This window comes from Vigna umbellata, chromosome 4 (assembly GCF_029865625.1).
Source record: "Vigna umbellata cultivar VRB3 chromosome 4, Vumbellata_1.0, whole genome shotgun sequence".
Classification (NCBI taxonomy): domain Eukaryota; kingdom Viridiplantae; phylum Streptophyta; class Magnoliopsida; order Fabales; family Fabaceae; genus Vigna; species Vigna umbellata.
The window spans coordinates 13,644,794-13,933,151 of record NC_142168.1 but is presented as its reverse complement, the minus strand read 5'-3'; the positions used below and the strand labels follow the sequence as shown (position 1 = coordinate 13,933,151).

Sequence of the window (288,358 nt, the reverse complement as noted above, 5' to 3'; positions counted from 1 at the left end):
TGGTAAAAGGTTATTGCAATTATGAACACTGAATAATCCATTAATTTTAAGTCAGTATAGCTACACTTAATTTAGTGATATATATATATATATATATATATATACGACTAATATTTCTTAAACACTCCCAAGTCACTAACTAGGAAAATAGTGCAATAACTTCGTTAGGCAAACTTTATAATAGTATATCTAAATTTATCATAATTATCGCAAAGTCAATCATTGTGTTACGATATATATTTATGATATTTTCTGTTCGTCATGATATCCTGAAGTAAAGTGAGAAATTAATGTGAAATTGTATGATATTATGAGAATTACGTTTTCAGAGAAAAAGGATGTACGGGTTTTGAAAATGTCTCTTATATAATGATTTTCTGGTCTTTGTAGACTGCAATAGGAAGAACTAATTTGATATTTAAAAAGGTAAAATACCAAGAAAAAAGAAGCTAAAAGTTGGACATGAATAAAGACAATTATTGTATTTGGCTAGAATATTTTGTAGAGTGAAAAATAATATAAAAATTTCATCAAAATTCAACAATTTAAAATTTTGTGATGACAGTTTCGTTTCATCGTCTACATAAGCGTTGAATTTCTTTACTCATTTCAGATTTAATTTAGCATTACAATATCAAGAGCTATGCATATATTACCTCATGCCAGACTGGTTGATATATAAGTCACCACCAAAGAGTTTGAATTTTTTTTCTAATTTGGTCTGATTAGAATATAGAAAATGGTAAAAATTGAAGAATTATATATATATATATATATATATATATATATATATATATATATTTCTTGAGCAAAATTAGAAAATATATTTTAAATTTAAAGTGATACAATGGTAAAGTTAAATATTAAAATGCACTGCAAAAAAAAATAGAAAAAAAATTGTGATCATGATCTAATCGTGTGGGAAAAAAGTAATAAATCATCAATTAGATTAATAATTGAGTATAGTTTGGCTGCCTATGTTGAATTCTCACGTAGAGATGTTCATATTTCAACACCACCAATTATGCTAAACTCCATGTGCATCTTTTCATTAATCAAACATAATTGAGGATACTCTTCATTATAAACTACACTCTACACCTCCATCTCGTTTTCACGTTCTCATTTTGAAGTACATACTTAATAATTTATCACTTGCTTCAAGTTTCCGTGCACCAAAAGATTTAACCATTTGCTTCATTACAATAAACTTAATTATATTATCAAGCAAATTAAACTCTCAATAACTTATTAGAGTTAATTAACACGTAAAATCCAAAGTGGGTGCTTCAAAATTCAAGCTGGCTTCACTTATTTGCGTTTTGAAGCAATGTTTTACATAACTTTTTTGGAGATTGCTTAGCATTAGACGTTCTATAATTAATTAACCAGCGAAAAAAATCACGGAAATCACGTTAATTATATTGTTTAGGTCTTAAGCTTATCCATACCATGCAGCTGAAAATCAAAGTCTAATCTCGTGCCAATTCAAATCTTATATACCATATTTTCATCGTCAATCTCTTCGAAAGGAAGCATGGCGATTTTTCGTTTTTGATCACTTACTAATTCCTACACTCTTTGAGCCACATGATAGCTCGTTCCAATCACCAATCTTTTGACCTAAGTAAATTACTCAAAACATCTATTTTTGGATTCTGTAAAAATGGATTTTTGAGGTTTGATAATTTAATGAAAATCTTCATTTGGGTCATAAAGTTTTTCTTTAAATATGGTGGAGATCACGAGTTATTACCAAATTTTAATCCGTTGTGTTTCTTACAAATGAAGAAAAATTAATCAAATAATCATCCGAAAAAGCATGTAATTAAAAGGACAAATATCCACTTAGTATTAGGATATGCTTTTTGTTTTGTGTAGTAAACATATGCGTGCTCCATGCATGCATCTTGTGCTTATTATTTTCTTGCTTGGATAACAAATATTCCATGCATACTTCCAAGAAAAAACTTAAGTAGTACTCTAGGGTTCTCTTTGTTTTTTTGTTACGTTATTCCTCGTGTTAGAATGAATGTAGCAGTAAATTATCAGAAATAATTTTTTTAAGAGTTGTAATTTTTCTGCCGATTAAAACACGCAAGTATATTTCCAGTTATATTAATTTATTACGATTAAGGTAATTTTTATTCATGTGCACAGTAGCTGTGATGATCACAGTCATTGTATATTTTAGTGTATAATCAATGAGTTGATCTGTTCGAAAAATTCCAATAAAACGACAAACACTTTATATAGCACGTGATTAGCGATGAACGGGGAGGAATGGTAGGGATGAACAGGGAAATCATAGAAAAAATTGGACAAGTTTTAGTATTTTAAGGGTTTGATACAAGTTTTAAAATGTGTGATCGGATGTATTACTACTGATTGGAGACTTGACTGGAAAAATATTCATTGCACTAACGAGAGGAGAATCACACAACGGCTAGTTGGAGAATGAGCACTCATGTGGTGTTTAATTCATTTTTGTTTTTCTTGAAATGAGCATGGTATCGTACTTGTAGGATGATTACGAATTAGATTTTTCAAAATTAAGATTTAATATTAATTTAATGAAATAAATCGAATTTAAAATTTTACATTTGTAGTTTTTTATATGATGAAATTTGAATAGTCTTAATTTGGCTAGTTAAAGTTAATTTGATAGTCGGATGTGATTTAATAAAATTTGATGTAAAATCAATTTAATTTTAAATAATTTCAATTGTTGATTCAACTTAGTTTGATATGATTTCATTTAATGTGAGATCAACAGTCTTATAATAAGTTTGATTTAAAATGTTGGTATGTTTGATATAAAAGTATAAATTGAATCCAATTTGATCTAATATGATCTAATTCAACTTGGCTCAACCTAATCAAACTTATTTGATTCCATCTGGATACAATTGAATTGGATTTTATTGGATAAGCCTAACCTAGAACATGATAACAATTGCTTTTACATGTCTTTTATGTGTGCATTTTCATAAATAAATAAACTATTTCATAATTTTGACTTGTTTTTTCCTAAAGTTTAGTTTGCTTTTATGTTTTTTTTTTGTGTTTTAGTTTATATGTTTGTTTTACCTCTAATTTTTCTTTGAGCGTATGAGATAAGGAAATAGGTAGCAATTCTGGTGGACAAAAACAAGTTCGAACTCAATGAAGCATGATTGGATAAGAAATAATGATTTTTAGACAAATACTCACTTCAAGGACTCTATAATCACACCCAATGCTGCAAACATGAAGAAAAGACTCACCTATGGGGTTATGTTGCCATGGACCACCCTTGGACGACCAAAAAATCACCATTGGGTATTAGGCTGACTCACTAGGTGAGTTGGCTACTCATTGGATGACTTTGACCGCCTAAACTTGCAGTATTCGAGTTGTTGGGACTCATTGTGTAAGAATGAAGTCGTTAACCAAGTTTGTCCGTCATGATACACGAAAGTGAATATTTAGTTATGTTTTTGTGACAATTTTGGATATTCCTCATTCTTACACAAATATAATCATTTAGGATGCTTGGTAAAGGCTCTTGGAGGCTGTTTAAAGTGTTGAGAACCTTTCCCTGTCCTCCTTGGGTTTCTTTCTTCATCCATGGTGGTTTCCCCCTTTGGGATTAAAGAGGAAGATGTGTTGCATATTGGAGGTGTTGAGGCGAAAGGGAGACGCAATTGGAGCATGAAGCAACTGCCAAGAACCTTAGGAGAAGGCTTGCATCTTCTTTGATTTTCATTTCTTCCCTATCTCTTCAATTTGTAGAATCCTAAGTTCTCCACCATGGAGTGTTATTCTTATTTGTTGAGATTAGTAGTAAAACATAGACCTCTTATGTAATTTTGTGCTATTAATGATATATGTTTTTTCAATTCATGTTAGTATTCAATTTTCATGCTTAATGCTTAATGTAAATTGCTCTCATGCTTGATTTGTAATTCTTGAGGTGTTGAGAAATATATTTAGAATCTAGAATTGAAATTGAATGCCTAATGGATGCTTGTATCTATGAATAGAACTTGATTAATTGGTAATCTTGGACTTTTGAACTTATTGCATGGTTATTTGTTGATGATTCAAAGAATTGAAACTTGATGAGTTATCATAGGCTCAAAGGCTTTGGGGATAAGATTTGAGTGTGTTTATGAGTTGATTTTGGCATAAATATGGAATTGAGATGCTTGTCAAGGTATGAGAGTGAAGTGGATGAACTATAGTCTTAACAAATTATAAATAACCTATGTTACATTTCCTTGCACATCAATTGTTTAATAAAAATATAAAAAAAGAGTTGATTGTGGATTGTGAACTTTGTGATCTAATTGAGTTAGAGTGCAAGAGATTTTAAGTGTTGGACAAGTCCCTTAAAAATAATGATATTTATCACCTGCTACACTATGACCAGTGCACTTGACGTTAGTTTGGCAGCCAACAGGACACTTCTTATTCAACCCAACTTGACACTTTCTGACTTGACATAACTTAAAACCCACCCAACGTTGCTGAATTTGGATCCCACCAAACTCGTCCAAACACAAATTTGTCTCAACACGGTTTAACATGGACAAGATCAACATGAACTCTAATTGACTCAGCTCGACTTGGAATTATATCCACTTATCTCAATGCAGACTTAATGTCATTTATGTTAACAAGGATCGAAATTAAATCAAATCAATTTAAGCATGGTTAAACTCATTCCATTTGGACTCAACCTATTTTGTGTCCTATAATAAGAAACATGGGAGATAAAATTGATATAAAATTTTTTGGCGTGCATAAAATCATAAATTACAAATTATTTAGATATATTTATCAAAAGTGATAATGTACTTAAAAAAAATGATATTTTGCAAGTGACTGTAGTTCATATTTTTCCTATGTTTGTTCCATTAAAAAATTCAGTCAGAAAAACTACTTAACTGATATTAGAATATATTGTTATTCAATTGTTTTGTTGGACTCCTGCAAGTTTAATGATGGCTATGTTAACATGTGTTGTGCAAGATTAGTTGTCACTTGTTGAATTTTATTTAAATAGAGCAAACATCAAACTAACTATAGTAGCAACTTATTGTAAAGATGCAATTGAAACAATAATAAAAAGTAAGATGATCAAGTTATGGACTGAAACATGTATATAATGACAATTTTTGTGTGAAGTTAGAGTAACAATCTTTGGATATTTTTTATTTCAAGTTTAATATGCCAAAAATTCAAAAGTTTTATATTCCAGAGTTTATTTCAACCAGTTTCAATTTACAGAAGGCAAATCAATGTCGATAATTATTTTCTTTAAACAATATATATCAACTTTTCACAATTGATAATTCTTTCCAGCAACTTTAAATTATATATGAATTTCATTTATATTTAAAACCATATTCTGAAATGACACCAATTTCTTTTAATCAGTGTTATTGTTTTCTTAAGACTGCTGGGCTTAGTAGAGATTCTTTGGGCTTGAACACACAGCCCAAAACTTTGAAGCCCATGTATTGCCTCTCTCTCTCTCAATCTCGATTCTCATAAGGCAGCAGCGAGGAGTTTCGTTCGTTTTCTGCGTCAACTCGTATATTGTTAGAGGTGAATTTAGTGTTTTTTTTTTCTCTCTCTCTAAAAAATGTGCTAGAGTGTAATAGATAATCTTTGAAGTTATTTCTTGCATTTCTGGTCTTAAAAGATCTCGCTAGAAATCAGGGTTAGGGTGAGTGTATCTTAATTCATGATCTGATTACTTTCCATTTTTTCTATGAAGGTTTGTTCATCTGGTGTTGCTTTTTCTAATCAATTATGGCTTACGAGTTAACTGAGATGAAGAGTAAGAAGCATTGCAATGCACGTTGTGTGTGTAATTTATTGTAATTCAAGTGTCTGAACATACTGCGTGTGTTTTGACATTGGAATTTTTCATGATATCGCAGAGGCTGGTATAGGCCTAATTGGTTTCGGCATTTTCTTCACATTTCTTGGCATAGTTCTCTTCTTTGATCGTGGTTTGCTTGCTCTGGGAAATGTGAGGCTTACTTTTAGAATCTAAATTTCCGTAATCTTTTCCTTTCGAATAGAGGTTGGTATTTCCCTAATTTTTGTTTTGGCATCTATTTTGTGGAATCAGATTTTTTCCTTGGCAGGGGTGGCCATTTTGCTTGGTTGGCGTTCTACGTGGGCCCTTTTCACTAATAGAGCGAACTATAAGGCACTCTTCTCTCCTTTTCTCGTCATAATCATCAGTGGACATTTGTACAGTACTAGAATGCCACTCACATGTTACACAGTTGTTTTTAGTGTTATGCGCCAGGGACATAGCTGCTTCTTGGCTTTTGAGCTGTTTCTTTAGATCAAAGGACATATTTATTTATCATTCCTAAACTTGAAATTTAATATAATTGTGAAATTTAGCAGTGATAGTCTGGTATTTAGTAGTAACAAATAGTTGCATATATTCATAGGACAAGAAGCGTCTTCAGGTTGTCTTCTCTGATTTGTCTTTCACAAATACATTTATCTGTTTGATAGTTGATACCGTAGTAAAATTTCTGTACAAAGTCTGCATAAATTTCTCGCCCAACCACTCTTATTTCCAAACAATATTTGTATACTGTACAATGGAAAATACGGTTGTCGAATTCAAAATCATGTTCAGAACTTCTTTTACTGCACTGTAAAGTGTGCTGGTTGTGATCTATGAAATAACTCATTTATTTCAGGGACAATGAATCCTTAAAATTTCCACTTTTTCTGATGCCTTAATGATTGAGAGCCTGTTCATTGTTGATTTGCACATATTGTTTTGCCTTCTGTTTGTGGACAAGGATAGTTTGGAACAAAGAAATGGATTTTTTCCGCAGTTAGTTCCTGCTTGTCCACTTGCCTGTCAGAGATTGTTTCCCAGTTCCAGTTGTCTTTAGAAACCAATATAATTCTTACTAAAATCGCGATTCTGTTAGGTTTGGGTCAGAATCTGTTTTAATTGAAGTACTAACACCGATGAATTAAAGAACTATTTGCTTTGGACTTCCCGCATGTCTTTCTGTGATGAAACATTAAGCCCAACATATGCTTTTGAATTGATGCTTGTCTGATGTATTTGTCATCCTTTGTTCTTGCACTACTGCATCATATATTAACCTTAGTTCTGTAGTGTTTTTCTCCACCTTGATGTGAAATTTCCAAATTCTCTATAAATGAATTAGGAAACACTATAAATAGTAATAACTATTTTTCTTTGCCTTTTGTTTTTCAGGGCACTGCATCATTTCTTTTGGGTCTCTTTTTCATTTTCGTGAGGTGGCCAATAGTTGGTATAATACTTCAAATATACGGTTGTTTTTTTCTCTTCAGGTTAGTTCATGACATTGACATCCTTCTTGAACTTTACATGATTACAAAACTTATTCTACACTTAATATTGATGCTTTTGGTTGCAGTGGTTTTTGGTCTTCTATCAAATTGTTCCTCTATCATATTCCTGTTGTTGGATGGATTATACAGTTTATATCTCGTAAGTTTCCCTATTAAAATTCATTATCAAGATTCCATGGCAGTATTAATATATTTGTCTGAAAAATATGTTAATTTGATTGAGTACATATATTATAATTTTATGGGGGCTTCTAACTACTAATTCAAATGAAGATAGGATGGTATTAGTCCTCTAAGCGTGCCTATCAGTTCACAATCTTTTTAATTTGATTTAATTCAATGCAGAGAGAAACTTAGTGATATATATAGCTGATTGTAAGAATAAGGTTTGTAACCTGCTCACATGGCATGTGGAATGTGAAGTAGAGTTCATTTGACTAACATGGTAAAGGAAATGAGGGAGTGGTGAGGACGATATGAAACATGAATTTCGGACCTATGGGCAGCAAGGAAGTGGAACCCTTGTATATTTTTTTGCTATCAACACCAATACATCTCATCAACAATATTTCCCTACACACCCAACATATTGTTTTCTCTACTTCGCACTTTGAATCGCTCCTTTGATTGAACCCTCGACCTCCTCTAGTCTTTTCTGAGTAACATCCACCCTCACTTTTTGTTGAATGTTTAAGATATCTTTTATTTGGAATATCAATGTCTCTTTTTAGTTTTGTTTGTTTCCGTGACTTCTATCAGTTTTTCTCGGGATTAAACATCTTTGTAGTCTCTAAGCATGAATGGGTACATTCTTAATCCTGCATTTTAAAAGACCTCTGTTTCTGAAAATGTATCACATTAAACCCCATTAACGGTGATGCCAACAGTGTGGTCAGGGAGAAACGGAGTTCAAAAGTCAACGTTTACAAATTATTGAACTATGTATTAAAATTTGGAATAGTGGACATCCCACTTTGTTAAAGGGCCGTAGCATTTTTGGTATGGCCACTATGTACTGCGAACCTAGGTTGATAACTATTCAATTGCAGTGAATGATTCTGGTGTTAATAATTTTTCGGCCCCGATTGCCAGTCTCGTATTGGATACCCACAAGGGTTGACACGTGATAAGCAAGACTGTAACGAGGGGAGCCATGGCAAGTCCCACATCCTGAAGATGGGAAACCCCCGTAAAAACAAATATCAATAATCTTAGTAGTACTAAAATTAAAATGCATATTGACATTCTTGCTCTGGGACATTCTAAATACTTATTTTACCTCGTATCTATATGGCATGAATAACTTTGCTACAAATATATATGGTGATATGGATAATGCTTAATATCTGTTTCTACTGTGTTGCAGCACCTTGATTGTCACATATGGCAATATGATTGATTAGCTTACTGAGATGTATGCGGCATGTAATTATGTAAAAAAGTTGTACTTGGTAGCCATATTTTGTTGCTTCTAGGCCCATGATGGCCTTAGATTTTGTTTTAACTTTGAATGTAAACAAGAATACAAGCTAGTTATCCTGTAAGTTCTACTACTATGAAGGCTTCTTACTGATGTTGGACCGAACATATGAAGGTGGTTCATGTTAGGCCGAAGTGCAGGATTAGCCATTGTTGGCTAGCTAAAGGATGTTACAATTCGTTTTGTATATTTACTGTGGTTTATGATGGGTTACTTGTGTTGGTTGAGTAGAATTAAACTTCACCCAGTAAAAATAATGAAAATATAGGGAAATGAATTGGATATTGATATCTTCAGCTTTCAAGAATGTAGCCTTTCTATTTAGACTATCCATCTATAAAAAGATTTTAAAATGTGAATAACCATTTTTTTTACCGAGATAAACACCGTAGAGTAAAAAATCCCAGTAAAGGATGACGCTAACATGGTAATTCTGAAATGAAATTAACTTTTAACATGACGAGAAATCATGTTTGTGCTTCTAAATTTTAGCAAAATGTGATATTGTCTTTTGACCTGTTAACTGTTGATGTTACCGGGGAAATATATGGATTAGCATTACAAAATATTATAATTTATTAGAAGATACGAAGGATTGTATTTTTGTCGAATGAAATAGGCGGCGTATGTTTTGAAAATTTTCTTTTTCTTAGTAATTTAAATGCAAATATTGTGTTTAAAAACTTCTGGTAACAACTTTTTAATTTATATAAATACATTCAAAGTAAAAAACGAGATAAAAAGCTTTTAGTTTGAAAATTTTCGAAGTTAATTTGTCTACCGGTATTTAGGGTCTAGGTTAAGAACGAAGCAGAGACCCACAGATGATTGTGGTTAATATTTATTAAAGGGGAAGAAAAAATAATTGCATAATTATTTTGAAATGGTAAGTATAGAATTTGAGCCAATTAGAAAAGTGAGATGAAGATATTAATAATTAACCTGCACCAGAAGCATCTCGACATTCGGAATTGTATATTCTGGTCCGCGAAGGAAGGAAGATTTGGGCTTTCTAAGATGAGGCTTTCTTGCAAGAGGTGAGATAGAGGCTTTGAACCCAAGAGAAAGATGTATGGGCCTTGTATGGAATAGAAAGGGGCTTCTTCCTGCACCCCATAATTTTCTTCCTGCACCTCCAAAATTTCCTAAATCCCAAAACTGACCTTAGACTTTGACTAGGATAAAAATCCGTGTTTACTCTCTGCTTATTTACTTTCGCTTTAGCGCCGCAATCATTCTCTCCCACCTTTATTTGTTTTTTGTCTCTATGAACACGTGGCACCTCCCATTCACTATTCTGTCCAATTTTTTTGTCCATCTTTTCTATTAAGGTGAGTTTATTTATTTATTTATTCTAAGAATGATAATTTAGGATGATCTATTGTGACGGGTAATCGTGGGGAGGTGATAATGTTAGGTAGGTGAAACGAATTTCGAAATCTGTTATTCTATGTAAGTAACCAATTTATGAAATTCGGTTAGTTTGGTTTGATAGAGAAATCATATTTAGAAATCAGGTGGAAGTTTCGGAGAGGTGATACCAATCAGATTTTGAAAGTCGGTTCTATGTAGTGTATACCAAATTTCTAAAGTTGATGAAGAGTTTGAGATTCGATGAGATGCTACTAGAATTTTGAAATCTGGTGTTGTTTTGAATTTTGGGTTTCAATCGATTATGAAATCCAGTTAAGACATTTTGTTTTATTTTAATGGTCATCAGATTTCAAATCCATGACCGAATTTAGAAATTTGATTTTGTTAATTTCTTTTAAGTTGATTTAATGTAGATTGGAAATGGTTTCTTGCATAAATGGCAAGAACACGGATGGATGATATTATTATATGTTCGATCCAAAGGAATTGAAAATGCGACATAAAAGGTAAATGAAATAATTAAATAATTGAAGGATTGTAATTTTAAAGTTCAATATTGTAGCAGATGCGACTACCTATTTATTTCATAATCGTGGCTCGGTGTTTTATTTTTTCTGTTTTAAATATATCCAATCAAATCGTTTTAAACAGGTTGGTAAATCAAACCATTATTTTATAAATTTATTAATTTTTTTCTTTTGAAAACATTTTGTTTTAAAACTATTTTGAAGCTCTTTTGTCTGAATTTGTTGTAAGCTATGTACAAGGAATCTCTTTTAGCATATATTTTAACATGTAAACACATCATTTTAAGAAATATTAAAAAATAATATATATATATATATATATATATATATATATATATATTTAATTTTTTAAGATAATAGATACAAATTTTAGATGTACAAAATTTAATTTTAATATAATAAAAGTAAATTAAAAAAATATAAAAATATTAAAGTTAACCTTTTTGTTTGTGTCACTTCCATTGATGAGTTTGGTGTAAAAGCACCTATAGACTAACTTCAGGACCGACATTGTGCGTATTAACATAATCTAAAAATAGATTTCTTAACGCACGAACTAATTATTATATATTTTCCTTATTTTCACTTTATTTCTTATATTTATTAAATATATAAGTTAATAGCTGCAGTAACTAAATGTTTAAAATAATAAATAAGAAATAGAATAAAATATGCCTTTTTATCGTAAAAGATTTAGTATAAAATAATTTTAGTGTCACGTGTCACGTGACATCCTCATTATAAAAATTGCATTTATTAACATTATATAAATTTCATGATAGTTACTATAAAATTCACAAACTTATCATCTATTACTATCACTGATGATTATAAAGTTAATTTATATTTATAAGGAAGACATTAGGTACATAATACTTTTTTAAACCCAAGAATCATTATTTTTTGGAAACTATAAATCCTAAAATTGGTAATCTACTACGGCTAAAATGGTTTTAGCTGCTCATAAATATTTTTAAAAATGTTTATACGTTTTATGAGAAAAAAACAACATTCTTATCAAAATTTTAATCATTTGCGACATTAAATGATTTGATAAGAATAACATGATTTTTCTTAACAATAAATTATTCAACTTGAAAAAAGATTAATTTCTACATTTTTCATGAATTATGCTTTTTCGGAAAAACAAATAATATTTAAAAAAAACGTTATTCTTTGAAAATATTAAATTTTAATCATAAACCAAATAAATATTCACATTTTTAATTTTTTAGAGGACCAATTTTTTTTAATGAAATAACATTAAATTACTTTCATTAGCATTCTGAATTACGTGTTGTTCAAAATCAGATATCATTGTGTAACACTTTCTTAGGAAAATAACATACAGATCAATCAATCACTTGAATTACAAGATACCACTCCAACATTCATTGTGTCTCATCCCTCATTACAATTTTATTATCGTCATAATTTTTTTTCACCATTTATAACTAACCGATGGAAATTGAGATACTTACCATTATTTCTAACATAAAATAACATTATTTAATATAAGTTAATTTTACTTTTTTATATACTAATTCAATTTTTCCTTTTTTATTGATATGAATTGAGTTTTATCATAAATTTCTATTTTAATAAGATTATCTCATCTATTTATCGCAACTCACTCTCATTCATCTCAATTACAATTGGATTTACAGTAAGACTGTTAAGTAAACAAAGTCTCACATCAAATAAAATAAGAGATGAACATAAGTTTATATATACATAAGATACCTTAATTCGTAAGAGGCCTTTTAGAGTGGTACCAAAAACAAATGCGCGAGGACTTGACCCAGAGCAGACAATATCTTACCACAATATGAAGATCTATGTGTGTGTGTTGAACCTTCCTACAAATACACACGTTAAGCTCTAATACTATTATTAGATTTTTTTTATACCAAAAAAATAAAAATAAAGATATAACATGAAAATGTTTAATGTTTGTGATCTTATTTTTTTTATATACTACTCACTTTATTTATTTACATATATATTTTTTTCTAGATTTTCAACTTATCATTTATGATTTTTTCTCCATGTATATCCAACTTTGTGATTCACACTTGAACTGACTACACTACGTTGTTGGCGAAAGATTTGTTGTGATTATGATGAAACATCCTTGTTTTTAATATCCGACACACTTGAAGTTAATTGCAGAAAACAGTTATATTTTGAATAACCTCCACTAATGTTTTAAACATATCAGGACCCTCATTTCATTTGTCTCACATTCCCATCATGTACCTGTTTTAGGAGACACAACATAATTAATTTCCTTCTCAGTCAACATTGGCATTTCCTGTTTCACATGCATTTATAGTTTTTACTTAAACAACTGGAAAAAGAAGAACAAAAAGACAGAAATTCGTAAGCTTGCACTTCCAACTCCACCACCTTCTTATATCACTACATTTTCAATAATATTTTTCTTATTTTTTTTTTTTTTATGGAGAGTCCACTTTTCTGAGTAATGCTTTGCTGCCTTACAAGAGAAAGCTAGAGTGCACCCAAATAATTACATAAAAAGTTATGTACTGGTTCAGCCTTTTTAATTTCATATTACAGAATATAAATATAAATATAAATATTATATATAAATATATTAATTTTTGTTGATGAGAATGGTGGTGGGCACGCACCCATGTGTGTATTTAAAGTTTTATGTCCTTTTTTGTGAGATTGAGAGGATTTTGGAAGTGTTGTGAATGAGAACAAAATTAGTATAGAATTGACAATGAGATAATTTGTGATTTGAAAAGTACTTAAACTGTGCCTTGTCGCGAAAATTAGTGTCAAGTGGGCCAATTGAATAGAATGTCTTCGTCTTCTTCTTGCGACCAAGGAAACCAGAAAAAGCTAAATAAAGCAAATTAATGGCAAACGTGGAAGCTCTCTCTCTTCTCTTTTGTCAAATAAATGCTTTAAATCGGTTTCAAATATACTCTTTTCATTTCATCGTAAAACTTTCATTAATTTCGGTCCACATTACGTTAAAACCTTCAACATTAATCATATTCACATGGCATCTACCGTATGCTATGATGAGTTAATTATCATTTTAGAAGAATTATCTGTTTTAAAATATGAACTTTATTACAGTTTTATCTTTAAAAAATGTCTCAGAAATTTTTTTAAAAAATATTTAAATTATTATTGTTCTGAAAAAATATTTAATTAAATTATATTACTTTATATATGGAATGTATTAATAAAAATCTTAATAAACTTATAATATATATTATTATGTGACTATATGATGATAATATTAATTTTCTCTTTGTCATTGCCTTTAAGTTCATTTCCTAATAAATTTATAAACTTATATTTGTGATAATAATTTCAGTATTATTCAAACTACTATTCGTCGAGTTTATACTGATTATCATTCCTAAAAACTGGGATGATCTGCCCCTAAGAACTTTCTTTAAGATGTCATAATGTAGAGTTTATACTTATTATCACTCTTAAAGATTGATACTTAAGAACTTTCTTTAAGATATCATAATATAAATATATGAATAAATATGTACACAACTATCCTTAAAAACATTAGTTACAATAATAATGATAAGTCTCCATGAATATAAACCTATTTTCTTGGTGGGTTTCATTTGTAAGATGATAGCCAAAATCCTATCCAATAGACTTAAGCTAGTTTTACTTTATATAATTGATATATAATAATCAATCAACTTTATTGCATAGTGTTGTGCTAGCTGATGAAGTTATTGAAGAAGTTCAAAATTATAGAAAGCAATGCTTGATAGTAAAGTTGGATTTCAAATAGACATATTGGGATTTGGAACTAAATGATTAAGCTGGATAAAGGCATGCCTTGAGTCATCTATAATTTTCGTCCTTGTATATATATATATATATATATATATATATATATATATATATATATATATATATATATATATATATATATATATATATATATATATATATATATATATATATATATATATATATATATATATATATATATATATATATATATATATATATATTTAAAAGGATTGAAGTACCCCAACTGCTCTATAATCAATATATTTTTACTTGTTGATAATTTTTTTTATAATGATAGTTTCATTGATTTTTTTATATAAAATCATACTATTTAAGTTTTTAATATTTCTCTTCAAGTTATGGTGTTCATATTAAAAGGAATGTTGACCATATAATAATAATAATAATTAGATATCGAAGGTTTTAATTATTGGCGTCAAAATACTCTTGCTCTCTTTCACACATAAGTTAGTGTGTATATTGCACATTGGTACATTATTACATGTGTACATTAATTACTACAAAAAGACATTTAAAATCTTAAATATTGTAAAGTGATGATAAAAAAAATGATATAAAGTGTTGAAAACCTATTTCACGCTTTAGCCTTTAAAAGAATAGCCTAAGCAGTTGGGCGAGGCTAAGAAGGTCCTACCTATGGAAGCATGCCCTTATAGAATAAGCATAAAGTGTGAATAATTAATATAGCATAAGTATGCTCTTAATAGGTTAAATATATTTAAGAGTAGTATTAGAAAAATGTAGATGGAGTGCTACATAATAAAGTTTGAAGAAAGACAGATCTTATTTAATAGAAAAGATACATACGACAAGTGTGAAAAACTGTTCTGGTTTTTTGTGCTATTACGCCCACCAGATGACGCAGATCATTCTCTCCAATAATTTTATGTTTACGTATATAACCGAACAATTAAGGATCAATTAGACATAACAAAAATGTTTATGTTTGTAGATATTGATAGATCAAATGTACGGTGAAAATTTTGATACTTACATATGTTTATTAACTGTAAATATTTTATTATCTGTTTATAAACAAGTTGAATATTTATCAAACTACTTATAGGTGTGACACCCAGGCACTGACGAGAGCGAGAAGTGATCGTCGGTGCAAGAGACATGAAGTGCAAGGGCACTGACAAGGAACGGCTCCTGGCAGCTTCCAGTGAAAGGGACACATGAATTAATCGAACATACACCGGAATGAGAGAGATGTGAAGACTGTATAGGTATGAGACTATACAGTTGAAGGGTAGCTTAAAGGGATTGATTTAACTACTCGTATTATCAAATGCATTTGCCCGTCAATATTCCTGTAAGTTGCCAGGACGTTACAATAGGTATTTATTATCTATAAAAAATTAAAATTTAATTTATATTTTATTAAATTAAATTTAATTAAAATTAATTTATATTTTATATATTTTTTGTAATTTTATTTATATTTTATTTTAAAAATTTATAAAATAATTTTTTTTAAATATTTACGATATTTACTTATATCTTTAAACGACTATGTGAAATTTAACGAAACAAATATCGAATGAATTTCTTAAAAAATGTGGGTTGAAGATTTTACATTCTCTTTATAATATTCCAATGCTCACATCTTAAATGAACTCTTTTTAATTATATATTCAATACTTATCTTAAGTGACTCTTTCCTTCTTACCTTCAAGTCTTTGATGGGTTTATTCCAGGAATGTGTCAAAAAATTATGTAAGCAATAGGGAATATGTATGGTACTCAGTGTTTTCATATATTAGAATTTAGAGATTCTACAAGAAAACCAAAAATTAACTCAAAATATTAGTATAGACTAAATTGTAATTATATTAGAGTTGGCTAAAAAAATTAAATAGTTAATTTTTATTAAGAAAATTAAAAACTGAAAAATTATTTTTAATGTATTTCTAGTAAATAAATAATTGTGTTATTGTTGAATTAACATCATTTTAACCTATATTAATAAAGTTTGGTTAATGTTAGACGCTAGTCATTTGAACTTAGTTGACTGTAACGTAACACAAAATATTAATTTTTTAATATTTTTATTTATTTAAGTTATTTTAACTAATACTAATTTATATGTTATGTGAATCTATATGTATTAATTAGAACAAATAAAAATCATAAATTATTTTTAACATAAAGACTTAAATTTAAAAATGACAAATTTCTCTATTTTAACTATTTTTCCTTTTCACTTTTATATAAATGTTATTTCCTTCATCTACATTTATTTCTATTTCTATAGAGATTCATCTCCTCTTCCATTCACATTCTTAATTCATACTAATTTTTTTCATTCACACTTATCTTCATTTATTACAATTTCTTTTTTCATTTTTTATTTAAGTTTTATTTTTTTAACATGGAAGCGTGGACATTTTTTTAATGACCATCATTAGTGTCAACAAGACTAACGCAAATTAAATAAAAATTGCAAACCAATTTTATTTAGTATCAACCAAATCAATATATATTAGATTAAATAACTTTCAAAATAAAAATACTAACATTAAATTACGTTAATTAAAAAGTTAACTTAAAAGTTAGTGATGAAATTGACATCAGCTTAGCTAATGCTACGTATATTAAAATTCGGTACGACATTTAGTTGTTAATTAGCGTGAACTAATGATTGACATTAAATGTCTATTTTTCTGTAGTGAGAACAGTTTCCTGATAATTATCTTCTGCTTTGAAAATCATTTGATAATTGTTGGATAAGATAGTGATATGTTATCAATAAACAAATTCAAAGGAAAATTGGTGACATCTTCATATTACCTTTATTTTATTAGCTAGCTTATGAAAAGAGTATATTATACAACGCCTATGTCTAACAACTAATTCTTATTAAGAAAAAACTTTGTATTTATTGTGTTATCTCTTAAATCTAAATAATGGGTTGAAGGTTTCTAATTACCAAATTTTTAGGCTAAAATAAACAATTAATAATTGATTACACTTTATCTTCTATATTTATTTAGGTATTTTGTTTGTTACAATTTGTCAATGTTGATATTTTGAAATAATGATAATTTTTTACTCTAGACAATAATTTTAAACCTTTTTTTATAGGTTTATAATTTAAAATTTATCTTATCAGATTTAGATTTACCTACATGGAAATTATAGAACCCGACTAATATTCGAAAAAAAAAGAGTCTTAACAAAGTTAAAGTAGTGACAACTAGAAAACTGAAAAACCTAACATTTCATTATTTTGCAGTGATTTTTTTTTTTCATTTTCGCGATTGATTTTCATTTAACAAAGTTGGGTTTATAATTTTCGTGTAGAAAGATTTAATGGAGTAGATTTCAAGCTTTGAATCAATCAACAATAGAATATTCTAATTATTTTCTAAGATCGAAAACTATTGATTTGAAAATAGTAAAATTATAATATATACATGTAATTTGTATTTATTATGATACCAAATAGTGGATATACCTTTAGAATTGTTTGTTATATTTAATTGTTTTACTTTTATTTTTAACATTGTGTTTAATATTCTCTTTTCTTATTTTTAAGATTCTCTTATTTAAGTTTCACACACACACACACACACTAAATATTGAATCAAATTTGATAAAAATAAATCTTTTAAAATGTACAAATTTAAATAATTTTAATAGAAAAGGATAAAAATATGTTATGGTTTTTTAATGATATCGTCTGAGGTGTTGTTACAAACTTGACGTAGGATTGATCTAATCAGAATTTTTAATATTACGCAATCAAGCGTAGTGGATGTGTACATGTAAAAGTTGACACCTAATAACTTAATAATAAAGATTACTGATGTGGGAAAGAAAGATTATCTATAATTATGCTTCATAAGCTTCCCCACTTATATAACATGAAATATTGCAATTTGAAGATACTTAATTAATATCTTTATATAAGTGGAAAAGTAGCTAATTATATGGATAATAGGATTTTTCCATCTTTATTTTATGAGGTCCTCAGGAAGAAAATCTACTTAAAAATATTTTTGTTATATATACTAGCGTAAACACCTACGTGAAACATATTTTTAAATATCCTATTAATGTAATTTTTTAAATTCAGTTAATTTGATTTATAAACAATAAAATAAGATGTTAAAAATATTTTAAAATAATAAATAATTAATGAAATTATGGAAAAAATAGAAATTTTTGGAATTATAAAAATATAACACGTAAAATAGAGAATGTAGATTAAAAATTAAATTTTTTTAAAAGTAACTAAATTATAATGGTGACAAAAATATAAAATACGGAAGTATTATCAAATGAAATATAAATAATTTTTAATAAAAAATTTAATCTAAATTTGAAAATATAACAAACTACAATAACTTTTAACCTATTATTCGTGTTCTCGTATTTATATTTTATGTATTTAGACATTACCTGACATGCATTTTATTGTCACTTGATGATGTATGATTTCTAAATTTCTCCTAGATTACATTAAAGTTCACTTTCATTCTCACTTTCATTTTTAGTTTTTTGTCACTCTTTATCTATAAATATTATTTCCATATTTTCAACTTAAGTGAATAATAATGAAGAACGAAATTTAAAAAAAAAAACAGAATAAACGAAAGATAAATAAAAAAGAACAAATATAATGGGACTAGTAAGAAATAATCGGTGAGTATTGGAACCAGAAAATAAAAATTAATTGAATAAATAAAGAAATAAAAGTGTCCTTTGACAAATAAGTTAAAATATATATATATATATATATATATATATATATATATATATATATATATATATATATATATGAAAAATTGTTAAGTATATATCTAGAAATAATTAATTTTAAAAATAAAAAAGTTAGAAAAAATAATCATTGTTCCTCTTAAAAAACAACCTAAAAGGCATTTTCTTAGTAAAAATATTGTGAAACTCTTATATTGAATCGCATAAACCAAATTTAATATGATGAGTATAGAAGTTCATGTCATTTTATATTTACTTTTATAATGTTACTACTTATTTGTGTCACAAAAATGTCATATTTCAATTTATTTATTATTGTTATTGAAACATATATCTGGAACACATGTATCTTCTATCAGTCAAACTAATTTTAGAAGTAGTTGTTAACTAATATCATGAAATGAATAAAGAAGGTGGTGAAAGGCTATTTGCATGCATCACCCTCTTCATTATAAATTGTTGTGTTGAAGAACTAAACAATAACATCATTAAATAAGAACAACACATGCGAATTGTTTATTAAAAAACAAAGTTAAGAATCAGGAAATGTTTGCATGCTCAGAACGAACCACATTCACACGAGAAATTTTGTTTATACTTTTACTAGCAAAAAGTGAGATATAAAAGGAATAATATGTGATAGAGAGAAAGAAGTGAGTTGTAAAAATGTACGTGATGAATATAATATAATATAATATAACTCTATATATACATAAAGGAAAAAGCACTACACTGTTATCGTGGTTAGAAATAAATTAGATACCTAACCTTTTGTTACTAAAGTTATCAGCAACAACCTAGCACATGTGCACATCAAACTAATTTAAACTTAAACTTGCCTAACCCACACTCAGACAAAAACTAATAATAAATTAACCTATAATCTTTTATATTTTGTGATGTTGCTTTCAATAATTCAAAATTAATTAATATATATTTAAATTTTGTTATTGATGCATTCATTTCTTGCAGTGATAAGCTGCATCTATTTATAAATATCCAGATTTATAACAGATAATCCAAATTCTCATAAATCCATGGCAAACCGGTCATTTGATCATCTTATGAATTTATCCTAACCCTCGACAACATTTCTAACCAGCCTTTGAATAAGACGACGAGTTTATATATTCATGATGGTTGTTCTTACTGGAATTTGAAACATGATCTTTAGATAGGTGGTAAAAGGTGATTGGATTAGGAAATTTTGATGTATGTTCTGAATGTTGAAGAGTGAAGAAAAATTTACCTACAAATTTAAATTTTTATGTGTTTCAGTATGTCTTTCCTAAATAAATATAAATGTATTAATAAGATTTCGGTCCTATATTATTTATATGATTTAAATAAGGAATATTTGGGTTAAAAACATGATATTAAAAGACATTTAATCACTAATAAAATGTATGACACAAAATTATCGATATTTAGTAATGAACTTTTGTTTAGTCGCATCACTTAATATATTTTGAATCGAGTATGTACAATAATTTTTATTAAAAAGTATACTTTAAATTTAATTTAATCTTAAAAAATTAATTTATAAATTATAAATGATCTTATCTTTATGAATACAAAATTTTCCATCGTCGTCTTGGACCACTAAACATAGATCAAATGCGTGAAACATATCTAAAAGTGTAATATAAACTATATTGAAACAATAAATGTTTGAATTTTATACGATCGAAACTATAAATAAAAAGTTGTGCCTCTGGAAAAGCTTGAAAACTTGAAACCTCTCCCATTACGGTCATGTATAGAGATACTGATTTATGTAATAGGCATGCTATATATACTTCCACATGCACTCTATACAACTAAGAAATACTTCCACATGAATGAAAACTCAATATTAATTCATACAAGATGGACATTAACGATTGACCACGTTACCATTTAGAATAAAAGTTGCATTGTATATGCATCATTTCTAGATGTTTTTGTTGGAAGTCCCACATCAACTAGAGATAAGGTCATTTCATAGTTTATAAATGGGTGCAAACCTCACCCTACAAGCTGATTTTGTGAAGTTGAGTTAGACTTGATGTAAGGGGTGTTGGAAGTCCCACATCGATTAGAGATAAAGTCATCGTATTACTCTAAAATTGTTCTCATTTGAATTTGGTTTTATAAACCATTAGACGGTATTTTATAAGGTAATAACATGTATGTATACTTTTATAACTTTTCATGATATGTAATAGTTTTTGTTTCGTTATTAATGTATTGATCCATGTTGATAAACTAGATTACTAGTAAGTTAGAACTTTTAAAATGATACGAAACAATAAATGTTAAATATACATATAGTAGGCATTTCGTATATCGAAAAAGCTCCGATGAATGTTATTATTTAAACTTCAGAGACAATATATAGTGTTCGTAAATACATTTTGACGTGATAAATATGAATTTTTTGACTCTTATTTAACATTGATTAGTATCATTAATTGTGAATATGATATTTACCATATTCTGTTGGCTGCTTTGGATAGTCGTATACTAGTTATTCATATTTAAAGAGTAATTTATTATTGAATAAAGTTATAAAGAGGATGAATGTAGTTGAGATGTAAAGTAAGAAAGTGGATGATATGCATGCAATCGTGGGCGGCATACTAAAAAGTTAGTTATTGAATTCAATCTCATCATTGCTAATACAGACATCAAAAACACTGATTATTCCGTTATTGGCAATTCGACATGGACCAAACAATCAATGCATCACTTTCAATTCAAAATGTTGAATTTCTTCGTTTTGCCATGAATTTATAAATATTAACTAATGGCTTGTTTCACTATCGGAGGAATTGAATAACTGTTTGTTCTTTTACTTGGAAAATTTTAGTAGTCAATACAAAGTTCAATGAATGATATGAGTTAGTCGTTTTAGTATCATTGTGGAAGTTTCTATTATTTGCTTGCTTTAGTAAGCACATCTTGAAAAAGGTGGAATTGAACGTTCTTAAAGCATTCAGTAGTTTATATTCCAATATTGAATATCTCAGAAATGGAAGAACATATACTAATTGCATACCAATTGTAATAAAGATATATATAAAACTTTTTTACCAATATCTAGAACGTAGATTCGTGCTGATCTTTTAACTTTCAGACTTGACACTTTAGATATTCCTTTTGTTTTACACTACCATATATCAATCTAGAAGGCTACCATATATCTAGAATGTTGATACATTTACAGTAAATTTAAAATATAAATGTAATTAATCTTTATTCTCGTATGACACATTTTAGATCTATTATTATATTGTATGGTTGTCCAATCATTCTAGATCTATACAATTACAAAACATTTATTAAATAATTTGAAGACTGGTCGGTTGAATATGTAAATCGAATGTTCATTATTAAACAAAAATTAAAATTGATGATGATTAAAATTTAAGTTAAAAGACGATAATTATTTGTTGGGTTGTAATTAGATCGATACTGATCGAAAATTTTATTTCGAAATTTATAATTCTGAAATTTCTTGTGGTATTTTACATTGAGTGTAATTATAATTGTTGAAAGTCTCACATTGACTAGAAATAAGGTCAAATTATAATATATAAATGAAGTACAAACCTCATCATACAAGTCGATTTTGTGAGATTGAATTAGGCTTAAAGTCACTTTCTAATAATAATTATCATAAGATGAGGACAAGAAACTTGCACTAGCTTGTCAAAAGAAAAGAAAAAGAAGAGAACTTGCACTTGTTGAGGGACCTATATATGGTAGTTTATCATCACAAAGGACAAAAGTTAAAGAAATTCAACGAAATACTTATTAATGTTGTTGTTATTTTGGAATGTATATATTTGACTATATATAAAAAAAAAATGTACATTATAATTTTTTTTTATCAAGAAACAAAATATATCGATAATTTCATAAATAAAATAAATTTTTTGATAAAAAAAATGATGACAAAAAAATTGTTTATAAATGGTTCGTTGATAAATTCTATCAATAATTTTTTTAATCCATCGAATTATTATTAACAGTGAAATTTTATCTATAATTATTTATTAGTAATAAATATTTTAAAATTTATTGATAAATTGTTTTTGTTAGTAAAATCTGGTGACAATTACGAATTTTTTGCAGTGGTAAGTTGAGAGTAAGGAGAATCTTATCTTGATGTATATAAAAAAATGTAGGGTTGATGAATATAAACTTTTGATTGTACGTAAATTGAAGCACTCCAAATATTTATAATTTTTTTTTTGTTACAAAAAAGGAAGGCTAATTAGAGAATTGATAACCTAAAAATTGATTTATTACATTGATTTGGATGTTCTTCCAGTAATATATAATGCAAATTTAACTTATAACTATTACCATCAACTTTCTTACATCATCGTAGACTTTTTGTTAATGCAGATTTCACATATAGCGGAGTTATATAAAATTGTGTTACGCAAAACATGTCAATAAAGAAATAGACTAAAACGTATGAGAAGAAACAATAAATATTATAAATTATTCCTAAAAGAATGGAGAAAATCTATGAGTGAGTTTTGTGCATGTATTTTTTTAGTGAATATTCCATGGCTGCGCTGAATCAAATGTTATAAGGCAAATTTTTATTCGTGCCCATTAACTTCAAACACATTAAAAATTGAAAAATTTTGCAGCCTGTTCGACAGTTTAACAAATCATTATTTAACATCAATGCTTTATATTATATGACGTCTTAATTTTAATTTGCATTGTCGCAAATCTAAAATATTAGAAAAATGGTGAATGATAGGATTCACATGGATTCAGCAAGTTTATTTTTTAAAATAATTTGTATATTATTATATTTCAAACAGATATTAAAAAATATATATATAAAAGAGATGATAAAATAGAATAATACCATGTTTTGGAAAGAGTACATTGTTAATAACTTTATAAACAACATCGTATAAGGAAAGTCTACCAGTTGACTTTTTAAAAAAAACGAAAAACTCTTACCAGAAAAAGTAACCTTTAAATATAAGTTAAGTAAAACACAGAATTTGGATAACATCGGTTACAGAACATTACAAGGAATTCGAATGTGTACCTGTAACGGTTTTTGGTGAGATTTATAATACTTGAACATAGAACTTCTTCGAGGCTAATCTCTTGCTTATAATTACAATTATAATGTCCTTAATTTTTCAAAAAAACAATGTGTTACTACCCTGAATTAAATTTGAATCTAATTAAAATATTAACTCTAGTGTCAAACTAAACATAACTTGCAAGCAATTTAATTAAACATCTGTCTTCATTACGTGTTATTATAAACTATAAGAGCTATGTTTTTCTTAAATTATCATACCATGCGTTCTTATTATGTTTACGTGTGGAAGTGTTTATTATGAGCATATATATATATATATATATATATAAGTAAAGTATAACTCATATCTTATATTTCTTCTATCAACCATCTATATTATAATTTCCCCACGCTAGTCTTTATCTATCCACAGTTTAAGGACTGGCTGCTCAATTAATGCGTAATTATCTCCACTTTTGCATATTTATTTTTGAACAGTTTCACGTAATTCATTAATTAGTAACGGATAAAAAGTTCACATTAATTAAAAATAATGACAATTTATAACATATAATTTGGTATAAAATAAGTTAATTTTGTAAGTTTGAATATAAATTGTTCCTATTATACTAAATAGTCTTACGTTGCGTAAAAGACCAATAAAACAGTGACACATAGTTTATTGCCAAAATATTGTTAACATATCATAGTTCAACATTTCTCTTTTCAACATCCAAAACATGTTTTAAGACAAAATCTTAGTAGACAAGACTTTAAAACAGATAATATTTTAGATGTATAGTAATTGACTTAATTATATCACTTTACCGACAAAATCCTTGTAAATGATCAATCATTCTTTTTACACCGTTATAATTGGATCATAAATGAATATTCATGATAATGTGATGATACTAAATAAAGAAACATGTGTGAGCACATTTAAATTTAAATTTTACTTTATCATATAATATCTAAATGATGTGTTAGAATTTATTGTAGTAAAATTTGGTGTTTATTAAATATATTGTTTAACAAGTTATCATATTATTATTCATTATTATATATATATAACTTTTGGTTATGATGCAATCATTCTATCATTATATTGAAAGATAAACGAATATTCATAATAATATGATGGCACTAAAGGAATAAACACGAAGAAGTGTGTGAGAGCATTTAAATGTTGGATAATGATACTTTCGTAACATTTTTTTGATAACATTTTAACATTATTTATGTGTCATTCTGTGATTGGTCCATGTTAGTATTTATGATTATTATTATTGATTCTGGAATAATTTTGGACCAATCACAAAATGACACGTAAATAATATTAAAATATTATAAAAAAATGTTGTAAAAGTATCATTATCCTTAAATGTTAGTGATAAATAGCATAGTGGACAGAGAGAGGCACGTAAGTGACTGAAGAAAGTCGTAAGTGTGCGTGTGCGTAGAGTGTGAGATTGTACGTGTTGAAAGACCATTCATTCAATTGTACGTGTGTGCTTCAATCAACTCTGCGTCAAACAACAACTGCCACTCCGCACAATGTAATTACCCAATTCTTCAGCCCCACATAAATAAATTGTCGGCGCTTCATTATTCATCTCCTACACCCTCTTCTTTTTACAAATTGCAATTCCACCCCGCTACCATCAACTTTTCTAATTATAATACAGGCCAAGACAGTTCAAAAGATGTAATCGATAAATTATTGAATTTGTTGTTAGCTGAACAAAATTTGACTCTTGTCGTGTGAATTGCACTCTTCAAAGATATTAATTTTCAACCGTGTCAAAGGAATGCATTTTTGAAAATTTAATTATTATTGTAAGTGAAGTTGCTCCATGTCAAAATACTGTACTCAATATTACAAACAATTTGACTTATTTACCTTATATATGCATGTCTCTCTTTTTCTTTAATTGTGTTTAGATTTAAAGAAATGAATTCGAATAGATTTAAGATAAAATAAAGTGGAGATTCTAGATTAATTAGATTAATGAAGAGATAATGTGATTTGATTAAATTTGAAATAAAATGTTTTCTTGATAAAATTTGATTCATATTATTTATATTATTATTATTATAATTATTGTTTATTATTTTTATTATGTTATATTATTTTATTATAAAAATATAATGTATATATTTCATTAATTTTAACTTTCTCCCCAAATCTTCGTTCATATGCGAAGACAGTTTTTGAACCAAATTGTCTCCTTTTACGTGTTTTTTAACATTGAAAATCTAACTTTCATTGCAAAGAAGAGTATGCTGTGTTCTGTCGTCGGAAACAAACAAAACATAAGTCTTTTTAGTTTTGTTTTTTAGATGATTGACACAACTTTAAAGTTTTTTAAAGGCTTTATTATGTAGACCACTTATTTTAATTAACTAAAACATTATTTATTAATTAAATAAGTTTAAACATTATGTAAATTAACAAGAAGAAATTTTAAATCTCTTTAAGTGAGTAATATGAACAAATATTGTAGAAATTCATTTGTACTTATTTAAATAAATCATTCTATTAAATTATATATATTTTATTTATAATATAAATGAATGTAAATTCAAGCCATTATAAAATTGAGTTATATTGAAAGTTTATTTATTAATATAAAATCATGGAATATAATTCGTTTTAGGTTATTGTTTATAGAATTTATTATTTTACTCGTCATTAAATTACTTATTAATTTATAAAAAACATAATACAAATTAATTTTATAAGGTCGTTTTAGATTAAAAATTAATAACTCAAAATTCAGTTGTCCAATTACATATAGATATAGAAAAACTGATACAACATATATCACTAACAATCATATTTAGGATCTTCAAATCTCATTATAATTGTGCTAGTGGCAAGCTTTCTCCTTAAAAAAATATTATTAAAATTTCTTTTGTATCTTTAAGCTATTGTGTAAAGTCTCTCGTATCGATAGGGATGTAATTCAAAATACCGATGTTTGAATATTAGCTCTTAATACATTAGTATATATATTATATATGGGTTGGAGATTCTCAAATATTTTATTTAATTAAAAATTGTTGTCAATAAAAAAAACAGTTCTAAAATAACATCTGAGCAAACATATTTGATGAAAATAAGTTCAATCTAACATTGACTTTATGCAATTTTATTCCCAAACAGACTGCAATAGAATTGATTAAAAAAAGACTATTGTAAGCAAGAAACAAAAATTCCTAACCCTGCTCCCATTAAATTTAACCTAAACTTCCCACTGAAAATTTATTTTTTAATCACTCTTTGGTAGTAGAAAATTAATGTATACTATAACCTTTTGCCACCGGAAAATAAATAACACTTTTCTTATTAAGAAAGACATAAATTTATAATGATTAAACACAACTAACAATATTTATTTCTTTCCTTATAATAAATAAAGTATCGTATTTCGTACAGAGAATGGGCGTACGACCATCAAATACAATGAACATTATTTGAGATAACAAGAGTGCCACGCATCCTAAAACTAAATATAGGTATACGTGATATGTCGTGCTACTTCTCTCTGCATGTTTTCCTTATTTTCCAAACGGCTGAAACTATTTTAAATTTTACAAAAAGGAAAAATCAGAGAAAATACGAAAAATAAAGAGTAAGTATATATTAGTAAAATACGAGAGAATAGATAGATAGAAGAAAATAATAAATATGTAGAAGAAAGTCAAGGGTCTATACATGAAATATGAATATGGTTACAGCTGCAATGTACATCGGTTTCATTGAATTACTACAGAAATAATTTTCTATATTTTTGTTCACTCGTGGCAGAGGAATGAAAACTGTTTCTTTGGCATGTAGAGTTGAAGTCAACCTCAATCAAGGAAAAAAAAAATATAGGGTCCACTTGATCATGTTCATCATTATTTAAAGCATTCTCTTGTTTTTCACTCCACTCACCCAGCCGCAACACAGACAAAAAAAAAAAAAAAAAAAACCCGACCCAACTCGTGGCATAATTTCCAACCGACCACATTAACAAAGCAAACTATTCGAAAAATAGGATTTTGAAGTTCTCGGTCAAATCCTCGCCTAACATGCTTTTCTGGTCTCCTTTCACGCACAATTTCCCTTCTCCACTTCATATAAAACTACACTGTATGTCTCTTCTTTCATCCACGAACAACCCTCTTACCCTCTCTCTTCAAATTCTTCATCTTCTTTGCTTCTATGGCTTCTGTCACTCACCCACCAACCACCACACTCAACACCGACCACATCACATTCTCCGAAACCTTTCGCCCCACAAAGTCTCATCCTTTCGGCCAGGTTTCACTTCCCACCAGAAAAAACCACTTGTCTCCTCTCAACCACTCCATCGTTATTTCGGGTTCCGCCCTAGGAATCACCGCCACTAACAACGTTAATAATGTTTCAAACAACACTGCAAGACCCACTCACACTACCTCGCTTGCCGATTTCTGGAGAGAGGTTCAAGGGTGCAACAACTGGGAAAACCTTTTGGACCCCTTGCACCCTCTTCTCCGCCAAGAGATCATTCGCTATGGCGAGTTTGTAACCGCCTCTTACAAAGCCTTTGACCTCGACCCAACTTCCAAACGCTACTTGAACTGCAAGTACGGCAAGAAGAGAATGTTGAGTGAGGTGGGAATGTCCAACTCCGGCTATGAAATCACCAAGTACATCTATGCCACACCCGACATAAACCTTCCCAACATGTCGAACTCTTCTTCTTTTTCCTCGTCCTCTGGTCGGTGGATTGGTTACGTGGCCGTGTCGTCAGACGAAGCAGTGAAGAGACTTGGACGGAGAGACATACTGATAACTTTTCGAGGAACTGTTACAAATCAAGAATGGATTTCAAACCTGATGAGTTCCTTGAGTCCCGCCATGCTTGATCCTTACAATCCTCAACCTGAAGTGAAGGTGGAGTCGGGGTTTCTCTCTCTTTACACCTCCGATGAAAGCTCTTCCAAGTTTGGACTCGAGAGTTGCAGGGAACAGCTTCTCTCGGAGGTGTCAAGGTTGATGAACAAGTACAGAGGGGAGAACGAGAGCCTCAGCATATCCTTGGCCGGTCACAGCATGGGGAGTGCCTTGGCCATATTGCTCGCCTATGACATAGCCGAGCTTGGATTGAACAAAAAAAAAGGTAAGAAAAGAAGCACCACGGAGGTGCCGGTGACTGTGTTCTCCTTTGGGGGACCGAGAGTCGGTAACTCCGAATTCAAAACCCGATGCGAGGAGTTGGGTGTGAAGGTGCTAAGAATAGCGAACGTGAACGACCCCATCACGAAACTACCGGGTGTGGTGTTCAACGAGAATTTTAGGGTTTTGTTGGGAGGGAGGTACGAGTTCCCTCGGAGTTGCTCGTGTTATGCCCATGTGGGGGTTGAACTAATGCTTGACTTCTTCAACGTGCAAAACCCTTCTTGCGTTCATGATTTGGACACTTATATCGGCCTTCTTAGGCGTCCTAAGAACGATGAAGTGCTAAATCACCAATGGGATGGAGTGAACTCGTTCTTGGAGAAGGCAAGAGAGTTAATCTCTAGCTCGCAAACCATGAAAATTTTACCCGATGTGGTAACTGCATGTAACTATCATGATCTTCTGAATTCATTCTCAAGGGATATAGTGTGTTCTTGGAGCGATGAATTGCTTTTTGGCCTGGTTCTTTTGTTGTTGTAAGTAGCATATATAGCTGGTAATGAAACTAGGTAATTAGTTAACATGTTGTTCTAGCTAGCTAGAAATTGAAACATGAAGAGTGAAGACGGCTAGGTATCTCTCTCTGAAAATATATGTATGTAAATCCTTGTAAATTGATGGAGCTTTCAAATCCTTGTTCCTAACTTGCACGTATAGTTTATAACATTATGCAACTTCTACACTGAGTTTTCAGCCACTGAACTCTGTGTAGTTCACTCGATTTTTCTCTTCACAGAGAGCGATGAGAAGAAAATGACGCGTGAACTGAAAATCTTTCGTACGTTGTTCATTAATCGGCCATGTGAAGATAACAAGTAGGGCATCGTATAATAATGGATGAAGTTTTCTGAAACAAGGAAATAAAAGAGAGAAGGTAATAATCATGATCCCTTTCCCCAATCAGTCTCTTTCGTTCTTTGTAAGAACACCTAATAATTTCAAACACCACAACATAAGATCGTCATTTTACAACTGTAATTGATGTTATGTGATGTAAAGTTACCTGTCTTTCCATTGTTGTATGATTTTTTGTTTTGTTTCATGCACTTTTTCTTAATTACTTCCAGTAATTTTAACTTTTCAGTTTTGCAACATTTAAGTTGCTTTCTTGCATGTTTTGACCCAGAAGTTATTCGTCTAAATGGTCTCAATCTGAACTTCTTACTTACTCGCATCACATGTTTCATGTCAAATGACTTTCATGCGAACATGTTTTCGAGATGGAAAAAATTATCCTTCGATCTGTACCCTAAAGGCTTAAGCTTTTAACACATTTCGTAATCAACTATGATATTTTCATACTCTTTTATTTGATTTGCACCCTCATTTAATTACTCTTTCCGTCATTCTTTCCTTTTCAATTTTATCACTCCTCACATCTATGCTTGTCTCCTTTTCATTTCTATCTCATGTGTATACACTAATAAGAGTAAAAATAAATAACACTATTCTAATGTAGATCCTACAAGCTTGTTTTTATTTTATTTTAAAGAGTTTCTTAAATAAGTAACCTTTTTCAATTTTAAGTAATTTATATTTGTGAAATATTCATTAAAATATTGTTTTTTACTTATAAGAAACTCAACTAGAAATGATTAGGAAATAAGCAATTAGAATATGGTAAAGTAAAATATTTAAAAGAACATGAACTAATGAGTGGGTATGCACCTTGCCTGTAGAGAAAGAAAAACTAGGAAAGGAAAAGAGAATATGAACATTGATTTAACAAGAAATAGAGAAATTAATAGAATGATGTTGAAAAGGTAGATAAACAAAAAGGAGTGTGGGAACATCAAAATTATCTTGTAAAATGTGAAAATACATGAGAAATGAAAAGCAAAAAAGTAAAAGAGACTCCTTTCCAATGAACATGCAGCAAAGAAAAACGGCGAGGTGAAATAACACACAAAGCTTTTATTTTTTTTCCTTTATCCTTTTAATAATATCAAATCACCAAGCAAATTAAGAGGGACAAATAAAAGGGAAAAAAAGTCATATAAAATAAATGATGTTATAAAAAAATTAGAAAGAAAAAGATAAAGGGGTAGGGTTTTATAAGAAAAAAAATGCAAGTAAACATAAAAAAAAAAGAGGCATTTAAGGTAGATTTCATGAGGAATGTAAAAGATACTGAAATGAAATAAACCAAAACCAAATTCTGAACAGAAGGTGTTTTTGAATTCTTTTTCAAATCATTGCAGTCATAAACGTCAAATGGTTATGACTTAAAATGTTTAGTAATATTTCTTTTATATATAAACTGTATTTTAAAACATATCCTGGAGTGCATATATAAAAAAAATGATAAAATTGAAATTAACATTTCTTCTAGACGTTGACATTAATGAGGGCGGATAATCCATAGTTTTTACATTTCCTGCCCTAAAACATACTAGTATATATGAAAACCTCTTTGTCTTGACACTTAACTACATATTAATAAATAGAGATTTTATTAAATCTAAGAGATCCAAACATTTCTTTTTTACAGACCGATGTAAACCACACAATTAAGACTTTAATAATACTTTGGTAAGTGTTAAAAACAATTCTAATTAATGACAGAAAACTGAATTATCTTAGAAATTCCAAATCCACTAAAGTGTATTTAACTTATTCCAAGAAAAACATTTTTCTATAGACATGATTGTATTAAGATATAATCAATAAACATATTACATTAATTGTATTATACACAAATGATGATGCGGAACGACTCACTAGTTTGTAAGAAAAAGTATGAAGTGAACTGAGTAGTAAAATCTGTTGATGTGTTTAAGTTAATTTTACACATATAAACCAATGGTTATGTGGTGTATAACTCGAAAATTTTCTTTTATCATATTTTAATTTGTATGTCAAAACTGATTATTTTATTGTATTTTATTTTTGTTATTTCTTTCCTTTATGTTTGAATACTTGAACTAATTTTCTTACCTATATTGAATATATATTAATTATTATAGTTTTTGAGTAATTTAAATAATCATTTATTTTAAGTTTAACTTTGAAATATTTATTTAATGTGGATTTTAATTTTATATATATTAAGGTTATTTCATTTTTTTATTAATGGTAAGTTCATCCAACAAATTTTTAAAATTGTAAAATATTGAAATAAGGTTATTGTTACTTTGTATATATATTATTTTTAATTTTACGTATGCGGATAAATCATATACGGGACAGGAACTAGAAAACTAAGTCGCAATTCTTGTGAGGGGACAATCGTTGGACCTATTATTTTCATACCAAGTAGCTTATCTATATAAGTCCAATTATTTAATATTAATTTATTGATGATATTCGGTACAAAAAAAAGGATTTATTAAAAAAAATTCTTATAAGCAAGGAATTCATCAATAAAAATTACAATTTAATTAATTTTATTTTTATAAAATTATGACTTAGATTTTTTGTGAATTTTAGAGAAGCATAGGGAACCTGTTACTTTAAATATTGTATGTTTCGTTACATGTGGCAGCAGAAATAGCACAGTCCAGCTGTGGACGGTTACACGACCACCGTTTATTGTTTGACAAACTATTTCCAACATTCGTTTTTAAGGTGTTGAAAAAAACATGTTTGTTCGCATTATGGGAAGAGCCGTTTCTAACACAATTTTCTTAGAAAATGGGATAAAAGCCACTAAATTTGAAAATTGGATATTGCTCAATATTTCAGGGCAAAGTTGGTCGGAAAATAGATAAGCATTTTCCATGCAGGGTATTGCACCAACATGCGTAGATTATGTACTTGAGAAAAAAAAATTAGTAGGGTAAAACTGAGTTATCAGAGAATGTCTATGATACACAGAATTTGGACATCCTTTTGGAAATAATTCGGATGGATCCTCTACAATACAACAGCAGAGAATTTTAGCTTTTCATTAAAATTATAATTTAAATATCAAATTAACAATTGGATCAAAAAATTTCACCCTCTCATCTTATTTATTCAGCGTAGGAAATTCAATCTGGGAATTGGATTCCTTTATACTTTTTATTATATAATTCTTTTTTTTTTCAAAATAACAATTCAATAATTCTTTTTTTTTTCTAAAAAAAACAATAAAGTCCATCAAATATTTTCTACAATAATATGTTAAAATTGTTACAGCTAATACCTTTCTACCCCTATTGGTTGTATTAAAAAAATTCTTTTTCCTTTTGAATTAGTTTTCAAAATTTTAATCAATTAATAAAATTAGTATGACATACATAATTAAAGTTCAAATTAATTAAAAAAAATAGATTATAATAAAACACAATATTTTTATATTGATTCGATCTAATAAACCTATATCTAGTTTTTCTAATGATTTGAACTAAAACTTTCACGGAAAATCAAAAGTCTCATATTACAAGTTTCCTACATAATTCTAAAACCAAGATATAAACAAAACCTTAAGAAACAATCCATGAAACACAAGATGGGGTGATGTTTCACACAATTAACATAATCTTCTATATAAAAGTGAATCATAACACAAAAAAGAAATTACAAAATACAAGAAATTTTGTTCTTAACTCTTTTTGGACTGATATATTCATGGATTCTGTTTTGGGTTTTCCAAGGTCCAAAGGAGACAAAAATTTCGTTTTTATTGTGGTTAATAGGTTCTCCAAGATGATCTACTTCATTCTGTGTCACGAGAGTGATGATGTCAATCATGTGGAATACCAATTTTTCAAATAAGTGGTGAGACTATATGGCAATTCAAGGAGAATTGTGTCGGACAAAGACGTGAAATCATTATCCATTTTTGGAAAGTGGTGTGGGGTAAGTTAAGTATAAAACTTTTATCTCTATAACTTGTCTTCCTCAAACGGATGAACAAATCAAAGTGGTAAAGAGAACTTTATCTCAACTCTTTAGATATTTTGCAAATAAAAATTTGAAAACTTGGGAGGAGTTGATGCCTCATGTTAAATTTGCTCATGATAAAGTAGTTCATTTTACTACTCAAATGTCTCCTTTTTAGTATATGACTTTAATCCTCTAACTTCTTTAGATTTGTTTACCTAATATTGACTCTATGACTAATAAAGTTGTTCTTACCAAAGCTATTTTTGTTAGAAAATTGCATAAGGACACAAAGGTCCAAATAGAAAAGAAGACGGAGAGGTTGGCTTTTAAGGGGTGGCCAAGGGAGAAAGAAGATAAAATTTGAACTCGAAGATTTGGTATGAGCTCACTTTATGAATGAAAGGTTTCCTTCCAAGAAGAAATCTAAACTACCTATAGGAGATGATCCATTTCAAGTTCTTAAGAAAATTAATAATAAAGCCTACATTATTGATTTACCTGAAGATTATGACATGAGTACTAGTTTCAATATTAGTGATTTGCCTCCATTTGATGTAGGTAGAAAGTTGAGAATAACTTCGCTTCAATAATGAGAGTATTATAGATGATTATCCCTTGATTCACTACAATAATAACTTGAGGATAACTAATGTACGTGACGATGTAAGTGTCACTTATCAATGTCATGTGTCAGTATCAATACCATATTCAATGTCAATGTCAAATATTCATTGAAATTTTGACTCAATTGAATCCATTTTTATTTGAATGGAGCAATGTTGTTCTTCTAAAATGAACCAAAATAAAAATCAAGCCTAATTGAAACTTACATATATTTGTTAAAATAATTTCTTAAAATTTATTAATCCAATCACTCCACCTAAATATTGAAATTAAATTTATTTTTTAATTTAAATTTTAAAAAATATCTATTTTAAACTTATAATTTTTTTTAAAATATTAAAAGTTTAAATGTAACGCAACACTTGTAATTTTTAAATTTTAATATTTGAAAAAAAATTAAAAAAAATGTATTTTCCTTTGTTAATAAATTTTTTTAAACAACTCACATTTAATTACAATATTGACCTCATTCTTTTGTTCCAAAGATGCCTGTTTACATTTCACAATTTAAATGTTTTCATATATCCATTCAAGAAATGAGTGTAATAATAATTTATATATCAAATGCATATGAAAAATACCAAGTCAATGGTATTAAATTGTACATGAGATAGTAAGCATGCATGAAGAAATTAATGGGTTGGTGAGAAACCTACCAATGTACTTTTTATGAGAACGATGCGCACAAACGTGTTAGAGATGTGGTACAGATATATAATACCTCTTCATAGGTCTACTTCTTTTGTTATCATACTTTTATATTGAGTTGTATTTTTGGATTCTTTTAAATAATTAAACAATAAAATACATTTATAACAATTGAAAACAGTAAAAAACCAAAATGTTTAAGAGGGAAACTGTCATAAAAGTTAATAATACAATCCTAGTGTTAAAATTTGTAACAATGATTTATATTTGACCATTGATAGGACTACTATTTAGGCATTTCCACAATGCATTATAAAAATTTATCATAATATTGATGTAATTATAATAATGCCATTAAGGTTGTTGTTCTGCCAAAAGTGGATAATGGGATTATTTCAAATTAATTAATCATGTTAACGTCACCGTGTATCATTCTTTCTATCTTTTCTAGTTCATTCAATTCAGCATATCAGATCAAGTTTTTATTTAACACTATAACATTGAAAAGTTTTCCTTTTTAAAATAATAATGATAATAATAAATTAGACTAAAATCCTCATTTGTAGTGAACCACCTGTCACCATCGCACAACAAGTCATAAAAAATAAGAAAATTTAACTATGTTTAAATAATGTGTTCAATGTTTCAAATTTCAATTTTATACATGAAGAAAGAAAGAGGTTTATTTGTTAAAAAAATTTAATTAGAATGTACTGAAATTTTATATACCATGTAGATGTTGATCTTACAGATATTTTGAGCGTTTCCATACAAGTAATAAGATTTTAGAGATAATTTTAAGAGTTCGTATTAGTTGAAATGGAGTTCTTTATTATTAAAAAGTAAAAGATTATCCAACGTTCAAGTTAGCAAGAAAGTTTATTATCTTTTTGAATATGGTGAGTATAAATGATTATTTTTTGGAAAATAATTATATTTATATTATCAACATAGATCGTGGGTCTATATTTTCATTGAAATAACATTTACCTCTAAAACATATAATAATAGTCTAATTAATAATAACAAAATATAAATAATGACTATAATACCAAATTGTCGAAATTAGCTATGTTATGTAAATAGGACCAAAATAAATGTCAGTTTGAACTATACACAGATATTTAATAAACCTTATTGAATCATGTTCTTTAATATATCTATTACACTGGTATTTGATATCATTCGCTTAAAAAATGCCACCTTTAGTGTTTTCCAAATTTTACGCTAATGAAAAAAATAAATAAACATATTATCAACCTCTAATTAGAATGATTAATGAGTTTTGTGAAGATATGAAAAATCAACTTGAATAACATTTGTCTAACCATCAATAGAATAATATATATAAAAAAAGTTAATATGATACAGCAAGTGGTTATAATATATTTATACATAAAAAGATAATAAATACAAAACAACCATAAAATAAACTCGGAAACATATTAGAGAAACACTTGTAGCATGTTGTACCTTTGAGTTTAATTTTGTTTCTATTAAACATGATTATCAATTAAACATATGTTTTTTTTGTAAGATTTTATATTTCTCTTTAATATAAGTTTATTGAAATCTCAATGCAAACTTATATCTTTATATAATTATATATTTAAAACAATAGATGAGACATATTTTGGGGAAAATAAGGTAGAAGATGACAGTATGTTGAGTGCTAAATTTATTTATTTGGAAGTATGAGAATGCAGATAAAATGGATACAACCTAGTTTAGCAACAATTCTATCATTAGTAATAACTAATGTATAAATAAAATATGAAAAGAATGAGATAGAAAGGATCTCCCAATCCATAAAAATAATTAATATTAAATATGAAATCTTTAATACTAACTCCCTTTAAACAAAACAAAATTTAACATATAATTGAAAGAAATTTTGAGGTTTATTGGAAGTGATTTCACATATAAAACTTAACAACAAAAAAGAAATATTGGCTAAGAGACTAAAAAAAGTCTTATTGGAAGTGATTAAACTAATCACAAAGTACATTCTTGGGCAGGGGAGAAACATCTTACACAGTACTTATTGGGCAATATAAGGTTGCAAATGAGGTTACAAGAAAAAGAATAAAACTTTTATTATTCAATAATTTTTTGTTAGGAATGAAGTGCCATACCTATTATAATATGTAGTAGTGGAATAAAAAAAATCTAATATCACTTTTATAATAAAATATTATAAAAGTTAAGAAAATAGGTCTACATCAAATGCTTTTTTTATACAGTGGAACACTTTAGAGTTCACTAAATATATCTATCCATAGAAAAACACAACATATAATAATTTGATATTACTTTCGATAAAAAGTAGATAATTTAGTGATTAACTTTTTTCTTTTTAAATCACTCATAAATTTTGTCTGAATAATTTTAGTAACGTATTGCTTTAAGGATGCCTATGTATATAAATTAGCAACATATTAATTTATTGACCATTTGGGTATAGACTTCATTACACAAAATAATTTAGTTATAAAATCACGTATAGATAAAATTATATTATTAACGAATATTACAACTAACATTTTAATACACTGTATAAGGAATTAAAAGGGACATTGAGATAAATAAACAGAAAATAATAAAGGAATTGAAGAAAAGATTAAAAAATGAATGTTATATAGGAAATTGAAATAAAGAACTCAAAAACATATTGAAACAAAATCAAAAAATAGATTACAAGAGTCGCAAGCCTGCTATAAATAGACTTAAGAGACATACCTGATATAACATGGACTATTTGTAGAATGTTAATGTAATTATTATGTAATGTTCTTTTATTTTATTTTAACTTAACTATTAGAAAATGGTGTGAAAATATAAATAGATTATTTATGTTGAGAAAAGATGATAAATTATATTTACAACACAAACACTCCAAGAACACTACAACAGGATAATGACAAATCCAGTTTCATAATTATAGCAATTTGGGTTTTCGTAAATTTCTTTTACTATTTCTATTGTATCTAAAATAAAAATTCAATTTTATGAAACATATTTGTAAAACCGATCACAATATAAACGGTTTACACATCAGTTTTATGTCAATTGTGAAATACGAATTAAAGCATTCAAATTTAAATAAAAAAAACAGTTATTTATTAATCTTGTTTACAAAGAATTATCAAGTTCATTTGATTTGCTAAACACGCATTAAGTCAAAATCCTAAAGAAGCAATACCATAAACTGAAATAAATTTATAGTATTATCAAAAGTGAAACGATTTAAATTAATACATCTTATTATAAATTTTTAATAGGTTGAAATCGGTAAATTAGATCATAAATATTATTATTTTCAAGTCCTTAACAATTATAAACACACTCGTCTTAATTATAACACGTCTGCTACTAATTAAATTAAAATTACGATTCTTAATTTTTTTCGGTAGACTTTTCAGAATACTTTGAAAAAGGACATTATCGATGTAATATTAGGTGAAATTGTAAGACTTTAAAAGAATAATGTATATATTAAATGCAATTATTGATATAATATATGATGGCGAGCCTAGCAAGCCATATGAGATTTTGGTGTAATTGAAAAAAAAAACATTTATTAAATTCAAAATCTCAATTATGACTTTATTAGAGATACTAAGGCCCTGTTTGGATCACAATCAAAGATTTTGATTTGGGAATTATTATAATTGAATAAAAGAGAAATGAGTTTTGGAAGGATATTTTATGGTGTAAACACAGCATTCAATTATTAGATTCCATTAAAACGGAACTCTAGGTTGATTACGATGTCTACTACCATTTATTATTAGGTTTATTTTGTGTAATATATCATTGTCAAATTGAAACTTTATGATTTAAAAAATAATAATAATTTGAGTATTTATTGAAAACTGTCTGTATACGTAATACATGCCTCCATTGCACAGATCTTTTGCTTGACTTGACTTCCACAAACCTTAAAGAGACCCAAAAACAATCAAAATATTTTTTAATTCTTTAACGTTAGCACTGTTCAACTGGTGGCTGCGTGTGGCCCATGCCCAATAATTAACTAACACAATTACATTAAAATACACTTTAGTTTCTGTAACCTTTTTTTAACAGACAAGCCATTTTTCTACAAACAATCATATCACTATGCTTTTGTTTCTCTAAATTATTATTATAAAATATTTTATACTATTTGTATTATATAATTTGGACGACCAATCACCTCATTACTCCATCAATTATTATTTCAATAGATAATCATTGACTCATTTGATCATTTATAATTTCAAATTATTAATCAATTATAGTTCCAATAATCAATACATAAGTCATTAAACTTTGGATGACTGTACAAAATCAAAGTACATTAATTTTAAAAATAAACTATCTCAATATTAAAGATAATTATTCACAAAAGGATAATTATTCACATTTAAACCGTAATTAAATCGATTTTAATCAAAAATCCATTATAAAATTTATGAATAAAAATTTGATATAATGATATAAGTTACGTAATAATTACAACATTTATTGTTATATATTTAAACTGATGTTATTTTAATATCGAATTACCTTTTATCATATAAACGATTTAAACTTAGAGAAAAGTTATCACCATTACACATCGAAGTTTACCTTGATGCACACAAATGATTATTGAAATTTTGTGAAATTATAGAAGATTCTCCTAATTATTTATTCTTAGAGTAACCTTTTTAATTTATCTGAAAAACATTTCTGATATTTTGTATATACTACACTGTACTAACTCTCTCAATGGTTTATATTCTTCTATTGGAAAGATGATTGTAAATGTAAAACAAGAAGAAAAAAATGGTGTAATTTTACAAAACTGTAGGAGAGGTTAATGTAATTTAGTATAAATAAAAAGAAAATAATGGGTGAATTAATTCAATAATGAGTGTAATTTAGTATAAATTAGACATTTTCTTGTGTTGCTACCGTATCAAGACTTAAAAGAACATATCATTGTGATGTGATGTTAGTGATTTAGTAACAGATATGTCTAAATCGTGCAATATTTGCTTTTTTTTCATAACCGGAATCTTTGACATTTAAAATAAGTAATGTAGTGTGAGATAAAAAATTGGTTCATATTTTATTCAAATATTGTTTTACTTATACTAATTTGACTACTAATTTAATAATTGAAGCTTTGTTCAAGATGTTAATGAATGATTAGTTTAGGTTTAAAACTTTGAGGGTAAAAGAAAAACTGAAGGCACATGAATGATTGGAAGAAAAAATGAGTGTGACAGAGAAGTTAAATTATTAGGCATAATAGAGATACAGTAATAATATAATATATCAATTTTGTCACATCATTGCTTTATATTGGGAGACGTCATGATTTATAAGAATGAGCTTGTGCATAAAATCTACTGATAAAATCTGAGATGTCAAAATTAGTTAATATCTCTAAGTTAATTTGGTTCTGCACCAATTCCAATTTGGATAAATTAAAAAAATTTACAAATTTTAGTGTGGATAAAAATGGGTGTAAATTTTTTATTTAAAGTTATAATTTACTTTAGGATGAATGATTTATTTCCTATTTAAAATAAAAAAATGAATAAACTTTTAAAATAAGTTTGAATATTTTAGATTTTAATTACGTATTAAAAAACATATAAATATTAGATTGAAAAAATAAGTTGTAATTTTTTAATTAAGAAAATTCGTTTAATCTATTAATTTGTGATAGGTTAGATTGGACTCAAATTTTTTGAGTTTATTAATAAGTAAATTAAATTAAATTAATTCATTAACTCCTCGTCATACTAACTTACTCATTTTAAGAGTTCTAATAAAATTCAATCATTATCTATTTCGTTCTATATATATATAACTAAAAAACTACTCAATAATTCAAATATTTAATCTAAAACGTCTTTTTTTATTTATTTATTGTATAATTTCAATACATAATACTGTTTAGGAATTAAGATACAGTTTAAATATATTTTTTAAAGATAAAATCATTATAGAATTTTAGCATAGAGTTTTGATAATATTTTAAATATAATGACTGGTATTATTTTAATAGATTTTAGATTGAAAAATTAATATAATACATAAGAATGATTTTTTTGTAAAACTTTACATTGAAGCTAATTCCAATATACATAATCGTCTTGATTTGCTTAAAAGTCTATATCAATTTAAATATATACATTATGTCTTTTAATAACAAAAATAATAATACAATTTTAGCCTGAACAATATCTCAAATAGAGATATTAAAACATACAATGTTATCCAATAAATTTGAGAACGAAACAATAAATTATATTTCATATTTTATTAATATTATGTTTCCTTAATCAATCATCTTGAAAAATCATTTCTTTAATTACATGTTTTAAACAAATCCAAATATCGTCTAAATCTAGTTTGCTATGTCCTTTTTCATTACTAACAACTGTATTTATGCACGAAGAATTAGAAAAATTATATGAGAATTGAGAAAAAATATTAAATTTAAAATGCGTCGAAAATTAGGGTAGGAATATCAAGCACATGTTTTTCCTTTCAATCTTATTTCACTAAACCTTAACTTTTTAAGAAATTAGCTGTAATCAATATTTCATCGCAGCAAACGATGACTAATACGTCAAATCGGTGACATGACATTTTGCTGCATTCCGCTACAGTTAAAGTAAAACAGTAAAAACTTTAATATAATACAAAACATATTTTCTTTTTAATTATTCATCTTATAATACCCTCTCGCTTTATTTTTTTTTTCAAGTAAAAACAATTATTTAAACAAAGTTTAATATTTCTTCATAAATTTTTAAGAAATTTACACTAAGTTTAAATTCAACTCTCTTGTTTGCTTCTTTATATTACGAATTTTTTAAAATTTTCAAAAGATTGGTTGACAAATCATTCAAATATTTAAATATCTCTAATAATTAAATTTACATGTAAAATATGCTTACTAATTATTAGATCATAATTAAACTTATATGAATTATAAGTAAATTTTAAAATCTGTAAATACAAGTCTTAAATAAGAAATAAGAAACTAATTACAATTTATTACAAATTTAAAATTTTATTGTATAAAGAAATGTTCATATTATTAACTTATTTTTTATAATTACTCGTAGTTCCATGTCTCTTTTTGTTGAAATTAAAATGCGATATATTATTAAACTGTATTAATATATTGGTAGTTAGCTTCATTTACGTGGTATATTTATAAGTTCATCAGCAATGGATTTTCATTTCATTTTAAAATATTAATAGTGTAAACTGTCTGTAATAATGAATTTAAAACGCCTATTTTTAAAAACAATATAAAAATTACAATTATAAAGGAAATAAAACTAAATTTAGTATATTAGTAAATAAATAAATAAAAATACGTAAGATTTAAGATGAAATTATGATTTGTTCATGATTCCATGACAGATTACAATTAATTTAAAAGGGACTCCTCAGTTATCACTAGAATCCGAAAAGGATGAATATAAAAATAATAAACTTGACACTTTTTAATTCGAGTTTTTTTCATTCTTCATGGATGGAGACAAAGAGAATCTAATCCCTCATGTTTACTTTACATATAGATGTTCATGTATGTATTTTCCTTTTAAGATTGAAGCTTGCTTGAAACAAATGGTACAGCAAGATTGATCTTTTTTAGGAAAATATATTCTTATATTTTGATTGATACAATTAGAAATTTCAAAGGTATTTATTTTAGAAAACATGTCAAATGAAATTAAGAGAATAAAAAGAATATTTTATTTATAATTAATATAAACTATATAATAAATTTGTTGGAGGGTAATTGTGCTAGGATGTATGTGATGAGGCCTAAGTTGTTGAGAAAATTAGTGTTTGATAAGGACAAATTTTGCAGGATATAGTATGAGATATTTTTGTCTGGACCAATTAAAGAAAAAAAAAACATTTAATGAAAGATCACATCCATTGAAATAAAAGTTTATTTTATGTCTAACATTTGTAGGAGTGTTTATATATATAGTATGGAATAAAACAATATGAGTTTAGGGTTCTATAATATTTTTAAAAAAATAGAGTTCATAAAACTAATTGTAGTAAAATTTTAAGAATTCTAATAAACTTAGGAAAAAAAAATGTAAGATATGATAAGTTACAATTTAATATATCAAATTCAATAATAATTATTGGTTTAATTTTAAATATTCAAATTTATTTATTCAAAATACTTTTTAAGTTAAATTTGTAAATAATAATAATACATATTTGAATTTAAATTAATTTTTAAGTATTAAATTAAAAATAAAAATAAGTGAAGAATGTACTATAACAAACTTGGATAATTATTCATCATCTATACATCATCTCTTCCTCACTCAAATTGGATATTTTTTTTTTTAAAATAAAAATAACTAACCCTGATACATTATGTTTTATAAAAATAGTATTCATAATTAAATTTGTTAATAAATTTATTAATTACATTTTATAGTACGATGTAATTAATTAAACTTTATTTTTTTAATTTTTATTGAAATTGTTTTTTATACTATTTATATCAGCAATTAAAATATAATATTAATAAGATCAAGACAACATTAATAGTAATATATAAAATAAATTATGAAAAAAAATTATTAATAGTGTAATAAATATAATTCATTTTTTTTAAACATTGATATCACATGAGTTAGATTTTCTAATATGAGTAATATATGCAAATTGTAACATCCCAATAAATAGTAATTACCATTAATTAGAACTAATCACATTTACAGAATTAACAATGCAGTCTTAACTACAACAGCTGCTTAAAAGCCGAACGTACAAGATATACAGAGTTCGGAATCTAACTATAAAATATCAAGTTCTGGTCGAACGGTTTCACAAAAGAAAACTAAACAACCGAACGACCAAAAAATACATCCAAAACCACTAACTAATACTAATAAACGAGCGCTCTACTGCTCGGCTTTAACCTCTACTTCAACAAGGTTGGCGTCTACCAAAATTTCTTCTTCCAACAATTCTTCAAGTGGCGCCTCTCCATCTGCTCACATCCACACGGATGATCATTGCATTGACAAGACGGACGTACAAAGACAATCGACAACACAAAGAAGAGAACACAGGGTAAGCTTAGGTAATTTAATTCATATAACCAACATACTTTAACATATGTAATCAATCATACAATTCATACAGCAATATATATATAATTGTCCAAGCATATAATAACTCATCCAAACTCTCACAATTAACGACTGTCCGGACTGTATGAATCCATGTAACCGCAGGCGTTCGTGCACCCGGGTGATGTAGTAACTGGAACCATCCATCAGCTGCCACCCGAGGTTAACCCTATCAGTCCAAAGTACTCAATAGGACTAGAGTCTCCTGCCATTCCCACGCATGACCTACTCCCCTCTACATGAGGACGAGCACTCATGGAATATCAGGATGAACAGCCATCAGCGATTTTACCATGGTCATACTATACAACTTATCACATTTAGGTCATAGAGACGTTCCTCCTTGGAACACTCGTTCGAATTTCACCAACATTTATTCATCTCATATAATGTTCATCATTCCAAAATAAAGTAATACCGACTACCAGATAGATAAACAACCTGTATTAACACGGTACTCGACACTGTCGGTCGACACAGATGAATGGTCTGCATTACAAGGATGCTCGACACTGTCGGTCGACACAGATGAATGATCTGTATTACCAAGGGTGCTCGACACTGTTGGTCGACACAAATGAAGGATATGTATTACAAGGATGCTCGACGCTATTGATCGACACAGATGGATGATCCATATTACAAGGATGCTCGACACTGTCGGTCGACACAGATGGACGATCTGTATTACCAAGGGTTTTCAAGAAAAGAGTAAGAGCGCTTGGTGTAAGACCGAGCACTACCCAATACGATTACTACGTGTAAGATCGACACTGCTCATTATGAGCTCTAAGTAAAAGACCTACATAGCTCATGCTCGACCAGAACCCTTCCCAAATGAAAGTATTCCAATTCAAAGAAGTTTACTAGAACACCAAACGGTCGAGAACCGTTTAATGTCGGACATACGTTATCATAGGGAAGTTGATATTCAAGTTTCACTTACATTCTCTCGTTCCTAAGCATGTATATTTCGTATTCATACGTATCACTCATATCATACATTTCAACCAACATATATCATATTCATTCAGTACAGCAACGTTCGACCATGCATACTCAACCGACATATATCTCATACATTCAGTTCATATCATGTTTACATACAACATACAAGTATAAATTAAATTACTAAGCTTCCCTTACCAGGATAGCAGTGTACTCCCGAAAGCAAGGTTTTGTTCGACCTCTAACAGCGTTCTACCCTCAGGTTTCGCTCAACAACTTTCACTTAATCTAATACACCAAAATCATAAACAGTTTCAGACCTCTAACCCATGCATGCAACCATAATTTTGGTTCGCATGAACTAAATGGACGAATGATCAGAGATGAGAACTTACCAGCTCAAATCTCAGTTCTGTTCGGTCCAGAACGAAGCTCACGTCTCAGGGAACGTTTCCACGGTCTCTGAAAGTTGATCGGAGGAGAAGAAAGTGAGTTACGGTAGAGAGAAGATGAAGGTTCTAGAGAGAAGGTAGAGAGTTTGGAAATCAGAAGCTTGGGGAAGAAGACGAAGCATGCAGAAGAGTGGGAAGAGTTTTTCAGAAAATCTTTTTCCCCTTCCCATGCAGGACGAACGTCCATTCTCCTGCTGCCACTTGGATTCCACTACCGATTTCGAATGTTCCAAAGTGACACTTGGCAGTTGCATGCAGAGTGGGTGTAAGTGCGTTTTAAATGTCAGTGCACGTGTGGCGCGGTGCATTTAATGATGGTCAGAGTGTGGGGTTGGGTGCGTTTCTTGACACAAATTCTGAACAGAGTTTTTGGGTAATTAAAAATGGGATTTGACAGATGGAGGCAGGTTGAATTTTCGGGATCTTACACAAACATAAACTATTCAAGAAAACTTAGAATTTGACAAAGATATCAAACTTCACATTCCCAACAAAACCATATTATTATAATTTTTTTATGAATTTTCTAAATTTCACCAAGTCAGAACATTAAAACCAAACTAATCTCAAAGTACAATTCTAATATGGTATATCCTTGGGTGTAAATATATGGACACATGACAAAAATTTAACATTTACTTATATTCGTAAATTCATTTAAATTTAAATGATAGTATAGAAAATTTTCAAATTATCAATCACTAAACTTGGTTAAGGCCAAGACTCAATTAAAAACTAAAATTGAGTCCTTTCTCATCAAATTAAAACATGAAATAATTTAACAAAATATCAAAATGATCCTAAATCTTTACATTCAAGGATATCAAATCAACACAAAATGAAACTATTACTTATAACCTAAATTTTATTTTAGATAAAATAATTTCTCTTACTTTTTAAGTTTTTATTGTATCATAACAACATGAAAGTTGAAGAAAAGGACAAAACCAGAATACCAAGAAACTCCTTGATCACTTCTCAAAAGCTCCAATCCAAGCCATCAATTATCAAAGATTAAATTAAAAAATAAAAAAACTTCTTACAACAAATAAATCTTAAATCAAACATGAGTTCTGTTGAGAAAGAAGTTGAAATTGAAGAGATAAGAAAGAAAGATGAACATGCCAAAAATCAATTTCTCTATATAGTGTCTCTTAGTTAAAGAATTAAAGGAGAATGAATTTGATTTCTTTTTGTGAAAGTAAGAAAATAAATGTTTAGATTACTATGGGCATCCAACACACCTACTAAGCTCACTCCTAGTTTGTGTTTATATTTGTTTCGGTCGAAAACACAAAAAGCTCCACAATGTTTACTATAATCCATCCTGAAATTGATGTTCTCACCCCCTCAACTTAAATATAAATGTCAAAACAAATTAGATATGAAATTAATTCATATATATCATCAACTCTATCTTCGTAATTAAATATACATAGATTGTACTGTATTTTTATAATTTTAAATTATATTTAGACTTTAACATTATTTTGGATTATATTTGAATTGAATTTTATTTAGATTTTAATTAGAAAAAAAATTATAATTTTTGTTGAAATTAAAGAAAAAAAATTATAATTAAGTGAGTTAATCCGTTTAATCCACTAACGTGAGGGTCAAACTAAATTCAAATTAATTTTAGACTCATTAATTAATAAATCAAGTTGAATTCACCTATTTAAATTGGATGAAATGATCAATTTTAACACTTCTATTATAAAATAGATCATTAAACATGATAAATATAATAAATATATAAGATGAATTTGTATAATTGTTGATGAAGAGAATGTTTATAATAAATCATTACGATGGTTGAACAGTTTTTCATTTACGAACTCTTAACCCAAAAATCTCTAATCTAATAAAACTACTATAAATTATACTTTATATTTTAATATATAGTTAGGTCAAATTGTAAGCAATTAGTACAAAATCTAATGAAATCTATTAAGCAAATCTAATCTAACTTGATTTGTAAGTGTGGTTGAATTGGATTAGTGAGGTCAGCCTAATATATGAATACAACCAAAACATAATAATTCTTCTTTGTAAGAAATTATTGCCTCTTTGAAATGTTATGGTCCAATAATTTTTTAACATTATTTATTAACATTTTTTACAAATTAAAAAAAAAACTTAATTCTATAAAAGAAATATAATAAATAGTGATCTAGATGATGTAATAATTTCCTATTCCACAGATAACTCCTTACAGTAAAGTAGTGGATTGACAGCAGAGATACCATCCTGACCCTTCAATTGATCCTTTGATTCTTATTGACCTTTTCTTCAAAATTGTAACACAAAATCTATTTTTTTTTTCTAAGTATCAGAATCAGTTTCTCTTATCCGAAATAGGTTGTCTTTGATTCACAATTTCTGTAACATGAATCTCTGTAACATAACAGTATAACGTTCAATGTTATAGTGTTTGGTATTTTCACTTATACATTCAATTTTACTTTTATGATTGTTTTGGAACATTATGTTTTTTTCATTGTTTGAATTTTATAATTACTTCAATAAAGCAATCATTACTATTTAACTTTTGCTTTTTTTTAATATATAGAAACACAAAATGATTCTTTACTTTTTGTGATGACAATGACAAAGTGAAGCAACGGTTATAATTTTTGTTATAGTGATGAAAATAATGCATTTGCACTAAAAGTTGTCTATCATATTCTATATGGTAGTGTCTAATTTGGTCAAACAATATTTTAAGAAAATAAAAAGTTGTAAACAAATAATCATTTCAATGAAAAGTTTGAAAGAACGAAAAACTTTTAAATAATTTTCAATATCTTTTATTTTAAAAAAATTACTTTCTTTATGTTTTAATAAATATTTTTTCGTATTTTATTTATATAAAACATACGCTTATATTTTTAAAACTTTATTTTTACCTTTTTATATTTTTATTCAATATTATATTTTTAAATAAAATAAGAGAAATGTGTTGTTTATTAAATATATCAGGTAGATTAATTTTATTTTTATTAAAATTATAGTTGAGACGAATGTCAATTCTAAATCTAGAGGACATATAAATGTCACACATAATATTAAAACCTTCTTTAACATCATTTTAAAGAAGGTAAATGATATTTCTGCAATTATAGTTTTTAATTTAATTGGTCTATACATAACTCTCAAAACTATTTAAAACATGTTTCTATTATAATTTATAAATACAGTTTAGCTAAAAAATTATTGTATTATATAATAATCAAGTTCAGTTTAACTCTAGTAATTAAATAGTTTGTTAATAAAACTTTTCTTTTATGGGGTGGATCCTCCCCTTTTGACAGTAAATGGAGACTCTTCCATTAGAGAAATGTGAACCATTTGATTATCTTCCTATTTTAATTAACCTCCTTATATATAACAATTACATTATATGTATCTCTTAATCTAAACTATTCATTTAAATTCAAATATTAAAATAAATTTTAGTGTATGCAAATATTTCTTTTTATATTAAATAAAACAAAGTATTATTAAGTTTTTTTTTATTTACCGCCTCCTAATATGCCCACTTTTCATTTTTTTTTCTATTTAAACGTATAAGAAGCAAAAGAAAATATTAATTCGATGAGTGAAAAAAATTATTTGATTTTTATAGTAAAAAATAAAGTTGAAGTTACAATTTCTATCTTTTTTTTTTAATTTCTAATCAATAATTTAGTTTTACTATTTATTTTAATTCCTAAATTTTAACATTGTGGACGACCTATTTCTTTTCGTGATTTTAAATACGAAATTTCAAAAAAGCTACATTTTCTTATCCATTTTTTTTATCTAAATTGTTAACTAAACTAATTTAGTTAAAAATTTACGATACTGTTAATTAGATGGGCCATGAACTGCACTAACCCACCAAAAACTTCCGAGGAGATGTTCGACTTCCGTAAAAAAATTATGGAATTGTTTATTGTGTTCCGGAGAGTAAATTCCGGAAATGATAGAGTACAGAAAGAAAATGATCGGTGCACGAAGTAACTGCCCCTAGTTTTTTTATATAAAGTTCCTTGATATTATATTCTCAAGAAACTGCTTTGAACTACTCTAAAAGATTAAGCAGAATTCGTATACTACTCAATATCTATGCAATTCTCTCTTTTTCTTATCATCTTTGCTAGCATGAAAGTGTTTAATTTAACTAAGTTTACCTGAGGGAGTAACTATCCTTCAGAAGGAAATCATTATCTCATGCAGAATACTCCTAACTAGTGTGCGTTATCACACAAGGAGAACACCATTACAAGTTATTGAATGGATCAAAGACAGCATTTTACTGTGTTGAAAACTAGGATGTTCCAACGTATGACATTTCATGTTTCTCCATCTCACGATCTTCCTGTGCCCTGTACTTATATCTACGAGCCGAATATACGAAGATGAAAAAATTGAGCGTGCTCAAAGCCGTGAGAAGCCAGTAGAAGTAATCAAACCTGCCAGTGTTGATGTTCTGAGACAACCAAGAAGGTTGTCCTTTATCGATGTTCCCAGTGGCAGATTTAATGATGTTGTTTATAATAGTTGCCACAAAACAACCCAAGCCACCGGCGAGTGCAGCATAAGCAGAGCCTATGCTCTTCATGGCATCGGGAGCTTCCTCGTAAAGGAACTCCAAGAGGCCGACAATGCAGAACACTTCGGCCACACCAATGAGACAGTATTGAATCAACAGCCAATAAGCACTGAGGTTAGGCATGGGCGTGAGGAAAGTAGCCTCGTATTCATGTCTTATTGCGTAGTTTCTTCTGTATCGTTCAAATATGGCAGCCCATGCAACTGAGAGAATGGAGACAGCCAAGCCGATTCCTACCCTCTGAAGTTGAGAGGCACCGTGTGGGTGGCCGGTGATGCGTCGGAAAATGGGGACGAAAAGGGAGTAGTAGAGAGATAGAATGAGGAAAATGCTTAGGCCTGGGAAGACGGGCATGCATGTGACTGGGAGTTTCAGACGACCCAAATGGGTGTTAAGAGTGTATGCCTGCTGAACTGAGAGAGTCAGAAACTCTGTGAGAACGACGTTGAGCATGATTGTGCAGGCTGGTATGGGAATCAGTTTCAGAAGGATCTTCACTTCCTCAACCTGAGTCACGGTGCAGAGCCTCCATGGACTCGGATTTCCACCGTCTTCTTTCAGTTCCAGAGCTGCCTTGTCAAGAAACCTTAAATGAAGAGAACGAACAGAAAGCACCACTTATCTAATCTTGCACCCTTTATCATAAATTGTAAAAAGTTAAAAGCTTTAGGGTGAAAAAATGACCTGAAATGAGGAGTGTGAGGAATTTTTCCACTTCCCTTGATAGCAGAGTGTCTACCAGGAACCTCGTACAAGCCTATGAAGTCACTGCTTGAAAAAGGGGCATTTCTCTTTCGAAATGCAGCCACCAGAACTTGAGCAACCCTAGTTAGAGGACTCCCTCCTGGTAATCTGTGTCTGTACAAAGGGGTGCCTATGAAGAAGACCATGTTTGATATTCCCATGGCTATTGCGAGTGACCCAAATGCAGATCCCCACCCATATTGCATCTGCACGTACACCACTCCTGTGAAGGCCACAATTGCTCCAATGGTCACTGACAGATAGAAGAAGTTGAAGAATCTGTCAAGGTGTTCTTTGTAGTTTTTGCTTCTCTCATCAAACTGGTCTGCTCCAAAAGATGACACGCATGGCCTTATCCCTGCTGCTCCAAACGCTGTTATGTATAGAAACGTGTAAAGGTATGTCATTTGCCATGCTTTTGCTGGCTCGCACTTTCCCAGTAGCAGAGAAAGTTGGTCACACTCTGCTTGGTTCGGCACAAACTTCCCTATTGTTGCACACAGTGTTATTCCTGTCAAACCCTGTTTCGAAAAATCCAACCTTGAAATCAAATGTTTTATATAAACACATGTAAATTAAGATATGTGTGCTTATTACTCTTAAAAAAGTGTCTTGAAAGTATAACAGTAAAATAAATAATAGGGAATTTTTCATGAATCAGAAATTTTACAATTTACTTTGACCCATTACAGAAGATGGATGAACTTAGCAGAAGCATTAAACTTTGGAAAGTAGAATAGAATTTGATATAAGATATATTATTGATGTGAAAGAGGAATAGTGTTGTTACTGCAAGATAGATTGTGGTGAAGATAGCTATTGTCCAGTAGCGTCCAAGATATGCATCTGCTAGAAATCCACCCAACACAGAGGAAGCTTGTGATATCCCTAAGAAATTGTTCACTGCGTTGGATGAACTCGTGAATGGTCTGTGCATCACATAGAACATGAAGGCAACCATGTTCACTGAAAGCCCAAAATAAGCCATTCTTTCTGCCATTTCATTTCCTACAACAACACAAAAACACAGAATCTCTTTCTTAAATCACATGTTCATAATAACATAACCACTGGTTGTTCTGTTCCAGCATTGTCCACTACACAAGCACACACATAAAGAAAGAATGAATATGTACCAAATATGAAGAAGGCTGCAATCCATCCACCAGTTTTTGAAAGATCAACAATGGATTTGCCATGGATATCAACTGGTGTAGATCCTGCTGTGTATCCACGACCAAAGGCCATTCTTCTATCCTCAGATTCGATGAAGTATATGGCTAGCTTCTTTCTGTTCATTGAAGTGCCTGGTGTCCCTTCAAAGGAGCTTTCTGCTGGTGACTTGATTTCTGTGCTATCCATCACTCTTAACACACAACACTACCTACTACTACTTTTCCTCAATCTTCAGATCAAAACCTCACAACACATGAAAAGGGTCATGGATCTACCTCTTCAGCTTTCACTAATCAGCAATGAAAAAAAGCAAAGAGTGGGAGAAAATCATTCTGAAATATGGATACACTAAAGCCACCAACTTTTCCTACTTCTTTGGTTGGCCTTGCTCTTCTACTTATGGATGTGCTCAGACCTTGATTAATTCTTCAAGACAGGAAAATAAAAGGAAAAGAAATCAGTTGTGGTGTAGGTTTGGACCCTACATTTCCTTGACTAGAGTTAATTCTAAGAGTTTGACAGATAAATGTCACTTTTTTTTTTACTTATGTATGAATCTAAGGTTAAGAGTGAAGGAATTCTAAACAGTTGATTTTTTTTGTCACAGTTAGGGAAAGGGCCCATCATTAAAGGAAGATTCAACCAACACCTTGAAACCAACCATGCACAATAAATGGCAGTACAACAACACTATACATCAATATGAGGAAGAGATTTAATGAGTTTTTCTCAGAAAAAATAATGTAATTTTGTTCAAAATTGTTCATTGAACACATTAAAATTAAGAAAAGTAAGTTATTTTTTTCTCAAAAAAAATAAAATCATTGAATCCGTCCAATTGAACACAGCATTTATGGTCATCTGCTACGGAGGCTGGCACCATTGCTGTCATTGATTGGTGTTTGCATGTTAGTGGTAGTAGTTTATTTCAAATCATGTTCCCACTGTCGCTTTGCTTAAGAATTTTTGGGTTTGTTCAGCATGAAAATATGGATGCACATAAATTTCCACATGAATGGGGGAGGTTGGGGATTTGTCAGCTGCTTGAAATTTTGTGCTTGCTTTTAAATTCTTCTACTTCAATGTTGTGGTCCAATTTCTCCACACAACTCCATCAAGATTTAATCCTTCTACTTATCTTAAACGAATCCTCTTGTACACATTGCTTATTTTGATAGCTCTAGTACTGATATAAACTCAAAATTTCAACATCACCTTATTGTGTTTGAATAATGCAATGTATCTTGTGAAGAACACGTGCATTTGTACTTGTAGTTGCGTCTAAGTTCAAAAGTAAAGGCTTTACAAGGTAAACGTGAAAAATTGGGTGGGTTCTTGATAACTTTTCTAGTCATGGTCAAGCATACTTAAAAAAGAGTTTGAGTCATTTGTAGAGAGTGAGTCCAAACTCTTATTATCATGGACCATTAATGAGTTTTTAGTAAACTAAGTTTATTTTAGGTCTTTATAATGAACCAAGGAAAATAAAGTTTTTTTTGGGTCTTGTATTTGGACCTTGGGTTGTAGTGTAGTGTTTTAGGTTTAAAGGATATGGACCCTAAAGAGACGATCTACGATAAAAACCTAGTTTGGAGAACAAACATTTTAGAAACATACGAGTCTTTGGTTAGAGTAGTCTCCAAATTGTCCTATTTTGTGAGCATATGCTCTTACCATGTCTCATGCTCCTAATGGAAGGATTTCTATAGGTAGTGATTATGTGTCATTCTAGGAATAGAAATGATTTTTCTATATTAGTGGTCATATGTCTTCCTCCTAATGGAGTAAACTTTTACCTTGGTGTCCAAGCTAGTCAAGTTGAGGTTTTTAGGGTTTAGCTTATATAATTTGAAAACACCTTAAGCCTATAAATAAATGTGTCTCTCCCAGGTAAATTCACCTTTGAATTGAGTATTGTTATACTATCAAATTTGTGTCATACTACTCAATTTAGACCACCAAGGCTAGAACACCTTTTCTAATTTTCCTCTAGCCACCTTTCTTTTTGAGTTGGTCCAACCTCTCTTAAAAGTACATTAAACACCAACATATTCTCTTCCCTTTCTTGAGTCATATAGCTTGAGGAGAAGCCACCATCTTTCCACATCGAACCCACCACCATATTTCCACTATCATCAAGCTTCCGTAACCACCAACCCATTTGGAAGTCTCCACCTTGCTTGAGTTATATAGCTTGGAGGAGCTTATTCCATCATTTGGTAATCAGAGCTTAGGTTATTTTCGTTTGTTCTTGTGTCTTCCTAGCCTTGTCTTGTTGTAGGTATCTTGGAATGGTCAAAAGCAACCTCCTTTACACAAAATAGTTCTCGTAGTAAAGTTGATGATTTTCAAAGTGAAATTTCATCTAGCTCAGAGGTCCAAAAAAATGTGTCTATAGTCAAATTAAAGCCTTTTGAGTATAGTTTCTGATGGCTTGATCTAGCACATTGGAAGCCATGAAACAATGAGAAATGAAGGTAATATCAGAGTAGCAAAACTGGCAGTAGTTTTAGTGAAGGTTAATAAGGTTTATGGTGAGTGAGGTGCTTCGGTGGAGGTGACACTAGCTCAGACAACCTACCATCTATGGAAGGAAGCTAGAGGGGTGAGGGAAGAAGCAAGGAGAATGACTTTCGATGAAAAGAAGAGCTCGCTAGATTGCAACAACATAACTCTATGTGAATTCCAAAAGTAAATTTTACAAAAGGGAGGGTGAATTTATAGGAAATTCCCCTTCCATGCTCGAGCTAGCTACTGGGTTGATCATCAGTCGAAAAGAGTGGATCATCTACCACGTGGAAAAGTGTGAAAAACATGCTAAAAATCATAAAGCACAAGATACATGTGCAATTTAAAGAAGAAGCAAAACTCGTGCATGCCTAGTGCCCTAGGTTGTTCGTTTAACGCCTTCCAAATTGGGCTTCTTGGCCCTTGATCTCTGTAGCCTTCTCCATGGGCTGAAATGGGCTTTGATGGGCCTTCTTGTGGATCTTCTAGTTGTCATTGAACGTGGGCAAATAATGCTTGGGCTTCTTTGGAGGTGTCTTCAAGGTCTTGTTGCATCTTTCTAGCCATTTAACGGATAATGAGCCCTTGACTTGTTATTGGGCTTGGGCCCAAGTCATCAGTTTCCAACAAAGGTCAAAGTTGCCATAATATTATCATTAACCTTTGAACTGAATATTGTTATGCTTCTAATTTTGTGTCATACTACTAAACTTAGGTCACTAAGGCTAGAACACTCATTTTAGGTTTTCTTTGACCATATTTTCTTAAGAGTTTATTCAACCTCTTTTGAGAACACCCAAACACCACCATAACCTTTATCCCTTGCTTGAGTTATATAATTTGGAGGATGAATCATCGTATCGACAACTAATCAAATTAAAATCATCATATGTACACCATATTTCTACCAACATCAAGCTTTCATAACCATTAACCCTTTTGAAAATCTTCACCTTACTTGAGTCATATAAATTGGAGGAACAAATCTCATTAGTTCATAAATGTAGTTATAATATTACTCAAAAAAGATTTCTTTTAACAGCATTAAGAAGCCAACAGTTGTTGAAATATTTTTCAATCCTCTAAATTTAGATAACTTTGTTTTTTATTCTTAAATTTAAAACTAAGGTTTTAGCTTTGTAATGTGTATAATTTAAAAATAAAAATTTATAAAATTGTATAAGAAATTTTCTGCAATATTTCTTTAACCATGAGCTAATTTTAATTTATAAAGAATCAAATTTCAATTTTTTTAAGTGTTATAGAAAAATTGTCAAACAAATCTAGTGTAAACTTAAGCTTCTAAAAATATGCACTATTTGTTATTCTCAGCCGTGATCTATCTCTTTCTCATTGCTTTAAATTGAATAACTTTTATGATTGCCTCGTTTATTGAGTTTCTAAAATGATAATTTTTACTAGGTTTTATAGCATTAAGTGTTAGTTGGAGACATAATTCGTCAAATCGTTTGAGTATAATTTTAGAAGAAGAAAAAAGCATAGGTATAACTAGGTTTAAGAATTTTTTTATCACATAAATTTAAAATAGAATTGATTTCAGGTGAAATAACATTACCATTTACTCTTTTTTGCCATGTTTGTATGCCAGGAACACCTAAAAATCACTTCATGCATCCCTTTGGGACTGACTAAACTGGAATACAAAATTGGATCCACGAGTGATGATTTTTATATTCACATAATACTTTAAAAGGTAAATAAAACTTCGAATTTTGAGGAGCATGTGGCAACTACCCTTGCTGAGGCAGTTTAACAGATTCCAATTTCCCTTATACGTCGTTTTCACAATCTTTCAGGCCTACTAAGCCTTCATATTAGAAATGGCTTGATAGGGTTAAGGGAAGGGAGCTTTTAGAATAAATATTCGAACTAAAATGTAAGAGTTGACACATCAGTGACATCACAAGCACAAAGGAATAAAATCGCACACATAATGCATAATGGGAAAGAAACAAAAACGCTCGACTCAAAGTGGACAATTTCCCATTCCCATCGTATCACTATCCGTCTAAATGACTCCATGAAGCACATTTACAGCAGCACAGAGTGCACAGCTACTGCCTTTTATTAATCCATAAATGGCATCATACACAGCATTGCTAACCATGACGATCACACTTCAGTGACTGACCAACTTAAGAGAGTTTGCCTTCTCTTGCAGCGAATCCAGGAGGCTGTCAAAGCTCTTCTTAAACGAATCCACTCCTTCAAGTTCAAGCTGGTTACCAACATGGCCCCAGTCAATACCCAATTTCTGGAGAGCATTGTATATTCCCTCAGCTTCAGATGCATTTGAGTCTATTGTCCTGGAAACAGTACCATGATCGATAAATGCTTCAAGGGCTTGGTCTGGCATGGTTGATACCTGCCAAGTAAGAAGATGTTGCTATGAGAAACAACAAAAAATATTGGTAAACCCTTTGACTTTTAAGTTTGTTAACACAATCAAGGAAAAACGAGGAGTCCATTATTTGCCTCAGATCAAGTATCCTAATTATAAACTGACAAAATGAAAAATAAGATAGCTTACAGTGTCAGGTCCAATAAGAGGTGCAACATATAAGGTGTCAGGATAGGCGGGATTCTTGACACTAGTTGAGGCCCAGAGGAGCCTTTGCTTCTTGGCTCCCTTCTTAACTAGAGCTTCCCACCTAGGACCAGAAAATTTCCTTTGGTAGAGCTGGTAAGCCAATGCTGCTTGGGCAACTGCTGCCTGTAAAATTCAATGAGCCGTTATGAGAATAAATTTACAGGAGTAATAAATCCAAAGGCAAGAATAGACATTTCGTAAACCATAAACAGTTACCTTGCCGCGTAGATTAAGGGCTTCTGGGGTGCCAATTTTCTCAAGGGACTTGTCAATGAGAGTGTCAACTCGACTGACAAAGAAAGAGGCAACACTCGTAACTCTAGAGAGGTCATTTAACCCTGATGCCTCAAGACCATCCAAGTAAGCATCAATAACAGCTTCGTATCTTGCGAGAGAGAATATCAGCTGTACACACAAGTACCAGAAACATAATTATACTTTAACCATGCAAGTAAAAGAGATCAAGACAAATGTCACTGGTCAGGACTATTGACTTTTCAAATTCCTATTAGACACGAGCTTGAGCTTTTAAAATAACAGTACAATTCGTCATGGTAGCAATGACAAAATCTAAAGGATCGCTTATCAGGAGTACCAATAAGCCAATCTAGAATTGCAAATCATACCATAGAAAACTAATTTATTTAATTTATATTATATGAAAGGATGTAGCACAAACTCACCGTCACATTCACACTTATCCCATTAGCAATAACTTCCTTAATTGAAGGGACACATGCCTCTGTAGCTGGAATCTTTATATACACATTAGGGCGGTCAACCACTTTATGAAGCCATTTTGCAGCTTCTATGGTTCCCTCAGTATCATCTGCGAGCCTGGGAGATACTTCAACAGAAACATAGCCATCACCACCATCTGTTTGATCATAGATTGGTTCAAATAGTTTGCAGGCATCTTGGATATCCTTTACTACAAGTTCCCAATATGCACTTTCAATGTCTTTCCCAGCTTGCACAAGTTCCCTGCATGATTGAGTAATTTATTTTTAGATATAACAGTAAAAAGGATATTGCTACAGTACAGTGCAACGTACACCAATAAGACCGTTACTAACATGTCCATAAGACCGAAAACCATTATTTTCTCTCTTTTTTAATATTTTTCTTCTTTTGATAACAGTATACAATAATAAACTTGCACGAATATAAAACCAAAATCAGACTCAGCAGTATACTTAATGCAGTGATGAGCTACCCATCACATGAATAATTGGAGCTAAGGAGTGTCACATCGGTGTAGTTTACTTTTACTACACTAAACTATATTGTGAGTAGACTGACAAAACTACAATTAAGTGTTGTTTCAATTAAATTTGGAGAAACAGTCACTTAACAATCACTTTCTTTTTGCAGCTCCAAGAGAGAGCGTTTGATAAAAAAAAAAAAACAGATGCTTCCCATGAGAAAAGATATGCTAAACATGGGCTCATACACTGAAAAGACACACTATACACAGACAAGTATGATATGTGTCCATGCCTCACAGTTTGTAGTACCTTGTCCACCACATTGCCTGTTGAGATATAAAAGGTAATGCCAGAATTTATATAAGATATTCATGGTACCTGAACTGATCATTGTAAGCATCAGAGGATGAGATAGCTTTCTGAAAGATCTGCAATCACATGGACAGACAGCAGATTAGAATAGCAACATGCAAAGAATGCATCTTACAACTCGCAAGAAATGTTTGGAACATTAATCAGTTTCAATTTCTGTATTATTATCAATATCAGGATAAGGAAAACATTTCAGAAATAAAAAACATTACCGCAGGGTTGCTGGTGACACCTCTGACACCACTGGCTATTAGAGGAAGCAGATCTGTAACAGGTCTGCAGAGATTATCATACCATGGACTCTGCCCTTCTTTCTCATAGAGATCATGAAGCACAGTCCTCTTTGCAGGACTTCCATTCCCATCAGTTTGAGAGCATTTAATCCTGAATGAAAACAAGCGTCAACTATTCGCCTCCCATATAAACTGTTTAAGAAAAAACAAAGCCTCCTTGAAAATATTCGTCACTTAAGGAGGCATTTGGAAGTGTCTATATAGGCAAATGACCCCACCAACCTATCTATAACTTATAAGAAACACAGCAGCATTGTCCCTGATGAACCAAAAAATGAAATTTGTCCTCTTTATGGATAATTTCAAGAAAAAACGAAATTTGTCTTCTTTATGGATAATTTCAAGAACGGAACGAGATTGATAATAATCATATAAGTAGACAACAGAGAAAGTGATTGGTTACTCATAATTTTTATTAGTTCCAGTAATAAAAAAAATATGTTCTCAACTTAGATTTACAAAATTGTATATATTTCTCTATGTCGTATGATTTCTAATAAATATCTAGATATGCATCCTATATGCATCCTATGATCGTATCCAACATATTTTTCTAAAAATCTATTATTTTTTAGAATAATCATACTATCCGCATGTGCATCATACTTAGCACGCAATTCCCAGTTCACAGCAACACAATTGACAGCTCGCACGAAAATTGCAAAGACAGAGTCTGATGCGAGCATTCTTGTAAAAAACTTGTACCAGCTAAAAGCTTTTGAAACGAAAATCTCAGCTAAAAACAAAATAAGAAATAAAAAACAAAACGCGTTCCTCTTTCCCCCTTCCATAAAAATGAAGTTGTACCAGCTATCAAAACTTGTATCTATTTTCAGCTTCCATCTTTCCACCACTTTCTACCACTCAGGTCACATCCAATCAGACACGACCTAACGACGATTACGATGGCGATCGCTTGCTGTTTCTTTCAACTTCAGCGATTCAAGTCACGAAAACGGGAAAAACAAAAAAAAAATAATAATAAAAAAGAGGTGCATGTGGATGCGGTGTGAGAGATCGAGCGAAGTGGAGAGAGAGGAGAAAGAAAAGGTGGAGGAATGGCGATCCGATAAAAGCGCGAGAGGGATCGGAGAAAACCTACCGGAGAGAGGTTTTAAGAGGGAGGGAGTGACGAGATCGGAGCGAAGCGGAGAGGTTAATTTTGTAATTTGCGGCGGAAGAAGAAGGTCTGAAGGAGAGGAAGCCGTTGCGAGAAGAATCGCGTCCGGGTCGAAGCGCTTCTGATAAGGAAGCAGCTGGGTTTGGCGTTGAGAGCTTGGAAACGAAAGCCATTGGGAATTGCAACACACCAAACGCAGCAGTCAGTGCAGTAGGAGCAATCGCTTCAGTTTTTATATATATATATATATATATATATATATATATATTACACAATAGTTATGCATTTTAGACTTAGTTTTATTTTTATTATTATTACATGAGGAAGTTGGTAGGGAGAAAGTTGGTGCAGCTTTTGGGTTGACCGAAAAGCCAGAGGCAGAGCAACCGAATAAGAGGCATCGAGAGGGGTAATATGGGAATTTGACACATTGGTTTCGTCTCCTAGCCGCCATCCACTGTGCTACTGGTATACGCTATCATTTTATCTTATTATTATTTAAATATTTTTATATTTTGGTCACTATTTTCAATTAGTTAAAATTTAAATATTATTTTCAGATATTTTTATGTTGAATGATTTGGAAAAAAAAAAAAATAAGGAGTTGTTGGAAAGCATCTATCTCCTTCAGACTGATGGTGTTAGGATTTGGGTTATATTGGTGAAATCCATATGGTGCTTTTGTACGTTTTTTTTTCTTGCACCCACTTTTTTTCTTTCTGCATCCCAAGTTTATTATAATCCTATCAATTATAATTAGGTATGCAGTAATTAGTGTTTACCGATCCGTGTATTATGCTATATTTACTTAACATCCTCAAGTCATTCTCACTAACTTCATTTCTTCTTCGTGAATTTCTTCTTTTTCTTCAACAATATTTTTCTTTTTCAACTACATTCTTCTTATTCATTAGAGTTCATTTATAAAATGAAATTTCATCTTCATTCGTTTAGGCTATGATACCATATTAGAAAGTGGATTTAAGTCTAACTCAGCCCCACAAAATCGGTTTGTAAGGTGAGATTTGCACCTCACTTATATATTATATTTTTGTCTTATCTCTAGTCGATGTGTGACTTCCAACAACTTGATTTAAGAAAGTATGAGATTTTAAAATCTAATTTAGAAGTGTTTTGGATGTTGAAATTCAATTTTGGATTGTCTCGAATTTTGAAATCTAGTTGAGGAGTGTTCGAATTTTGAAATTTTATTTAGTAGTTTGTCGAATTTCAAAATTTGATATTATTTATTTTTTATTATTATTTGATGTGTTTTGATTTTGTCATTTTTCAAACTTTATTTATTTGGTGTGTTCTTGTGAATTTGTTGTTGATCTCTATTTTAGTTATTATTATTCAACAAGTGAGGTATGCCTAAGTTCAAATGTAGCTCTCATGCGGTGCAAGCCCAAAAAGGTACGAGGGTATCCATAACAACATCCATTATTAGCATAATCATAAAAAATATCAGAGAGAGACATTTAACCAAAGTTCATCATAAAATTCTAAATAATCACATGACATGCTCTAAATTTGTTTAACTTTTTTCCATGGGAGACCAACTTTATCTCCCCTCATCCTAAATAAAACAATTGCATATAAAATTTAAAAACAACATCAATCAGCAAAAAAAATCACATACTTTACTAACACAACCTTTGTACAGCGCAAATATTACATGATCAAACATAGTTGGTCAAGAAAGAAATGTCATGTAGACCTCTAGAATATCCACTTAATGCATCTTCTCATTGACCAACTTTATCTAACCTAGTCCTAAACAAAATAGTTGCATATAAAACTTAAAAACATCATCAATAAGCAAAAGCAACAAAAAAAAAATCATATACTTTACTAACATGACCTTCCTACAACGCAAATGTTACATGATCGACATAGTTGGTCAAGATAGAATGTCATGTAGACTTTCAGGATATCTACTTAATGAATCTTTTTGGTGACCAACATTCTTGTTCTGCTCAATATCATTCTCGTGTTGCTCATGAACGTTTAAATGAGCTAACGGTGTCGTTTCTTTAGCTTCAGTATGATGACCTTTTCTACAAGTATATGTTGTGGGTTTCCTTCTAGCTTCACCATGTCTAAAGGTCTTAACCTGATTTTTATAGATACCCTGCGTTCTTTCCATTTTTGTAACAAACAAATTCCAACAAACATTAAAAACAACACATCAAATAACTAAACATAGAAAAAAAAAAACAAAATCATAACACACCAAATAACTAAACTTAAAAAGAAAAAGAAAAACAAAACCAAAACACAACAAATAACTAATATTTTTTTAAAAATAACAAAAACAAAACATATCAAATTAAAAAAAACAATAATAGAACCAGATTTTGAAATCTTGGAAACTCCTAAACTAAACTTCAAAATTTATAAACTCCTAAACTGGATTTCAAAATTAAGAAGACTCCTTTACTGTTTCAAAATCTAATACTTTCTTAAATTATGTTTCTAAATTTCTTAACTCAGATTTTGAAAACCAATACTTTCATAAAACGAATTTTGAAATATGATACCTTTCTAAATGGAATTTTACTTTTCTAAATCAGATTTACAAATATGGTCTTTTTTAAACTTATTTCAAAATATGATATTTACCCTAATACAAATTTTGAAATAGGGTATCTTCCCTCAATAGATCTCACTGTACTATAGATTTTTAAATCTGCTACACCTATCCACCAAAGTTAATTATCTAAATGTCGGATTTCAAATTCCATTCACCCTGATTATTCCCAATAATAAAAATGTAAAACAAAAAAGAAAGAATGAAACTTACTTGAGAAGAGTGTTGTGGAAAGAAAAAATTGCATTAACGATTTGCGAAAAAAAATCATTGTGCTTGTAGAGGTAGGGGAAGGTGAGTGTAGGATGCCACGGTAAACGTGAGGGATGAGGATTGCTGAGTAAATAAATAAAGAAAAAAAAGGATAATTATGTTTTGACCAAGTCAAAGTCAAAGTCAAAAAAAGTTATTTACCGTATTTAAATTTTTTTTGAGAGGTAGAAAGAAAAATACGATATGCAAGAATAAACTCCCACTTCTGTATCAAAGGCAAATTAGGTTGTTGCTTCCTACATTCCATCAATTTCTCCCTCCATCCATAAAAAAGTTTCTAGAATTTTTTTCTGTATAATAGAAGAAGGTGATTTTTTTCAAAAGAAAATTCCAAAATTAGTTATAGCATTCCTAAAAATAAATTCTGAAAATTATAGGGTGCTAGAAGAAATATGAAGGGGTGCCAGAAGAAATATATAAGGGTGCAGGAGAAATAACCGGCATGTTACTATGCTAGATGATGTGAATGGGCTCTAGGTAATAAAATTCAGGAAATTGCTTCCTGTACCCAATCGTTTTTCTTTCAGCATCTTAACACTTCCGGAATTTATTTTTCGAAATCCAAAAATAGTTCCAGAATTTTTTTTTTTCGAAAAATATCATGTACATAAGTTTATATATTGCTCGTTTACTTTTTGTAGTCCTTTACCTTTTCAATAAATTTGTTAGACAGAGTTAAAATATTAAAGTAAACATTATTAGTTTAAGTTAATGGACTCAATATGTAATGTATTATTAAACTACTAATATAATATATATTTTCTCAATCGATTATTTAAAGTTAGTATAATATATCATATTAATGATAAACTTTTATTAAACCCTAGAGGACAAACTCAAGCAACAAAGAGACCCTAGAGGACAAACTCAAGCAACAAAGAGATATACGAATAACGAATGCACTACAAAATAAAGGAAAGGGAATGTAGTCTTGGGCTAACGTGGAACTTCAAAAGTATACGACAGAGATTAAACAAAAAAATTATGCAATGCATAGGAGAGTGGAATGGTTTTTAAGACCGAAACCTAGGTAAAATGTTCTTGTTTTGCAAAAATCATGACTCTGATACCATTTATAGGGAGCTTTTGGTACCATTTCAAAAGATCTCTTACTAATAGAGGTATCTTATGTGTATATAAATTTATGTCCATCTCTTGTTTGATCTGATGTGAGACTTTATTTATATTCAAGAAAAGACAGATCTGAATTAAAACTCAAATTATGAAACATCAAAAATGAAAAGTTTAAACTTAAGATTATTACATACTTTTTGAAATGAATTGTTTTAAAAGTATCTTGAGAGAAACATAACTTGTAAACTCAAAAACATCACCTATTACACCTTCGATAACAAGAGGATCCATTGATATAGGCATAGTTAATGTTTATGTATAATATAAGCTCTTAAGCTATATAACTTGGTTTCTTCTTTGAGCTATAATGAATGAGGGAAATGCTTATTTATGCATGCAATTGCGTAATATTCATTATCTCTAGATTCTTCTCCTCCATGTATACTTATTTCCGTATCATTTAAAGTGAAAGTTCCTTCAAGTTTATGTGAGGGAAAAAAAACTTAAGAAAGATGCATAGATGTTATCTGAAACTTCTTTATTTTTTGGTGTCAGGTACTTTAGTTGTGGTTGTAATTTGAGCGCTTGATATTCCATCCATTTATCACGTTAAATTATTATATTCTATTATATTGCATAACACCTTCGTATTCGGCAATCTATTTAAAGTAGATTTTTACGATTTGGTAAAATAAGAGAATAAAAGTATAACTTTTTAAAGTGATGTAAAAAAAGTGAAGAAAATTTTTGTTGACTCTACTAAAGAATAGTGGTGTTCTCCCAAAGGATCACACCCCTTCACATCATTAGATAGATACAAAAAATTCAGCAATCGGCACAGGTGTGGCTTTTCGTTGGTGTGTGGGAAAATTTTTATTCTTTACTTTTCCATATTGTGAGTGCCTCAAGCAACAGGACGAAATGAGCATTCAGTGGATTTTGTGCAAATCTGTGTATGGAAGTTAGCTTAGAAAAAAGAGTTCTATTTCATGTCTTATACATTGAGTTCTCTCTATTGTTTAGTTAAGTATTCAATATATTTTCTTGTGTTGTTATCTATATTATTGGTGATCAAAATATTTTCTCTGTTGATCCTTATAAACTCTAAAAAAACTTGTGTTGTATTCATTAATTATTATTTGTGAAAGATTTTATTAAACTAAACTTTGTAGATTTTTTTTATATTGAAGTTTTTCTGCAAACATTTCGATGTTTATTTATTTGTCCGTTTTTTATTAGGAGCATCTTATTGTTACATATATTATTTATTTGAGTGAACATTTCATTCAGGCTTTTATTTCTTTTTGTTATTTGTTTTTTTTGTTATCTTTTCAACAACTGTTATCTCAATCAAGAGCTTTGGTTTGTGCTCTAAGATGTGAAATGTGATAGTCCTAGAACCATTATTCAATTGAATTGTACAAATTATTCAATATAGAAATCTTGCATGGGAGATTTTTTATTTTATAAAGACCTATATGATCCCACTGAAACATGATGTTAAATTAGTAGATAAATAGGAAGACTATTGGTATGATTAGACAATTGATACATAAATATATTTATCATCATGTGTTAAGTGAGACACTTGCTTACAATTTATGGACGAGATTAATTGAGTTTTATGAATATAAAATTTCTTTAAATAAAGCATTCGCTGTTATAAGGATGATTGCTTAATGGGTGGACACTTGAGTAATTTTCATAATATGGTGAATGAGCTTATCACCATGGATATTGTATTATATGATTGGTTTCTAGAATTGTTGTTGCTTACTAAGCAACTGAGAGACATTGATGGTATCTCTTGGTAACTTGCTTCTAGTGGAAAATTGACGTTTACATAGTCATGGATAACCTCTTAACTAAAGAAACTAAGAGAAAGGTAGCAACAAAGTTATCTTCTATACTCAAAATGAAACTTTTATTATGAAGTCAACATGAATAAATATATATAGAAATTCTATGAAATGTAATGATTGCTCTCAACAATTTAATGATTGTAGCAAGTCAAAGAGAGAAGTTAAAATCAAAGAAAGACATCATATGTTTTCATCGTAATAAACTCGAACATGTGATTAAAAAATGTAGGATCCTTAAGCGATAAAGATCAAGGGATAAAGGAAACAATAAAAATAAAGATAAAGATAAAACCACCACCAGTTGTCATTATTTATGTAAATGACTCTATTAATCTAACTAACCAAGAGTATGAATGAGTTATATTAACTTTGTTGCCTTATTACCACACCGTGATTATTTCACATCCTATACTATCGAAGATTTTGGATATGTTAAGATTGGAAACCAAGGTAAACAAGATTGTTGACATTGGTAAAATCTAGTTGGAGACAACATTACTTGAGTTAACCGAAACCTATATTCAAATAGTAAGAGAATAAACTTTGGTTATTTTACAACTACTATTTATATAGTTGGTTAATAATTTCATAAACTCCACCACATTTTTAAATACTTTCATTTATATTATCTTATTACTTTTTATTTACTAAAATTTTTATAACATTTCTAAAGTTATTCTTAATGTATTTATTGTATGAAATAAAAGAATGTCGTTTAAATAAGTGATAATATAGTTAAATATAATTTAGGTATTTTAAAATATTCACAATTTTTCCTCTTTCATTTTGATTCAGACTATGCCTGTCAAAAAAATTTCTATAGTTTTAATTTAAAGTAGCATTTAAAGTAAATATAGACTAGGATAAACATAGCATTAACTATACATTCTTAAATCATTTTCTCTCCTATTTATATGTTTATTCACATACTTTATTAACAAATACTAAACAATCTCTCAATTGTCTTATAAAGTATTCTTTCTTTTATATTTTTTTTTATTGAACCTTTAAGAGCTTTTTTTTCAATCGACCTTTTTTTTTCTTTTATATAAAAATTAGAAACTTAATACTCTTTTTCTAGAGAAACCAATATTTAAAAGTCTTCCTCAACGTTCTACAACCTCACGAGGTCTAAAAAATTTAGAAATTAAACCGTCTTATTATAGCATCCAAAAATATAAATATTACATAATTATATATATATATATATATATATATATATGTATATATATATATAATTTTAATTTATCATCTCATATTTGAAGTCTTACGATTGCATCTTACTATAATTTATACATAATTGTGTTTAGATTTAGTTTAAAATTAGAAGAAAATTTCTTCATTATTTTTAACTTTAAACTTATTTTTTTACATATAGAAAAAAGTCAAATATAAATATAATAAATATATTCTAATAATATAGTTAAAATTATTTTAAAAATAATGAAAAAGATATTTAATAAACATGTGCATTTTAAATTTAAACATAACATTTATATAAAAAAATTAAATTTGGTCTCAATTTGAAAAGAGACTAAACTAAATTAAATTAAAAGAAATTATGATTAAATTGAATATAAGATATTGACACTGATGTTATCATGTGACATAATAACTTGATATGTAACATTGTTTCTAGATATTGATTTGACATGTAAACAATTGTTTTAAAATTAAGAAAAACTAAAAAAACTATAAAAAGTTAAAAGGATCTGGAACACGTGTTATACATAATTCAGTTTCGTTATTTACTTAAACACATTTACTAAAAAATCAAATTAACCAAAATTAATAAAAATGTGGAGAACATGAAAAAGAAAAACCACATTAAACTCGATAAAAATAGAAATTAAAGTTTAACTTAAGCCTATTATTATTTTCATATTTTAATATTTGGACCAGTGGTTGGATTTGGGGCAGTTGATGAAATCCAATTTCTTATATTACGATGTTTTTGTTTGTGGACAAAGGTTACATTAATCCAAGCCCACACAACACAGGGCATATTTATTATGCCAGACTAGTGAATGGGCTTTAAAGAGGATTACACACCATAAAATAAAATTCATGTAAATGTCAGTTTACTTTTAGTCATTTATCTTTTCAATAAATTCGTTTGACAGAGTTAAAACATTAAAATAAACATTACTAGCTTATTAAGTTAATGGACTCAATATGTAACGTACTAATATTGTATATATTTTCTAAATCAGTTAGTATAATAAACGAAATTATACATGTTATAATAATATCTGATATTGAGAGTTTGCAGGATATATATAAAGTAATTGAAAATGAATAGATATGCATCCATACATAGTACGTTTTATTGCTCATATATGCAGGAAATAGATAAAGCCAAAAGTAATCTGTGTACTTTTGGATCACTGGTTTCGAAAAAGGACAGGGTGATACTTCTGATTTGGAGTCTTCAACTATATGTTGTCGAAACCTAAGATGATATGATAATTATTAAGAGAGTAGATTAATAACATTATTTCGAAATTTAGGGTTTAGGATATTGGTGTCGTATTATCTATCTCCTTCGAGTAGAATCAAGTTGTCGTTTGCAGTTGAAGTAGGCTGCTGCAACTGGTGATCCAAGATTATAAAGCTCACTAAAATCTCTGGTGTTGAAATTTTGGCGCCATCCCGGAGCATACACAGTTTGTCTGCTAGGTTGACGAAACAGTATGAAAATAATACGATGAATCCCCATCATAGGTCGTGGAGCTTCATATCCCACAACCTCTTCACCTGTTAAACATATTCCACCATAATTAACTATTATTAAAATGTTTAAATTAATGATTATTATGTCTAATTATTAGTAGGATTAGCAATGCGAGCCGAGTTAACCCGTTTTAAGCTAATTCTGACTCGTAAAATGTCAACTGCACTGATCAGTCCCACTTTAAAAATGGAGACTCAATCTTAGTATGCTAAGAGAGTATGTATGGATAAACCAAATATTAAAAGATGTTTATAGAATATATTACTTACTATACGTAGATATAATTTGTAGTATGTTAGCATATAATTAAAAAAAAATTAGAAAAAAAAAACATAAAATAAAAGCTAAGAACGTACCGAAGTTTGTTCCTGTAGTTCCTGGAATGTTGGCTACTAACCTGGACATCCATCGAAGACAAAAAAAAAGACATCTTAGATAACGATTCCCAGGAAGACAATACTCGAAAGATAGAATAGCATATAAGAGCTCAATTTGTTAAACATCAAAATTAAGAACTTAAATTTAAAAATCATTTCATATATATATATATATATATATATATATATATATATATATTTATAATTTTACAATTACAATCTTGACAAGAAAACAAAAAGATATAAATACATGTCATAAATTAAGTGTTAAGATTAAAAAAATAATTAAAATTTTCTTTTTTTACTTAATCCATATATAAATGAGATTATGTTAATAATAAAACATGTCATAAATATAGTAGGAAAAAGAGAGATAAAATTTGTAAGTAGTGATAAAATGTTGTTTAAATAAAGGTGTAGATGTGAAAGAATAATATTGGTGCAACTTTTGCCATGTTTTTGTAAGGGAGGAGCACTTACCAGTGCAGATATTCCCTGTGATTTGGATTTCCTGGACTAGGTGCATCAGGATCCACCATCACCTACAATATGTATGCAATAAAATTAACTATCAATGGATTAATTAAAACCCTAAAACGTGCTATTAATTCCAGAAAAATTGAGAAAGTAGATAATATAAATGAGAAAGTTATATATAGAGATACCAGAGTGTAAAGGGTTCTGAAATCATCTCCACCAATTTCAACTCTTGGTTGGTTCAGGATTTGTGAGGGTTTCAGCTCACAACAGTTCATAACTTGAAATGAATTGCTGTAAAGTATCCTGAGAAAAACAGAACTTGTAAATGGCTCCAAAACATCACCTATTACACCTCCGATAACAAGAGGATCTGTTGATCCAGGCATGCTTAATGTTTATATATAATATAAGCTCTTCACCTATATAACTTGGTTTCTTCTTTCAGCTACAATGAATGAGCGAAATGCCTATTTATGCATGCAATTGCGTACTTTTACTGATATTCATCATCTCTAGATTCTTCTCCTCCGTTTATAGTTATTTCCGTATCATTTAAAGTGAAAATTCCTTCAAGTTTATGCGAGGGAAAAAAGAAAAACTTTAGAAAGATGCATTCTGGTGCCACATACTTTAAGCTGTGGTCGTAAGCACTTCACACTTAAGTGTTATTCCACTCATTTACAACGTTAAACTTGTCTTCTTATATTACAGAACATGTTATTTAGGTTTGACAATCTGTTTAAAGTTGATGTTTATGATTTGGTAATACTAGAGAATAAAAGTGTCACTTTTTAAAGTGCGTATTTTTGTGACTCTACTAAGAACAATGGTGTTGTTGTTCCTCCAAAGGGCCACACGGCATGCAACCCCTTGATCTGATTAGATAGATAACTTTCTGTGCCAACTGTAAGGTCATTGATCCATATTCTCTTATTCCTTTCTCTTGTCTGCATGCTCCTCTCGCTTTCTTTTGTCCATACTTTTCTATTTTCAAAGGATCTCTGCCTTAAAATTTGAACTCAACTGCCATAATTTATAGTAAATTACTTGGATCAGAGATCGGTATCGTTAAGTTTCTATTGAGTTTACCTTAAATTATGTTTTAAAATCGTTATTATCAAATTCAGATTTCAGTTTTATAAATGGCCAAGTCAAAATTTTACAAAGTCACTTGCCTTTTGTTGTATAAAGCTTTTGAGATAAACCTTCTGGTTTGGGATAGGTGCATGGATAAAAGTTATCTGCAATATAGATGAGGATTTTCATGAAAATTTTTCAGATTGAAAGAACCACAGCTTACTAAATTAATGAGGATTTTCCCTTTTTATAGAAGGATGATGCCATATAAGTATAAGTATGTTATGTTGCATTTTGAAGGGATATCACATGTTGGTCTTTAGTATATGCAAATGAGGGTTACTTCAAAAGGTGGTGATACACTACACTAAATTTGGTTATTATTTAGAGAATTCAGAAGTAATGAGAAATTTTCATAAATAAGTTGATATTATTTACGAATTATTCATAAAACATATACTGTAGGTAATTTTATTTATGAAAATGTACATTCATAGATAATTTACTTATGAATTATTTACGAAAATATTCCTAATAATTACCTAAAAAATTAAAAAATACTTGTGAGAAAAGCACATTTTCAAGTACTTAAATTATTTACGAAATATTTTGTAAGTAATTAACTTACCTATAAAAACCACCTTCGTAGTTAACTTACAGACGAAAGTTTTAATAAGTAAGTTACATAAAAACTTTTTCATAAATAATTTAAATATTAAAAAAATTAAAACAGAGTTTTATAACAAACATGCAACTTAGCTAGAATCTCTCTATAACCATATATATATATATATATATATATATATATATATATATATATATTATAAATACAATATAGAATCATATAAAATTTAAAGACTTGTTAACTATATTATATAAAATTGAAAGACTTGTTAACTATATTATTGCTCCCACATAAAATGCAAATTTTGCAAAGGTTATATCTTATTTCCTTGTCCACCCAATACGCATCATTTATCATGAAATAAAGACTTGAAGAAAGTGACAAGTATTTATTCTTAATTGAAGAAAGACTAGAAGAGCAAAAGACATAAAAGTAATGCATAATATTTGGTTCCACAATACAGAAAGCATGGTTTTAATATGTTATTATTATTCATAATGAAATTGACAAAAGTTTATCCTCTTACAAGCATTTATTTCCTTCAAAACTTGAATTATTAATTGTACAAGCTCTTCCAAAAAATAAGCCATAAATTAATATTACTTTATTTACTTTTTATTCTCACACAGTATGAAATGTGTCGTGATATCATTGCTGTTCCATAATTATTTATTAACAGTTTTGTTCTCACATTTTTTCAATGAACCACTTCCCTTTCAGGCATTCTATCGAACAGTTTACTGCATTCCTGATTTGGTTAAGTTTAAGGTACAGGTACACCCCGGAGGTTGCACAGTTTGTCTACGTTCTTGTCGAAATAACGAAAAAACAATTCGATGAATCCCTGCTCTTGGTCGTGGACTTTCGTACGACACTATCTCTTCCCGAATCCATGCATGCACGCAAAAAAGTCTCATTATAGCTGCTCCTAGTATTAATAATCAAACAACATTTTCACCGATCTTGTTTACGTTATTTATATTTCATATAAATATATATTCTTTTTACCACAGTCAATAGTCCCACTTTCTTAAGAGTATAAAAACAAAATTTTAACATAACTCCACGTTTTAATACGTACCATTATGGACAATAAAAGCACTATCATCAGCCCAAATACTTTTCATGGAGGATCATGCTAAAATAGCTACTGGGACCAACTAAAGGGAAGAGATTGTAGGCTAGAGAATTTTGTGTTATGTCTGGGAGAGACAATCAATCATCTATTTTTTAGGTGTAACATAACAATCATAACATGACATGTTTGGTTATGGGTCGAAATTATTTGTTTACTAAGTTCTTATTTTTTAATATTCCTTTTTGTTATTGTTTGGTTAAATTAAGAATTACCTCCAAAAGGTATTTTGATGTCAAAATCAGTAAATGTATAATAAGTTCACTATAATCACTAACCTCTTTATCTCAAACCTGTATTTATATATTTAGGAATAAACTTCAAATTACTGACAACCTAATTGTGCTCTAATTGATGCTAATCATATTTTGTTATAAGTTAATATCCATTATATTTAATCATTGTTTAACTGTGACTGTGTTGTCTGTATGATACAATCGTTCGGTCTCTCGAGTAGTCATCGTGGTATTCCTATATGATTCGTCCAGTCCAAAATTAATTAGACAGTCATACTATACATAGCATATGTGTGATACTTGGTAGGTGCAAACAATGCAAAACATACTTTAAACACTTTTACCAAGTAGAATTGAACAAAAAGGGAAATACCATTTGGAGGGGGGGTGTGGATAGCTATTACGTGGAGTATATAATATTGAAGAAATAGCATTTTGTTTACAAAAGCAAGGGAGATGGAGAAGAAATTCTATGTATGGCTCAAATAAGATTATAGGCATGGATAAAGAGCAAAAACAAGACAGCAGCAACCTTCACATATTCCAATTGGGTTTTATGTCCTGTGCATTGCATTAAAACACTGTCGTAAGAAGCTTATACATATTTATGTGAGAAGGATATTTGTCAATATGGACTACCTATAGGGCAATATTAACCAGGTCAAAAGATATATCATATACCTTGGGAAAGATATGACTAAAAGTAATGGACTTATGCACAACATCATGAACAAAGGTGGAAGGCAATCCCACAAGAAAATATGTCCAATATAACGTTGTTGGAAAGATGGATGATATTTGCATAGCATGTTTTTCTTCACATTTAAACCCATATGTATAAGATGCCAACAATACCAGGTCCAAAAGAGTAAATAAAATAAAAGTATAAAAAAAGTTGCAGATTTTTTTTATAAAGGTGAAGAATCAATAAAAACCACTAAATTTGGTTATTATTTAGAGAATTCAGAAGTAATGAGAAATTTTCATAAATAAGTTGATATTATTTACGAATTATTCATAAAACATATACTGTAGGTAATTTTATTTATGAAAATGTACATTCATAGATAATTTACTTATGAATTATTTGCGAAAATATTCCTCAATAATTACCTAAAAAATTAAAAAATACTTGTGAGAAAAGTACATTTTCGAGTACTTAAATTATTTACGAAATATTTCGCAAGTAATTAACTTAACTATAAAAACCCAGTACATTTGCAAAGGTTATATCTTATTTCCTTGTCCACCCAGTAGGCATAATTTATCATGAAATAAAGACTTGAAGAAAGTGAGAAGTATTTATTCTTAACTGAAGAAAGACTAGAAGAGCAAAAGACATAAAAGTAATGCATAATATTTGGTTCCACAATACAGAAAGCATGCTTTTAATATGTTATTATTATTCATAATAAAATTTGTTAAGATATGCCAAATATTCTATTAAAGGATATTAGGAAATCAAATATTGTGTTAGTTATAATTTAGATATTATTATAATTTGTGCAGATTTATGCACCTGTCATTCTTTTAATAGATGAAGGATTATAGGATATATATGATACTCTACTTTTTCAAATAATATATCTGAATTATTCTTTAAAACTTTTATTAAAATTGACAAAAGTTTATTCTCTTACAAGCATCTGTTTCCTTCAAAACTTGAATTATTAATTGTACAAAATAAGCTCTTCCAAAAAATAAGCTATAAATTAATATTACTTTATTTACTTTTTATTCTCGTACAAAAATTTACACCTTTTTTCATCATTTTATTCTTCTAACCTACGAAGTATGTCGTAATATCGTTACTTTTTAGAAACACCGTATTGCAAAATTATTTATTAACAGTTTTGTTCTCACATTTTTTCAATGAACCACTTCCCTTTCAGGCATTCTATCGAACAGTTTACTGACATTCCTGATTTGGTTAAGTTTAAGGTACAGTTACACCCTGGAGGTTGCACAGTTTGTCTACGTTCTTGTCGAAATGACGAAAAAACAATTCGGTGAATCCCTACTCTTGGTAGTGGACTTTAGTAGGACACTATCTCTTCCCCAATTCATGTATGCATGCAAAAAGTCTCATTATAGCTGCTCCTAGTATTAATAATCAAACAACATTTTCACCGATCTTGTTTACGTTATTTATATTTCATATAAATATATATAAAAGCACTATCATCAGCCCAAATACTTTTCATGGAGGATCATGCTAAAATAGCTACTGGGACCAACTAAAGGGAAGAGATTGTAGGCTAGAGAATTTTGTGTTATGTCTGGGAGAGACAATCAATCATCTATTTTTTTAGGTGTAAAATAACAATCATAACATGACATGTTTGGTTATGGGTGGAAATTATTTGTTTACTAAGTTCTCTATGTTCTAATATTCGTTTTTGTTATTGTTTAGTTAAATTAAGAAGTTACCTCCAAAAGGTACTTTGATGTCAAAATCAGTAAATGTATAACAAGTTCACCAGTTAACGTGTAATAAATATAATCACTAACCTCTTTATCTCAAACTTGTATTTATATATTTAGGAATAAACTTCAAATTACTGACAACCTAATTGTGCTCTAATTTATGCTAATGATATTTTGTTATAAGTTAATATCCATTATATTTAATCATTGTTTAACTGTGACCATGTTGTCTGTATGATACAATCGCTCAGTCTCTCGAGTAGTCATCGTAGTATTCCTGACTATATGATTCGTCCGATCTAAAATTAATTAGACGGTTATACGATACATAGCATATGCGTGATACTTGGTAGGTGCAAACAATACAAAACATACTTTAAACACTTTTATCAAGTAGAATTGAACAAAAAGGGAAATACCATTTGGAGGGGCGGTGTGGATAGCTATTACGTGGAGTATATAATATTGAAGAAATAGCATTTTGTTTACAAAAGCAAGGGAGATGGAGAAGAAATTCTATGTGTGGCTCAAATAAGATTATAGGCATGGATAAAGAGCAAAAACAAGACAGCAGTAACCTTCACATATTCCAATTGGGTTTTATGTCCTGTGCATTGCATTAAAACACTGTCGTAAGAAGCTTATACATATTTATGTGAGAAGGATATTTGTCAATATGGACTACCTACAGGGCAATATTAACCAGGTCAAAAGATATATCATATACCTTGGGAAAGATATGACTACATCATGAACAAAGGTGGAAGGAAATCCCACAAGAAAATATGTCCAATATAACGTTGTTGGAAAGATGATGGATGATATTTGCATAGCATGTTTTTCTTCACATTTAAACCCATATGTATAAGATGCCAACAATACCAGGTCCAAAAGAGTAAATAAAATAAAAGTATAAAAAAAGTTGCAGATTTTTTTTATAAAGGTGAAGAATCAATAAAAAAAAGAAAAGAAAAACAGATGAATCTTTCTGTTTTCCATATCAACTCATGATTGGGTTTATTACAAAAAAAAGTGAAAACATATGGATACAAATTTAGAAAGCATATATCATGTGATATTGAAAACATATGGATACAAATTTAGAAAGCATATTTTTGCCTGAAGAGTAAAGAAAACAAAAGGTATAAAAAAGTTCAGAATTTTCTGAATCAAAAGAATATTGAAAAGTAGATATTAGAAACATAGAATATCATCTTGATGCAATATCACGTGAACATTACGACCACAGTGAAATTAAATATTTGAGTCTTATAAACACTTTTATTAGATTATATTAATATGACATTAATTTAAGACATAAACATATTTGAAAGCATCACCAATTAAGTAACAGTGTCACTTAATTAAGGTACAAAAAGTTAATAAATTACATAATAGAAGGGACACTTACCAGTGCAGATAATAAAATTACTATTAGTTTGATTAATTAAAACCTTAAAACGTGCTATTCCAGAAAATTTTAGAGTTAATTGTTCCTTCTATTTATGAGTTTACCGGGAAATACTATATATATATATATTTTGTGTTTACTCATTGCATCCTAGTTAGATTCCGATCTTCTTTTTTAATAACAATTCAAGAGAAAAATACATAAAAAATAATTCTTAAAGAAAGTTTTTGCAACTTGCAAGATGCATATATGCTATCCCGAACATTATATGTGGTCGTGAGAGATACCTTACACTTGTTGGGACGAAGGTATATATTTTTATTTATTCCAAAATATTTATAAAATTTATTTATTTTTTCCTTAGAGAATGTTAAATGTAAAATTTTAGTTATTTTTTAAGTAAAGTTTTGACTTTATTTTATATATATACTGATTATATTATATATTTTTGTTCACATATATTGATTGCAGGGATGGACTTCCCATCTTCTGCTCACTTTATTAGATTAAACATTGTATTTTATTATAACAAACTATCAACAAAAAATGAAAATTATGAATATATCATGAGTTTAGTTGTATTTTCACTACAAGGAAGAAAATATTACAGAATCATATAGCTTTATTAGAAATATATTGTGCTGAGAATTGCAAATAGAAAATTTCGGGAAAATAAAAACCTAATAGTAATATTTTATTTTTTATTTAACCTAATATATAGACACAATTCTTATAAAAATAATTTTGATTAGATGAGTATGATGGCCGTACAGTTTATTTGTAGCAACTTCGATCAAAGATTAAGATTGTGATCATACAATTATGATTGTCCCTTTTTGTAGATTCCAGATATTTCAAACACATCCATTTATTGTGATCATAATTTTTTTAATATTTTAATTATCGCAGTGTGTTGTGATGGAAGGATTAATGTTACTTATTCTTGCAATCTTCTTTATGCCTCACCAAAAATCCTACAACGAAAAACACTTCCTTCTAAAACTTTACGTACTCAATAAGAAGGAGAAGAAACATAGCAGTAAGAGAAAAGACAAACAAAAATTAGTGTCTCGCGGAGAAGAAGAAAGTGGGGGGTGGAGTAATAAAACATCAGGAATCAAATAGAAAAAAAGAAATGGAAAACAAGTCGTGTAGGCCCAACTAAATTATATTGGGAGGGTTAATCCCTATACCACCCAGATTATTTCTTGTACCACTACATTTTTAAAACAATTCAAAACTACCCTTTACATTTTAAAAAATCATACACTCTCACATTTTTTTCTTCAACAGACGTGGACTTCCACTGAAGAAAAAATTCTTCATACCACATCCGTTTAAGCTTTATGTTTTTTCTTTTTTAGTTTTTAGTTTATTAAAATATTATATTTTAAATTAATTTATAGAATATTTTTTTTTGCTTTTTTATAATATTACTTAAATTAATTTTATTTTATTTAATTAAATAATAATTATTAATTTAATTTAATTATATTATTTTTTTAATTAATTTTAAGAAACGGATATGTCACAGTGGCGATATCGGTTCAAATTTTTCTTTTTTTTTAATTTTTAATTTTATTAAAATATTATATTTTAAATTAATTTATGGATTATTTAATTTTTTTTGTTTTTTTATAATATTTTTATTTAATTAAATAATTATTATTAATTTAATTAATTTAAAGTAAAACAAAAATCAAATTAATTAAACTAATGATATTAATTTAATTAAATAAAATGAAATTAATTTACGTAATATATTATAAAAACAAAAAGAATTAAATAATTTATAAATTAATTTAAAATATAATATTTTAATAAACTAAAAATTAAAAAAAAATTAAACGGATGTGACATATCCATTGTTTATAACTAATTAAAAAATAATATAATTAAATTAATATTAATAATAATTAATTCATTAATTAAAATAAAATTAATTTATATATAATTACGTAACAAATTTAAAAAAAAATAAATAATATTTATATATTAATTAAATATACAAGAAATTAATAAATTAAAAACTAAAGAAAAAACATAAAGCTTGAACGGATGTGGTCACATCCATTAACGGATGTGACATAAAAAAAATTTTCAATGAATGTGACGTATCCGTTGAAGAATTTTTCTTCAACGGATGTTGACATCCGTTAAAAAAAAAGTGGAAGTGTAGGATTTTTTAAAATATAAAGGATAATTTTGAAATTTTTTAAAAATGTGGTGGTGCAAAGATAAATCTGAGATGGTGTAGAGAATAACCCTCTTATATTGATGTATCCGAGAACTTTGGGCTTCTATCATGGGCTTTAACCTATCAGAGTTTCTATACATTTTATAATTTTTTTAATTAATTCCGTGGAATTTACTTGCCACTGGAAATCATTTTTTTCTCGGTTTAAATTTTATTTTTTTTATCTACAATATAGCCTCTCTATTTTATTTCCTCTGGTTTTAGTCTATAAATTTGAAAAAAAAAATTAATGATTTTTTTATTTTAACCAAATAAAGTATTTTTATGATATTTTAAACGAATGTGTTAGGTTTAAAATTCAACCCGAACAAAATAAAAGAAATAAAATGCATACAGACTGAAATGTTGAATTAAAAATGTAGATTTTCTTAAACCCAGAAACTAAAATCATACAAAAGACAAAATTTAGATATGAAAATTAAAAGAAACAAATTCCAATTCATTAGCGAAATTTTGGTGACTAATTAACGGGCTTGAACTAAATAAGGTGGAATCGTTTATTGCTAAATATTTGGAAAATATATATAAAGAGAAAAGTATTATAACCGAATAATAGAAAGTCTAATTTCAGAATAGAGGTTAAAACGAAGGAGAATTTTTCACACAAATAGTAATTTTTTTTATCATAATAACACACTGTAAGTTTTATTTACTCACATAATACATTTTTATCGTGCTAGTTCAGAATTTAATTTTTTTTAAAATCGAATTCTAAACTAAGTATATGAATAGATAAAAGTTACAGTATCTGAATAGATAAAAATTATAGTATACTATTTTAGAGAAGGTATGGTATCTGTATAAAAAGTTCTATGCCCTTCTTCCACCCCAACCATTTTCACGTTGACAGTTGAAATAGACAGCGGCAACCGGTAATCCAAGGTTGTAAACTTCAGCAAAATCTCTGGTGTTGAAATTGTGACGCCATCTTGGAGCATGCACTATTTGTCTACCCAATTGTCGAAACAACACCAAAACAATACGATGAATCCCCGACGTTGGTCGTGGACTTTCATATTCCAGGATTTCATGTCCTGTAACATACATCACACACTAATCATAAACAAAAGAAATTATTATTTGACGCAAGCTACTTTTTATTTCAAATCAAGCTTTATTTCAAATTCGTCAAATGATAGTTTTAGACTCGATCACTTTTATTTTGAGATATTATTCGTTTTAAATTTTGCATTTTGTTATAGTTTGCTTTTAAAAACGTTTTGAAATTGAAAGAATATTTAAATTTTCTTAAACCTAAACTCTTAAAGAATTTAAACTATTGGATGCGATATAAACATAAATTTTCGAGTTAGAGTCTTAATTAAACAAAATTCAACTATTCAAATATATTCCGACAAAAACATTACAAAATAAATGTTGTGGGCGTACCAAAGTTTGCCGCAGTAGTAGCTGGAATATTGGTCACCAACCTACGCATTCGGTGAACAACGAAAGTTATCAACACACAAAATTATCAAACACTTTTCATTAAAAGATCGATTTATTGTACGGAATTGAAATTCAAATCAAATAGATCTTAATTAAGAGCAAAGGGGTTTCTTTACCTTTCGTGGAGGAGAACTTGTTCACTCTATCACTCCTTCAAATCATAACTTGACCTAAAATACCACTTTTAAATTTATTTATTTATTTATTTTCAATTTTTTGTGGGTACTCTATTCTCAATTTGATACTACTACCTTTTCTATTAAATAATTCTCACGTTTTTTACTTTATTTTAAATTATATTTATTTAATGTAAAGTTTTGTTGTTCTAAAAAAATATATAAATGCATTGATTACGTTGAAATCTACTTTTTTTTTATATTTTAAAATGTTTATGACTACCGTTTGTTCATTTCAATTTCAGTTCAGATTTTATATTTTAAATATGTATTTAACTTTTTATTCTTAATTATTTTCGTATATTTGTTGAATAAATTGTAAATATATTAATTTTATTCTTAAGATATTTACGTTATTGAAATTGACCAATATTTTCAACTTTTAACTATTAATTACAGTATACTAAAAACCAGTGTAAAGAAAACCTTAAATTACAATATATTTTTTAGCCTCCCTGTGAAAAGAAAAATGATCTATACACTAATTCTGATAAGGGCTAAGTTTAGTTTATCCTTGTAAACATAAAAAAAATTGATGGTTAATATGTTAAAATAAGGAAAGAAGTGTTTTATGTAGAAGTTTGAGATTATGATAGAAAACGAAGAAAGTGAAGAAAGAGAAGGAACTGACCAATGCAAATATTCCTTGAAAGAAGGTTGACTTGGGCTAGGAGCATCAGGATTCACCATTATCTGTTTATGGAAAAAATGCATGGAAAAACAGAGTGTTGAAAGAAGAAGAAAATGGAAAGAGAGAAAAAGGAGCATACCAGAGTGTAAAAGACTCTTAGGTCATCTCCACCAATATGAACTCTTGGTTTGTTCACTATTTGGGAAGGTTTCAACTCACAACTATTGATAACTTCTGTCTGATTCTTATAAACTACTCTCAGACTCACAGAACTCGTAAATGGATCCAAAACTTCTCCTATTATACGTCCAATTACAAGGGGACCCTCCATTCTTTATCTTTTCTTCCCTTTAATTCACCTCATAATTTAATCTGCTTCTGCCTATTTATACACCTTCTTGCAATGTCTGATGTGACTTCCATATATTCTTTCCTTTCTTTTTTTCTTATACATATTAGGACTGTTTAAGGGAGTTAGATTCCATTTCATTTATTCATATATATATATATATATATATAGGTTTGTTAAAGCGTACGTCTGCTTTTTAGTTGGTACATTTTAGTAATGTATACCGGATTTTAGTAGACAAAAATATTCTTATATATCATGGATTTTAAGTTTTAAGGTTAAGGGTATTTTAATAATTTTCATTCTCAAAACTAAAAAAAAGAAACCCCCACACCCTTACTCACCTCTATCATTTCTCTCAACCATTTTTCTTTCATCTCTCTTACTCCAACCTTTTATCTATCTCTCTTACACGCGTTAGCAAACCCCATATATATATATATATATATATATATATGTATGTATGTATGTATGTATGTATTTGAAGGAGACCAACTTATTATTTAACCTTAACTCAATCCCACAAAATCGGCTTGTAAGGTGAGGTTTGCACCTTACTTATATATTATATTTTGGCCTTATCTGTAGTCGATGTGAAACTTCCAACACACCTCCTTCACGTCGAGGTATAGACATCTCGTGCGTGATAGTAGAAATTGGGACTTCCAACACTTATATTTATCACTTTTAAAATATATTCTGTTTATTTATAAATGTATTTATAATTGTTCTGACCTTAAGTTTGTCCAACGATATAGTTAGAGTTTATCAAGGTACATCCAACATATTGTTTGTTGAGTTTTGTCTCATGTCTCGAATGGTGAAAAAAAAAATGAGTATTGGAATCATCCCTAAGAAAGGATTAAGGGATTGAATGTTCGGTTATCAGTGAACACCAATATTTTGATTTCAAATCTGTTAAGAAATTTCGTTAAAATCATCATACATTCAAGATACGATCCATTTTAGAACGTAAAACTTCATAAATATATAAATCATCTTTAATCTTACTCTTAGGCCATGTGAGATTATTGATCATGATATAGAGAATAATAAACACTCGAATACATGTATATGTTATTTGTATTTTCACTAAATAGTATATTTAAATAAATCAAACCAAAAATTAAAGTTAATAAAATATGGTATAAATATTTGAAAAAAGGAAATTGAGACAAAAAAAATATGTGAATTTTTTCTTTCTTTTTTTCTGAAATAAACTTATATATAATAAAAATATTAAAAATATATTATAGTAATAGGAAAGTTTAAAGCATGGGTTTAACATAGAAATTTATTGAATCTAATAAATAATGAATTTGAGTAGATTGAATTGAGATTTACTCAAGTATTAAAAGCACCCAATTCAATATTTAGATTGAATTGGAGTGATCTATATTTTTTTGATAATGTAATCATGAACATTTTTCTTTAATATAAGATTGTATTTATAAAAGAGCATTATTGAAAAGAGAAAATGAGGGAGTGCTTCACGTGTTAAAAAAAAAATTAAAAGAAGCATCTTTACTTTATGTTTCGATTTTTAGCTATTGATGGAATAAAATAGAAAGAGACAAGACTAAAAATAAAATAAATGAGATGGAACAACTCATGACATGAAATATTTTATATGAAAGAATTAAAGCATTTGTTCTTCCAGATTTTAAAACCCAATAATGATCAAAGAAATTAGCATGCAATAAATGAGTTTAATTTTCGTATTGATATAATCTAAAATATTTTATTCTTCAAGGAAACTTATTATCAAATATAAACATGCAGTGATACTCTAAACTTTATATAAAATAAAAAGGTTTACAAAACTGGTAATTCTTAGATCAAATATATTTATTTAAAGTATAGAATTCTCTAAATCGGCTTAGAATTTTCATCCAAACATGCTTCATCCTTTATTGATGTATATGACACAATTATAACAAGAAACAAATATAAATACACAAAAAAACGAGTTAATTATAATAAACTAAATATATGAGCAAATGATAATTATATTTCGTTTATATCGAACTACTTACAATTAATATATACACAAAGAACAATAAAATATTCAAACAAATGGTAGATTTCTTTCAAAAAATTTGTATTTAGTACATCTTATAAAAATACTAATATATGATTCGATTTAAAATTTAAATATCATTATATCATAATAAGTATGGATGATAAATGAATATGTTTTTGTAAGTATTATATAAACTCATCATGATTTGGACGGAGAATCTCACGTTAGTTAAGTAGCAATATGAATATAAATAATATTTTTTTAAAATTATTAGGGATGAAAATTATTTCATTTGAATTTTGTCTTCAATGAAATATCCTTACTTAATAAAAAATTTAGGAAACTTTAACGTTTTCTCAGGTCATAATGAAGCCAACCAATTACTATACTTAAACTACTATGTAATCAATACAATTATATGCCAATTTAACATTCTAATCACCCTTAATTTATCTTCTATTTTTAGTTTATTCTAACATTCTAAAATCCACGTTAAATTAGTAAAGTATATTTTTTTACCTCGAAATGACTTCGAATCTAGAAAAAAATACCAAGAACTGCATCTCTATAAGTATAAATACTTATAATTTTTAATTCTAAATCATAAGGGTAGTTAAGAAGAATTAAAACTGTCAACATCATAAATTACGAAAGATTTTAAAAATTAAAGGACTTAGAGGAAAAAACAAACAAACATATTTTACTTAAAATTCTAATTGAATAAATGTGCTTTTTAATTTTATCGCGCCTAATATGATTATAAAAAGATGAGAAATAAAATGAAAACCAATGGAAAAAAAAAACTTAAAAAGAAAATAAAGGATTTCATGGATGTCGGCTAGCATTGTATTTTTAGAAACCTAAAATGGCTACACTTTGATTTAAACAAAAGAAATTTATTTCAACCCATTTTATTCTGCTTCCACCAAATTAATTAGGAGGAAAAACAGTAGACGAAATCAAATACGGAACGATAACCTTCATATTTTCATTCTTTGAGTTATATCATCTTCCACTTATCTTGATATACACTCCCCATCTAGTTGCACCACTGCTTTATATATATATATATATATATATATATATATATATATATATATATATATATATATATATATATATATATAAATTTAAAAACAATCATTTTCAAATATTAAACCCTAATTTTAGAATAAGAGAAAATGATTCAACATTGTCAAAAAAAAAATTAATAGACATTATAAAAAAGTAATACCTTTTATTTATTGGACTGGATAATTATTGAGTTAATCAAAATAATATCTCTTATAAAGTTTCACATCACATCACCTAAGATAAGAAATGAGATTATATAATGAACTATAAATTTATGTTTTTATATGTGCCAAAATAAAAATATTTAAGTTTATATTTGCCTTTTCTTATTTTCTTGTAGAACTTTGTAAGGTTAGATTAAATTATTGTTTTGGAGCATGCGAGTATACTTAAAATTATATGGATGATTCTTGAGGGTAAAGATGATAACATTATTTATGATTATACATATTTTTTTATGAGAGTAGTATCAATACTTGTGGTTCCGTAAGATATTTTTAGTATGTTATAACTTAACCTGATTTTTCACACCTAAAAATATAAATTTTTTGTTGTTAGATAATCATTCTTTATTATTGAAGTTGTAATGACATTTGATAGCACGGTTAAATGTCACATTTGATAGCACTATCAAATGAAAATAATATATTTTAAAAAGTTTGAAATCCCTTTCCATAAACAATGACATGTGTGATAATGACTATATAATGAATTATAAGTTTATAATTTTAGATGTCTAAAGTGAAATGTTTTTTACTCTCTTTTTTATTCTTTTGTAATAAACAATTATAAGATTTAAACTAAATTTTTGTTTTGAAAAGTGTAAGTGTATCTTGAGTCAAAGAACATAAAAAAGTTATTTATTTATTGTACAAATTTTCATGTAATATTATTATCTAATTGTCATTAGATAATAATTATGATTTTTTTTAGATTTTGAAATTTCTATATGTTATATTATTGTGTTAATCTTATTTTTCTATCTATTAGTAGAATAATTTATTTTCATCGAGGGGACATATCATGATTTATTGTGAGTGTATTATGTTCATAACCTTTAACATAACATAATAAAGTAATTTGGCTATGTCATTTATTTAATTTAATTTTTTATTAATAATTTAAACCTGTTTTAGTAGTTTATGATCTTCAATTAAAATGTCTTCAGATAGCTTTTTTCCAATTTTTTAGTATTTGTTATAGCTTTCTTTAAATATAAATATGTTCGTCTAATTACTAAAAGAATTTTGACGAAGTTTTTTATATGACACTTTTTAGGAAATATCTTGATTTAAAACTGAAAAAAAAATATTAAATGAGTAATTTTTTATATTGTTTTTTTAACACTTTTTCAACTTAGATCCAATCGTTTAATAAATTTTGTTGGCTTAATCTTTATTGTTAGCAGACAGATCGATCCTTTAGTTTTAACTATTAAGATAATTTAACGAATAAAATTGTACTATTAAAACAAAGGATTTATTAAGTATATATTTTCTTGATTTTTATTATTTTTTATACAATAAATATAAAGATACACTTGAATATTTTAATATATACATACATATATATATATATATCGTAAATAGAGGAACGAAAACATAAATTTTTAGAAATTAATAATTAAGTATTTAATTTATTTATTTTCTTATTTTATTTTGCTTAAATACTTACCTTTTCTTTTTATCTACTAGAGCTCATAGGATAGGAGGGTGGATTCCACTTTGTCTCTCTTTGTATATGTTTTCTTTTCTTCTGGAGGCGACGTGAGAGATTCATCTTTTAGTGATTAGTTTAACTTAATTAATTTTTTCTTTCAGGATAAAAAGTATCAAAAGATAAAATAAATATTATCATTTTTATACAAAAAAAAACTACAAATAGACAAGGATAATAATTAGTTTTAATGTTTTTTGTTTTTTAAAGGATTACGTGAAAAATAAATAATTATGTATTTTTTAAAATAAGAGTAGGTGAAAACTAAACTAAAAAAATAATAATAAAATTGATAACTTTTAATATATAACTTCAAAAATTATAAATATAAATAAGAAGACACCAACGACTACAAAATAAAATAGACCAAGGCGCATATACTTGTTTAAAACAAATTACATAAAGTTTAAAATTCTTCATGATACTAAGAAACACGGGAGAACGAGTTATTTATTTTAAATATTCGATATCTGTGTTTTTTTATTATTCAAGTTAAGTTCTCCTCTTTAATTCATTATTAGTCACTACAATTTAAGATTTTACGACTTTAGTCCCTCGAATTATTATTTGAGCAAATTATACTCATCATTCTTGAAAATTGTCAAATTGCCGAAGCTTTTTTTTTTATTGTACATTTATCCTCCTTAATTGTTTAAAAAATATTAAACCAACACTTTTTAAAATCCATACTAACTCTATTATTTGTTCGATAAATATCATGACATATATCCCTTGTAAATGTTAAAAAAAATGTTTAAACAAAATTACACAATTATGATACTTTAGAGATAAAAATTGTACACTTAATTTATCTCAACTTTTATTCATCATTTATCTGCTTTTACTTTTTTCATTTTTCAACTTCTAAAAATTTTAAATTTAAAAAACAAAATCATGACACTAGTGCAAAAAGGACTTTAGACGTCTGTTATTTTGGACTTTTAACGTCTGATCTCTGTCTGACGTCTATATGAGTGACGTTAATGAGACGTCGGACCCTTTAGGTCAAACGTCTCTATAGACGTCCGACCTATATAGGTCCCATGTCTCTATAGACGTCGGACCTATATAGGTCCAACGTTTATATAGACGTCCGATCCATACAGGTTAGACGTCTCTGAGGTTGCTCCTGACTCATGGTGATTCGAGTTTACAACTTTATATTTTAGTTGAAGAGAATTGATTGTACATTTTTTTTATTGGATGGTTTTAAAAACATAGTGGAGGGAATTGGAGGAGTACAAAACGCAAGAAATCGCCGCCATAGAACACCGCCTAAAGACACGAGAATAACTGCACCAAAACCCAACGAAAACGCATTTTAATCGGTTCAAATGAAAGATAATGCATCAAAGAGTGATGTAATCGGAGTAAAATTAATTTAAAACGGTGCAAAAGTGAGAAAACGAACCTGAAAAGCGTAATCCGTAGAGAGAAAACGCGACGAAGATGATGAACAATGAGTGCGTGTAACGGCTGTCTTGCGTTCACGGTGTTTTAATGCCAAAATTTAGACGTCGGTTCCCCCAATTAACAGACGTCTAAAGTGCTTTAGAAGTCGGAGTGGCGAGATCACACGTCTAAATGGAGTCAAAAAGTGACATTTAAAATTTCTGGATTTAGGGTTTAGACGCCGGTTCCCCAATTAACAGACGTGTTTCAGAAGTCGGAGTGGCGGGATCAGACGTCTAAATGGAGTCAAAAAGTGACTTTTTAAATTTATGGGTTTAGGGTTTAGACGTCGGTTCCCCAATTAACAGACGTCTAAAGTGCTTCAGAAGTCGGAGTGACGGGATCAAACGTCTAAATGGAGTCAAAAGGTGACTTTTTAAATTTCTGGGTTGAGGGTTTAGATGTCGGTTTCCTCAATTAACAGACGTCTAAAGTGCTTCAGAAGTCGGTTCCCTCCATAACAGACGTCTAAATAGAATAAAAAATTATTTTTTTTAACTTTTTCGTTTAGTTTTGGCGTCTATTCGGGGAGCCGACATATATGAGTATTTAGACGTCGGGCCCTTCCATAACCGACGTCTAAATAGTTGTTTTATTTACGAAAAATGCGGTCATTTTTTACGTTGGATATTCGAGGGTCAAACGTCTAATGGGTGACGTGAAAGGTTTTTTTGCACTAGTGTGATAATATAAATAATAGTAATAATAAAAATATTAATAACAATAATAATAATAAATAAAATTGTAAAAATTGTAAAAAAAACAGAACAGAAAGTAAGAAAAACAAGAAAAGAATTAGAATGAGAAAAAAAGAGAGACACACAATATATTCTCTGTTTTATGTATGGAGAAATAAAAATAATGAAAGTGCTCCATTAAAGAATGAGCGATTTGTAAATGAAAAGAAAATAACACATGCACACAAGTTATTAATAAAAGAATATGTAGAGTTTCTTTGAAGTAGTTTAATATGAGAAGAAGTACTCGTAAAAACAAAATGAGATGAGTACGGAGTCGATTATTTGAAATAAAAGTTTATTTTTATCTTTAATATGATATAATTTTTTTATCCTGTATTCGCTCTTAAAAAACATAATAAATAAAATATAATATTATTGAGTATATAAACCCTAAAAATATATATAGCAGTTGTTATCTTTCCATTGACATAACTAATACCCTTTTTTTCTAATTAAACATGGTTTTTTAATGATTAAGAAAATATTCTACTAACTTTGACGGTGAGTTTTCTAACCAATTCTTTAAGAGATATTCTTAATCAATATAATTTAGAAGGTCAACAAACAAATAATAATAATTTTGAAAAAACAACTTTAACTTTATCAATTGAAATAATTGTTAGAATACAGTCAGTAGATGTCATTTGATAAAAGCCTCGTGCTAAAAAGATTTTTGTAGACTTGAGTTGAAAAATAGTCTTGAAAAATGTATCACGAGTATAAAACATCATCGTTTCATATTTTTTAATAATTGAATATTATTTAATATTACTTTTTATTTATTTATTCTATTGATAATAAAATATTTTATTTAAACAAAAAATAAAATTCAATAAATTTAAATTATATTAGTTTAAATTAAACATCTTAACAACATCAACTTAAAAAAATAAGAAAAGTCCTTACAGACGTAGCAAAAAAGCCTCAAATTATATTAATTAAAAATAAATTCAAATGATCAATCTAAAATAAACATGCTTGACACCAACCAAAAAATATTGATAAAAAACATAACCTATGAAAAATTAACTCAATGATATCATTAAAAATAATCATAATCAACTTTAGTTTGAAAAAAAAAATGACTAACTTTAATCGTGAAAATTATGTCAATTGACCACATCTTAATCTCAAATAATGTTTAAATAACATCATCCTAATTATATTGAAGTCAAGTTGATAATGTTATCATTAAGTCATCTAACAACATTCTCGTGAACATGAAATCTAAAAGGGAATAAAATAAAATTACATTTAACATTTCAATTTATTTTAAATATTTATCTAAATAATAGATTTTATCACAATTTTTTTTCAAAAATAATTGAGCTTTTAAATATTCCTTGTAGTTGTCCATACTATAGAATTTATTGAAATTGATTGCCCACTTGCGGATGACTCTTTAGATTTTTTACTTTTATTTTTAAATTGCTTAATTAATCAAATCTGAAAGCAACTTAAATTGTTGTTTCTTTTGGTAAACAAGTCTAAATTTGGGTGGAATCCAAATAGTAAAAGTTTAAAGTTTGACACAAAATTAAAAAGAAAAAAATTGAGTTAATATTTTAAAAGTGATAAATTTGTCTCATTTATGTTTCTAAATTTCCGATTACATTAGTAACGTCCAAATGATTTCCTATTAAAATTAGGGTTAAATATGTTTTTAGTCCCTAAACTATTGGTCATTTTTGTTTTTCATCCCTCTTTCAAAGTTAGTAAGATACAATTTGGTCCTTATTCTTTTCGAAACGTTCGTTTTAGTCCTCGGAATTTTGGTTTTAGTCCTCATTTGTTGCTAGAGGACCAAATTTTTAAACAGTATTTAGTTTTCGAGGACTAAAACGAACGTTTCGAAAAGAATGAGGACCAAATTGTATCTTACTTTGAAAGAGGGACGAAAACCAGAAACGGCCAATAATTTAGGGACTAAAAATATATTTAACCCTTAAAATTATAATTAAATTAAAATAATTCTATTTGTTTATTTATAAGTTTGAGAATTATAATTTAGGATAAAAATAATTAACAAGGTTTACATAAAGTTTTTATCTACTTATAAACTAAACTTATCTGTAGCTTAATTGATGTGAAACTTTCAAACAAACATGTAATTTTGTAGAAAATTTGTTGTGACGATAAGAATTGAAGTATATCGCAGGTGTTATAACGATGTTCGTGGTTGGGAAAGGGAGAGAATTGTGAATTGAAAGCACAGGAAGAAAACAAAGGTTCCTTGAGAGCAGAGATCTTCCCACGACACGACACCCATGATATCTGAAATGCTTGTTCGTATGGGTCCATTGCCAACTTTATTAAAGCTCTCAAAAACATTCTCAGTGGTTCACCTCCCTTCACCTATGTTATCTCAAAGAATATAACTAAATATCTCACTGCCATCAGATTCTCCAGAAAGTTCACGATTGTGAATGTTTCTTCCCTTATGCGTTTTCACCATTCACGTGTACACCTTCCTTTTCTGTTTCCACACACCACCAATTTTTCTTACGAATAATCATCCACCAATGATGATATAATAATACACTTTTATATCCATTTAATACGGATAAAATAATTATAAAAAATATTTTTTTTATATTTTAAAAAGATTTATGTGTATTAAAATATATTTTTTTATTTTTTTTTTATATCTTCTATTCAGTCAACCTAAGATAAGAATATTAGTGTGATTAATTATCATCACTAATTAAAAATCCGTTTAAGAAGTCTAACATCTAGTTTGCACTTTGCACATTCATATTCGCAACTTTTCTGTGTTGACTTAACCATCAGGCATCTTTGCGTGCGCGACCACATACATAGTAATGTGTGGATCAAACACCATATTCCCATTCCTCGCTTTCTCTACACACAGGACCAAACATCCACGTACTAAAGTGATACTATTATCTAATATACTTCATTTTTTTTTAATTTCTCAATTCTTCACGTTCTTTTAGTCTTTTCAACTAAGATTTGTTTTTCAGCGTCTTAAATATAAAGTTAAAACGATGATCTCTTAAATTCAGAAAAAACAACGTCTAAATCAAAACTGAATATGAATTGTTTGTTAAAGTTAAGTAAAAATAATAAATAAATATCCGTAAAATCTATAACAACCATCTTTTTTTATTATATAGAGGATCGTGGTCTACATATATAAACACACATATCATTCCAATTTCTTTCTCTTTGTCTTCATCAAAGAGAAAATTTATAAAATATTAAAAGTATTCTAAAAAAAGAAATATCAGAAATCAACATTATTCATTTATTATTCTTAAGTACACTTCCATTTTTATTCAAAAGGAATTTTATTCAAAAGGAAATTGAGAACTGCTTAAAAAAAAGGGATTTATGGCCTATTATAGATACTTATGAAATTATAAATATCATATACATATATTTTCTAACATTGATAATATTTTAAGACAAATTTGTCTGTTATTTTAAATTTTAAAAATTTAGTAAAAGTAAAAGGAACTTGTATTACAGTCTGGTATGTAAACTTTGATCTGTTCAAAATTTTATTTTTAAAAATGTGAAACCAATAAGTATAAGAAAAAGCTACATTTATGGTCAAGGATAACAATTTTTCAAACCACTATTATTGATAGATAAGAAGATTGAGGGAAATAAACAATATTTAAAATGGTGTTAAACTCCTCTTTTTTAAAATGAAACATGTGTTAGCTATGTCAATCAATTTTCAACAATTTCTACTTTAAAAAAATGTTTCGAGATTAAACTGCTACAAAAACAAATTTTAAATTTGGATGACAAATTTAAAATAAAAAAGAATAAAAATTTATTTTTAAAATTGAAGAATTTAAAGTGTGAATTTTTCATTTAAGGACTAAAAATTTACTTCTGAATTGGGTGCTACAATAAATTTTGGACTACAAAGATTTAAGTAAAAAAAAAAAGTAAAAAAGTTACTATATTTAGTAATGTCTAACCATTCAAGTCAGTAAGTGTAATATGATAGTAGTTAGAACTAAAATAAATTGCTAAAATTTGTGAAAACAAATTTAATTTTAAAGACTAAAAAAGTATTCAAATTTAAATATATATATATATATATATATATATATATATATATATATATATTTAAACCTTATTTTCTTTTGATTTGAAAAACTTTGCAACAAACATCTTTCTTCAAAATTAACTTTCAGATTCCTTTCTTTATAAAGTAGGTTTTCTTAGAGAAGTTGACTAAAGTAGCTTTTGAAAGTAAGTGACATTCGTTGATATCTCAGCCAGCCCAATTCTATCAATATTAATATCACATTTACATATCAAATTAGTAAATAATATTAGTAAACAATTTTCCCATCTGTTTCGTAAAAAAGACAAATAATTTTGCTAAAATAATCTACGGGAAAGATGTAGTAATTAACATATTTCACATAATTTTTTATATAATATCACTTAGATACAATACAAATCAGAGAGAGATCTAAAAATTCAAGAGAAAAGATCGAAAGAAAATAAAATTTAATATAAAATATATAATTTATATATAAATTTAAATACTTTTGTTTTAATATATATATTGTATTTTTTTTTTAAAGAGGAAGGGCTTGGGTTCATGTCTGTCTTTCTCTGAATCCGTCCCTATACAAATAATATCATAGAGTATTTCCTTTTTCTTCAACACCAATCCAAATTCTATATACTAATAAGAATATATGAGCTAGGTACATATTCACCTTTTACAATGATAATAAAATGATATTATTATTGTTATTATTATTATATTTATAAAATTAAATATAATTAATTTTTATCGTTTAATTATATATAATTTTTATTTATTTTGTAGGCACTTTTATAATTGAAAAAAAAAATTTAAAATGACCAAATAAAAAAATGATTAAATTCAAAGAAACTTTACTCAAATGATAAAACTAGTAAACTAATTATTTAATTAAAACGCTTTTATTTAAAATAAAATTAAAAAAAAACGTAGATACTAAAAAGAAAACTCTCTTTGTATATATATATATATATATATATATATATATATATATATGTATGTATGTATATAAATATATATTAAAACAAAATCTTCAAAGCTTAAGAGGACTACATTTGCATCATGTTGGGTTGTAAAATACTTTATCCCAATGTTGGGCCTACATATATCTACATTTGGGCTTAGTACTACTAGTCCATTAGGGCAGTTGCTCCCTCCACCATCACGTAATACTCCATGCACCTCCCCGCTTTTCATATATTCCAAAAATACCCCACAGTTACTATTTAACTTGATTAAATTTTTTTAAAACCCTAAATTTGTCCTACACCCCACCTTTCACTTTCACTTTTTTGCGGCGGTGCGACGGTTCGAGTAAGCGAGGCGAGAGGTTAGTACTTTTTACATGTTTGCATCCACCGTCCGCCTAACAATGGAGTCCCAAAGTTGCATCCACCGTCCATTCTCATTACCCCTTGACAGTAAGTATTCTCGTGATTATTCTTTTGTACGTTTATGTTCATAACTACCACTGCAGTGCCCTTTTTTCTTCTTCACAACTTTCATCATATCATACCAAATTTCACACATCAAAATATAAATATAATTGTAAGCAAATTTAATTTAACTTGTTTTTATCTGTTTTATCTTCACTATTTTCACACGATAACTTTTTGTTGCGTTCCACATCACACGTGTTAACGAAACGTGTGAGGGCAATGATAGAAGAAACTTTTCTCGGGACTTTGGACAGAGGTCATCTCTTATTTTTCTTTGTTTAAGAAGTGTTGGAGCAAAGGAAAAATTATTCTATTTGGATTATTTCATTTTGTATCGATAATGCGTTTTTCAAAATTTTATTTTGAGATATGTGATCCATTTATTGTTTTCTTATTAAGAATTTAGTACTGAGTTAAATTATGTTTAATAGTTTTCATGAATGTGGATGTGTAGAAGAAGAAGAAAGTGAAAAATGGGAGATAGACAGTGAATCTGAAATGAAATGGACTGGATATGTATATTACTGGTGAGAAGGAACATTCCCTTTAACCTCTCAAGCAATAAGAACAAAGTGAAGCCAAAAAGTGGAGTTTTCGTTTTCCATTTTTCACAGAAAGACACCATTGCTATGCCACGTGCAGAAAGACACCATTTCATTAATGATGTCAACATCCATCAGGTTTCCCACATTCTTTCTCTTACCAAACGCATGCTGACATCCGTTGCACAATATTAAAAATATAAACCAATAAAAATAACTAAAAAAATATAAATACAAAAATATAAAAACAACTAATAATTAAAACACTGAAACACATCGTCAATCCACTCTTCAACGAATCCTCATATTCATTCAAGCATCTTGATATCCGTTGCACACAATTACAGATATTGACATCCGTTTCATTTATCCACGCCTGTTTTTGTCGCTCTACTTAATTAACCCGCTGCACGACCTTCAACCACCTTCAACAACCAATGCACTACCACCTTCAACAACTACCACTGCACCACACCTGAAGCTTTCCATCTCCAACAAAACACACCAAGGAGAAGAGAAACACACAGGGAGGAGAGGAGAAGCAGAGAATTTGAGCTCAAACATCAAATACGTGGGGGTACAGAGTCTATATACCGGTGGGGACGGATGTAAATATTAGTGAAAAATAATTGAAAGTTAAAAAATGTTTACTGAAAAAATGAGGGATAAAATTGGAATAGGATGGTGCAAGCAGAGTTCTGTGGTGGTGGAGGGAGCAACCTCCCTCCATTAGACATTTCTATTGAATCGTGCAACTTCGCCAATGAAACATGAAAAAAATATATAAAGTGCTTCTCCCAGTACTCCTACATTTTCTTAAAATGTCAAAAAAATTTCTTACATTTCAAAAAAGTTCTACAATTCACTTTTTTTCTTTCAGTGAATTTCATATCTGTTAAAATAATTTTCAAGTCTTTAATAAATTTTAAAATTTATTAAAGTTTTCGGAAAATCTTTCAATAAATTTTGAAATTCATTAAAAGAAAATGTTACTTTTGAAATGTGAAAGTAGATGGAAAAATGTGGAGAGGTACAGGAAATAAATACTCAAAATATATTAGGTGAGGGTGATAGGTATTTTTTTTATTTTCTATTTTAATCAATGACTTACACTTAATATTGAATTTTGGGTTATTCTGAGTTGGATGTGTCAGAAAGAAGTGAAATACTAATAAATGTGCATTGTTTAACACATAAAATACATAATCAACTTTATTTATGAAAATCTCATTCTTTTTTATAACCTAAGTTCTAAGCACTTAAAAATCACCATCAAACATGTTATTTAAGACGAAACATAGACTCGTAATAGTACATAAATATTCCCCTTTGATTATATATATATATATATAATATATTTATAAGATGAGCCTCCTTCCGCCAGAACCAGATTGACGCTGGCAATTGAAATAGACAGCAGCAACTGGTGATCCAAGATTGTAATATTCGGCGAAATCTCTGGTGATGAAATTTTGACGCCACCCAGGAGCATGTATGGATTGTCTACCAGGTTGTTTAAACAACACGAACACTAAACGATGAATCCCTGATGTCGGCCTTGGACTTTCATAGCTCACAATCTCTTCTCCTGTCAATTTAATATATATCATGCTTACTAAAACATTATTACCACCTTTTCTCTCTTACTACAAACAAAAACTGGAAAAAAAAGCTAACGTACCAAAGTTTGACCCTGTTGTCGCTGGAATGTTGATTACCAACCTAAAAATCCATCCAAGAAAAACAAACGGCGTTTTATATTAATTCTAAGATAATCGTAATTATAACTTACTAATTATTTTAAAAAAATTCATGTACCCTAACAAACACAAAGATTTGATAGCATACATCCATTTTTTTTTAACTTTAGCAAGTTATAGCTTACGTATTTTAGAAGTATGCTAGCAATTTAAATTATGTATTTAATGGTAATTTTTTAACATAATGTAAAATATTGTAATAAATAGAATAGTTTTTATTTTATTTTTTAAGGATTAAAAGGTTTGTTTTCTGGCCTAATCTAGTCACTCTTAAGATACCAGGATTCTATACAATCTACTCTTTGTAGTTCAATTGGTTCTATATTCTGTGTATTTTCACCCGATCTTAAGTATGTCTTTGAGATTTACATTTTCTAAGAAAATATTGAAATCCTTCATCTCCCTTTTATTACAACCTGGAATAATTCTCTTTTTTTTAAAAAAAAAATTTGATAGCATTAAAATCTTCTACCATACACCGTACTCTATATATTATGGTCATTGTTCCTACTCGTAATTTTTTTTTTCATGTAGTCTTCTTTTCATTATAGTCACAAGAGGAATATACATTTACCACTGTTATTAATTGCTTTTTATCCCCCCATTTTCCTTCTAAGACAACAAAACTTTTTCTTTTCTAATTTTGATTTTAAAAGTGTGAACTTGCTTTTTACTCCATATGCCATATGTTAAGAAAGTATTATATTTCTTATTACAATAGTCATCCTTCCTTAAAGGAAACTTTCAATCACTCCTCTTTTAGAAAAATAACTTTCCTACAAAAGTATTTTACAGTGTAAAATAAATAAAACGTGTGTTGAAATCAAATAAAATAAAAATTATAACTTGTTAACAAAATGCTGAGTGTGTTTTTAATTGATTGATAGTATTTCAAATTATCAAAATTAAACTAAGAAGGTATATAAAGTGGCAAGTTATTTTAGTAACATAATTAGTGGAGTAAAATATATTACTTGAATTATAAAATTAAAAAAAAAAAAACTTATGGCGAGAGAGACGAATACCCAACCATGACCCATTGGGTCATGACATGACGGACCCCTTTCTTTATCCATTGTATTTTTTTTTTCATTCTCCACCCTATGATCCATGTTGAAAAAAATCAAAATTATAATTTCAAATATCAAATATATTCCAAAAATTTAGAAATTTTTTATTTTCAAATTAAATAATTGGAATTATGCTTTTCAATTATGAAATATATTTTTAAATTGTATAATAAAAAAAAGTTGAAACCTCGTAGATAATTTGATATTTTTTCAGCTTTATATATATATATATATATATATATATATATATATATATATATATATATATATATATATATATATATAGAGGTTTAAGAAGAAAGTTTGAGGTGCTTAAAAGGAAGCTCCTCAGAATATAAGAACCCTAAAAGCCCACTCCCCTAAGCACGTGCACATGCTGCTGTGAACAAGGTTCTGGTGTTCCATGGATTCAGCTACCAACAGATAAAAAACGAAGACAGACGATACAATTATGCAGAAAATTGAATATCTCATTACATTTGAACACTATCTATCTATGAAATATAGTGATTCAGATAACAATTGCATTGAGAAGTTAATTACCAGTGAAGATATTCCCTCATAGTTGGGTTACTTGGGCTGGGTGCATCAGGGTCCACCATGACCTACAACATGAGTATACGCATGATTTACCATAATCCACAAACATCATAATCAAGAACATGACATGTTTGGTTTTTTGTTTGGTAAGTAAGAGGTCGTACCAAAGTGTAAAGGGTCCTGAGATCATCTCCACCAACCTCAACTCTCGGATGGGAGATTATTTGGGAGGGTTTGAGCTCACCACTGTTGATGACTTCTTTGTTATGGTTGTAGACAACTCTCATAGGGATGGAACATGCAAATGGTTCCACAACATCTCCTATTATACGTCCAACAACAAGAGGGTTCGTTGTTCCACGCATGATTTCAATGTTATATGCTTTTCTTTTCTCACTTTCCTAATTCAAACCATGGACATGGCTTCCCTTTATATATGCTTTTGCGTCAGCTTTTCCAACTGCTGTAACATCATCAGATTCTGAATTTGTTCTTTTCATTTTATTCAGTCAGGACAAACAAACTAGGAACCACAGAGAAATCAGTGTGAATCAAAAACTACACTTGATTGGTTGTTATGTGTTCCTGCAATACCTGTCAGTAGTTGTTATAAAATTTTGATCAAGTTTAAGAATAAATTCCTCAGATATATCAGTTCTATTCAAATTCAAATTTTTATTGTTTACCTGTAGAAACATTCTTACAGTGTTTAAAGCGTTTAAAGAGTCACTTTTCTAGCTAGTGTATATGTTTGAGAAAAAAAAAAAGACTTAAATTTTTCTGCTAAAATAATAATTTATTTAATACAATAAATTGGTCGAGTTATGAATCATTAGAAGATTATTATACTGCATAATAATGTTTCTGTAATGCAGTACAATGTGTGTATTTAAGAAGGTATATTATTCTGAATGAGATATAAAAGAACAGAATAATTTTCTATCAATAAATAAAGATAAATGCGATGGACACTAACTACATTAACATACATTTGCATTGAACTGCCAAAAAAATTAAAACATTAGTTGAAACTGTGAGTAAAGCTTTTATTAGTACATCTAACAGGATTAATGGAATCATAATCAACATATAAATAAGAGCAGTATTTGAGGAAAAATAAAACCAATTTAAAATATATGTGTGAGTCTAAATTTCATTTTATAAATTAATTTTGTAAAATTGAATTAAATTTAAAATTAAATATTTAATACTAAAATTTAGAAATTTTGACTTAAATAGATTAAAGTGATGTATTGGATATAAATTTTGCTATATATTTGAAAAAAAAATGCTTTTATAAAAAGATCATGATACTCAATATGATTTATCTGATTTTGTAATTTTGAGAAAAATAGTCAATATTTAGTATAAGATATTCTGTAATTATTTATTATGTTATTTTATAATTATAATATAATTAATGTTTAAGACTATGTATAATTTTTTTTCAAACAAATAAAAATAGGTGATTTTTTTTATTTGGAATAATTCTTATTTTTTAGATAAATTACCCCATAATTATTATTTTTATAAAAGCATAAGAGATCAATGTCATATTTAGTAAATATTTTTTTATAACTTGTAGGCATTCTGCAGGTATTTAAAACTACAAATTTCGATTAATCCTTTTTAAGAAAAATTTCAAAGAATTTTACTTGACTGTTTTCGTAGAGCATATAAATAGCACGCCCATAATTATCTTATTCAGAGTTTTGTAGACTTACTGACTATTTCCTTTTGTATCACTTAAGATACTTTTATTTTCTGTCATATACATTATATATTTTTTCTTAGTTAAAAATTCTTATAGTTATTCATGTGCACAACTTGATAAATTAACAATAAATTTTCAATTAAATCAATAAATGAGTCTCTATTCAGTTATTTTGATAACGGGTTTTAATTTATATTATAAAATTACCATATAATTATAATTAATCAGCCTAAGAGCGTGAGTGAAAATAAGTGGATTTACGGAAATAGTAAGAAGAACATGAAGTTAAAAAGATTTGGAAAGTATTTTAAACACAGTACTATATATAACTCTATATTATTTTACATATTTTATATATTATTCTTATAATTGGTACTGAAAAAAATAATTTACATTTTCAAAGAATATAACACTGAAAATCCTTTTATATACTTTACATATTTTTCTCATTATTATAAATATTGAGATATCATAAATCATATATTCTCCACTGAGTTTGTTCTCACTCGATCATTTTCTCTCAATATAGTGTATATGCAATGAAATAAGTTATTGTCGATATATAAAGAGAGAATATAGAACAAAAAATTGTTCACAATAAAGTATTGGATTCTTTCACCTTTTGAATCTTCCTATCAAATTTAGCAATTGAGTTTCATGACCTCAGAATATTGCCATAATCGAAATTATCCCATTGTCTGAGTTTTGAGATCATTTTCAAAATAACTAATGCATTATTTGACATTCTTTCTTCAATGCTGCCTATTTTTGTTTCATAAGTGACTTTGATTTTTCTAATCCATCTTTATCTCTACCACTATCTTAGAATGTTATAACTGAGATTCGTTCATTGTTGAATTCAACTATATATTATCCATTTCATTATTCAAGTTTGTTGGTTTCAAAAGCACAAGTCAAAAATTGAATCAATTATTTAATTTTAGCTAAAATAATATTTTAATGTTGTTAGAGTTTGTAAAATATATTTTTCTTATTAATAGAGCTTTTTCTCTTCCTTCTTTTTTATATACAAGTAATGTTTTTTTTCAACGAAGGATTTACGTGAGAAAAATACAAAAAGTGAATAGGTTAGAAATTCAATTCACATAAAAAAAATTAACACTATATTCACTCTTAAAATTTGAAATATATATATATATATATATATATATATATATATTATTTATTTCTTGATACAAATGTTCACTTCAAGTAATCTTTTTCATTATTGTTTGGATACTCCAATCGATCATGTGTATTTGCTAAAGATACTTCGATCGAGTGTATGAGACTCTTTGAGATTATGGACCAATTCTTGGTCGTAGTGCCATTAAGAAGTGGTTCATGGCCATTCAGACTGAGATTTTGGTTGTGCAAGGACATCTCTCTAACCTCTCAATGAAGGACCGAAGAGACTCATCATTTTCTTAACGAGAGAGATTAACGTTAGTTCATGTGGTTTTCACGTTGCAAATTAAGCTCTGAATTTTGCTTGGATGGTTGCAAAGCAGTTTATGGAGTTGGCCGACAACGTAGAAAACCAAGCTAGAGCTTCGCCCTTCAGCGAGGTGGAAAAAACCTGACACCATATGGCACCACTCATGATGTATAACACATCTGGTTCGTGAAACATTAGTGAAAAAGTGGAATCTATGACAACTTATTATGATAGGTGTAGTCCACCTGTCATATTTATTGATGACATTTCCGTAATAAAAGTAATAGTTATTATGTCTAGTAAGAGGAGACTTGTAATAATAAGTTAACCAATGATATTTTCATAATAAAAGTAACACTTATTATGACTGGTGAAAGGAGGCTTGTCATAATAAGTGAAAAGGGAAAACTTATTATGATAGGTGTAGTGGACCAGTCATAGTAAGTGAGACGCGGTGGTAAAATTGAAATTATGTTCAAAATTTATTATGACATGTTTAGCAAGACTTTATCATGAATATTAGTTCAACACTTGTCATAGTATGTCTAAATCCATAATTTTTATATTGTTTGAGTACCATTCCAATACCCTCAAATCTCATCTTTTTGATGGCCCATCTCTCAAAAGCCCCCACAAGCTCCCTTGCATCAACTATTGTGGCCTCATTGTCAACGAACATCATTCCTCTCCTTATGGCGTCGTCATCACATTCCATCATCAAAGGCTTGAAGGAACCCACCAAATCCAAATGATGAACCTCTCACCCTTCACAATGGCTTTCTCGGAATTCATGGCATAACTCAGAATGTCCCTCAATCCGAAAACCTCGTCCAAACACCCATAACCCTCAAAACTCACCCAACAAACTCCTCATTTTTCTTAAGTTTGTTAAAGTGGTTGCATTTTCCATAGTTATGTTCCAGATGGCGACTTTTCTCAAACTGAGTATAGCGAAAAGATAGGCTTTAATCAAGTGCGGTACTAGGGCACCTGAACCAACCATCATCAGAACCTGACTCTCTTGTTTGGCTAAGTATTTGGAAAGATATGCATGAGGTTCAGTAAAATATGAGTTCGGTTGAATCCATCGTATTTAGGGTTTGGCCGATGGTGGAAATAAAAAGGACATAACTTCCCTGTCGGGTAAGTTTAGTGGAACCCATGGAAGCCAGGGTTTGACGCCAACATAAGGGAGAGACGGGGAAGAGGACCAACAAGGCATGTGGAGAAGGGAGGAAGAATAAGAGAAAGGGTAATGTTGGTGAATTGTGGTTTGGAGAATGGTTGAGGCTTGAGGGAATGCAGATCAAAAGAGGTTTATCAGAGTAAGTTGGGTGACGATACTGCATAAGCTATTTACAGATATGAATATCGGAGAAGAAGATGCATGGGGATGGCAAACCAAACTTACTATGATAAGTTTTCAATAATGTGTCATAGTAAGTTGAACTTATTATGACTATTACTTGTAATATTTATCATAGTAAGCTTGTTTTTTCTATCATAAAAAGTTATGTGTATAGTAATAAGATTCAAATATGCTCGTTCGGGGTCTGTAGATCCATCGAATTTATCTAAAGTCGGCATTGTCCAATTATTGGGCAGATGTGCTTCTATGATCCCACAACAAACTGCAATAGATTGACAATGTTGATAGTTGCGACAAAATGACGATGGTCCTTGCTCGTGGCAAAGCTATTGGCTTGGACCGTTCGATTTGGTTCCTCTCGGAGTTGCTTGCCTGACCTTCAATGATTCGGGGTGGACATGACATTTTCCCTCCTTCTCTTGTCGAATGATTTCATTCTTGATGCTTAACATTCGTATCTCCTCCTCATACTTCCTTAGCATCTCATCTCTCATCACTTCCATCGGGTCCATCTGGTTGTTTACATATTCCTCTTGTTCGGATGTACGAAGTCGAGTGTTCATTTCAAGCAATCTTTCTCTCTAGCTTCCTTTTTTGTTATTCGAATACTCCAACCGATTAGGTGTACCTACTAAAAATACTCGAATGCTTAAGTCAGTTCGGTATTCAATTAGTTTAGCAATTAATTTTGTAATAAATGTGTCATAAAAGTCTCAACAATCATAACTTTTACCTAAATTTGTAGGTTTTTTATGGTCTTTTGATTAGAGTCAACCTAATCATGTCTCAATTCTATTAAACTTGATTATTGATATGTTTAACTTAACTGGATTGTTAACTGAATCTAATCGACATAAATCAATTTTATCTCAACTTGAGCAATTGGTTTGATGTAATTTAGTCAAATGTAAAATACTAACGATTTTTTTTTCATCTATAAAATTGTGCTTATAATATGATATATATATATTTTAGTCAATGCTTTCAATTTTGATAGAACTAATACATCTTTTAATGAAGGATTTACGTAAAAACACAATAAAAAAAACAAATAAAACATAAATTCAATCCAGAAAAAAAAATTAATATCTAACTTAATATTAAAGTAACAAGTTTATGAGTTTCTTTTATATTTTGCTTAATTTTTTTATTCAATATAAAATTTATATTCACTTTTAAATTTTTAATTATATATATATATATATATATATATATATATATATATATATATATATATATATATATATATATATAGACACATGTATGTATATATATAAACCTTCAAAGAACTTATGTTTGTATTAGCTAGTCAATATCTATATGTACAACATTTTTTATTCTTATTTTACAAGTGTGTGGGTAAAATGCTTATTATATTGTTTGTATGGTGCTGTAGGAGCCCAAGCCCTCGTAGAAAAAGGAATTTTGTTGAATAGAAGTTATTGTTTTATTTATGAATATCCGAAGCATAGTATGATGGCCCACTTAAAGAGAGAATTTCCTTATTCTAGATGTGTGGAGTTGAGCAGATATGAAAGTAGATGATAAAATTCTTCAATGATTCGATTATTCAAAATGTGCAATTGTCAGAATATGTCCACTCATAACAACGAACAAAAATCAGGAATCATAATTTTTATTAAATATTATATTGTGCATAATTGTAACATCCCAAAAATACAATAATAACCATATAATAGAAATAATTACATTTAATAATATCTCAGTTCAGTCTTACACTAATCAACGAACGGTTCCAGCCGAACGGCCTTTCATAAGCTACAAACTTAACCTGTACCTGATAAGAGGAAACATGACCGAACGGTTTACAAAGGCCAAATATCGAACGGTCACATAAAACAAAAGAGAGGAGGTAACCGAACGATCACCTCACAAAAAGACTACTATCTACAAGCCGAACGTTCCTATTGTCCGGTCTTTACCTCCACTTCTATTAAATTTTCTTCTTCCAGCGCGTCTCCTTCTGCTCACATCCACACGGATGATCATTGCAACGACAAGACAGACGTACAAGGACGAGACAACACAATAAAAACACAGGGTAAGCTTATGTAATTTAATTCATGCATCAACATATATTTTAAACAATCCAACACACAAGAGAATTTCAACATACGTATCATACCAAGCCTAACACTAGACTGACTGTCCGGACTATATGAATTCTGTGTAGCTACGACGTTCGTGCACCCGGGTGATGTAGTAACTGGAATACTCTCATCAGCTGCCACCCGAGGTTAGTCCTATCTGTCCAAAGTACCCCTAAGGACTAGGACCTCCTGCCGTTCCCACACATGACCTACCCTCCTCTACGTGAGGACGAGTACTCACGGAACATCAGGATGAATCGACAGCTTAGCATTACCACAATCATACTTTACCAATTCCAAATCTTCACTCATGAGTCGTTCCTCCCCAGAACGCTCGTTCATATTTCACATCATTTCATCAGTCTCATATACTCTTCATCATTTATTACCCATCATTTTAATTTCATCTTTATTACAATTTCTGATAACTTCAAATACCGAACGTTCAGTCCTCACTCAGAACGAGGATTGAACACTAAGAACGAGACCAAGAAGTCGCCCGTTCCAGACTTGAATAAGACTAAAAGGGTTATTAATAGATTTAGGAATAAACCAAGTACAATCATATACCATATGACGAACGTTATTTACAACGTGAATCAGTTGAATGAACTGACTCTCGTGAGTTCAAACCCATACTCAAACTATAAATCAAGTACAGGACTCTAGGCCGGATCCCATGAAAGTAGACACGTCAAAACGTTAAATAACCATATTTAGAATCATTCATATACAGAAACCGAATGCTAGTCAATGATCGAACACGGTAAAGAAAATTATACTGAAATTGGACGAACGCTATTTCATCAAGATTGATTATACAAGAAATGAGTACGAGCGCTTGGTATAAGACCGAGCACTACTCAGTACGAGCACTAGGTGTAAGACCGAGCACTAATAAACTTCTAATAAAAGGTTTGATAAATATATTAAGTTACTATTGAAGTGGTGTTTACGAACGACAATTATATACAATTACATATATATATATATATATATATATATATATATATATATATATATATATATATATATATATATATATATATTGGGTTTATCACAGACTTAGGCACAACTATGTTTGGTCGGACGCTCAAGCATAGTATTACCACACGAGGGCGCTCGTCCTACACTAGGATTCTCTCCAAATGAAAGAACCCCTTTTTAACTATGTTCACCAGGAAAACCGAACGGGCAATGACCGTTCAGTAACGAACGTACTTTATCATAGTGAAAATTTCATATCCATAATCCATTTACATGCAAACTCATTTCTTAACTTATAACTTCATAACTTCATAACTTTATAAAATTCATATCATACTAATAAATCATATTCCACATAAACAATCATATCAGCATTCATAATTCATATACATTTAATCACACAGCAACATGCATTCATTTTCAACGAACTTGCAAACGAACATACAATTAAATTAGATAAGCTTCCCTTACCTCTGAAAGTGAACGAACGTTCTACAGACCGCAACTCGGTTTGCCAAACTAAGATTCCTTCTACCTTCAACGCTCAACTACTCTTCGAACCAAAATCAAACAACATACCAAAAGGGTTCAGAATTAAACTAAGGACCCATGCAACCAGAACTTGGTTTGCATGTTCACAAGAACGAACGGCTAAGGGAAAGGAAACTTACCAGTTTCAAAACTCGAAACTGTTCGGTTCAAATTGAAGCTCGGGACGCCGGGAGTGCTCCTACGGTGCCTGAACGGTGATCGGAGAGGAGAAAAAGTGAGTTTTGGTAGAGAGAAGGGAGAGTTTCTAGAGAGAAGGAGGAGAAATGGAAGAGTTTGGGAAGAAGGGTGCATGCAGAGGAGAGTGGGACGGAAGTTTCAGAAACAATCATTTTCTTCCCACGTCCAAACGAGCGTCCGCTCTCCTGCCGACACCTGTCTTCCACTATCTGATTTTTGGATTCTCGTTTCTTGACACTTGGCGTCCGTTCAGAGGGATTTTGGGTACGTTTTAAATGAGGTCTGACAATAATTTATACGAAAAAGATATCATTAAATTGTAATTTATATCAATTTTTCTTAAAATTTAACCATAATAATAAGATGATTAATGATCTATAAACATCAGTTTTTTTTTTTGTATAATATTAGGTAAATATTACTACGGCTTAATTTGATCTCTTTGCAAAATTTTAAATCAAACTAAGTCAGCTATTCAGAAAATGAATATTATTGATTACTTTATAATTACATTAATTTCACATGTTATACTTTATATTTATGAATACTATGAGATTACTAGGAATGAAAATCTTTTTCTTTTTCTTTTATGAAAATGTAAAAGTTACGTAGTTGTAGTGGCGACTGTGACTATGATATTTATTTATGTGGAAGTAAGAAATAAAAGATAGAATTTTTATTATTCTAAATGCGTGGAGGCAAATGATAAATTTGTGAGTGATTCAAACATATTCTAAAATGTGCAAAGTATTTATTTTCAGAATATCTTCTTTTGGTTGTGCACTCCAAGAGCTAAAAGGTGGCAGAAAGTAAGAATCAGAATTTAATGTAATATTTTGCTTTTCTAAATCTGTATCTCTCAAACATATTCTTTTATTTTCCTATACATATTTTCTTTTTCTTTTTCACCACATCCCTCTCAAATATTCTCTTTATTAATATATGAGACAAATAACTTCATATAAAAAAATTCCAGCCTTGTAATTATATAAAAAATTTCCAACCCTGTAACATAACTGATCAAATAATTCATTTAAGTATAAGATATTTACATTAATATACATTAATAAACTTATTAAAAGAATTAGAGTTTAATTAGTTTAAACTCTATCAGTAGCATCATTTAGCAAATCGGTTAGCAAGTAACATGAATTAAACGATTAACTTTAAACAAGAATTAAGATTCATATGATTAATTTAAGTTAAAACATGATGTTGAATCGTAATAAGACTGACATTAATTCGAAAACTATCCAAAAATATATAAATATAAATTTGAAGTATGACAGTAAGTTTGTTAAAAGAACGGTTAGTCAATTTAAACTCTATTAGTTAGGATTATTTAGCAAATCGGTTAGTAAGTAACATGAATTAAACGATTAACTTTAAACAAGAATTAAGATTGATGATGATTAATTTAAGTTAAAAAATGATGTTGAATCGTAATTAGATTAATATTAATTCAAAAACTATCTAAAAATATATAAATACAAATTTGAAATATTACAGTAAGTTTGTTACCTTTAATACACTGAATAAATACATATTTTAAATTGATACAGATTAGTTACTTTAATAAAAAAACAAATAATTACCTGCAAGTAACTAAACGAACATAGTTTGAAAAATTGTTGAGCTTAACTCATAAATCGAAACAAATTGTATTAATATACAAATATTATGTTTAACAGGACATTATCTTTTTAATGTTTTTTAATTCTTATGATTAACTTGGATTAGTTTGGGATGAAATCCCTAACGAAATAATAAAATCAATTAATATGATTGATTGGGTAGTGATATATTTATTTACATATTATAAATAAAGTCAACGGAATCATTTAGGTTACCAAAACCTGGAAAGCACAGAGAGAGAAGGAAACAGCTATGTCAGTATCTTCCATAGAAGAATCTTTTAAAGTTTGGAGAAGACAATGCATCTTTCAAATTTTGAAATATTCGTTGCCCTTTTTCTTCCTAGGTTCCTTTTCAATCATCTTTCTTTCCTGCAAAATATTTTCTTTGGTTTTCCATGCTGATTAATCACCAGTTCAGAAAAAATATGAACGTGTCAAAATGCAGAAGAAGAATAATTATTGTACAGACAGCCCTTAAAATTTTTAATCTTTCCACCTTTGTCCTTCCCTCAATCTCATATCACCTCTCTTAAAAAAATTTTAAAACAAAACTCAATTTTAATGCCACATGTCATTACTCATTCAACTGAACATGCCACGTCACCAAATATTAAACGGTCGTTTGGTGAATTTGACGGTAGGCCTATAATTGAATCAAATTTACAATAATAGGGACCCAATTGATACGTTAAAAAAAAGTGACCTATTTAAGATTTCGGACAAAAATAGGAACTTCTGGTGAGATTAACCCTAAAAATATTGTACTTTTGAATGAGAAACATGTTTGGAAAAAACAAGTTTCGAAACTGAGATAAGATTATACTTAAAGTATGGCATAAAAGGAACATCATGTAAAATTATAGCAGTACAGCTTGATAACTCCTTTATATGTGGCTTTATTTTTAATACCATTTGGTAGATTCACGATTATGCTAGTAACATATTCATAAGAAATTTTTTTCCAAACTTATGCTAACATGATCAGTTGCCTAGAGTTAAGAATCCAAAGATACTACTTTGAATTTTGATGAGCAGTATATTAAGAAACTAATTACCTTGATCTGTGAAGCTTGAAGAGATGGTGCTAATCTGACTTACTTGAAGATTTGCATCAGTTTCATTTGATTGTTTTATCAAAGTCATCAAATCACCTCTAGTCTTTTCCTCACAAGGTCCACCTTCAAACACCTACATGTTTCAAACAACCGTTTTCCAAAAACATGTCCAATCCAAACCATATTTAACAAAGTAATTAACTAAACCTAATATGAATGCACTAACCTTGGTAACCCTCGTAGGAGGTGAGAAGAGGCAATGGTGGTTATGGAACGATAGCTCGGTCATGTAGCGACAACGATTTGAGATTTCACGAGTCCAACATCCTAAACATAGCTTCTTTAAGAGCTCGTGAATCTCCTCACCTCATCACTCTCACAAAGCCTTCATCGTCGTGATTCACATCACTGAATCGCATTTTGCGACTTTATTCGTCCTTGCTACAACCTTCTCCACTGAATTCACCAATTACATCCTCATTTTGGCACCAATCCAGCTGTTGAATCTTCCTTTTCCATCGAACACGCGACCTAAATCGCATTTCTCACTGAACAATCTTCCTATTTTTCACTCCTTTTCTAATCCTTTTCACTCCTGGAGTATTATCACGAACCGAGGGTTTTACAAGCGCGTTCCTCCTCTTTCGAGTTCTCTTGCTATGGTCCTTCATTGAATTCGATTGTCGTCTCATTGTTCACCACTTTTCTTACATTCCACTGCGTTTACTCATGGAGGAAGCTTCAAGGAGTCCAAACTACATTCGATTTGATCCACTCGGTCTTCTCCTTAGAGCATCTTCCATGAAGAAGGTTCTTCGTTGAGAGAGTAGAGGAAACGAAGTCAATAAAGTGAGGGAAGAGGGTTTCGTAAGACAAATACCTCATTATTTTTTTTAAATAATTCTTTTTCCAGATCCGTATGTAATTTCGGTAGGAAAGATTTACTTTCAATTACATACGAATTGGAGTCCATTACATATAGATTTAGTCTTTATGAGACTTTTCCACCACAATGTTCCTTACTTACATACAAATATTACATACAGATTATCGGTAAGTAAAAATTCGTATGTAATACCTACATTACATACGGATTAGAATCCGTATGTAAATATCGGTATGTAATTTCAGTTTTTCTTGTAGTGAATAAATCTGGGAGGTTGTTTCATGTAAATCTCTTCTTTCTCAGTGTAAATCTCTTCTTGTAAATCATTGTTGAGGAAGTATTGTTGACATCTAGTGGAAAAAGAGGTCATTGTTGGATAGTCACCACGGCTATAAATAAACTAACAAAAGTCATCTTTTTCATGAGAAAAAGCATATACATGTATATATATATATATATATATATATATATATATATATGGAAGGGTCAAACGCAATGGTAATAAAAAAGAGGTCAAAAGAGACGACATTGGAAGAATCCATAGATGAACAGGAGAGAAAAACCATAAAAATCCAAGATTCTCCAATCAAGGCACCTGAAAAAGGAAAAAGAGCAACCTCAATGCTATGAATAGCTGCCTGAGAGGAGATAGGACATGCGACAACGCATGATGAACCTGAAAAAGGAAAATGAGCAAATTCACAACGTATGAATTGCTACTAGACATGCCACCATGCACAACGAAAAAGGGAGCAAATTCACAACTTCAATAGATGCTTAGAGTGCATAGGAGATCTGATGAAGGTGTCGTTGATGGCATGGTCGTCGCATGGCCGAGAGAATAAAACCTATGTGATCATCGGTCGAAACTAGAAGTCTGGTACTGACTGTAGTAGACGATGGCGCTGCCAACAACGATGGGTGTAATGATAGAGAAAAGAGAAATTGTTTTCCCAAAGAACCTTAAACTCTAGATATCATGTTGAGGATAGTGAAAACTATGTATGTAATTAATCTCCTTTATGTTGAGTATAAGTCCTCTATTTATAATAGAAGAAATATAAGTTAAGCCCAAAATACAAATAAAAAATAATAACAAACTAACTAAAAATAAAAAACTAATACTTTGTATTACATTATTATATTAGAAAGACGTAAATATATATTAATATTATAATTTAAATAATTTATATTTAAAATTTAACTTAAAATTATTAATTATAAAATTAATATAAAAAGTAATAATTTTTTTAATTAATTTATTTAAATATATCAATTGATCAATTAAATACTTAAAGAATATTTACACCATTAGATATATTTTTAACATATATATAATAATAATTAAAATATTAAAGAATTAACGGAATCTAGACTTTTAGCCCTTTGTGGCTCAATGGATCAGAAGAGGGGATTTCTTTCTGAATCCATGTTTTCTTCCTGCACACTATAATCTTGTAGTCTTAGTAAAATGACTTCGTAATCCTTTATTAAAAAATTATTTAAAATTTTAATTTTATTTCAGGTTTTCCATTGGGTAAGAAACCCACCCCTTGACTTGCATTAACTAAATTTTATTTTAGATTATATAATTTATAATGTAAAATTATATTATAAACTTTAAAAATATATTATTCTAAATATAAATTTTTATTACGAATTCTAAAATATAATTTATATTTTTAAATTGTTTTTTAAATTTACATTACAAATTGTATATCAAGAATGTAAATATAATCCAAAATATAATTTACATTTTGAATTATTTTTCAAGTTCAAATTTATATTATAAATTATATAATTTATAATGTAAATTTGTTTATTAATTGTATAATCTAAAATTTAAATTTATACTACAAATATAAATATAAATTTCAAATTGTACAATCTAAAATATATAAAATTAATAATTTTTATTTTTAAATTATGTAATCCAAAATATCTACAAAAACTATCCGAAACTATAATTAAAACACACAAAAAATAATCTTATATTATGTCTTTCTATTAATTTCAGAAGGGGTATAATTGAAGATTTAGAAAATATAAAGTGTTAAAAGAAAACATGGGATGCAGGAAGACATTCCCCCAGATACCACGTTGATCTTTTCTATACAAAATTGTATTTGTCTTATTTAAATTGAGTTTATATTAAACCTCATTTGTAATTTTTTGTTTTAGAATAAACAATTATTCCTTTTATGCTTTCAGTAAAATGATATACAAACTTATTCTTATTTTCTGAATAAGCATTCATTCCTCATGTTTTTAGTAACTCCACTCATTTAACTTGTATTTAAAAAAAATGTCACTCAACTTTCTTACTTGTTTTAAAATACTACATTAACTAAAAAATTATAAAATGAAAATTTAAAAATTAAATAGTTTTTGTAAACAAACAAATTGAATGGTTTCAATATAATAAGGTGTGCGTCATCTTTATTAAAATATTAAAATATTAGGGAGATGAAGGTCATTTATCCAAAAACATAATATGAATTTAAAAAGTAGAGAAAGTTTGAAGGTTCATCAAAAAGATCTTATGAATAAGCTCAAGCCGTCACAAGCTCATAACAATGTTACTTCATACATTCTGCTATGACCATCGCTAACAGACGAATTTCCACCTTAATAAAATCAAATACAAGTTCTCTATTGTATACATCGTTCTGACGAACCCAAAATGTTAACTACGCCCACTCATCAGATCAAGCTAACAAACAGAAACCATTCCTTAATTACTAATAATGATTTGGTATTCGTGAGCACATCCAATACGATAGTAAGAACAAAAGGGTAAATCATAATTTTCATATCAATTCGATTGATTTCCACAGAAGCATCAGACACGTCAAACCACACTACGACATAAGTAGCCAAACTATAACTCATCAAGGTAAAGAGATTTGAAATTTTCAGGATGGGTTAAAAGTAATAACAAAAATGCATTTCACCATATTCCTCATACAAATTTAGGCAAGACAAGCATGTGCATCAATACCTAAATTGACAAACATATCGTACAGAATATATGACGGTTGTTTAGATGTATTTTAGACCAGAGATATACTGTTGCCTAGTAATTAGATACTGAGCCAAGGAATATATAACTCCTAATATACCCAAGATCTTAATCTTGAGTACATCTGTACATGCAATGGGAAGCAAATTAAGAGGCAAAGTTATCCACGGGGGTGAGTCACTTTGCTTCGTATGGCTCCACACGTACCTGTTGAAAAGTATATGACTGGGAAATGTAAGAATGAGAAGGGCCAAATTCTTCACCACGAAAATCCAGTCTGGCCCACCAATTTGAAGACCCCATCCACTATTTCCTTGCCAAACGTCTTCCCATATGCTGTAGAGGCTAGTTAAAACAAAGTAGGCTGATATGACTACAGACACAGGAAAGTATCTATGTTTGTCCCCAAAACCAGCAACAAAATCAGAGTCCTGATTAAGTAGCAGAAGGATAGGGGCCAGGAAAAATATGGCACGGTTTGAGCCACCGGTAAGATTAACATTCAGGACAAGACATATAGCAAAGCACAACACTGTGGCAACATTGCCAACGGCAGGCATCCAGGCCCCATCTGCAGCCATCCTCTTTATTGTAAAGGATGGTGCTGTAGTAGCCCGACGATGCTGCATAAACCTCATTCTTGGCAGGAAACTTGAAGATGCACTTTGACTAGCATGATTTTGTCTGACTCCACCTGAATCAACAGCCTTCTCCCGCAAAATGGAAGCAAGTTTATACTTTATCTCCAAAGCTATAAGCATGAAGATTGCTGCATACAAACCTAGAAGAGATATCCGGGCACCCTCAATTGCTAGCAATGTTGTAAGCTTCTTCTCCTCCTCACCCAGAGTTCCCAGCTCACTTTCTTCTAGAATATTTCTAATTCTCAGTTGGCCCTCCAAAAGATAAGTAACAGGAAAGAGAGCCACAAGTAGAGCAAACACCCAGGGTAAAACTTTTGTGCTTGTAGCAGAGGGCAGATGAGTGAACACAACAAAAACAGAGGCACAAACCATAGTGACAACAATGAGAACATGCAGAACACCAGCCCAGAGAAAGTATTCAGCAGCAATGTAAATACCAAGGGCAATCCCCATAGCAATGGAGTAAAATGTCCGTAATTCAACAATGTACTTGATGGGTATAATGGATGTAACTGATGCCAGAGTCAGCAAAATTGCAATAATAAGAAGCCAAGAAGGCCAGGTAGGCTTGCCAGCTGTATATCCATAAATTGAGATATCATCGGCAGAGTGCCGGGCAGTCTTGATCAGGTCTGACTGGTAAGTCAATGACACAGGAAGAGGGGGCTGCATCAGAATAAAAAGTAGACCAGTTGCGACTACCAGCACTAGACATCTTTTGGCAGACTGCAAAGAAAACAACAGCTTATGATCAATCTTTAGAAGCAGCTTAAAAATAAAGACATGACTATTTACTTTGTCAACACAGATAATGTTTACTTGGTGGTGAATGAATTTACTAGTAAAAGTTAGTAAATTGTAATGGATATCATAAAATCCCACTTCCCAAAATCAACAATGAAAATCACAGGATCAGATAGATACACATACCAAAACATGTGAGAAATGAATAGCAACAATTGGAACACAAGCCAATCCAGTCAACAGTATACTGAATCCCAAAATTAAACCATCAGAAGGAGACCTTCCATTCCACCACTGGAGAGCTTCAAAAATTGTTTCACGGCAGAACCATACAGACAAGGCAACTACAGAGGCATGTGCATAACCTTGCCATGGTTTCATCCTAGAAGTTGTTTTTGATCTCTCCCTACAAAATCCAACAACAGTGAATTACCACAAGTTTGAAAATAAAGTCAGAGGTCAAAAATATGAAGGTTACTTAAGGTAGGATCCCCCACAACTGACAAATTCCAGAGACTGTCAAAGTTACCTGTAAAGAAGCAATGGAGGGGAAACAGCCAACAAGAGAACTGCTGAAACCCATACAACAGACTTTGATGAAATAAACAACATGGCTATCTTTGAAAAATAGAGGCAAGTCAAAATCCAAACTGCTTTTCCTCCAATTCGATTATCCACGGATAACCTTCTCACCAAAGCCAAACCCAATAAAGTTGTCATCACAACCATATAGCTGGGATACATAACCTCATCCTCAAATCCATAATAGTAGATGCTAGAATAATTGAAAAACCGGTTCTCAATGTAGCATAAGAGCAGCGCATGACTTATCAGACCAGCCTCAGATAAAAAAGTCAACTTTGAAGGTAGTAGAGCTAAACCAGGAATAGCCATAGCCAAGACAGAATTTGCTATTATGAGTTTGCAAAAAGATTTAAGGGACATCCCTGCCATCCAAATATTTAAATCCCAGAAGTTGTGCAGAACAAACCATGTCACCATCAAGCTTCCAAGAATAACAAAAGCAAAGTATGACACTAGGCTCTTCTTTTCAAAAAATCGAGCCAAATAAAAGCCCGCAACTGCCGGCAGAGGGAGGAACTGCAAATCAAAGGGTGAAATATGTCAGAAAAAGAAAGAGAAAATGTAAAAGTGCTAATCAAAAAACAATATACATATCAACCCATACAAAGCAATATTATCATCATCCACCAACGAAGTCAGCACTCAAAAAGTTGAATTCTTAAGAAAAATGCAGGCAGTTAACCAAGTTGCTTCGTGAAGCAATATGAATAATAGAATATTAAGCAGTGTTTTCGGCTTTCCACATCTTAGACAGGTGGCTTAGTTAATGAGCAGCTGTGAGAAAGAACACTAGCAAATATAATTAAAATGTTACAAGGATTAATTATTTAATACAAATAAAACTGAATTTTGCATTAAAATTAAGCATACTAGTTTTAATTGTTATCCCAAACTGTATCAATATTATCATTGTTCAGACCTCATATGAACTAGAAATATAGTCAATGTATTCTAAGCTTGGAAAGTCCATTTTTCTCACTTATATTTAAAAGACTAAACTAAGGAGCTTAAACCCAGGTAACTTAGATGTCAAAACAGCTCTTTGCTTAAAGGTTTACATAACCTGATATCCACCATATCTCTGTATGCCAGCACACCCAGAGATCAAAAGATTGACCTTGAATATGTATTGGCATAAATCTGCGTTTCCCATACTAAAACAAAATAATTGCACGACGTAAGCGTACTTACATCAAAAAAATTTACATTGCACTACCATGAAATAGTAATGTCAAATAATACACTGAAATTACTAATAAAACCAATACAACCAACCAAGGCTTGCCTATCATAAATATGTGTGTGTGCAGACTGAATCTCAACTTATGAACAGATTAGGGACAAAATCAACAGTATCAACTTGATCGAACTAGTTGATAAGTAGAAAAGGAGTTTGGATCAGCTCTTTCTGAGGCAACACTGATTGATTTGGTTCTTGATTTATAGAAGTATCTGACCAATCAAGATAGTACCAACCAAAAAAGTAACACAAAAGAGCAGCCAAACCACCACAAATCTTACCATTTTGCCCAAGCTCACCCTCTAACCAAACATGTCACACAGTATATATATATGTATATATATATAACATAAATGATATATCATTAGATGGATTCTACTGTACATCTAATGTTTTCTTCGAAACATTGCAAGAAGCTTAACATTTTGTAACTGTATTTTTAAACCTCTAACCTTGAGTACTACGCAGATATTTTATTCAGCTCGGAATAGATTAAAAAAATGGATCAAATGGAAATATACAGAAGTAATCTAGTTCGCCGTGCAAGAATGCCTTTAAAGGGGAGATGTTGACGAAAACATTTGAAGGTTTAGAATTTAATAGGTCGGAATAATGATTTTTGGTGAAAGGTGACAGTATAGCATATAGACAGATGCGAGTAAGAAATTCACAAGCCATGTGGGGGATCATGGGGTTAGAATTGGGTCTGTTTGGGTGCTTTCTCAGTTTTGTATAATGATGTCTAAAACGTAACTTTATTCAAAGCCATTCTAATTTACTATATATGTTAAACTAGAATAATATACACAGAACGGCCTCATTTACTTATCCTAATTGCCACCAATTATTGTATACGCCAGCAGCACTTTCAGTGGTCAATAGTGAAATAAAAGAAAAAATATAAAAAAATTACTATAGTTTACACAGATTTCTACTCTAAATTTATAATGAAGCTAAAAAACTTTTACAAAAAAGAAAACATGCTGACTTCTGAGACTAACTTGAATCTAATGATCTGTAACTCTTCCCATTCTCGCGTATACATATTAGATCCACGTTTCCACCCAAGTGTGCCAAAAAGCACATGTTAAGGAAAAATTGTTTCAGCACAATACACAATGAATTTGTTACAATGGCAGGCAGGCACCAAAGGGATTTGACCAACAATTTAATCAAACTTGTCATTGTAACACTAGCTCACTCCTACTCCAAGTAGCTTCACAACAATGCAAAAATCTAAAGGCTAAACGATGAATAAAATTAACAATTCTAAATCTGCTTACCAGCAAGGGAAACCCCACAACAACTGCTCCAGCAGCACTGACCACAATAGCAGAAGTAGTGAAGGCAACAGAGCTGAGGGCATCGGAAACCAAACCCATGGCATAAGAACCGGCAGCAGCAGACCCTCCAAGCATGGTAATAGTCACAAGAACATAGTTCAGCGGCGGAGGCACCTGAATGTACCTCCCAAAGGCATGGAAAACCACCCTGACCTCCAATGCAACGACGACAAAAACCAAAGCAACAGCGCCATTGACTATACGAATGCTATGGAGCTGGTTGGGGTTGCTGGTGACCCACCACAGCGCCCCTCTGGTGGAAGCATAGAGCTGAAAGAGAAAGGGAAGAAAGAAGAGAAGGATGAGGTCGCAGAAGGAAGCAGCGGAAGAAAGAAGGATATTGTAATGGGAGGCAATGTGAAACAGGAGAGGAATGAAGAGAAGGTTCAGAGTGTGGATGCAACTCTCCAGGGGTCCGAGGATGAAGCTGTCACGGGGAGCCTCACCGCCGTGATACCTGGCCTCGTGTTTGGTCTTGAAGGAGGAGACGCGAGGGACGGAGAAGAGCCAGTAGAAGCAGCAGTTGAAGGCGGCGAGGTAGTAGGCGGCGTTGTTGATTCCGACGGCAGCGATGGCGGCCCAGGCGAAGAGGGAGGAGGCGGAGACGGGGAGGCAAGCGAAGAGCAGGCGCTCGAGGGCAACGGCGATGGAAGGGTTTTCGAGGAGGAGCCACTTGAACTGGAGAGAGGACCAGACGCCGAGGAGAAAGGTGGTGTGGGCGCAGAGGAAGGAGGCGATGGCAGCAACGGCGACGGAGGAGTTGAAGGCGGCAAGGAGGGAGGAGGAGGCCGAGAGGAAGAAGGCGAGTTGGGCGAAGATAAGGGAGAACCACACGGCAAAGAAGGCGGCGGGCTTGAGGCTGAGGGCGTCGAGGATGTAGGAGATCATTAAGCCAACGACGAGGGTGGCGACGACGGGGGTGCCACCGAGGTCGAGAAGGAATAAGGCGGATGGGATTAGGGCGATGGCGATCCGGTAGTTGTGGGCGAATGATGAGGGGGTTTTGAGGGATCTGGAGGAGGCGGAGGAGGCGGAGGAAGCGGAGGTGGAGGAGACGCCATTGCCATGGAGGTGACGCGACGGCGAAGGGTGGGAGTCGTTAGGGTTTGGGGAGGAGGAGAAGGAGGGGGCGCTGTTGGATGAGGTCAAGGTTATGTGTGGGCGAAATGCGCGAGGTTGCAGCATTTTACTATTTCTTCTTCACTTTGCTCCTCTCACCAAAACTCGATCGGTGAAGAAGCTAATTGCTCACTTCATTCATTCATTCATACATTCATCTGCACCAGAACTAGCTACAGTATACTCCTTCTCAACTCTATTTTTTCTTTGGTCAAACTAGTTGCTTCTCTTCTCTTCTCTGTCTCTGCATTTCGTGGGCCTTCCTTTTCTCAAACAATTCGTCCTTTAGTGGGCTCACACTGGACTATTTCTTTTTCGCACTTTCCCATCTTATTCTCACTCACCCTTTATTTCATCAAAATATTCTCACAATTTCTTTTCACACCCCCATCTTTTCTTCCTTTCGTCTCCTCGGTATAATGCAATTACCAAATCATATACTTTTGGTAAATTTATTACACTCTGAAAAAAAATGTATTATGAAACGATAATTCCAAAATACGGTTTGGAGTGCATAATTCAAAGTTAATTTTTAAGTACATTTGCCTAACCCAATAATAAGATTTATTATCATGAAATAAATGTTTCAAAATAGTTTGCAATTTATTCTAAAATTTTATTTTCTGAAAATATAAGAGTTATAACTTCTCAAAATACTTTTTTTTCTAGAAGGTCTCCGCAATATTTAATTGGAAAACTTTTTAATACGTTCTGGATAACATTTTTCAGAATATAAAAATTTTAAAAGTTCATTATTATCATTCACCTTTAATGGGAAGGTGTAGGAAACAATTGTGGAGGTGCCAAAAGAACGGGCTGAGTATTCTCCAAATATCAGTTCATTTTTTTAGATCAGTCCTAAAGTAGAGGCTATTACTTCCTGCACCATATCCTTACACCCTACATTCCGGAATTCATTTTCCGGAACACATTAAAACAAACCCGAAACTTTTTCTGTTAGACAATCACCCCACTTCTATTACGGAAATAGTTTTTATGAGACTTTTGATGGGGTGCACAAAAAAATTTGATAGGGTGCAGGAAGTCCTTTCCTAAAGTAGAAACCTATGGTGTGGCTTGTATGAATTTGGGCTCAAAGAAACAGCGTCTGGCCTTCCTTGGAAGACTTGTGTTTTGTGTGTCATTTCCCAGCTGCTTCTTTTTTCTTGCATTCTACAATAATTGAGAGTTTTAGTTACAACCTTAATTTTCCCAATAATGAGTAATTTAGCTTCTATTAAATGAAATAGGGAAGCTACAATATGGCTTCAATAGTTAAAAAAAAAATTGATTGGCACGGTAGATGTGCATAAATATCCTCATTATTTTTGTGTGAAATCCAAAAGTTACAGAGAAGTAACTTGTAGAGATGAGTTCAATTTGTGTCAGACAGTGGAACCAGACACGAAACAAGTTGTGAAAGAAAGCGCGATGTGTCTTTCGTCCGAAGAGGTCTGTTTTGTGCGTGGGTACACTTGCTTGTCTCTTCGATCTTGCATCTGTAATTCACAGACAGAGAGAGTGACTTACGTTAGGAACAACTTGAGTAGGTATTTTGTTTTGTTTGTGCGAACGTAAAACCTAATTACATTACAGCTTCAAGAGGAGTTTTCCTAGGAGGATGAGATCCGGTCCTTTTCTGTTGTCGGCATCGTATAATTTTGAAAATTTGATGCCTGCACTTTCACATATGAAGCTTGATTAAGTCCCATGATAATGACCGATGGGACGGGTGGTTCCCCTTAAATGCCAGTGCAGCCACCTGTTACGCGCATTTACGCTGTGCAACAGCACCTTTGCAGGAATCATTATCGCCCTCATTAATATCTAAGATTATTTTCTTGCCTCCTGCTGCTGCCGCTGCTGGCGTACAATTCACTCCATCTCTTATTATTTTAAATACTGCTGTTCAGTGTTTATACCATTTCAAATGAATAAATACCATTCGGTCCATTGTATCCTTGATAACTTCTTAACAACTCAATACCTCTTAATAATTGCAGACAGATGCATCAGTCTTTTTTTTGTAGTAATTCTCTAGGCTGGCCTCAAATGAAGCTACCCGTGTTTGTGACACTTTTTGATAGAATTCAAACATTTTATAATGCTCAACGCGTACAGATAACATCATATCATAACATATTCTTCCCATTCATTCACTCACAAAGGTACGTAATTGTACCACTGGATCGTTACTCTGAGTTTTTAGTACGGAAAAAGTTCACATAGGACCACCAATCACCCACACTTACTACCTAATACCCCAGCTCACTTCGTGAACGATTCTGCTAAGAATTATTGTATCTAGAGAAAGGATTTAAATAAAATTAAACAAAATCTCTCCAACCAAAGTCTGCATAACTGAACTGTGAAATGCAACTACCACAACATACTAAACGATGATCAAGTCACAACAAATACATTTATAGGGTGTGTGTATAATGTTAATAATACTAAATAAATGATGATCCTTGACCTTTTCTAAGGCACTCCGACTCTTATTAATCAGATAAGGTAGGTCACTAATCATCGGTGTTTTTTTTGCTGGGCGGGTTTTCAGCTACTGAAACTTGGGATGAATACTTTTTAATTCTCAGAGAAATAAGTACACTAGACAAAATACCAACTGCAGGAAAAAAGTAGGACCAAATTTGAGATTTCTTTGAGCCAGAGGCCGTAGCAACAGCAGCACCGGCAAGGCTTCCTATAGATGTATTCTGCAAGATCATGGGAAGACATCCAATTGAGGTAGGAAGAAGAAAATCCAAAAGAAACCGAACTTCAGTAGCCGCTAAGGTATAGTTAATAACGTAAGAGGGCACGGGTGAGAAGCGAGCAAGAAGAACAAATTTCCAACCATCTCGCTCAACTCCTCTAGAGATCATGTGAAAATATCTGTTTCTTTTGGCCCAGTCCATTGCTGAGCTTGAACTCCTGAATACCAACCTGAAAGAACCCAAATTTCAGCACAGCAAACAGAGAGAAACACCCTAGAAATTACATGCATGCTTAAGTTAGCATATGCAATTAAATCGACAATACGTCATTAGCACGTGTATATCTTTGTTACTAACTAGACTAGTTAAACTATAATAGTATTCAAGTAAAAGCCTAGCCCAATAAACCTATGAATAAGCGTTTAGTGCTGACTTGTATATACACTTGCAGCTCTTCTTGGCAGTCGGTGGTAAAGTCAAATGTGAAAAAACTAAAATGGAAATGATTTTCTTGAATTTCTATTCTGATAAAGCAATAAAGAAAATCTCAACACGTTTTGTGCCCAGCTTGAATTAGAAGTCTATTATTCTTCCCAGTCCCAAGGACGTAAATTAGGTCCACCTACTTGAGCCTGAGGCGAAGATACAAGTTACGTAAACATAGACTCACGGTTTCAACAAAATTCACAAATGTTTTGGTACAATGCCAGCACCGCGTTTGAACATAAAACCTCTACAAACCAACCAAGGACACCGACCCAATCCAAATTCTGTCTTCTAAAACCTGGTTACCACATACTAGTTACTACTTGCTTAACATGAGTTAACAAGTTAGCAAATGTTTATAATTACGAAAGCCATCGACATAGTACCCTAATATTTCCACAGATTAAAATTGGTTAAAAACTACAAAATAATCAGTGATGTTCATTAAATATGAAGGGCGACCCATACAATTTTATTATTTTGGATAGATTTCAGATTATAGTAGCATGAAGTGTATTAAAAGGGTTGTGTTCCAAAGTGTGTCATTGCTTTTCTTATTATTTTTGACTCATCTATAGAAGGGTAAAAGTTTATTAAAATGCAAAGCGAAAAATAATCAGAAAAGACTAAAGAGGAGAATATAACCTCTTCAAAGAAAACAAAAAGATAAAACAAACACAAGTCAGCACAAAAGGAGTTCCAATTTGCTTACAATATTTGCCCAAAAGATTCCCACAATAAAAGGCATAAAGCTTAACATAAACAGAAAAACACCAAATAGACAACGATACTAAAGTTCGTGGCACTCCTTTTCCATAGACAAAAGGAAATCCAAATTCCAATTAAGTTCATTAGAGCCATCTAATGAACAAGATTGAAGAGGACCGAGGTGTTAAAAAACAGTCCACAACCACGGTTTCAACTACAATATCTAGATCTTTTTATGTCTGAAACCACAATTATGGCCACGTTTATCCTTAGTTTCCCACAAAACCCAACAAACTCGCAGTCACACTTTAAAATCATAATGAGGACTACCAGCAGAGGATAATTCATTGTTCCCTCTGCTCACTGGACTAATCAAGTAAGACGTGATGTCCAAATTGTTCGGATCAATAAGATTGTTCCATAAATTGAAAATTGCGGTAACTGACTAAAAACCTAAAGATGAGCTACTCAGTCTTAAATGCAGCCAGAAAATAACAGAAATTCGGAGAATTGCTTTGATCAGCAACAGCTAGTGATCCTACGCCAAAATCAACTATCCATTAATCGTTCCTTTATAACGAATTGACAATTATCAAGCTAAAACCCCATTGAAAGCAAAGTCAACGACTACAGTAGTCCTAATTGCACGTCCCAAATAATTATCCTAAAAAATGAGCAGGGAGATGAGAAAAGAGGTATAAACCTGCCGATGGAGAAGGAGAGTGAGGCGGCGAGGATTTTGGCGGAGAAGACGCATAAGACGGAAGGGAAAAAGCCGAAGAGAAGAGGAGCGGCGGTTTCGAAGAAGATTGCAGAGGGCAAACAGAGGGCGATGGAGATCGTGTGGACCGACACGTAAAGAGGGATTGCCCAAATCCCTAATTTCTCCGACCATTCTCTCACCAACCTGAAAGACTCCTCCCTGTCCCATCCACCGCCTTGCCAACCTCTCCACACCGCCACTGCCACCGCCAACAACGCCACTTTCCACCACCACCCCCGCCCCATCGTTGCCGCGATTTGGATTCTGAATCAACCGACCCACACGCCGCCACTAGAGTTAAACTATTAGATGGTTACTATTATTTAATACTGTTAAATATAATAGATACGAAGATGTCAGATTTGTCTATTCTTTTTTTAAAATGCTTGTGTTTTCTCCACTGTAATTTTCAAAACCTATCGCTATAATATTATTATAATATTTTGTATTAATTTAATTCCTTTAAATTATATGAAAAAACATAATATATAGTAATATAGTAAGAAAACTATAATGTACTACAAGTATAAGTTTAGTGTAAATTCAAAACGTAATATAATAATGAATAACATATCACACTCATTCAAAGTTACAATTTTATTTTGTAATCATGTCATAATAATATATTGAGACATGCATCATGTAGATATTTGCATTAATAAGAGAAAAAATAAATAAGTATAAGAATAGAGTAATTTACAACAACTTCATCGTACACATACAAGGTTGTAGTATATTTGATGCTAGGTTATGTTTTTGCAACTTTTGGATTACGTTGTTGGAATGTAGACATACAAATAGTACCATTTAAACAAGAAACGTGACTTAGAATTAATATTGTGTTTGTAATGACGATTAGATACTGGTACCATATAAAAGGTTAGTTTTTTCTCCAAAAACATAATATATATAATATCTTCTACAGCTCAAATCCTAGCAATTTTCGGATTTTCTTATATCATGTTAACCTTTATTTGGTGTTGTACCTACTGCAAAAACTTCACACTTGTTATTTTCTTCATCGTCTTTACTAATCACCTACCAAAAAAACCACACCTTTAATATATATATATATATATATATATATATATATATATATATATATATATATATATATATATATATATATATATATATATACCTACACCCAAGATTTATCAAACACTCAAAGTAAAAAATAACTATATATGATTTAGATGTATTTTAAAAAATATACATAATAAAGACAATACATATCAAACTATTAAAAAAATGATGGGGTTTTTCTTTTGAAAAAATGTTCAAAAATAAGGAAAAAATTGTATTTATTTTATCGATAGTTGTATTTTTTATGTCTTTATTTTTAGTATAAAAACGTATTTATTCTACCAATAGTTGTATTTTTTATGTCTTTACATTTAGTATGTGTAATATACGGTGTGTCGGTCGGTACACGATAAAATGAACTGTCAACTGATGGGATATGACCGATAGGGACAGACAATCGTTAAAGGTAGTTAAGAGATAATTAATTGTGTAACGGTCATTAATAGATGATCAATGGATACATTCACGGTTATTAGTGGTTAAATAATATATTTGATTATTATAAACTCTATAAATGTAAGTTTGATGTCAAGATAAAAACGATTTTTGACATAGTTCAATTCATAAGACCTTCTTGAAAAACATATTTCACTTGAGCGTTGGAGTGTCTTACAGATCAAACACCGATGTTACCCGCGAAGAAGCGTGCGCAATCCTAATAAGAAGTAAGTTAGATAGGACGACTGTCCCTCAATCCCACATCACCGAAAAAGTATTATATATATATATATATATATATATATATATATATATATGTGTGTGTGAGAGAGAGAGAGAGAAAAAAAAGTGTGAACAACATGATAAGTAACAAGTTAGGATTAAACGACCGTCTCTAAAATAAATATATATATATTAATTAATGTGTACATGCATATAAATATTGATTTAATACAACTGATGAAAAATAAATAATGATATTTTAAAAGTTTAAAAATAATTCATAAATAATAAGTGTTTTAGAAACTTATGAACTAAAAAAAAGTAAGTAAAAAATATTAAAAACTTAAATTTATTGTTTGAATAATTAACTATCTCAGTTTAAACCTAAAAACTCATTAAACAAATTCTCAAATTCAAAAACGTAGAATCTTGTAATCACTCATTTATTTCACCAAATATTTGTATGAGTCAGTTTGGGTGACCAATGATTTTAATCGCTGAATAAAAAAACTTGTAATATTTATGTTAGATAATTTTAATCACTGAATAAAATTCTTCTCCATGATTTTAATCTAAACAACTTCAATAATGGTCAAAATTTTAAATCACAAATATATATTTTCCATAATTTGACTAATTAAACTAATTCTTAAAGTTACCTTAAACATATGATAGATTTAAGATTCAATCACCATAATGAAAATAAATAAAATAAAAACAAATAATTAAGAAGTGAACTATAAAATTGGGAATTTTCTAAAATATAAAGACAACTTTTGAAAACACACAAAAGAAACAAACTCCATATAAACAGTCTTAAATAGGATTAGATTAAGTCAACCATTTTTTCTTGAACACCAAATTAGGTATTTACTTTAAAATTAATAAAGTACATTCATTAAATGTTTTAATGTACTTTGGTTGGAAGGGAGTTTATCATGACTTTTCCGTCCATTAAATAATTCATAGACTAATTGGTTTTGAAACCTTTTAAGTATATATATATATATATATATATAGTAATTATCAAATATAGGTTTCATGATGAATGTACAAAGACGAAGAAAACTCTTTTTATATGCATAAAATTCCTATTGGTAAAAACATATAAATAACCATTTGTTATCAAAATATAAAGTAACATGACAGTGTGAGCACAACAGGAAGAGAAGATATTGTAATTTAAATTATATTGGTTAACTTTTTTACCTACTCTTTTCAGGAAAGTGCAATAAATCATGCACTTAGTGTTATTGCTTATGATAGTGTGCATATTTTTGGAATTTGGTTAATACCATTTGATGCAAAGCAAGAGAATCTAGGATTAATTCAATTATGGATGCTTAAAAGGTGATTAAAATAAATACATGAATACAAAGTACATGTATGTGACGAATGAGTGGAGGAGTTACAGGTTAATACTGGTTTAAGTCACAAACTAATGCACATGCTAATGTTGGAGATGTGCTTTTCTGATGAAACTACTATTTTAATTATGCTTTAGGGTTTAAAAAACGAAGTTGAAGCAGTTTAAAAATAAAGAACAGCAGCTGTAACAACTACCTTAAGGATCATTGGTTTAGGTTAATTTGTCTGGTTTGATGCATAGTGCACTAACCACACGATGAGAAAAAATTAATGGTTATAATTGTATAATTAATTAATTGAAAATTTGGATTTGCATGTATGATGGTTATGTTGCATTGTTCATGCCATTTCGACCAAGTTACGTATACAAAATGGACGGTGCAGTGTCGTGATCATACATTATCTGAAACATACGAAATCATCTTATCTTGTGCACTGTGGTTGTGGTTTGGCCCTTCATTTTCCACCCTTTATGTCAGTCCAATGGCCAATGAATACCCCCTTATGAGTTAGCTCTTTACAACTTATCATTTGTGGAAAATTATTGCTGTTATGTTTTATTAAATTGTAAGGTCTAATTAATTAAACTAATTTACATGATTATTTGTCTTCACATATTAAAAATATAATATTTTATGATTAATGTAAAATATTATTATGAGTTATATGAATGTCTTTTAGTATTTTAATTAAAAATATGTTTGTAGCACTTATGCACGAAAGAGTTTTAGTTCTGATTATTTTGAATATCTTGTTTCGATTATAAAATCAAAATATATCTAAATGAGATAAAAAAGAATGATATTTTAGCTTTGGTCATAAATCGAGATATAAAAATCTTTATTATACTTAAGTTATTTTCTTAATTATGATACCCTTAAAATTAAATAATATTTTAAAATATACTAAACTTCGGTTATTATCATAAATAAAACTTAATATTATTAAAATTAAATAATATTTTTAATCATAATGGGTATTATGCTTCAATTACTACAACAATTGAAACTTAATACCTTTTTATGCTTCAGTTTTGAATATAATTGAAGCATGATGTAGACATCCTTTTTAAATAATTTCTTACTTTTATTTCTTCCTTCATATTAAAGAGAAGTTCAAAAATTAACCCAAGGTTTTAAACTTTAGTTATTAATAAAACTAAAGCATAACATTTATAGGATTTAGTTTTATTAAAATTCAAAGCCTAAACATCACTTTAGCAACAATCTTATAAATTTTCTTCAACATTTAAGCTTTGATTCTATAACAATTGAAGCATATAGGCTTTATAGCCTAAAAAACTAAATCCTTTGTCTATTCATTAAGTTAAAATAATTTAAAAAGTAATAATATTTTTAAAAAATTTTCGCAAACTTGTGAATCTCATGTTGTTAATCGATCAAAGCATAACATTTAATAAATTTCGATTAAGTTGACAACCAAAACTTATAAAACGTCTTTATAACTTTCATTTGTTGAAAAAGTAAATATATAACAGAGATTTAAAACTCAAAATTGCTCTAGTGTAACGAGATGGTCTTGTCCAAAGTATGAAAATATTCAAAACTTTAGATATTAATTTAGGAAAAAACTCAATTAAATTATCTTTCTATATTTCCAAATATAATATAATATAATATAGTCTAAATTTAAAAAAATATTTTTTAAGATTATGAAACGAAACCATAGTTCACATGTTATTAGAGAACAACCGTTTTTCAATACCGCGTGGAGATCTATCATTGGAACTAGTGGTACAGCTTGATGAAAACAATTTGTTAATAGGAATTTTATGTCAAATTTTTTCTTTCTTAATATTTAACTAAAATAAAATAAATATGTTTCGAATATTGCAATTGTACTAATTTTAATTTTTATTTACAATTTTCAAATGTTTTGCTTGTAGTTTTTCTAATTACTCTTTTGTTAAAAAAAAAAAACTATTTTCTAATTGTACTTTTCAAATGTTGTAAGTTAGATTAATATTTGACCCAAATGAAGAGAAATATTTGTCTTAAAAGCAAAACAAACCGTTTAGATTTTTTATAAGATATAAATTATTGTTTTTGCAATATAATCTTAAATGGATAAGAAATGAAAACCTTATAGATGTTATAATGGTTTATTTTTTTATTTCATTAAAAATAATATAAGTTATTTTTTATTTTATTATAAAATATTTATTTAATGCCTAATTTAATCTAAATTATTTCTAAATTTATGATATGAAAAGTCATTTTTCCCGTAATAGACTATATTGATGATAATTTATTTATTGTATATGTTAAACATAATGTTCTGTATATGTTATTGTATACTATTGTATATGATAAACATAATGTTGTGCATTATATATAAATATATAAATACCTATCTGTGGTCTAATGCAATTATGTATATTAATGTCTAATGCAATTGTGCATGTTGGTATTTACTGTGTGATTGTGTGTGTTGATATCTATTGTGATTCTCATACACATATGTGGTAAGAGATACCTAAGTTTAATATAATGTGTACATTAAATACTCATACAAAAAATATATAAGGAATTTCGTTGTTAAAGATAATAATATAATTATAAATAATCTTTTAATATGTTTATGATGGATCAAATGCTAGTTTATGGTTATATATATTTACAAATTTAAGTAATATTGGATAAGTCAACCAGCCTATTATTGTATAAGATATTTATAAAAGTAAGAATATAGTGTATGGCTAATAAAATTCTTTATGTTCTCTTATTATTTTTATAAATAAATATATTATTTTATATAGTTTGTTTTTGTTACATAAAAATAGGATAATTAAATATTATATATATATATATATATATATATATATATATATATATTCTGTAATCCTCAAGTTGTCCTGTACTGAGAAGTTTAATTATATAAAATAAAACATTTAAAATATAAATAGTTACGGTTTTTAACTACATTAATTTCTCTTCATACTATTTTATTAGTTTACTTTATGTTTTTCTTTTTCTCCTCACTGTGTTTTTATCTATCTATTTATTTTAAGTTGATATAAATTTATATTATGATTTAAGAATATTATAAGCAATGAAATAGATCATTTATATATAAATATTTTTCATATTTTCATAAATTATTTTTTATTTTTTTATTTTTAAAATATACTTAAGGGTCAAATAGTATTTCATTAATATATATATATACATACATGCGTGTGTGTATATGTATGTACGCGATAGATAATTTGTGTAAAATAATAAATGGATTCACTATTATGGAAAGCCGTTTTTTAAGGATATAAGAATATAAAACATGTGGTAGAAAAAATAGTTTATTAAAAAAATATGTTACGGGATTAATTTTAACATGTATCACAATGTTTAATGTAAATAAAATATAATTTATACATGATATTATCTTAAACTATATTAAAAAAAAGTAAGCATAAAATTCATGTATTATGATTGCAAAACAAATAAACACAAATAATGTTTATTTTTTAATCTGAGAAGAATGGTGATTAAATCCTTCAGTATTACGACAAAAATGTTAGAATTTTGAAAAAATTATGATAAATTACACTAATCTGTCTCTATAGGGACGTGTATTATACGAGAATATGCTTAGTTTGTCTCCATATCAATTTAATTTATTTAAAAATGAGAAAATATACAATTTTATAACAAGTAATTTCTCTACCACAAAATACTAAGTTCAGTTGTTTTAATTTGTGTTAATGGACTATGTTTCGACTGGATCGGTGGGGACCCTGTAAAAACACACAAACTTACTGTCGAAGACGAACGGGCGCGCGGCGAAGATACATGGACCGGGCGGACACTGCTGAATCCTACGAACCGGAGCTAGCTGCACTGACGGGCGGCACCAAGATGGACGATCGCTGTTCCACGCTCCAAACCGGGCGGACGTCCTCCAATCCAGACGCTCTCTCTTTGCTCCGAGCCGGGCGGACGTCCTCCAATCCGGACGCTCGCTCTCTACTCCAAGCCGGGCGGACGTCCTCCAATCCGGACGCTCGCTCCACGCTACAAACCGGGCGGACGTCCTCCTCTCCTGGCGGCTGTTCTTTCGTTCTCTGCTCCAAGCTGGACGGGCATCCTTCCGTACCTAGCGCTGCTCCACACTCCCAGTTGGGGAGGGGCCGGCTACCTGCTAAAGGCACTCCGACGCTCAAGTCAGTAATATGACAGAGTGATTATGATGCATGTATGCATCGTTATTCAAGTTGGTCAGAGTTCATACCTGAGACCTTTATTTATAGTGAGTTGTAATGGGCTTTTACCTTTTGGGGGCCTGGGGACGGCCCAATAATACCTTAATCTTCGTTAAGGACTTTAATGTGTCATTAGCATTTAACCGTGTAATCAGCAACGTGCGTCGGTTGGGAATGATGGTCGGTCAGGGATGTTACCCTAGGTGGGCGTCCAGCTCTCGGGCGAACGTCCAATCCTTGGGCGGATGTCCAGCTCTTGGGCGGTCGTCCACTCCTTGGGCGGTCGTCCACTCCTTGGGCGGACGTCCAGCTCTTGGGCGGTCGTCCACTCTTTGGGCGGACGTCCAGCTCTTGGGCGGTCGTCCACTCCTTGGGCGGACGTCCAGCTCTTGGGCGGACGTACAATCCTTGGGCGGGCGTCCGGCTCGTGAATACGTCCGGATTATTGGGCGGACACGCCAACTTAGGCGGACGTCCACTTCTCGGGCGGACGTCCAGCTCTTGGGCGGACGTACAATCCTTGGGCGGACGTTCTACTTTGGGTAGACGTCCTCTATCGGAACATATGGCGCCGTCTATGTGGGCGTCCTTCCGTACGGCATCCGGCACCTCTGGTACATAAGCCCCCCAAGTCCTAGTGCACGTAGTGTGCGTAGGATTATGAATAATCATCTAAAACAAGAGAAGATTTGACGCCATGGTCATACATATTTCCCAGACGTTTCGTCCCTCGGCATTTTCCTGAAGAACACTTTTTGTGAGTGTAGAGAGTGCGGTGCTATCTTGTGGTGATAAAATTCCCTGTGAGTTCTTCAAATTTTCTCTTACAAACAGGGGTTCTACCCGGTTGGCGGATGGGCATTTGGCCATTTAGGTGACGCTCTGCACTCCCTGGTACATACGTTCTGCCTTGGTTGGCTGGACGCTCGCCACATTGGACGGGCGTTCCATCTTGGGCGGACGTCTAAATGGCTGGACGCTCGCCCTGAATTCCATCTTTGGGCGGACGGCCCCTCTTTGGGATGACGTTCTGTCTTGGTTGGCTAGACGCTCGCCATCTTGGGCGGACGCTCGTCATTTTGGACGGGCATGCCATCTTGGGCGGACGTCGTTGGACGCTCGCCACATTGGACGGGCGTTCCATCTTGGGCGGTCGTCCACATGGCTGGATGCTCGTCCTATGCCGGGAGGTCCTGTTATTACATAAGCCCCCAAGCCCGAGCATAATTTTATTGTGCGAAGGGATTTTCTAGATGGCCTCCGAATTGCGGGGTCCTCGTGAAGGTCGACTTGGCGTACCCTGGAGGACAAATGGCCGGACGGTTGACTGCTGAATGCTAGTTTTGGCTAAGTTATGGACGGCCAGCTCTTGTTGAATGCCAAATTTGGCTAAGTTACGGACGGCCGGTCATCGCTGAATGCCAGATTCGGCTAAGTTATGGGCGGCCGGTCAATGATGATAAATGCCAGATTCGGCTAAGTTATGGGCGGCCGGTCAATGATGATAAATGCCAGATTCGGCTAAGTTATGGGCGGCCGGTCAATGATGATAAATGCCAGATTTGGCTAAGTTATGGACGGCCGGTCAATTTTGAATGCCAGATTTGGCTAAGTTATGGACGGCCGGCTCTTGTTGAATGCCAGATTTGGCTAAGTTATGGACGGCCGGTCATCGCTGAATGCCAGATTTGGCTAAGTTATGGACGGCCGGTCAATGATGATAACCAGATTTGGCTAAGTTATGGGCGGCCGGCTCTTCGGTCCTTCGCTTCGTTGCCCAACCAAGCTGAGAGTCGTTCTCTTTGGAACGCTCTTTTTCACCAGCTTGGGTTTGGTAGGGCGGACGTCCCTTCGCTTCGTCGCCCAACCAAGCTGAGAGTCGTTCTCTTTGGAACGCTCTTTTTCACCAGCTTGGGTTTGGTAGGGCGGACGGTCCTTCGCTTCGTCGCCCAACCAAGCTGAGAGTCGTTCTCTTTTGAACGCTCTTTTTCACCAGCTTGGGTTTGGTAGGGCGGACGTCCCTTCGCTTCGTCGCCCAACCAAGCTGAGAGTCGTTCTCTTTGGAATGCTCTTTTTCACCAGCTTGGGTTTGGTAGGGCGGACGGTCCTTCGCTTCGTCGCCCAACCAAGCTGAGAGTCGTTCTCTTTGGAACGCTCTTTTTCACCAGCTTGGGTTTGGTAGGGCGGACGGTCCTTCGCTTCGTTGCCCAACCAAGCTGAGAGTCGTTCTCTTTGGAACGCTCTTTATCACCAGCTTGGGTTTGGTAGGGCGGACGTCCCTTCGCTTTGTTGCCCAACCAAGCTGAGAGTCGTTCTCTTTGGAACGCTCTTTTTCACCAGCTTGGAGTTTGGTAGGGCGGACGGTCTTTCCCTTCGTCGCCATTGTTGCCGGTTACCTGCACCATGAAGGGAACATAGCGAATTTCAAGTTTAAAGAAAGATGTGTCCGTACCTTGTAAGGCCGAAAATATGCTATGACCAAATGGCCGAGACTAGGTTGAGGCCGAACGGCCGAGACTATGCTGAGGCCGTACGGTCTTAAATGTTGAGGACGAACGGCCGAGACTATGCTGAGACCGAACGTTCTTAAATGTTGAGGCCGAACGGCCAAGGATAGGTTGAGGCCGAACGGTCAATAATACGCTGGGGCCGAGCGGGCCGATAATATGTTGAGGCCGAGCGGCCAATTGATATTGAGGCCGAGCGGCCAAATAGATGTTGAGGCCGAGCGGCCAATAATATGTTGAGGCCGAGCGGCCAATAATATGTTGAGGCCGAGCGGGTCTGAAAGGCCAATTGGTACAATTTAGAGTACGTACCTTGGCGGCCAAAGGGCCGGACTGCGGATGTCAACTTTAGCTAAGGTTGAGGCCGAACGGCTAAAACTTGAGGTCGGACGGCCGAGAATGGGGGCCGATTGCTCATATCTCGTGGTCACCACTGGGTAACTGAAGTCACACGGCCCCACGGTGGGCGCCAAATGTTTCGACTGGATCGGTGGGGACCCTGTAAAAACACACAAACTTACTATCGAAGACGAACGGGCGGGCGGCGAAGATACATGGACCGGGCGGACACTGCTGAATCCTACGAACCGGAGCTAGCTGCACTGACGGGCGGCACCAAGATGGACGATCGCTGTTCCACGCTCCAAACCGGGCGGACGTCCTCCAATCCAGACGCTCTCTCTTTGCTCCGAGCCGGGCGGACGTCCTCCAATCCGGACGCTCGCTCTCTACTCCAAGCCGGGCGGACGTCCTCCAATCCGGACGCTCGCTCCACGCTACAAACCGGGCGGACGTCCTCCTCTCCTGGCGGCTGTTCTTTCGTTCTCTGCTCCAAGCTGGACGGGCATCCTTCCGTACCTAGCGCTGCTCCACACTCCCAGTTGGGGAGGGGCCGGGTACCTGCTAAAGGCACTCCGACGCTCAAGTCAGTAATATGACAGAGTGATTATGATGCATGTATGCATCGTTATTCAAGTTGGTCAGAGTTCATACCTGAGACCTTTATTTATAGTGAGTTGTAATGGGCTTTTACCTTTTGGGGGCCTGGGGACGGCCCAATAATACCTTAATCTTCGTTAAGGACTTTAATGTGTCATTAGCATTTAACCGTGTAATCAGCAACGTGCGTCGGTTGGGAATGATGGTCGGTCAGGGATGTTACCCTAGGTGGGCGTCCAGCTCTCGGGCGGACGTCCAATCCTTGGGCGGATGTCCAGCTCTTGGGCGGTCGTCCACTCCTTGGGCGGACGTCCAGCTCTTGGGCGGTCGTCCACTCTTTGGGCGGACGTCCAGCTCTTGGGCGGTCGTCCACTCCTTGGGCGGACGTCCAGCTCTTGGGCGGACGTACAATCCTTGGGCGGGCGTCCGGCTCGTGAATACGTCCGGATTATTGGGCGGACACGCCAACTTAGGCGGACGTCCACTTCTCGGACGGACGTCCAGCTCTTGGGCGGACGTACAATCCTTGGGCGGACGTACAATCCTCGGGCGGACGTTCTACTTTGGGTAGACGTCCTCTATCGGAACATATGGCGCCGTCTATGTGGGCGTCCTTCCGTACGGCATCCGACACCTCTGGTACAGACTATTTAATTTATTCAGTATTTTTAAGAAGACGCGAATATACTCTTTTATTCGAATAATGCTTTGTTTTGTTTTTTTCTTCTTCAAATAAGTACAATAATATCCTCTAAGTTTTCGCTAAATTACACTTATACTCCCTCTATTTAAAATAATTATGTTAGTACCTTTTATTCTAACAATTATTCTACTAATTGTTTAAAGATGATTTATTATCATTATTATTATTTTGGTAATATTTTAATATTTTAAAAAGAAGTAAAAAAAAACTCTAATCCCATCATTTGTTAAATTTGTTTATTGGGCAAGGGTTAAAATGCATTCTTCCATTTTCTTTTTGTTAATTAATGATTGAAAAATTCACTTTTGTCTTTTTATATAAAATAACTCAATTTTCATTATTTACAAATTTTTCATTTAAAATCCATTAAGTAATTCTTACATCGCTAAGATTTATAAATTGTTATGGGTAAATATTAAGGAGTTGTTGTGTGAGTATTGATAGAGTTTGTAACAATTTTGGATTGTAATTTGTTGATGCGTGCATTTTCGAGAGTATGCTTTTTAAGATTTATGTGAGATTATATTGTTCGTATGATTTTATTTCTTAGAATTCATTCAGCATTATGAAAAGTAATTATTGTTTTGACAAGTAATGAGATATCATCAATTTATGGAAATAATTTTTTAAATAAAATCATAATAAAAATATTTAGTTTCATGACTAAATAATATATTATAAGACTTTCGTGTTAAAACAATCATTATGAAAATAAAAGCCAGAGTGTCAAAATGTATTATGGTTGTCTGGAATTTAAAGGGTCGTTGCATAAATATCTATATATCTGCCAACCAATATCAGAAAAAATAAAATAAAAAGGCTTTAAAGCCACTTGCATAACAATGACATTCATTGAAATTTCTCAATCACATCACAAATGTGCATAATGTAGTTTACAAAACACTTTCTATTTTATTTTCCCTTCTTATCAATAAAAAGATTAAACAAAATTAATATAGAATAAGAAGCATGAGGAAGTTTGCTATATTTTAAATTTTATTTAAAGGCTAATAAAACAATAAATATAAATACTTCTATAGATCCAAATTTTATTTTAATGAATTTTGTTTAATTGATTTTGTCGTATTACTTATTATTAGATTATTATCGCATCATTAATGAATATCTAATTACACCATTAAAATGTGTATGTCTGTGAAAAAAATTTTTTTAGTAATCTTATAACAATAAATATTTATTATTTATCAGAAGTATTTTATTATTTTCTATTTAACTATCCACAAATATTTAATTTGATGATTAAAATACATATATTTTATCATGAAAAAAATTATTAAAAATACTACATTGAATATAAATTTTACTCTACAAACTAATTTTATAAAAATTAAATTAGATTTAAAATATATATTTTTATTAGACTCACAATAAACTTATCATTTGTTTTATCAGAATATGTTGTTCTGTGTGATCAAAACTCAACTCATTATTCATCGTATTATCATTCTGCATTCAAACACTTATCTAATTTACTGGCCATATTATGAGTGTTTGATTGAAAAATTTAATTAGATAAAAATTATAAAACAAATATTATGTAAGATCTCATTTTCATCGAACAACTCATAATAAATGATTAATAGATTTTAGAGTCAAAATTTATAATAATATTTAACAGGTTATTTGAAAACAAATCAATATTATGAAATCTCAGTGTTATTCCACATCAAGCATTAAAACAAAAAAGAAAAAAGTGTTAAAAATTCTTTCACCTTTGAAGATCGAAAAGAAAGTAGAAAAGTTAAAGGGTGTTACTCCCTCCACCCCCACACGTCTCTTCCTTCACCTCCCCAATTTTCTAAAATGCCAATTATATCCTTCTAAAATGACAATTATATCCTCAAAAGTTAAAATTTTTTATTTTTATTATTTTAATATTTTAATTTATTTAAAACTTCTGATTTACTTCCCTCTGCACCTCTTTCTCTCTTCCATTTTCGTTTACCTTTCTCTCTTCCGTTAAGCTTCTTCTCCACCTATAACAAATTCATATTTTAACAAATTCATATTTTAACAAAATTATTACGTTTAAAAACTAACCATATATAACATTTAAAATTATAAATTTAAATATAAATTACTGTAAATAAAATAAACAAATAAAATAAAAACGAAACGTAAAAGGAACACTGCCTCTGTACGGATGACATCCTTCAACGGATGTCAACATCCGTTGAAGGCAAAACGGATGTCGACATCGTTTTGTCTTAAACGGATGTCGACATCCGTTTTGCCTTAAACGGATGTTGACATCCGTTGAAGGATGTCACCCGTCCATAGGCAGTGTTCCTTTTACGTTTCGTTTTTATTTTACTACGTTTTGCGGCTCATGCAAGGATTATAGGCTTGGATATTAAGAGGATTATTGGAAGTATGGGAAGGATTTAGGGTTTAGGATTATTGGAAGGATTATGACTACGTACCTGGAGAGGAACCACGACAAGGACACCACCATAAACGCACTGCATCACGTACTGCACCGAGAACAAGAAGAAGATTGTTTGATAATTCTTTTCACGATCACCAAGCTTTGTAGAAAAATATTTTACTCATACAAGGAACTACGTAGGTTATCAGTGAAATATGTTATAAATGAATAAAATTAAAAAACAACAATTTTAAAAATAAAATTTTACTGAGGAGCAAAATAGTAAAGGAAAGGTAGAGGAAGGGGCAAAATAGTAAAGGGAAGGTGGAGGAAGAGATGTGTGGGGGTGAGGGAGCAACAGCCAAAGTTAAAAGAATTCGGACATTATGAGAAATTGAATTTTGCCACGACAACATACTGTATAGCAAAACGACAAAACGCAACATATTATCGCCTTGTCAAATTGTCACATCCAAACGTTTATTAGCAAATTTTTGAGCGGATATCGTGGAAAAATATTGTGGTACATGAGTTACGGAATCTCATGGCTAATTCATAACGTTCTCACACTCATTAAATCATCCATTTCTCATACCTATCAAATAATTTATTTCTCTATTTTTTATCCAAATTTACTTATTGTATAATTTCTGTAAACTTCCAAATAACGAATAAAATCAAATAATCAACCGAAATTAAACTTTCTGCATTATTTACTGTTTCTGATGTTCCAAACGTGCATATACTGTTTTTCTCTCCAACAAAAAAACGTGTTCGGAATCTCTTATTCCTTTTGCTGCGTGGTGGCTGTTTCTCTCTTCTATCATCCTTTCTTTCTATTTCCATTTTTTATTTACATTTGTAAAAAATTCAACCCATAAATTTCCACTTTTGATAAGATATTCTCTGCATCTTAATAATTATTTTCTAAAATAAAAAAATTATAACTTTTCACTTCCTTTACAGGAAACTAAATATCTATGTTCATCAGATCTAAATCTTGAATTTTGATATCAATAATAAAAAACACAGATTCTCAATGATAAAACGTGAAGTTTTTACGTATTTACTTCGTGTTTGAATTAGCCTGAACAGAAAAAGGAAACGTGGGCTGAAATTTTCAACAGGGGCTCGGTTCAGATATTTGGAAAGTTTCAGTTGAGGAGTATTGACTTCGTACAAGTTTTTGTAACATCACTCTTCTTCAAAAAGTGGTTCATCTGTCTTTTCTATTACACTTTTGGGGAATTCGTCTTCTCACTCTTTCAATGCCTTCGTAAATCACCCATTTCAAACGAACTACGAACGCATCAGTGTCGCGTAATGTGCCCAACATTTTAATATCAATTAAAACAAACAAACAATTATTTTTAGTTAACACTTCATGACATTAGTTATACTTTTAAGTAACATAATTAATACTAATTAGATCTTAATTAGATTTATTAATAAAAAATTATTTTGAAATCTATAAATATAAATAGAAAAAACAAACAAACTAACAATAACCTAAAAATTTAGAATTGGACAATGCAGTTCGACCTTTTACCACAATTCCCTAAACAGGATACGGACAAATATTAACCATTAATAGGTTATGTTAAATATAATATAAAAAAAAACTCCGTAACTAACATTTTGACGATATTTTTTACCAGCTTCATTATCTCCTTGTTTCTGATTTTGCACGCTAACCAGCTCAAAATTCAAGCGCCTCCCTCACTGGCCCAAAACAACACCCAAGAGATTTGCTAGATTTCCCTCGCATAATTTTTATTACTCTTTCTATGTAAAATAAAAATATTAATTATAATTAATACTGTTTTCTGAATATAAAATACATTAAATCTTACCTTCTTCTGAATTATTTAAATCTCGTTTTATTGGTAAAATACTAAAACGCGAATCGAGAAAAATAAATGCCCAGATAATTACTACCAGTGCTGCTACATATATTACGCAATAAAAATAAACATATTCAATGTTCTGTGAGAAAAAAAAAACCTTCGATATTTTGTACCAAATAAAATAGTTAACATTAATATATACTATATAATATTCAAAGTTGAATTTTTGTAATGATATTTAAATATTGTATCACCAGAACAATAACATAGAAAATAATCAAGATATTTAAAGAGGAGAAATTAAAGCGACTAATTAGTAAATTATTAGTAGAATATATTTTATATATATATATATATATATATATATATATATATATATATATATATATATATATATTATAGTCGGGGATAACGAGTGGCCTTGGTGTGGATGAGGGGGTAACAAGAGCGTGGTAATGTGGTTAATGGTCAGTGGCACGCACCTCAACTAGTAATAAATTTATATACTATTTATCATACTGTAAATAAATATATAAGCAAATTAAGTGCAATATTTATTAAATAATTACCAGTGCGTTATTTTATTATTAAACTTTGGAAAGAACTGAAGCAGATTCAGTGCAGCAGTGGTCTTTTTTATTTTTTTCATTTTTTTTAATTTTAAAAAGGAGTTACACAATCTTATCCGAGGATGCTTTTTAAAGGGCGTATATGATTTGTATTATGTTATAATTTATAGAATTAAAAATAAATAATAAATAGAGAAATAAGAGACGGAAAATATCAAAATATTGTGTGTTGTTGAAATTGGCTATAAAAACGGGGAAAAAACGAAGGCAACGAAGAAAGAAGTTGAGGGAAGAGTAGAAGGAACGGAGGAAGAAGGAGGAAAAAACAGAGAAGAGGAAGAAGAAGAAGAAGAAGACGACTCCTTCAAGAAGTGCGTGCATTGTTTCTTCAAGTAAGAGGACCTTTTCTTTCTTTCTTCACTCACTCAGAAAGAGGGATTCTTTTAATCAATTATTTATTATTATTATTATTATTATTATTAATATTATTCATTGATTTGAATATACTTGTAGATGTGTGTATAAATAGATGGTAGCGAGAGAGAAGAGGAAGAACAGGAAGAAGAAGCATTGCTAATCAGGGAGATGGCGAGTTACGAGGCTATCAAGAACTTTGAGGATGATGAAGATGACGTGGAGATGGCACTACCCCATAGCCAGATCTCTGAATCAAGATCTCAGACATTTTCTTCCACCATTGCTCAAACCACTCCGCTTAACATTCACAACGTTCAGGAACAACCTTCTACCTCCTCCAGGAATCAACCGCAGACTGTGGCAAAACCTCCGCGTCTGGTTTCCCTCGACGTTTTTCGCGGTCTCACCGTCGCGGTAATCGCTCTCATCCTCTGTTTTTTTTTTTTTAATTTTTTTTATTTTTACTGTTGAGAAAATAAGCGTTTGTTTTTTGTTGGTAGATTTGTTTTAGCTGTTATGTTAATCACTTCATCTGTCATGTTTAGGGTGATTTTTTTTTTAAGTTAGCCCCTGGATTTCGCGGTGGGTGTGGGACCCAACTTATCTCCGTTTCTTTTTGAGTTTGATACGTGATTAATTCTTAATTAGGAATTTAGTTACGCTTTTCAAAATGTGTTACGAGAAACATAACAGTCAAGGAATACCCTGGGAGGCTTCCTTCCTCGCAATTTTGGGAAGGGACAAACGACGTCGTTTTAGTCCTTTATTTTTTCTTTCTTTCCTTTCTTGTTCGATTTTTAAAGAGAGGAGGCTAGGGATTGTAGTTGCGCAATGCGAACCAGTAATCACTGATTTTTTAATGGTTGTTATGATTGAAGGGGAGGAAAGGATGATTGATTGAAAGGAGAGATTCTTGATGATATTTTCTTTTTTTCTGTGATGACTTTAATTTGTTATCGCAGAGAATCGAAAGAAATTGCAGTGCAAAGGTTGTGCACGTGTTAAAGCAACGTTGCTTTACTTTGAAGAAACGAATAGCGTTTGTTTGTTTGTTTGGTGTTATTTGGAGAGATGGTCTGTTACTCATCTCTTGTCATTTGGAAAGCCGTCCATATAAATAGCACTACGGCTACTTTGCCTCCTTTTTATCAAATTCCTTAATATTCTCCCATTTTACTTTTAACCCAAACCAACATTTGGCACTTTTTGTTCTTATTTTATACATTTTATTTATTCTCTTATCTCAAATTGCATTCCTAATTATAAACTATTTGTTTTGGCCCCCACCGTTTTTGGAGACTTTGGGTTATTTCTCTTTACTTTTTCTTCTGGGAGCAATTTACTTAAACAGCTTTACGGCTGCTTGTCATTCGAATAATTTCCACAATATTCTCTGATTATAATTATAATACACTCAATTTTTTTAATACCATTTTTATTCCTGTATATATTATGGCGTATTAAATGAATTTTTATTTGTGTTTCAAATTCTTTATACGTTTTTATTTTCATCCTTCTTTTCCCCGAGAAGTTTTTAGGGCAAAAAATAGTTTTTCCAATTGTTGATTATTGATTTAAGAAATAATTTGTATGTCCCAATCCCCCTAATGTCGTGAACGGCCTCTTATTACTAGTTTTCTTTCCTGATTTTTATTTTTGCTTTTATGTCATTGAACATACATGTTTAATCGTAGAAGAAAAGATTCTAAGTACTTAATTGATTCCTAAATGAGAATACGAGTGCTTGTTTTGGTTCTCAACCTCCTTTACACTTCAATCATAATTAACTAAAAAATTCATATGATATTCTTAACGAAGTTAATGATATATTATTAGTCAAAGTGATTTTTGGCCCCTCCAAAAACCGTTTGACAGTGAACGTCAGTTTTCTCGTGTAGTTCTGATTCGACCTAAGTTTCACCTCTTTTCACGCATGACTTGATACGGTAGCTCTAACCAAGACCACAAAAATAAACTATTGTAAATGGATTAGGATAATCAGAAATTTCCTATTGGTTATCTTGATTAATTTTAATTCACTGATGCATCATGCAAAGAGTGGTGGAGGCAGCATAACGTGCAATCGGTTAGATGTAATACCGACTGGTCACCACTATGACCTACTTTTGTATTACTTTTTTGAATTGGTGATGACGAAGAAACGCAATGTTTGCCATTCGCTTTGGAAAACAGCATGATACACTGCATCATTGTACGTGTTACAAGTTACATGCATATCCAATGTTGTTGGCAAATATGCGTCACTGACTAAGATGTCTAAGATGATAATTTCTTACATGAATTTTGTTTCAATAAACTCTATTAGACATTTGTATAAGTAATTATTTTTCATACGATATTTTCTTAGACTTTAAACATTGTTTGGTGCGCCTGATGAAATTAGTACGGATAAGATAAGCTGTCCTATTTAGTCATACGGTGTTTGGTGCGATAATGTAAGTTATGCTGTTTTCTGGTGAACATGACCAAACTATTGGATCTTTGATGAAAGATGAAGGTGTAATGACCTAAAATCTTAGAATTGATTAATCTATGAATATCAAGCGGATGGGAATCCCACGGACCATTGGTATTTCATTTTTATGCGAAATGGAGTATATGTTTTAGGAACACACGATATGTCTTAATATCTCAGACAGAAAATTTGTTTTTTTTTTCATGTTTGACAATTGTTTACTGACATCATCATATTTTGATGCACAGCTGATGATACTGGTTGATGATGCCGGTGGACTCATTCCAGCGCTTAATCATTCCCCATGGAATGGTTTAACACTAGCTGATTATGTCATGCCGTTTTTCCTATTTATTGTTGGTGTTTCCCTCGCTCTCACATACAAGGTATGCAATTGGAACTGTTATATAACTCAAATATGAATTTTAAAAAGAAGCGAGCGTTGCCAAATTTCTTGCAGTTCTACGATCTAGATTGTTTTATGAAATTTAAAATAGAACTAGAATTTGTGGTGAAAATTTAATTATAAGTATTTATATTAATTATTCCATTTTTTTTCTTCAACAGAAACTGTCCTGCAGAGTCGATGCATCAAGAAAAGCAGGTTTACGGGCTCTAAAACTTCTTGTGTTAGGCCTTTTTCTTCAAGGTATTATTGACTAAATTTTAAGCTTTTTTAGAATGTTGTTTTTAATGGATGTCAGGCTAAAAAGATTGAATGTTGAAACAGGATAGTGTTTTTGTTCATAACCTCGTTTATGTAATATGTATGTTACATATCTCTTTCAAATGTCTAATATTGTTGACCTTCTGCAGGAGGTTATTTCCATCGTGTGAACGATCTGACATATGGAGTGGATATTAAACAGATAAGATGGATGGGAATACTGCAGGTATGCTCTCTCTGCCAGGGTTCTCTTTGCTTCTCTTTGTGACTGGTTGTTGAGGAGAAAACTTCAGGTCTAAGTGTCAGCTGTAACTTTTGTGTGCTCTCAAGAAATTTGAACACAAATTAAAATCAACTAACTGTTAACGATCTAATTATTTTCCCTTTTAAGTTTTGGTTTTTGGTCTATGGTAATTTTTATAGTCGTCCAACTGACCAGAAAGTTGAAGATTGTCATCATAATTTCTGTTTTTCTATATATTTGCCATATTGATTATCATTCGCTATTTTCTTCATTTGATATCAGAGAATTGCGTTAGCCTATTTGGTCGCCGCTCTGTGTGAAATTTGGCTCAAGAGTGATGATACTGTTAATTCTGGACCATCCCTCTTAAGGAAGTATCGATACCAGTGGTAAACTTCTGAACTGTTACTTTTTTACTTCACATTTGATAAATGCACAACAATACAACTCTTTAAACTTTGTGGAACACACTAGAATGTATTTCATTTTTCTTAATTATTTATTAGTTTGGTGCATGGCATGGCATTTTATTTGCAACATGTCCATATCTGTTTTTACTCAACCATATTTTGTTGAGAAGGAATTCTTGTGTTCATTCTTAATGTTAATGCTTCTCCACTGAACCTGTTTCTCAATTTTATTTAGTGAAACTTCTCGTGTTTTTTTTTCCCATTCATGCCCGTGCTTTTACTTTTCCATTTACTCTGTTTCCCAAATCTGTTTGACTGTAACAGGGTTGTGGCTCTTATAATTTCTTTCGTATATCTTTGCTTGCTATATGGATTGTACGTTCCTGATTGGGAGTATCAAATTCAAACTGAACCTTCTTCAGAGCCGAAGACATTTTCTGTGAGTATTGATGGCTCGTGTTGCTTTAAGTTTACTCGAAAGAATTTAACTTCTGTATTGGTTTAAAACGAAATAAATGTGATTTGTTAGGTTAAATGTGGAGTAAGGGGTGACACTGGACCAGCCTGCAACGCAGTTGGGATGATTGATAGAACGTTATTTGGTATCCAACATCTGTACAGGAGACCAATATATGCACGGACGCCTGTATGATCCTCTCTATTCTTATTTTTTCTGATTCATTATGCTAGTTATTTTGGCTTCTAATTTTTACATATTTTACCTTTTATCATTATCCATAGGAATGCAGCATTAATTCTCCCAACTATGGACCATTGCCTCCCGGTGCTCCTGCTTGGTGTCAGGCCCCTTTTGATCCCGAAGGACTCCTAAGGTGAACAACTCATTATGTCAGTCTCAGCGAGGAGAGAGAGAGAGAAAAAGTGACCAATATTTGAATGTGAAATTTAGTTAATAAAAATGGTTGCTACAAATTTAGTTAATAAGAATGTTTGCTATTCTTTATTGTCCCTGATTTTGTATCCATTTTGTGGCATTATAGTTCAGTGATGGCTATTGTTACTTGCTTGGTTGGGTTGCACTACGGACATATTATTGTCCATTTTAAGGTAATACTTACTCTTGTATTATCTCTTTGCTGTTTTTGCTTGTAACATGTAAGTTACTCAGTTGTTTCTTTGTTGCTGCATGCAGGACCACAGAGTTAGAACCATATACTGGACGATCCCAACCTCTTGTCTTGTAGTTATTGGCCTTGCGTTGGATTTATTTGGTAACTATTTCTTGCACAAGACCATTTTTCCGCTGCCATTTACGTCGTGTATAGATATTGACGTGGCTGTTCTTGTAGGAATGCATATAAATAAGGTTCTGTATTCCTTCAGTTACACGTGCGTCACTGCTGGTACTGCAGGCATCCTCTTTGTCGGAATATACTTAATGGTTAGATTTTATACAGAGATTTGTAACTTTTAAAAATTTGCCTTAGATAGCATCGTACATTAATATTTTATGGAGGAATTCTTAGTTTTGGTTCCCACTCCTTGCAGGTTGACGTGTGTGGGTATAGACGATTGACTATTTTTTTGGAATGGATGGGCATGCATGCGTTGATGATTTATATCCTAGCAGCTTGCAACGTTTTTCCAATTTTCCTCCAAGGGTTTTACTGGGGGAGTCCTCGCAATAACATTGTAAATTCCTTGTCCTATGCCTGTTTGGTTATCATAAGTTTAGATTGTTGACATGCTCTGATATGGTAATCTGATTGACCATTTGCCATGACAGTTGAAGCTAGTTGGAGTTGGTACATGAAGAGAGATACATACAAAAGCTATTGGTAAAGTTTATATACGGTGGTGGACTGCGTCTTAAAGGAACAACTAACGTGAGGTGTTCATTATGATAATGAAAGTTTTGTTGGGGATTCATGTTCCTCTCATCTCTTGCAGGCGTCACTTGCATGCACCATGAAAATATATTTTAGTGTTAGCTAAATTTCTTGATGGGGAAACCATTCTATGATTATATAGAGCAGCTTTTTGTTTATAGTACGACTGCCATATAATGTCTACTTTTATTACTCTATATCTTTGAAATCATAGAGTAAGCATTGGACCACGATATCCATGTATAATTTAGTTTATATATTTTTTTATTGTTACTATTATTAGCCTAGAAATGCCATTTTTTCCATACACAGCTTCTCTTCATTTGTGTTATCCAAATAGCTTAATTCTTAATGCGCAAGGTAACTAATCTCAAGATTAAAAATATTGTCTGCATGTCTTTCTTTATTTGATAATTTAACTATTGAGTTAACAGAATTAAAGGATGTAAATCATTTTCCATCAATAATCAATCACATGCGACCGGAAGCATTAGTTGATTCTAGTTCATTCATGCAAATCTCTTTCTTTCTATGATTATTTACACTTTATTTCGTGTGGCACATTCCACTCCAAAGGAAGAAAACGAATATGGAAAATGCGAAGGATGTAGACCAAAAAAAATGATAAAGATAAAAAGTGTCTGAAAAGCAAAACCTTATTGGGTCTTATCTTTTTGCCACCAATCACTCTGGGCTATCTAACAATCACTTTTAAGAGATAATATATATCTTGGGCTTTCTTGTGGTCGAAAAGTGTGGTTCAAGTGGGTGACCAACGATTCCTATCCCAACGAAAGGATAGAAGGTTGCACAGCCTTTCAGTTTTTCTAAAACTGGGTCGGTTAACTAGATAGAAATTTATAATTTTTTATTGATTAATAATAAGTTTTCATTATCCAAACACATGTTTCCTTTTTTATAAAAAAATTATTAACATTAAAATTATGAAAGTAAATATAAATATTTTTTATAAAAATATATTTTTTATGTATTTGTTTGAAAATGGTCAAATTAAAAAACAATATTTAAAAAATAAAGCTGATAAAATAATTATTTGTTAAAAAAAAACCACTAATTAAAAAATAAAATAAAAATATATACTCTAAAAAGATAATATTATTTATTTATAACAACCTGAAAAAGTACTCCAAATATACACATTACTAAGGTGGCAATTGCTTCCTAAGACTACGCATGCGTTTGCTCCTAAACCGCATCTAATATTGTTCTTGATATAATTTCAATTCATTTGCATTCTAAATTAGATGTTTATACAGCTGATATAATTTTTCCACACGTTATATGCAAAAATTCTTTTTCTTTCTTAAAAAACATTAAAAATTAACAAAATTGACTTTAAATTAAAGAGATAAATAGTAAATTTCTTTAATATAAAATGCTATGAAAAAAAAAAAGAATAAGGACGCAGCTACCTTACGAAATTTATGACAATGCCTGCTTCCGATAAAACCTGAACAAATAACGAAGTGGGAAGAACAATATCAGATAAAACCAAATGAAAAATATATCATTTCTAGGTGAAGGCATGTAGCATAACGGTATGAAGTACTCTTCAGATCCACCGCCCTGATTGCAGTTAGAAAAGATAATAGCTTCTATCTCCAATGAGAAAAGGTGGAGACGCAATTAGAAAATCAGAATTTTGTCAAAATAAAATTTATCTATTGACTACAAACAATTGCAAATGTTCAAGAAACAATTAACAAAAGAAAGGGGTATCTACTAGTTGACAATCAGTAATATCCCTGTGGTTTGATTCACAGCTCAAAAACAACACAAAATTTGGTAACAGAAAACTATAATATCTCAACCTAGATGGCGACTATTAAAATTCAATCATCTGCAGATGTAGAAGAATGATGAGGTAAAGTTGACCACACATCTTCCCAAGTCCTATGGCCTTCAGTTACCTCCTTAACAACAATGGCAGCTTTTTCCACATCAACACGTACTTGATCCTTGCTGTCCCTCTCTCGAATAGTCACTGATGATGTTGAATCTACAGTGATAGCAAATGGCACGCCAAGTTCATCTGTTCTTGCATATCGTTTTCCAATTGATGTACCTACAAAACATTTTTAGAAGATATTAACGAGTTCATAAACAAAAAGATAAATCAGTTTTGGGTTTTATAACAAAATTGGGATACATTATGAATGCAAGACACATTAATTTAAGAAAAAAACTCTTGAACAGAGTAGCGAAAGACCAAACTTTCACCCAGCCTAAAGCAAAGCCTTGCACAAAAAGGAAAAAAAGAAACAACACAGGTGAGTATGGAAAACCAAATCTGCCTCTCACCCATACCCAATGTGATTTAGAAAAAATATTGTTCTCGCAAGGCAGTTTCAAAGATATTTTGGAATGGCTAGTATCCCACAGATCGTGATCAATGTTATATTAATAACTGTGGCATTATCCCCTGAATGAGGACATTCCTTCAGCTTTCAAATTATTCATTTTTGAGAAGCATAATTATAATAGTTTAAAAAACAAAAAATATTGACCTTTAAGAACAGATCCTCGGTCTCTCACCCAAAATGTTGCATTTCTAATTTTGAAAAAGAAATTTGAGTAAAACATAGTTTTACAGCTTATTCAGGAAAACAGGGTGTGCCCTTGATCAATTTAGCTGAGTAGCTTTAGTGTTGTCGTGGTACATAATTCTAAGGTTTATTCGGCTCAAGAACAGATTTGTGAAGCTTCGGAGATTGCTTCTATTTAGTGAGTATGTTGTCCCTTAAAGTGGGGATTACCTTAGAAGCCATAAATTGAAACTGAGAAGCTTTAGTTGAATAACTATGCTCTCTCTCTGATTCATTTTACATTTGTCAGAATGAAGGATCTCTAATCTTCCAAGGCCCAAATTCTAAAATCCTATCTACATCAATATTATCAATATTGTCAAACTCGAGAGTTTGTGCATACTTGTGGGAGCTTTATGAACTCGTAAGAGTTTATTTCATATAAATATAAATAACATTATAATTTAATATTGATAATGTTATAAATAATTTTTTATTTTTTACAGGATTATAATTATTAGTTTATCATTATATATTTTTAAATATTTTTCTATTATAATTTTAATTGATTATATTTTATACTTCACATAAAAAAATTTGTTGAACTTAAATGTTAGCCCAAAAGTGCAGCATAATAAAAGGGAGGCCCAATAGTCCAGAATAATAAGAGGTGATTAAAACAGAAAAAGTTAAAACCCTAACATGTGCAGCGGGCCCTAAAAGTGAGGCTGAGAGAAAAAATGAAAGTACTGAGATATGGCAAAGCATGGAGGAAAATCATAAACAAAAACACAAAGATGGAGCAAAGCGTAGAAGATATCAGGAGAAATTTTTGGTGCAATAGGTGAATCAACATCAGCACCCAAAGCAGCCAGGTTCTTGCAAGAGAGAGCCAATGAACCATGAAAGCATTCCCTAGATGCGTTTTGCATATATATTGACCTAGAAAAAAAGTCAGTAAAATTTCTAGCTAATTTCTAATGTCCAACTGAGCTTGCTGAATCTCATCTAAACTAGTGATTTCACTCGAGTTTAACCAAGTTTGCTCGAGTTTAGACAGCCTACCAAAAAACAACTCTACCGGGTGTCAGAATGTAAACTCGAGTTTGCGAGTTGACTCGCAATTCCACATTGTATCCTAATTAACTTCTTCATTTTATATTTATTTATGCAATCATTCAGTGTAAACTGTAAACCTACAATATTTTTACATTATCAACTGGCAGTATATTTTACATATGAAAGAGAACGTCACCCACATACCTGTAGTGTCAATCTTATGTGAAATTCCAGCAGCAGTTAAGGACTTGGAAATGAGTTTAGCAACCTCCTCATACTTCTGATTCTGAACCAGTGGGAAAACTGTACACTTAATTGGAGCTACGAGTGGAGGGAAGCGAAATACATTTAACTGCTCATCACCCGCTTTGCTTGGCCTTGTGTAGAACGTGTGCTCAAAGAGGCAATAAATTATCCGTCCAATCCCAAATGATGGTTCAATCACAGAGGGTGTAAAAACTCGCTGGTGTTCTTTCTTTATTTCCTTTTGAATGGTCACCATAGTCTTCTTAATAGTCACATTTTTCCCAAGTGTACACACTTCAAACTCCACCTCCCCTTTTGATTCCAGAGCAGCCTTCATATCCAAAGCTTCTTTCTCAGGCATTGCCTGCAGAGAAGATTTGGAGAATCAAGTAATGAAAACAGCTCTTGTAAAAGACTCATGGTTCTATTAAAGACGCATAAAAGACAACAGCATCAATTACCTCAAGTGCTTCAACCACCATCCTCTGGTTTCCCTTGAATGCCAGACCCAACTCTTTTTTCACAGGAGTTATAACCAATTTCTGAAACAGTGAAAATCAACTTGATCAATGATGGCCAAAATACTTTTTTAGGGTTGTGCATGAAGTTGAAGGGACAAGTCGTGCATATCAAACTAAGAAGCTCAGACACGTCTTCTCAATGGTGTCCCTGCCTCTGACACATATCGCATATTGGTGAAGTATGCAAGTTGAAAAACATTTCCAACATAGCATGAATAAGATTAGACATAACGAGTTAAAAACTCAAACTTATTGTGTAAGTTTGTATTATAATTATAAAAATAAGTACCATATCTTATATAATCAGGAAAATTTAGATTATATATGTATTATTAGGAACGTTTTCATTTATTCTTGTATCATATCTTTATATAATGTGATCCTTTTATAAGTATATATATGTATTATAAGTGGTTAATTTGTCTTTAGAAGAATCTCAGTCAGCGTCCTTTTCTTTTAATGATGATCAAGAAGGGGATAAAATCTCTTAAACGAATTACAACTCTCTTTTCATTTTTTGAACATTAGATGGGTAGATTATATTACTTTGTATTGGGTAACAATAAGTTCATATTGTTATATTTAACTAACTTCTATTATAGATGATTTTGTACCTATAAATCTCGATTGTCAATTTAAATAATTCATGATATATATATATATATATATATATATATATATATATATATATATATATATATATATATATATATGCATGGTGCTCCGTGGTTGTGCTACATAGATATGCATAAGAGAAACAACAACTTCAGCATTAAATAGTACCTCCACTTCCTTAGGTTCTGAAAATTTTTCTTGAGCCACTAGTGGAACACCACTTTTATCCTGCGATATCAAAATCGAGCATTTTGAAAATGAATAAATTCACACATCATAAGACTACAATTATTTTTGCTTCAATATTAAATACATTTTACCCCATCAATATATAGCCATTCCTCAATGTCAATGTAATTTAATTTTAAGCGAAAGTATTCATTTTTAGCCAAATTAAATACTAGCTAGAGTCCAAATACCTAAAACTAAACTTATAGATGGTCAAGTGATGAAGAAACAAGAACCGGGAGAGTTCAATAAAAGGACGACTTGTTTTTTGTATAACATAAAACCTAAATGTGAACATTTTGTTAAATATGATATATAAACACCATCAACCCTTAATTATAGCAACAGATAGTATTTAAAGTCAACAAAGAAAACACTGTGAACTACAATAACATTGCATAGAGTTAGACAAAGTGGTTACCGTGTGAGCACGCAAATCATAAGCAGATCTATCAGCAATTCCAACACACTCAATCCATCCATAGGAGCATTCAATCTCCGCATCCCAACAGTCAGCAGCATAGTGGGCCATCTCATTTGCAAGATGTTGCCTAAACCTCAATCGGTCCTTGTCTATACCAAGACGAGTCAAGAAAAGATACACTCTCCCAATGAAATAACCGAGAGTCTCGTTATTGACAATTCCCTGATGAGAACAAGCCATAAAAAAGCGGAACAAGAACAGAAGCTCAAAAACCACCATGATAACTTCAAACATGAAACCAAACCAACCTTGGAAACAGCATCACGAAGAGGAATCTTCTTGGCAGACTCTCCAGACATTTGCTGCTCCCTTGGGAACATCAAGAACTCCAAGTCCGCAACCTCATCGTACTTAGGATGAGACTTGTCTTGAGGGTCAACAAAGTGCTCAATCTCAGCCAATGTAAATTCGCGAACTCTGAGAAGCCCTTGCCGTGGAGATATCTACACACACAAAACCATATAAACCCTAATTCATTCCAAATCCCATAAGAGTAAAGAATTTCACATTGCCACCTGTCGTGCAATTACAAGCATTCTTATTATTAAAAATCACGGCTTTCAACGGTTAGCAGCTTATGTTATGCTGAGATAAAATTTTCCATCAGCAGTTACAAAAAAATAAAGAGTGAGATCAATTTCCCATACACTAGAACTAGTTTCTTGAAAAACCTTATTTATCTTAACTTTCACATTTTCTCCTCTTGTGGAGTAGGGTGGAAAACCTTATCCAAAAGTGCCTTAATGTTTAATTTAGAAAGTATCAAAATTAAACTCTTAAATCAACACAAACCAAGTTCGACAAAGCAACAGCAACTTCAAAACACCCTCACCTCATTCCTAAACGCCTGACCAATCTGTGCCGCGGCAAAAGGCAGTTTGTTCCCATTGTAATAATACAAATCCTTGAAGTTCACGAAGATTCCCTGCGCAGTCTCAGGTCTCATGAACCCAGGGCTCAACCCAGAGGGGCCAATGGAAGTCTGAAACATCAAATTGAAAGGGTAAGGGGCAGAGAGCGCGTTCTTAGTCTCAGGAGCAACAATCTCATATTCCTTAATCTTAGCGCCAAGCTCCTCTGCAGAGAGATCATCCAACGTGGCAAGCACATGCTTCAGCTCCGAAACCTTGTCAGAGGACAAGGCGAGATCACGCTGAAGCTTCTCGTTGCAGAAATCTTTGAGCAAGTGATCGGCGCGGTAGCACGTGCCGGTCTTCTCGTCCTTTACCATAAGATCGGTGAACTTGTCCACGTGTCCCGAGGCTTTGAGAACGACTTCGGGAGTGACGCATGGGCAATCCACCTCGAGCATGTTCTCTTCCAGAACGAAGTGCTGCCGCCAGAATGAGAGGACGTTGGATTTCACGGCGCAGCCGGGAGGACCATAGTCGAAGAGGCCGGCAACACCGCGGTAGATCTTGAACGACGGGATGTAGAACAAACGCCGCTCCAGGGTGTTCACCACAGCCTGCCTGAACGCCTCGCGGGTGTCGGAACCGCCGATGAGGGAGCGTTCGATGGACGTTTTCTCCAGCTTGAGCGCATTTAGGGCTTCGATGGCAGCGTCAATTTCCGTCTTGGGGGCGCCCGCGGCCTTGAGAGCGCGGACGGTGTTGCCCTGAGCCTCGACGGCGGCGTGCTTGTCGGCAAGGGATTTGCGGAGGGAGTCATCGGTGGCGGCCATGGTAGAAGATGACAGAGAGAAGGCGAATGTGAAAGTGGATGGAATTGGAAGTTGAGAAGATATTTTAGGTGAAGAAGATATTGCTATTGCTATCGCTCTCACTCTAACTCTCACTAAATGCTTAAGCATACCATTTCGCAGGGACCAAAGAGAGTGTTCACTGGGGTGGGGGAATACCACTGAACACAATAGGGTAACAATGGCTAAGTCTTTTTTGGTGTCTAATCAGACTGGGCCGGTTGGACTTCTTGTTTCAATAATGTATTTGGGGATTTTGCTTTCTGCACCTCCATATTAAATCATTAACTTATTCTGAAAAAAATTGATTTGGAAGGTATATAATCTACATTCTGAAAATTTTGATCTAGAATTTTAGTTATGTTAAAAATATTTCAAAGTGAATTTTTTATTTTTTGAAAATTTCATTCTAGAATTTCGAGATCATGTTCGAGACTATATTCTGAATTAATGTATTTTGAATTACATAGTTTAATTTATACAACCTAATATATGTTTTCAGATTTCATAATTTAAATTTCAAGTTATACGTTTCCAAATTATGTGATTTAAATTTATAATATATTTTTAGATTACGTAATTTAAAAGCATATTCAGGATTAATTATTTAATTCAGAAATTTATAAATAGATATAAAATTCATAATATAGTTTTGAATTAAAAAAATTATTGTAGATTTTAGAGAACAGTATATATTTTAAGGTTTTATGATCTAAAAATCTAAATTATAATAATTTAGACTTTTTTTAATATCTGGAAAAAATATAGACGAAGAAAGCATGGAAATGGAAGAAGAAATGACTATAGTTTGTGACAGCATCATAAGATTCAGCCTTGTGATGCTTTATGGATCAAATAATGTTAGTCAATTGTGAAATAAGCAAATTCTGAACATTCTACTATAGAAATGTATGTTCCTTTTTCTTCATCCTCTCAGTCAAATTCTTTAATAGAAATTGATAAATTCAGTTGATATTTGATATCGAGAATTCGGTGATATAAAAATTTATTACAACAGGTAGCATGTTATTTGTATAAACATTAGTACAGATTTATTTGTTGTTAAAGTACATTATATATCCTAGTTTTTACTCGTGAGCAAGCTAGGTTATTGGTGGAGCATAGATCTTTTATTTTATTATTGTAACATGGAGCATAGCAATGATGCAATTTATTGAAAGTTATAGCACCAGCTATCTTATTTATTATTTCAAATTAATAAAGATAAATCGCTCACGAGACAAAGACGTTCATTAAAAATAGAGACAAAAATATATTAAGCAATTTAAATTAATAATATTAATAATAAATGTATTTTTATTTTTTCACAACAGGTACGTGTTTCATTCTCTTTTTATTTTGTATCCTATCCAAAAAAAATGCACAAGGAATATTTTGAAAATAAAACAAAAATATCTTTTTGTCGAATTAGTCTAATTTTACAAAAACTCGGCAGAATTTAAAGACATGTCATAAAATAAAATATTAGCCTGGAACATATATAAAGTTTCAAGATAATTGAATTTGTTTGCTATAAAAGAAAGTTTGGTTAGTTAGCTCGATTGGGCCCTGCAAGAGATTCCGGAGCATAAAGAAAGAGGCATTAAATGCAAAAATGAATCTTAAAATTCATATACCCGCAACAATAAAAAATTTATAAATGACTAAACCACCAAGCCACATTCATCTCATCAATAAAACACATATAGAACCACTGAAACATTGTAAATCCCAAGCGCAACTCGCACTTGAAATTATGAAATTCATTAATACAATCCTACTATGGCACGCCACATTGGATCTATATTAATTTAGGGTAATACATATCCCATCAACTACACATCACTACTGTCATGGCCTATTCACCTGGTTGCTTGGTTGTCTCCTTGATCTCATCCCCAGCATCGTCCTGAATATTAAATTAAAGGCAATTCAAGTGAAAAACTCGAAACATATACAATCTCAAACGGATGAGAAAAGAGGCAACTTAAAACTACTCCCTATATATCTAAACAAGCTATCAACAGCAACAGAAAGATAGTCAGCGCAATATATTTTAACTGTTAGTCATTATTTGAGTTGAGGATAACATTTAACTAGTCCATTGAGAAAAGCTTAAAGACTATCAAACTACGACATGACATCAACTGTATCAGAGAGGGTACTTCGTATTTCGATTTCCACAACTAGAATAATGTAAAACCCAACAAGTTTAGATTAGTTTTCAACTTTCCTATGCTGGAATCTTACAAATGAAAGGTTTATGTTGGTGTTCAGCTCATTAAAGAACCATATACCATGGCTTGTTCCTTTCCAATTTAACTTTCTCCAACAACCGAGAGGAGATAACAAAATTAAAGGTTTACACAACGTGCCCAGAAAAAATTCTACTCTGAAGTCTACAGTTAAATGCAAAACAAAAAATATTTAGTACCATACAGTACAAGAGAGAAAGAGATACCGTGATGTCTGATGTCCACAAAGTCAGGTTGTCACGGAGAAGTTGCATGATCAACGTACTATCTTTGTACGACTCTTCACCCAATGTGTCAAGCTCGGAAATTGCCTCATCAAATGCCTGCCATAGTTAAGCATTTTTCCAAGATCACCAAAGGGAAAGCAGAATAGAGGAATGCAATGCATGAAGGAAAAAAATACATCAGAGTATCCATACACGTCATAACATGAAATAGGGCATAGTACATTAACATTGTAAAACAAGGAAAAAGTAAATTTTAAGGGGTGAACAGTATTGAAAGCAGTATCACAATGGTAAGTTCAGATGATCTTCGAAGAAAAAACACATGAGCGCATTTGATATTATTATATATTTTATGAATTGCATATGCTGTGACTTGTGATATGCATTTTTTAACTTCTCTGCTCAAAAACTGACTTTTCAAAGCAACACAGAATGAGTGGACACAACAGATTCCAGTGAATCAAGACACCGAGGAACTTGAGCACCAGCTGATTAGAAAATCAGACCAATCAACAAAGACTGAAGTCCACACAAGACAACTCAAACAATTTTTAATCCATGAACAATTGAGACATACCAACAACAGCAAGGAATTGAAAAAGACTTTAAAAGGCTTTAGATATACCTGCTTGGCAAGATTACAAGCACGATCTGGTGAGTTAAGGATTTCATAATAGAACACAGAAAAGTTGAGAGCAAGTCCAAGCCTAATAGGGTGGGTGGGGGCCAGGTCAGCAAGAGCAATATCCTGCATCAGATGAACACAAATTTTCAGTTCAGCTACGAAGTAGTAACAAGTACCATTCCATAAGATAAACAACAGTATACATACCTGAGCGGATTTGTAAGCAAGCAAAGTACTCTCTGCAGCATCTTTCCTCTCTGCCCCAGTCTTAAACTCGGCAAGGTACCTGTGGTAATCACCCTTCATTTTAAGGTAAAAGACTTTACTTTCGGGAGATTGAGCAGAAGGGATGAGGTTGGACTCGAGGAGGTTCAAAATCCCATCACAGATCTTGCTGAGTTCGGTCTCAATCTTTCCCCTGTATTCCTTTATAATAGCCACGTGGTCCTCATTGCCTCTGCTCTCCTCCTTCTGCTCAATGGAGGATATAATCCTCCACGAAGCCCTCCTCGCCCCAATCACATTCTTGTACGCCACAGAGAGAAGATTCCTCTCCTCCACAGTCAACTCCTCAACCTCCACAGTCTTCGCTACCTTCTCCATGAACTCAACCATCTCCTCATACCGCTCGGCCTGCTCGGCCAATTTCGCCATGTAAACGTTGTCTTCCCTGGAAGAATCTGCCATTTCTCAGATATGCGAACCTCACCACGTAATCCTGCAATGCAAAATTTCACTACCTAGAATCACATCTTAGTTAATCAGAATTTATTCTAGATCTAAAACTAATTTAAATTTTAACAATTTTGAGTATAGGTTTCCCACTGAATAAACAAAAATACTCCCAATTTTATAATTACTAATTTATTGTACAATAAAGATCAGTTTCGCTATAACTCGATACACAGAAAAATCCGTTTATCGAATTAAACTTTTTTTCCCGTACGAAGAGGAAATTGGACTACATTCAAATAAACGAAATGATATGAAAAAATAAATCTAGGAAACATGAATATAAACAAAATTAGGAGTGAGTGGTGAGACTGAAAACCTAGAAATAGAAGATGCAGATCTGGATGAATGAAACCTAGGATAAACAAAATACAGAAAAAATATAGGCGGAATGGAAACCCTAAAAAGAGATGAAAGTGCGGTGATGAGGTAAGAGAGAGGGGAGAGAACGAACCTGTGAGAGAGAGGATGAAAATGAATAAAGGGGGAAAAGTTGCAAAGATGAAGGCGTTGATATAGGAGAGTAGAGGTCCAATGATAATCTGACACGTGGTGGTTGGCGGAGATTCCGTGGGAAGTGGGACGCGTTGACCGGTGTTGCCGAATGTGAATTAGTAGAGTTGCAGTGGATGAGTAGGGTTGTCTTTGTGGTTTTCTGTACAATAACTTTATAATTATTTTTTTTAAACAAAATTAAAATTTTTAATAGTAAATAAGTGAATAATGGTATATTTTGAATTTTTGTAATTTAATCATATAGTTTTTACTGATATTTTAATACCAAATTATTAGGTTTAATTAAAATTCCTGAACATATATATTCTTAGTTGGATTGAAGTGGGCCCATTCCGCCTCGCAATTCACGGTAACATACATGGTGCTTTTGTTTTTTTTGTTTTTTATGCCAACTTTTCTTCTGTCTTGCGTGAGTTTTCACTGGACCCAACAAACCACGAGTTACCAGTCATAAAACCGATGCATGTTTCCACAATGTTGCCAGATCTTGTTATTATTAGACTTAATAATAATAATTAATTGAATATTTCTAGTTTGGATTTTCATTCAATTAGGTGATAATGGTTTCTCATTTTATCTCACCATCTTGATCATTTTATTTTCAGGTATTTTTTTCCACACTCACTCTGTATTTCTATAAAAAAAAGAAAGTGGTCGGGTTAGGAGAAATGGACACCTTTAATTAAAGAAAAGTAAAAAAGGTATAATAATGTGATGATGTGACCATACATCCTAAAAAAGTTGTCTAAGAAGTTGTAAAGGAGCGTAGAATTGCGGGTGGTCAAAGAAGAGGTAGAACTTTATTAAAATATCGTCAATTTGTTCTAAGATTATTTATGGCTTTTCATAAATACAGGGAAATGCTTTCCGGTTATTTTAGTTTCTACTATCTTAAATGTCGAATTGTCATGCTATTAACGGAGTGGTCGAGCCTAAGGCTCCATAGATTTACTTTTGATAGGAGATATAGATGAAGCTGACTGGTGAAGAGATGGAAGTAAAAGTACTTTAAAAACACTACTTTAAAATACGTGTGCATAGTATATTTATACTTGTAGGACTTAGGTGCGGTGGGGGTTAGTTAAAGTGAAGTCATTTGTATATTTGTCAACGGTAAATCCTCTCTACAACTTAAATTCGCTTCATTGCTAAATATTTTAAAGCCTCTAGCATAACTAGACGTAAATTCTTGGGCTTTAGGCATAAAGAAATAGCGTTTCACCTCAGAAGTTCATTCGGCCTTAATCACACTTACGTATTAAGAGATGATAAACGGATACCAGTAATTTTATATCTTTTATATTCATAACTATACAATTTTTTATAACTTTTATATTTTAATATAATTTCTTCTATACATTTTTATGATTAAAATATTTTTAGAATATTTGTTATAAATATTTATAGATATCCACGTATATCCGTGTATATTAAAAAAATGAGTACTCGAATAACGAATATTTACACGAATATAGAAATGGTTACAGAGTAAATATTCATCGAGCGGAAAGAGTACTGATTTATCTTTCCCTTTGACATTTTCTTATTGCTTTAGGACTACTGTTCCACATGAAAGGGGAGACACAACTACAAAAATATCACATGTAATTAGAATACGTTGAATGGGTTTATCAGAAAGCCCTCGGCATTTGGTTATGTTCACTGCTAAGTCCTATGCTATCCCCTTCACAGTTATGCTGAAGTTTTCTAATTTCAACTGATCATGAAACTCGGATAGAGAACATGATTTGAGTTTCGTAGCTCTATACCTCTCATGTTCTAATTATCTTTGTCGTTCTAATTTAACCAAACCAGATGCAATTTCAACTGTCTCTTAAGGGAGGAGAAAAAGTGAGATCATGGATATATCTACTCTTGATTCCCTTATTTTACACGTATTTTCATTTTGGAAGAGCCAAATACCCAATGAAGCTACTTTATCTTCTAGATAATTTAGGCATATTACAAAGTTTACATTTTCTCCAAAAGGTAGAAGGTGATAGAGTAAGGCCAAGCCGCAGTTCAAGTAAATCCAAAAAACTCAACAAAATATGCTTAAAACATATCAGTCTTCAGCTAGCAGTGCCTAGTACGATACTCTAAAAATCATTCATGGGCAACACGAATGACTTGCTTACCCACATTCTTGCCATGAAAAAGTCCAACGAAAGCAGATGGAGCACTTTCCAAGCCTTCATTCATGTCTTCAATGTACACAATCTTTCCCTGCTTGTAATAATTTGAGACGTCTTCCAAAAAGCGCGGGTATAGATGCAAGTAATCACTTTGCAAAAAACCCTGCATTCTGATGCGCCTTGAGATGAGGTTGAATAAATTGTATATTCCTTTGGGCTTGGAAAGGCTTTGCTGAGATACCATCCCACAAACTGCAATTCTACCATGAATCCTCATGTTAAGGAGAGCAGCATCAAGCATGTCCCCACCCACATTGTCAAAGTAGATGTCAATGCCTTGTGGAAAATACCTGTCATGTAAGCCAGGATAAATGATGTCTGGAATTTTGAATGTCAGTGTCATGAAGGATAACTAACCAGTGAGAAGTAGAAATAATTGGAATCTTATCTCTCAAGAAAATTTCTAAAAAACCATTTTTGTTTCCGTAGACAATAGCCATTCAATTTTATGTTCCCGAGACTGTTACCAACCTCTGTAGAGCCGCATTCAGGTCTAACTCTTCTTTGTAGTTAAAAGCTTCATCGAATCCAAGCTTATTCTTTAGAAGGTCAACCTAATACGACAAATTCAATAAGAAAATGAACAAAATACTAGGTTCAAATACTGTCTGCGTGCATCGATGTGTCTAAAAGTCAATACTTCATCTATTGTGTTCATGAAGGAACGACTAATTCAAGCATTCAGTTTTACTTTTGGCAATCATTAGTGAAACTGACCTTTTCCTTTGATCCAGCACTTCCAACGACATAGCAACCGTGCAACTTTGCAAGTTGGCCTACAAGCTGACCTACCGCACCAGATGCTGCAGATACAAAAACATATTCTCCTTTGGTTGGGCTGCAAACCTCAAAAAATCCTGCATATGCAGTAAAACCTGGCATTCCTATAAAGTTAAAAGAAAAAATGAATGGTTAATTATTTATCAAACCAGAGCACCAGTAGAGGAATGGAAAGTGATTTCATCTCCATACGTAAGTCAAAGAAAGACAAACACCGAGCCTGAATGTTTAAAGGATTTACATGTTCATAACAACTGTGCCAAAAAAAGGCATAATTGGATAAAAATACGGAACTCTCTAAAATTAGAGGATTCCTTCCAACCGCAGTATCTGAAAATAATGACTAAACTTAAAATGAAGGAATCCTACTTTATCAATTAGTGACTATAATGTTCAACAACAGAGTGAATCTATAGGTACAAAGGAACTATCAACACTTTCAGTAACCTAAAAACCAAATCTAGTGGCACTTGGTTATGAATGAGGGCGATGTTAGGCCTAAAATCCGGAAAAAAAAGGAAGTTACACACAGCAGCGTATTCTATTCTGTTATAATACATAGAGGAGCCACACACAGACAATGGATGAAGCTAGTTATGATCTAGTCAAAGTGGAGTGAGGAGAGGGGGAGATCAATCTGGTTAATTTTTGGTTGTAGGTTGGGAAAAGAGGATTTTCCAAGTTCGTGGGTAGAGAGGGTTACCTGTTTCTCAGTCTAATTCTTCCACTGTTTCTGCACTTTTTCTCATCAGTAATACTAACATTTTTGTTTGGTCTATCATCCTTAAAACTATTGAACACAACACAACTAAATATTTTAAACAATAACAAAATAAATTTGAAGACAAACAAAACTAGCATCGGTTCAGTTTATTAAAAGAATCCCATAACAGTGGTGGATTTTTCTCTCAGTATAGCTGTGAAACAGGTTTCAGAACATTGTTCATAAACAAATAGATAAAGAAAACAATAGAAAGAGTAAAATTATAAAGAAGGAATTGAATAAAGAGCTTGTGGGAATTAAAACTCACACGTCAATGTGGAACTCAAATTAACCGTTAGATTCTTGACAATCTAACTCTGAAATATGAGTTCCTTCCAATTAGTATATTACTCTTTGAGCATAAACATTTTTAACCACGAGTACCAAATTTTCGATACAAGATCCAATCTATATTGTACTCATCCAAACAAGCCACCAAGACAAACAAATCATCAGCATACAAAGGAGATTTGATACCAACTAATAACGAGACAACTCATATAAGAGATTACGACGCCGTCTCTAAATAAAAAATCTAAACATAATGAGTTTGTGGGTTTTATTTCCTTGTATATTGTTTATTTTTCTCATTCTTACTCAAAGTGAAATTCAAACTCACGCTTGAAATCCTAACAATCTTCCCTTCAAGTGTGCATTTCTTCGAAATTGGTACCCTTACCCTCAAACAACAATGGTGACCTACATTTAACACCGTTTAACTACAGCGGGACACAAGAATCCTCAAATCTAGGATTTTTCATGACATTGTTAAAGGGGAAATAATTGCAGATAGCATCAATTATTCCTAAGATTGCCCAAGTCAGAATTGAAAACTCAAATTCCTAGTAGGAAAATTGTTGAGAAGGAAAATCTTGCAAATTGCATCAATTGTCCTACTAGGATAGGTGAGCCAAATAACAATCGAGAAATTTGAATCCTAGTGAGACAATTATCGAAGGAAAAATTGTTTTATAGTGCATCAATTGTCTCACACTTAGCTTAAGATGGGCCAAGTCACAATCAATATAGTGAAGTTTGCACTATTATGCTCTTATACTAATAACTAACAATGAACTCATAAATCATATCCAGAAGCACAAGCACATATTATAAGATATAAATCCAAATAGCAAACAAAATAACGAAAGAAGCATGTGCCGGTAAGTCGATAGTAAAGATTGAGGGGAGCCACATACCAAGAAGACCAACATGGAAGGAGAGAGGAATGCGATCATCAGGCTGAATTTTTCTGAGCTGCTGTGTTCTCTGGATGAGGCTATACTCTTCCCAGCCAGTGAACCCGGTAATCAAATCACCAGGCTTGTAATCTAGATGATCAGAGTGTATAACTTTAGACACACCAAATCCTTCAAGTGCCTTCGTCAAAACACACAGGAATCAGCTATTCACTGTATCACATGGCATCACAGTATAACAGAATTAAAGCAGCTAGTAGTTTGTAACCTGGCCAGGGACAAAAGGAGGGATATAAGATCCGTGGAAATCACGCATGCGACCTCGCATGTATGGATCGCAAGAGAGATAAAGGTTCTTCACGAGAATTGCTGCCGAGCCTTGCGGCGGAGGGTTGAGCTCAATGTTTGAAAGCTTGAGTTCCATATCGGTTTCTTTGGGAACATCATCTATGTAGCCTTTGAACGTAACCTTCTTGTTTTGCACTACTTCTTCTGACATGATGGGATTAGATCTAATCCAACTGAAATGCGCTTTTCAAGAGGAGAAGAGACTACTAGAACTGAAAGTTCTGTCAAAGTTCAACAATGGAAAATGTTCGTTTGAATCATGACACGTGCACCTAATTAACTCATCCTCCGAGTAGCTAGATTTGCGACGCGTGTTCCGATGCCGCTGTCTTCTTCATTCTACCTACCACCCTTCACGCCTGTCACTTGTTGACCTTTCTAATCGCCATTCTAATGGAATCGTGTAAGACCAGCAAAACTATAGTGTTTGTTTGGTTTGGAACATCAGTACAATGTAAATATATGTTTTTTCTATTACATTTTTATTGATTATTAAAAATTAGAATTGCGTAGTTTTTTAATTTTCAGTAATTTTGGTTAATGATATATATTTTTGTTATAAATATGTATTTCCACTATTTTTTTTATTTAACAAGATTGATATTTTTTTTACAAATAGTAATAAAGTATGTTGTCGATAAACATTTTTCATTTGTACTTAAAATTCATTTTATAATCCTAATTCAGATTATTCATCTCCTATTATTTATTTACAAATTGATGGGATTCTCATTTTTGGCAAAATCTTATTTTATACATAAAACTTGAAAACAAATCTTTACTTAAAGAAAAAAGGACATACTTGGAGAATAGGCAAGGTGAATGATGCGTCCCCATCTATAGTTTGCGATCAAGTTCATATAGTTGTAAAAAGAATACATTGGTATTTAATTAAAAATTATTTCAAATCTAGTTTAAACGTGACCATTAAAATTCAATAATTATAGACAACAATTTTAATTACATAATAGTGTAAAATAAATTACAGTGTCAGTGGATTTTACTTAAATTATATATATATATATATATATATATATATATATATATATATATATATATATATATTCAAAAAAAGTTGTAAACATAAACTTGAGGTATCTCTTAATTCTATAATTAGTAATATAAAAATATAAAAATAACTCACATTATCAATATATTTTAATTAAATTATATGCGTGCTAAAAAAGCTAGTAAACATAAATTTGAGGTATCTATTAATAAGAAGTCAATGAATAATTATTTTCTCAACCAATTATAAATTAATTTGAATAAATTGTTATAAAAGTCAACAAAACTTATTAAATATATTAATCCATCGTTAAATAACATAAAATCAATTCTATCCTGTGAATATAAATTATAAAGTGAAAAGGAATACATACTAAACAACAGTATTCAGATTTTTCAGATAATAGGTAGACACAATACATAAGTTTGTTGGGAGCACTTTAAAATCGTAATATATTATAAAGTTGCATGATAGTAAAATTGCTATACGGTTCATGTCAGAAGTCGATGCGAAATATGCCATTTATTCCTACTAATTGCTATTATGCTAAGGATTTACTTTATAGCCAATATTACATGTAGGAATAGTTTTTTTTTTTACATTATGCTAATGCGCATCTCAGGCAGCTGAGTACGTCCAACTTCAAAAATGAAAATATTGCTTCAACTATTTGAATTCAATGCCATTCACGTTTCATACAAAATTATAAAGGAGACGTCCTGAGACTTAGGTTGCTGGTTAAAACAAGCAACTTTCTGAGGTAAAAGCATTCTCTCAACTAATTTTCTACAAAATAGATTTTGCTTACAAATTTCAAAAGGATCCCAAAATTCTTTTTCCACAATACACTTACATGATTAAATCATTGCAATAAACAATAAACTAGGAAAAAACAAAACCAAGAAACTTTTTCTTTATAACAGATTAAAACAAGTGAGTCATAACAATCCCAATCAATACTGCTGGCACCTCCAAATATAGAAAATATTCATCAGTTTGCGGCACACCATATCCAAAAGAGAAGGCTTCTAGAACATCTAAGTTGGCTTCCTCATATTACGCCCAGCACGAATCACTTCATCCACCACCAGTAACTGAGATACTATAACTGGCCTGTATAGCATCAAGAGACGAAGACATAACTACGTAATAGTAATCATGCTTACTTAAATTAAACTTATTGTTTTTGGCGTAATGGAAGTTTTCAAATAGCTATACATCCTGATTGTGTTTAACTTAGTGTAACAGTTCTACCAACTAAAATTGACAACAAAACTAGATCTAAGAAAACATGATTTATATCGTTAAACGTCCGTTCTAATAGAGCTGGAGACCTTCAGACCCAGACAAACCTGACCTATACTCCACATCCACAACCCTCATCCATGGAGTTCTTCCTGTTTCTAAATATTCATCTGCATCAGCATTCACTACTGAAGATCACATGCTCTTATCATAGCTCATGACAAGCCATCACCAGAGGGCATCGAGTTGTACGCAGAACTGGTTGAGGAGTCAACACTTAAATTCTCTCTTTTCATTTTCCCTTCAAATAAAATTTGTTTCCTCCCTCACTCTCCACCATACCATTAGTAATGACATTTTCTAGTATTTAAGTGTTCCTAATTTAAAAGAAAAAACAAATTAATGATGTCAACAGATCCAGATTCAACCATACCCTGAGTTTATGATTTGGCGTTTCACAGAGTAGTTGTCGAAAATACCCTCCATTGCAGGGTCTATAGGTTCACCTGTATTCAGGCTCAACCCCACAATATTTCCTTTGTCATGCTCTCCCTGAAACACCATTCAGCAAGTACATTAATAATAATAATAATAAAAATAATAATGCTTTCCATTTTGTATGAGAATATCCATACAATCACAATAGAGGAAAGAAGATAAGTGGAATAAGTTTAAGGAAAGTATACCGTAAGGGCAATAATCACATCTTGAGTGTCAAGCCCAGAGTTTTCAGCAAGTGTCTTAGGCACCACAAGAAGCGCATCAGCAAAAGCCTCAACACCAAGTTGTGCACGCTGTTTCAAGCTTATCAACATCAGCGATGAAAATTGAAATATATAACTACAGTTAAACAACAAGAAAAACATGGGAGACAAGAGACACTCGCAATTACCCCTTCAACTGTTTTCTTAACTTCGTTCAACAGATATTGTCTAGCAGCAACTTCAAATGCACCAGCACCCTAATCATGGGAAAGAAAATTCTCCTCAAGTCAATTACAATAACAATACCAACCTTCGCTGAAATCAGAAGTGTTTTTGTACAAAAAGCTTTAAACGATGTGTGCATTCTAGGGAACAACTGAAAATTCATTTGACTAAGAAAATTATCACAGGAAAATGGAGTTAATCTATATGAATATCATGAACATGCACATTACAAAAAAAAAATGTACAATTCAAGTATCAAAATAATTGATTCACATAAAAATGTCTTACCAAGACAACAGATTCATCTCCAAGGGTATTCTTAACGGCCCTCAAACCATCACGTACAGCATCTTTAATCTGAGCTATTGTATGGTCATTTGGACCTGTTTTATCATGACAGAATTGCAAATCTTAAATCAACTACTGGCAATAAAATGACAGTTTGTTCAGATGTCAGAGAAAAAGTAATAAATAGTACAGAAGGATATGTTCAAGAAACCCAGAATACGTGCAAGGGAAATTTACCTTTAATCAAGATTGTGCAGGAAAAAGGATTCTTAACATTTTCAATGAATGTATATTTCTCTTCCCCAAGGACATGTTCATATACCAAACCTGCCCAACCCAGACATTCAGGAGTCAAATCATCTACCGAGTTTACTGCCTCTCCTCCACAGGCCAAAACCAGTCTTTCCATGTTTCTTCTCTTTGCTCTCCGTAGGGCAATTATCTAAACACAAGGTCAAAAAACAAGCAGATATAAAACAGGATAGGGATTATGTAACTGATGACAGCTCATGAGACGAGTTCACCTCATACTACATTAGCAACATGCAATTAGTGTCATGGGATATTTAACATCACAAACATTATATAATCAAAACATACAAACGTCTTCTATGATCCCTCAATGGCTTTCGCTCATAAAAAAATTAGCCTCTGATATCTTTTAGATTCTTCACTTAATCAGTTCATATTCCTAGTATAAAATATTTCTTGCAAAACCAACAGGCAGTATTTCAATACAAAATATCTTCAAACTTCATGGATAAACAATCTAACATATTAGACCACACTATAGCATGGTCATTATTTATTGGAATGTTTCAGACATTTCAAACTGGCTTTTTCTTCCTTCAACCAATAAAAGAAAAATGATGCGAATGCAGCTCATATATTACAGACACTCAGTACTGGTCATTTTCAGCATATTTCTGCATCATCACCTAAATAATTGGAGTGAAATAAAATTTCCAGGAGTATTTATCATCATGTGGCCATCTTCCCAATATTTAAGTTTTAAAAAACCAGAATACAATGGTATGTTACTTACTCCTTCCCTTGCAAGGAGGTCCAGTGATGGAGGATCAATTCCCTTTTGGTTGATGACAACAAAATTGCTATCACTATCAGAACAAACCTGTATACACACATATGAAGTTATTCAGTCAAGAGCAGTCAAATAAAATTGAGCTATTACTGAGAGATAATCCAGACAAAGGGCGGTTCCAGCTGTAATCCAGAAACGATTATTATCTCTATCTAACAGAAACGTGAAATGGCATTATTATCTTATTAGCAATATAACAGACCAGATTAACATGTAAAAATCAATAAATACAAGGAATAAAACTTCATTACCTTATTCTTCAGTTCAATGATTTTCTTAACTCTCTCATCAACCTGCCTTCTTTCAGCAGAAACCATAGCCTCTCTCTGTTCCGCACTTGAGTAGAAAAAACCTGCATTTACCTCACTGGGAGGAGAAAACATTGGCTTCATTACTATAGCAGACATCAAAGATAGTTCATATAGGCCAGGCATCTGATAATGAAAAACCACACAATGTGTATACATTATTGGCTTAAGTGATATAACAGTTGACAAATAGTGCTTAGATGGTTGAAACTATTAAGTTTATCATTACATTAAAAAACAGATTTCCCTAGTAGTAATAAATGTGAGCTTGGTTTGTTTTAAGGTTAAAACCAGTCTTTTTAGAAAAACAAAACAGGTAATTCAGATCAAAAGACAATTGAAGTGACAGTACCTAATTTTATTGTAGCAAATGAAAACTTTACTTCCTTCATGCTAACTAAGCCATCCTAATAAAACAGATTAAAAACCAACACCGATGGTAACATTTCATGCAATGTGAACTTACTCATTTTACTATACAACATAACCAATATTGTGTCTGAAGTAAAAGACACACTCAATCTCCAAAATAGAGACTGATAACATATGCTACTGGTAAAAATTAAAAACAATACATCTAAAATTCATAATTTTCCGATACCTGTATTTAAATGATTGAGGGTAATTAAACAATTCATACACTGATTTCAACAATATTTCTACCCTTCATATTGTATGACACTTAAAAGGGATAATAAGTAAGATAGTGTGGTAAATAATGAATAGCAGTAGTAGCAGGTTTGGATAACAGGTAAAAGTAATCAAATGACAGCCACTTAAAACACACACAAAACACAAATTGGAAGATATTGACAAGTATCAGGGTGATTACCTCTTCTCGTATTCCAAAGATACATTACACGTCAAGATATAGCAATTTTCTGCCCGTCGTTTCATGTCAGGGTGCCTGGAACCATGATCAAGGACAAGACCCTCAACCTAAAAAATACAGAGGGATGAAATTGAGTGCATGCAAGAACCGCATAACTAAAAACAGAAAGTGTAATACAATAATATAATTATAAGTGAAGTTAGACAATGTGGGTAACTTATATTTAAATATGGGTTGTGATTTGCTATATTGCTAGTACAGAGCTTAGGTATTATAGCTTTCTTTATTCGTGATTTATTTAAGTGAAAAAAAATTATAAATAACAAAAACTCTCTGTGTTTTTCATGATTTATTTGAGTTCAAAATTTTATGAGTTCAGAAGCTCTCTAATCAGAAGATAGTCCAGTACAATTATGTTTTAGCTCTACAAAAGCTCTCTTCGTAATTGCTATTTCTCTCAAGAGCTATATATTAGACAACTAAATGCAATTGTTATCAGTTATGACTTACAGTAGCACATGGACCATGAATTATTTGGCTTATCTTAGTTAGCCAAGGAGATAAGCAAGATGTGAAGAATGTCAGCACAACTTGTGCAATAAGAGGATAGCCTGCCTAGAGGTTAAATTTAATCTCGTATCAAGATTCATATCCTGGCTTAATATACACCCAATGGTAGTGAAAAAAGATATGCTTGGTAGGATACAGTAGAAATGGATATTCAGATTTTAATTTATCAACTATTGATTTCTGGATATGATTGAAAATTATTTTTAATAGCTTCTTGCTAAAAAGTTCTTTTAGAAGTACAGATTTTTTTAACTAAGCCAGGATATGAATCTCTATCCATAAAATGAGCTGAGCAGTTTTCACTCAATTTGGCGAGCAACAAAGCTTAAAGATTGCAAACATTGCTACCAAATCCATAACTATAGACTAAATGGTAAGACTTTTTTCATATACGGTAATGACTGGGCTCAGACATCAAAACTGTAATAATTAAAACTATAATAACAAAACCAGTTACTAAGCGTTTTCAGCACAAGATGAATTTTTTTTTATCATCATAACAAGCAAACAGTCCCTCTCAACATTAAACTATTATGACTAACTAAATCTCAATCCTGCATTTAGAGAAAATCAAACCTGACTGGATTTCAACAAAGGTAGATAAGGATAATGATTTCAATTAAAACAAAGTATAAGTCCTTGGCATCATCACATCAGAACTTTTACTGGACTAATGTTAAGTTGAGAATTTTAGAAGGCAGTCAAAATCATGATGGAAAGGCAATAAAAGGAACATCCAGGTTGTATACAATATAGGTAACATGAAATTTAATAAATTATAAAAATAATATACAACAAAGTACTGGAAAGGAATGGCTACAAACAGTCATTCAGAAAACATACCAGGCGTGTGTCAACATCAAACTTGTGTCGCATATGCATAATCTCCACCATAAAAAGATCAATTTCTTCCTCAGGCTTCCGGATGCATAAAACCTATCGTAGGAAAAACCACAAGTCACTGAACACACAGCTGTAAAAGGTTCCGGTCCAATAAATAGCAAAATATACCGCAAATAAGCAAACAAAATGCAAATAAAAGTTTGTTATTTACAAGGACTCAGTATAAATGTCTAAAATTCAATGTGAACTTACCGCATTAACAATTATATCAGTCAATTGATCTGCAAGTGATTCATACAACTGCAAATGATGAAGAAATATATGGTGAGAATATCATGCGTGTAAAAAATTTATGCTGACGAGTTAATTTTCATTTTGTCCGCAGTACCAATGTATGATCAGATTTGAGCTACAAAAGATATTAAATGAAACAAGTTTTACCTTTGTCCTCACGGTTGTTCTAGCTACCATCTTGAGAATCTCTTTATCAGGTTCATCACCCATCACAACAGGTGTCTTAAACTTTTCAAGGAATTGCAGAGTTGCTCTCTTTGCAATATCAAAACCATCAACCAACACACGTGGATGCATACCTATAACATCCATATATCATCTTGGCATTAGCAAAGGATGAAATGACAGATAAGGCATCAAAACGAGAAAGCTTCATCCCTCCACATTTTAAGGATATCTATATGCCCCTAGTCCTACAATAGACTAAAATAGGATAGCATTCGATGCCTTTGTTTTGCATACATTTCATGGATGTTTCAAGCGTCCAGGGGATCACCCTGAATCGCAAAGAAACTGCACATCCTAGTTATACTCATGTTCTCAGATCTTTTGCGCATGCAGCCTTGTTTCTTCTAAAGAATACCATATCATCACCCTACTTGCATTTTTCTCCTCGTTCTGAGGAAAAATAGGCGTCTTCTCTAAACTTCTCTCTTGCTAACCATAAGAAATCATCACCAGTAACAAAACAGTAGAAAATTAACGCCAGTTAACAAACTACCAGGAAAACTGAATATATAGATAAATAGTCACTTTTTTTAATTCTACTTTAAAGGATGTCATATCGTCATCCTAGTTGCGGTTTTCAAGTTCTCTCAATAGCAAAAAAAATTCGCCATCTCTAAAATTCACCTTAACTAACTAGAGGAAATCATGACTTAATCACAAAAAGCAGTAAGGAACTTCATACTAATAAAACTATCAAGAAAGCTGGATAAAGATAAATAAACAAATGCTGAACTGTACGCCAACGAGCGAACAACGAGGACAAGCAATGCGAAGAATAACTTAGAAACAAACAGAAACTCGAACGCAGAGACAAAACTCACTAACCTTCATCAATGTAACGTTCCGATTGCTTCATAAGTTCGCCAATGAAGATAACAGTGGAAGTGGTGCCATCTCCACTAGCGTCATCCTGCGCCACAGCGGTCCTCGCAATCATAATCGCCGTCGGGTTCTGGATTTGCTGAGATCACAACAGAGAACACGTTCCGCAATAATGGTTTTCAAGCGCACGTAGTAATAGATCTCAATTAAAAATGAAAAAAAAAGTAAGAAAAAAAAAACTAACCATCTCTTTCAATAGAGTGTTGCCATCTTTGGTAAGCTTAATATCACCAGCGCCACCAACAAGCCTGAATCAAAGAGTGTATTAGAAGAAACAAAACATAAATGGAAATGACAACAAGAAGAAAAAGAAATGGAAAAAAATAGAAGAGAGAGAGAGAGAGAGAGAGAGAGAGAGAGAGACATTTTGATAGTTCCTTTGGGACCGAGGTTGGTTTTAAGGACATCTTGCAAACCCTTGGCGGCATTGATGGTCATGTGAAGTGCCGCCGATTTGTTCAGCACTTCGGCGTTAGGGTTCAGCACTCGCAGAGACATTTTCGAGAGAAGAAAAAGCAGCAGGAAATGAAACGAGTGCTTTCAACTTGAACGGAAGTAGTGAAGAGTGGGGTTTTCTAGGGGTTTCAGTCTTTGCAACTCGCAATGAAACGGCAGCTGAATCCTCGATTTAAGTTTTTAAGCAACGCAAAAATACGCCTTGTCGTTCCTGTGTTCTTTTTTTTTTACCCATTTATGGGCCTTAAACGGGAACCCAAGTATACATAATTTCTTCTTGCACTCCCCTATTTTCATCACTCAACTTCTCTTCATCAGACATAATTTAGAGTAAAATTTTGAATTATACATTCTAAAATAATTTCAACTCATAAATAATTTATACTTTTTTTCCACACTTATCGAGGTTCAAGAATAAGAAATGAAAATGCTAAAAGAAATGTTGTATAATAATGACCATGATTTAACACGAAATCACACTTCATAATAAGTAAACCGTTTTTAGATAAATAAAATAAAATGAAATTTAACTTAACCTAAAAAATTCTATATTTGTCCTAAGATATTGATTCCAAGTTTTTTTTATATCTTTTCTATCACATATTTAAAAGTAATATGCTATTATATTTTTAGGCGGGATGTTTTGACAAATATTTTTTGTGAATAGCTTGAAAATACTACTTTTTCACTACAAAACAATTTTTTTATTCTTGTTATAAAATGATGTATATATACATCATTTATGAAATAAATAAATTACATTAGTGTAACTTTTAATAATAGTCGTCCTGAGATATTAGAGATTGAATAATACTTTTAAATCACAGTGTTGGATGCTATTCATGCTAACTTTTTCATAGACTTTATGAGTTAAAAAAATGTAATATTTAATTGAGATTTAAGTTCAAATGAGAAAAAAAAATGCACTAATGAATTGTCTTATTAAGGCTGGATGTGTACTTTAAAATGAGCCAATAAAAAATATGGAATCACTATTCTTTAATTGATTGAAACCTCTTAATAAACATTCCTTTGAAAAATTAATTTAAGAAAGTACAGAATAAAGCATTCTCTCAAATGAAAATCCATTTGTGAGTGTAAAAGTCAACTATGTAGGTGATGGATTTGTCTCATTCAAACCTTTAAGAAAAAGTTTGTTTTATCAAATATCAAGATACAATACTTGAGTCAACTGATAACAACAAATAAGTGATGAATGAATATTTCATTGTAACAGGATCAATAATAAGAATTACTCACTCTTTTACTAGTACTAAATTTTTCAATTAATTTTAGTTTCCATCATATGGCATAGGAAGATGTTAGATATTATCTAATAGTGAGGTTAAACTTATGAAAATACCTAACAAAGCATAAATTTTGCAAAGAAATTCATAGCTTTTATAAGTTGTGTATGATCTGTAACATAAATTTGATAAACACTAGTTAATATATAAGTTTGAGTGCATCTATCAATAAATAATGACATTTGTAGGAATATACATTTAATTGTTATAAAATACTCTTATAATTTGTGTTAAGAATTAAATATGAATTGAAGTTTTACATTTAAAAAATTAAAGAAAATATTATATAAAAATGAATATTTATAAATTCATTGTGTTAAAGTTTTAAGATAAAAATGAGGTTAATCTCCTATGTAGTTAGACTTAGGTTTTATTGATATTATGACTTTTCAAGTAAGTATATTAGACAAAAGAATGATTTTTTAAATTAAACATTATCTCATATTATTCTAAAGTTATTAACACCAATAATTAACTTTATATTATTTTTCTTTTAAACTACAAATATTTTGATCAATATGACATACGAAGGATTTTTGTATTTAAATATTATAAAAATCAAACACATACATATATATAAATCACATTATTATTTATTGTTTTCTTTTTCGTAAATGTTTACTTTATCTATTTTTCCTAGTGAAAATATATATGTTAATTTTTTATGATAATAAAAACAATAAAAATACTATTATTTTTTTTATTATAATTATAAAATAAAAAAGGTTTTTTAAATTTTATTGTAAATACAAAATTTTCAAATTCAAAGAAATAATAATATAAAAAGTAAAATTAATAAAATAATAATTTAAATTTTTAAAAAATTATTCAAAAAGTAAAATTGTAAAGCAAATTAATGTAAATATCTTACATTTTTCTTTTTTCCTATTTATACATGGTGTTTTAGAAAACTTTGTATATTTTACTTCCCGTATTCTTTTTATTACTTCTATATTTCTTTCTCCTCTCTTTAATTTTTTTCTTCTTTAGCAACTTTCATAATTATATTATTAGTGTTTCCAATATAGAATTGGGATCCCTTACTCAAAGCACTTTAAGTTGTCTTAAAAATTGGATGAATTTCCTAATGGTCCTCTATCGTCTAAATTCTCTCTCTTTTTTGTTAAAGTCATGTATGTAGGTATCTATCAAAGACAATTGAACGCTCAAGTTAATAATATAACCTATCAGTTAGTACAAGAAGAGTGATGCATAATATGCATGATCCCTCAAATCATACTTGGATCTTTATTTATAATAGTTGTGATGGATATAACTTTTGTTGACTTAATGATAGTTAATCTCCATTAGAGACTTAATAAGTCACATTATCACTAATAATTTGATCATACTCTTAAGTCATACTAAGTATTGGTAATCGACTTGGGTGGTGCTTGGTTCCAAGAGAAACTGTACCAGGTTACTACATATCCATGCTTTTTTGGCTATTACACTTTGTTCACGTTAATGGAAGGATTTGGAGGAGAGTGATTGAATGAATTCGAAGGTAAATTTTTTATTGTTTATTTGAGTGGATTTGAAAGTAAATATTTTTAATTTGTCACATCAATAAAATCCTATACTAGTTCTCACAAATTTTACTTCCAAATTTACTATCACTTACTTCTAAATCTACAACAAAAAATTTACTTTCAAATTTTTTCAAACTCATTCAATCACTCTCCCTCAATTTCATTCAAGTGAACAAAGTTTTAATACGAGTAATGATCGTGTTTCGTTTTTAGTTCTTTTAAGAATTTTAGCAGTTTTCACACCATCTTATAAATTTAACTTTTTCGTAACACTTACACGACTTAGAATTTCAACATAAAATAATATTTGGTCATTTGCACCATTTCCTGCATAAATCTTGAAATCTATCCGTAGCTAAAATTAATAGTTTTTGTAAGGTAGAACACTTTGCTAATGACACTATCTTTTCACTTACTCATTGATTTATCTCTGAGGATGGAGAAAAAGGGAGAAAGAATAAAGATGAAAAACCTTTGGCATGTCGATGGGTTTTGAAATTTGGCAGACCCGTGTGGATACGTATAGATGAGAAGAATATCGACTGTTGCCCCCATGAAATTCATGTAAGGTTAACATGACCCATGTTTTTGTACCTGGGTCCACCGCAGAATCTAGTATAAAGTAAATATTGTAATCGTTCATGGCAATTTCTCAGTTCAGTGGATTATGAACTTCCACGACGTTATAAATTGCATGAGATTGTGATTCTTGGAACAAAATCTTCCAAAGGGACCAACTGCATATTTAAAACCTTTATTGACCGACTTCAAAAGTTGTTAGAATACTTTTTATCACAATTTCTCTTTAAAAACGTTTTAAAATGAAAAAAAAGTATTTATACTACATTTAACTTCGACTTCTACATTATATATGAGATTATTGAGTATAACAGGAATAATTACGACACAAATCTCTTTCTTATTTTGGTAAAAAAAATCTCGTTACACAATTTTCTAATTTCTTAATATCGCATCTCACGTTGTATTTTGTGCAGAGAATGTGCTCACTCCAAAACTAATGTTTACTACAACATTAAAGAGGAACAGTAGTTACTTGTAGTTAATTAGTTACTTTCGGTTACAGTTAAAGAGGTGGTAGAATCCGACCACTTAATTTGATTTGGGATAAAATAATTTGATAAATACCATATTTATCTTCGATGCCAGAAAATTTTATTCGAATTAAGAGGAGTCAAAGTGATAAAGTTTTACTTTATGGTATTTAGCAAAATTATATAGATAGGATTCAAATTGATTAAGTCAATCTGCGGGTAGGTGCATGCATAAATGAATGGTCGACATTGAAAGATATGCATCACATCGTGAAATATATACAAAAGTAAAAGGAAAGTACACGTGCATCATCCTGAATAGTAGTTATCAGCACTATTATATGAAGTTTGTAACAAAGGTCAACTTAAATGGAATCAAGGGTGATTGTGAAGGGATATATATATACACACACCTTAACATGGTTGACTTTGGTAAAGTTAGAAAAAATATTATAAAAGTTATAAAGTTTGGTAAATAAGTTTAGAAGAGTAAGAAGTTGTGATTAGTTTAAATTCCAGATTAATAACTATATATTGTTAAAAGAAAATATATGAAGACAAATATGAACAATATGTCATACCATACTGTTTCGGTTATTTGGGAGTGAGTTACCAAATTATTCTACAATTTTTCTTTTAGTCGTCCGGTCTTGCTCCAAGCTTCGTTATCTACTCTTCCGTTCGGGAGAATTGTCAAAAGATTCTCCGATGCCAAAGTCAGTATGAAACTGTTTGGCAATTTAATGAAATAGTAATGAATGTGCAGTAAATGCAACCTATCTACCACTCACCTCTGTCCTGTATTTATAGTTCTCGCCATGGGTTTGGGATTAGTAAAAAGTTAATCACGGCCCAAGTTCAGCCCAATGACTCTAATCACCATTTACCTTAATCCTAGTCTTAATGACTCAGGTTATCGACCGACCGGCCTTACACTGTCGCTCGTACGATATACCGTCATTACTCATTCGGAGGATGAACGGTGGGGTTGCGCAATGCATGGTGAGTGTTGATGCCAGCCGTCCGACGATGCTATTAGAGGGGTAAAAAGATTGAAGAAACACCGATCGTTATAGTGCTCTCAGACCGTCCGATGCATATGGTACACATACATTAATAACTACGATTATAGATCAATTAAGAGTAAAAATCATACAAAATAAAAATAAAGCAAAAAACTGATTAAGTTTAGTGTTCTTCTTCCTTTGTTACTTTTGACTGATGTGAGAGTTGTACATATCTCTCCTATTGCTTAATAAATTAATTATAGAATTTAGAAAAGGACTAGCTGAAATGAAAAGCATAATAGAATGTGTTTGAATGGACAAATGAAGGGTAAAAAACACAATGACAGCATGAAATTTGGAAGCATAAAGAGAGTCTAAGACTAAGATTAGGTTGACTTCTATAATCTAGAAATGGTGTATAATTAACATTTTTGTATAAAAATAACTTTTTCTTATATGAATTTCTCCATGAATATCCTTAAGAAAAAAATGATATAAATTTTTAGTAAATTAAAAATTAACTTAAGTTTTAAGTTAACAATTCAAATGAATGCATTTTTTTCGGCTGCCTTTTCTTATGGTTAAATCTCTCTAAAATATATAAACGATGAGAAAAACAAGGCAGTTAGATAATTTTTTTTTATGTTGGGCCATAAATCAAGATAATTAATTATTATATATAAAAGAAAATTGCATATACACACACGCATATATATATATATATATATATATATATATATATATATATATATATCCCAAACTCCGTGTGCGTGTGTATAATATTGGAAGGAGACGTACGTATCTGTCGAGAGAGATGCGAAGGAAATAAAGTTGTTGCGTTTTCTTTCAATATTGAAGAAAAAGAATAGGAAAAGAAATTAGTATAATAAGATCAATAAGAATAGAAGAAGGCATATCTGTTGAGAGATATGGGATATTTAAAGAATAAAGTTAACTTTCCATTTGCTTGTACTTGGAATTAGAAGAATATTCTTTATTTATTTATTTATTTATTTATTTATGATAGTCTTTCTGTCCGAGTCTATTCCGTTTAGTAACTTCTCAAACAAAATAATAATATTACTTTAAGACACTTTTATATTTATTAGGATAAAATGGTCATGATAATAATAGGATAAGATAATTTTATATTTATTTAACACACATGATAAAAGTAAAGTATTATAAAAGAGTGATTTGTTTTTAAAATAAAAAATAAAATAATAATAATAATAATAAAATAAATGTAAAAAATTTATGGGTATTAAAATATTATTTTTTAACCCAAAATCATGGATATATAAAGAAAAATGATCTTAAAATCATAATACATTAATAAACAAAAATAAGAAAGTTGTCCTAGTTCACTTCACTTTATGATTGGGTATTCAGAAGTGTAGAAAAAAGAGTTACAGAATTGAAGTATCATAAATAGCTATGCAAGTTGCAACATGCTTATTACAGAAGTATCGCATGAAGTGCTGCATTTTACCTCCATCATCAGATATCATCAGATAAGAATAATGTTTATCCCAAACACCCCCTCCTTCAATCAGATTCTCCCTGTTCATTTTCACACTGCATGAAAGTAAATCTTATAAGATACAATCCAAAGAGACACAGACAAAAAACAAAAAATATTAAAACTTCACGCGGGAATCTTCATAACAGCACATGGCTATCAGAATGAAGCTTCTTTCCAACTTCAACCCTTCCAATTGCTCAGCTTCCCTTCTCTTCTTATTCTCTAATCCTCTATAAAAGGACCAAACCACATAGCATCGATCAAAATTAAGGAGAGTTTAGATTTTCACTCTTCAACAATATCATGGCTACCATTTCACTCAGGCATAACCCTCAAGTGAACAACACCAACCAGCAACGTGAAATCATCACCGAAGAGATCCAAGGACTCATTAGAGTCCACAGAGATGGACGTGTAGAGAGACCACCGATTGTGCCTACTGTCTCCTGCACAGTATCATCATCATCATCGTCTTCAAGTGCCAAAGATGTTACCATCAACAAAGAGACCAACTTATGGGCACGTGTTTACGTGCCTTCAATGAGTTATCACACAAAGGCTCTTCCTTTGCTTGTGTACTTCCACGGTGGTGGATTCTGTGTTGGTTCCGCTGCTTGGAGCTGTTACCACGAGTTCTTGACCAACCTTGCTTTCAAATCAAACTGTGTCATTCTCTCTGTGGATTATCACTTAGCCCCAGAGAATCGTCTTCCCGTGGCATACGATGACGGTTTCAACGCTCTCGCGTGGGTCAAAAGAGAAGCACAGAACATCTCCGGTGCGCAAAAGTGGTGGCTGACTCACTGCGACATGTCTTCCGTTTTCCTCGCTGGTGATAGTGCAGGCGCCAACATAGCTTATAATGTGGCCACCCGCATGGGATCATCATCATCATCAAACACGACGACACCATTATCCCTCAAGGGTGTCATACTGATCCAACCTTTCTTCGGAGGAGAAGAAAGAACTAGCTCTGAGAAGCATTTCCTTCAGCCACCCAATTCGGCGCTCACTTTATCCGTTTCCGACACTTACTGGCGCTTGGCGCTTCCTCTCGGAGCCACCCGTGACCACCCATATTGCAACCCTCTTGCACATGGCACGGTCAAGTTGAGAGATTTGAGGGTTTCTTCCATTATGGTGTGCGTTTCAGAAATGGATATACTGAAAGATAGGAACTTGGAGTTCTCAAAAGCTTTGGCTAAAGCAGGAAAAAGGGTTGAAACAGTTATTTTCAAAGGCGTAGGCCATGCCTTCCAAGTGCTGCATAATTACCAGCTTTCACATTCCCGAACCCAAGAAATGATAACCCATATCAGAAACTTCGTTAACCAGTAACTCCTGTGTTTGATTCGTGTCGTTTCCTGTTAATGTTCATGAGTTATTACAGTTTGATAGAGTTATATATAGTATAGCACAGATAGAACGGTAGTTTGAGTATCCATAGTTTCAAATTTCAAATTATGTACAGTAGATTTACTATTGTGACACTCGAAGATGAGATTGATTGGTATGCTGCAGTCTGGTTTTTGTAACTGAAAATTATCTTTTATATATGTTAAGAACTTTAAACTTAACTCCATGATTCAAGAAGTATTAGAAAATCAGTTTTAAGGTTAATTCAAAGATTGAGATTTACATCTCACTTATATATTATAATGTTGTCTTATTTTTATGGATCATCACACTTTTTTACGTCGAGGTATATCTCGTGCTTGATAATAAAAATTAGATAGTCCGATAACGAATGGAATAGAAATGTCAAAAAAACAAAAAATATCACTAGAAAAGACAATCTAATCTGATTATGATATTACGATTAATGAATTAACCTTAAACCTAAACAATCTCAGATGAAATTTACGACTCACTTATATATATTAAATTGAAAATTAATTTATAAGACTTCCATCGATATATAAGTAAACATTAAAGAAAAAAGTTAAGAAAATTGAAATAGTTTAGATAGATATGTGGTGGTGTTATTCCTTTTTGTACCATATTCTGTTACTATTGTACCTAGAGTTAAGTTGTGAGAGGTACAGGCATGAGTGAAAGAGGTGGTCCTTGTTGTGGGTTATCTTTATTCTATCTTTAGACATGGTCTTTGACCAACCATATTCTAGTGTCAATGGAGACTCTTCAGAAAGGAACAAGGGTCAGAGAACATCTTCAAATGGAATGATATATACTTTACAAGGAAGACGTAATTGTTCCACAAGGACCACTATGCAAGCAGTATGGGCATCGAGTTAAAAAAAAAAAAACTCATCTTCCAAAATTTGAAGTAATTGTACTTGTTAATGATTCCATCACAAACAATATGCTGTGATACTGTTGAAAAATTGTTCACTTTTTAAGCATGTGAATATGGTTTGATCTAGCTTTAAGTATCCCTCTATTGGAATAATAACGGTTGGGTGTAACCCTTTTATATTTATTAAATATATAATATAATATAAGATAAAATAGTTATAAAAATAAAATTTTATATTTAAAAAAAAGTAAAAAAAAAATCAAATAAATGTAAAAAATTTATTGCCAAAATATCATTTATCAAATTGGAGAGGATTGTTAGTTTTGCCTTTCAACTATAATATATAATGATGAATTTTAAGAATGTTTCCAGTTATAGAAAATACCATTATGTTTGCTATTTTTTTTTTTTGTTATTTTAAGTTGTATATATTGAACCGTGATTATTTTATAAATTCAGGATATTTTATGTTTTTTTTACTCGGTTATAAACGTAACTTTTTTATCTTTTTTCACAACACTCTCCAGAATCATTTTTCTTTCATCATTGTATTGTCACCGTGTAACAATTTGTTATTGATTCTAGTGATATTTATATTTATTTTTCATTATCATTGTTACTTTGAGAACAATGCCATTCTATTATTCTTATTGTTTTTATTGTTATTTTTTTCCTCACTTTTTCCAATCACATATGTTATTGTCACCACGATGGAATAATGAGTATAAAATGATAAATTACGACTGAGCTTAAATTTTTAAATTTGCTTTTGTAGCTGCCATTTGTGTTGTTATTAGCACAATTAAGGTGAATTTGATAAATGTGAAATGACGAATTATTTATCAAAACATCCCAAGAAAATAGAGAAAAATATTAAAGTGAAGTATTAATTCTTTTAATATACCATTTAACTAACTATATATATTATTTCTATTGTATATTAGAAGTCTCACAAGAGATAAAGCTAAATTACGTGGATTGAGTTACGCTTAAAATATTCTAATATTGTATTAAATTATTTATGCATTTTAATCTTGTGTTTGCATAATTCTTAAAAAAAAATAAAGAAACATTATATTTCAATTATTTGTAATTTTTTAAATATATTTTCTTGGATAAAGTAACTAAAATATCTTACATTTCAGTTTTCTTATTTAATAAAGTAATTAAATTGTTTTAGATAAAAAGAATTACTTTAAAACTATGTATTCTAAAATTAATTTTTTTAAAAAGATTATTTAAATTCAAATATTAAAATAACATTTAACAATTTAATATTTTTCAATATGTATATGTATATAATTAAGGTGTGTAGAGAATATAGTTATCAACTTAATACATACACAGTTTGGTTTTGATATGTGTGGGTCGAACTCAAAAGAAAACTTAGAGATCCTAAAACTCCACATAAAAAGAATTTCACGTAGTAAAAATAATAACAAAAGCCTCATGAGTCAAAACTAACTCATGTGTGGTTTATGCAAGTTGATTTTAGATCAAGATAGAAAATGTTGGGTTAGACTAGGTTAAATAGGTTGTCCAAGTTAAATTTATGTTAGGTTGTGTTTAGATCAAGTTAAGTTTCATATAGTTTAAGTCGAGTTAAATACATCTCATACTAAATTGAGTTATCCCAAATCAAAGATCGAGATAAATCAATATAAATCGAAGGTCAAAATAAGTTAGTTTAGACTAAAGGTCGGGCCGAGTTAGCCCAAGATTGAAGGGTGATCCAAGTTAGTCGAGTTGAAGAATTAAGTCGGATCCGATCGAAGGTAAAGTGGAGTCGACACAGGTAGAAAGTTAAATCGAGCTAAAGATTAAGCCAAACTACCTAGGGCCAAAAGGGTTGAAGGTTGAATTGAGTAAACTCAATTTAAAAGTTAAGTTGAGTTCAGCTGATTGAAAGTCAAGTTAAGTCGCTCCACCCAAAAATAAAGTTGAGTCAACTTAGGCTAAATGTTGACTTGAGTCGGCATAAGTGAAGATTGACTAAACTTGACCTAGTAAAATGTCAACTCGACTAAGTTAGGTTGAAAAATCAACTTGATTCAATACAAGTCAAATGTTGAGTTAAGTGAATGCAAATTATTGATTTGAGTTATCTAAATATTAAGTTGAGTTAGTTTAAAACGAAGTCTGAACCAAATCAATTAAGGTCAAAGCGAGTCTGCCCTCAAAGGTTCGACTTGAATCATTATGGATCAATGAGTAAAGTCAAGTTATCTCAAGATAAAATGCTTTATCTTTGTTTGATCTACAATGTTTGAACCTTCAACTAATAAAATAAGAACTTACTTAAAAATGAGTTGGGACTAACTCATAACACGAGGTAAATTGACATCTAATAAAGAAAAACTCATTAATTAAAACAATTCAATTTTTTATTTAATTTAAAATTTTATTATTTTAAACCTCTTTTTAGGTTCCTCGTTCAAACTAATAATTTTTACTTCAAAAATTTTAAAATTTCAAATTCACTAAGTAAACGAATTACTCTCCCTTATTCAAACATTTTATTATTATGTAAAAAAAATCATTCTTAAGTTTCTTTTAGGTTTCTCAAACATTTAAACCACCTCGTAATACACTTACCCGTTCCATATTTTTTTGTTGTCATCAAATTCTCATATTTGTTGCAATATTTACCAGCATTATTATAGTTAATGTCACTGTTTCATCTTTATCATTATCATATTAATAAAATAACAATGATCATTATTATTGTCATCACTATTATTTATTTATTACTATTATTATTATTATTATTTTATTATTAGTGTCATTACTATATTATTATTATCATTATTCATTTTAATTATCTTTTGTATTATTGTATATTTTTATTACCATTAGTATTATTATCATCATAAAATGAAAAATGTTCATTTTTGTATTATATGTTGAACTCAAATAAAAGTCATGTGAATTAGAAATAATGAGACAAAACTTTTAATAATTACAAGAATTATGTTAATGTTAAACTCCTTATAGCAAGTCCATGGTGGTGAAATTTATTAGTGACTTGGTCGTATGTGTGACAATATATCTTAATATACTCTGAGATTCTTAGGATGCGGTCTTTGAGAAAATAAAATTAAAAAAGATATATAAATACATGAATGCAAGGAAAACGTGAATGACATATGATATATTTAAAACTTTAGGCATACAATTTCAATTGTCTTAAATTGAGTGGTATAAAGAGACCAATACTCTCCTACTATAATTTTTGAATATAGGATTATCAAAGCACTTTTAAAGTTAAATAATTCTAAATTTTTTTAATAAAAAACTTATAATCTTTTACAAGGATTAAGATTAACAAATAGATTTAAATTTAACTTAACTCACAAAATCCGATTTATGAGATATATATATATATATATATATTATAAATTAATTTTATTTTTGGTCGTGAAAATTCTAACAAAAATATAAATGAAATAAAATAACTAATGAAATTGGTTCGTGTTTAGTTTAGGTAAGTAAATATGTAATTAAACAATTTTTACAACATTTAAAAAAAAGAAAAGACTTTTAATTTTGAGTGAAAAGAACCGGCTCTTAAATTTGTAATTTAAGTTAGGGTGATGTTAGATATTTGATAAAACGCAAATTTTACTAAACAAATACAGAAAAGGTTAATAAAAAAAATTTCAATTAAACTATTTTATTTTCAACTTTTGTATAGAGAAATTCTCTCAAATGTGATGACTTGTAATTTATTTGACATTTACACTCCCAGACCATCTTGCCGGATCCAGGCAAAAGTCCCCGAACGATCTTCTAATCAAAACATTCTCGTTATACACTCTGCATTGCAGCAAAGCAGAAAAGCTCGATTTACATGGCGAAGCAATACACGGCGGCGGCGCCAGCAGCGCCGCTGTCACGATTCGGGGTGCTGGTTGCGCAACTCGAATCTATAGTGGCATCTGCCGTTCACAAATCACCGCAGCCACTTCTTTGCTTCGATCTCCTCTCCGATCTCATCAACGCCATCGACGAGGACACTAAGGTCTCTCTCTCTCTCTCTCTCTCTCTTTAAACTTTCCATTGCATTGCTGTGGATTTGTTTTTTCTTCTTCTTCGCTCGTTCGTTTTTCTGCATTATTTCACTAGTTCGATATTTGTTGATTTAAAACTCCGCTGATTCACTGTTTTTTCCTTACGTAATTTCGATTCATTCACAGTTTTTCCTCTCGAATCTATATCTCCAGTAGATTAAGTTGAGATTTAGAATTCTGAGGGATATGCATTTGCACGTGTCAGTTCGGATAAGCCGTTCCTGCTTTTTTCTTTCGCGCTATCATGGTGTGATGAGCTGACTTAGCTATAGTTTAAAATTCAATGCATGCTGCATAGAACGCTGAGAGCAAGCTAAGAATAAGATCATGGTTAAGATACGACTCTTGTTGCCTTTTCAGAACGAACTCTTGTTTATATACTGGAGCTCTGTAATTATTACGAGGTTTAATGTTATTCTTTTGGTTTTTGGCGCTTTTTTTTAGCCTGAATTCCCGAAACTAGATCAGCGGTGATTGTCAAATTCTAATGTTTTAGAATATGGTTTCCAGGAGAATATTTTGTTGTGGCAAAGAAGATGTGAGGATGCTTTGTATTCCCTGCTTGTTTTTGGTGCACGACGGCCGGTGCGTCACTTGGCATCGGTAGCGATGGCAAAGGTCATATCTAAGGGAGATTCAATATCAATTTACTCCAGAGCAAGCAGCCTTCAGGGCTTCCTTTCAGATGGGAAGAGGAATGAACCTCAGAAAATTGCTGGTTTGTCTAGATTTAAGATTTCTGGAAGTTTTAGATAGATCTTGGATTCCCAAATATTTTTATAATCATCATACTGCAAAACTTGTGTAGTTAAATTGTTGTGTCTTTCCTTTGAAGTAGTCACGAGCACAAACATAAAAAAGAAGCAATGAGCGCATTTCTATTCCATAACAATTTTAGGGGAAAGACACACCCTTAAGGATTCTATCGTGGCACTTCAATTACAAACTAAAGGGCTATATAACTTATACATTGCCTCAAAATTTGTTGTGCCATTTTTTATTACAACCTTTAGGACAAAGCAAGTAACTATACATCTAAAACCTGATCTAAAGTACAAGGATACACACAATGTTTCCTATGAACTCCAAAAGGTTGTTCCAAATTAAATTACCCTCCTTACATTGCAAAGGTAATTAGCCTTATCCTGGAGAAGCTATGAGAATAGCATTAGGGAGAAGCCATGAATACAATGATATTTGTGAGAAAATGTTCGAGCAAGGAGACACTCAACCAGTCACATCACCATAATGTTTTGGCCTATTTTTTATTTTTGTTAAAATAAGAAATTCATTAAGATGAAAAAAATAGGCCGCTTCCTTGTTGTTAGAAGCTTTAAAATAAGTCACCATAAACTGTTGGAAATTAAAGAGAAATAATAAAGTTATGGGGAAGATGTGACACTTCCATAAATCAAGGAAAATAAGGAGCAAGAAGAAGAACATTGCTCCCATGTATTCATCTTCTTCCATACTCCTGACTAATCTTAGGACATTTAAAAGAAAGAAAGAAAATGAAATGTAGCAGTCCTTGCCAAATATAATAAGGAAACTCCCTGTTTTTATTCTGGATTTATGTTGGATCTTGTCAATTTGGATTTTAACCTGGGAGAGATACTCTAAATATATGTTCCTTTTAGCCAAAAAGACATTATTGAGAGATAGGGAGAAGTACAAGTATGAAAGGTGATAATTGTCTTCCCTAGATAAAACAATATTTAACTTTTTGCCACTAAGTCGCAAGGCCAGAACATTACAGTTTCCGCAAGTAAAAAGGGGAGCTTTTTGTATCTCAAATTCTATGAATAAACCAAGCAGAGTGCCTCAAAACAGGGCATTAAAGCAAGCTTATCACAAAGCAAGCCAGTAAGGAATTTATGGACTGAACGAACAATCTTAGCATAAGTGGCTATCAATTTTATTTGTAGGTGTCCTTTTGATTGTTTTTGGCATCAAATCAGTTGACTCTCACGCTTCATAGTTGTGTTAATTTTTGTGTTGCATGTTTTTTCTGGAGTGTTATGGTCTTGTTCTTGTTTCTTGCATTTAACTATTCAGATCTTGTCACTTTTCTTTTGTTTTTACTTCTCATATTTTTTCTGAACATAATTTTATAGGTGCTTCACAATGCTTGGGAGAATTGTATAAGTACTTTGGCAGAAGAATCACTTCAGGTTTACTCGAAACAACTATCATAGCAACTAAACTTATGAAGTTCAACGAGGTATTTCCTTACGAAGTTTATGTTCATATGTTTAAATTTCTAATAACTGAATGATATGCAAAGCATAGATAAAAAATTGTCTTGGTTTATGCATGCCTGTTTTTTTATGCCTAAGAAAAAAGTATAAATTTGTGATCCTTGCAGTACCTTTAATACTATTTTCTTTTTGATTCTTTTTCTTATTTACATTGAAAGTTTGTTACTTGATTTACTTTTAACATGTTTTGAAATACCGGTAAAGAAACTGTTGAGTGAAAAGATACAATTTTATTGGGCAGTAACCATTAGAAGTTTTGACCTGAGGTTGCAGGAAATGTGTTTAACATCACCAGAAGACTTTATCAAACTAATGAAATTTACTTGATCACACCTGTATATGATATTGTACTAAAATTGCTGAATAAGAATAAGAAAATGAAAAGAGGGGAACAAATAAACGATGTGTCTGTAGTTACATCTTGTTTAGATGTGGGCATATGGCACAGAAGTGTGGAGCAAAAAGGTTGATCACATATTAGAAAGTGAATAAGAGAGTGATTATAGTTGTTAAGTTCTTTAGGAAAGAATAAGGGAATCTTAAAGCTTGTAAATACTTTCAATAAACTACTATTTAAGAATGTCAACTTTTAGTCTGATAGATAAAATCAATTTCATTAATGATTAAACAAAAACACTGAAATTCCTTCTAAGTAGAACTTGAGCTTTTCTTAGTTGTATCATCACTCTCTTTCTCTCAATTTGACGAAGTGCCTTTATTTGTCTCACTTTTCTTCATCTATTGCATTTGTCATTTCTGCATCATTTCTCAATCGTCACTTGAGAAAGGTATTTGTTCTATTACAATTGACTGTGCTCTCTTTAATGAATTTGCTATGTATCAAAGGAGTTTGTTAGACAAGAAGCATTATATATGCTTCGGAATGCCTTAGAAGGCTCTGGTGGTAGTGCTGCTTCAACAGCATATTCAGAGGCATTTCGTCTCATAATGAGATCTGCCACTGGGGATAAGTCATTTGCTGTGAGAATAGCTGCGGCAAGATGTTTGAAGGCATTTGCTAGCATTGGAGGTCCAGGCTTAGGTGTAACAGAACTCGACAATTCAGCCTCTTACTGTGTCAAGGCAGGTATTTTTGTCTCAATTTTGTCTCTTTCACCTGTAAATGTGCCAATTGCTTGGTGCAAAATTATAGTATTCTATACATTTCTTTGTTACTTCTACTTTTGATAGGCACTTGAAGATCCTATATCATCTGTCCGGGATGCCTTTGCTGAAACTTTGGGTTCCTTGCTTGCTCTTGGAATGAATCCTGAAGCACAGGTCTCTATTATTGTATTTCTCTGGTTTTTCCTTGGTTTTGCATTATTCATACTTTCCCTTCAAAATTTTCTAGGTTCAACCAAAGGGAAAGGGTCCTTTACATCAAGCAAAAAAACTAGAAGGTGGATTGCAGAAGCATTTGATTTTGGTCTTTACAAAAGGTTTGATGCTCTGTTAAATGACTGTATTTTTTTTTATCAAGATGGTGCAAAAATACCATGATTTTAGGCGGTTTGCCTCTAATCTTTTTCAGATGTGCTTGAACCTGAGCAAAAAACTCAGAAAATCTTTATAAAAAAAGAGAATTGTAGCTTTTGAAAGAAAAAGTAATTTAACTAGTTTTTAAAAGTATGCTGCATGGGTTAAGAGGCTGTAGCTCAATTTGTTAAGCGTCGGTTGTTGTCAACTCCATACACATGTTCAATTCCTTCAAATAAAATAGTTGCATATGTTATCTTTTTCTATCTCATCCTGAACTAATTCGCGAGACATTGAAACAAATTGTTTCGTTTAAATGTAATTTTAAGCTAAAACATCCAAACAACTTTTACTTTATTTAAAATTCTCATTTTTTTACTTTAACTTTAAAGTAACTTTTAGGCCGTAAAATTCTGGGCCAAATCTACATCTCTGTACTCTGTTCTCTCTCTGCCTCACTTTCTCTTATTTTCCCACACTTCTATGATTTTCTTCCATTTTGGCCGATTTCTAACAGTATTTGATGAAATGCATTGAATGCTGGTATTTCTTTTTGATCATTGGAGGTAAAATAAATGATTGCAAGTGAGTTCTAGGATGACAGGAAGCAATACTCAGAACTTCCGTTATGGAATTGCAAAAAAGGGATTTTGCCCATTACCCAGCTAATTGGGCCTTGCTCTTTCTGGTCATTGCTAGTCTGAAAGGAGAGGGTGAATGGATATTGCTTTTAATGTTAGTTGAATATGAACACAGATTCGTTTCAAAAGGGCTGCAGATTGTTTTATTTTTATTTTCCCACATCTTCTGTATTTCAACTGAGTATTATTTTTCTTTGTATGTGCTGGTTAAATTTATACCCTGCAGATTGCTGCCTTTTGATTGAAATATATTAATAGAAGTTATAAACCCAAAGTAAAGAATGGAGTTCATGCCTTGTTTATAAATTCTGAATTCATGTAAAAGTTACAAATTTACAACTGTCTTATTTTTATATTTTCAGCTTTCATTTTTACTTCACATTGTTTGTGAGCATGTGATGACTTTTTTACTTCCATTGCAGTTAGTGGAGTGAAGTCTAGGAATGTTCGGGTTGGGTTAACATTAGCATGGGTATACTTCTTACAGGTAAATCACATTTCTTTGATAGATGTTCAGCTTGCAGTTTATTTAAAGGCATTCTTGTGGATATTGGCAGATTGGTTATTTTCTCAGAACATTGAACCCTGTATTGTTTTCTGTTTTAGTAATAGGGACACTTATTTTATTCTGCTGTTTTTAAGGTTTAGCTAGTACTGAGTTTGTTTACTTAGTGAAACCTTTTCTTTTTACTGTCTTTATTTCTTAGTTTTGGTTTGCTACTTTGTTTTTCTTTTATGGAACACTTACTGTTTTTCATCCTTTTCTATAATATAAGTTTTCTTTTTCCTCTGATAAACAGTGCTTTTATCCAGACACTTTAATTCAAGTCACCTTAACACATCAAGGTTGGGAAGCAAATTGGAAATGAATTGAAAAATTCACTTTGTACTCACTTTTCTGTTGTGTGGTTGATATGACTGAAAAACTTTTGATTTTCTGTATTGATCTTTTATTTATATTCTTTTTACATACGCGTAGATTGTCCCCTTTAGTAGTTTGGCAGCAGCTACACGAGAATATTAAAGTGCATTTTTACTTGTTCTGATTGTGAACACTACTCTGGTAATTTTACTTTGCAGGTCATTCGCATAAAGTATCTGCTTCCTGACAGTGAGCTCCAAAATTTTGCACTGCAAGTTATGGAAATGCTCCGTGCTGAAACTTCTGTTGATGCCCATGCCTTGGTATTTTTTTTTTTTTTAATTTCCTTTTGCTTTTAGTTAATTTTGTTTGTGTATTCATTAAGATAGACAAATGGAAATAGGAGGAGAAAGAAAATAATGCCACTAATTTTTTTTTTTTCAATTTTACTGTTTATTTAGGCCCTGTTTGGATTTTAGAAGAATTATTTAGACAAGGAGAAACTATAAGAGAAATACAAAGGTGACAAATGATGATAACTTAAAAAATTATAAAAAGGAGAAGGCAAAGAGGAAGAAGGATCCATGGAATGGGAATTTGGCAGTGGAGGATTTGAGTCACTAGGATCTGTAGGCAAGGATGGAGTTATTTGTGCTCCATTCTGGTATGTTAGAAGAGGTGGTGGAACAATATTGTCTCCATTTTGAGTTGGAGTATGAGAGGAAGTAGAAATAATCAATGGATCACAAGATGATACACGAAGAACTTAATGAACAGATGAATAATGTTTCATAGAGGACATGAAGAAAGATGTGTCCTCAAAGAAAGTAACATCAACAAACATATAATACCTATAGTTGAGAGAGAATAGCATTTATACCCTTTCTAAATGCGAGAGTAGCTAAAAAAGATACACTTTATAGCCTTTGCAAAAAGCTTGTCAAGACCTTGATGGGTTGCATCTGATGCTACTGGTTTGCGAACTAGCCTTTTGCTTCTTTCTTCTAAACTAGGTTTAGGGTTTGTAATATTTTCAACATTTTAAACTGTTGAGAAGAATTTCTAATTCTTGTCTCAGGCATGTGTTCTTTATGTGCTTCGTGTTGCTGTAACTGATCAAATGACTGAACCTACTCAAAGGAGCTTTTTGGTTTTTTTGGGAAAGCAGGTACAATTTGTTTAAAGTAAATTAGTATTTGCCATATGTTTTTCAAGTTAAGTATTCAGCTACGATATCTTCTTAATGATGTGGAATCTAATGCCTTTTTCCCACCTTTTGGCAAAATTATAGCTCCAGTCACCCGAGGCAGGTCCTTCCATGAAAGTGGCAGCCTTGCGTACACTGTCTTATACTCTAAAGACAGTGGGAGAGGTAAGAAGTGCCAGCTTATGTTTCAATTTGCTAATGAAATCTACATTTTTTTAACCAGGAACTACGATGGACTGGGATGTCTCAAGGTGTGCTTATTTTAGTTATTCCCTGTGCAGGTTCCATTTGAATTTAAGGAAATTCTTGACAACACTGTAGTTGCAGCTGTGTCACATTCTTCAAAACTAGTGAGCTCATGAAAGCATATTTTATATAGATACAATTTATTATTCTCATACATTAATATCCTTGCTCATGTTGGATTCAAGACTAATTTTAAGTTTAACACATGATATTGTTCTTTGGGGTGAAATGAAATAATTGAAAATATAAATGATTTGGCCTTGTAAATAGTTTCTTCTGGGAAAATGTGAAAGGAAGCAATATGGTTAACATTCAGTTAGGATGGCTGTTTGTGGAGAAGAAAATGATTCCTTTTGGAGTTTTTAACATTATTATTTGAAGGTTTTCAGTGTTTGGTTACTGAGATAGGACGGTATAGGATCCTGTCATGTCATAAGTTCTTTCGTGTGCCAATAGGATATGGTTAACCTTGTATCATGTCGTCCCAATGTAATTTGTTTTGGTGGGTAGAAGGGGGTTGCTGGGGTATGGTACAACAAGATTAGATAATGTCTCTCACTAAAATATGAAAAAATATATAAATATATGAATTGTGTGTTTAATATAATAATATATGTTCAACATCTTACATAATATTTATGTACAACACGTGCTCACGCACACACACCATATATATATATATATATATATATATATATATATATTTCATTATATTAAATAGAGATAATATATGATTTGATGTGGAATATTTTATCAAGTATCTCTAATTATTAGATATTGATTTTGTTCTTTACTATTGTATTTCTTCTTCATTATAGATAAGAATTTTCATGTGGGTACTCAAGACATGAAAGTTATTATGTTCTTTCTTGGTTTTTGGTTCTCAGCATGGTACCAGAGTGGTAACATCCTACGTAGAACTATCCAAATGGGCCTGCCCCGATTGGCTTGTCCAAAAAGACAAGCTAGATTATGTCAAAAATAGTGGATTTCTTTTTGCACCTCCAAAAAATACAGCATGGTTATGTTGTTTTGGCATTTATTTCTTGTCTTTCATATCAGTTCTAAATTTGCAAATTCTCAGGTTCGAATTGAGGCTGCTTTGGCTTTACGTACATTGGCTGAAGTCGATCCCACTTGTGTTGGTGGTTTAACTTCATATGGGGTGACCAATCTTACTGCTTTAAGAGAGAGCGTTTCTTTTGAAAAGGTAAAGTTTGTCAAATTTTACATAATCTATATTTTATTGCATGTTTTGTAGTTGTTAATTTTTTTTATTAAAGGTATGTGAAGATAGTACAACACTAAAGGATGAGAAATCTCCATAGCTTATTCACAAATGTGATAGATAGTGTTGAATATAGTGAAAATTATATATGGGATTAATCTCCCTTGTGTTAAATACACACATAGGGTTCTCTATTTATAATAGAAGAAATATGGGCTAAGCCCAAAATACAAATAAGAAATAATAACAAACTAACTAAAAGATAAAAGATAAAGATAAAAGATATAATATATCTAACACTCCCCTTCAAGCTGTGCATACAAATCGTATGTATAAAAGCTTGTTACTAATATAATCCATAAAGACTTAGTGAAAATATCTACTTCTACACTCGAGAGACACCAAATTGCTAATGATTTGCAAGACGACATAGAAGACGAAATACCAACCCAAAGATTCCCCTGAGCAACAAATCTGGGAGGTTGCTCCATGTAAATCTCTTCTTGCAAATCACCGTTGAAGAATGTCACCAGTGGATAAAGATGTAATTGTTGAAGAGCCACCATGACTATAAATAAACTAACAAGAACCATCTTTTCCATGGGAAAAAAGCATATATAGACGGGTCAAACACAATGGTGACAAAAAAATGAGGTCAGAAGAGACACCAGCGGAAGAAGCCATGGATGAATAAGAGAGAGAAACCATAAAAAATCCAAAATTCTCCAATCAAGACACCTAAAAAAGGAAAAAGAGCAACCTCGATGTTCTAAACAACTACCAAACATGCCACAATGCACGACGAAAAAGGGAGCAAATCCATAACTTTAAAAGGAACTCCGATGAAGGTGTCGTTAAAGGCATGGTAGTCGCCTGGTCGAGACGATGAAAATAATGTGATCATCAGTCGAAACTAGAACTCCGGTAGTGATAGTGGTAGAAGATGGCACCGCCGGCGGCAGTAGATGGCGCCGCCGCCGGCAGCGACGGATGTAGTGGCAGAGGCACCAGAAACTTTTTTCTCAAAAAAGAACCTTAAGCTCTGATACCATGTTGAATATAGTGAAAATTATATATGGGATTAATCTCCCTTGTGTTAAATACACACATAGGGTTCTCTATTTATAATAGAAGAAATATGGGTTAAGCCCAAAATACAAATAAGAAATAATAACAAACTAACTAAAAGATAAAAGATAAAGATAAAAGATATAATATATCTAACAGATAGAAAAGACAGGTGAAGATTGATAAGTAATTTAGTCAGGCAGCTTACTGGAGTCTGTTTTTTATTAATAAAGATTCTGTTTGGATAAACTTTTTCACAAACACTCATAGGGGAAGATAATAAGAAAAATGAACTAAAATTTTCCATAAGCTAAAATTAGCTAAGGTATAAGGTTATTTTTTATTTTTTTATTTTTACCTAAAAGCAAGTATGTAGTAGCATCACTATGCTATATGCAATCCCAACTAGGTTGGCATCACTGACAACATCAATCGCCTGCCCTCCAATTGTCAATCTGACAGCTATGTAATAGTTAGTTTGGAGAGGTATGTCTTTTCAACAGATGTGTTCCAGAGCTAATACAGCTTTATTTTGGCCTGTTATGCACATGTCTAGTACGAAGTTCTTGTAAAATTTTTGTTTGCCTGTTCATTTTAAAGGTTCTGATAAAAGTAAAGTGGCAATGTGCACTTTACGTTAAGTGGAATGGCCACTTCTCCAAGGGCGTCTGGGTGCATGTGCATGGGTTAGAGAATTAGATGGTGTTGTGGAAACATGAATAACATTCTATGCAAATGGTTTATATGTATTAAGGTATAATAATAATAATAATTTAATCATATTATTAAGGTATAATAATAATAATAATTTAATCATATTTCTAGTTGACGTGGGATCTCTAATGATAGGGATTATACATAAAATACTTTTGTTGATTTATTTGCAGAGAGTTATAAAAAATCTATCTTCAACTAGTGACTGTCATAAAATTTAATTTTATGAATTGACGAAGTGCCTTATTTTCAGGGAAGCAATTTGCAGTTTGAGCTCGATTCTTTCCATGGGCAGGCTGCTGTCTTGGCAGCTTTAGTCTCTATTTCACCAAAATTACCTCTTGGTTATCCAGCCAGGTAAGTTTCTTCCCTCCCTCATTAATTAATTTTATATTTTTATTTATTTATTATTTTTTACCTGGATAAGTTACATTTATTTCTACACCAAATGTATGAATTGCTTTCCGGTATGCAAATTTTTGTGCCTAAGCTTTGAATTTGGAGGTGCTCAGTTTTTGCTTTGGTTGTAATTTATATAAAGGTCTTATGAAATAGAAGTTGATTAACACTTACTTTATTTGGATGAAGTGTGAAATGATTTGAAGATTAGAAAGAAATCAAATTTGTATCATAAAAGAATCAGAAATGATTCATGGACTTGTACTTTATATAATGGCTATATGGTACATTATATAAATGTCAGTTCTTTTGTTTAGTTGTCTTCCATGAAAGGGCATCAAGGGTTGCCAATTCTTTTTTACTGAGTAACTCTTCTGGCTTTATTCTTTGACACATATTAAAGCTTCTCACTTTGTAAGCGCGTAATTTAATTTTTATTCTTAGTTTCATTGTGGAGCTAGATAATACCCGTTTGTGTAGTATGCCATAGGTGCATTTTGGCATTTCATTAGACTGTAACCGGTCCCTTAATGAAAACTGTTAGCCAGTATGTTAGTGCTAGATTAGTTATCTTTTAGGAAGTATAGCAACTATAGATATCAATACATAGAAGATGTATTGAGTGAGAGGGATAGATATTGACCATTAGACCAGAACGTTCAAGATCAAAATATAATATTGTTGAGTATAGTTCCACATTAGTTCTCAAGATTGAATGGTTGGGAATTTTAGTTCCCAAGAATTTAAAAATACTCGGATAAACCCATACTTTCTTTACAAGTAGAAATTAATTTTTTGATTATTTTCCACAGTAGTTTTGCACAGAAAAGGACTAAAGTGAATTGTGTTTTTAAATCAGGGATTAACGATTTTTTTTTTGAAATCTCGTGGACTAATGGAAGGATTTTAAACTCTCAAAGGACTAAATTGTTTGACACATTACAATCGGGATGATTAAGTTGGGGTTGATCGTAAAATTTTCCTAGTGTTTTTTAAAAACTCACTTAACATCTTGTAAGTTATGTGATTTTAAATATTTTTTAATCTCAATTAATTATGTAATACCAACATTTACCCCCTCATACTCATTGTCATAAAACAATTTTCTTATTTTATATATATATATATATATATATCACTTCATATATATAATTAAATTTGATATAAGCTGGTTGCTATAAACATTTCTAACTAACTAACTCTAATGGATTGCCAAACACAAAAGGACATGTTTCATACAAAACACTAATATTTAATGACCAAGGATCATCATTTAATAAATTTAATGCTTTCTTGATTTGCTGCTCTAATTAATAATATTGTGCAATGACCAGGCTTCCTGGATTAGTGTTTGGGGTTTCAAAGAAAATGCTTACAGAACAAAGTCGCAACTCGGTGGCAGCCACAGTTGAAAAAGAAGCTGGATGGTTGCTTTTATCTTCATTATTGGCTTCTATACCAAAGGAGGTTTGGAGTTATTGATAGTTTGGTTTTTTCTAAAGCTATGTCTTTTGTGTAAAATAAAGGAAAACATGTGTAAATGTTTGTTATCATCATTATAGAAAATAAACCATAGTATTTTATAAGAACATTAAGGAGAATAATCAGGACTTCAAGGTAGCACGTCTAAGTGACTTCCTTCAGAATAATTAATATTATGAAGCCCATATCCATTTTCAGATTTTCTTTAGCTTTCTAACCTTTTGAAAATTTATAACACGAAACTCTACATGTTTTCATAAGACTTTTTTTAAGATGATTTAAACTAAATTCTGATGCCATGGAGTTTTTGGTTGCTTGCAGGAGCTTGAAGAGGATGTTTTTGATATTCTTGCCTTATGGGCTACTCTGTTTTCCGAGAGTCCAGAAAATGAAATTAAGAAAACTGTTGATTTATTGTCAAGGATTTAGTAAGTACATCTTAACATTATCCCGTATCTTTACCTTTTCTTATTAATTGAATTTTTCATCCCTCTTGTTTGTTATTTGATTCTCTAAAACACAGAGATCAGTATTTATAGTGTACAGAAGTGTTATACAGTTACCAAATACTTGCAATAGATGGCACATCTAGAAGTAACGAACACTACTAAGATGGAAAATATCTAAAAAAGTTTTACAATTTCAATGCATACAACTATAGCATGCATCTAATCAATGAAAATTGTGTGAAGAGCTGTCAGACTTGTAATTCTCTACGGGAATGAATGCTTGATAGGCCAGCTCCAACAAGGACAAAATATTATGTGTAGGGAGGATATGATTAAACAGGTTTAGGAGTAGACAAGAGTATAGGACACAAAAGGAAAACAAAGGAGGAATGTACCCGATGAAAAATATGAGATTGAGAACAGATGTATTTGCTAGAAAGTTAAAAAGGAAAGTATTGTGGAGGGTGGAGAATCTCTCCTATGGAGTTTTATTCTTGTGACATGAGATCAATGGAGGTTCTGAATGTCTGATCATGGTTGGTAGAGAAGAATTTAACTAATAGTATAACTGAAATCACTTGGTGGAGTGTAATGCTGTTGATCTTTTGTTCTTTTGACCCATACAGTGGGATGAAACTTTATTAGTCTTATTGATGTCATATTGTTTTAAAACTTTCTATGGAGCATGTGGCCTGACTTCCTCCTTGAATGCTCCATCGCTTTCCAAATCACTGCCCTTGAAAATCTTTGTAGTCAATACCATTAACAGCAATGATAAAATTTGGTGTAGTTTCAAAAATCTTATAGTTAAAACAATTTATGCAACTTTTGACATTTTATTTATTTTCTGTGTTGATATTGTAAGCTGTGTTTGGCAGTGCATTTGTCATTCATTATTTTCTCTTGTATCTTGTAGCGTATGGTCTGCAGCTATTCATGCACTCACTGCATTCATTAAATGCTTCATATCTCCTAATTCTGTAAACGGTGGCGTTCTACTTCAACCGGTTCTTGTATACCTTAGTAGGTATAACTTTCTTTCTTATATACTGCTCCTTTTCATGTGTGGCTGAGTCTTCGATTTCATTTTACATTTTGTATCAAATCCTAATCTATGTTGAAAGCAGTGCATTGTCGATGATATCAGCATTAAGAGCCAAGGAAGTGTCATATGCAAAACCTGCAGTGGACGTATTTGTTATCAGAACTTTAATAGCATACCAATCTCTTCCTGATCCTGTCTCATTTAAAAATGACCATCCTCAGATAATCCAACTATGTACATATCCGTTCAGGTAGTGTTTGCTCTCTTTATTTTATGTATACTTTAATTTGGCCTTATTAGTAATCCATGTTAAGGTGCTTTGTGTTTTGTGCTAGACCTAGTTCTTACATGTATCGTTTTGAATTCTCTTCTTTTCCCTCTCATACATTGTAACTGATGTATCCCATGCTATTATAAATATGAAAAGCTAAGAGAGGGCAATGCATTCTTAAATTCATTCTAGTATTCTTGTGTATCTTTCTCAAGTTGGTATTAGGGTTGATCCCGCTTTGTTGGTCTCTATCTTGTCTTTGTTTGGGAAAAAAATTGTCTATCAGTCATTGTCCGTGTTGTTTGTTGTTATTTGTAGCCGTCCGTTGTCATCCATTGTCGATTTTTTGTTCTTTGACACTTTGGTCCAATGTGCCTTGAGGAGTGTGACCCAACTCAAGTAAGTTCACATCCAAACTCTAATTGACCGGCCATCAAGTATGGTCCAAACGCCACACTGCACTAGGCATGTGTGTCTCATGTCATCTTCTAGTGGTCGAAATCTTCCTGGACCACCATGGTCTGACTTTGTTTGAGCCTGGTTCCACCCTTTGTACTTTGTTTCAAGAGCATTTGGTGTGTCTTCTAGTGTTGATCACAATTTCTCTCACTTGAAACCCTAGGTTTCCCTGTTTCATTTTTGGATTGTCTCCCTATCTTTACTCAGCATGCCTACTTGCGAAAAAAGGAGGTCATGGCACTAGAGGTTGGTATCCTAACAGCAGAGGGCATCCCCAATGCCCATATTGTAAAAGAGTGGATCACGCCTAAGAAAGTTGTTACTCTTTACATGCCTTTCCTAACAAGGCTGCCAACATTTCCAAGTTTGAAGTTTTGGAGCCAAAGTTCTCTAATGAAGAATATCATGAATATCTCAAGTTAAAATCTGAGAGCCAAGCACAATCTTTCATCCATTCCATTTTATCAAAAGCTTGCATTTCTCCAAGCCTTGGAGTGTCAAAGTTCATGGATAATTGATTCTGGTGCTTCTGATCACATATTTCTGGTAATGCTTCATTATTCTCTTTTATTTCTTATCCTAAAATTCCTTATGTTATTACTTTAGCCAACGGATCCAAAGTTAGTTCTCAAGAAGTTGGTCAAATCTCCCTCCTTAAACCTAAATCATGTACTTCTTGTTCCTAATTGTCCTTTCAATAGAATTTCCCCAAGTCAATTAATCAAATCCTTGAATTGTTCCATTACCTTTGATGCCATTTCTTTTTGTCACACAAGAGCGTGGTACTAGTCGATTGATTGGTGAAGGGCACAAATCTAGAGGACTCCATTATCTTGGTTCTATACCATCGATGTCTTGTTTAGCATCCCTATCTCTCAGTTTCTTTCTTAAGTGATAAAAAGTTATTTCTTGCGCAATTGAAGACATTACAATAAATTTAAAGTAGTGTTCCTTAACAATGATAAAAATGTCAAGCAACAAAGGAATTATTTTTGAAAACCTACTGTATGCTTACACCAATTAAAAGCCAATGACTATTATTACCAGATCGATTATTGTGCTATAAAAAGCATTATTAAAAATGATGCAAGAGTTATTGCTAGTAATATTGTGGTGCTTTTACATACCTTCTTTGCTTTCAAGAAAAACTGCTAGAGTTATGCTTTGAGCATATTTACCGAATTAGGCATAGTTGCATGACCAAAACCTTTAAACCTAACCACTAATTCTAAAACTGTTTAATGATTTTTACTTTTTTGGCATTTACTTCATGTTTGTAACAATTAACTGTTAGCTATTGATTGCCTGTTCTGAGTTTTGTTGTTTCTTGTTTGAATAAGACATGCTTCAGAATATGAAGAAAGTTCGTGCTTGAGGTTGCTCTTAGACAAGAGAGATGCATGGTTGGGTCCATGGATTCCTGGAAGGTTAATATCTGACTGTAATGCAATTAAGCTTCTTTATTTCCGTTTACTCAATAGAATAAATTGCAATGAACCATTCTTGTCAAATGAAATTATACAATTATACAAATGTCTCTTATGTTGTTGCAAAGTTCAAAAGTCCCCCTTTTAATTGCAAGAAGCGTATACTATGTTGTGTTAGGTTCCACCAAGATACTCTTGGAGTATTTGGAGCTGTTCAGGCTAAACTAAATCATGTCAAGTTCTTTTGCTGCATCCTGTATACATTTTTATATTCTTCATCCAATCACTGTTAGTGGCATTTTAAGGTGTTTGGCTTGATTTTCTGCATTAGGATCTTTTCCACTGATTTGTGCAAATTGCAAATTTAGACTTGATAAATTTTGATTGCAGTTGCCCAGTACCATACATTTGATATAGAAAGGAAAGAAAGTCAGTAGTGTCCACCTAATGTAGTTGTGATTTGTTAAGCTATTGGCTTCCACCTAATGTAGTCAGAAAGCCAGTACCATACATTTTGCACAACTGCCAATCTCTACTCGAGATAGTTTGTTGAGGAAATTATTCACATAACTTTTTTGTTTTTTTCATCTCTAGTTTTCAGAGCCCTTTCTACATTGAAATGGTAAAGCATGTTTCATTTACCGTGATAGTTTCTTGAAAAATTGTTTATACTTCTTTTGAACTTATACTTTTATCATTAGACCAACTTGTAATATTTTCTATGGTTCAAGAAAACCTGCAAATAAAATGTCATCTCACACACTTTTAACACATTTTTTTGTGCCCCACTTTTGTTTTTCTTTTCATTTAAATATATGCTATTAGGAAAAGAACATAAATAATATTTTAATTTAAATAAATCCACACATTTATATAATTTTAAATAAATAAAATCATAAAAATATTGTTCATATAAATATTATAAAACATAAATTAAAATGTAAAAATGTAATCCTCTAATAATGAATTTGATGGGTTTCAAAGCATAATAAAATAAGTTTTTTCACTACAAAACATAAAAACCAAGCAGCAAAGGACTTTCTTTAGAACTTAAACACTGCAACATTGTACTACTCATGGTCAACACAAGATTGATGGAGTCAAGAGTGAAGGATTTGGAGAACACCGTAGCAAACGGAATTCAATTACTAGAGGGTTTTGAAGCAATATTAGATGCAAGACTAACCCAAATTGATCCAAGTTGGGAATCATGTCTTGTGCAACAGGATTCACGCATGGCATGGTTGGAAAATATTGTTGAAAGATTCATGAAAGAGGACAGCGGAAAAAGTGAGTGCAATATGAACCATAAGTCTTCAACTGAGTTTGTGCAAGAGGAGTCAGTAGGTGAAGTGTATGGGGATATTAAGAGTGTGGTAAGTGGAGAAAACTGGATATTCTAGTTCTTGAGGGAGAAGATGCTATGGGGTGGATAGGTAATGTCGATAGATATTTCCCATTAAGAGGAGTGCAAGAAGAGCAGAAGATGAAAACAGTTCTGTGGCAATTGAAGGAATTGCCTTATCTAGGTCTCAATGGTGGAAAATATGCAATCCAAACCAATCTTGGTCTGGTTGTAAGAATGCACTCATAAAGATGTTTCAACCAGCATTGACAGAAGATCCTTTTGAATCGGTGTCGGCTCTTAAGCAAGAGAAACAATGAGTGAATTCATCACTCAATTTGAAAGATTTGCAGGAGTTACTAAGGGATTAGATGAACAGCACTTGGTGAGAATTTTTTCCATTGGGTTAATGGAGGAGATGAGAGTAGAATTGAAATAGTATAAAACAGAAACTCTTTCGGAAATGATGAATAAATGGAAGGAAAAAGATATAGCAGATGCTATGGCAGCAAGGGACTCTAGTGTCCATGGCATACGAGGAAACAAGAGTTATCTTACTCAACAAGGAACAAAAGAGTGGATATCAACACCTTCAAGAACAACTACAATAACAACTTTTTATAGTTTTCATTCCATTCTCAGCAATGGTAGTAATGAAATAAATGCTATAAATGAAGCGTGCAACAGAGAAGATTTTATGAGGTTCGAACATTTGGAACTTCAAGAGAAAATTAAGAAAGGAGTGTTTTTTGTTTAAATTGTGTTTCTAAGAAAAGCAATTCTATGTCATGATATTATTGGAAGAGCAAGAAGTGGAAGGGCTAGATACATAGGCTGGAATTACAGAAGAGGAGCAACATGATATACAAATATACCTGTACAGTATAGTGGGGTTCACAACTAGAAGATCTTTCAAGGTGTGGGGTCATAAAGTGGTGTTATTAATGATTGTGGAGCAACTCAAGTTTATTTCTGCAGAACTACTGACCAAACTCTAGTTACCAGTAATGGGCACAAATCCATATTCGGTTGAGGTTGGTGATAGCCACAAAGTTATGTGTAGAGGTATTTCTAGAGGATTGCTATTAGAGTTAAAGAAGTAGACATGTCATTTTTTTTTCTTGTTTGGTTTAGGTGGATCTGATACTGGTTGTGATTGTAATGACTAGCAAGCTTGGGATAGATCAAGGCAAATTTTGATATTTTAGTCTTTCAATTAAGAATTAATGTGGAGAAGAAATTCTTGAAAGCGAAACCTGAATTGATCAAATCTGCAGTTGCTGTAAAAACTATTAGAGGGTTTGCAAGATGCTGGGGAAAGGTACATTCTGGATTCGAAGCCGATATTAGATACAACAATTGAGAGTACTGAGGTTATAGAGTGGCTACACAGGATCATTGATGAATATTCAAATGCATTTGAAGCTCTGAGTACTCTACATCCTTATAGGAGGCAAGGTCATGCTAGTGTTGTATTGAAACCAAACTCTCAAATACCAAATATCAGGCCATACAGATATCCGCATCACCAGAAGATAGAAATTGAAAAATTGGTGACAGGGATTTTGGGAGTAGGCATCATTAGTGCAAGAAGAAAGACAACGGATGACACTTTTGTTTTGATTATAGAGTCCAGAATGAAAATACAATACCAAATAAGTTTCCTATTCCAGTTATAGAAAACTTATTAGATGAGATTGGGGGAGCCCCATTTTTTCTAAGTCGGATCTCGAATTGGGTTATCATCAAATAAGGATGGGGAGGATGATTTTAGAAAACCACTTTTCGAACTCATGAAGGACATTATGAATTCTTGGATACGCCATTTGGGTGGATGAATCCTTATCGAAGAGATGTTTAGCTGGAGGTGGGAGATTGGGTGTATCTCAAACTACTACCATATAGGAAAGGATGTTTGACTAAAAAGTTGCACGAGAAGTTTAATCCACGTTGTTATGGTCCTTACCAAATTATAGTCTATGTAAGGGAGTAACTTACTGGCTGGAGCTTTCACCTCATTCTAAAGTTTATCCAGTATTCCATGTTGCTCTCCTGAAAAAGTCATACATCCTACACAAAAGTCTGAACCACTGCCTGAAGTACTAACAAAAGGTGAGGAGTTGAATTTTGTTTTTGGAAGCTGTGCTGCATTGTAGAATAAATTATGTGGGTCGACAAGAGATTTTGGTTAAATGGCAGCAATTACCAGAATTTTAAAGCTGCTGGGAGGAAGTTTCTGTTAGAACATTTTCCACAATTCCATCATTAGGACAAGGTGCATCTTGATGGGGCGCATATTGATGGGATACAATCCTCTATTACAAAAGGTTTATGCAAGAAGAAATAAGGGAAAAAGGAGTCGAGCTACTTGATGTTGTTGCAAGTAGTTAGGATTTAGTTACCATGTCACTAGAGTTCGGTAAAGAATAAGAGAGGTTTGTATAAATACAATTTGGGGGTCCAGAGAAAGGGAGGTTATTCATGTTGGGAGAATACTAGTCCCTCAAATAACCAGAGTAATTGTTTCTGTAACAGCATGCACTGAAGGAAATATACTTTGTCTGTCTCTCTTTGTAAACTTCATCTTCTTTAACTTTTCTGATCTAGTTTCTATAACCCCTTTCAACATTTTTTACTTGGCGACTATCTGCATCCCAAAGCATCAGCTGCCTCTATGAAATGACATAAATAACTGACTTATATTCCTCTCTTTCCCTCTTTGTTAACCACATCTGATTATTCTGCGCCAAAAAACTGTTTTTTTCATTCCTTTGAAGAAACTGAAATTCTGGAAAACTTATTGGCAAACCATTGTATAATTTAGTGACATAATCAATTATGCTACTATTTATGATGTTTAACATAGGTGAGGGTGATATTGTATAGAATGTTAGATCGGGTAGCATTAATTTGAAACAAGTGGAGAAATCCTTTTATGTGTGTCTCTTTTCTTTCTAAGTTTCTAACTCGTTTTTCTGTGAATAAAGGGATTGGTTTGAAGATGAGCTTCGAGCTTTCCAAGGAGGGAAAGATGGCCTTATGCCCTGTGTATGGGAGGATGAAATTTCTAGCTTTCCTCAGGTATTAAATTTTTATAGAATACAATTAGCAATCAGCTGCTTATTTAATTAGTAATATACCATTAAGAATAAATTAACTGATTGTTTGTCTCTAACTTTTTTAAGATTAGAAATATTTTTCCTTGGACTCCTAAAATTTAATTCTCTAGTGTTTTTTTGTCATGTATTTTCTTTTTGGTTTTATAAAGCTATATTTCGATTTTAATGTTCCAATTAAATTTGTGATTGTTACATGTGGCCTTTTCACCATAATATGTGGTCAAGTAATTATTTGAACTTAATTTCTTTTTGTGACATGCTCATGGAAGGTTCTGAATTAGCAGAAACGTTATTAAGTAAGAGCTGAAAATTTGGAAATTATTTTTTGCATATGTTTGTTGTAAAGATCTAGTTTTACTAAAGTTTTTGCACAAATATTGATATAAGCCAAAATACTGATTTTTATTAATTTAATGAAATTGAACAGGGTCTTAAAACTAAGAGAGTAATATAATTTTATTTCTTAGTGATCTAGGGTTACACTGAAATATTTATAGAATCAGTACAGTTGTCAGTGACTAGTCAAAATAGTTGAGTGGATTGGGAATAGCCTAATAAATAGAGGTGGAGAAATGGTGGAATCCCTTGGAAGAAAACATTTTAGGAAGTCTTGATCAAAATGCCTTTGATGGAATCTTTTAGCATTTGATATATCATAACAGTCTCATTTGATCCTTGTGGCTGACACCTGACTCCGCCTAGAGTGGGAAAGGATTTGTTGGTTATTATACTATTTCTGTGTTAGAATTTCTCTTTCTTTTTAAATAAATTTTTATTTGTTCATCCAACTCATTGATACGTTCTTTCCATGCTGTCCTATTATTATTGGATGCATTTCTACTTCAGTAACACCTTACCTTAATTTTAACTTGAAGCCGGAGACCATAAGCAAGACTTTGGTGAACCAGATGCTTCTGTTTTTTGGGACCATATTTGCGTCTCAGGTAGTCCATCAACAGCCTTGGCATATTTCAGAGTTCAGAGAGTGGTTGTTATTATTGTGGACTTCAGTTTGTGTTGTATATCTCAGGATAGTGCTGGCATGCTCTCTCTTCTGGGCATTATTGAGCAGTGTTTGAAAACTGGGAAAAAGCAACATTGGCGCAAAGCTAGTCTTACCAATATTTGTGTGGGCTTACTTGCCGGCTTTAAGGTTCTCTACATCCTTCTATTGGTATTATCAAAGTATTTTTTGCGCTCTCACCTGGTATACTTTTTTTCTCTTTTCCAGGCTTTGCTCTTGTTTCGACAGCAAACATTAGGACAAGATATTTTGGGTTTGGCACAATCTATTTTTCTGGTAGGAAATCTATTAATCCACTTACTAAAAGTAGATACATTTAGTATCTTGAAAAATAAAGAGCATTCATCACGTTTTTACTTTAATAAGTTAGAAACTGAATGGGAAGATGTTGTGATGATTTATGATTACTCGTCAGTTATTTGTTTACACCATTGTTGTCATTTTGTTATTACCCTCTTTCTTTTCTTTTGTTAAATATTATGGATAGTGTTTGTTGAATTTGAATGAAAGGGTATTTTGGCGGAGGGAGACATTTGTGCATCACAACGCCGAGCATCATCTGAAAGTCTTGGATATTTAGCTCGATTTGGAAATGATATCTTCACTGCGAGAATGGCAAGTTCCTCTCTGCTTTTGAATCTACAAGTTATTGTTCGCTGTTCTGTTGTGACTGATTTTATTGAAACATCTTCCTTATTAGCTTCAAAATTTTGTCTGCACTAATTAATGTTTTCTTCTCTGATTGTTCTGTTCATCAATGATGTTGGCAAGCAGACCAGATCACTACTAGGTGAGCTAAATGGAGCAACTGATCCCAACTATGCCGGATCAATTGCTTTGGCACTTGGCTGCATCCATCGCAGGTCATTTATTACAATACCAATGAATGCTTAATAGTTTTGATGATTATTTTATCACTTTTTTCAATTTTCTCAAGATACCATTCTTTTTGTAGACAGGGTGTCAAAAGAGGGATAAATCTGTATTTGATCCTCTTAAATATTTCTGTGAATAAGTTTGATTGTGTAGTTAATTTGTTTCCTTACATCGCTAGTAATTATACTATTTTTCTGTATGATTAATCTGTTACCCCCTTTTTTTTTGTTTAGGTTAAATTTTAGGTAATTCATCATTGTAATATTTTCTTTCCTCTTTAGGATTTAGTTTCCTACTTTTACGTGATGTAATTCTCCTCTGTAAGAAAGAGGAAACCCTACACAGATCAATCATCACTAATGTTTTCATATTATCAACTGTTTTTATTTGTTTTGAGCTGTGTTTATCTATACTTTAGCACAAACCCTTCTTTGTGATTAGTTTGGTTTCAAAAAGAAAGTGAAAGGAAAATGAGTAGAAAATGGGATGATAGTAGGTTGTTTGGTAGGAATGAAAATGAAAGGAAAGGTAATGATTTTCTTTTCTCTTGTTTGATATACTATAGACAATAGAAGTAAGAAAAAGCATGTATACAAAAAGGATATAAATATCCCTTACAAAAGAAATTGAAGTGTGAAAAATAATGTTAATTTGGTATTTTTTTTAATACACAAGAACAAGCTTTCACCCTGTTTCTACCCAAATTGAGTGGATAAAAAGTAATTGGTTTTACATGCTTTTTAAAATTCTCCTCCTTCCTGATACCATGTTAGAATTGGAAGAAAGAATGAATCTGAAATACACAAATGTTTAGGCTTTTGACAGTTGTAATGTATTGAAAAATAAGTCCTGTATATTGGCACTTGAAAAATTACACTCTTATGTTCTTTCCACACTAGAACAAATAGGTAGAAAAGGAAGACAGTGAAAAACAATTACTGACAGTTACAAAACAGTTACTGACAGTTACAAAACAGTTACTGATCGTTACAAAACAGCAAAATGAAATAACTGAAAATAAAAGGGGGTACAGAACAGTAATAGAGTGGCACTACCAGTACAAAGTTTAATAAAAATAAAATATGACTAATATATAAGACTAATACACGTTAACAAATCAAAGAAGGTCTAGTTTTAAATTTATTTATGTCCATTGCTTTCCAATCTTATTCTTTTAATTGTTCCATAAGTTTTGAAAGTATAGAGAATCAATATTTGACTATATTAGTTTTGAGAGCATAAAACTATTGTGCTGGGCCTTTTAAAGTGTGGTGGCTAAAATAAAGGGTGATTAATAGGTTTTTATGATGAAAGATTGGTAAGAAATGAAAGTTGGGTATTAAGAGAGGAGGATAATAAGTCTTCCACTAGAACAAAAATGAAAGAAAATTACAATAAAACTTTTATAGAAAGAGAGTACAAGAGACATGAGATGCGTTCTATATGTTTGACTTGCTATGTTGTGCACACATTAGAAGTCTCAAACACTAGGGTAATTTTACAGTTACAAGAATATAAAGCTATTGTATTGTCCATAATTACAGTGGTTACAAGAATATAAAGCTATTGTATAGTCCATAATTACATTGTTTCTAACATTTTCCCTCACGCTAGAGGATGTAAACTATATGTTCTATGCTTGTTGTGTATGTAACAAACTCAAGAACCTCTCAATGACTTGGTGAGAACATTTGCCAATTGATTATTTAAGTGGATAGTGGTGATGTGTTTGGATAAAATCTTTGATGAGGCAGTAGAGTGAAGATCATAACAAAATCGTGATAGATGAAAGTGGAGGAGAGGAGGAAGAGACTTTAGAATCTAAAGAATTTTGGAGGCAAGAAAAGCATGGGTTAATGATAGATAGTCAACTTGACTTATGAATGACAATCTCAATTTTGTTTTTATCCTTTTTGCAAATATTTCTACCATCACCTTTCCCTAGTTGTATGGGACTTGTTCCCTTATCTCTATTAAATATATTATTCATTATGGAAATCTCATATCAACTAAAGATATGATCAATTTATAGTATATAGGTGGGTACAAACTTCACATGGCAACCCAATTTTGTGAGTTTGAAGAAAGTATAAATCCACTTTTTAAGATGAAATTAGAGTGTGTCCCAACAAGGTTTGTTAGGCCTATCATACCTCTCCACCATCAAATCATCCACAAATATCTAGTTTTATGCTCAAAGTGTCCAATCTTTGGAGTGAGAGGTTGTGTTGAAGATCCCACATTGACCAGAGATATGGTCAAAATTTACTATATAAATGGGTGAAAACCTTTCTTTACTAGCCAGTTTTGTAAAGATTGAGTTAGAGTTGAAGTTCATTTCTTAAGCTGGTGCCAAAGTTTGTCCTTGCAAAGTTTGTTGCTATCAACCATCCACAAATATCTAGTCTCATGCTCAAAATGTCCAATCTTTGATGTGAGGGGTTGTGTTGAGGATCCCACATTGGCTAGATATATGGTCAAATTATACTATATAAGTGGGTGGAAATATTTCTTTACTAGGTTTTGTAAGATTAAGTTAGACTACAAGTTCCTTTTTTAGGATGATATTAAAGGCTATCCAAGTGAGATTTGATATGCTTATTGCTGGACTTACAAGCCTAATGTTAGTTGTATTATTTTATTAAGCACCTTCTGAAGAAATGACCTTTGAAGGAGCTTTGGATTTCCAAAGATTCTATCAAGAGAAAAGGTAGCCTTATTTGAAGCATGAGTGTGGAATTGAAAAATGATTTTGCAAGAAGGCCTTGAATTAAGGGACCAAAACATTTTGTCCTGGTTAGAGGAGAATGGAGTAGAGTTCACGATACCCAAGTAGGATTCAAATTCAGAAATTTACTTATCATTTAGGTTACGAAAAAGTAAAATCTTGAACACAAACAAAATTGTGGATAAAAGAATTAAGTAATAACACAGTGTAAGTTGATTTGCAATTGAGATGTAATAAAAGGAAAAAGGTGGTTAATATTGACAGAAATAGCAGAAACGAGAAAGTTTACACTTTTACAGTAGTTTCTTTCTAAAAAATTCTTTCCACTTTGTGAATTATTTTATGCAAAACCACATTGGTTCTGGTAGAAGGTTTCATGATGTTTCTGTTGCTTTTTTCTTGTGCGTTTAAGATCTCAGCTTAGATATTTAGCTGAGCAGATCTATTAACTATTTTAAACTTATGTGAGCAATTAAAGGTTTACTTCCTTTCCCCTATTGCTATAGGGTCCACTTTTTTTTTTTTTTTTTTTTTTTTTTTTTTTAAATTCTGTCACTCTTTACCAAGTGTGCAAAATTATCTTCTCTCTATATTAGTTTTGACAGTTCTTTTCTTACACACCTTGACTGCAGTGCAGGAGGGATTGCTTTGTCAACTCTAGTGCCTGCAACAGTGAGCTCTATATCCTCACTGGCTAAAAGTTCGGTAGCTAATCTGCAGATTTGGTCTATGCATGGTCTTCTTTTAACTATTGAAGCTGCTGGCTTGTCCTTTGTCTCTCATGTCCAGGTATTCATAGTTTGAATGTAAGCATCTTCAGGTTGGTAATTTATTAATATAGTTTGATATTTTGTCTCAAATAGAATTAATGATCTGACAGTAATTGCAGCACGAACAGCTTTGCTCTTGTTTTAATGTGATGATATATTTGTTAAGGACCAAATTGAAGGAGTTCTATGAAATGTAACTGATTGATTCATCTGAGCCATCCAGTGTTTTAATACTTTGAATTTATTATCCATGCTCCAGAGAAAGCTGTTTCAACAAATGAACATTTACATTGTTGAGAAAACGTTGCTTATTCCTCTCTCAGTTGTCATCTGCCTAGGCTATTTGTCATAGAAGTTCATTTCTGTTTCCACATCGTTCTTGTATCTACTTTGATCCATCTTTTTGCATAAAAAAGATGAAGAGAAAAATGAATTTGAATATGGTGAAGGTGAAGGAATAGAGCATGATGGAATGGAGATTGGATATGTTCCATCGTTTGAATTTTTTGAACTAGAATTGGATGGACTGTACCCCATTACATCCAAAACCCTAACATTATATTCCCCAGGGGAGAGGTGTGATTGAACCAATATAAATTTCCATTCCATCATAAATTCATGATGTATCCAGCCAATGGAGCAATAATTATTTTCCATTTTGCTTGCTGTTCGACATCCAAACATTGAGAAAACTATTAGCCACTTTTGTTGGTTAATCAGATAGATTCACCTTATTTTATTGTGTAAATAATCTTTCTTATTAGACATCATGTTGTTCTTCTATGATTATTCACAGGCGACACTTTCTCTTGCTATGGACATTCTTTTATCTGACGATAATGGGTTAGTAGACATTCAGCAGGGAGTTGGCCGTCTTATAAATGCTATAGTTACTGTTCTTGGCCCCGAGCTTGTCCCAGGAAGCATTTTTTTCTCCCGCTCCAAGGTGAGTTTTTCTAGTATTTTTTAATTATCAATAAAAACATAAACTTATCAAGAGGAAAGAGAAAATAATTATAATTCAAAAAGTAGGATAAACGATCCTCTTTAATAAATAAGGAAACACCAATGGACATGATAAATATTGAAAAACAAAATTCAATGAAGTAGCTACAAATTCCTCGGCTAGTGTATTTGGAAAGCTTCCTTAAAGCCATCAGCTACTGTGTTCAGGAAGCCTGCTAAAGATACCAAAGCTGCAGTCTTACCCTACAACCTTATGCACTTGTTGAAAGAAAATAAATTGATACTGAAAATGAGTATTTACGTACAGAAAAGTTCATAATTCTTTGTTACCCAAGACCTATATATAGATCATAGAATTACTCACAGTTAATTTTAACTGAGAATAGAAAAAACAGTTACTTGTGGCAGCAAACAGAAAGGAGAAATATCTTTAACAGCATTGAAGTGGGACTTAGATTGTTAAAATAATCTAGAGTTTTCTGCATTTTTTTATACTTCATTGAGTATTTTTTTCCCTTTCAGTCTGCCATTGCCGAGATTAGCAGCTGGCAAGAAACTTCAACTATGCTTGAGTATGTTTCTTCATTCCACCTTTTAAATATAATTAATATTTTCTTGTTGTCATCTTGTTTCTGGCTTTGGGGAAAGTATTTTTCAAAGCATTGTTTTATTGATAGTTATAAAAAGTTTTCTTGTTTTGTTGCAGGAGTGCTCGCTTCACACAACAGCTTGTTCTTTTTGCACCTCAAGCTGTTTCTGTACACTCCCATGTGCAGACTCTTCTGTCTACTTTGTCATCAAGACAGGTTTAACTCTGATGTATTTTTCATTATAGGAAATAATGTGTTATTAGCTCTTCTTTTCTGCTTAGACTTTTTTTTTTCCTTTTCTAAATGCAGCCAACTTTGCGGCATCTTGCTGTGTCTACTCTAAGGCATCTAATTGAGAAAGATCCGGTTGGTTTCCCATCTTTATTTGTTTTTAATATAGAAAAGCTAGCATGTCAGATTGTTGTGCTAAGACCTGATTTTACTCTTTACAGGCTTCCATTATTGTTGAGCAGATTGAAGATAACCTGTTCTTTATGCTTGATGAGGAAACTGATTCGGAGTACGAACATAGATAAACAAAATTTCTTCGCCTCTCCTGTTGATTAGTTCTTTGGTTATGATCAAAATCAAACTCCTTTTTTATTATTAGTTTCTTGGAATATTTTAGGTGATTGCCTATGCATTTCTGTTGTAACGATTATAAGGATCAAAATGTCGGTCATTCTGTCCATTGTATTTAGAATCTTCCTATTTATTTTAGCATATTTTTATTTCCTCATTTTTTAGTGTTTGGTTGTTACAAGTAGAGATGATGAGAATGTAATTGTTTATCTCTTTTAAATAAGGTTGATTAGAGTGTGGTATGGTAGGTGGCCCACTTGTATCACTCACGACTTCTTTATGAACTAATACAAGCTACCGGAATATAGGTTTTCCTATTTGCTACATGGGTTTGATGTTGCCCCCCATGGTTGGTTGTATCTTTTCATTTTCTTTTAATACATGTTCCTCTAGAGGCACATGATTGTTGAAGCTTTGGGGAGCCAATCTAGTTGGGTTTCAAAGCTTTATAATGATGCCTTTTAGAGTGAAACTTGTTAAAGATCCCAAATCAATTCGGAATAAAGCCGAATTATAATATTTAAGTGGGATGTAATACTAACCTTACAAGTTGGTTTTTAGGGTCATTCAAGGCTTTTCCTAGTCAAGGTTTTTAGGACCATTATGTCATCATTATCGGGCAACTATTAGATTACTCACAAATATCTAATTCCATGCTCAAGATTTTAATTTCTGGGTCTGAGAGAGTGTGTTAGAGATTCAACATTGACTAGGACTAAGGTTGAGTTATAATATGGAAGTAGGATGCAATTTGTATCTTACAAGCTGGTAGAGTTAGACGTAAACCCACTTAGAATTTTTTTATAGGAAAAGTAAGAATTTATATTCAAGCAGCAAAGCGATGTCATAAGGAGTACAAAAGATAGTATTTGGTTTCTTTGTTTGTTTTAAATGTTTCAATCTTCAAAGGATATTTATGTATTGAACATCATTTTCTCATAAGATCATTCGTTGGCTCTTCCTCTGGTTTTAGAATTTTGTTGTTTTATTTTCTTGAGGGAGAAGGGTGGGAAGAAGGGGTGGTTTAAGGAATTCCTTTTAAGAGGGAAAAAGGGGGATGATGACATTTTACATGGTCAACCACAGTTCATTTATCTGTTAGTAACAAATTGGCAATGGTGATTTATAGCTATTGGTATTTGGCTGAGACTGCTTTCATTTGTGCAGAATTGGAAACTTGGTGCGGACAACAATTATGCGATTACTCTGTGCAGCTTGTCCTTCATGTCCTTCACATTGGATATCAGTATGTCGCAAAGTGGTAAGCTTATGTCTCACCAATTGCAGTGTCCAGACACTGTACTGCAAATAGACATGAAAACTGATGCCTTCGAAGGAAATTAAAAATTAATGCACATGGGATATGTTAATTTTTGTTTTCGACTGAGCCCTCTAAGGATTTTTTTCCTGTGTGGGACGGGGGGCGGAGGATATCTAAGTAATTGTTTAACACAGATATAACAAGTGCAGGGATTTGTCTTGTAAAACAAGGATTGAAAAGGATGAAGGGTTAAGGGAGATCCTTATTGTGAGAAAAATGCTTGTGACCTCAAGTGATTCAGCCGCTTACAGTTATCTTATCTATAATGATAGAGTGGTATATGTGTAACTTGAAACATAGTGACACATGGTTGAATTGTAGATGTTGTTTGTCGGATATTAAATGCAATACTAAAAGTTGTTGGTAAGATATTAAATGTATTACTAGAAGTTGTTAGAGGTTGTTCGAAGATTCTAGAGATCTCTTGTAATTATTACTTTGGGGTTTGAGTTCTCTATATATAGGAGTTGATGTACGGTTTCAAATCAATTAACAAAAATAAGAATCTTCTTTCTTTCAAATTAATCCTTTCAAGTGTAGATATTACTACCAAATTGCAAGGCAAGCTCAAATGACAGTAAACTACTTTTTCTACCTAAACTCTTAAGTGAGCAGAATAGACAGAAAACAAGATCATTGGTTCAGGTTTCGATGGATCATGCTGCTTTGACCACTTTTTGAAAAGTTAGATGTTATTAAATTGCCTCCGGTCTACCCCCAATTTATAGTAGATGTGCTAGAGGAATATTCAAAGTAAATGCTGTCAATAGTCAAAGTCCAATCAATAACCTTGGTTTTTGGGTCAAAAGATATTTTCTGACACTTCTCAATACTCTTCACTATGGTATGATGGGATTATTACAGGTCCTTGCAACATCAATGAGGAACACAGAAAATAACAATGTTGGGGCAAGTGATAACCTAGACGGTGATTCGGGTTTGAACCTTGGAGATGATGAAAATATGGTTGCTGGATCCAACAACACACAGAGTGACAAGTTTCAAGCATCCATTGGTGCTACTAATAGGGAGAAGTACCTCAGATATAAGACCAGACTTTTTGCTGCAGAGTATGTACTTCACAACTTCTAATTTAAATTTTTAGAACTTTCATATATCTGTCAATGATAAATTTACCCAATTTTATAGTATAATCACCCTCTTTGTTTACCACTAGAGATAATTAAGGAAAGGATTCTCTCATTTGATGTTAATGTGTCTAATGCTAAAAATATCCTCATCCTTTTATGGAAAGTTAACTTTGAAATTATGTATCGTCTTTCGTTAATATTGTTTGTTGTTTGAATACTTAATGTTGTTTCAGATGCTTAAGCCATCTACCAGATGCTGTTGGAAGATATCCTGCACATTTTGATCTAACCATGGCAAGGAAAGAACATGCAAGTGGGAAACCTACTAGTGATTGGTTGGTTCTCCACTTGCAAGAGTTAATATCACTTGCTTATCAGGTACAGCTTAGCCATGCATGATCTACCTTTTGCACTTATTGGATATTCAAGAAATATTCAAAATTAATCATACCCTCCTGTCTCATTTCCCTCCATAACAGATTAGCACAATTCAATTTGAGAACATGCAGCCCGTAGGCGTCAGTCTTCTTGGCACTATTGTGGACAAGGTAATATGTTCCCTGTGAAATATCATGGCTTTGCAACTTGAAGGCCTTTTCTCTCTCAGTATCCTTTTTCGATAACAATGGAAAAAGGAATTATGGTGTAAAAAGTTTTTCTTTGACCTGATTAACATTTTTTTTTTCTTCTATCTTTTATTTTCTGTGAGAGGCTCTTTTTATTAGTTACATGTTTGTGATAGAACTAAGGGAGAGGCTTTAGGGTGGCGTGGCAACTTTGATACTCTGTTATATTTGACTTTTTGGTTTGAGTGAAATGCCTGCATCTTCATAATTTCTTTCCGCTTTCTATATCTGTTTTGAGCACATCTTTGGTGTTCAGCTCATGATATATTTAAACGGGCCTATGTAACGAATGTGCAAAGTCGTTTAAGAGCCTTATGATATTGAATATTTATTCTATCCTTTCTATGTATCTTATTTGCCTCTGATCATGGTTAGAGTCGATATTCAAATTGTGAGAACCTTTGTTGATATCTTCAATTTTGTTTGGAATTTTTGTTTCTCCTGTCTAAAAGTATTTCATCTTTTATCAACACTTACAAGTTTTCAGTATAGGCAAGAAAAAGTGAAAGGAAGAGATGAAAAATATTAGAAAGTGGATTTTTAACCTAACTTGGCTTCATAAAACTGGTTTACACCCACTTGTATATATCCTTAGTGTATGAGATATCTCTAATTGTTGGAAATCCCGCATCGACTAGAGATAAGGCCAATTAAGAGTATATAAGTGGATGCAAACCTCACCTTACAAGCCGATTTTGTGGGGTTGAGTTAGGCTTAAAGTCCACTTCTTAACATGGTATCAGAGCTATGGTTAGAGCCTATCTTAGCGATATTTGTTATTTGTTGAGCATATTGTTCCACTCCCTATTGGACCATCCATTATTGTCTAGTATCACGCTCGAGATGTATATACCTCAGCGTGAAGGGGATGTGTTGAAAGTCCCACATTGACTAGAGATAAGGCCAATTAAGAATATATAAGTGGGTGCAAACCTCACCTTACAAGCCGGTTTTGTGAGGTTGAGTTAGGCTTAAAATCCATTTCTTAACACTAATGCACTCTGATAGATTTGGTATTGTATATAAAAGGAGAGAAAGACAATTAAAATAGTTATATGTTATAACTGTAACAGACATATATAAGTTTGTTGGGGCTTGGTAGGAAGGTAGGTTTTTGGTTGGTTGGGTTTGGTTTGTTGGAAAGGGTTGAGAGAGAAGTCTCTCAGAATTCCATCTTGGTGATTGCTGTAAATCTATAATTGTATTTTGGACTTATTTCCCTATTACATTGGCATGGAAACCGTCTTTGTTCAATAAAGAAGTATATTAAGTGTAAGTCTTGGATACCAGTAGTTAAAAAATAAGACTAATTTATTATTCTCAAATCATTCAAAAATACATTATGATACTCTCTATTTGTAATAATCTAATTCTCCTAAAAAGGGAAATAGGTAAACTAGGAAAGTAAAATAAAATAAAAGATTATATATCTATTTCCTCTAATTAGGAAGATTATAAAGATATTATCTCAAATTACAACACTCCCCTCAAGCTGGATCATACAAGATTGTATGAACCAAGCTTGGAATAAACAAACCCAATCAGAGATAATGTCAATAAACCAAATTGCACACACAAACAAATGTAGCCCAAGAGACTCCTCAACATCATATGGAGAATAATGGACAACCGTGAACTTGCACCATGAAACTTCAACTTGGACAACAATGGACAAGAGAGATTTCCATTAACAATGGATGATGACTTGTAGCAGCAAACTGCAAGAATGGATGAAGGCTTGTAGTGGTGAATCGCAACAAACTGCAGGGACTAGATTGCCATCAATAGTGGCGAACAACAACAAAGCTTCAAGAACTTGATTTCCATGAGTACCATATGGGAGGCCTTCAAAGGCTAACAGTAATGAACCTTTCGGGACTTAATTGCCCTAATAACGACGAACCTTTAGGGACTTAACTGCCCTAACAACGACGAACCTTTAGGGACTTAACTGCCCTAACAACAACGAACCTTCAAGGACTTAACTGTCCTGAACAGAAACAAACCTTCAGGGACTTAACTGCCCTGAACAACAACAAACCTTCAAGGACTTTAACTGCTCTGAACAACAACAATCCTGCAGGAACTGAATTTCCCTGCAACGGCTAACAACAACAATCCTGTAGGGACTTAACCACCCTACAGCGCTGAAACAATAACAAACCTGCAGGGTCTAGACTACCCTACAGCGGCTGAAACTTTTCTTCCCCTCACGATTGAACACACGTCAATGACATGAAGGCTAAAGAACAGGTGAGAACCGATCTGTACTTGGGGACAAATCTGAAACCCCTAACATCGAACGAGTCAAATCAGCGGGTGGTCTCATAGAACAACTCTCAGTGAGCTGTTTCAACAAGGCATTGGCGGTGCAAGGATCCTTTCACATGGCAGAAAGAACTGACGCAATGGTGTCATGAGTGGACGTTTGTGGTCCTCAAGATTCTGAACAGAATGATGGTGGAGACAGGCTTGGCCACAGGTGTCGATGCATTTGGTGGCACAAGCGGCGGAGATGACAGTAAGAAGGACCGTCATTGTATATCAGTGAAACAAAGGGAAGAAGAAACCCATTGGGTGTGGTAGAGAACCCTTCACATTGTTGAAGGCATAGAGCCCTTCTCAATGGAGAAGAAGATGATGGAAGCGGAAGAAGTAGTACTAGGAGCCGGCGCATCAGCGACATCAGCAGCGGAGACGAAGCACTGTTGCTCGAGAAACAAAAACAAATTGAGTGAGAAAGGGAGAAACCAGTGGTGGAGCAGGAAAGGTCCTGGTCATAACACATGAGGCAAAACCCCCTACGACAGAGCTGGAGGATGACGGAAGTGGAAGAGGATGGTGTGAACTTGAGAAGAAGTCAAAGGGTCAAAAGAAGCTCAGGAGAGTGAGGCGAACAAAAAGCCAGTGGCGCAGTGATCTTCCGACCAGGGAAGGGCAGCGCGTGAACAGTACGCGCCCGAGATCAACCGGAGAGAGGAGGCGCGTGACGACGCGTTCAGACGAGATAGAGATGGCGACCACCAGGGTTAGGTCGCGCTTGAAGAGACGATCCATATTTGCTGGTCAACGATTGGAACTGCGACGGTGACCGATGGCGGATGGTAGCCAACGACGTACGAAGGCCAGCGGCGGAGAGCGGCGGTGCACAGCGGAGTAGCAGCGAAGGTAGTGGCCTTTCTTGGGTTCATCGAAGAAGAGACTTTCGGTCTCTTTGATTCAACTGGCAGTCAATAAGAATGCCAAAAGGAGCCAAAATTGATTGGACATTGTTGAATATAGTGAAAAACTATATTTAGATTAATCTCCCTTGTGTTAAATACACACATAGGGTTCTCTATTTATAATAGAAGAAATATGGGCTAAGCCCAAAATACAAATGAGAAATAATAACAAACTAACTAAAAGATAAAAGATATAATATATCTAACACTCCCCCTCAAGCTGGAGCATACAACTTATATGAACTAAGCTTGGAATAGATGAACTCAATGTTGAACTAGATGATTTGTCTTCAAGAGTGTGAGGCAAACATAGATGGACTAACAGCAGCTTGTGAAACTTCAACTTCAAAAGTGGATGAAGAAGAGCAGTGTGGACAATGATAAATTGCAAGGACTGATTCCCAATCAATGATGGAAGAGTGACGGGATCAATAGTGGTAGCTGAAAGCTAAGAGCTACAAAACTGCAGGGACTACACTAAATCCTCATCAATGATGGATGGGTGATGGGATCAACAGTAGTAGCTGAAATCTACAAAACTGCAGGGACTACACCCATATATATGTGACTTGTAGTGTTGTCTTGGAACCATACTCCCCCTCACTGTAGGGACTAAATTGCCATTACTGACTGATGGGGCCTGCAGGGACTAAATTGCCATCACTGACTGATGGGGCCTGCAGGGACTAAATTGCCTTCACTGATTGATGGGGCCTGTAGTGGCTGGAAGCGACAAAACTACAGGGACTGCCATCACTAACTGACGAGGTGATGGGGGCCTACAGTGGTTGGAAGCATACGGCGCCTGGACAGCGGCAAACGGCGCGGACAGCGGCAAACGGCGCGGACAGCGGCAAACGGCGCGGACAGCGGCAAACGGCCGGACAGCGGCAAACGGCCGGAGTTAGCAGTGACGGCAGCGGAAAGTGGCGGCGACAGCAGTGGCACACTGGGTCTGGACTGGTGCTGACTGTGGCAGAGATTTAAGAAGAAAAATGGACTGCCCAATGAGATTTTAGGGGCTGCCGGCGGCCATGGCGGCCGGCCGCCGGCAGACAGCAGAGACCCTGGAAGAAGATCAGAGAACCTGCTCTGATACCATGTTGAATATAGTGAAAAACTATATTTAGATTAATCTCCCTTGTGTTAAATACACACATAGGGTTCTCTATTTATAATAGAAGAAATATGGGCTAAGCCCAAAATACAAATGAGAAATAATAACAAACTAACTAAAAGATAAAAGATATAATATATCTAACAGACATCAACATATCTAAAGCACCAGTTTCAGCTACTGGTCCGAAAGGGAATGGGTTCGAATCTCATTATGATCATACTCAAACAAACTATGTATATGGTAATACTGGAAAAAAAAGGCCATAATTCTAAGCCAGAACTTGACTAGGACAATTGAAGCGCATTAAAAACACATGTTAGAGAAGAGACTTTAAGGGGGCCGCCGGCAAACAGCGGAATCGGATCAGACAAGCTCTGATACCAAGTTGAAAAATAAGACTAATTTATTATTCTCAAATCATTCAAAAATACATTATGATACTTTCTATCTGTAATAGTCTAATTCTCCTAAAAAGGGAAATAGGAAAACTAGGAAAACTAGGAAAGTAAAATAAAATAAAAGATTATATATCTATTTCCTCTAATTAGGAAGATTCTAAAGATATCATCTCAAAAATTACAACACCAGTTCTATCACACCCCCTCACATCGGGACTGAACATATCGAGCTTGTGAGTAATTATTTATGTGTGGTTTGGTAACAACTCGATAGTGGATGACACAATACATTCACAATTTAAGACTAACTCAACACAATAGACTTTGCAAGGTGAAGTTTTCCTCCACTTATTTACTATAATTTGATCATATCTCTAAATGATGTAGGATCACTACCAAAAAGTAAGAAAAACTTCAGAATTACATTTTTTTGTTCACAGGACAATCTGATTACAGACTAGTAGAATGTAAAAAGTAGTTCACGGTTATGAGAAATTAACTATAAGACAAATACACCAGTTTATAACTAACTTGCATAGCTGGAGCACTAACAGCTGAGATATACTGCAAAAAGAGCTAATAAAAAGCTGAGATACACTCTAATACTTAAAGACATTTGAGTATTGTATTACTCGATTGTTAATGTGTTTCTTTGCTTTTTGTTAGTTTGTGAGTAGTAAGCCTTTGGCTGTTTAGTTAGTTAAGCTTGCCAGCTGTTACCATGACAACTAAAACTTGCTCTGTTCTATATAAAGAGACTATGCTTAATTTTAATTGTTGAAGAACTTGATCACTTTTACTAATTATATATCCATATCTGGAGTTCATGTTGGAAGATACTAATTCATGTTTATTTTCTGCTTAATTTAATGTTGTGTATGTACTGCATGGTGTATCCTAATCTTGTTATTTCTGTACTAGTCAAGTTTTATTAATTTGTTCTTGTATGTGAATTTGGATTAACAGTTTGAAAAATCAGCTGACCCGGAGCTTCCTGGGCATCTTCTACTGGAACAGTATCAGGTATTTAACAAGATGTGCCAAATTTGTTTTCCCTGGCAAGATTTCCATTCTTTAGTCAACTAAGGATACAGTTTTTTTGTTTCTTTAAGGATCATTTAATTAATTCACGTACTGCTTTTGTTACATAGTCCCATGTAATGTCTTGTTTTTATGGTTTTAGTAGATTATGACTTCTGTGATTTATTTGGAATAACTTAAACTGTACTAAATATAGGCCCAGCTAGTATCTGCAGTTCGTACTACCTTGGACACATCTTCTAGTCCTAGCTTATTGGAGGCAGGCTTGCACTTGGCTACTAAGGTAGCAGATCTAATCCTTCTCCTCATTTCCTTTCCTATCTTTGAAATTGATTTATTTACTTTTTTAGAAATCCCCCAAAATCGCTTCTGTAAAGCCAATTGTGGGCTTCCCTTGAACATTTCATAAATTATTATTTGGAAGTTGCAAATATATTTGCGAAGTTCCTCAAGTTTGCAATTAAATATAGCTCAGTAGTATCTGAAAATTTCAGATACTAACAAGTGGAATCATCAGTGGAGATCAAGTGGTGGTCAAGCGCATATTCTCGTTAATTTCTCGACCATTGAATGACTTTGAGGACATTTACTATCCTTCATTTGCAGAATGGGTCACAAGCAAGGCATGTAACTATATTGTTATTATGTATTTGATCATTTTTGAGATATTTATTGTCTAGACCTTTTGTCTTACTTGTTCTCTATGTTTTAGATCAAAATAAGACTTCTGGCGGCTCATGCTTCTCTTAAGTGTTATATATATGCATCCATGAGGAAGGAGCAGGATGGAGTTCCGGACAAGTACCTGGCACTATTACCATTGTTCCAAAAAAGCTCAAGTATTCTGGGAAAGTACTGGATCCATACATTGAAAGATTATAGTTATATATGCTTATGCCTAAGCCCAAAGAGGAAGGTGTGCCAGAATTTGAACTTATTAAAAATATTAATGAGTGCATAATTTTATTGGGAGATGAAACCTGGATCAACATGAAACTGTGATTATCTTTACGGTTTGCCTTCTCATTCTAGTTGCTCCTTTTTTGCAGTGGAATCTGTTCCTTGATGGACTGCAATCACCTATTGTATCTTCAAAGTTGCGTCCATGCTTAGATGAATCTTGGCCTGTAATTTTGCAAGCACTTGCACTTGATGCAGTACCTGTGGATTCTGAAGGAAACGAAGCCTCAGTTGAAAGCACCATAAAACATAGTGCCACTGCACATCCATATAGCATGGTTCAATTGAAGTGTGAAGATTTTAAGTTCATGTGGGGCTTTTCTCTTCTTGGCCTGTTTCAGTCACAACACCCCATCCTTTGCCAACCAATTTTACAGCACACTTTTCTCAGTGCTAAGCACAGTGGTAACTTGTCAAGTAATGATGTGAAATCCTCAGGCTTGAAATTATATGAAATTGTACTTCCTATGTTTCAATTTCTTCTGACTGAAAGATTTTTCGGAGCTGGGTTACTTACAGTGGATATTTGCAAAGAACTGTTGCAGGTGGGTGTTTTATCTTGTTTGTAAAATCGTTCTGGTTCCTACACCTAAGTTTTAGGAGAGCTGGTTCTTGACACAGAATTTCCAAATATAATTGACATGGATATTCATAATAAATTAGTCCTTGTGAAATATTAGTGTCGTCTACTTTACGGGTTCAGAGTAGAATGTTTGGAAAATTAATGAAAGAAAAAATCGATGACTAATATGGACTGTTCAATATATGTATATCTCTTAATAAGTGGGTTTATGTATAACCTAACCTTACAAAACCAACTTATAAGATGAGAATTGCACTCTACTTACATATTATAATCTAAACATATTCCTAACCAATGTGGGATCTCTATGGCAGTCCACTACCGAAGATTCTTGCTTATTTGCAGTCATAATAATTCATGTGCCTATAGGGTTGAGTTTATATCATATGGAATGGGCATGAATAATACTATTCTTACATATCTTATTCTGTTTAATGTATGCAGATTCTTCAATATTCCACTTACATGGATAATTCTTGGCACAGTCTTGCGATATCCATTTTATCACAGGTAGACATTTGATAAACTGATATAAGGATGGTGAACCCACATTCTATTTTCTCTCAACACTTCATACACTCTATTCCTACGCAGAATAGGTTCCCATTGTAGTCTAGCAAGCTTTTGCTGCTTCGTTCAATGTTTGAGACGTATAAAGTTCAAGTTTCAATTCTTCTCTACAGGTTGCACAGAATTGTCCACAAGAAATTTTCAATAGTGAAAATTTGGCCTTGATAACTGTGGAACTTTGTTTAGACTACCTTTTTAAAGTGTTTCGGAGGTATTTAATTTCCTATGACTGACTATTAAGGCTGTTTCCATTATTTGATGGAAGTTTTGCATTGGATATACATATTGTGCTAAAGATTTCATATTCTTCTGTTGTCTAGTGCTGACACAACTTCAGCAACTCATCCAAATTCTGAAGTAAATGTGATACAAACTCTATGTAGCACAACAAAGGCAGTCATCAACCGTATGGAGACCAAGGTGTGTTGTTTATGATACTGGATGATTGATCTCTGTTTGAGCCATTATCTTTTTTGTCAAATATCTACAATTATGTATGCATTGAAGTTGTGCAATAAGTTATCCTAATTTTTTCTTTAATTATATTTCTTCTCTAAAATTGTGTTCGTTGATGATTTCTTCTGTTGATGATTTCTTCTAATAATGATTACTTAAGATGCATAAGAATCCCAAATCAGTGGTTTTGGCGTTAGTTTTAATTGGCTACAAGTGCGTAAGGGAGGCTTCAACTGAGGTGTGCTTATCGGAAGCCATTGACATGGTCAACTGTACAATTCCTTTATTAAAGAGAATCATTGATGGTAAGCCATTTTAGTTGGAAGCGGTGTGATCCAGTTCATTCATGCCTCCATATGCATTCCTATTTTGACTGTTAATATTTTACATATATTTCCTTAATGTTTGCTCATGTGCATTTTTACTATTCTTAATTTAATTTAATGGTACCATCTTTATGTGGAAGAAATTACTTGAGTTCCTCAAGTTTCAAGATATTTGAGCTGGATCTTGGCTTCAAGCTAGCCGATATAGGAGAGAAGAATAAACTTTGATTCATTCAACTTACCAGCTGATGGATCTTTTACCCAATTTTTTTCTTTTTTTTTTGTAGATGAGGCTGACCCTCATGATAGCTTTATCCCTCTAAGAGATATGTATGGAACTTGTCTGAGCGTCGTCGCTGCTCTGACTAAGGATTGCATTGAGGAATGCCATTTGCTGGTTAAAAGTTTCAACCAACGCAAGCTAATACATACAAAACTTTCATTTTCTTTAGACCAAATTATATCCATTTCAAAACTAGCTCTTGAAAGTAAATATGCCGAAGATTGTGAAGCAAGGAACTCCATCTGTGTTGGTGCACTGCAATATTGTATTAGATGTATCCAAACTTTACTTAGTGATTCAAATATGCAGGTAAATTAATATGTAAGAAATATCACACCTTATGACTATGGCTCTTACCTAGAAATAAATTCTAATGACAGAACTTTCTTCTTAATAGGTTCAAGCAATAGGATTGCAATTTCTGAAATCCAGGATTCAAAGAGTTAATACAGAAGATAACTCTTTTATGATGTTTATTGTTGGGGAGCTAATTACTGATATTTTCACTTTAATCCACAAACTGTTTAAGGTATAGCCAATATTTCATATGTTTTTCCATTAATGCATCTAATATTGTCATCAGTTCAGATTGATATTCAACTTTGCAATTACAGAATACTATAACAAGAGAATCAGTATCCATTGCTAGTGAATGCCTGAGTCTCCTGGTACTATTACAAACCCTGTCAAAAGGTAATGACTGTCAGAGAAGTTTTATGAACCTACTTCTGGAGGCAATTGTCACGATTTTCTTGTCAACCGAAGCTGGGTTCTCTCAGGTAATATGAACTGGGAGTTTCTATTGGTGAGGTTAGCTTCTTGATTTTGTTATACATTCTTTTGATCATGCAAATAAATGACAGGAAGTCAGAGATTTAAGAAGCACAGCTGTTAAGCTTGTTTCTCGCCTTGCTCAAATTCCTTCATCAGCCGTCCATTTCAAGGATGTTTTACTATCAATGCCTCCTCTTCACCGCCAGCAACTTCAGGTACTTCTTTGTTACAGATGGACGTTTATGTGAACTGATTATAGACATTTATTTTGCTGAATTAGCACATCCTTTTTTTATACTAATACTAATTGACTACCTGAAAGATGTTGATGGAGATTATATTCTTAGAAATGGAAACTTTGTTTCTGTGCATAAAAATGATGAGGTCCCACTATAATTTATAATTCGCAGGGTGTAATCCGAGCTTCTGTAGCGCATGATAAAAATCCAATAGAAGCAAAAGTACCAGTTTTGGACATAAAAGCGCCGAAGCCATCAGAAGAAAGTAAAGTGAAACATTATGTACCATCTCCACCAGCTGTTGTGATGCAGACTGATGAAAATGACGAGGAAGAAGATGAAGTCAGTGAAGATGATTGGGATGCATTTCAGTCGTTTCCTGTCTCTAATAGTAAGGATGAAGAAGATGATTCAGAAACAGAGGAATCCGCGGAAGGCAAAGGCCCGGTTAAAATATCATCTGAAAGTTCTATTGGAGGTGATAAGTTTCAAGAATGTTCTATTTCGAAATCCATCAGTAGTGAAAAGGAGCTGAAAGGCGATGAATGTGTGGCGGTTGACGAAGAGGAATATCATGGAACGTGTCCCGGTACTAACAAGCCTCCTGATAATAAGAATCAGGAGATGGAGAGCAAATTAGAAAAATCGGTGCTTCAAGAAGAGCGAACATCATTACCAGGAAATGAACTGGTTTCTTCTGATCAAAAGCTTGAGGTAGGAGTAGAGATGGAGGAAAAATTGCAAGACTCGAGGCTTCAGCACGAGGGAACATCAATCACAGAAAATGGACTAGTTTCTGGTGATCACAAGTCTGAGGTAGAAGCTGAGATGGAGAAAAAATTGCAGAACTCAGGGATTCAAGAAGAGTCGACATCAATCCCAGGTAATCAACTAGGTTCTGGTGATCACGAGCTTGAGGTAGATGCTGGGAAGGAGGAAACTTTTCAAAACTCGAGGCTCCAGGAAGAGGGGACATCAATCCCAGGAAATGAACTAGTTTTTTCTGATCAGAACCCTGAGGTAGAAGTAGAAGCTGAGGAGGAAAAACTGCAAAATTCAGGGGTTGAAGAAGAGGGGCCTGCAATCCCCGAAAATGAACTAAATTCTTGTGATCAGAAGCCTGAGGTAGAAGTCGAAGGATCAGTGGAAGACGAAGTAACCTCAGATTCTCTAACACGTCAACAGGAAGTTCTTGAACCAGGTCACGGTGATGATGCTGAGAAAAACAGTGATGATGAGAACCAGAGTAGTCAACCACAGACAGAGATGTCTGAAAGTCCAGTAGATAGTGTACATAATAGTAATACAAAATTAGAACCATTTGCTGAAGTCCATAAAGAGTGATTAAATTAGAGCGAGCATAACATTCATCGATTCTTACTCCCTGGCATGACACTGCGGCAAAATATCTAAATTTGAAGCATTGTAAGAATGTATGGTCCAGTAAAGCTATATTTTTATTTTTTTATTTTTGCATTTTCAATCTATATTGCTAATTATATGTGGCATATATGTTTTTTTATCATTATTATTATTATTTGGAATCGTCTGTTTAAAATATTAAAAAATAAAATATCTATCGTTTATAACTATCTCTAATGTGATCTTTTATGTAGGGTATACAATTTACTTTTCTATTTTTCTATTATAATAATTTAAAGTAATCATATAATACTTATAATAAATTATACCAGGATAAAAAAAAGTTAGAACATTGTGAAGTAAAAAGAAAAGGAAAAAAAATAATCTAACACGTGACCCTAGTCTTAGATTAAAAATATAATTATCTATAATTTATATGTAAAATTAAGATGTGAATGTTTAAAATGTAATTTTATATAATAACTTCAATATAATTTATAATTAATTATCTTTTTATTATAACAAATAAGATTATACATATATTATTTATAAGAAAAATATAAGACAGGCATAATAAAAGATAAGGATACATGCCACAAAATTTATTTCCGGAGTTAGTAATAAGATTATTAATGTTGATATGTTTAACCTTTTTACATCATTCTGGTCATGGATTAGTTATAAAAAATATACTAAGTGTCATACAAAGTTACTTTTGTTAATGCAAATAATTTTTAATGTAAATAGTTTAAAGGAGTTCATAACTAAAGTTCTCATTGGAATCTTTCAAGCAGTTTATTACATCGATTCTTAGTTTATGTTTAAAGATGTAGCTAGGAACTAATTATATTTAGTCTCTTGCTTTAAAATGTTATTAATATCATATAATTAGTGTATATTTTTATTTATGGCTTCTTAATTTTTTATTTCCCCTCTGTTTTCGTTATTTTAAAAAATAATAATTCGATTTTGGTCTCTTAGAAAAAAAAAATATTTTTTATTGAGATTATAAAGATTACTTAATTTTTCTAATTGAAACTGTGTTTCCAAATAATTTAAGAGACAAATCATCACCTTTCTTCCTTTTCTCTATTCGTCTTGCTTCCTCTTTCTCCCATTGCTCGGCTACCTGCTCCGGGAGCTAGTAGCCGGGACGCAGCAATACCCTACCAAAACCCCTTTTTCCGATTCACTGAAAAGCTCTTAGCTTTGAATTTATTGAAGGTGAAAGTGATGCATAAACTCCTCATATTGTATGCCACTCAGACCGGCAATGCATTGGACGTAGCCGAACGTCTTTCTCGCGAAGCTGAACGCAGAGCTTGTCCCGTCGGCCTTCTCTCCCTTGATCAATATGACCCTGTATGTGTTGAAATTAAATGAAGCATCTTCTGTTGGGTGTGCCAAAAATGTTAGTTTGAAATCAAAGTTTAAGTTTTTTGTTCAATGTTGTTGGGTTTGTACAGAGTTTGTTACCGCAGGAGCAGGCCGTCATTTTTGTTGTTTCCACTACAGGCCAGGGGGATACACCTGATTCTATGAAGGTGACTAACTTAAAAGGGTCTTGATTTACTGTTTTCTTTCTGTTTTTTCAAAACTTTTCGTGATGTGATTTGAAATTGTTTCCATAATTCAATTTAAATGTGCCGAGGTTTTTTAAATAATCATTCAATCAGAGTGTTGTGTACGTTAGATATATTGTTGACATTTTATCTAAGTTGGCTTCCTATTAGTTGACTGTGAAAATCAATACACTTCAGTGCATGGAAATTAAACTCTTATTTTAGCTTGTTTTATTTTATTATTCTTTTTCCTTTGCAGGTGTTTTGGAGATATCTTCTTCAGAGAAACCTAGGCCGGCATTGGCTTAAAGGGGTTTCTTATGCGGTTTTCGGCTTGGGAGATTCTGGTTATCAGAAGTACAATGTAAAGTATTAATTCTTGCACATTGGTGGTGTTTTATTTGTTGAATGAAGTGTAACACTCAAAAGTGCTGCATTGATTATTGACTATTTACCTCTTGATGCTGAAACATTGTGAGAATGTGGGCATAGTAGGCACTGGACAATAATGAAAATGACTTAGTTACACTACAATTTTGATCAAAGCGTTTTTTATTGTCTTACCAGATATATTTATTTTCTTTAGTTTGATGCTTTAAACCTTGCTTGTGAACTGTTACAGTTTGTTGCGAAGAAGCTAGATAAAAGATTAATGGACCTTGGAGGAACAGCTATTGTAGAAAGAGGCTTGGGAGATGATCAACACCCTTCAGGGTATGGTTGCATGTTATGTTGCAATTGGATAATTTTACTTGGCATAGTTAAAACATACACATCTATGCTTGTAAAGTATGAAACATTGATTTTGTTAGATTACTGATTCATCTATCTAGAATGTACTAATTGAGTGTTCAATTATTTTTTATTTATAATTGATTTTCATTCAAACCCAAGATTACTTCTCTTCTAATTTATGATTAATCCTTCTTCCTTTAGTTGAAAACATATTATCTAAACACGAGTAAAATTCTAATATCTACAAGGTATGGTCCGTACAATAAAATGGAATCTGAAACATCTATTTTAATTTATAATGCCAAGACCTTTGAGTTTTGGTCTCCAACGTCTCCCACTAACGTCAGTAAAGCAAAACAATGTAAAATAACATTCAAATAATTATTACACTACTTTGAATTTCTGAACTAGATGAAGAAATACTCAAAGAGATATTAAGTTTATGTGGCCAACAATAAGGTATTTAAATATACTGCCCTACTTTAAACATCTGAACTAGATATAGAAACATTCAAAGAGAAGAGTAAGTTTATCTGGGCAAAGGGAAAGTATCCTCTAGAGCTCAAAAACAAAGAGGGCATTAACTTAACATGGGAAACGAGGACTGAAGCAAGAACGCCATCCCTTTGCTTACCAGATTCGTCTGCTGCTTTAGAAAGACCTTCGTATGAACACTCAAGTCTAGAGAGATGAAGGACATAGCTTTATCTAAAAACAAATATAAGGCCAATGAAGCACCACTGTTATAGATTTTGATAAAATTCAAAGGATTATTTTAATTTTTCAAATGCTTCTGTAAGCAACAGTACATCTTTACACATGTGCATCCAAACGACAGAGGAAACAGAGGGAATTTACAGCCGAGAGAACAATAATAAATCATCCATAAAGAAGGAACAAGATGCATCTGGTAAATATAAAATGAAAAAGGAAGCCAAGATGCTGATCTCTGTATATGACTGAATGGTGCCTTCCTTTATACAGCCATAAAGTGGTTATGAACACTACTCTATCCCATATCAGATTGAGAACCTAATTAAAAGAATTGAGCTTTAAGCTCCACCAAAAATGTACTAAATTTAAGTAAACATAACATTGTCATTTGACACCAAGTTCTTTCCTTATTTCTCTAAATAATGTTAACCTTACTAGCTGATACAGTTGTGTGCATTCTGCTTCAACAAATGAACCAAATTTTAAATGCAACATGTTGCCAGAAATGTTTTGCATCCTTTTCACAAATCCTTCAAACCTTACTGTCATAAGTTGTTCTATAGTGGAAGGACGCCCTCAAGCCTCACTTAGACCTCAACTAACTTGTTTCATCAGAAAGTAGCCACTTGCACGACACTATGTCATGATTAAGTGACAATTGTTTCTAAAATTGAGTAGTGACTACTACTATTTTCCTATACTCTTTAATTTAAAAGGTCACAGTGGCAAAAACGTGGGTACTTTGAGTTATGCTCTATGGAAGATATGAATCTACCTTTAATATTTTTCTATTAGAGCTTCCTACTACCTGCTATTGAGAACTTTGTTATACTGAATACCTCATGTTTTGTAATTCTTTTTTTTAATTAAAATTATTATATTTTTAATAAAAAATCAATGTTTTCTTCTTCATTGTATGTTGTAATAAAAACTATGTTTCAAGTGACGACTAAAGATGGTATAATTATTGTAGCTATGAAGCTTCTCTGGATCCTTGGATGTCTTCTCTGTGGAGAATGTTAAATATGATTAAACCACAATTCTTACCAAATGGTCCTGATGTTGTGATTCAAGATGCAGTTTTGATTGATCAACCCAAAGTCCAGATCACATATCACAACTCTGAAAATCTTGAGTCAAGTTTTTCTAGTACTTCAGGTATTCCAAACTGGTTAAGTTCTTGGTTGACTTGAAATCTTTCCATATTTTTACCTCCAAAAGTCTTTGCATGTATGTTGCTTTTGTTGTTTATGATTCACCATCTCTTTGAATAATTCAATTGGGTAGCGCACTTCTATGCTTAGGTATTTAGACTTTTCATATCAAGTAATGAACTAGTCTCAAATTTGTAAAAGTGCTTACTTTAACTTTAATTACTTCATTACATAGTCATTTTATGGAATTATTGACATGTTATTGGATGTGGGATATGAGTTCTGTGTTTTAATTGCTTAGTTTAAGCCTTGAAAGTTGTTGGTGCTTAAACATGCAAGGGCATTTTGATTTTTTGTCACGTTTGGGCAAAAGCAGTACACTCACTTATATAATACACCCAAAGGTGTAGAAATTTTGCTTTGGTGTTCTCAAATTTGTTTATGCTGCATTTGATTGAGCTTTAGCTGTAATGGTTTGGTGGAGTTACACATTTTTACCCTCATTGTTGATAAGGCTTTTTTTATTGTTACATTTGACTAGAATAACATGTGTCTCTTTCAGATTTAACATTTCTTAGTATTCAAATTGGAAGTGCTCGATCAGTGCTCCCTGGAAAAGCATTGTCTGACAGAAGTACACCTGGCTGCTTTCTTAAGATGGTATAGGATAAGACACTGTATCATTAGTAGTTATAAATAATATTTAGAATATGTGCATTCTACTGATCATTAGTGTCCGGTATCAGTTTTCAATAATTGGGGTGTTATGGTCCTCTGATAAACAATTTATAGTACATAGATCAATGCACCATCTCTTCTGTAGTATAAAATAATACGTTTGATATTTAGTATTTTACTGGTTTACATCTATTACAAGTTACAAATGAAATGTTTTTGTGTGAAAACTATTTTATCAGCATGTGTGCGAGAAAGGACCCACTGACTCTAGGATTAGGACTTGTGCACTTGTTAACTTTTTTTCATTGAAAATATGAATTTAACAAATCTAATTTCAAAATAGAATTGTATGATATTATATTGACTTCTTGATGCTCATACATACAGAATTTTAGATAAATCGAATGTTTGTATGTCATTTTTATAGTTAACATTTCCTTGTATTTTACGAAGTATGGCATCTAATCTGTTAACATTGATGTTGATTGATGAAGTGTTAATTGGTCCTTAGAACACGTGGAATATTGTAGAGTTGATTTTCTCAATGTGTTTTCTAAGCTTATATTTTTCATGAACAAACTTTTCTAAAACTTATCTATCATCTAGTCATCTGTTTATGTATCATACCTCACTTTATTTTGTTCTGATCATGCAGGTAAATAACCTTCCTTTGACCAGATCAAACTGTGGAAAAGATGTTCGTCATTTTGAATTTGAATTTGTTTCACATGTAAGCTACCCTTTATCTTTGTTTTTTAACCTTGTGGTGGATAGATGTATAAACTTCTTAGTGTTGAAACACATTAAGAACTAATTACAATGCTTCATATCTTATTTTTATTTCGTATAGTGAAATTCCTTGCTACAAAATTATTCACCCACCTGATTTGAATTACGAAATGCGTTATGGTTTCCTCAGGCTCTTCAATATGAGATTGGTGATGTCCTTGAAATTCTACCTGGTCAAGATTCCGCTGCAGTTGATGCTTTCATTAAACGTTGTAATTTGGATCCTGATTCATTCATAACTGTAAGTAATTCAGTATTAGTTAATATTAATGTGGTTCTCCTAACTTCCTCAGTCACCACATTTCACTTTATCCTGCATCGTGTCTAGACATAAATGTAACATTCAAACACTGTTTATACATTTAATCAGCGAAATGACCTCTTGTGAACGTCATATAGAAATAAAAGAAGCAAGCCTTGTGGTTTTTTCTGAGATTACTTTGTGCTTCCAGGATCGCCGAAGCCATGTTCTCGCTGAAAATTTTTCTATCTAGGAATAGTAGAACAATATAGTTGCCTGTTTTTGCTTGTACTTCATTTGCATGCATGACTTGTACCTGATTGGTATTTTTTGTTATTAAACTTATTTTTCTTCAATATGTGTATGTACATTTTACTGCTAAAGATATCTGCAAAATTTCAGGTTAGACCAAGAGAAATGGATGATCACAACGCCCATGATTCTAGAATCCCTGTAAAATTAAGAACTTTTGTGGAATTTTCAATGGATGTAGCTTCAGCTTCTCCACGGCGTTACTTCTTTGAGGTGAGATGAATTAAGTTTTGACTGAACATTTTTTATGCCATTTTTAAAAGATACAGAATTAAATTCAATGTTTTGCTTTGTCATTTACATTATGTTCTTTTTCTTTTCTTTTTAAAGTTCTTAACCATAGATTAGATGCGTAATGAGTTAATAAATTGCTAGAATTAGTTGCTTTCTGTAATCAAACAGAAACTCACAATGACCGAGGAATGTTGATTTTTCAGTATATGTATTGGCTTGGCTTTCGTACACAAATATCCACTAAAAATCCTAGTTAGCTCAGACTGTCGACCTTTAGATCAAGTCACATGGCAGGTCAAACCCTATATCAAATGCAAGCCTCTTTATAATATAGCATTCACCAAGTAGAACTAATAGCACACATCTTGGCTGTGGTGAGAAATAACCTCTGCCAATCTAAGATAGAAACTGAAATCAAATGCAGCAATCCTGTGTTCTCTTACTTTTTTATGTATGTTAGTTTTAATTTATGTAAAACCTATTATGCCACATTCTATAAAACAAGATTCATTCTTTTTATACCTGGGCAGGAAATGTTTAATTTTTTGTTCAAAGATGTTATGTGTGATGTGTATCTTATAAGTTTGTTATGAGATATGATGATTTCTTTAAGTATTTACATACAGGAAAGAAGCATGATAATAAACGCACATCAGCTTGGATATTTGAGTTTCTTCACATCTTATTAGGTTATAACTTCTTGCATTAAAAGCTAACCTAGTATTACTGTTATGCTCCAGGTTATGAGTTTTTTTGCAACAGCAGAACATGAGAGGGAAAGACTTAAATATTTTGCTTCACCTGAAGGAAGAGACGACCTTTACCAATATAACCAGAAAGAAAGGAGAACTGTTCTTGAGGTAAGGTCAATGAATTATATGTCATGTATGATTTTGTTTTGTCACTTTATTGTCATTTTTACACACTGAATTCTCCCTTGTGTTAAGCAGCTTCTAAGAAAGCGGGAAATGGTTAAAGGGTTGTGTCTAAAACTGGTCCATGAATGTAAAAGAATTAATGAAACAATAATTGATAAGATTTGGTGGTTCTTAAGCTTATATTCAGTACGATGCATATGTGTACATACATAATGGGAGCATATAAATATTGGCTACCAAGATTAGTGATATCAGACAGATATTTTTAATAAAGTTTAAAACCTTATGTAAGAGAAATTATTAGATTACAGCTTCAGTTCCAGTTCCAAAATTCTGGTTCTATTTTGAAGGTCATTTGCCTTTTCAAATTAAATTAATAGCGTTTCATTTTATTCACTATCAATGATATGACTCATTTTTCATTGTCATGAATGTGCTAAAGTTGAATTGGGACGATGTTGATGTAATGTATGATGAATTACCTATTTTATGTTTTAGCCTTGGAAATGTTTTTATCTGTTTTCTTTAAAAAGGTATTGGTATTTTGGGTGCATATGTGAGTACTGTAGGCTGGACATATTATTTTGGTAATATTGTTTTGGCGCCATTGTTGTGAAGGACAGAAAATTAAGTAAAATAACCGAGGGGCTTCATTACTTAGGCTAGGAATGCAGAAGTAGATACCAAAATTTGTAGCAGTTCTGGGATTTTATTTCACTCGATCATGATATGTTTTCTTTCTTGGAAAACAAAAGAAATTTCATCGGAAGGGAATGATAATCCAAGAGGATATCATAGCCTCCACGCTGAACTGATGGTTTTATAATTTATCTACCATTTAACAATTATTTAGATATTCCTTGATTCTCTCTGTTTTTGTTTTTTGTCTTCTTCATTTCAAACTTATGCATATGTCTGTTCTCCATGTTTGGTGGTCAAAAAGGTGTTAGAGGATTTTTCTTCTGTAAAAATGCCATTTGAGTGGTTAGTCCAATTGGTTCCTCCTCTGAAACCAAGAGCATTCTCCATATCTTCTTCTCAATCAGCTCATCCCAATCAAGTACACTTGACTGTGAATGTGGTGTCATGGACAACACCTTACAAGAGGAAAAAGAAAGGACTGTGCTCCTCATGGCTAGCTGCGTTAGATCCTTGCGATGGTATGAAGCAAAACAAGCCACTTATTGCATTTTAGTAGTAACCATCAGTATTACCTCTACATGATGTACTCTTTTCCTCTTTCAAGCAGGTATCCTTTTTCCAGCCTGGTTCCATAAAGGTTTGCTTCCTGCACCATCACCATCACTTCCCCTCATACTTGTTGGACCCGGAACAGGATGTGCGCCTTTTCGTGGATTTGTAGAGGAAAGAGCAGTGCAAAGTAGAACTACTGCAACTGCTCCAATTATGTTTTTCTTTGGTTGCTGGAATGAAGAGGGTGACTTTCTGTACCGTGACTTTTGGTTGAGTCATTCACAGAACAAAGGGGTGCTTTCAGAAGCAAAGGGTGGAGGTTTCTATGTTGCTTTCTCAAGGGACCAGCCCCAGAAGGTTTATGTTCAGCATAAGATGAGGGAGCACAGCCAAAGGATCTGGAACCTATTAGCTGAGGGAGCTGCTGTTTATATAGCAGGTTCTTCAACTAAGATGCCTGCAGATGTAACATCAGCTTTTGAGGAAATTATATCTAAAGAAAATGGAGTTTCAAGAGAAGATGCAGTTAGGTGGCTTAGAGCATTAGAAAGATGTGGTAAATATCATATTGAGGCATGGTCTTAGAACAAGTCATGAATTCCTTATACTTAGATTTTTGATAGTGCAATCATAGCCAACTTTAGCTACCTTACCCTCATTCTATTACTGGTTTTTTTCATTCTATCTTTATTCTTTGGTCATATGAGAAGTATATGAATATATGGCATTTAATTTTTAAGAATGTTTTGCCATTTATATACTCTAATTTGTAACTATCTTGATAATAGTAACATTTTTAAAATTACTCCAAAGAAATCTTTCAGAATTATTCCGCTCCTGAAAGAAAAATAGACTCTTTTTTAAACAAAAGAAACGCAAGATAGACTCTTCTTTTCTAACTTGCAAGTCAAATAAAAGAAATAATTGAAGTAAATTGGAGGATTGGATTAGTTGTATTGTGCTGTGTTGAGTAAGGTAAATCACATTTGCTCTCTTTCGTTTCTTCACTCCGTTCTAGCTCTGTTTGTGGAAATGTATAATTAAAGGTGAGGATTTTTTTTCTTCAATTTATCTTGTTAATACATCCAGCTTCAGATAACTTTAACCAAACGTTAGTTTTTCAACGTAGTTGTTTTATTCGAGGGTCACCGAACTTGCATCGTACGTTAGATTTTCTTGAATTTGGATATAATTGATTTTAATCCCATGAGAAGGGTCTGAAATATACATTGTCAGATACATGAAAAACTGAATGCAAATTTTTACAAATTTGGGAGCATTGTTAATTGATAAGCAACTAACTCAATTAGTATAAAGATTTCGGAAGGACCAACAAATTTTGGTGATAACTTTCTTGGCTTTAGACGTGAACTCTGATAACCAATTTACTTTACATACTTTTGACATAATTATAATTTATAAATATAAGTCAAACTATTTTTTAAGGTTCAGACTTGTAATGTACAAATATAAGTCAAACTATTTTTAATATGGTTCCTAACATTTTCCGGAAGTTTCCAAAATTTTTGAAGTGAGATGTATATCTTAATGTAACACCATATTTATAGGGATTACATGTATCCTCTTCAAAATGTTATAATATGTACTTCATTACCAAAATCCACACGACGGGGTAAATAAGTGTTGTGTAAAGGCAACATTTTTATAAGGAAGAGGAAGAGAAAGAGGGTGTTTGTGTTTGAGGTATTTTGTAACCCTATTTTGAGTAAGGTAATTCACAGTCTCTCCCTCTTTGATTTCTTCGCTTGATTTCTCAATTACTAATACATATCATATCATATAATACAAATTAAATAGCAAAACAAAACAATCTGTTTTACAACTGGTTCAATCGCGTTGCCCTCATCCTGTTTGTGAAATTGCTCCATTAAACTCGTTCTTTATGGTTGTGTTTTCGGCATGATTAGCATGCTCCGTTCATCGCTCCGCTCGTTTTCGACGTCGGCGAGGGCGTCACAGCAGCTGGAGAACCACAAGTTTCTCCCTCCGAACTCCTTCCTGGGAAGCTGGGAGGCGCCGCGGGACCCGAAGGAAGCGGAGGCGAAGCTGGCGATGCTGAGAAGGGACTACGCGAAGCAAGTGAAGGAGGTTCGAAAGGAGTACATAAGAGAGATGGAAGCGATGAAGATCGAGAAGGAGCGCAAGGACGAGGCTCGCAGGGAAGCCCTCAGAATTGCCAATGAAGAGCGCAAGAAGCTCAAGGCTCAGGCAGCTCAGCTCAGAGCCCAAGAACGCGATATCGAACGACAACAGTTTCGACAAATGTTGGTATGTTCGTCCAATCCAATTGTTGTTTGGACAAAACTTATATGCAATTCATTATTGGTACAATTTGTTTTTGCCAATGTGCATGGTATATGTTCGCATTAAATATCAGCATAGGTTACTGAGGTGATACTTCAATTTTGATTATAGTACAACGCTAAAAAGACCCATAAGTATGCTTGCTGAAAAGTTAAAATGAACCTGGATTTACCGGCATGTCAATTTGTTTTGTTCATATTTCAATTTGAATGTTTAAGGCTCAATTTCTGGATTTTAATTTCATATTGAACTCTAAAGTTCACTCTTCATGTGTGATGTGTTATGTTTTGTTAGCATCCTGTTCTGCTTAATACATTGTTATTTTCTACTCTGTGAAAACAAGTATAAATCTACAATAGGTTTCTGGAGATTTAGGCTTTAGAAAACTATTCTTGCTGTACTTGAGGTTGATTTTAGTGGTAAAGAGCTTAGTCTTGACTACAATATGTGTTCTTAATTTCTCTCTTTGGATACTTTGTTCTTTGTACTGCAATTGTTTGTCAATTGACGAAATATTTAATTTTTTTGTTTGTGCTGCAAATCTGTCATTCAAGTCTGTTATGCAATTGAAACTATTTCTATTGTTTTGCTTTTTTATTATGAATCTGTGCTGAACTTTGATAAAAAAAAATATTGCAATGTTCATTTCATGCTTTTCAGTTAAATTTCTTACATTCATGTCTTTAGCATACTCTTGGGCCATTTCAAAAGCTTTCCAAAAGTCTGCTAAATATGAGCGGTTGTTTCTTTAAAATAAGAGAAACCAAACACGGTCAGGGGCCGTCTTAATTTAGTTTATTGTTATCTTCCATTGAACCAGTTAAAAGAAAGAGCTGAGAAACTTGAAAACTGGAGGATGAAAGTGAAAATGCATGAGGAGAAGAAAGGCGAGAAGAAAGAGTTATTGCGCCGACAAAGTTCAACGTGGATTGATGAAGAGAAACTTGAGAAAAAAGTTTTGGAATCTATTGGAGCTCCACAATTGTTTTGAGGTCTGTGATATCTTGTTAGTAGAATTTAGTCCTATGAAGCACCCTCATTAAGATATTTCTTGCATTTATAGAATTACATTCTAGTTTTTACCCAATGATATTTTGGGGATATTCAGTGTTTGGTTTTGGGATAAAGTGTTTTACTCAGCATTACAATATTAAAATGCAATGATATTGAATCTATTCTAGTGGCTAATAATTGTCAACTGGCTTCATGTACAACGACTTAGTATGGTAGGGAAACTATAATTGAGATCCTGGTTTGGCCTTATTGAGGTGATTTGTTGTTGATAACACAAATTTGGTGATCATGGTATATGCCAGAATGCTATTACAAACTTTAAATGAAAACCGTATGCACTGGTTCAAAACCTTCACTTATTTGATATTTATTGATTTGCCATGGTGAGGTTGAGATTGTACCTAGGCTTTGGTTTTCCCTTGACAATTGGTTTTCATTAAAAGTATTAAGAAAGTATAGTTGAGACTTAAATACATTATTTTTTGTATCTGTTTCATGCATTTGCAACTTTGATCTCTATAAAAATTTAATAGTACATTTAATCTTCTATTTTTTCAAAATTAAGCAAGTCTAGTCTACTGGTTAGATGATATATATGAATGTTAAATCAAAATTGTATTAAAAGACTAAAAGACTAAATATTCTATTAAACTTTTACAGGATAAAAATTTCATATCGTTGCTATTTTATATATAGCAGGTTCTTCATCTACTGCAGTTTAAAGAAAAAGCCTAATGTATATTTAATTCTTATAACGATGACAATTATTACTTTTATTTTTTCCCTTATTATAAAAGCAACGAGCTTAATTCCGAGTAGAAAGAGAAGCTGAAAAAAATGAAATATAATTAAGGATTTCATGAATATAAATAAATATAAAAAGTATTATTATATAAAAGATAATGTATGGATGATGCAACTTAATTGCTAAACCGTCGCTATGACATCTTTAAATAAGAGAACCGAGTAGTGAAACACAGATAAAGATCTATTATTTTGTTGAAGAGAAAATAAAAAAGAAAAGTTTTTTTAAAAATTTAACTTTTTAATTCAATTTCGTATATATTATTTTTATGTAATTTGTATTAATTATTTAAGGATTAGTGTGAATTAATAATTTATATTAACTATTTTCAGTTAGAACTTTCTTAATTATGTCACTGCATAAAAATATAACTAAAATTGAACTGTATTAATTTCATTTGATTCGATATTCAATAGCTCAAATTAAACTAAACTGGAATTTGAATCCAGATGCATGTTACTTCTAATATTTTACGATAAAAAAAACACTCTAAATGATCAATAACTATACAATGTTGCTGCATAGTTTTCTTAACTTCGTTAAATTTTCGTGCTTGTTTTCATTTCTTGGGGGGATTAAATATAATTTTATTTAATTAATAATTAGAAGAAAAAAATCAATCTGATTAACTGTGTATTATTGTTTAAAAGTTTGACTTTTTAATAACATAATAAAATAGTTAAATAATAATATAACAAAACTTGTATGCAATTGTTATAAATAAAGTGAGAAAACAATTGTTGAATATTATTATTGTTGTTGTAAATCTTTTTCTCTTTGAAAATTGCAACTCATTAGATTTTTATTTTGTGAAAACTTTATATTGATTCTTAAAGATTAAAAATATATTTTAGATTGGCTTTATATAGTTAGATACTTTGACGAAGGTGTGTTCAGCGCTCTTTTTCATCTTCACAAAAGGAAGAGTATCCAAAGAAGTGAAGTGAATTGGAGGATCTTCTTTTGTTCCGTAAGGTAATGCGATTTCGTTTTCTCCTCCTCTTTCTTTGGCTTCATCCTTTCTGCAAATTTTGATATTGTTAATGATTCATATCATATAATTGAAATTGAAAGATTCTCTTGAATGGGTAATTGTGGTGTTCGTATTTGAGGTATTGTGTTGCGTTGAGTAAGGTAATTCACAATCTCTCTCTTTGATTTCTTCGCTTGATTTCTCAATTACTAATGCATATCATATCATATAATGCAAATTTAATAGCAAAACAAAACAATCCGTTTTACAAATCTTTCAATCGCGTTGCCCTCATCATGTTTGTGAAAATACTCACTTAAAATCGTTCTCGATGGTTGTATTTTCGGCGTGATTTGCATGCTCCGTTCATCGCTCCGCTCGTTCTCGACGTCCTCCAAACTCCTTCCTCGGAAGCTGGAAGGCGCCGCGGGACCCGAAGCAAGCGAAGGCGAAATACTTTGTTCTTTTACTGCAATTGTTTTGTCAATTGATGAAATATTTAAACTTTTTGTTTGTGTTGCAAATATATCATTCAAATCTATTATGCAATTGAAACTGTTTCTACTATTTTTGTGTTAAATATTAATAATAAAAGAATTAAAAAATCGTGCAATGTTCGTTTCATGTTTTTCAGTTAAATTTCTTACATTCATGTATTCAGGTTACTTTTAGGGCATTTCAAAAGCTTTCTGAAAATCAGATAAATATGTCAAAGCAAAACACTCTCTTCTACAACTATTTCAGTTGCATTGCCGTAGTCTGTCTGGAAATACTCACTTTAACTCGTTCTCGATCATTGTGTTTTTGGTATCGTTAGCATGCTCCATTCAGCAGCAGCTTCTTTCTCGATTTGTTTGTGGAAATGTTTACTTCTTGTTTGTTTGCATTCCCCTCAGCATCACAATGTAGAATCTTTTAATTTATTTATTGTTCTTATGTATTTTGTCCACTTGCATCAACAAAAGGTAATTATATTGTGCGAAATTATGCTAACCCTTTTTTTCTCCATTGACCTAGATGGCTGGACTTTTAGGATATAGGAGCCTTCCACCCAAGGCAAAGAATTTGGTAGTTGCCGGGGGTTTGACAGCTTTTGTCTTTGGTGCCTACTTCTACACCATGAGGGCTGTTGGTGGCACCGATGAACTGCAGGTAGCAATTGATAAGTTTGAATCTGACAAGAGCAAGAAGAATGGTGAAACCAATATTCCATCTAAGGTCTAAAGCTCATTCGTTCTTGTACAACAAAACAATACTTTTGGTCTGTAATCAAGCGTTTTACTTAGCTTGAGAGTTAAAACGAAGAATGATAGTTAATCTAGAGCTAATAATTTCAACCAGCTTCATGTACAAATAATGTGTGGTAGGGAAACTATAATTGAGACCCTGTTTTTGCCTTTTTTTACTGTTTCATGATGATAATAGAAATCTGTGATCATAGTAATACTTAAGAACAAAGAACACTGGTGCTGTGACTTATCGCCCGAATTCCATTTCAAACTTGAAATGAAAATCAGATGTCTTAAATCAGAAAACAAGAAAATTTTCTTTCATAAATTAAAATTATAAGTTAATTTCAACTTAAGAAAGAAGTTTATTTTTGTATGAATGTTTATTGAAATTTTTAACAAAGAGAATTTTATTAACTATTTATTTATCTTCGCATTATTAATTTTCGATTCTTCAAAAGGAGAAAAGAAAAACTTTCATCTTTTCCTATTATCAAGTCTTTTGGACGTGATATTATGCTAGTTGTTAAGGTTGTTCGTGATGAGATTATTTCTAACAATTTGGTTTTGTAAGTACATAAGATTTTGTCCTACCTCTTAGATGGGTCTTGACTCTTTATTGCATTGGCTCTGTCTTTTAGGACTTAAAAAATATTTAAAAGGTATTAATAAAAGATGATTGTTTTTAGTAAGATATTTTGTATAGTATTTTAAATATTTTTATGACTAAAGTAATAGAACTGGTTCAAGAGTTGTTCAAGTACTATGAATATCATTACGAAGATTGATGGTGAAATTAGTTCACTTGCATTTGGGACCCAAAGTTAAAAATTGAGATTCACCTTTTATTCATTTATTTTCATATGTATTACAATTCAACTACGGGGAATTCAGATCCTAGTAATTTAGCACTTAAAAGCATACCTAGCATTCCATTTCTAATCTTTCATAATCTGTAATTAATAGAAAATGTTTATATATGTAATTTAATTTATATTTTATCATAAAATATAAAATATATGAGGGAACCATTATATATTCCAAAGAAGGCAAAAATATTTCTTAGGATTAATATTAATTATATATATTTTTATCTTAATTAATACTTTACCAATGTATTGAAAATAGTCCATAATTCAATTTTGATGATAAAACTATTTACATATATTAAAAATGAAAAAGTGAAAATTCGCAAATAAAAAGAAAAAGGTTTATATTAAAATGAAAATCCGTATAGAATTTTGGGGTGACCCGAGGAAGAACGGGGCAGAAAACGGGTCTGGTGTTATCTTGTTGCCTGTTTTGAAATGTGAGTGTGAGAGTGAATGTAGCAACAGCAACAGCAAACTAAGACCTTATCGATGGCACTTCTTCACCCAAATCTTCTTCCAACCTTCAATTCCAAAGCTTTAACCTTTCCCTCCATCAAATTCAAACCCTCTCTCTCCTTCTCCATCTCACGCTCCCACCGCCCTCCTCCAACCACCACGCGCTTCACCCTTGCCGCTTCCGCCGCGGAAACCGTCGTTGCCCAAGAAGAAGCCCCTCCCACTCCCCAATCCGAGGTTCTCTTCTCACTTTTCGCTCCCAAACATCAAATAATGCTTTCAATTTCTCGCATTTATCCACCTCTTTTAGAATTAGAAAAAAAAATCTCTTTTTTTCTTGTGATTAATAGAAGCTTGGAGTGGTTGTGAAGGCAGCAGAGAAGCCGAGACTTGTGTTGAAGTTCATTTGGATGGAGAAGAACATCGGAATTGCACTTGACCAGACGATACCGGGGCATGGCACCATTCCCCTGAGCCCATATTACTTTTGGCCCAGAAAAGATGCTTGGGAAGAGCTCAAGGAGTTGCTTGAGAGCAAGCCTTGGATCTCCCAAAAGCAGATGATTATTCTACTCAATCAAGCCACTGATATCATCAATTTGTGGCAGCAGAGTGGTGGCAACTTATCCTGACCCCAATTCTGCTTTTCGAACATATTTCAAACATTTTTTGCTCCTGTATTATTGGTTTAGGGTAATCGGTGATGTTTTGTAATAATAAGATGTTTCTCCGGTTAATGCTCATGTTTTTTCTGTCGTATGTTCTTTATCTGGCTTTGTATAAGCTTAATTAATATTACTATTAATCAACTTATCCCAAAGTTCTCAGACCTTTGGTTTCCTGTCTGTCACATTTTAAATTGTACTTATTTGGAGTTTTAGATTTTGTCTGATAAAATTGTGAGTTGTAGTCCTTACAAGTTGTCCGCCTTGGTTTTGTTCCCTCTCTAATTCAAGAGAAGCCATTCTGTTTGTAATAAGCTTTCTTGCAGTAATCAATGTTGCTGAAAAGGCTTTGAAAGGTCTAAAGTTTATTGTTTTCTTGTGTAGAAATTAAAACTTGAATAAGGACTGAGTGAATTGTTTAACTTATGTGATTTCAACGAGTAAATTTTAATTGCAAGCCTCTGTCACTGCTTTATTTTACCATAAACATTTTGGTTAAAAAATAAGCTTAGATGCTCGGATCTGTCTGAGGACCTAGTCATGTTCACGAATTATCAGAAGAAAATAAAGACTCGGGAGTCAGGAGTATGTTTTGAAGTTTAGTTGTTGTCTGATTAGTTTCGAAGGGAAATTACATGTTGTGTTCTTATTTTGCACTTCTTAGTGTTTGACAAGGATGGATGTTTCACCCTTAACCCTGATTAAAGCTTTGGTCATCCATCGATGTATTGATCTCGAATATTTTTATGAGATGCAGGACCTATTTGTAGAGATTTCTGTTGCTTATACAGAGACTAAGAATGTAACTTGACAGATGAAAAATAACAGGAATTTGATTGTTTCGATTTGTCGTTCATTGATTCATCTTCACTCTAAATAACATGAATAATGAGATGAGATATTGTTACAAAAACTTCCCACTCGTGGGCCGTGGTCATGTATTTAACTAATCCAAATTCTTCTTCGTACCTCAGTATAGTAGAATCTTTTTCTAGAACTGTATCTAGAGCTGTATATAGCCTATTGACATGCTGTCAGGTACTGAAGTAAAGAAGCCCCTTAATACCTAAATTACCTTATTTGAGATATTATAGCAAACCCTGTTATCATTATCAATAGGATCATTGGTTTATAATATCCCTTAAGCTAACAACCATGATTAAGCTTTGTGATCATCTCACCTCAATGCATATCCTGATTTTCACCATCATTGAAATAGAATAAAATTTACATGCAAGTAATGGTTTGCTCCCTTGAACATTTTTACTTTTGTCCCACAGCAACTTCTTAATGTTGCCTTTCTGGTCAGCTAATCTGACACTCATGAGGAGAACAAGCTTCAGGCTTCAGCAGGCTAAATTTTTACCCTGTTATTTTATTAGAGCGAAACCACATGTCAAAAGAATTGTCTTCAAAATGCAGCCATTAGAATCTGAATTGGATTTTACGTAATCTGGAACAAAACCTTAGATGAAAGGTATGGATATTCTTCAGAAATTTTTATGAGGTCATAATGCAGAAGTACAAGCTGCAGGCCAGATGGAGCTACCACTATAGAATCTAATTTTTCTACAGAATTTAGAAATAAAACCAGCAGAACACATGGACAACAAAGTCTTGCACATCCTGGTTCATATCTTGAGTTGTGTAGGTTCTAATAGGCTCTGACGAAGCTGGCGATGCTGAGAAGGGACTACGCGAAGCAAGTGAAGGAAGTTCGAAAGGAGTACATAAGAGAGATGGAAGCGATGAAGATTGAGAAGGAGCGCAAGGACGAGGCTCGCAGGGAAGCCCTCAGAATTGCCAATGAAGAGCGCAAGAAGCTCAAGGCTCAAGCCGCTCAGCTCGGAGCCCAAGAACGCGATATCGAACGACAACAGTTTCGACAAATGTTGGTATGTTCCTCCAATCCAATCGTTGTTTGGACAAAACTTATATGCCATTCATTATTGGTACAATTTGTTTTTGCCAATGTGCAAGGTATATGTTCGCATTAAATATCAGCATAGGTTACTGAGGTGATACTTCAATTTTGATTGCTGAAAAGACCCATAAGTATGCTTAAAATGAACCTGGATTTACCGGCATGTCAATATTGTTTTGTTCATATTTCAATTTGAATGTTTAAGGCTCAATTTCTGGATTTTAATTTAATATTGAACTCTAAAGTTCACTCTTCATGTGTGATGTGTTATGTTTTGTTAGCATCCTGTTCTGCTTAATACGTTGTTATTTTCTACTCTGTGAAAACAAGCATAAATCTACAATAGGTTTCTGGAGATTTAGGCTTTAGAAAACTATTCTTGCTGTAATTGAGGTTGATTTTAGTGGTAAAAGCTTAGTCTTGGCTACAATATGTGCTCTAAATTTCTCTCTTTGGATACTTTGTTCTTTGTACTGCAATTGTTTGTCAATTGACGAAATATTTAATTTTTTGTTTGTGCTGCAAATCTGTCATTCAAGTCTGTTATGCAATTGAAACTATTTCTATTGTTTTGCTTTTTTATTATGAATCTGTGCTGAACTTTGATAAAAAAAATATTGCAATGTTCATTTCATGCTTTTCAGGTAAATTTCTTACATTCATGTCTTTGGCTTACTCTTGGGCCATTTCAAAAGCTTTCCAAAAGTCTGCTAAATATGAGCGGTTGTTTCTTTAAAATAAGAGAAACCAAACACACGGTGAGGTGCCGTCTTAATTTAGTTTATTGTTATCTTCCTGATTGATATCTTATTTTTGTGAACCAGTTAAAAGAAAGAACTGAGAAACTTGAAAACTGGAGGATTAAAGTCAAAATGCATGAGGAGAAGAAAGACGAGAAGAAAGAGTTATTGCGCCGACAAAGTTCAACGGTTAATTTGAGTTCCACATTGACGTGTGAGTTTTAATTCCCACAAGCTCTTTATTCAATTCCTTCTTTATAATTTTACTCTTTCTATTGTTTTCTTTATCTATTTGTTTATGAACAATGTTCTGAAACCTGTTTCACAGCTATACTGAGAGGAAAATCCACCACTGTTATGGGATTCTTTTAATAAACTGAACCGATGCTAGTTTTGTTTATCTTCAAATTTAATTTGTTATTGTTTAAAATATTTAGTTTTGTGTTGTGTTCAATAGTTTTAAGGATGATAGACCAAACAAAAATGTTAGTATTACTGATGAGAAAAAGTGCAGAAACAGTGGAAGAATTAGACTGAGAAACAGGTAACCTCTCTACCCACGAACTTGGAAAATCATCTTTTCCCAACCTACAACCAAAAACTAACCAGATTGATCTCCCCCTCTCCTCACTCCACTTTGTCTAAATCATAACTAGCTTCTTCCATTGTCTGTGTGTGGCTCCTCTATGTATTATAACAGAATAGAATACGCTGCTGTGTGTAACTTCCTTTTTTTTCCGGATTTTAGGCCCAACATCGCCCTCATTCATAACCAAGTGCCACTAGATTTGGTTTTTAGGTTACTGAAAGTGTTGATAGTTCCTTTGTACCTATAGATTCACTCTGTTGTTGAACATTATAGTCACTAATTGATAAAGTAGGATTCCTTCATTTTACTCTGTGGAACAGTAGCCCTAAAGCAATAAGAAAATGTCAAAGGGAAAGATAAATCAGTACTCTTTCCGCTCGATGAATATTTACTCTGTAACCATTTCTATATTCGTGTAAATATTCGTTATTCGAGTACTCATTTTTTTAATATACACGGATATACGTGGATATCTATAAATATTTATAACAAATATTCTAAAAATATTTTAATCATAAAAATGTATAGAAGAAATTATATTAAAATATAAAAGTTATAAAAAATTGTATAGTTATGAATATAAAAGATATAAAATTACTGGTATCCGTTTATCATCTCTTAATACGTAAGTGTGATTAAGGCCGAATGAACTTCTGAGGTGAAACGCTATTTCTTTATGCCTAAAGCCCAAGAATTTACGTCTAGTTATGCTAGAGGCTTTAAAATATTTAGCAATGAAGCGAATTTAAGTTGTAGAGAGGATTTACCGTTGACAAATATACAAATGACTTCACTTTAACTAACCCCCACCGCACCTAAGTCCTACAAGTATAAATATACTATGCACACGTATTTTAAAGTAGTGTTTTTAAAGTACTTTTACTTCCATCTCTTCACCAGTCAGCTTCATCTATATCTCCTATCAAAAGTAAATCTATGGAGCCTTAGGCTCGACCACTCCGTTAATAGCATGACAATTCGACATTTAAGATAGTAGAAACTAAAATAACCGGAAAGCATTTCCCTGTATTTATGAAAAGCCATAAATAATCTTAGAACAAATTGACGATATTTTAATAAAGTTCTACCTCTTCTTTGACCACCCGCAATTCTACGCTCCTTTACAACTTCTTAGACAACTTTTTTAGGATGTATGGTCACATCATCACATTATTATACCTTTTTTACTTTTCTTTAATTAAACGTCTCCATTTCTCCTAACCCGACCACTTTCTTTTTTTTATAGAAATACAGAGTGAGTGTGGAAAAAAATACCTGAAAATAAAATGATCAAGATGGTGAGATAAAATGAGAAACCATTATCACCTAATTGAATGAAAATCTAAACTAGAAATATTCAATTAATTATTATTATTAAGTCTAATAATAACAAGATCTGGCAACATTGTGGAAACATGCATCGGTTTTATGACTGGTAACTCGTGGTTTGTTGGGTCCAGTGAAAACTCACGCAAGACAGAAGAAAAGTTGGCATAAAAAACAAAAAAACCAAAAGCACCATGTATGTTACCGTGAATTGCGAGGCGGAATGGGCCCACTTCAATCCAACTAAGAATATACATGTTCAGGAATTTTAATTAAACCTAATAATTTGGTATTAAAATATCAGTAAAAACTATATGATTAAATTACAAAAATTCAAAATATACCATTATTCACTTATTTACTATTAAGAATTTTAATTTTGTTTAGAAAAAAATAATTATAAAGTTATTGTACAGAAAACCACAAAGACAACCCTACTCATCCACTGCAACTCTACTAATTCACATTCGGCAACACCGGTCAACGCGTCCCACTTCCCACGGAATCTCCGCCAACCACCACGTGTCAGATTATCATTGGACCTCTACTCTCCTATATCAACGCCTTCATCTTTCCAACTTTTCCCCCTTTATTCATTTTCATCCTCTCTCTCACAGGTTCGTTCTCTCCCCTCTCTCTTGCCTCATCACCGCACTTTCATCTCTTTTTAGGGTTTCCATTCCGCCTACTTAATACATTGTTATTTTCTACAATACGTTTCTGGAGATTTAGGCTTTAGAAAACTATTCTTGTTGTACTTGAGGTTGATTTTAGTGGTAAAAGCTTAGTCTTGACTACAATATGTGCTCTTAATTTCTCTCTTTGAATACTTTGTTCTTTGTACGTCAATTGTTTGTCAATTGACGAAATATTTAATTTTTTGTTTGTGCTGCAAATCTGTCATTCAAGTCTGTTATGCAATTGAAACTATTTCTATTGTTTTGCTTTTTTATTATGAATCTGTGCTGAACTTTGATAAAAAATAATATTCATTTCATGCTTTTCAGTTAAATTTCTTACATTTTCATGTCTTCAGGTTACTTGTACGGCATTTCAAAAGCTATCTGAAAATCAAGATAAATATGTCAAAGTAAAACACTCTCTTCTACAACTATTTCGATTGCATTGCCGTAGTCTGTCCGTGAAAATGAAAATACTCACTTTAACTCGTTCTCGATTATTGTGTTTTTGGTATCGTTAGCATGCTCCGTTCAGCAGCAGCTTCTTTCTCGATTTGTACGTGGAAATGTTTACTTCTTGTTTGTTTGCATTCCCCTCAGCATCACAATGTAGAATCTTTTAATTTATTTATTGTTCTTATGTATTTTGTCCACTTGCATCAACAAAAGGTAATTATATTGTGCGAAATTATGCTAACCCTTTTTTTCTCCATTGACCTAGATGGCTGGACTTTTAGGATATAGGAGCCTTCCACCCAAGGCAAAGAATTTGGTAGTTGCTGGGGGTTTGACAGCTTTTGTCTTTGGTGCCTACTTCTACACCATGAGGGCTGTTGGAGGCACTGATGAACTGCAGGTGGCAATTGATAAGTTTGAATCTGACAAGAGCAAGAAGGAGGGTGAAGCCAACATTCCATCTAAGGTCTAAAGCTCATTCGTTCTTGTACAACAAAACAATACTTTTGGTATGTAATCAAGTGTTTGGCTTAGCTTGAGAGTTAAAACGAAGAATTATATTTAATCTAGAGCTAATAATTTCAACCATCTTTATGTACAAATAATGTGTGGTAGGGAAACTATAATTGAGACATTGTTTTGGCCTTTTTGACTGTTTCATGATGATAATAGAAATCTGTGATCATAGTAATACTTAAGAACAAAAACACTGGTGTTGTGACTTATGGACCGAATTCCATTTCAAACTTGAAATGAAAATCAGATGCCTTAAATCAGAAAATAAGAAAAGTTTCTTTCATAAATTAAAATTATAAGCTAATTTCAACTCAAGAAAGAAGTTTATTTTTGAATGAATGTTTATTGAATTTTTTATTAGCTATTTATTTATCTTCTCATTATTAGTTTTCGATTCTTCAAAAGGAGAAAAGAAAAACTTTCATCTTTTCCTATTATCAAGTCTTTTGGACGTGATATTATGCTAGTTGTTAAGATTGTTCGTGATGAGATTATTTCTAACAATTTGGTTTTGTAAGTACATAAGATTTTGTCCTACCTCTTAGATGGGTCTTGACTCTTTATTGCATTGGCTCTGTCTTTTAGGACTTAAAAAATATTTAAAAGGTATTATTAAAAGATGATTGTTTTTAGTAAGATATTTTGAATTGTATTTTAAATATTTTTATGACTAAAGTAATAGAACTGGTTCAAGAGTTGTTCAAGTACTATGAATATCATTACGAAGATTGATGGTGAAAATGTTTATATACGAAATTTAATTTATATATTTTATCATAAAATATAAAATATATGCGGTTGCCAGTTTTGAAATGTGAGTGTGAGAGTGAATGTAGCAACAGCAAACTAAGACCTTATCGATGGCACTTCTTCACCCAAATCTTCTTCCAACCTTCAATTCCAAAGCTTTAACCTTTACCTCCATCAAATTCAAACCCTCTCTCTCCTTCTCCATCTCACGCTCCCACCGCCCTCCTCCAACCACCAAACGCATCACCCTCGTCGCTTATGCCGCGGAAACCGTCGTTGCCCAAGAAGAAGCCCCTCCCACTCCCCAATCCGAGGTTCTTTTCTCACTTTTCGCTCCCAAACTTCAAATAATGCTTTCAATTTCTCGCATTTATCCACCTCTTTTAGAATTAGAAAAAAAAATCTCTTTTCTTCTTGTGATTAATAGAAGCTTGGAGTGGTTGTGAAGGCAGCAGAGAAACCGAGACTTGTGTTGAAGTTCATTTGGATGGAGAAGAACATCGGAATTGCACTTGACCAGACGATACCGGGGCATGGCACCATTCCCCTGAGCCCATATTACTTTTGGCCCAGAAAAGATGCTTGGGAAGAGCTCAAGGAGTTGCTTGAGAGCAAGCCTTGGATCTCCCAAAAGCAGATGATTATTCTACTCAATCAAGCCACTGATATCATCAATTTGTGGCAGCAGGAGTGGTGGCAACTTATCCTGACCCCAATTCTTCTTTTCGAACATATTTCAAACATCCTTTGCTCCTGTATTATTGGTTTAGGGTAATCGGTGATGTTTTGTAATAATAAGATGTTTCTCCGGTTAATGCTCATGTTTTTTCTGTTGTATGTTCTTTATCTGGCTTTGTATAAGCTTAATTAATATTACTATTAATCAACTTATCCCAAAGTTCTCAGACCTTTGGTTTCCTGTCTGTCACATTTGATTAGTTAAAATGTTCTCTCCAACCTTGTACTTATATGGAGTTTTAGATTTTGTCTGATAAAATTGTGAGTTGTAGTCCTTACAAGTTGTCCGCCTTGGTTTTCTTCCCTCTCTAATTCAAGAGAAGCCATTCTGTTTGTAATAAGCTTTCTTGCAGTAATCAATGTTGCTGAAAAGGCTTTGAAAGGTCTAAAGTTTATTGTTTTCTTGTGTAGAAATTAAAACTTGAATAAGGACTGAGTGAATTGTTTAACTTATGTGATTTCAACGAGTAAATTTTAATTGCAAGCCTCTGTCACTGCTTTATTTTACCATAAACATTTTGGTTAAAAAATAAGCTTAGATACTCGGATCTGTCTGAGGACCTAGTCATGTTCACGAATTATCAGAAGAAAATAAAGACTCGGGAGTCAGGAGTATGTTTTGAAGTTTAGTTGTTGTCTGATTAGTTTCGAAGGGAAATTACATGTTGTGTTCTTATTTTGCAATTCTTAGTGTTTGACAAGGATGGATGTTTCACCCTTAACCCTGATTAAAGCTTTGGTCATCCATCGATGTATTGATCTCGAATATTTTTATGAGATGCAGGACCTATTTGTAGAGATTTCTGTTGCTTATACAGAGACTAAGAGTGTAACTTGACAGATGAAAAATAACAGGAATTTGATTCCTTCGATTTGTCGTTCATTGATTCATCTTCACTCTAAATAACATGAATAATGAGATGAGATATTGTTACAAAAACTTCCCACTCGTGGGCCGTGGTCATGTATTTAACTAATCCAAATTCTTCTTCGTACCTCAGTATATTAGAATCTTTTTCTAGAACTGTATCTAGAGCTGTATATAGCCTATTGACATGCTGTCAGGTACTGAAGTAAAGAAGCCCCTTAATACCTAAATTACCTTATTTGAGATATTATAGCAAACCCTGTTATCATTATCAATAGGATCATTGGTTTATAATATCCCTTATGCTAACAACCATGATTAAGCTTTGTGATCATCTCACCTCAATGCTTATCCTGATTTTCACCATCATTGAAATAGAATAAAATTTACATGCAAGTAATGGTTTGCTCCCTTGAACATTTTTACTTTTGTCCCACAGCAACTTCTTAATGTTGCCTTTCTGGTCTGCTAATCTGACACTCATGAGGAGAACAAGCTTCAGGCTTCAGCAGGCTAAATTTTTACCCTGTTATTTTATTAGAGCGAAACCACATGTCAAAAGAATTGTCTTCAAAATGCAGCCATTAGAATCTGAATTGGATTTTACGTAATCTGGAACAAAACCTTAGATGAAAGGTATGGATATTCTTCAGAAATTTTTATGAGGTCATAATGCAGAAGCACAAGCTGCAGGCCAGACGGAGCTACCACTATAGAATCTAATTTTTCTACAGAATTTAGAAATAAAAACAGCAGAACACATGGACAACAAAGTCTTGCACATCCTGGTTCATATCTTGAGTTGTGTAGGTTCTAATAGGCTCTGACTAAGTTGTGTAGGGGTTTGTTAAAATGATATAATGAGAGTAAGATTCTCCCTGACACAGTTTTTTGTAGTTTTTATTTTATATCTTTTAACTTGTTTTTCTATGCTTCGAACCTAACTTCGGCTGTTTACGTAAAAGGGTTGTAACATCTCTAAGTATTTTTCATTTTATATATTTTCTGCCGATAAAAAAATATTCTGATACATCTTTCCTTACAAATTGGCTTTTTATTTTATTTCAAGTGCTAAATAATTGAGGTTTTGCATTTTGTACACTTTTGAAGAAAATACATGTTCCAATTCTCCATACTTTTTGTTATTCACCTTTTGATCATCTACTCCTCCTCACTGACATCATCTTCCAATCCACATGTTCATGATGTGTATGTATCTGCTTTTGAACTTGTGTTGGATCCCTAGTTTCCATCACATGTCTTGTTGCCAAACGATGTTGAGTGGGATCAGATTGAGACCTCTGTGAATTCCGTCTTATGGCGTTGGAAGAAGCATGAACTCTTTCTTCGTTGAATTTGAAGTGTTCATTTTCTGTAGCTGCATCAGAATTACTGTTGTGATCATTGTCATCCTCTCTTTTTGCTTCTTTCACATGTTCCTTGGAAATTAACTCTGCATTCTTTGATATTGCTGTCATATTACCTCTTGGATTCAGACTTAAATGAAAGTCTTCCCATGCAAGTGTTTTAATTTCCCTCCTTTCCGATGCTTTTAGTTCAATATCGTGATTTGATTGTTTACTAACTTCAATCCCAAAAGATTCTGATTCTAAGGCTTTTTCAGCTGCCGCAGCAGCTGTATCAGTGTGTCTCTTCCTTTCTTCATTCCTATCAGATACAAGCTCACGCTGAATTATTTTTTCTGGATTATTTTGGATATTAACTTTATGGTGATGATCATCAACACTATTTTTTCTGGTTTCACGTTCATCTTGTCCTCGTTCAACATTCAATTTTTCCTGAAATAGTGTAACAGAATTCGTTTCAGTGTAACTATCACAATTCAGTGCATACTGTTATTTTGAGACAAGGTGCTCTTACTTTATTGATCAATACAGGCTTCTGCTCCAAACGCAAAGTAACTCCAATTTCTGAAGCAATTTGTTTCAGCGCTTTCATTTTGATTTCCATGGTGAGGCGTTTTGGTGAAAGCTTTTGTATCATCTACACAAACCAAGCAAAAGTTATCAGAATAATGGGAAATTCTCTTGAAACGAGTTCTCTTGCAATAACTAATCAGCACCTCAGAGTTCACTCTATTATTTTTGTGCAACTCAACAGCATGGTCTGCAAACTCTTTCCCAAACCTTGATGTTAAAATCTCTCTTATCTTGTGCAGCTCTGGAAAATCTCCATACCTTGAGGATGCAAAGATAAGGCTAGATGTTGTTTCCATGAGATCAACGGGGCACTCCCTACACATGTTCAAAAAATACTAAATTAGCAAATTGAGACAGTGAAATGCATTCATCGTTAAATAATCCATCACCACTTCAGTTTGGTGTTTCTTCAAAGATTCATTCAACAGCAATAGAAGCAAGGAGAGAAGAAAACTTACTTGTTGGTTTCAAGAGCTTCAGCTCTTTCTCTCAGGAAATTACAATAGTTTTCTACCATAGAAAACACTTCCAACATGTTTTGTTCTATTATCCATTGATCCACCTGTTAACAAGTAATAGATAAATTCAATATATTTACGTGTAAGAGAGAGAAAGAGAAGAGTTTAGAGTTCAGATTCTCTGCTGATTAAAAGTATCCTGATATTGGTATATTAAAGTTCTTTTCAATATATTTAAAACATAAAAATTAGTGTTCATCAATCTATTTTGAAGACAGAGTAAAGGGACAGTACCAAAAACTCAATAGAGAATTCAATGAGTTCAGGTGTGTGATTATTAGCAATAACTTACACGAAGTAGAGCAGGGTCATGGTAACCAAGGTTTAAGAGCTGAGCAACATCAGAGCGAGCATAAGAGGCTCGAGCTTTGTGCTGATTCTTCAAGATAACAATCCTAGAAACAGCAAGTGTGGTGATGCTTTTGATCTTGGAAGTGAAGCTTTTTCCAAGCAGACCCATGTTATGTTATGAATGGAATTTGGTGATTCCTTGCTTGTGTGCAAAAGGGGTGAGGAATGAAAGAAGGATTTTATGATCAAACGACTGTAGTTGCAGAGTTGAGACTTTATTCTGTGAGATAATGTTTGTTGTCAGATATAAATGAAATCGTCCCCAGAATAATAAATACGAGTTTGACAGTCATTATTTGTTTTGAATTGGCCTAACCTATGTTTGAGTAGTTCCTGTCTGGTTCCTTTCTGGAACATAAATACCAGAATGTCTGATGATTTCTATTGGAAACCGGTCGTTTTTCAAAAGGGTCCACAACTACTCGGGATATGACCCATTCTCATGCAACTGGTTTAGAATTGGAAAGGTCAAAACCTTAAATTATTGCCATAAGTCATGTGAATTATTTAGTTAGTCCTATGCTGGTTGAAGAAGTTGTGGAAAAGCGTAGGATTGGTCTTGGTAAGCCAATATATATAACAGTATACTAATATTTTAACAAAAGTAGAAAATTTGAACAGCATTTAGTAGCCACCATGGTAGAAAACTGATGCGCGTAGTAATGCCATTTTCTCATGTGGCTGCGTTCTAACTAGGGAATAAATAGTGTGTGCAATGTGTTAAAAAATTATATAAAATTGAAAGAGGTGAATTTGGCTGCTGTGACAAGGTAGAACCAAGCAAATATTTAGGTGCATCGCAATAGAAAATCCCTATTATGACCTGGTAGTTCGATTCACATTCTTTTAATGAAAATGATAATTAGTTAAACAATATTATTAGTTCGATTCACCATCGTGACTGCGTGAATATCGAAGTATGTTTGATTTCGTAATGGAAATTGACTTTACCTCCGGTTAAACTTGGAACAAAAATAATATTCCAAAATCATTTACGTTTTTTTAGATTCTTTTCTCAACAAAATAAATGAATTTAGAATATTTCATAAAAAATGTATTATTTGAGTGAAAAAATTTTAAAGAAATTTAAAGTATAAAATGGACTTACTAATTTAAGTATTTAAAATATATTTTAGATTAGGCTTTATATAGTTAAATACATTCACGAAGGTGTGTTCAGCGCTCTTTTTCATCTTCACAAAAGGAAGAGTATCCAAAGAAGTGAAGTGAATCGGAGGATCTTCTTTTGTTCTGTAAGGTAATGCGAATTCGCTTTCGCTCCCTCTTTCTTTGCCTTCATCCTTTCTGCAAATTTTGATATTGTTAATGATTCATATCATATAATTGAAATTGAAAGATTCTCTTGAATGGGTAACTGCGGTGTTATTGTCTGTTTTGGGTCAAACTTTTTGGTATCACTTTAAAAGGTTTTTTATGTTTCTATGAATTTATTTTTGTTTTCATTTCAAAAAGCCTATGATATTTTATGGGTATTTAAATTTATATACATTTTTTATTTTATTTTATATAGAATTTTGTTTGCACGCAACACTTAGAAGGATTTTTATATAGATTTATTTATTGTTTTATTTTAAGTTTAAATAATGGTGTTATGCTGATATATTATTTAGAAATTGAGGTAGTTAAATCTTACCTAACTTCTGTTAAGATATTGCCCGAAAATGGGGGAAGGGCAGTTTCTTTTTTTCAATTACAGTTTATTTAAATGTATAAAATCAATAACACATATTTGAGATTACAAAATTGAAAGAGTTCTTTATCTGATTTGTGTTCACATGTGTTGCGTTGAGTAAGGTAATTCACAATCTTTCTCTTTGATTTCTTCGCTTGATTTCTCAATTAGTAATGCATATCATATCATATAATGCAAATTTAATAGCAAAACAAAACAATCTGTTTTACAAATCGTTCAATCACGTTGCCCTCATCCTGTTTGTGAAAATGCTCTCTTAAACTCGTTCTCGATGGTTGTATTTTCGGCGTGATTTGCATGCTCCGTTCATCGCTCCGCTCGTTTTCGACGTCGGCGAGGGCGTCACACAGCAGCTGGAGAGGAGAACCACAAGTTCCTCCCCCCGAACTCCTTCCTCGGAAGCTGGAAGGCGCCGCGGGACCCGAAGGAAGCGAAGGCGAAATACTTTGTTCTTTTACTGCAATTGTTTTGTCTGATTGATGAAATATTTAAATTTTTTGTTTGTGTCGTGCAATGTTCGTTTCATGTTTTTCAATTAAATTTCTTACATTCATGTCTTCAGGTTACTTTTAGGGCATTTCAAAAGCTTTCTGGAAATCAGATAAATATGTCGAAGCAAAACACTCCGAAGCAAAACACTCTCTTCTACGACTATATCAATCTCATTGCCGTAAGTCTGTCTGTGGAAATACTCACTTTAACTTGTTCTCGATCATTGTGTTTTTGGTATCGTTAGCATGCTCCGTTCATCGCTGTGCTTGTTCTCGACATTGGCGAGGGCGTCAGCAGCAGCTTCTTTCTCGATTTGTTTGTGGAAATGTTTACTTCTTGTTTGTTTGCATTCCCCTCAGCATCACAATGTAGAATCTTTTAATTTATTTATTGTTCTTATGTATTTTGTCCACTTGCATCAACAAAAGGTAATTATATTGTGCGAAATTATGGTAACCCTTTTTTTCTCCATTGACCTAGATGGCTGGACTTTTAGGATTTAGGTTCTTTCCACCCAAGGCAAAGAATTCGGTAGTTGCTGTGGGTTTGATGGCTTCTGTCTTTGCTGCCGACTTCTACACCAGGTGGGCTATTCGACGCGATGAACTGCAGGTAGCAATTGATAAGTTTGAATCTGACAAGAGCAAGAAGGAGGGTGAAGCCAACATTCCATCTAAGGTCTAAAGCTCATTCGTTACTTTTGGTCTGTAATCAAGCGTTTTACTCAGCTTGAGAGTTAAAACGAAGAATGATAACCTAGAGCTAATAATTTCAAGCAGCTTTATGTTTAATAATGTGTGGTAGGGAAACTATAATTGAGACCCTGTTTTGGCCTTTTTTTACTGGTTCATGATGATAATAGAAATATGTGATCATAGTAATACTTAAGAACAAAAAACACTGGTGCTGTGATTTATCGCCCGAATTCCATTTCAAACTTGAAATGAAAATCAGATGTTTTAAATCAGAAAATAAGAAAAGTTTCTTTCATAACTTAAAATTATAAGTTAATTTCAACTTAAGAAAGAAGTTTATTTTTGTATGAATGTTTATTGAAATTATTTACAAAGAGATCTTTATTAACTACTTATCTTCGCATAATTAATTTTCGATTCTTCAAAAGGAGTAAAGTATAAAATGGACTTACTAAATTAAGTATTTAAGGATGCTATTTTTATCAACTATGTTTTAATTACAGAAGAGGTATTGACAACTACGTTAGAGAAAATGTGAGACACTAACGTAGTGGGAGGAGTTATAACTGGACTTTACTCAGAATTGAATTCTTCCCTAAAATCAAAGAGACCAATAGAAGAGATATACATTCTACCGTATGGTTAATAGAATCATACAGTTAATCATTAATCAAACGATTTAATTTCAAGATTGATTATTTGAACTGAGTTCCTTGGTTATTTTACCTTGAACTTTTTTAGATCGATTATTTTGGACTGAATTTCTTTAAACTAAGTTTCTTTGACTGACAATTTTTTATTGACTATTATGGGTAAAGTTTTTTTGCCAATCATTTTAGATTGATTTCTTGGACATACTATCTATGAGTGACCATTTTGACCGAACAATATAATTGATCAATTACAAAATGATCAGATTAATAGTGGTAATGACAAATCAACCTGTTAATATCGATTAATGTATGATTTAATTATGATTAAACTGACAAAAAGATAAAAATTCATAACAACTATTATAATTAAAACTTTAAGGTATGACTTTCATATACATATATTATTGTATTAATACTATTAGTCCAATCATTTACTTATTTTAGTATTTGAATATTTGTAACAAGTACTCTTAGACTATATTAGAAGACTCAACTCAACACTCTTTCGACTACAAAACATGACATAAGCATTTGAGCGACACAGACAAATAATCTAAGAATTAATAATACTCAATGTTAAAAACAGACCATAAACCCTACAAGTACATCCCGAAAGAAATGAAAACCAAAAGATATAAATATGAACTCCCTGTCCTCTAAGGGAAATTTTGAGGTTGAGCTGCCTAAACATGTAACAAAATAAGAAGAATGGCACTTTATCACTGATACCACTATCACATATCAGGTCTCACTTCTTTTGCACTGGAAAAAAAATGGGGAGGTTGAAAGGGGAGTGGAGCTTACTTGCACACTAAACAAACCACAAATTTTGAGAACTAAAAAAAGCAATTAGCAAACGATTATCCACCTTCCGTCATTTAACAGGAAAAAGAAAACTAAAACCTTTTATGCAGCATTCCCTAAAATTATATGTAATATGGCACAACACAACATAAATATAACCAAAAGTGGATAAGATATTAATTTGAAAACAACATTGTATTAATATGCAATTTTTATCCTCTCAATTAATGCGCAAACAACATTGTAGAGGTGAATATGAAAAATTATTAATAAGTTTATTATATCGGTAAACAGTGTATCTTATTAATTATATTTTTTAAAATGATATTATTCTGAGATATATCTTTGAATCTTGTTTGAATTCCTTAATATATTCAAGCCTTCATCCTCTTGTATCAGAAGCTTCTTTTCTCCGAGCATAATGAGAAATTTTCTTTCAAATGTTTTGTCAAACACTTACATAAAATGCATTAATGTGTAAAAGATTAAGTATTTAGATTTTACTTTGTTAATATTGCAAAGTCCGCCCTGCCCACCATTTTTCTCTTGAGAACTAAGTTTATGGTGACATTAGAGATAGTTGATGAAGGAAGTAATGATTTAAAAGTTTAGTTTTGAGCTTCATCAACAGTTAACAAATTTGAAGTTTTAGCATCCGATGATTTTTTATAAGAAAGTTTTTCAAGATCTTACTTTATTTAAGGATTTCTCTGTTACTCATTTATAATTATTAAATTAAAATGTTAGTTTATATATATAGATATAGATAGATAGGTAACACTTTCACTATTTTTTTTATTTAAAATTAATTGAAACTTAAACATATTTAAATATGAATTTAGTATATATCCAAACTCATAAAAAGTACTTTAAGACTTTTATTTAATATATTAATACATTTCTTTAAATATGAACAACTTCACTACATTTAATTTAAAATTAATTAAAATGTAAACACATTTAAATATTAATTTAATATGCATGTATATATCGAAGATATAAAATTTATACTACTTCAACAAATAAAATATCATCATTAAGACTTTTAATCTAAAACTACAAAATCACTTACTATATTTAAATTGATTGATTAATATTGTTTACACGTGTTTCTCATAATGGTCAATTTATTTATTATTTACTCATGAAATATCTGTTCATAAATAATAGCCTAAAATAAGATAAAATACTAAAAAAGAATTCATAAAATGCATATTTGAAAAAACAAAAACTTATTTTATTCATAATACTACCCATTACCATGAGTAGACAGGACTTGTAAAGGATAAGAAAAAAAAAAACATAAAAGCAAATATCATAGATCATAATTTATCTTTCACCATACGTACTATCTAATTAATTTTGCCTTTATATTTTTTTTCTTTTATTATTTATTACTAACTCCATTAACATGGTCCTTAATCAAATAAGCGATTTTGTTAAACACAAACTACGGCTTGTTCACCAGTTCGAGATGTGTCTTGTTCACATCAGTTGTCTCTTCTAGAAATTGCTTCACTATCTCCATGCATGGTTTGAACACGATCTCCTCGTACAATTGCTCATAATTCACTCCATTCAAAACAGCCTCAAACACTTGTGTGGAATCGATTATGAACATTTTGAAGTCATGGTTCATGTTTCGGATCTTCGAGAGTTGTCTCTCAGCCAACTTATGAGTGTTCTCTTTGGTTTTCATAATAGCATGTTGTAGCATCTTCTCCTTCTGAGCCTCATCGTCTATTTCCTTCTCCAGAAGGAAAAACTCTCCAAGCTCAGGAACTCCAATGGCTCTTCTAATCCCACGACTGCAATCTGCTCCAGCAACAAAAGCTTCTCGAATCTCATCCACAACTCCTGCATCAACCATTTCGTCCACCCTTTTGTCCAGATACGGAAACAGCACCGGTAACGACACATCGACCCAGATGAAACAACAATCATATTTGGATCGAAAAGCAACGTCAGGGTCCTCAAGCAAGGCTGTGAGGTAAGTGTTGGAGCCACCCACGATAATGGGTAGGTGTCCGTTTTGAACGATGATATCAAGAGCGTGAAGGACATGGTTGCAGAAGTCATCAATGGTGAAATCGTAATCAGGGTCGTCAATGATGGCAAGAAGGTGATGAGGAATGCCAGAACGTTGAGACTCTGAAACCTTGTTGGTGATGATGTCGAGACCCTTATAAACTTGGATTTTGTCGGAGTTGATGATTTCAGAGGGAAATTGCATGGCCAAACTGATGGAGAGTTTGGTCTTGCCTGAGCCGGTTGCACCCATTATGAACAAAACCTTCTTCTTCCCAACCAGTGAAGGTGAAGTAGTGAAAGAAGCCATATCAGATTCTTGTATGTATCACTAGAGAAGATAGATAATGTAAGAAACATGAAAAAATGTATATTTGAACTAAACAAGAGTTCTTATATTTATTATAAAAACTTTATTTGTTCATTTAATGACATATTAAATGTTTCTTCTTCTTTTTTTCTTTTATCTTACGTGATCTCCAAATGTAAGAATATGACAAAACTCTTACTTTATATATATCGTTAATATGTAAATTTGATTTTGTACATAAGTTTTGTGGATTTTTGTTTCTAGTCCTACACATTTAAAGAAAAGGAGATATAAAATAAAATAAATAAAAATAACTTATGAATAATGTGATAAAGGTACAAAAGTATAATTGTATATAAATTGTTGTAAAAAATAAATTCTTTAATATATTTTGTATAATGATCGGAGGTTAATTAAACTAAATTAATAATTTTAAAAAATAAATAAATTTTCCTTATGATTTAGATAGCATGAAGAAGTATCTAGAATTTTGTAGCTGTTTATCGTGGTGTTATAACATAATTAATTAGGTGGAAAATACGTGTAGTTTGTAAGACAAAAAAAGAAAAATAAAAACTTAGCGTTAAAACATTTAAGAACTATAATGATTTTTCATATAAGGTAACTAGGAAAGATTGTATTTCTATTTATGAAATGAAGATTCTTTCAACTTTTATTACCTTAATAGTGGAATTATATGTTTTTTTATATAATAAATAGTCTTTTAACGTTTATAATATTAAATACTAAATTATGGTTTAATAAAGTTTTAAGCTATTTATAAAATTCAGCATTTTTATTGAATTTTATTATATTCAAAAAAATTTATATTTTTAATTAAGGCTTAACATTATTGTTATCGGTTTTATCATCATATTTTCGTTTGAAAATTAAAATGTGAGTATAAATTTTAATGTTAAATAGAGATAATTAAAGCGAGCATAAAAAAACTCATAAATTTTTTATCAATTTGGACTTGAAAGTTATATCAATTTTTATGTAGGTTGAACTACGTCTTATATATTGATGAATCTACTTCAAATATTTATCACTTACATTGGGTTCATTTTTGTTTGTTTACCTTTACACAGATCAACGAGCGAGAGAATGTTGCGTTCACTTCTAGTCATTTGGAAATATTAGCACACACGGATTAAATGATGGAAGGATTGGGTTAACCTAGCTCAAGTGAGGAGATTTGAGGGTGTGAGTTATCTTTTGCTATACTATCCTTCACATATCTCTCTTCACCATATATCAACCCTCACATGTTCCCTTTCTCGCTTAATCCTAGCCCATGGCAAAGAGAATGGCGATGACGACGATATCAAGGAGTACCTCTTTAAGGTGGTGCAAATCAGGACTTTATGTGGTCGGCAAGTCCGACCACCTCGCACAAAATGAGTTTGACAGCAATTCCAAGGCCACGATTTGAATGGACTTCCAAACGTAGGTGGTGGAGATCGATGACAAAGAGAGGGATGTAACAATAAGCGCTCACTTGAAGAGAATTTATTGGTTTACTAAAAGCTGAGATGTTTAGAACATTAGATACTTTTCAAACATAGGTGGTGGAGATTGACATATTGAGGACAAGGAGGGGCGAGAGAGATATTTTCAATAGCAATAAGCGCTCACTTGAATAGAATTTATTGGTTCACTATGTTTAAAGCATTTAATACTTTTAAAACGTAGGTGGTGGAAATTGACCACAAGAGAGAGATATTTTCAATAGCAATAAGCGTTCACTTGAAGAGAATTTATTAGTTTACTAAAAACTGATATGTTTAGAACATTTGATACTTTTCAAACATAGGTGATGGAGATTGACGATAGGGAGATGCGAGAGAGATATTTTCAATAGCAATAAGCGTTCACTTGAAGAGAATTTATTAGTTTACTAAAAACTGATATGTTTAGAACATTTGATACTTTTCAAACATAGGTGATGGAGATTGACGATAGGGAGATGCGAGAGAGATATTTTCAATAGCAATAAGCGCTCTTGAATAGAATTTATTGGTTCACTAAAAACGTAAATATTTAGAGCATTGAATACTTTTCAAAATGTAGGTGATAGAGATTGTCAACAAGAAAAGGGAAAATAGATATTTTCAATAATAATAAACGTTCATTTGAATAGAATTTATTGATTTACTAAAAACTGATATGTTTAGAGCATTGAATACTTTATGTGGATAATATTTAAATCGAAAAAATAATATTTATCTCATTCATTTAATCATTTGTATTTTTTTATCACTAATTTAAACTTATATAATTTTATAACTTCAAAACTATTTAGGACAAAGTAGTATTTTCTTTTTTTTATTGGTTTAGGATAACAAATAAATAATGCACCAATAAAAAAATATACACGTGCTATGTTAAAATGTTGTATAAAAATCTATGTCAAAATATATTTTTCCTTTAAGATATTACGTTGGTAATTTATTAATTTTTTAATTTGTAGTAAACTTGAATTGATTTAGAAAAAAAATATAAAGGATGGATAACAATAATAATAATCCAATGAAAGAATTACTAATTTTTATTTAAAATTAATCATCAACCTAATTTTCTAAATTACATATTTATACATTTTACATTTAAATCTTTTCGCTTTATTTTTAAATTTCTTAAAATAATCAATATAAATTTCATCTTTAAATCTTTCTAAATCCATGTGCTTACTTTCTCTCAACTTCATAAATCCATATTTAATAATGAGACGGAAGTCTTTATCTAACATATGAAAAGATAAAATAATACTCACTCTTCTAATTTATAAAACATATTAAATCGCAGAATTTAATTGAAAAATATAAATATTTTTAGTAAAGTAAAAGTTTAATAAAAATTCAATTAAAAAACTTAAATTTATCTGTGAAACTGGATTAAAAGTAATAATTTTTTTTTCTAGAACTTTTCCATGCAAATCCAATCAAGAACATCTAATTATTAGACGGTGTGTGAAGATGAATAATGTTATTATGAAAAATATAATACTAGAAACACAAATGTGGATAACTATTCTAAAAGAATATTATTTTAAATTATCCAAGATAATTTAATACAATCGTACAATTTTAAATATATAAAAAAATATTTATACTTTTATCCTTCTGCAAACTTTAAAATAATTTTTGTGTTCTTGATTATGAAAATGATGAGCGTGGATTTCGATTTCGATGCTGTTTATGAAATTAACGTATAGAAAAAATATGTTGTAAATTAGAATGGAAAAAAGTTATTATTGTTTCCTTCAATCTAGTTATAAAATGGAAAAAAGAATAATTCGATACTCTCAAGGAAAAACCAAATAAATGCAATTGATAGAATGATTATGTTCTATTTAATTTTATTTCAAATACTTTAAATCATGGAAACTTATTTTATTTAAATTGGTCCTTCGAATTTAATCTTGACTTCAAATGACAAGTATACATCTTTTTGGTTTCTTTAAAACATGGCCAAATGGCTTGTTAAAAATCATAAATTACTATTTAGATGTCCTATATTAAATATCAACATCTATCGTTTATCAAATTGAAGAGTGATTAAATTTAAATATATAATGCATAGCTTATAATTACCTAGATCAATTAAATTAATTAATGAACAATTTAATTAATAAGATAATTTAAATTGACTGAATTTTTTTTTCTATTTTGATAAAGTATTTCAATTACTATAAAATGAATACAAGTATGCAAATATTAAAAAAATATTAATGTTATTTTTCAATTAATGTTATTTTGATTACTTTTTTTAATTTTTCAATTAAAGTTCTTTAAGATTATTTCAACGGATATTGATAAAAAATAACTTTGGTTGAGAACAATTAGAATTACTTTTTGTTGATATTAATTACAATTATTTAGATTGTCATGGATGATAGTTATTTTTACGATGCTGATAATTGGAATTTATTTTTCATTTTATGAATGTAATTTGAAAATTTCCATATTTGCATTGGTAAAAAGTAATCTAGTTAATATTGACGAAAAGTATCATTGTTAACATTTGAGAGAGAGAAAAAACTCTAACAAACTATCACAAAGAATAACATCGATGTCTATAATAAAAATAAAATATTCAGTGAAGTAGCCAATAAGAAAATAATCACCATAGGCATCAATTGAAAAAGCTATTTCACATTTAAAAAAAATTGAGATTACTAATAATATCAAGTGAAAAATAACAATGGCCAATAAAAAATTAAATATAGCCTGACTATTTAAATAAATAAAAAAACTACCATCGACATCAATAAAAAAATATAGTCAAAATTGGTCCTTTTTAATAATAATATATCGTTCTTAAGCAAAATGATAAGACCTAACCAAAGGGGAAAAAAAATAAGACTATCATACATGAATTTAAGAATGTAAAAAATTAAGAATAAAAAAGAAGATTTGAGGATGATCATTACACAGATATTTAGAGAAAAAATAAAATCAGCCTTTATATAAGCTCATTTGGAAATTAGAATTGTTAGTGTCGAAATTATGTTATTATTATTGAATAGATTTCTCAACTAGTTATTAAATTAATCTTTAAAAATAGCAGATCACAGTTTGTAGATATTTTGAATTTAGATTATAACTTAATCTTTAATTACTTTGCTAACTAATTCGATTTCTAAATACAATTTTCGTCTAGTATTTCAGATCACATTAAAATTTACGAAACCTGTACTCGCCATAAAGCCTAGGAATTAGACTCTGATAAGAGATAAATAACGCTACTTGCAAATAGGCGTTGCATCCAAAAGAATAAACACTGGAATTGCATAAAACATTGGCACAGTGTACTTCTTACTACAAGGTTAATTGAAGCAAATCTGTGACATAATGTGACTCTGAACAGACAATATAGTCAATCTATCATTAAGATACACTGAAAATATAAATCATTTACATGAGAATCTAAAAGTTAATTAGCAGACCAGATATATTACCTGCGGTAAATGCCAGAACACTATATGCAAGTTAAACGAGATGAAACAATGCAAAAGGCTGGCTCTCAGATTAAGATTAATTGTAATTAGAATTATCAGGTTAAGCTTGACTGCTTGGTTAATTATAAATAACGGAAGAAATTTTCTGGAGGGGTTTTTCTCCTTTTTCCTTTCCTACCAGTGCAATCCAATTTAAAGCCAGTCCACTCCAGTTCCTGGGAATCAAGCAGTCTGATAAGCCACCTGAACAGGTTACCTTGCTGGTTACATCAATTGCCTAACCCTCTTTTAACAACAATTTCTCTCTACCAAAATATCACCACATTTAATTTTCTTAAAAAGTTCAGTACATGCCATAGTAACTCGATGAAGAGAAAATAATTATTTGTTCAGCTAGCAACACACAACAACTGAACCTTTTTTTGGCTATATTTATCAACAATTTATTCACCCAAAATAAACTTTTAATATTAGAGCAGTGGCATCTGGACGTTAACAGCAGGTAGTAGCAGCAGCCGGTAGTAGCTGCAGCATTTGATTTCCCATTATTTCCTCAAGCAGGATAGAAACATGATCCATATATTCAATTTTGCACTTATCTTTTTGGTACAGAAATAGGTCTTAAGAGTTAAGGTGGGCATTTTATCCAAAATATATAATTAGAATTCCAACAATGGCATCTCCAGGAATACAACAACGAAAATGGTTTTACCTGGGTAAATTAAAAACATGTAGGCTAAGAATTAAATATTCATGGGAATACTTTAAAATCCAAAATATGTCAAGAAAACAAGTTGGAAGGGAATGAAATTACTAGATGATGCATCAATTATCAAAGGGGAATATAAGTAGATCAAGTTACAATCAAATAATGACTCTTAAGTTCTTTTATGCTTTTAAGTAGAAAAAATTGCGTTCCAATATTAACTATAATTTTTAACTCAATGGCGAACACTCAATTCAACAATTGTGATATTGGAGATAAGGTCACAAATTCAATTTTTAGTGGAACAATTGTCAATAAAGAGATTGTTGTAAGTTGCATCAATTATCCTTAGACAAACTTATACCCTAACTATTACTTATAACTTTTGGCCTAGTGACAAATATTCAAGCTAACAATTAATATTAAAGAGAAGGTCACAAATTTGATGGAAAGATTGTTGTGAGTTGCATCAAGTGTGTCTTTTGAAGTGGATCAAGTTTGAAAGAGGTACATCCTAACTATTAGCTATATTTAACCTAGTAATCATAAATTCAATCCAACAAAAATAATTAAAAGAATTATAGGATAATTTCCAATATTCCCATGGTGACAACACCCGCCACAATGCACCCTTACCATGAACATAGGAATGAGACATAAGAATAAAGTGAATCATAATCAGAAAACATTTTCAACCAAGGTTTTAAAATAATCCAAAGAACAGAATATGAAATTTCAGTCACAAAAACAAGTTCTGCAGCACAATTTATTTCTTTTGGTTCCTCGTTCCAATAGGCATATTACGAAATTTCAGTTAAATTCCTAAGTGGATGAGAGAGGCTTCATAGAATCATTAAAAAAAATTAAATTTTTTGTAAAAGATGCACACCTAAACTCCTATAAAATTTTATATATATATAATTTATATATAATTTATACCTGAGAAAAAAACAGTGTTAGGTGCAATCCTCAAAAGTTCCAGAGCCCGGAACCGATAAGTAACAAACCCCCACCACCTCTCAGAATATTTTACAATGGAAGGCAAAGGGATGAGGGTGAACTTAAATTGAAAAGGAGAAAAGGCTAAAGATTTCTCCAGCTAAAATATTAACTCACAAACTAGGGGAAGTGCCACAAGCATGGTTGACTTGTCTCTACTCCCAAATGGGAAGCAAGTTTTTCTCCAACAGCATTCACTCAAAACATGAGAATCGAATGGAAATGACACAGCCATCTGTTCTGCACTTCAAATTTCATAATATTACGTACAGCAATAAAATTGCAGCTACTGGTCTTAATTTCTGTTCAAAGATACTGATTATTTCCAGTTCAGAAAAACAAAACTAACCATTCCGTTCCTATCCCTCTCTCGCTTTCACTTGCGATACCAATCAGGGCAAGAGCAAACAAACTGAACACTACTCACCAATTCAAGCCTTACGCCTCAACATTCAGAGAAGCACAATCCCAACCAACAATTCAACAGCCAAACACAAAATTAAAGGCAGAGAGCCAGAAGTTTAGTTTTTACAATTCAAAATAGCATCAACTCAACGCGCGATGCTCTGCCACGAGACCGCCACTCTACGCTTGTTCCTATGCGCCCAAGCGTCGCTATTCCTTCTCCAATTCCGAACCTCCAACGTATCCTCCCCTTTCCCGCGTGGCGCGAAGAACGGAGCTCTCGAGGCGGCAACCGCCATCCGCGGCAATCCGATCGAAGAAACCGATTCCAATTCCGATTTCGTATCCCGTCCCTTGGCCTTGGACGAGAACGCAGACAGGAAAACCTCTCTAGTGGAAGTTCCAACGCGCGGCAACATCGAATTGAGCGCGAACACGCCACGAATGCTGTCACTGTTAGTGACGGCGGGATTGAGGGCTAGGACCTTGGACGAGCAGGCCGCAGCGCCGACGCCGGCGCCGGCGCCACGTGGGCGGTGGTGGACGCCTTGTAGCCAGCGAACGAGTGCGATGTCGGAAGAACGGTTAGGATCGTACTCGATCCGTTCGACGACACCCAGGGAAGAAGTGGTGTTCCTTTTGAGATCTACGGTTCGTTGCAGCCGCTTAGCTCCGCCGCCTCTGTGAAACGACGTTATGCGCCCCGACGAGTTGCGGCCGGCGGTCTTGCCGCTCCCGAACGTAAACTGCCTCAGTGCTCTCTTCACACCAGACATTTTTTCTTCTTCTTCCTCTTCCAACTTCAAGTTAGGGTTCCTGATTTGCTTACCACTCTCTTTCCACGCTATTTTCTTCACGTTAGTGTTATTTAGAAAATAATAATAATAATAAATAAAATATAGACAATAATAATTATAAAATATTAACCATTTAGTCAAATTTTCAATGTCTATTTTAGTGTTCTTGTCTTTCTAAATTTTATAATAGTTTATTTAATTGATAAAGCAAAATATTAAGAAAATGAACAGCAATAAAATTACCATGTAATGCACTGTCATTTATTCTGATAAATAAAATTTATAAAATGTTGAGATAAAGATGACAATGGAACGCGGGAGACATAGTGATAAAAGTCTTTCTTTTATTATTTTTACTTAAATATTTTTATTTTTTTATTGTTAATTTGTCCACTCTTATCGATAATTTTTATATTTTCATTAATCAGTAAATAAGAGTTAGAGTAAAAAAGAAGAAGATGATTTTAATACTTGAAAATTATTAAAATACTTTGGGCCAAAATCATGGAACGTTCAAGCTAACGTGTTCTTATTAAAACTCTTAAAAAATAATTAAATAGTTTAATTTTGGTTTTAAGATAATAATTTATTTTATCGATTATTAAAAGATTATATTTATTTAAATTTAATTGTAATTTTAATAATACACTTTTGATAGCCGTTGGTGGAGTCTTATAAAGAGTCGACTCATTATAACAGATAAAAATAAAAGTGCAATGATAAATTATTCTTATATTTGGGTCTATTTGATCTCTTCATAAATTACACTGGCTAGACCATTTTAATGTAAAGCTAAAATAGCTGAATCCAATCTTAGCGAGTTGCCACAAAATGCATCAATCGCTCACTTTTAAAAATATAAAAACAAACTAACTTTTATAGAAATTAACAAAATATCTCAATCACCTTAAATTAAAATTATAAAATTGTAGATTAAATCTTTTGTTGCAAGAAAAATAGAATAAATCAATTGAAATAAATAGTAAATAAAATACAAATATTAAAGTAAAGAGTCTGATATTGCTATTATAAAAAAGTAAATTTTAGAAATAGGATGGTTAGCCCATCATGAGGCTGGGCCATCATTAAATGTAACGGGGAGATTTCTTTCTGCACCCCAAATATTTTTAAAACCTCTCTCTTATAATTTACTTTCTCACAACACTCATTTCCACCCCCCAACGACCGAACAACCATCTCCTAATTTCTCTCACTTTTCACCATTTTCCCATCAAAAATTTTCCCTCTTTCACTTTCATGGCAACTCACTCTCCCCAGACACTACTTGCTCCAACATCTTCTTTCTCTTTCTTTTTCTCGGCAAGCTCACTCCAAATAACCAAGTAAATCCATTTTTATTTAACTCTTTTATTCATTATTTGGAGATAATATTTTGATGAAAATTTTATATGATATTTGATGGAAGATGGAACTTTGGAGTTGAATTGGAAACGAAAATTGGACTGCAACTTTAGGTATTGGATTTTGAAATCGTGTTAGACAAAAGTTCAAAATCCGATTAAGTAAGTATTGGGTTTTGAAATCTAGTACAGAGAATGTTTCGGATTGGTGGAAGGTACTAGATTTGGAAAATTCGGTTAAGAAAGATATCTAAAATCTAGTTAAGAAAAGTATGAAATGTAAAAATTCAGCGTGTATATAAATATTTTTTTTAATTTACTTTATGATTTTATTAGTTTTTCTTTTTAATTTTATTTATTTTATGCGATATTGTTTTTATTTATTTATTCTCTGGATTTAGTTATTTGTTATTCATATTGTTTTTAATGTTTGTTTGAATTGTTTGTTACAAAAATGTAATAATACGAAGTGTTTTTACTTTGCACAGTGTGAAGCTAAAAGACTCTATATGACATCTCCTCGTAGGAGAAGTCATCATAGTGGAGCTGAAGAAGCTCAATATGGTCTTAATGTTGATGAGCAACATGAGAGTGTTATTAAGCATAAAAAGATGTTATTAAACAAAAAAAAAAGGATTTTCTTCACCAAGAAGGAGATCAAGGTCAACAGTTCAGGTTGCATTGGGATGTCTGAAGTCTAAATGTTATTCAAAAAGCGATATTTCATTTGCCCAAACTGGTCGGGGAGTATCTATGACAGATAATAGTTAATGCACTTAACCTACCTCCTCAACTCTAACATTTTTGTATAGGTTTCGTGGTTGGCTTTTGATTAACATTGGCTTAATTACAATCCAATCATGAGTAATTATACTTTACTCTTAAGTTGATTAGTTTTATGTTAATCTATTTTGGTATGGTCCATCTAGATCAGTCCAATTGAAGGTTGAACGACTTGGTTGGTAATCATCGAGGCTCGATAGCCTATTCTTTGAACTAGTACATGGCAAATAGGTTTGTTTAGTGATTGGTCGTGCTCAGTGTCTTGCTCGTCGTGCTAGTATGTGACCGGTTAATCATTTTGGTGACCAATTGGTCTCAATGGTTTGTGTTTCCGACTATGAGATATACATTGGACTGGTGTATCTTATTGGTTTGCTCTTCTAAGCTATGAGTTAACTTATTTAGATTGGTTTGTGGTTGAACAATCCGAGTGTTTGACTAAAATTGACCACTTAAACTATAGTTGACAGACAATCATAAATAATTAATTTTAATTTAAAATAACTCATAATAGGAAAACTTTTCAAAATTTTAAATATTGAAAACTTTCCATTTCTTACTAATTAAATAAATTTTGAAATCATATAATTTAAGTAATTAAATAATATGTAAATTTACATGTTGTCTTAAATTACCTTAACATCATATTTTTTTTAGACTTATATATGATCTAATAAAGTTTAAAAATACTGTACTGTATCTCGAAAGTTTTGATGATTGTAAATATAAGTAAAAATTCAGCTGATTACCTTCTATTAATAATATTATCTATTATGTTATTAAGATATCATCTACCTATATACATTCGATCAGAAAAAGATCACAGGTAAAGGCATTGTAGAATTTAGTTAACAAACTCTATTTTTAAGCTTTCTATTTTTATCTATTTAAGATTTAAAATGAAAAATCGAGTCTTATATTTGTTTAATGTGTTTTTTATTTTATAAACAAAAAATAAAAACTAGAAGGAAAACTACTTTCATTATTTTTTATGAGAACATAACTTTTTAACATTTAAAATTATCTTATTTACATTCTTAATTGAACTATTATAAGTTAGATATTAATAAACACTAAAATTATTATATGACATTTCTTCGGAATAACCATATCCAAGCAATGGAGAGAACATCTTAATCTAAATCGTTTCATTTCATAGTTTTAACATTTTTTCCACCTCTTAAAACCATAACCATTCGGTAATTGTAAATTCTCATTATAATTTCCACAATTAATCTTATAAAACAATTCACATACTCACTCTGCAAGTTCACTTTTTTGCTTCGTGAAATTTGATGGTTTTTAACCATTAAAATTTATAATTTTAATTGTCACAAATATCATTTTTTTAGTGTCATATTGAGTTATAGCCAATTGTATTAAATAGGTACATTTATAAAAGGTCACCCGTAAAAAGTATGAAAGATTCCAGTTAAGAAACTTTATTTTAAATTTTTTATTTGTTATTCATTTAATATTTTTTAAAAGGAATTTTTATAATGAGATGCTTTTTTTCTAAAATGAAAGATTTGTAAAACATTATAATTTTACGAGTTGATTTCAAGATGAACATTCAACTTTGGTACTATTGAGTTTTTTTTTAGAATAAATACCTTAATATAATAGCAAACGAGTCATGAAATTTAAACAAGTCTATATAAAATATTAGAATATCATTTACTACTCAAAATCTTAATTCAATAAATTTATGAATATTTATACTTATATATTATTCATCTTAATTATTTTTATTCAATATAAGATTTTAAACTCATCTTGAACTTTTAACAATAATATTACTTATCTATCTTGATTTTTAAATAACTTAAAAAACGGTAATTTAATTAACTTTTTAAACTGTAATAAAATAAATTTACTCAGATGTTGTTTAATTCCACAAATTATTTTTTTAAAGGATAAGTTAACGTGCAACTAAATATGGAACATTAGTTAGTCTCACAAGGTTTAAATCAAAACCATAAAAATACATCTAGTCTTGTCGAAGAATACTAATTAAAACAGTTACTTACTTGCATGACTGACTGAAAAAAAAAACTATAATTCAAATTAAAAATAATAATACAACATTAAACACTCTAACAACTTGAAAAGTCACAAATATATAAATAAAAAATTAATCATATTTTTTAACTTCATATGTCATCTCCTAAACACGATAACAATTGAAAAACGATATGATATATTTTATACACTTATATTAAAAGGCTGACTATGATAATTAAAAAGCTTAAGCATGATAATGGACTAATACGAAATTAAATGAAGTTGAGAAATAAGAAAGGAAAACAGAAAACGTTTGACCTTATGCAAAAAATAGATGGAGGATTTAAGCATTTAGCAAGATCGAAAAAGTTGAGAGAAGATAGGAGTTGAAGTGGATATGGTGGTGACCAAATCCAATCCACTAAACAATTGTGGTTAAGATTAAATAATGATGATTAATGATGAAGGTTTTCCAATTAATGAAGCATTAAATTCAATGAACATAGATTGAAAATAGAGTTTGGTGGGAACCACAGAAACCCTTTGTCCAGGGCAGAATCGCCCATAGACTGAATCCAAACCAGAAACCAGTCATTGGTTTTTGAGAAAACCACTGTTAGCAACAATAATCAATAATTAATTAAGTAAATTAAATTAAAAGATGGTTCCCAAAAACCAGGAGCTAAAGTGGAGAGAGAAAGAGGATGAGATTCCAAGTAAATTGGCAGACATTTTTCAAAGGCCGCAATTCTGACATTCCAACCTAATATACTTAGTAATTGCTAAACCCACGCGCTCTCTTAATTAAATCATTAATTAAATCATTATCAATGCTTCATTCCATTGCGCCTCCTTGCCGACACGTGTCCTTCCTTTCAAAATTTGCCACCTTATCACTTTTTTTTTATATATATTAAGTAAAACATGTTGTTGTTAATCATACCAATAAAATAACTAATGAAAATGAAATAAAGAGGGAGTTCAGCACATTTTTATGTTTTATTTTGTTTTATATTTACGATAAAATGGAAAAGACTCATTTGATCCTTGACGGGATATATGTGTCATGTGATTTTCATTTAGTTAATGTAAAATTAGAAAATGGTTTTCTGTAAATGCAAATAAATTAAATTTCCCTAATGTTAAGAATGTTTTTTTTATTTGATATATTTTCTATATTTAACGAAGTCAAATAATTAATCTAATTATCTGCTTTATACAAGGAAGCTTTGCAAATGTGATGCTTTATAACTAAGAAACTATTCGTTAAAAAGGCATTTTTACTTTCTTTCTTAATTTGTCCTTTTAACTTAAAGATATAATTTTAAAATGTATTGATAATGTTGCTAATTATCTCATTATTCTCACTAAAGTTTTTTCAATAATTTTTTTAGAGGGTGAACAGAAAAATAAAAGAGAAACCTATGAAAAATAAATAATATATATAAAAAAAGTAGAAAGTTTTGCTAGGTTGTACCGTCGATTTTCCTCAAAATCTGGAAGCTGTAGCTGTCCTACTTTTCCAACTAATTATGGGTTTGAATTTATTGTTTTGGCCCCAACTTTTTTTTATTTTTCTTTTCGTCCTTATCTCATATTCTTTTTGCATTCAACTACATTATAGAGAAGATATTTTCAATACTATTAAGAAGATATTTTTGCTAATGACCATCATACATTAAACTTGTCAATTAAGACCCACTCAAATCATTACAGTAAATACAGGTTTAATTGTATTTTTAAAATGTGTTATATACGAACAAAAGAGTAGACAATATCACAATGTAATATAAGTGAATCTTTGACTATAGAATTAGAAGCCTGGACTACACATGCCGTATACAAATCGACTTTGAGTTGCATGTTCATGCAACTTGCTTCTGTTTTTTTATATTTTCTATTTTTCTCAAGAATAATAAAGTTAACTTGAATCTATAAAAAAAGCTATTACTAATACTTTTTTTTATTATTAAAAGAAAAAAATTATTCTTTTGTACCAAAACTAATAAATTTTGGGGATTGCGACGCCTATTTATGAATCCAACGCTAATAAATATTAATGTTATTTTAAACCAAATAATTTTTATATAATGATTAGTCACTATTGTTTGTTTGCAATGCTTAATTGCATAAATATATAATTTATTGAATCATAATCAAACGTTTACAATTTTCGCAGTAATTAAACTTGTTCGACTCTCATAATTCAAAGCAAACTTAAGAATTTAGCAAAACACTATAATCAAGTCACATAAACACATAGTGAATTAAGTTACATCTAGCTTTTCTTATTTTAAAACTTGTTTAACTAAATTTAAGTTTAACAACTTCATTAATCTCACTCGAAGAGTAAACATGTTTATAAAATATACTGTGATAAAAATATTAAACATATTATTCATATTTGTTCCCAAAACCTCACATAATATATCCTAAATATGTAAAATTTAACATAAAATCAACTCCAGGAAAAAAAAAGAAAAAAAAAACTCAAACCAAACTTAAAAACGACTTTAGAAAGAAGAAGGTGAATTGTTTTTTATCAAAATTTGATTCTTTTTAATCTTTCAAAACGATTTTAAACAAAATTACTTTAATCAATTAAGATAGATGAATGATGCTGAATAAGGACCTAATCAATCATTAAGATATAGGTTTTAATAGAAAAAACACAAAACACAAAATGATTTTATATTGGCTTGATTTTATATCAATCTATATCAAATTATCAACAATCTGAGTTGAATTTCCACTAAAAATATCAAGAGTTAGAAATATAAGATTCATCTATATAATCCACATTTTAGATATACATAAGAACTTGAAAAAACCTTTCAAGTTTTGCAAACAATGGTATTATTACACATAATTACCCTAAATGGTATTATTACACATAATTACTCTAACTTATCACCACCAGGTGAAAATAATACAAAAGAAAGCATTAGAAAGAAAATACAATGAAAAAAAAACCTGATTTGTGAAAAATTTACAATATCCATTAATAACCAATAAGGAAAAACTTCAAAACTTTTAATCTTTGATTTTTTATTGAAAGGCTTCGTACTTGTTCTTTTTGTTTTATAAATATCAAAGTATTTCAAAGAAATGAAACAATATACAATATTTTAAAGGAAAATGAAAATTGACAGAATTAATTGGTTATGTTAATCTCTTAATAAATTAATATACATTTATAAAAAACAAACTCAGCACATGTATTAATAAACCGCGAAAGTACCTTAATTGATTAATACACAAATGAAACATAATTTTATCTTATATTAACCTTGTTAAATATATTATTTTTATCTTTTATTTTTAGTTAATCTGTTATAATTTTTTATTTATATTTTGGGTTTGATCCATATTTATTTTATTATAAATAAAGTACCTATATATATTATCATAAGAGAGATTAATTTCATTTGTAGTTTTTACTATATGTTAACATGGTATCAAAGTAGGTTTCTTTTATATATAAATTGTTGTTGTCTCTACCACTACACCCGTCACTGTCAAAGTTGACACCCTCTACCATCGCTGCCAGCAACGTCGTTTACTACTGTTGTCGTCTCCGAAGTTCCAGTTTTCAATTGACAACCTCATAATTTTGATCATCTCAACTAGGTGACCACTATGTCTTTAAGGATGCCTTCATGAGAGTTGTTACGTGCTCCCTACGCCTTTCGAAGTTGTGGATATGTTCTCTATGTTGTTGTACATAGTAGCACGTTTTGTCTCCTCTCAAATAGCAATTCAGAGCGTCGATGTCACTCATTTTCCTCTTTTAGGTCCATCGTGCATGATCGCACATCTCCTCTCCCCTCAGGCAGCTATTTAAAGCGTTAAGGTCGTTATGTTTTCTCTTTCTACTACCTCTTATGACCTCTATTATGTCATCAGTGCATTTGACTCGTCCATATGTTTTTTCCTCCGTAAGAAAGATGACTTTTTGTTAGTTTATTTATAGTAATTGTGACTCTTTAACAACGATTATCCATTGAATGTTAACAATGCATTCTTCAACGCAGATTTGTAATAAGAGACTTATATGACGTAATCTCGAGATATATTGTCTAAGGATAGTCTTTTAGGTTATTATTTCGTCTTTGTAAATCATTAATAATTTGGTGTCATTCGAGTGCTAAAACATATATTTTTATTAATTATTTATTGATTATATTAGTAACAAACTTGATACCTACAATTTGTATGCATTAGCTTAAAGGAGAGTGTTATATATATATATATATATATATATATATATATATATTATCTTTATCTTTTATGTATATTTAACACAACATAGATTAATCTCTACATGTATATTTAACATAATAAGGATTAATCTCATACATGATTTCTACTATATTTAACAAACATAATCATTTTAAGTTTTAATCTAATAATTTCATTATTAGTTTTTACATTTTATCTATTTGAAATTGACTAAATGCGTGCCTAAATCGACATTGGTAATTTGTTCTTTGATTAAAATAGATTAAGAGAGTCTTTTCTTAACTTTACAAACAAGTTAGGACACACATTAAGACTATTATTGATCTACCTAACACACATTTTATAGTATATAAACATCATAAAAAAGAGCTAATTAAACATTCTTCTTACTTTTTATTTTGATCGTTTAAGTACATAGTATTTTATAAAAAAATAACTATTTAAAAAAAAACTAAAAAAATAAGTGTATATATATATATATATATATATATTTGCATATTTTAAATATTAAAAAATTATAAACTGTGTCATTTGTATTTTAAGTATTATTGAACTATGATATTATATTTCTCTAATATTATTTTATATGTAATTTGATTTTTATTATTATTTTGATAAAATGATTTTTTACTTTTAAAAGTGTATATATTTTTAAAAGTAGTCAATAAATGTTGATAAATAAATAAGAAGAAATTCCAAAATGACTTTCATCTTCGTATTTTTGACGTATTTGAAACACAATTATTCTTTGATCATTCCCATAGAATTCAGTCGATGTATATGTGAAATAAATTATTCTTTAGCAATAACTTAAATGAGTAAAATTTCATCTAGTAACAAAACGTAGAAATATACCTTAAAATGAAAAGGCGACAATGAAAGCGAGATGTTGAAATCACTTTAAATAGTTAAATTTAATTTATCTAAATTGTAGGACTAACTTTTGAAACCTTAATTTAGATGATCAAAGGTATAGTTTATTGATATGAGTTTTATGAGTAGTTGGAGCATCTTGAATAAATATAATTGAGCAATTTAATAATAATGGGTTAATGTATTTTTGTTGATTTAATAAGATAGTTTTGGTGATTTAATTTTGGTAAACTTTGGATTAGAACCAAACGAGACGTCCCACACGCCCATCTCATCTCCAAAACCATTGGCTTTAATGCTTTTCTCTTTCATCAACCGCGCCCACAGTCATAAGACCAAAACCGGAAACCAGTGTCCGGTTTTGATAAAACCGCTTTCCATCCCATTCCAGAAAACCAGGAGCCTTTTTTCCCGTTTTTCTCTTTTTTATTTTCATTCAAAAACCGCTCTTCGAAGAGAGAGAGAGTGTGTGTTGGTGGATGGATCCTCACTCCACAATATGTGGCGATTCGACCGCACTCTGTCACCTGACCGTGATCGACACGCGCCTCGCTCTTCTCTCCTCAATTTTTGTACCCATTTGCATGCTTTTCTTCATTCCCTCCTTTCCCTTTCACTCTTTTTCCTCTATCTCACATCGCGGTGGCAGATTCCGTAATATTATACCCCTTTAAAGGGCAGTTTCGAAGGAAACAAATTTAGGACAACCGTGCAGTGCAATTTGCGCGAGACACCTCCGAGTCTGTGGCATTTAAGGGTTATCCCACGTCATCTACGCCCCAATGACAAAGGGATGAGTGTCCTTATGATTGGGAGTTGAATGCACGCGTTCCACGTGAGGGTGGGACTGTACCGTGCTAAAACTAGCTGTTTACTTCCTCGAACTGGAACCTCTTTGAACGTGGAAACCATGGTTTGCCTTTGTGTGTTGGTGTTGTAATTATTAAATAAACTACTGCTAATACTATAAAACAATTCTTCTGAAACAACTGCGTTCCCCACAACCCAGTACCTGAAAAATCCACTCTTTCTTTCTCTCTCTTTCTCTCTCTTTCTCTCTCTTTCTCTCTCCTTAACCCCCCAACAAATATATACCCTCGTTTTGCTCAATTCTATGATCACAATCTCATCTTTCTCTCTTACAGAAAGAAAAAAACTCTTCAAATTCTCCTGTCTCCAAGATTCTCAATTGGGTCTTCGAAAATGCGGATGAGCTGCAATGGATGTCGAGTTCTGAGAAAAGGTTGCAGTGAGAATTGCAGCATCAGACCCTGTTTACAGTGGATCAAAAGCCCAGAATCTCAGGCCAATGCTACTGTGTTTCTCGCTAAGTTCTACGGTCGTGCTGGGCTCATGAATCTCGTTAACGCCGGCCCAGAACATCTTCGTCCAGGTTTGTGTCATTTACCCAAGCTTTCTTTTGAACAAATCTAAGTCACACGTCGAGTAGAATCAGTGTTGGATAAATAAAAGCTTGCAATTTGCAAAGTCCGGCACCGATGATCTTGTAAATTGATTTTTTGTGTGTGCATGGAATTTACTAAGCTGATGATGTGTTTTGTTTGATATCTGCAGCGATCTTTCGTTCGTTGTTGTACGAGGCATGCGGTCGGATAGTGAACCCGATTTACGGTTCAGTTGGTTTGTTGTGGTCGGGGAGCTGGCAGCTGTGTCAGGCCGCCGTGGAGAACGTCTTGAAAGGCGCACCGATTACGCCGATCACGTCTGAAGCGGCGGCTAGTGGGCGGGGTCCACCCCTCAAGGCATACGACATACGCCACGTGTCAAGAGACGAGAACTCGGCCGCGTCGAACGAAACTCAGCAGCAACGAGTCAAGACTCGGTGTAGGGTCCGGCGTCCCGTCGCCAACGCCAAGCCCAAATCCACCACAAACGAAAACAACGGTGACAAGGGAACCGAATTGGGGTCTTCTGAACCGGGTTTGGTGACATGCGAGTGGACCGAAGAGGCGGTGAATCGGTCTGGAAGTCACGAATCGTCGCTGAGCCACCAGTCTGAGGCGGCGAATGCGGTGGAGAGCGAGAGCATGGTGTCGGTGGAGACGGCGGAGACTTCGATCCTCTTCCGAGATGAACCGGATTCAAACCCGAAGATCGTGCAACGAACCGATGATGTTGGTTTGGAGCTTACGCTTGGGTTCGAACCGGTTTCACGTGCGCAGCACGTGGTTCCAGTGAAGAAGAGACGGATCGAGTTGAAGGATTTTAGCGGCTCGGCTGAGAGTGGGTCGTGCAAGATGGAGCTGGGGCTTGAATGCTCGGCTTGAGCGACTCGACTCTCGGCTCAGTTTTGATTCCATCGGCTTTATGTATGCCTTTGATACAAGAGATCAGAACCCTTTTGTTGTTTTTTTTTCTTTTAATAATCTTTTTTTTTCTTTTGTAATTGGGTTATTTTTAACCCTTTTATTTTTGGAATGTGAATGCGGTGCAGTACAAACTCAAACATGAATGACAACATAAGTAGATTATGAAAAAGGTGCAAATTTAAAATACCTTATATTTCAGAACTGAAAAGACAGTAATTTGGTCATAATTAGATTCAAATGTTATATTCTTCAAGAATTTACAATGTTGAATGCTTTTTCACCATATTTTAAACAATAAAAAGAGAAAATATCTTAGCAGTAGAGTAACCAGAAAAAGAAAGAGAATGGAATTAAGTAATACTACGTAATAAACATTAATTTTTATTTTAATTTACAGCATCTTCAGAGTTCAAAGCCCAAATTCGGAATATAAAATCGGGGTGATGGGCAATGAAGCCATGACTTGTTTGATTATTGGGCTTAAATGTGCATAGAAAGCCTTAACAAGAGTTATTTACTAAATTTTATCATTAAATTAATTCCTTTTTTGTTCTCTGTTTCCACCATCATAAATCATTAATGTCTTTATACTTAACCTATCGTTAATTAATCAGTTGAATAGGTCAAAACTATGAGATACGGATTGATTTCATAGTTTTCATGATGGTACGAAGTAAGGATGAGCCCAAAGAATCAATCCGGTCAGTCTCTGTCGGCCAGGTCATGGGCCCATGTAGTCCTATGCTCAAATAGTTAAAGGGCCCATGTAGTACTATGCTCAAATAATTAAAGGAGATGAAAAGGGTATTTCTTCTTGTACTCTCGTAATTTCAATCTCCATTTTTCATAAGTTTGAAATTTCCAGATTTATCCTATCATTTAGGGCTTTCAGTTTCAGTTCTGAGTTACGTAATATTTTTATGTTTCAGAGTATATAATTTTATATTATAAATTGTACATTTTGGAATATTAATTTGTATGCTAAATTCTAAAATACGTAAAGAATGGAATTTTATTCACGAACTTACACACGACTAGTATAGGAAGAAATTGAAAAAAAATAGTAAGAAAGATAAGGATAAATTAGTCATTTCATCACCCATGGAGTGCAGTTTCAAATTATAGGGGTGCAGTACAGCCATTCAACTCTTTTGGGCTTATACAATGAACCATACTAAGGTGCTTATAAGGTTTTTTGTTTTTGTACAGTACTACTATTCCCATCCCTCCCAATTTTGTTTTCCAAAGATTATTACTTCAAAGTTCTACAAGAATTTTTTTTTTTGTGCAATTGAATAACTTTCATTAAGTGTGAAATTTTGATTACCCTCTATGCAATTTTTTTTATAGATTTATTGGATAATAAGAGATCACTATAGATTTATTTTTTATATTAATTATCACAAAAACTCATCAATCTTATTATACGTAATGATTCACGAGCAGATGTTAGTTTACAAATATCTTTCTATCGTAAAATTTATTTCAATTAAATCGTTCCATCAAATAATATCCAAGAATTGATTTTTTTATTATGTACATCATTCTTATAATTTCATATACACGCGTATTATAACTATAGTATTAGCGTAATACATATCATTTTGAAGTATACAAAATTAACGACTATTTGATTGCATCGTATTAATATGTACTCAAAAAATTTATGATCTCATTTTTAAGAAAAGGTTTATTGGCAGGTACACTCCATCTGACATAGCACTCTAATTTTCTCGTTCTTTATTAATCTACCAAACATTTGTAAAAAAGTAAATTCAACTAATAACAAATATTAAAATTTTACTTTAATATTGTAATATTATATTAGACCACCATTAATCACATTTAATCATGGTTTACCTTGGTCTCACCCTTAATTTTCAACAAAGCTCTTTCACTTTTCACAAAAGAAAATTAAATGGAATATGATAAAGTTTTAGGTCGGGAGAAATAATCTTGACATCTAACTCGAACTAATTCGGTTCGAATATAAACTTAGACTGACTTGAGTGGAGTTTCGGTCAAAGTCGATTAAGCTTAGGCTAATAGTTAAGCTGATTGGACCTAAATTGAAAGTTGACCAAAGTCACTCGAGTTGAAGGTTAAATCATGTTGGTCTGTGTCGATTTGGTACAAATCGAAGATTGAGTCAATTTGACATAAATTGAAGGTAAATTGATTTAGCAAAAAATAAAGGCTAAGCTGAGTCAGTTGGTGTTGAAGGTCAGATTGAGTTGACCTGGATCAAAGTTCAAGCTAAGTAGTCCCAGACCAAATGTTGAGCTAAGTCGGTCTAGGTTGAAGGTCGATCCCATCCAGCCCAGGCCGAATGTTGAGTCGAGCCAGCCCCAGCTAAAGGTCTAACTATGTTAGTCCTGGTCGAAGGTTGAGCGAAGTCAATTCTGCTCGAAGGTCGAGTTAGTTGAGTCTAGGGTGAAGGTTGAGTTGAGCTGGTCGAGATCGAACATCAAGTCAAGTCCGTCCAAGTCGAAGATCGTGCCTAGTTGACTTGACACAAAGGTCAAGTCGAATCAACTTGGGCCGAAGGTCGAGCCAAGTTGGCACAGATTGAAGGTTGAGTTGAGCTAAGTCAGCCCATATTGAATTTTAAGCTGAGTCGACCCGAACAAAGTCGAGTCGAGTCGATTCGTGACAAAGGTTGTCAAGTCGGCTCTAATTGTAGGTAGAGCCAAGTTGGTCGGGCTGAATGTCAAGCTAAGTCAGCCTAGGTTGAAGTTTGAGTCAGGTTGACCTGGGCAAAAATGTTGATTTAAGCCGGTTTGGATCGAAGGTCGAGCTGAGTCGGCTTAGGTGGAAGTTTGAGTCCGGTCAACCTTGACCAAATACTAATTCGAGTTGGTTTGGGCCGAAGGTCAAGTCGAGTCAGTCTAGGCCAAAGTTCGAACTAAGTTGGCCCGGCTGAAGGTTAAGCCGAGTTGGCCCTAATAAAAGATTGTTCTAAGATTTCCTAGGTTGAAGGTTTAGTCGAGCCAACATAGGCTGAATATTGAGTCGCATCAGCCTAATTCGAATGTCTAGCCGTGACTGTTCATGCAGAAGTCAAGCTGAGTTGGTCAGGGTCGAAGTTCGAGTTGAATGGCCAGGACTAAAAGTCGATCCAAGTCAACCAAAGGTCGAGTCAAGTCAGTCAGGTTCGAAGGTTGAGTCAAGTCGACTCGAATTGAATGTCGAGCTGAGTCAACTTGAGTCGAATATCGAACCGAGTCAACTGAGTTGAATATCAAGCCTAGTTGATCCGAACCGAATATCAAGTTGAGTCAACTCAGATTAAAATGTATATGAGTTGTTCTGAATCAAAAGTCAAACTATATTAACTCAAACTCAATTATAAGGTTAGGTTTGACTTAAAATAAAAATTAAATTATTTAATCTAAAAAAATTAAAATGTAAGATATTTTAATTAGTCTATTTAAACAAACTATTTAATAAATTAAGAGAATTCAATGTAAGTAATTCAAATATTGTAAATTTTATTTTTCTTAGTGTAATTGATTTTTTTTTCGAAAACACAAGGTAAGACATTTTTATATTAATATTTAACCATTAATAAAATAAATATTTAAACAAATAGTTTGTTTTTATTGTTCGTAGTAACTAAATTATTTCTTTTAAGGTATATGCATGTAGGATTGGATTTACGATTCTGGGTTGAGTCATTTTTGTGTATTTATTTTTTATAATATAACTCAACTCACCTTTAACCAAAATTGAATTTGATTAAATGGGTTATTTTTGTTTTTGTTAAAATTTGGAATTTCAAAATAGTTTTAAAGACATTTAGAATACATTTTGTTAAAATAAACTATATTATTTAATAATTGAAGAATTAACGAATTTAATATTTTAAAAATATACATTTAGTTAATACAAAAATGAAGTTGAATTATATTTATATTATTCTATTATTGAATAACTTTGATCGGACTAAATTATGTACTGAATTCAAAATAAAAGTTTTTTGATATACTGAATTTATATTAGATTATGTGTTGGAACAAATTTGACAAAATCACAAAAAATTTAATCAATCTATTTGAATTGAATTAAGTTATATAAGTTGGTGAGATTATCGAAATGAATAAAAATCTAGAATCTTTTGGGTAATAATAACATGTAAGAAATGAAAGTTATTTTTAGAATTAAAAGTCATTTATTAATGTTTTGACTGCAATGTAGGAGAGATGATATTTGATTATACTTTGAGAAAAAAGTTAATTGAAAATCACATTGAATAAAGATGATGTGAAAACAAAAGATTTGTTTGAGGTGATGATAAGACTTGTCTGGTATAGTTCACGACATTTTATGTTAACTTTAAACGGAAAAGTATAAAAATTGGTATCAACGGTTGTTATTAAAAACCAAACTTAAAAAAAAATATTGAAAATGAGTTAGTTGGTGCAAAACAAAAGTTCTTATCCTTAGAAATATGTATTGGTAGTGTTAAGCAGAATGGTGTCACTTGATTGACAACACACTTGTTGGAATTGGCAGACTGAGAAGTACGATCTTGAGTACCCTTTGATTTTCATTAGCTTTTTAAAATTTGATTAGAATGATAAAATTTATACTAGAATTTCAACCATGAGTTAAAATTTTATATTAAATATAAACGAGAAAATAGAATATTATATAATATTGAAGATTCGTAAATTTATTGTCTAAAGATTTTGGATATGAATATTTTTTCTGGAAGTAAATTATATTATTGTGAAAAAGATTCTTTTTGAAGAAAAAATTGTTAGAATTTTAAGTATTAGTCTAAATCTCACATCTGGTAAAAATGAGTAAGGAGAGTATCATATAAGAATGAAAATTCATTAACCTACTGACTTACGATTTTGGGTAGAGAATAATGTTATTATTATCTTAAGTAGAGTATTATATAAAAACGAAGATCGGTTAATTTATTATCTTAAGGTTTTGGATATGAATGTTTTCGTTGGAAGTAGAGTATATCAGTGTGGAAAAGACTCATGTTTGAAAAAAAAATTGTTAGAATTTCAAGTATGAATCTAAGTCTCACATCTGGTAAAGATGAGTAACTGAAATATTATATAAATGATGTTAATTCCTTATATGATTTGACTCAAATTTCATTAGTGTTGTATCTTTCTAACGAATTTTTTCCCAATAAATTTAACAATTTATATTTATATAATTATATATTTGAATTGATGGGGGAGAGGGAAAAGTATGATCTTTGATAGTGTGATAACAGAAATTGAAATGGGTCGATGTTGCAGAAGCATAATAATCTGGGTGAAGTATTGGTATGATCTTGAACAGTGAAGTGCTGATCCACTTTGGCCACTTTAAGGAAAATGGTGGCAAAGACTGTTGAGAAGTATGATCACAAAGTTTTTTGTTTGTCTTATCAGATATCACATATAACGTAATAGAAATATTCTGCGATTTATCCAAAGAAGGATATGTATTGGGGTGGGGTGGTCACTAAGTGTAGCATGTAAGTGGCTTGTCAATTCAGTGAAAATATTATCAAATGCTACTCATCCCATTGCCATTCTTTCTCATCTGTCATTTCTTCCATCTCAGTGCTCCAACTATAAATGCCTGCACAACTTGCCTCTTTTGCTTCGTTAACATAAGCATCAACAGTTTCAGAGGTTTTCTGTTGGATAGGACCACTAACTTTTTACCACCAAATTTTCTATTCAGGTAAACATTCCATTTTTCTATTTATTATAAGTGAGAATTCGATTTTAAACCTAGTTCAATAATTTTACATAATTCTTTTAAGATAAGATTTGTATTATATATTATAATTTGTTTTATTTTTAATTTATGTAAATCTATAACATTGAGAGCTATTATTAGGAAAATTTTGATTAATTTACAAACAATATATTATTAACTTTAATAAAGTGTGTTGAGTTTTGATGTAGAAATGCATATTGCTCCATTATATAATATGTGTGTCAAGTATAAAGTTATGATTAACGGTATAAGTTGTTCTGTCTTATTTGAAGTATAAATGCTATCTAGTGAACTATCTTCTATGCGTTCAAATAGATCAGATGATATCTGTAAAATATATTTCAATATCAAAGTTAGTTCAACATTTGACAAGTAGCAGTTAATGCACGTAATCTACTTTCTTACTTTCTTACTTTAAACCTTTGTTTATAGGTTTTATGATGCATTTTTTTATTAATGTTGGTCTAAATATAATTTAATTGTAAGTAATTACACACTAATCTTAAGTTGATAAGTTTTTAGGTTAATTTATTTTGATACTCTTCATCCCAATAAGTCCAATTCAAGGCGAGACAATATGCTTGATGGTCATCCATGCTTGATGGCTTGCTATCCGAACTAATGTTTGACTTATCTGACCTGGTGCATGGCCGACTGACCTGTTTAGTGGTTGACCAGGCTTGATGTCCTGCTTACTGAATTGGTGATTGACTATCTAGGTAGGTGCATTGCTGACCAACCTGTTTGGTAACCAACCAGTCTTGGTGACTTGTGCTCTGGGTTGTGGGATGTCCATCCGAGTTGGTGTATGATTATCCAACTTGTTTAGTGTTCGATCGAGGTCATTGGTTCATGATTGACAGACTTGTTTGGTGGCTGGTTGAACTCAATGATTGACCACCTTAACTATAGTTGACCATCTATGATTGACCAAACAATCATATACAATACAATATATTTCACTTTTGTAGTTTAGAAATAACTTTTTTCCATGATATTTAACCATTAAATAAATTTGATCTAAAACTAAAAATTTAGTTATGGGGTCTTTGGTGAAGATACATATACTAATGAGACCTAAGCCCAATTACATAAATAATTGACGCCACTCTTAACCAAAAACCTTAAGATAATGAGTTTTTGAGTCTTCATTCTTATATGATGTTTCACTTTTTCATTTCTATTTAATATGAAACTTAGATTCACACTTGTATTCTCAATAATCTCTTCCTCAAGGGTGAATCCCTTCCACATTAGTTACATTCCCCCAACAAAAGTATTCTTAACCACAAGTAACTTGTATCGTCATTCTTCTTAATGAGACACATCTACTTGGAATCCTTTGTCAAGAAAACTTCTGATATAAGAACCACATTGTATTTGTCTGAGTCAATCACTAAAACTAATCATGGATACTGATGAGTCTATTCACGAAAGAAGTTTTCTCTGGAGACACAACACTAACGTTACCTGAACTTAACTAAATAAAGAATTGATATAAATGACGCTTAAATAATTATATTCTTAAGTAAAAAGAATTGAACATTAACTAATAAGTATAGTTTTTACCTAGCATGGAGAAATCGATCCTACAATGCCTATTAATTTTAAATTCAGATGAAATAATATTTTGTTTTAAATTTAAATAAATTCCATTATTTTAAAGTAATATTTCACTGGTTTAAATAAAACTTAGACTTATTTTTTGAACCAAAGTTTTGCGATTAAACTCTGGACAAAGTTTTACTTAAATGTAAAAGCTGTTTACTGAAAAGCAGTATTTAATTTTTAATAG

The 288,358-nt window shown here is 31.7% G+C and overlaps 26 protein-coding genes and 3 pseudogenes across 44 annotated transcripts; 14 read left to right on the top strand and 15 right to left on the bottom strand.

The window, feature by feature from the left end:
• Positions 1-5,522: 5,522 nt before the first annotated feature.
• LOC124840585 (Got1/Sft2-like vescicle transport protein family) lies at positions 5,523-9,067 on the top strand. The gene is made up of 7 exons (XM_047316656.2): positions 5,523-5,595; positions 5,768-5,830; positions 5,934-6,025; positions 6,128-6,208; positions 7,256-7,353; positions 7,440-7,513; positions 8,741-9,067. Exons 2-7 carry the CDS (start codon positions 5,803-5,805, stop codon positions 8,746-8,748), a joined length of 381 nt encoding a protein of 126 aa, XP_047172612.1. The 5' UTR covers positions 5,523-5,595; positions 5,768-5,802; the 3' UTR covers positions 8,749-9,067.
• Positions 9,068-28,190: 19,123 nt separating this feature from the next.
• Positions 28,191-30,050, top strand: LOC124821994 (galactolipase DONGLE, chloroplastic-like). 2 transcript variants are annotated; one of them, XM_088111668.1, is made up of 2 exons: positions 28,191-29,395; positions 29,525-30,050. In XM_088111668.1, the coding sequence occupies exons 1-2, from the start codon at positions 28,569-28,571 to the stop codon at positions 30,048-30,050; spliced, it is 1,353 nt and encodes a 450-aa protein (XP_087967794.1). In that variant the 5' UTR covers positions 28,191-28,568. The 2 variants fall into 2 exon arrangements, with proteins under 2 accessions (XP_087967794.1, XP_047149899.1); XM_047293943.2 differs by having other exon boundaries at positions 28,191-30,050.
• Positions 30,051-50,127: 20,077 nt separating this feature from the next.
• On the bottom strand, positions 50,128-53,158 carry LOC124821997 (Major facilitator superfamily protein). Its single transcript, XM_047293946.2, has 4 exons — positions 52,696-53,158; positions 52,350-52,567; positions 51,500-52,080; positions 50,128-51,401 (listed from the first exon to the last, which is right to left on the bottom strand). Exons 1-4 carry the CDS (start codon positions 52,919-52,921, stop codon positions 50,531-50,533), a joined length of 1,896 nt encoding a protein of 631 aa, XP_047149902.1. The 5' UTR covers positions 52,922-53,158; the 3' UTR covers positions 50,128-50,530.
• A 3,940-nt stretch (positions 53,159-57,098) lies between these two features.
• Positions 57,099-61,075, bottom strand: TRA2 (Aldolase-type TIM barrel family protein). The gene is made up of 7 exons (XM_047293944.2): positions 60,830-61,075; positions 59,647-59,818; positions 59,441-59,490; positions 58,538-58,838; positions 58,071-58,259; positions 57,795-57,977; positions 57,099-57,629 (listed from the first exon to the last, which is right to left on the bottom strand). The coding sequence occupies exons 1-7, from the start codon at positions 61,018-61,020 to the stop codon at positions 57,384-57,386; spliced, it is 1,332 nt and encodes a 443-aa protein (XP_047149900.1). The 5' UTR covers positions 61,021-61,075; the 3' UTR covers positions 57,099-57,383.
• A 7,854-nt stretch (positions 61,076-68,929) lies between these two features.
• LOC124821996 (protein VERNALIZATION 3-like) lies at positions 68,930-70,704 on the bottom strand. Its single transcript, XM_047293945.2, has 4 exons — positions 70,426-70,704; positions 70,241-70,302; positions 69,740-69,780; positions 68,930-69,406 (listed from the first exon to the last, which is right to left on the bottom strand). The coding sequence occupies exons 1-4, from the start codon at positions 70,624-70,626 to the stop codon at positions 69,186-69,188; spliced, it is 525 nt and encodes a 174-aa protein (XP_047149901.1). The 5' UTR covers positions 70,627-70,704; the 3' UTR covers positions 68,930-69,185.
• A 9,299-nt stretch (positions 70,705-80,003) lies between these two features.
• Positions 80,004-82,033, bottom strand: LOC124840020 (protein HEADING DATE 3A-like). Its single transcript, XM_047315996.2, has 4 exons — positions 81,804-82,033; positions 81,665-81,726; positions 80,798-80,838; positions 80,004-80,442 (listed from the first exon to the last, which is right to left on the bottom strand). The coding sequence occupies exons 1-4, from the start codon at positions 81,993-81,995 to the stop codon at positions 80,219-80,221; spliced, it is 519 nt and encodes a 172-aa protein (XP_047171952.1). The 5' UTR covers positions 81,996-82,033; the 3' UTR covers positions 80,004-80,218.
• A 14,153-nt stretch (positions 82,034-96,186) lies between these two features.
• LOC124840022 (protein FLOWERING LOCUS T 1-like) lies at positions 96,187-98,827 on the bottom strand. Its single transcript, XM_047315998.2, has 4 exons — positions 98,573-98,827; positions 98,412-98,473; positions 96,720-96,760; positions 96,187-96,626 (listed from the first exon to the last, which is right to left on the bottom strand). The coding sequence occupies exons 1-4, from the start codon at positions 98,771-98,773 to the stop codon at positions 96,397-96,399; spliced, it is 534 nt and encodes a 177-aa protein (XP_047171954.1). The 5' UTR covers positions 98,774-98,827; the 3' UTR covers positions 96,187-96,396.
• On the bottom strand, positions 98,810-103,147 carry LOC124840017 (protein SAR DEFICIENT 4-like; annotated as a pseudogene).
• A 10,112-nt stretch (positions 103,148-113,259) lies between these two features.
• Positions 113,260-119,255, bottom strand: NEF1 (no exine formation 1). The gene is made up of 4 exons (XM_047316001.2): positions 117,853-119,255; positions 115,274-115,845; positions 114,931-115,150; positions 113,260-114,726 (listed from the first exon to the last, which is right to left on the bottom strand). Exons 1-4 carry the CDS (start codon positions 119,095-119,097, stop codon positions 113,377-113,379), a joined length of 3,387 nt encoding a protein of 1,128 aa, XP_047171957.1. The 5' UTR covers positions 119,098-119,255; the 3' UTR covers positions 113,260-113,376.
• A 2,115-nt stretch (positions 119,256-121,370) lies between these two features.
• LOC124840016 (SNARE associated Golgi protein family) lies at positions 121,371-124,107 on the bottom strand. Its single transcript, XM_047315992.2, has 2 exons — positions 123,646-124,107; positions 121,371-121,977 (listed from the first exon to the last, which is right to left on the bottom strand). The coding sequence occupies exons 1-2, from the start codon at positions 123,948-123,950 to the stop codon at positions 121,554-121,556; spliced, it is 729 nt and encodes a 242-aa protein (XP_047171948.1). The 5' UTR covers positions 123,951-124,107; the 3' UTR covers positions 121,371-121,553.
• Positions 124,108-140,220: 16,113 nt separating this feature from the next.
• On the top strand, positions 140,221-146,332 carry LOC124840019 (heparan-alpha-glucosaminide N-acetyltransferase-like protein (DUF1624)). The gene is made up of 14 exons (XM_047315995.2): positions 140,221-140,384; positions 140,506-140,823; positions 143,134-143,271; positions 143,453-143,534; positions 143,702-143,778; positions 144,079-144,185; positions 144,531-144,645; positions 144,736-144,852; positions 144,948-145,039; positions 145,208-145,274; positions 145,360-145,438; positions 145,517-145,608; positions 145,716-145,859; positions 145,954-146,332. The coding sequence occupies exons 2-14, from the start codon at positions 140,578-140,580 to the stop codon at positions 145,978-145,980; spliced, it is 1,383 nt and encodes a 460-aa protein (XP_047171951.1). The 5' UTR covers positions 140,221-140,384; positions 140,506-140,577; the 3' UTR covers positions 145,981-146,332.
• A 1,385-nt stretch (positions 146,333-147,717) lies between these two features.
• LOC124840014 (glycyl-tRNA synthetase / glycine-tRNA ligase) lies at positions 147,718-153,613 on the bottom strand. The gene is made up of 7 exons (XM_047315990.2): positions 152,588-153,613; positions 152,004-152,198; positions 151,693-151,917; positions 151,212-151,271; positions 150,369-150,449; positions 149,866-150,271; positions 147,718-148,142 (listed from the first exon to the last, which is right to left on the bottom strand). The coding sequence occupies exons 1-7, from the start codon at positions 153,566-153,568 to the stop codon at positions 147,910-147,912; spliced, it is 2,181 nt and encodes a 726-aa protein (XP_047171946.1). The 5' UTR covers positions 153,569-153,613; the 3' UTR covers positions 147,718-147,909.
• A 1,478-nt stretch (positions 153,614-155,091) lies between these two features.
• Positions 155,092-157,888, bottom strand: LOC124840013 (14-3-3-like protein A). 3 transcript variants are annotated; one of them, XM_047315988.2, is made up of 5 exons: positions 157,751-157,888; positions 156,772-157,282; positions 156,565-156,687; positions 155,919-156,035; positions 155,092-155,366 (listed from the first exon to the last, which is right to left on the bottom strand). In XM_047315988.2, exons 2-5 carry the CDS (start codon positions 157,249-157,251, stop codon positions 155,316-155,318), a joined length of 771 nt encoding a protein of 256 aa, XP_047171944.2. In that variant the 5' UTR covers positions 157,252-157,282; positions 157,751-157,888; the 3' UTR covers positions 155,092-155,315. The 3 variants fall into 3 exon arrangements, with proteins under 3 accessions (XP_047171944.2, XP_047171942.2, XP_047171945.2); XM_047315986.2 differs by having other exon boundaries at positions 156,772-157,304; positions 157,751-157,774; XM_047315989.2 differs by lacking the exon at positions 157,751-157,888 and adding an exon at positions 157,616-157,742.
• Positions 157,889-159,732: 1,844 nt separating this feature from the next.
• On the bottom strand, positions 159,733-163,509 carry LOC124840018 (Zinc-binding dehydrogenase family protein). Its single transcript, XM_047315993.2, has 5 exons — positions 163,015-163,509; positions 162,747-162,927; positions 160,725-160,891; positions 160,479-160,561; positions 159,733-160,297 (listed from the first exon to the last, which is right to left on the bottom strand). The coding sequence occupies exons 1-5, from the start codon at positions 163,243-163,245 to the stop codon at positions 159,919-159,921; spliced, it is 1,041 nt and encodes a 346-aa protein (XP_047171949.2). The 5' UTR covers positions 163,246-163,509; the 3' UTR covers positions 159,733-159,918.
• A 1,235-nt stretch (positions 163,510-164,744) lies between these two features.
• LOC124840015 (T-complex protein 1 subunit zeta 1) lies at positions 164,745-172,239 on the bottom strand. Its single transcript, XM_047315991.2, has 15 exons — positions 171,989-172,239; positions 171,809-171,872; positions 171,568-171,703; positions 170,662-170,813; positions 170,473-170,520; positions 170,221-170,313; positions 168,808-168,914; positions 167,919-168,033; positions 167,611-167,697; positions 166,803-167,007; positions 166,566-166,660; positions 166,241-166,309; positions 166,035-166,142; positions 165,782-165,900; positions 164,745-165,216 (listed from the first exon to the last, which is right to left on the bottom strand). Exons 1-15 carry the CDS (start codon positions 172,120-172,122, stop codon positions 165,141-165,143), a joined length of 1,608 nt encoding a protein of 535 aa, XP_047171947.1. The 5' UTR covers positions 172,123-172,239; the 3' UTR covers positions 164,745-165,140.
• Positions 172,240-178,669: 6,430 nt separating this feature from the next.
• LOC124840023 (putative carboxylesterase 17) lies at positions 178,670-180,080 on the top strand. The gene has a single exon (XM_047315999.2). The coding sequence runs from the start codon at positions 178,807-178,809 to the stop codon at positions 179,839-179,841; it is 1,035 nt and encodes a 344-aa protein (XP_047171955.1). The 5' UTR covers positions 178,670-178,806; the 3' UTR covers positions 179,842-180,080.
• A 4,412-nt stretch (positions 180,081-184,492) lies between these two features.
• SWEETIE (HEAT repeat-containing protein) lies at positions 184,493-226,585 on the top strand. 4 transcript variants are annotated; one of them, XM_047315983.2, is made up of 48 exons: positions 184,493-184,781; positions 185,341-185,548; positions 186,945-187,051; positions 187,938-188,171; positions 188,280-188,369; positions 188,443-188,530; positions 189,631-189,695; positions 190,289-190,393; positions 191,149-191,238; positions 191,362-191,442; positions 191,559-191,627; positions 192,608-192,733; positions 194,787-194,890; positions 196,267-196,399; positions 196,736-196,842; positions 197,780-197,890; positions 197,991-198,158; positions 199,979-200,065; positions 204,398-204,491; positions 205,405-205,473; positions 205,560-205,682; positions 205,761-205,829; positions 206,064-206,168; positions 206,328-206,416; positions 209,790-209,946; positions 210,724-210,873; positions 211,416-211,465; positions 211,600-211,699; positions 211,793-211,849; positions 211,936-212,003; positions 213,233-213,326; positions 214,251-214,456; positions 214,711-214,855; positions 214,957-215,025; positions 220,812-220,868; positions 221,083-221,169; positions 221,381-221,509; positions 221,599-221,802; positions 221,936-222,391; positions 222,874-222,939; positions 223,113-223,210; positions 223,320-223,419; positions 223,616-223,760; positions 224,069-224,373; positions 224,462-224,593; positions 224,679-224,843; positions 224,928-225,053; positions 225,249-226,585. In XM_047315983.2, the coding sequence occupies exons 1-48, from the start codon at positions 184,611-184,613 to the stop codon at positions 226,419-226,421; spliced, it is 7,032 nt and encodes a 2,343-aa protein (XP_047171939.1). In that variant the 5' UTR covers positions 184,493-184,610; the 3' UTR covers positions 226,422-226,585. The 4 variants fall into 4 exon arrangements, with proteins under 4 accessions (XP_047171939.1, XP_087969749.1, XP_047171938.1 ...); XM_088113623.1 differs by having other exon boundaries at positions 187,935-188,171; positions 223,625-223,760; XM_047315982.2 differs by having other exon boundaries at positions 184,494-184,781; positions 187,935-188,171.
• Positions 226,586-227,490: 905 nt separating this feature from the next.
• Positions 227,491-235,686, top strand: LOC124840021 (Flavodoxin family protein). Of its 2 annotated transcripts, XM_047315997.2 has the most exons (12): positions 227,491-227,801; positions 227,906-227,983; positions 228,261-228,365; positions 228,624-228,715; positions 230,424-230,608; positions 231,167-231,264; positions 231,938-232,012; positions 232,202-232,312; positions 232,715-232,837; positions 233,599-233,718; positions 234,680-234,896; positions 234,986-235,686. In XM_047315997.2, exons 1-12 carry the CDS (start codon positions 227,673-227,675, stop codon positions 235,513-235,515), a joined length of 1,863 nt encoding a protein of 620 aa, XP_047171953.1. In that variant the 5' UTR covers positions 227,491-227,672; the 3' UTR covers positions 235,516-235,686. The 2 variants fall into 2 exon arrangements, with proteins under 2 accessions (XP_047171953.1, XP_087970537.1); XM_088114411.1 differs by lacking the exons at positions 227,491-227,801; positions 227,906-227,983 and having other exon boundaries at positions 228,272-228,370.
• Positions 235,687-236,449: 763 nt separating this feature from the next.
• On the top strand, positions 236,450-237,321 carry LOC124840024 (uncharacterized). Its single transcript, XM_047316000.2, has 2 exons — positions 236,450-236,661; positions 236,859-237,321. Exon 2 carries the CDS (start codon positions 236,860-236,862, stop codon positions 237,319-237,321), a length of 462 nt encoding a protein of 153 aa, XP_047171956.2. The 5' UTR covers positions 236,450-236,661; position 236,859.
• A 758-nt stretch (positions 237,322-238,079) lies between these two features.
• Positions 238,080-241,448, top strand: LOC148199299 (uncharacterized). 3 transcript variants are annotated; one of them, XM_088113731.1, is made up of 2 exons: positions 238,080-238,247; positions 241,065-241,448. In XM_088113731.1, the coding sequence occupies exons 1-2, from the start codon at positions 238,128-238,130 to the stop codon at positions 241,269-241,271; spliced, it is 327 nt and encodes a 108-aa protein (XP_087969857.1). In that variant the 5' UTR covers positions 238,080-238,127; the 3' UTR covers positions 241,272-241,448. The 3 variants fall into 3 exon arrangements, with proteins under 3 accessions (XP_087969857.1, XP_087969855.1, XP_087969856.1); XM_088113729.1 differs by lacking the exon at positions 238,080-238,247 and adding an exon at positions 239,908-240,049; XM_088113730.1 differs by lacking the exon at positions 238,080-238,247 and adding an exon at positions 240,087-240,208.
• LOC124830107 (uncharacterized) lies at positions 239,983-249,633 on the top strand. 5 transcript variants are annotated; one of them, XM_088113732.1, is made up of 3 exons: positions 248,905-248,938; positions 249,050-249,084; positions 249,250-249,633. In XM_088113732.1, exon 3 carries the CDS (start codon positions 249,250-249,252, stop codon positions 249,454-249,456), a length of 207 nt encoding a protein of 68 aa, XP_087969858.1. In that variant the 5' UTR covers positions 248,905-248,938; positions 249,050-249,084; the 3' UTR covers positions 249,457-249,633. The 5 variants fall into 5 exon arrangements, with proteins under 5 accessions (XP_087969861.1, XP_087969860.1, XP_087969862.1 ...); XM_088113735.1 differs by lacking the exons at positions 248,905-248,938; positions 249,050-249,084 and adding an exon at positions 239,983-240,049; XM_088113734.1 differs by lacking the exons at positions 248,905-248,938; positions 249,050-249,084 and adding an exon at positions 248,326-248,465.
• Positions 242,569-243,449, top strand: LOC148199298 (small ribosomal subunit protein cS23-like). The gene is made up of 2 exons (XM_088113727.1): positions 242,569-242,841; positions 242,955-243,449. Exons 1-2 carry the CDS (start codon positions 242,638-242,640, stop codon positions 243,234-243,236), a joined length of 486 nt encoding a protein of 161 aa, XP_087969853.1. The 5' UTR covers positions 242,569-242,637; the 3' UTR covers positions 243,237-243,449.
• LOC148199297 (uncharacterized) lies at positions 243,602-246,704 on the top strand. Its single transcript, XM_088113728.1, has 2 exons — positions 243,602-245,164; positions 246,018-246,704. The coding sequence occupies exons 1-2, from the start codon at positions 244,949-244,951 to the stop codon at positions 246,156-246,158; spliced, it is 357 nt and encodes a 118-aa protein (XP_087969854.1). The 5' UTR covers positions 243,602-244,948; the 3' UTR covers positions 246,159-246,704.
• A 153-nt stretch (positions 249,634-249,786) lies between the features above and the next one.
• Positions 249,787-251,173, top strand: LOC148199296 (small ribosomal subunit protein cS23-like; annotated as a pseudogene). Its single transcript, XR_015786110.1, has 2 exons — positions 249,787-250,564; positions 250,678-251,173. The product of XR_015786110.1 is annotated as a small ribosomal subunit protein cS23-like (transcript).
• A 1,308-nt stretch (positions 251,174-252,481) lies between these two features.
• On the bottom strand, positions 252,482-254,972 carry LOC148199295 (uncharacterized). The gene is made up of 5 exons (XM_088113726.1): positions 254,607-254,972; positions 254,255-254,358; positions 253,940-254,111; positions 253,738-253,860; positions 252,482-253,655 (listed from the first exon to the last, which is right to left on the bottom strand). The coding sequence occupies exons 1-5, from the start codon at positions 254,772-254,774 to the stop codon at positions 253,014-253,016; spliced, it is 1,209 nt and encodes a 402-aa protein (XP_087969852.1). The 5' UTR covers positions 254,775-254,972; the 3' UTR covers positions 252,482-253,013.
• An 814-nt stretch (positions 254,973-255,786) lies between these two features.
• On the top strand, positions 255,787-257,713 carry LOC124848302 (uncharacterized). 3 transcript variants are annotated; one of them, XM_047325952.2, is made up of 3 exons: positions 255,787-255,923; positions 256,942-257,049; positions 257,352-257,713. In XM_047325952.2, exons 2-3 carry the CDS (start codon positions 256,987-256,989, stop codon positions 257,553-257,555), a joined length of 267 nt encoding a protein of 88 aa, XP_047181908.1. In that variant the 5' UTR covers positions 255,787-255,923; positions 256,942-256,986; the 3' UTR covers positions 257,556-257,713. The 3 variants fall into 3 exon arrangements, with proteins under 3 accessions (XP_047181908.1, XP_047181907.1, XP_047181906.1); XM_047325951.2 differs by lacking the exon at positions 255,787-255,923 and adding an exon at positions 256,325-256,480; XM_047325950.2 differs by lacking the exon at positions 255,787-255,923 and adding an exon at positions 256,540-256,815.
• A 2,538-nt stretch (positions 257,714-260,251) lies between these two features.
• Positions 260,252-262,911, bottom strand: LOC124848300 (adenylate isopentenyltransferase 5, chloroplastic pseudogene; annotated as a pseudogene). The gene is made up of 2 exons (XR_015786239.1): positions 262,443-262,911; positions 260,252-261,382 (listed from the first exon to the last, which is right to left on the bottom strand). The product of XR_015786239.1 is annotated as an adenylate isopentenyltransferase 5, chloroplastic pseudogene (transcript).
• Positions 262,912-267,925: 5,014 nt separating this feature from the next.
• Positions 267,926-269,289, bottom strand: LOC124848305 (Nucleic acid-binding, OB-fold-like protein). 2 transcript variants are annotated; one of them, XM_088111548.1, is made up of 2 exons: positions 268,379-269,289; positions 267,926-268,269 (listed from the first exon to the last, which is right to left on the bottom strand). In XM_088111548.1, the coding sequence occupies exon 1, from the start codon at positions 269,208-269,210 to the stop codon at positions 268,581-268,583; it is 630 nt and encodes a 209-aa protein (XP_087967674.1). In that variant the 5' UTR covers positions 269,211-269,289; the 3' UTR covers positions 267,926-268,269; positions 268,379-268,580. The 2 variants fall into 2 exon arrangements, with proteins under 2 accessions (XP_087967674.1, XP_047181910.2); XM_047325954.2 differs by having other exon boundaries at positions 267,926-268,264.
• Positions 269,290-279,493: 10,204 nt separating this feature from the next.
• Positions 279,494-281,017, top strand: LOC124848304 (LOB domain-containing protein 41-like). Its single transcript, XM_047325953.2, has 2 exons — positions 279,494-279,887; positions 280,070-281,017. Exons 1-2 carry the CDS (start codon positions 279,698-279,700, stop codon positions 280,780-280,782), a joined length of 903 nt encoding a protein of 300 aa, XP_047181909.1. The 5' UTR covers positions 279,494-279,697; the 3' UTR covers positions 280,783-281,017.
• Positions 281,018-288,358: the final 7,341 nt, after the last annotated feature.

Bases quoted from the DNA above. Each gene is read 5' to 3' on its own strand.
- TRA2 (XM_047293944.2), bottom strand. From the start codon at position 61,020: ATGGCTTTCGTTTCCAAGCTCTCAACGCCAAACCCAGCTGCTTCCTTA. The intron at 57,978-58,070 runs GTAACTGTTTAT...TGAATTTTACAG, and splicing joins CCCTTAATCTACGCGGCAAG to GCAGCAGTTGCCCAAGCAGC. The intron at 57,630-57,794 runs GTAAGCTATCTT...CTTACTTGGCAG, and splicing joins CTCTTATTGGACCTGACACT to GTATCAACCATGCCAGACCA.
- LOC124840585 (XM_047316656.2), top strand. From the start codon at position 5,803: ATGGCTTACGAGTTAACTGAGATGAAGA. The intron at 6,026-6,127 runs GTGAGGCTTACT...TTGTGGAATCAG, and splicing joins GTTTGCTTGCTCTGGGAAAT to ATTTTTTCCTTGGCAGGGGT. The intron at 6,209-7,255 runs GCACTCTTCTCT...TTTGTTTTTCAG, and splicing joins CTAATAGAGCGAACTATAAG to GGCACTGCATCATTTCTTTT.
- LOC124840014 (XM_047315990.2), bottom strand. From the start codon at position 153,568: ATGCTTAAGCATTTAGTGAGAGTTAGAGTGAGAGCGATAGCAATAGCA. The intron at 151,918-152,003 runs GTTGGTTTGGTT...TGTTCTCATCAG, and splicing joins TTCGTGATGCTGTTTCCAAG to GGAATTGTCAATAACGAGAC. The intron at 150,450-151,211 runs GTACTATTTAAT...TCACTGTTTCAG, and splicing joins CAGAACCTAAGGAAGTGGAG to AAATTGGTTATAACTCCTGT.
- LOC124821994 (XM_047293943.2), top strand. From the start codon at position 28,569: ATGGCTTCTGTCACTCACCCACCAACCACCACACTCAACACCGACCAC.
- LOC148199298 (XM_088113727.1), top strand. From the start codon at position 242,638: ATGGCACTTCTTCACCCAAATCTTCTTCCAACCTTCAATTCCAAAGCT. The intron at 242,842-242,954 runs GTTCTCTTCTCA...TGTGATTAATAG, and splicing joins CTCCCACTCCCCAATCCGAG to AAGCTTGGAGTGGTTGTGAA.
- LOC124848304 (XM_047325953.2), top strand. From the start codon at position 279,698: ATGCGGATGAGCTGCAATGGATGTCGAGTTCTGAGAAAAGGTTGCAGT. The intron at 279,888-280,069 runs GTTTGTGTCATT...TGATATCTGCAG, and splicing joins CCCAGAACATCTTCGTCCAG to CGATCTTTCGTTCGTTGTTG.
- SWEETIE (XM_047315982.2), top strand. From the start codon at position 184,611: ATGGCGAAGCAATACACGGCGGCGGCGCCAGCAGCGCCGCTGTCACGA. The intron at 198,159-199,978 runs GTAGTGTTTGCT...TGTTTGAATAAG, and splicing joins CTATGTACATATCCGTTCAG to ACATGCTTCAGAATATGAAG. The intron at 204,492-205,404 runs GTATTAAATTTT...TTTAACTTGAAG, and splicing joins AAATTTCTAGCTTTCCTCAG to CCGGAGACCATAAGCAAGAC.
- LOC124840024 (XM_047316000.2), top strand. From the start codon at position 236,860: ATGCTCCGTTCATCGCTCCGCTCGTTTTCGACGTCGGCGAGGGCGTCA.
- LOC124821997 (XM_047293946.2), bottom strand. From the start codon at position 52,921: ATGGATAGCACAGAAATCAAGTCACCAGCAGAAAGCTCCTTTGAAGGG. The intron at 52,568-52,695 runs GTACATATTCAT...GTGTTGTTGTAG, and splicing joins TGCAGCCTTCTTCATATTTG to GAAATGAAATGGCAGAAAGA. The intron at 51,402-51,499 runs GTCATTTTTTCA...TCTTCATTTAAG, and splicing joins CCTCACACTCCTCATTTCAG to GTTTCTTGACAAGGCAGCTC.
- LOC124840022 (XM_047315998.2), bottom strand. From the start codon at position 98,773: ATGCGTGGAACAACGAACCCTCTTGTTGTTGGACGTATAATAGGAGAT. The intron at 98,474-98,572 runs GTACGACCTCTT...CTCATGTTGTAG, and splicing joins TCAGGACCCTTTACACTTTG to GTCATGGTGGACCCTGATGC. The intron at 96,761-98,411 runs GTAATTAACTTC...ATGGATTTTTAG, and splicing joins ATGAGGGAATATCTTCACTG to GTTGGTAATCAACATTCCAG.
- LOC124840023 (XM_047315999.2), top strand. From the start codon at position 178,807: ATGGCTACCATTTCACTCAGGCATAACCCTCAAGTGAACAACACCAAC.
- NEF1 (XM_047316001.2), bottom strand. From the start codon at position 119,097: ATGCTGCAACCTCGCGCATTTCGCCCACACATAACCTTGACCTCATCC. The intron at 115,151-115,273 runs GTAACTTTGACA...TGGATTTTGTAG, and splicing joins CCTCCATTGCTTCTTTACAG to GGAGAGATCAAAAACAACTT. The intron at 114,727-114,930 runs GTATGTGTATCT...TTTTCTTTGCAG, and splicing joins TTCATTTCTCACATGTTTTG to TCTGCCAAAAGATGTCTAGT.
- LOC124840021 (XM_047315997.2), top strand. From the start codon at position 227,673: ATGCATAAACTCCTCATATTGTATGCCACTCAGACCGGCAATGCATTG. The intron at 228,716-230,423 runs GTATGGTTGCAT...TAATTATTGTAG, and splicing joins GATGATCAACACCCTTCAGG to CTATGAAGCTTCTCTGGATC. The intron at 232,838-233,598 runs GTGAGATGAATT...GTTATGCTCCAG, and splicing joins CACGGCGTTACTTCTTTGAG to GTTATGAGTTTTTTTGCAAC.
- LOC148199295 (XM_088113726.1), bottom strand. From the start codon at position 254,774: ATGGGTCTGCTTGGAAAAAGCTTCACTTCCAAGATCAAAAGCATCACC. The intron at 254,359-254,606 runs GTAAGTTATTGC...ACTTGTTAACAG, and splicing joins ATGACCCTGCTCTACTTCGT to GTGGATCAATGGATAATAGA. The intron at 254,112-254,254 runs GTAAGTTTTCTT...GAACATGTGTAG, and splicing joins GAAGCTCTTGAAACCAACAA to GGAGTGCCCCGTTGATCTCA.
- LOC124840013 (XM_047315988.2), bottom strand. From the start codon at position 157,251: ATGGCAGATTCTTCCAGGGAAGACAACGTTTACATGGCGAAATTGGCC. The intron at 156,036-156,564 runs GTATATCTAAAG...TAACTATGGCAG, and splicing joins CTTGTAATCTTGCCAAGCAG to GCATTTGATGAGGCAATTTC. The intron at 155,367-155,918 runs GTATCTCTTTCT...TTTAATATTCAG, and splicing joins TGTGGACATCAGACATCACG to GACGATGCTGGGGATGAGAT.
- LOC124840019 (XM_047315995.2), top strand. From the start codon at position 140,578: ATGGCGAGTTACGAGGCTATCAAGAACTTTGAGGATGATGAAGATGAC. The intron at 140,824-143,133 runs GTAATCGCTCTC...TTTGATGCACAG, and splicing joins TTCGCGGTCTCACCGTCGCG to CTGATGATACTGGTTGATGA. The intron at 145,275-145,359 runs GTAATACTTACT...TGCTGCATGCAG, and splicing joins ATATTATTGTCCATTTTAAG to GACCACAGAGTTAGAACCAT.
- LOC124840016 (XM_047315992.2), bottom strand. From the start codon at position 123,950: ATGGGGCGGGGGTGGTGGTGGAAAGTGGCGTTGTTGGCGGTGGCAGTG. The intron at 121,978-123,645 runs GTTTATACCTCT...GGGTTCTTTCAG, and splicing joins CTCTCCTTCTCCATCGGCAG to GTTGGTATTCAGGAGTTCAA.
- LOC124848305 (XM_088111548.1), bottom strand. From the start codon at position 269,210: ATGTCTGGTGTGAAGAGAGCACTGAGGCAGTTTACGTTCGGGAGCGGC.
- LOC124821996 (XM_047293945.2), bottom strand. From the start codon at position 70,626: ATGCCTGGATCAACAGATCCTCTTGTTATCGGAGGTGTAATAGGTGAT. The intron at 69,781-70,240 runs GTAAGTGCTCCT...ATGGATGTCCAG, and splicing joins CACAGGGAATATCTGCACTG to GTTAGTAGCCAACATTCCAG. The intron at 69,407-69,739 runs GTACGTTCTTAG...TATGTTTAACAG, and splicing joins AACTACAGGAACAAACTTCG to GTGAAGAGGTTGTGGGATAT.
- LOC124848302 (XM_047325952.2), top strand. From the start codon at position 256,987: ATGTCGAAGCAAAACACTCCGAAGCAAAACACTCTCTTCTACGACTAT. The intron at 257,050-257,351 runs GTAAGTCTGTCT...CCATTGACCTAG, and splicing joins ACTATATCAATCTCATTGCC to ATGGCTGGACTTTTAGGATT.
- LOC148199299 (XM_088113731.1), top strand. From the start codon at position 238,128: ATGAGGAGAAGAAAGGCGAGAAGAAAGAGTTATTGCGCCGACAAAGTT. The intron at 238,248-241,064 runs GTCTGTGATATC...CCATTGACCTAG, and splicing joins AGCTCCACAATTGTTTTGAG to ATGGCTGGACTTTTAGGATA.
- LOC124830107 (XM_088113735.1), top strand. From the start codon at position 249,250: ATGGCTGGACTTTTAGGATATAGGAGCCTTCCACCCAAGGCAAAGAAT.
- LOC124840018 (XM_047315993.2), bottom strand. From the start codon at position 163,245: ATGTCAGAAGAAGTAGTGCAAAACAAGAAGGTTACGTTCAAAGGCTAC. The intron at 160,892-162,746 runs GTATGTGGCTCC...TTAACTTTATAG, and splicing joins CTTCCATGTTGGTCTTCTTG to GAATGCCAGGTTTTACTGCA. The intron at 160,298-160,478 runs GTTGGTAACAGT...CTTACATGACAG, and splicing joins CTGAATGCGGCTCTACAGAG to GTATTTTCCACAAGGCATTG.
- LOC124840020 (XM_047315996.2), bottom strand. From the start codon at position 81,995: ATGGAGGGTCCCCTTGTAATTGGACGTATAATAGGAGAAGTTTTGGAT. The intron at 81,727-81,803 runs GTATGCTCCTTT...TTCCATAAACAG, and splicing joins TAAGAGTCTTTTACACTCTG to ATAATGGTGAATCCTGATGC. The intron at 80,839-81,664 runs GTCAGTTCCTTC...CCGAATGCGTAG, and splicing joins TTCAAGGAATATTTGCATTG to GTTGGTGACCAATATTCCAG.
- LOC124840015 (XM_047315991.2), bottom strand. From the start codon at position 172,122: ATGTCTCTGCGAGTGCTGAACCCTAACGCCGAAGTGCTGAACAAATCG. The intron at 171,873-171,988 runs GTCTCTCTCTCT...TCTTTGATTCAG, and splicing joins CCCAAAGGAACTATCAAAAT to GCTTGTTGGTGGCGCTGGTG. The intron at 165,217-165,781 runs GTATGGTTGAAT...GATGCTATACAG, and splicing joins CGCCAAATCATAAACTCAGG to GCCAGTTATAGTATCTCAGT.
- LOC148199297 (XM_088113728.1), top strand. From the start codon at position 244,949: ATGCTGAGAAGGGACTACGCGAAGCAAGTGAAGGAAGTTCGAAAGGAG. The intron at 245,165-246,017 runs GTATGTTCCTCC...TTTGTGAACCAG, and splicing joins AACAGTTTCGACAAATGTTG to TTAAAAGAAAGAACTGAGAA.